The sequence below is a fragment of the Leucopleurus acutus genome, assembly GCF_964270905.1.
Source record: "Leucopleurus acutus genome assembly, chromosome: 12".
Classification (NCBI taxonomy): Eukaryota; Metazoa; Chordata; class Mammalia; order Artiodactyla; family Delphinidae; genus Leucopleurus; species Leucopleurus acutus.
The window spans coordinates 66,321,601-66,609,958 of NC_139154.1; the positions used below are offsets into that span (position 1 = coordinate 66,321,601).

Genomic DNA, 288,358 nt, shown 5'->3' on the forward strand with positions numbered 1-288,358 from the left:
TTCCGGTTCCCTGGGGTAAGCGTTCTAACAGCGGGATTGTTCATGCAGGCTCTGGAAGGCGTTTCTCCGCCAGGGCTTCTTTCTGTGGCCGTTCGGTTTACCCCTTGCACTGCGGCCACTCATGCTTACGCGGTGCACGCACTCGGCACACACCTGCTCCTGCGTGATCGCACCCCCGCGACCGCCAGATTCCCTTCCAAAGAGGAACGCCTTCCCGAGGGGGTCAGCCCCGCAGCAGCGCCCAGCTTCGCTCGGGCCGAGGTGTTCCAGTCCTAACCAGCCCCGGGCCATTCATGCCGCGGGGAGAGGAGGCTGGAGGCGCCAAGGGCAGCTACCCCGCGCGGCGTGCTGGCCCCTCCCCTCCCCACGTCTCCTGGCGCCCGAGGGGGCGGGGCCGGACGCGCGCCGCCCGGGACTCCGCCCGCGAACGGCCTGCCGATTGGCCGATGGGGCCAGTGTTCCTCCGGCAGAGCGCGCCTCCCCCCCGATTTCCCGCCAGCAGGCCCCTCGCGGTACTTGCCGTGCCTCTAGTGGCTCGGTCCGACACAGCGGCTGGGCCTCGGCGACCGTGGCCATGTCGCGACAAAGCACGCTGTACAGCTTCTTCCCCAAGTCTCCAGCCCTGAATAATGCCAGCAAAGACCCGGTCAGGGCCTCAAGTGAAAGCGCCGCCGCCGCTGCCACCGGGGCCTCTCCCCCTTCCCCAGGCGGGGATGCGGCCTGGAGCGAGGCCGGGCCTGGGCCGGGGCCCCTGGCGGGCTCCACTTCGCGGGCCGAGGCGAGGAACCTCAACGGAGGCCTGCGGAAGTCGGCAGCCCCTGCGGTCCCCGCCAGGTAGCGGGGTGTCGGGACGCAGGGAGGTCGCCTCAGGGGCCTGGGGGGTGCGCGGCCAGGCCCTGGGCTCGGAGGAGGTGGTGCAGTGGGGGGAGGCGCAGGGAGCCCAGGGAAGGGAGGCTCGCCTCGGGGGGGTGGCGCTGGAGTGCTCGGCCAGCGCCTGGGCTCGGAGGAGGTGGGGTTGCATATTTGGCTTGAAAGAGCGCAGGGAGCCTTGGGGGTGTAGCTTGTAAACAGGGTAGGAGGAAATCGGCTGTGTACGAAGGGTTGGAGGGGAAGGGAGGACGCGCTTAGTTCGGGGGTAGAGGCGGTCCGTCAGGTGGGGAAGGAGGAGTGGAAGGTGCTCGGGGCAGGGAGGAGAAATGAGAGACGGGAGCGCTAAGGGTGCGGCGGGAAGAGAAAAGAGCTTGCCTGCTCGGCGTGGGGTGCGCTCCCTGGGCGAGGGAGGGGCTGGTGCCTACCCGGGGCGGGGGAGGGGTGGCGGGAAGGAGGAATGCCCGCCGGGGGAATGCCCGCCGGCCACCTGCAGGTTGTGGGGCGCGGCGTACTGCGAGTGGGACTCCCGGAGGACGTTTCTCCTTCACAGCTGGGACGGTGAATTACCGGTCCAGTAGTCGTTGGAGGAATACGCTCGATGTTTGGCTGAGCGCCTCGGACTCGAAGCCTCTGGCGGGGTGGGTGGGCGGGCCCTCGGCCTGGGTATGGGGGTTGGGGGTGGACGACGAGTTTAGAGCACGAGGGGTGTGTCCACTCGTAGACGGAGGCGTCTGATTGGTGATAGTAAGGATTGCAGGGGCGGGGGAGCAGCAAGTGCAGGGATCCAGTTGGCTCATCCTGTAGGTAGACAGCATATGCCCCCAAACAGATCAAAGTTTAGGAACAGTGTTGATTTTGACACCTGGAAGTATTGTGCCAGTTGAAAATAATGTTAGTTTAAGGAACAGTGCATCTTTTTTTTGGCCGCCCCCCTCCCCCAGGCTTTTGGGATCTCAGTCCCCGACCAGGGATTGAACGCCGGCCCCAGCAGTGACAGCCAGGAATCCTAACCACTAGACCACCAGGGAACTCCCTGATATAGTGCATCTTTTGCTGGCGATTTCAGGGCAGGTTGGGGCTGTGTAATTTTTCCAGAATTGAGAGTGAGTCTCCAAAGGCCTTGCTCTGACTCTGGGCGGGGACGTAGGGACGCGATTATAGGGAAGCCTGCCCAGAGGTGTCTTCCTCGCCTTCTCGGCAGTGCAGCGCTGTTCCAGGGCTTGGCTGGCCTTTGTTGGAGCAGCGGGCGACATTTTGAAAAGCTCACATTTACTGTATCCCAGGTATTGTATTAGGCATAGTGTGTAATGGTAGCCATTTGAAAGGATGAAGAAATAGTGGTACAGAAAAATAAAGAACGCATTCAGGATAAGAAACTTGAGTAGTTGATTTACAGTGTCCTGCGTTTTAGGTGTTATACAGATTTTTCAAAGTCTACGTGGAATTACAGTGTTATTCTCCTTTAAGCGACCCTCTCAAGAAGTTTATGTAGTTGTGTGAAGAGTAGCAGGATATGCCACCCCATAATGTGCCTCTGGCATAGAGGTTATTTTGAACTGATAATTTTTGAGAAACTGGGGGACACTGGAGAAACTCTGAGAGCTATAGAAGTTACTCTTCTATAAGGGAAATTTACATTTAAAAAGGAAATCTCCATTTGTAAGGATGTCTCCCTCTCTGTACTAGGAAGAGAAGAGTGACTCTAAATCATCCGAAACTTATTAAATGGAGAAGGCACTGACTGAAATCTGCATAACAACCATACCCTTGTTTTTTGTTCTTTTCCTGGTAACCTCCCTTATCTGTCCCCGCCACCCCCACCTTTCTTTTGTCTTTATAAAGCTGCAGATGATGTTTTAAGATGGTGACTCGGGCCATCTCTAGGAGTTAGTTTTCCTTAGTATCTCCCACGTTTATGGGGAGGTATACATGTTAATAAACTTTTGTCTGTCTTTTTCTTGTTAATCTTTTTTTTTTTGCGGTATTTTGGGCCTCTCACCGCCGCGGCCTCTCGCGTTGCACGGGCCCAGCCGCTCAGCGGCATGTGGGATCCTCCCGGACCGGGGCACGAACCCGCGTCCCCTGCATCGGCAGGCGGACTCTTAACCAGTGCGCCACCAGGGAAGCCTCTTGTTAATCTTTTATTACAGGGGCTCTTAGCCAAGAACTCAGAAGGGTAAAGGGGAAAATATTTTTCCTTCCCTACATGTGCATCCTCTGTAACAGACTATTTTTCATGGTGAGAGATGCACAATGTGTTAATAATGTTTACTTAAACATGAATTTGATTCTTCCTGCATCCATTCTAAACGGATGGAAGTATTTATTGTATGGTTGTGCTTTATGTGTTGTATAGCATATGCTCTTTGTTTTTTTGAGGTCTGAATTTAGGAGACTTGTAAAAGCATAACATTGTTTACACTTGACCACCTACTATGGGGACTACTTCCAAAGTATTCAGGAAAGATGGGCATTTGATACTAGGCTTCTAAAGAAACTCTCCATTCAGTATATAGATTTGGCTTTCTTTTTTTTCTTAATTTTTGAATTTTACCTTATTTTTGTATACATAGATTTGGCTTTTATTCAACAAATGTTAACGTATCTGCTCTGGCAGGCACAGTATTGGGCATTGTAGATCCTGGATATAACAGTGAATGGGACAAGCAAAAAGGCAATTCTAGAGCAGGAGCAGAGTTGGTGAGCTCCGTGTGCTTTGGGGGGAGGATGGGGTATGTGTGGGTCCGGGTAGGCTTTCAGCTCTCTAGGCTGAGACTAGAGGACAAGAAGAAGTTAGCCAGGCTACTGTGGAGGTGAGGGAGTTTTAGAAGCTGGTGCAGGAAGAGGAAGGTCCTGCAAATTGAGAATGAAGAGGAGGCAGGAGCCTTAGGTATGCAGAGATCCAGTCACCAACAGGCTAATGGGCTACAAAGACATTTGGACTTTTTATGAGGGTCGTTGAACTCTTTAAAAGAAGTTGAGCGTCTTTTAATGGTTATTTGTCATTTAGTTTTCTCTTGTGCTCCAGTGTTAAAGTGTTTTGCCTGGTTTTTTTTTCCCCTTAGTTACTTTGTCAGTCAGGTGTGATGCAAAAGTATTTTTCCACTTCTGTTGATGAGAGAAATGAAGGAGTCGAGGTGACATCAGTTTCAATAAATGGCTACAGGATGTATGTTTATGCACTCTAGGCCTGCTTCTTAATACTTTATTTCTTCTGTAGTTTATTAAGACCATAATTGAAAGAGCTGTGAGCAAGGCTTCTGACAACTAAATCTGGGTTTTTTAAGCAAGTCTTAGCTAGTTTATTTTTCACAGTCTCATTTCAGTGATAATTATCTGTTGATTATGAGAAATGAGGGCAGTAAAAAATTTTAAGTGTATGCCTTGTACTCATTTATAGGAGCGGTGTGTCAGACATTGACAAGTTTTTTTTTTCCTAAGAGCCTTTAGTTAAAGGTAACTATCTGCCCTAGTTGTAGGTGCCTTTCCTGAGAATTTTCATACAATTAAATCTATAGTAATACATTTTCCAAATAATATCACACCTAATATAATATTATTGTAAGAAAAGTATTCAAGCTTTTAAAACAGTATCATTGTGGACTCAGTTTCACAGACCTAATTTGATTTAATCGATACTATTAAAACTGGTATTTAAAAAGATGCTGAACTTATACTTTGGTCAGTGGGAGCCTCTTTTAAGCTGGCTTTTATGATTTTTTAAATTATTATTATTTTTTTATTTTTATTTTTTTGCGGTATGCGGGCCTCTCACTGTTGTGGCCTCTCCTGTTGCGGAGCACAGGCTCCGGACGCGCAGGCTCAGCGGCCATGGCTCACGGGCCCAGCCGCTCTGCGGTATGTGGGATCTTCCCCGACCGGGGCACGAACCCGTGTCCCCTGCATTGGCAGGCAGACTCTCAACCACTGTGCCACCAGGGAAGCCCTTTTATGACTTTTTAACATTGCCCTCAGAACTTTTAAAAAATTTTTGGTTGTGTTGGGTCTTGTTGCTGCACGCGGGCTTTCTCTAGTTGCGGAGAGCAGGGGCTACTCTTTGTTGTGTTGCGCGGGCTTCTTATTGCGGTGGCTTCTCTTGTTGCAGAGCACGGGCTCTATCTAGGCGGGTGGGCTTCAGTAGTTGTGGCGCACGGGCTCAGTGGTTGTGTCTCATGGGCTCTAGAGTGCAGGCTCAGTAGTTGCGGCGCATGGGCTTAGGTGCTCCGTGGCATGTGGGATTCCTCCCGGACCAGGGCTCAAACCCGTGTCCCCAGCATCGGCAGGCGGATTCTTAACCACTGCGCCACCAGGGAAGTCCCTGCCCTCAGAACTTTTGAAAACATCTTTTCATTCTGATGAGGATGGTCAATGTCCCTGCTTCTTAAGCTGCTCTCCGAAGAACTCTGGTTTCTTTTAGTATTTTATGTAGACTTCCTTTCTAATAATATTTAGGAAACAGTTTCTGAGGCCAGTTTGGATGATAATTTATTTAGGAAATAGTTTTAGAGGCCAGTTTGGATGATAATTTATTTAGGAAATAGTTTTAGAGGCCAGTTTGGATGATAATTTATATGGTCACTGTAGACCTAATGCGTAAGTGATGGGTGCCATAGTTATGCAAGCTGAAAGAAAGCAAGCCAGGTATGTGGGCAGAGGTACAGGTGGGCAGGTATGATGGGAGCCTTTGTTATTAATTGCTCTGATTACTTCTCTTTTCTCATTAGCTGTTTGAGGGTAGGGGAATTCTGCTCTAATGGTCCACCTTAAGAGGTAGATACAGACACTGATCGTTTGATTTCTAAAGTTGGCTTGAGAGCATGTTTCACGTTTGTGAAACTTGTATTTACATACACAAGTTTTTGTTAGACATACCCAGTCTATCTTTTATTGTTTATAGGAGCAAATTCTAGCAGTACATTGCTATCTACTGATTCTTTTTTAAAAAGTAGATAGCCAAAAATTTTGCCTACAAATTTGGGGCACAACTAGTAATCAACACCAAGGTAATGGGCTGAAGAGGGAGCAAAAATAATGTGATTTTTAAAGCAAAAGCTTAAAGATCTGTTCACTGTATATTTAGCTTAAGTCATTTCTTATTTTTAATTGTATGAAGGCTTTTACACTTGTTTTTCTGAGCTGTCACCTTTTCCTCTTACTTTTTTTTGGTTTTTCTGCGGTATGCGGACCTCTTACTGCTGTGGCCTCTCCCGTTGCGGGGCACAGGCTCCGGACGCGCAGGCCCAGCGGCCATGGCTCACGGGCCCAGCCGCTCCGCGGCCTGTGGGGTCTTCCCAGACCGGGGCACGAACCCACATCCCCTGCATCGGCAGGCAGACGCTCAACCACTGCGCCACCAGGGAAGCCCTCCTCTTACCTTTTTAAAACTGTCTTTAAAATCCCAAGAATATCAAACATTTGAGATATATTGTCATTTTAATTTTTAAATTTATTTTTAATAACTTTATTTTTGGCTGCGTTGGGTCTTTGTTGCTGCATGCAGGCTTTCTCTAGTTCCAGAGAGCGGTGGCTTCTCTTGTTGTGGAGCACAGGCTCTAGGTGTGCGGCTCAGTAGTTGTGGTGCACGGGCTTAATTGCTCCGCCGCAGGTGGGATCTTCCTGGACCAGGGCTTGAACCCGTGTCCCGTTGCCGCCAGGGAAGTCCCAGCTTGTGGTTTTCTGATACCAGTGTGTGATAGACTTTGTGGTTAAGTGGCTACCTGCCTAAGTTAAGGGAAAGCCTGCTTGACAGTTCCACACGGAGATAAGGGTCTTTGTATCCTGTTAATTAATGGATATGTTGGGAAGGATGAAGCACTTAAGGTAAGAAGTCTGAATGGTGCAGACACAGCTCCCTGTTTGAAGATGAGCCTTGTGGTGTTTGACAGCAATAATTATAAAGTTGTGCTGGTTGCTATAGATTTCTAAGTTGAAAGAAGAATGTACCTTAAAGGCCCTTGATATAAGCACCAGCTGAAGCCACGCTCCTGTTCTGGTTTCTTTTCTAACTGTCCAGCATAGGGATTTCCATATTCACATTTTTTTGAAGAAAGAAATACTTTTAATTTTATGATTGGGCCTGATTTTATAAGGTGGCCTCAATTGATGATTCAAAAATGTCTAAAATATTCTTTTTGTAATGTGCTTATTTTACATTTGTAGTTATTCAGCGAAAACCTGTAAGCGGGCTTAGAAAATCTTGGTATATAGTACTTGAGCAGGGTTTATCAGTTGTTGTCCCTCTCCATCACTGACGGACTCTTGTAGTCTGTCACTGGACACTGCTACCCTTCTCCCTCTCCTTTCCCCTCCTCTCCCTTTCTCAGGAAACCTTTAGGGCTAAATCAGCTTTTGTGAAGATTGAATCTCCTGTTGATTCTGTAGGCATTATGTACTCAACTATTTTGGGTACATTAGGCACTTATCTCTTGACTTAAGTTTTTCCATAAAGCTAGATTTTTAGGGTGAGGGTGGGGGTAGTAGTGTGCTATAGGCAGCTTTTGGAGTATTTGGAATACATTGGAGCAAAGTCGATAATATTGAATATAAGCAGCAAATTTACACAGTCGGTATGTTTGGTATTAATACTTTGGGTCAGATCCTGTTCCTATGTAGACCATATTTGTAGTACAGGTGTTACTCATTATAATTTGGATCACAAGTACAATGAGTTTATGTCTTTTTCCTGCTATCAGTAGTCTATCAGAATTCTGCCACAGTTTTTAAACCTTGAATAATTCTGAGATAGTCTCTAACCTTGTTTCTCTTAATAAACATTGTGATATTTGCTTATGTTTTTAAAAATAACTTGAAAATGTTTTTTAAAAAATCATTAATTCTAGAATTTCTGTTCCTGTATATTAATGCCAGAAAATTTCAAAGGAGTCTTAAAGATACCTTCCTTAAAATTGCTTCTTTGTAGGTAATTGCCTTTAATGTAGCTTAACAAAATATTAACCAAATTATGTATTTTCTTTTGGCAACAGTTCTTGTGACTTCTCACCAGGTGATTTGGTTTGGGCCAAGATGGAGGGTTACCCTTGGTGGCCTTGCCTGGTTTACAACCACCCTTTTGATGGAACATTCATCCGTGAGAAAGGAAAGTCTGCCCGAGTTCATGTACAGTTTTTTGATGACAGCCCAACGAGGGGCTGGGTTAGCAGAAGGCTATTAAAGCCATATACAGGTAAAAGATTCACTCTGCAGATTGTGTATGTTTGTGAGAGAGAGAGCATGCACGCACACATGAGTCTGAGTGTTAGTGTCTCCCATACAGTGGAATTAAGCATATTTTACTCGAATAAATTGCAGGAGTGGTGTGGTGAAAGCTTCTAGCATGGGAAAAGGATAAGACGCAGCTGGTCTTAAGCTGCATTTCCGTCCTTCTGAGTGAGTTATAGCAATATCATATCATTAAAGGAAAAATGATTTCATGATTGGATCTCGTGATTTGGACCAAAATGCCATACTCAGACATGAAAAGAGTAAATTAAAGTGTTCCCATCTTAAAGGTTCCAAAAGAAAATAAATGCAGCCAAGATGCACAGAATATAGATCAGTGACATTCTTTAGGACAGATGGAGATGCATGCTACCTGGCCTTCAAAATCCTCACCTTATGAGCACATCTGCATTGAGGTTCACATCAGAAATCAGATTTCTGGAACCTTAACTTTCTCTTCCTAGGCCCGGCCTTATTTATCACAGACATCAGCAGTCCTGCATTTATAGCTTCACTTGGGCTGGGTGCACCCTATCAGTCTCTTGGATTGTACAGTGCATGTACAGTATGACTGCAGGATGCAGTGCCTGAACAGTCCAGCATGTACAGGTTTTTCTCCACTATCTTCAGACTCTCCTGGCTAGGACATTGTTGAACTCAGTGTTTTGGAATCAGAACAATGTTCATTTTCCCAGAAACCTCTGGGAATCATGCCTTTTGGTCATAGTACTCTTCATCCTGCAGGGCAGGGACGGCACACTGAAGAAAGTTAAGTCCACACAGAAATCTGACATGCAGGATGGAAAGAAAATAAGGGAATTTGGTTCAGTCTTCTCCACTAATTTGCTGTATAATCTTATTTTCTGATTCTGTTTGCATATATATAAAATGAGAGAGAGTTGGACCAGATGATAAGTGAGGTCTTTTTCCAGGACTAATTTTGAGATTCTAAACAAAGCTTTGGCAAAAAAGGACTTTAAAAAGAGATCAAAAAAGTTTACATTTATGTTGTAATTATTTTATAAAACAACCCATGTGCATACTGCCCTCTGCCCTTTAAATATCCAGATCATTGCAATACATGTATGTGAATAAATCAGCAAAGAGGCATGCATGAAAAAAAGTAGGCCTTCTTTGGGGGGCATGGTCTTAGAGCTGTAGTTTGCATCAGAGGTTTCGGGGAATGACGATGACACCAGGTAGGTGTGTGGGTGGGGTAAGTACAGCTGCAGCAGGTACTTTGGGAAAAGTTCAGAGCTGCTCTTAATGATTTTGATTGTTGCAGTTTGTAGTTTTGGTGCAGCTCTTTAGAGAATTGAGAAATTGCAGCTTTGTTTTAGTCAGCTTATGAACGTTGCTAATTCCATGGAAATTTAGGATGTCCCATCAGTTTTAGTATATAGAAAGAAGGGTGTAATATAACGTTTGGATCTGTTAGACAAATTCAGGTTCATTTTCCAACTATAGGTATATTCAGGTAGAAGAAGAGAAAAAGACATTCCTAGTTATGCCTCTTGGAAAAGAACTGAAACAATTCTGTATTATTGGTCTTGTGGATAGAAATTTTGCTCAGTGGATGGAAATGTCATTTAATACTATAGCTCTTTGAAATGAAATGAATAAAGGAAAAGTTTTACTTTAAAGTAGAGCAAGACATTTTGATGCTACTGTTTTGAAAAAATTTAACATTACAAGTCTGAACTGGGTTACTGTCCCAAAATGTAGGATTTTTTTTTTTTTTTTTAACATCTTATCTAACTGCCTTGGGAACAAACTTATTTTTAATATCATTGCTTCATTTAAGTGACAGTGTAGTTTTTGCCTTCCTTAAGTAATGTTTTTTTAAAAAGGGTCTCAAACCCCCTTTAGATCTCATGCCTCACCTGAAGAGGAGGTGTGCCTAGGTGTTTCGGGTCACAGTCCCAGGTCATTATAGAAGAGAGACTAAGTGGTCCTGGGTGACCAACAGTTAAGGCAGCTTAAATGAGGTAAAACAGGTAATTTCAGTTTCACTGGTAGTTTTTCCCTGAAAATTCCTTCCTTGTAGGCTTTATTGATCTATCTGTATCAATCAGAAATAATGGGAGATTAAAAATTATACTTGATTGTTGTCACTCTTGTTCCTTAGGGCCAGTGCTATACATTGAGCCAAATATCCAGCCAACAGTTCCTATTTGTAAATAAATATATATATGTTTTTTAGGTTCGAAGTCAAAGGAAGCCCAGAAAGGGGGTCATTTCTACAGTTCAAAGCCTGAAATTCTCAGAGCAATGCAACGTGCAGATGAAGCCTTGAATAAAGACAAGATTAAGAGGCTTGAATTGGCAGTGTGTGATGAGCCCTCAGAACCAGAGGAGGAAGAAGAGACGGAGGTGGGACAGTGCTAACAGGCGGTTGTTACTTCTGTTAGGAGAGTGATGAAAAAGGGTCAGGGGCATATTAGAGTGGTATTTTCCATGTATCTATTTAGTACTCAAACATGCATACTTCTATACATTCCTGGACTGTAGGTCATGTTATATTATTTAGAATCTCAGCAGCCTAGCACCTCTTTTTACTTAAGTTCTCAAGCCTGCTAGAAAGACACATGCTGTAAAAGGCAGGACCATTTTGGTAACCAGTATAGAGAGCTTAGGGACAGTAAGGACATGGTGATAAAATTGGTCCTGGTGTCTGGTAATAAGCTGCTGTATGAGGGTGTGGAAATTAATATCCAGTTTTATGCTCTAATACTTTTTGTTGTATTTTGGATTGGTAAGAATAGAGGTTGAGTAACCTTGAAATACAACCTTGGTTTCAAATATTAATGGTCACTATTTGAGTGAATTAAATCTTGTTAAGGAAATGAACAAATAATTGGTATATTTAAAACAAACACAGTCATCATTCTCTAATTTAGTAAATTAATGCTGTGTGCTTAAAAAGATTCATCTATAAGTTTGATTTTGTTTTATTCTATTCTAGATGAGATAGGCAATAAGTAAGTTAATATAATGAGTATTTTAAGAGAAATGAAAGAAGAGTTTCTAATCTTATTTTTGAGGTTGAAACCAGAGATCATAACGTTACTCAGATGTGTAGACCTGGATGGTGACTACAGAAATCATTTAGCCTCATACTGCTTTACGTATGAGGGAGGCCCATGATAATATGTGAATGTGCCTTGCCCAAGAAGGTACAGCTGGTTTGTGGAAAGCAAGGACTAGAACTAGGTTGATTTACTGCTTTTTTATACTAAAGAATTTATAAAATGGAAAACTTCATAACATGTCCAAATATAAGAGGAGAGGTGACCCTGGAAGAAAGATAACAGAAGAAGCCTGAAAGTTTTTTCCACAGCTATGACTGTTAATGAGGACATCGTCTATGGGTATTTGTGCTGTGTGGTCATCCTAAGGACTTCATCAGTATTGAATAGGATAGAACTCTCATGACAGAATCACTTAATCCTGTATTGTGATACTTGTTTTAATGTTAGGTGAAACTGAAATTGATATCCCTTGAGAAAGAAAATAGTTTATTTCTGGAGGTGGGTTCTTCTCTTGATAGATGAAGTTGCAGCATATTGAGAGATTCCACAGCAATATTGTCATTTTCCAAATTTTACTTTGTTTTAAAATACTCTTCTTTGCCTTCCAGGCAGGTGCCGCTTACGCATCAGATAAGAGTGAAGAAGAAAATGAAATTGAGAGTGAAGAGGAAGTGAGGCCAAAGGTGCAAGGATCTAGGCGAAGTAGCCGCCAGATAAAAAAGCGAAGGGTCATATCAGACTCTGAGAGTGACATTGGTGGCTCTGATGTGGAATTTAAGCCAGATGCTAAGGAGGAAGGAAGCAGTGATGAAATAAGCAGTGGAGTAGGGGATAGTGACAGTGAAGGCCTGGACAGCCCTGTTAAAGTTGCTCCAAAGAGGAAGAGAATGATAACTGGTAATGGCTCCCTCAAAAGGAAAAGTTCAAGGAAGGAAATGCCCTCGGCCACCAAGCGAGCAACTGGCATTTCATCAGAAACCAAGAATACTTTGAGTGCTTTCTCTGCCCCTCAAAATTCTGAATCCCAAGCCCACGTTAGTGGAGGATGTGATGACAGTAGTCGCCCTACCATCTGGTATCATGAAACTTTAGAGTGGCTTAAGGAGGAGAAGAGAAGAGATAAGCACAGGAGGCGACCTGATCACCCTGATTTTGATGCATCCACACTCTATGTGCCTGAGGATTTCCTTAATTCCTGTACTCCTGGGATGAGAAAGTGGTGGCAGATTAAGTCTCAGAACTTTGATCTTGTCATATTTTATAAGGTGGGGAAGTTTTATGAGCTATACCACATGGATGCTCTTACTGGAGTCAGTGAACTAGGGCTGGTATTCATGAAAGGCAACTGGGCCCATTCTGGTTTCCCTGAAATTGCATTTGGCCGATATTCAGATTCCCTGGTCCAGAAGGGCTATAAAGTAGCACGGGTGGAACAGACCGAGACCCCGGAAATGATGGAGGCACGATGCCGAAAGATGGCACATATATCTAAGTATGACAGAGTGGTGAGGAGGGAGATCTGTAGGGTCATTACCAAGGGTACACAGACCTACAGTGTGCTGGAAGGTGACCCCTCAGAGAACTACAGTAAATACCTTCTTAGCCTCAAAGAAAAAGAAGAAGATTCTTCTGGCCACGCTCGAGTGTATGGAGTATGTTTTGTTGATACCTCGCTAGGGAAGTTCTTCATAGGTCAGTTTTCAGATGATCGCCATTGTTCCAGGTTTAGGACGTTAGTGGCACACTATCCTCCAGTACAAGTCTTGTTTGAGAAAGGAAATCTCTCAGTGGAAACTAAGATGATTCTCAAGGGTTCATTGTCCTCTTCTCTTCAGGAAGGTCTGATACCAGGTTCCCAGTTTTGGGATGCAGCAAAAACTTTGAGAACTCTCCTTGAAGAAGGATATTTTACGGACAAGTTAAATGAGGACAGTGGGGTGATGTTACCCCAGGTGCTTAAAGGTATGACCTCAGAGTCTGATTCTGTTGGGTTGACACCGGGAGAGAAGAGTGAATTGGCCCTCTCTGCTCTTGGTGGTTGTGTCTTCTACCTCAAAAAATGCCTTATTGATCAGGAGCTTCTATCAATGGCTAATTTTGAAGAATATATTCCCTTGGATTCTGACACGGTCCGTGCTACAGGACCTGGTGCTGTCTTTGCTAAAGCCAGTCAACGAATGGTGCTAGATGCTGTGACATTAAACAACTTGGAGATTTTTCTGAATGGAACAAATGGTTCTACTGAAGGGACCCTGTTAGACAAGATTGATACTTGCTATACTCCCTTCGGTAAGCGGCTCCTAAAGCAATGGCTTTGTGCCCCACTCTGTAACCCTTATGTTATCAGTGATCGTCTAGATGCCATAGAAGACCTAATGGTTGTGCCTGACAAAATCTCTGAGGTTGTAGACCTTCTAAAGAAGCTTCCAGACCTTGAGAGGCTACTGAGTAAAATTCATAATGTTGGCTCTCCCCTGAAGAGCCAGAACCACCCAGACAGCAGGGCTATAATGTATGAAGAAACCACATACAGCAAAAAAAAGATTATTGATTTTCTTTCTGCTCTGGAAGGATTCAAAGTACTATGTAAAATTATAGGGGTTATGGAGGAAGTCATTGATGACTTTAAGTCTAAAATCCTTAAGCAGGTCCTTACTCTGCAGGCAAAAAATCCTGAAGGCCGCTTTCCTGATTTGACTTTAGAACTAAACCGATGGGATACAGCCTTTGACCATGAAAAGGCTCGAAAGACTGGACTGATTACTCCCAAGGCAGGATTTGACTCTGATTATGATCAAGCTCTTGCTGACATAAGAGAAAATGAACAGAGCCTCCTGGAATACTTGGAGAAACAGCGTAGTAGAATTGGCTGTAGGACCATAGTCTACTGGGGAATTGGTAGGAATCGTTACCAGTTGGAAATTCCCGAGAATTTCATCACCCGTAATTTGCCAGAAGAATATGAGTTGAAATCTACCAAGAAGGGCTGTAAACGATACTGGACCAAAACAATTGAGAAAAAGTTGGCTAATCTGATAAATGCTGAAGAACGGAGAGATGTATCATTAAAGGACTGCATGCGGCGACTGTTCTATAACTTTGATAAAAATTACAAGGACTGGCAGGCTGCTGTGGAGTGCATCGCAGTGTTGGGTAAGGTTTTCAAGAGGCTTGTTCCTAAAGCTTTGGTTAGTAACGTCCTGTGTTCCAACTGTGTATTAAGATTGGAAAGTCCATTGGAAAGTCCTCATTGACTCGTATCCTAAACTCAAGGGACACGTATATATTTTAATCAAATTTCAGTTGAATTTGTAGTATTCGATAAATGCTGTTTTTTAAGCTATTTTTTGTCACACTAATTTAAAGCTATCCCTTGACCTATCACTCAGTTGTTTTTATATATATATATATATATATATATACAGATATAGATATATATATATATATATATACACACATACACCCTTGCATTCTTTTTTTGTATTTCAGTGAATCTCTTTACATGAACGTTTCAAAAGATTTTAATCCTCCCTTTTTCTTTTAGCCCAAGTTGTCACACTTGCTTTTCTACAGTTGATTTCTAAGAGCCCCGATTTATGTATTTGTAATTTGGTAACCTTTTCAGCTTCATAAGTAATTTCCTTTTTCTTTAAATTTCATGGCCAAGTCATTTGGAGCCTTTGCTTGTTTTACAGTTTTGGGTTTTTTTCTGTTGTAAAAATGCAGCAACCATAGTTTACCCAAATTTGTACAAAACTATTTTAGTCTGAACACAACTGTCCAGAATAAAATGGCATCCTATTCTGTTTTTGAGTGTGTATATCTATCATGGTTTGTGAGTGTGCCACATTTATTACTTAAGCCAATACAGTTTTAAACAATTTGGTAGGTAATGTAAAATCATCCCTCAGCTCAGGTGTTCAAAATTGGTCAATATATTTTCCTCTTAAGATTTTGCTTATTGTCAGAATATTCTGCTTCTAAGAAGTGTTATAGCTCCATGGTTATATCAAGGAGAGACCACTACAGCATCTCTCTGTTGTATCTTAGTTTTCCTTTGGCATACCTCTGGTTTAGATATTAGAGGACTTACTTAAAATCTACTTTGAGGGGATATTTTCTTGGGCTTGAAATTGGAAGTTAATTCTCATTTCAGTACAAGTGCTATAAGACATGTAAAACATTTAGGCTGATGACTTATTTTTGTGCAGTTAAAACAATGTCACTAGAGTGCTTACTTTTAGAAAAAAAGCTGCCATGTCTAAAGGGCAAGTAGAGCATGCCACCTTCACTAAAAACACATTTCTGGAAGACTTATAGAAGTTGGGCCTTTGTGCTTATCAAGAAACCTCAAAAATGATGAAGCTTCACTTTTGACCTCTCTTTAACAGATGTCTTACTGTGCCTGGCTAACTACAGTCGAGGGGGTGATGGTCCTATGTGTCGTCCAGTAATTCTGTTGCCAGGAGAAGATACTCCTCCCTTTCTAGACCTTAAAGGATCACGCCACCCCTGCATTACGAAGACTTTTTTTGGTGATGACTTTATTCCAAATGACATTCTAATAGGCTGTGAGGAAGAGGAAGAAAATGGCAAAGCTTACTGTGTGCTTGTTACTGGACCGAATATGGGGGGCAAGTCTACGCTCATGAGACAGGTAAACTTGAAGTTTTGTTACACCAAATTATTTGTAACACTTAGAGTGAATATGGTACATATTTAGGCCACCGTTTCCCAAGGAGCATATGATAGAATTCAGTCATTGACTTATTAGGAAGCAAAGGGAAACTCCTTGAGTCATGAAACTGAGAACTGTATTCTTATTGGTCAAATATTTGCCTGATGTTAAGGGAAGTATATTAAGAAGGTGAAGGTGGTTTCAGGCCATGAGTTTTTTTATGAACTCTGACTTTGATTGAATCCATTTCCTGTGAAGGCAGAGGTATTCATAATGAATGAAAATTATACAAATGTTTTATGTTTGTTCTTAAATTAGGTTCATTTCTAGGAACCCTTATACAAGAACCATTGCACTTGTTCATACAGGAAAGTGATTCATGACCTCTAGTTAACTGTTGGGAACTGCTTTTAGGGAAGACAATAAATATATTTTTCTGACCTTCTGCCAGGGGTTAGCTAGCTACTGAGCTAAATATGATTTAGATTTTAAAGGGTTGTAGAAAAAGAACGATGTGTAACAGACATTGGGCCCTTGAAAGAAAATGTTTGCTGACCCCCTAACTCTACTGCACTGTATTATATTTCTGTACAAATTTGCTAACTAGAGAGGAGCAATAGTGTAGTAAGGTGGTTTTCAACCTCCTTTTCATTTTTAAATCAAAAATCATCTAGAGAGCACAACAAAAAAGTACCTGGGAGTTGGGGTGTGTTCATCCTCTGAAACTGATTGTTTGGTCTGGAATTGGTTCTGGGCATCAGTAGTTTTAGGTTGAGAAACCAGTGTAGTTGGTTAGCATATAGGTGCTGAGGTTTCAAGTAAAGCCAGTTAGACCCTAAGCCTCATGCCTTCCTAAGCCTCACTTTTCCTACTTAGGTTTGTGAAGAATTTTTTTAGAGTGCCTGACTACTCCTAGTTAATAAAGATTTATTAGGGCTTATTATCTCTGTCTTCTGGATATACATAGGGATATCTCTATCTGTTCTCTAACACCAGTCATAAAAGACCTTTTTCTCCCTCATTCACAGGCCGGCCTACTGGTTGTAATGGCCCAGATGGGTTGTTATGTACCAGCTGAAGTGTGTAGGCTCACACCAATCGATAGAGTGTTTACTAGACTTGGTGCCTCAGACAGAATAATGTCAGGTGAGTTTTTTTCCCTACCTAAGGCTCTGTTATTTGACAGTTCATTTCTATATTTTAGGTGTTAAACACATCTACCTTTAAATAGGATGCTTTATTTAGTTTTTTCTGGTGTTACGCAAGGCAGAATGCTTTCAGACATTTGAAAGCATTATGCAATTTTTAACATACTAGAAGTAATCTCTTGGTATCATGGTAGTTCATAATGGATTCAAAGGATATGAACCTAAAAGATGAATCTACTGTTACAACAGGATTCTTAAAATGATCACCTATTTGTGATTTTTTTTTTTTAGGTGAAAGTACATTTTTTGTTGAATTGAGTGAAACTGCCAGTATACTTAAACATGCAACAGCACATTCTCTGGTGCTTGTGGATGAATTAGGTAAGATACTAAAATTTCCAAAACATTAGTACAAAGAATTATTTTTCTGGAAAATGGTCTGAAGGACACATCTCTTAAAGACTATGAATACACTCACCTTCGTCCATAGACCCCACAGTTGGCCCTAAGGTGGCAATTTTACAGGGATAATGAGAATATTTATTGGATAATGAGGCTATTTAAAGAGAACTAAAAGGAAGTTTCTGAAGCGCAGTGGTACTCGAGTAGTATTCCTGAACTCCAAGCAGACCTACTTAGCTAGAGAGGGCCTGTTTACAGAATGCTTTTGGATATACTAAACTGATCTTCAGTACATTTTTTTCCATTCCTTTGTGAGGCATGTCCCTTCGAATATAATATGGCAGATTGTGTAACACATAGTTCATGTATATTTTATTTTCATAGGAAGAGGTACTGCAACATTTGATGGGACAGCAATAGCAAATGCAGTTGTTAAAGAACTTGCTGAGAATATAAAGTGTCGTACATTGTTTTCTACCCACTACCATTCATTGGTTGAAGACTATTCTCAAAATGTTGCAGTGCGCCTAGGACACATGGTATGTACAAGTTGTTTATTCAAAAGTTATGTTTTTGAATGGGTACTTCCATTGCCAGCACGTAATTTTTCTTTTTTAGGCATGCATGGTAGAAAATGAATGTGAAGATCCCAGCCAGGAGACTATTACCTTCCTGTATAAATTCATTAAAGGAGCCTGTCCTAAAAGCTATGGCTTTAATGCGGCAAGGCTTGCTAATCTTCCAGAGGAGGTTATTCAAAAGGGACATAGAAAAGCAAGAGAATTTGAGAAGATGACTCAGTCACTGCGATTATTTCGGTAATTATAACTGGGTATAATTTTACCATGTAGTTGATAAAAGGAATGGATGTAAAAGGAATGGATGATGCACTGTGAAAAAATGTAAACTAAAACTTTTTTTTAAATTTATTTTAAGGGAAGTTTGTCTGGCTAGTGAAAGCTCGCCTGTAGATGCTGAAGCTGTCCGTAAGTTGCTGACTTTGATTGAGGAATTATAGACTACATTGGAAGCTTTGAGTTCACTTTTGACAAAGGTGGTAAATTCAGACAACATTATGATCTAATAAACTTTATTTTTTAAAAATGACCATTTTTCCATTTTCTTTCTAGGAAATTAAACCCTTTTAATTCTTACCTACCTTCTACATAATGGTTATTGAATACTCCACAATATATTAAGTCTAGATGTTATGGTACATGCATACACTTTCAGGCTGTTTATACCCACTGTCACCAATACACATAAATGGGGTGGGGGGAGCTATGAAACTGTATAGGGCTGTATATATACTTGTCTCAGCTTAATGCGGGAAATTCTTTTAATTTCCAGCAATTTGTCTAAACTGTTCAAAAAAAAACTATGAACAGAGTTCAAATACAGGACTGTTTTGAAGAGACTTTCTAAAGTGTACTTTTAAAACATAGTAGTTTTTACCTTTCACAAAACTGAGTTACAAGAATACTTTTGTTTTACAGTGCATCCCTTCCTAGGAAGTCTCATTAAAACACTCACTTTGTCTAGGGGTGATTTTGAATGCTGCACAGGGAAGGGAAGGAAATATAGTCTTAACTTTTCTTAAAGGATACCAGAAACATTGCTGGATATAATTTAAGATTAGTGTTTTCTCTTTCATAGAAAGAACGTACATACTGGGACATGAGTACAGTTACAGCAAGTCTAGGTGTGCTAACAAAACAGGGCACATTCAAGTACAGTAAGATTTTGCTTGAAATTAAAAACAAACTACATGAGATTAAAGCATTAAAATCATATTTCTCAATCTGAATACATGTTAAAAAAAATCAAAAGAAATGCAGAAGTGCTAGCTCACATTTTTACCATATTACAAAAGCAATTGGTACCCACGTCCATAAAGGCAGCAACAAAGCTGCTTGTCTATTGAAGAGTACTACTGCAAATTGGACTGCATTCAATGCTAGTTGTAAAAACACCAGCTTTTTTCAGAAGTTGGTATCTGTACAAAATTGCAGCTTATTTTCTTCACTTCTGTCCCTTCAAAAGTCTTTACACAGTAATGCTAAAACACCCAGCTTTGAGATCCTGAGTCAATATATTGCCACTTTCTTTTTGGTAGCTTGAGCTTCATAGTGTCAACTGACCTTGTGTATCCATTTTTAATACAGTCTCTTCCTGTAGCATGGGCAAATATTTTAAATCTTCTTCCAAAAAAAAAATGTTTTAAGTTATGATGTTAGAATGGCAGGACTTTTTCTTTAGGGAAGGAATTCAGTTGTGCTGCAATGTATTAGATTCTATAGGTGGAGCAGAGTCATATAGTGTATCTGTATCATGTGTAGGCTCACCAGCTAATGTACAAGGATTAGACAGTGTTCCAGCACCACAGTCACAGAAAAACCTAAAGCAAAATGAAAACCCAAAGATTAGGAAAGTGAGGGGAGGAAAATAATCGGGTAATACAGCAAGCAAGTGTGCTACATACATACCTATCATGTCTAATAAATTCTACATCATGTCCCTGATGGCACTTCTTAATGCAGTTCACACATATGGCATTTCGATCTGTGGTGTTACAAGTGTGACATCTAAAAAGCAAAAGCTTACATTATTTTCCTTGATCATGTTATTCAAAATACTGCAATTTGTTTATCTATTACCCTATGGCTTTTGGCTTATAAAAGAGGCCCCCAATTTTTGTGGCTCTTATCTAGGGACTTTAATGGAATAACTGAATTTCCTATTTTGTGTCTTCTGAGGAAAACAATTAAGTTCCTATCAAGTCTTCACTGAATCAGTATGGGGGAGGGGAAGTCAAAACCCACTCATGGTGGCTGGGATATAAGGAACACTTAATGACAGCTTTACCTTGAAACTCCTAGGAAAGCAGTATGTTTCACATTTTCAGTGGTATCAGTAGTTACTGCAGTATTACATTTTCCCATATTTTACGGTCTCAAACAGGATCCTCAAAGTAGATTGATCACATAACTCAATGTGGACAATTAATAAAATTTTCAGTTATATTTTTCCATTAGCAAAAACCCAATTTACTTTCTTAGCTCATACATTTAAGGGAAAGCTAAATATGTGAGTTCTTGTCAGTTTAGAAAAGTACATCTTACTCTCCCATTTCAAGACTCACAAATAATTTAGAAATATACCTGTAGAAATCATGCATGGGGTAGCTGGTGTAACTTGATATTTTATATAAACATTGGCCTCTACTAACAGCCTTTTCTATGGCGTCTTGATTGTTCATTATTTTGTTATCTGTAATAAAAAAAATAAGAAATTCTAGAGTATAAAGGCTTAAGATAACAAATTACAGGATTATTTTAATAGTTTTTAAGAACTTTAAAAGAGGCTAACCAATGAAGTAAAAAAGTCGGCTAAGAATAGAAATGAATTTTCCTTGTACAAGATACTCCAACTATTTAGGACAAGGTGAAACAAAACTCTTTCAAAATAGTTCTCTTGAATTGCTGGTTAACTACTATACAGTGACAGAAGGTATTAAGTTACTGAATAACAATGGCTTCTATCATCTTTTCATGGCATATTTAGTGCATTATAGGCAGAACACAGACTCCAACATACCTTTCATTGTCACATTAACACCAGATGCTAAAAATAAGCCTCCAAACCGGTTGTTAAAAATCTGATTGCCTTCTAGTGTTGCAGTTGCATGATTTGTAATTTCAATACCTGAAGCAAAATTTACAAACAGCATATGCATCACTTTATATATAGTTTCTTAAAAGAAACCTGAAATATAGCAAATATAGTGAACTACTTCTTTTACATAAAAAGTATATTAACTGTTAACATCGAAAGAAATAAATGCAAATGTTTATTTGAATTGTTTATAGTAACATTCAATTCACTTTCCACTGTTGATAATCCTCTGTCCCTGCTAAAGGAATGATAGAGATGGTTTGTAATTTACTTTTATTAATAATGACATTTTAAAATTTCTTTGCAAACTAAGAAGAAGATAGGGCCCAGAAATATGTGTAGGTAGGAGCTAGATGGTTATTTGGAATTGTTAAGAGAAATCCTCTTCAGTGGCAGAAAGTTGAAATATATGCATGATACTTGGACTTCACTTACCAAGATCTTTAAAAAAACATTCTGTTTGGCCATTTGTGAGGCCAGAGGGCTTGCATTTATCTGAATTTATTTCTAATGGTAGTACTAGCCTGTTATTTACTCTATGCAATTGATGATTCATAACTACTATTGAACTACAAGAGCAATATTATAAAGTTGGCTTAGAGTGGAAGAATCCAAAACTTGGATTAGGTGCTCTTATAAGCAATTGTTAACAGGCATTCAGCCAACTTCTGCAGCATACTTTTGCACACCTTAGTTATTAAGCAAAAGAGATAATATACCAAGAATCAATTTTATGTACAGAAAACAAGCTACAGGTAACAAAGGAAAATACAAACCTGCAGCAAATCCATCAAATATTCTGTTTTTCCTCAAGACTGGATGACTATTAGTGCTGATGAGAACACCTGCTTGAGCATTCCTGAAAATATCATTTTCTTCAAGGAGACCTATAATAAAATATTTCCCCAGATTAAGGCTAATGCATATAGCAAATTTTACTAGCCTTTTTGGTGGTATTTAGGTTTTCTTTTAGTTTCTTATTAACTGGATTGTGAAATTCATAGGACTAATTTTTCAACTGAAAAGAAATTTTATTAGTAATTCATACATATTTAAAGTAGAATTTAACCAAAAATTGCTAAAATTGGCTGGTAACCATTCTAACCAAGAAACCGAAGTTCCATGGTTGCAAGGACCATTTCTAGCTTATGAATCAATCCCTAGTGCCCTGGTACAAAGCTGATTCTTACTGAACACTGCTGAATTAAAATTAATTCCTTTGAAAAATTTTAGAACCTTTGCACTCTCCATGTTTTAGTTCAAGCCCTGATTCTTTCTGGCCCCTGTCAGCATTCCTTGATCCATTTCTTTCACTCCAACCTCTCTTCTGCTGTTGTGTTTCCCACCACTCTATCATATCCCTTATCTGTATAAACTATCAGAATAAAGTTTAAAATTAATTTGCTATTTACAAAAAACTCGGGGACTTCCCTGGTGGCACAGTGGTTAAGAATCTGCCTGCCAACGCAGGGGACACAGGTTCCATCCCTGGTCCAGGAAGATCCCACATGCCACAGAGCAACTAAGCCAGTGCGCCACAACTACAGAGCCTGCGCGCCACAACTACTGAGCCCGTGTGCTGCAACTACTGAAGCCCGCATGCCTAAAGCCGGCGCTCCACAACGAGAGAAGCCACTGCACCGCAACAAAGAGTAGCCCCCGCTCGCTGCAACCAGAGAAAGCCCGCGCGCAGCAATGGAAGACCCAACACAGTCTGCATGCATGTATGCATGCATAAATAAATTTATAAAAAAAAAAAATATTCCCCCAACCTGCTCCTCTGTCTCACTATATTACCTACACTCTGAATATGCTATACATTTTTATCCCTAATGCCTTTGGTTTATATTATTTCCTCTTTCTGCAATGTCCTGTACTCTTTCTTCTTAATGACACTTCCTCTGGGAGGTTTTCAGTTTTCCTCCATCAAATTAATTATTAATTCTCTGCTGGCAGGATAACATAATGATTAAGAGGGCTGAGGAATGAGACTTCATGCCTTCAAATACTGACTTCACCACTTCCAAACTCTGAATGGGAAAATTACTTACCTTCTCTTTGTCTCAATTTCCTTATCTGTAAAATGGGCATAATAGCACCTACCACATAGGGATGTTGAGGGTTAAATTAGTTAACACATGTAAAAGTACACAGTACTAAGTAAGTATTAGTTAATATTACTCCTATAAAATCTACTTATGTATAGTGAATCATATTTAGTTGTGTTCCAGTGTTTCTCTGCTCCCTGAAGACATGAAATATGTTTTTATTTCTGTACATATTTGATCCATCTGTAGTAGTTCACAGTATTGACCTCTAAATTCCCTTTCCCCTAGAAAACACTATTCCAAGACCCTGCCTCTAATCTTTTTTTTTTTTTAATATTTATTTACTTATTTGGCTGCACCAGGTCTTGGTTGCGGCAGGCAGGGTCCTTAGTTATGGCATGTGAACTCTTAGTTGCGTCATGCATGTGGGATCTAGTTCCCTGACCAGGGAGCGAACCCAGGCCCCCTGCGTTGGGAGCACAGAGTCTTAACCACTGCGCCACCAGGGAAGTCCCCCTGCCTCTAATCTTGCGTATGTCCACTATAACCTCCTCAAATGCTATTGCCAAGATGTAGTCCAAACTGTACCGCATATATACAAAGCCTTTTCATTATACTGTATACATAAACAAAGCTTTTTACGATTTGGGCGTTGCCCCCTTTTCCGGCCTCGACTTTCAGTATCTCTTGCCTTACTAAACCACTTTGTTTCCTTTAGACTTTTGCTTACAATGTGCCACTCTATTAGACTATAAACTTTCTGGATGTAGTACTGTTTTATTCACCATTTTATTTTTAGCATCTGTATCACAGTGTTTGCTACAGTGATGTTCAATTAGTAAGTAGGTACATAACAAATGAAAGAATGAAGTAACTATACTTTCTACACTTGGAATGGTCTTCAACCCCCTACCCCCCAACTTACCAGTAAATACTCATTTTTCAAGACACAGCTCAAGATTTTACTCCAGAACCCTTCCCAACACCTTACAAATAAAACCAACCATTCTGTACTGTGTTTCCTCATTATATCTTACAAAGAATCCTATCAGAGATAATGTCACTTACTGAATTGCTAGATTATAAACTCCTTGAGAGTCTATGTCATTAATGGAATCATCATTGTTTGGTGGTAGTAGTAAATTCTGTTGATTAAATCTTGGTATATTAGAGTAATGACTAGCTAACCTTCTATACAAGATATGTATAATGCTAGGTTACTGATGTTTCAGGAATGGTGATAATTTGCATTTGACAGTCTCTCCCAGTCTCTCTTTATGAACAAATTATGCCTTTGCAAGGGGCAGGGACTGTGAACTTTTGCCTCAATGTAAAGTGATTTGACCTTTATGGATACCAAACTGAGCACATATTGGCTTAATTCCATTCTCCAACGAAGACAGTTGTGAACAGGTACAAAGCAATCCTTATTTACTACAGACATTTATATATATTCGCAGACCAATTAATTTTCCACACCTAGTTCTATAACTTGACTTTGAAGTTTATTATAATCATATCACTATTCTGAATAATAAAAGGTCCAGAGAGAGGGTGTAAACAAATTCTGCTACCTTAAAAAAGCCTCGCTAACAAGTGGCACACTCAAGGTGGCTTGAAGGAAAAGGAAAATTCTGTAAACATTTGTCTCCTTTAACTCTAGGCACTAACCCCCTAAACCATCTTGAGACTTGATAAGGAAAAAGACTGTGATTCCCTCATTTATAACACATTAAATGGCAATGTCATTGATCATTAAAGATATGGAAGAATAATGGAAAACTGGGTTTTTTACTAATGCAAAATTAACAACAATACCTCGACCCCCATTAAATATACAGATGCCACCATCTCTTCCATCATGGATTTTATTTCTTCTTAGTGTAGGATTACTATCTGTCTTAATCCAGACTCCAGCCATTGCATTGTCAAATATTTCATTGTCTTCTATACAACCTAGACCTATAAATGCAAAAATTTAGGTTTTGTTATTTAGAAAGTATATTTCTAAAGACTAATAGCACCAAGAAAAAAACATTAAAAGATTAAACATACCAGAATTATAAACTAGAATTCCACCATTTTGTCCTCCCCAGATTTTGTTGCGTCTAATTTTGGGGTTGCTTCCAGTCCTATGGATAGAATAGAAAATAATGCCATTTCAATTGCTTCTACTCCCACATACCATGTTAGATAACAGTAGGAAAACCCACATTAAACATAGTAAGAATTAGCTAAATAATTAAGCATCACCTTCAAGATGCTCTGAGAAGTCTGTCAGTAAAGAAACTGGTTTAATTTTGCTTAATTCTATTTACCACAGAACACACTTAGCTATAGATTATGTTATTACTACAGAGTCTCCTAATATGTAAACTAAACTGAGGAGGTTAGATTAAGTAACTTTTATTATTATATGCTCCCCTCATATATAAAATAAAGGACTGAATTATATGATCAGGAGTACGACAGTTCCAAACCAAAAACTGTTAATATACAAAAAGAGGGGTGTAAGAACTATTACTTTTGCAGAAATAGCATAAAAACAGAAGCTCCCATTTAATAAGCCAGGTACAGCATGTCAGGTGCCATTGGCTGCTGTCCTCAGCCAGTCTAAGAAAAGTTATATTCTGACAATTTAAGCCATGCTTAATTGCTTAGCTTTAACTCTTACTGTTTTTCCTAGACACCTGACTACTATACTGGGGTACGCCATGCCTACCTCACATACAACTCCCTCCCCAAAGAAAGCCAAATATGAAAACATTTACCTTATCTGAACCCCTGAATACATATGATTATAGATATCATTGTCCTCTAGTACTCCATGTCCATTGTCATAAAAATAAACACCAACCTAAAATTTAAAAAATAATTTTTCAAATTAAAAAAAGTGTTTACAAAACAATATATTTCCCGAGAGTCTAACATAATCTTACCTGCTTGCCACTGTGTATCCTGTTTCTTCTCAGTACTGGAGTGCTGCCAGTTGTCACCCAGACCCCAGCCAGAGTATTACTGTAGACTTCATTCTCTTCTATTACGCCTTGTCCTTTCTCATGCTAAATAAAAGTTACATTGATTTACAATATGTATCTTGTGTAAACCAAGTAGTTTATAGTGTATTCCCTCTTTTAAGACGGTTGTGACCAAAAAAATCTCAATTTTTGTTTTTTAATCTGAATAAGGAGATAAATGGATAACATTCTTTCACATAGCCTCTACCTAAGTTTAAGCTCTCAGAGTTTTTATACTGTTCTTTATGTGGTTTTGCACTTTTAAATCTTAGAGTAGTAGCATTCAATTTTGTTTAACAAAAGAACTTATTTTATTCTAAGATATATAACAAACTGAAGATCCCTCACTAGGAAGTTAATAGTTATTTTAACTTATCATTGGCGAAATCACTCCAAAACAAGGTTCAAGTTACTAAAAATTTTTTTAGAAGATTTAAGACATGAATATTTCTAGAACTGTGAATAAAAATTAGTCACACCTGGCATTACACAAGGACCTTTCTGAAACTCCTTTACGTTTTCTTACTTGAGTGACAGTTTCAGATACCATGATGACAGGAGACATAGGACTAATACATAGGTTTTTAAACTTTGCAAGATGCTTACATTATATTTCAATATAAATTCAAATGTTTGGCTTTTTCAGAAGATAAAAATATTCAAGTCTAGTATTATTAATACTCAGTGATATTATGATTTTACTTAATACTTCTGGAAAATTTCAGAGACTCTTATGGTAGTCACATTGGCAAAATCCCAGTGTAACAAATATAACTCAGACTGCCAAGCAGTTGTTGTTATGAGTTCAGCCCATATTGCCAATTATAATTAGAAGCTTTTAAGTCATTCACACACTGGCAGAGAGAAAAAGTTGAATATGGCCTACCTAAAGGTAGACGTAATTCTGCCCTCACCCCCTTTTCTACCCTGATTTTGATGAATGAGATTCTAGAACTGTATTCATTAACTTACCACATAAATTCCACCATGCTGGCCATCATGAATTTTGTTATGTCGAACAATTGGACAACTGTTTGTCCTAATCTGAATTCCTGCTAATGCATTGCCTATTTAAAAATAAAAGTTACAATATCAACATATGGAGCCTAATGGAACACAGTAAGAGCACAGTTCTGTGAAATGTCATATTCAGAAAGATACTTATGATCCATGAGCATTCCAAGACAAAACTAAAGGAACTAGGAGTGTAAAGAAGATGCAGAAGGACTGTAGGCAGTACAGGTATAGAGGTTAAGACCAAAGACTCTAGAGCCAGGCTGTTAAGTAACTTTGAATAAGCTGCTTAACCTCTTGTTGCCTTTGTTTTCCTGATCAGTAAGTGGGGATATTTAATAGTGTCTACTTCACAGGGTTGATGTAAATATTACATGACTTAATTCAGGAAAGGTGCTCAAAAAAGTGCCTGGCACTGAGTAAGCTTTATGTAAGTATTATCCAGTAAGTGTTAGCAAAAGAGGAAGCCCAGGAACATTTCAGTGTCTAGCACATAGATACCTAATAATTGTTTCCTGAATTAATACCTCAGAAGTTTTAATGAGGAATAAGGGTTTTCCCTTTCTCATTAGTACCGAAGTATATTAAACTGTCACAGAAATAATTTATTAACTGTTAAACAATGGAGTGAATGTAAGAGAATTATAGATACTCTGTGAGGCTAGGGTCTTAAGTTTTATTTTTATCCCTGTTATGCAGAATACTGCTTAGTACTTAGAAGGTACTCAGTAAATGTTTGTTAAGTGAATAAATGTCACAGAATAATCTTTATTGAGAATTTAAAGAAACCGGATCAGTTCTCCTACTCAGAACGTTTCCAAGTGGTCCTTTTGCTAATGTCAGGAACACAGGCCAAGCTCTAAAATTTTATAGAGAACGACATGCTTACCATAAATGTCATTTCCTTCAATAAGGCCTCGTCCATCACCAAAGATGTAAACTCCACCTTGATTTCCATTAAATATAGAATTGCCCCTATAATTATGTGGAAAAAAACCCAAAACACAAAAAAGCATCTATTCAGAAAACTTGCTTGTTTTATACAATAATCGTAAGGCCACTGATGTTTATGTGACCTTAGAAAATTATTTAACTTCTATGGGCCTCAGTTTCTTAATCTATGAAATGAGGGAGTGGTGATTTCCCTTCCAGTTCTTTCTAAGACTTAAATCTTTGGAAAAGCCACCTAGTATTTGAGACGAAATAGCATTCTTAAAAATTCACCTCGGGCTTCCCTGATGGTGCAGTGGTTGAGAATCTGCCTGCCAATGCAGGGGACACAGGTTCGAGCCCTGGTCTGGGAAGATCCCACATGCCGCGGAGCAACTAGGCCTGTGAGCCACAACTACTGAGCCTGCACGTCTGGAGCCTGTGCTCCGCAACAAGAGAGGCCGCGATAGTGAGAGGCCCGCGCACCGCGATGAAGAGTGGCCCCCGCTTGCTGCAACTAGAGAAAGCCCTCGCACAGAAACGAAGACCCAACACAGCCAAAAATAAAAATAAATTTAAAAAAAGATTCCACATCTTCCCCCAACGTTGGCAAAAAAAAAAAAAAAAAAAAATCAACTCAAAAGAGCTAATCCAGGGAGTTCCCTGGTGGTCCAGTGGTTAGGACTCCACGCTTCCACTGCAGGGGGTCTGGATCCGATCCCTGGTCAGGGAACTAGGATCCCACAAGCTGTGCGGTCAAAAAAACAAAACAAAAACAACAACAAAAAACCCAAAACCTATTAAGATTTAAAAAAAAAATTTAATCCATTTAAAAGAACTTTTCTTAGCTCATCTATAAACATTTGCTGAATAGTAATTAAGATGGCAATCACATAATCAACTTTTATAAAGCTAGTGGAAAAAAATGTGACAAAAATAATTCATGGTCTTTGATTAAATTATAATAGCTCTGTTCTACAGTCTTAGCCAATGCCTTCAAGACTGGATCTGTTTGTTTCCTTACTGTGGCCAGAGGAAGTGGTAGGAACTATTAAAGAAAGGTGACAGCTTGAAGTTTTGACTCTCTGTTATTCTTGGTCTAAGTATCTTTGAGATAATTAATTTCCTGGGTTATTCTATCTGCTGACTCTCAGGGGGAAAAAAAAAAAGGTCATTCAGATTTCAAGGGAAGATCACAGCCCTATTTACTCATCTATAATGCAGTCTGATGAATTTAAAATAAAAATCACAGCATTTTCAATTTTTCATAAGAAGTATCTTACATGGCTTACATCATGAATAAAAAACAAACAGAACACCTCAAAATAAATGCAATAGCTATGCTCATTCAGATGCACAGATTTTTACTAGGAAAATCTATTTTATAGTAGTCAGGTGTCTAGGAAAAACAGAGTTAAAGCTAAGTACCTTAACTTTTCTTACAGCATGAAACATAAAGTGAAAACCTAATTTCCATCCATAATTATATATAAATACCTTATTGTTGGGTCACTATTTGAGGTAATCCATACACCTGCAAAGTTGTTTGCATAGATTTTATTTTCAATGAACTGTCCTCTTCCTTTTTCATGAACATATATTCCTCCAGTCTGCCCATGATGAATTTCACATCGAACCACTGTGGGGTTAGCATAAGCTTTTACTTCAAAGCCTGCTATCCTGTTTCTGTGTATGTTGCAACTTTCAAAGTAACCCTGGAAAATAGAGAAATTAAACCTGTAGGTAAAGCTACTTTCCAAAAAGAAATGACATTAAAAAGTCTTTTTAATGTATACCTCAAAATTATCAGAAATGTTCAAGAGTTAAGAATGAAACAGATAGATATATACTAAATTTCAAATGATACATATTTTAAATGTTTTAGTAAAACAGAGAACTATAAATTCTCTAATTAATGTGAGTATATTCAAACCCAGGAAAGAAAAATAGGGGAAGATTTATTCGATAAATGGACGTAAATACCATTACCAGTAAGAATATATATCCTTCAACAAAAAGTTTATTTAAGTACTAAAGAAAATAAACTCTCATAGCCTTAAAAATGCCCCAAGAAATCAACTTCTAAAAAGTTGACCCAAGGACATAATCAGAGACTACAGAAAAAGACACACAAAATAATGTTCATCTTAGCCCAATAGGGAACTAGCTCAATAAAATGTTGTGAAGGCTTATGTTCATGTTACACATACTATCATGTTAAATGAAAAGAACAGTATATACTTCAAGATAGACTACATTCAGTATGATGTCAATTGTATTTGAAGAAAAACAACTTGAAGGATGAAACAAGAATATGAGCGTGATTAAATGAGTAGTGGTATTATGGATGCTTATGGTATCCTTTACACTTCTCTAAACTTCTTAAATTTTCTATAACAGATAAATTTACTTATTTTCTAGTGAGGATAAATGTTACTGTAATACTGATATCCTAAATTCTAAGACTCAATCAGACTGAAGGTTAGAGGAAAAAATGAGATAGTTATAAGATGGCACTTCTAAAAGCCATTTCATCCTCCTCGTCTATCTCCCTTCAAAAAGTGAATGTGTTCTCTCTTTAAATTCCCTTTAGCAGTAAGTATTTTCTTATGCTACTTCCAGGTACTGCCTTATACTGTATTTGCCATATCCATTTTTACCTGATCATAAGCTCCTGAAGAGAAAGGACTACACTAACTTCTGGAGCATCTATATAAAACTTTACACATTGTAAGCACTCAAAGTAGGGCTTTTTGCCAAATTCAGTATTAAAACAGGATGTAATTCTGAGTATTCTAATACACTACATAATTAACTCTTTAAGAAAATGGTCCTCTGAGAATAACATTTAGAAGTAGTTTTCAGGTTTCATTTTCCACAAATAAAGTACAAATCACTTATAACTTACCTGTTAACATATAGGTTATAATCTTATTCTTTTAAAAAAAATTGGGGGATTGCATCAAAAATGGCTTCTTAAAATATAAAAAGTTTTTTCTTCTTTGATTTTATACCACATAAAAATGGATGGACACCACGTGTATGTATATAGACTACTATGGCAAAACTGAGCATCAAAGAAAGAAAAACAAATTCTAAAAGAGGCTAGGTTGAAAGAGCTTAATGTCAGACTGGAACAATTCAACATTTCTGGTATTTTCATCATTGAGAAGAGAGTGCAACTTGTCTCTCTCTGCCAGGAGTTGCATGACATGTCTGAATGGTAAACTTGGGAAAGAATAAACTGAGTATGCTCAATTCAGCTTCACCCTTTTCCTCATGGAAATGAGCTGCCCTTAGGGAACATGCCTTCTGTTACTACCCCATGAATACTGCCTGTGAAATAAGCCTATTTCATTTTGGGATTCAGTTAAACAGGCTTATTTGGTTCTCATTCTATGTTGTATCTTCCGATTTAACCTCTAAGAGTAATGAAGTTGATATTTCAGCCTCTTCATGCTACTTCATGGCTTTGATTTTTTTTTTAAGAAATCCAGTTGGGATTTTTTTTTAAAATTAATTTATTTTATTTATTTATTTTTGGCTGTGTTCCATCTTCACTGCTACACGCGGGCTTTCTCTAGTTGTGGCGAGCAGGGGCTACTCTTCATTGCGGTGCGCGGGGTTCTCACTGTCATGGCTTCTCTTGTTGCAGAGCACAGGCTCTAGGCTCATGGGCTTCAGCAGTTGCGGTACACAGGCTCAGTAGTTGTGGCACACAGGCTTAGTTGCTCCACGGCGTGTGGGATCTTCCTGGCCCAGGGCTCGAACCCGTGTCCCCTGCATTGGCAGGCCGATTCTTAACCACTGCGCCACAGGGAAGTCCCTTTGATTTCTTAATTTGTTCAGAATGTGGCAGGAAAAGGTATGCTATTTACTGAGCTTCCAAGAAGACTGCAGTAACAGGTAGTGTCATGTCCTGGCTATACTAGTTCAACATATAGTACTGCAAGTATACTTTGCTACAGAATACCTACTAAAAAATTTTCAAATGCATGGATGCTCTTTCTCTGTTTTCTTTCTTTTTTTTCTTTTTTGGCCACACTGCACGGCTTGCAGGATCTTAGTTCCCTGACCAGGGACTGAACCCTCGCCCTCAGCAGTGAAAGCGCAGAGTCCTTACCACTGGACCACCAGGGAATGCCCTCTCTGTTTTCTTTAGGTTTCAATTTTGCACACCTAGGAGAGTCAAATAGATCCACAAGTTTACTAAGGCAAACAGCAGTCCCCCTCTCTTCATTTTCCCTTGTCCAGAGGCCCCCATTATAAAATCTGCTCTAATCTGAACTGGTTGCTATGGTCATAGTCACATGGTCATTTTACCATACTGTAATTTAGATTAGAGGTTAAAAATATCCCCTAGTTCCATCAGAGATGGGCGTTTTAATCTGTAGTTTTTGTTTTAAGGTAATTTTCAAGAAAAGAAAGTAGCCAAATTTTTTCGAAAAGAAAAAAAATTTTTTCCTTCATGCTCTTAAAACCAGAAGCCTCTTAAATTGCTACAATGGTGATTTTATTACATTCAGAAAGGGAACAACTGATTGACTTATAGTTTTATAATATCAGAAGAAAACCTATCTATTATGGATTAAAGGATTCAGTTAATGTAATTTTGCTTTAAAGCACATTTAATGAAGTGCACCTGGTTTTGTTAAGAAATGCCTTTAGTGCAAAATGGTCTAATAATACAGGACTGTTAAGTAGAAAACAGAACTCTACTTTGCCTCTTAAGATGCAAACCACAAAAGCTCCAACACAAATATAGAACTCCAAAGGCACAGACATTCTACCGGACTACCCCATATTATAAAATGATTTATTTCCCTACCAGAAGATACCAGATTGCTAAGAGCTTCTTCTATATTTTAAAATAAGAGCTTGTTAACTTTTCAGCCCAAGCATTTCTAAATCTCTGCCATATACATTACAATAAGTCCTTGAAAATTATCATTCTCTCAAGTTACAAACTTAACACTGATATAAAAATAAAAGGTGAGATTAAGTATTTTTTCATTAAAATTTTTTGAAGAGAAATAATCTTTATTAAATAAATATTAAAAATATTTATTAAATATAAATAGGGTGAAAGGCATTCAAGAGTTTCTCTTAAAACTCTCCAAATAAAACAAAAAAAAGAATGAAAAGTAAAGAGAAAAAAATATGCTACCTTCATTGAAATAAATGTCTACAACTCCAAACTATAATCAATCAAACACTTGCCAAATACTGTGATATCTGGATAAGGAAGAATAAGGTGCTGAGAGCAAATGTTACAGTACACCTTTAAGCAAGGTGTTTCCCCAAGTAACTGTTCTTTTTTCTTTTTAAAATAAATTTATTTTATTTATTTATTTTTGGCTGCATTGGATCTTCGTTGCTACGCATGGGCTTTTCTCTAGCTGTGGAGAACAGGGGCTACTCTTCGTTGCGGTGCACAAGCTCTAGGCGCACGCGCTTCAGTAGTTGTGGCTCGTGGGCTCTAGAGCGCAGGCTCAGTAGTTGTGGCACACGGGCTTAGTTGCTCTGCGGCATGTGGGATCTTCCTAGACCAGGACTCGAACCCGTGTCCCTTGCATTGGCAGGCAGATTCCTTTTTTTTTTAACATCTTTATTGGAGTATAATTGCTTTACAATGGTGTGTTAGTTTCTGCTTTATAACAAAGTGAATCAGTTATACATATACATATGTCCCCATATCTCTTCCCTCTTACGTCTCCCTCCCTCCTTGGCAGGCAGATTCTTAACGACTGCGCCACCAGGGAAGCCCGCAAGTAACTGTTCTAATAAGCAAGCCTAGCCAATGATCTTTTACTAAAGTAGTGAGATCTAGTGTTCCGAACAGAACACAGGAGAGGAAGGAAATACTCTCATAGTAATATTTTCATAAAAATAATTTAGGCACACGAAGTAAATCTGAAGAAGGAACACACTAATGTGCAATTTCTATCACCTAAAACTTGTATTTCCTATCTAAGGGGGACTATCCGAAGTGAAATGAAAGGAGAGGAAAACCATATTTCTACAGAGTCTGTCAACCTATCATGAGTTAAACTCATAAACTTAGAATAAATGTCTCAAAAATTTTATAGCAATTTGGCACTGCTATGATATTTTAATTTTACTTTATGAAAATAACATTCTGTAATAGATTGAACATTAAACAACAAAAAACAAAGAATTGGGGAACTGTAAACACTGATAGAAAAATTACTTTTAGCAGTGAGACTGGCATTGTTATGTAAAAGAAAAAGAAGGAATCCCATCTTTTAAAGAAAGACATATATGCTGAAATATTTACAGATGAAATGATGATGTCTGGGATTTGCTTCAAGATAATTCAGAGTAAAGAAGAAAATAAGCAATGTATGAGGAGGTACAGATGAAACAAAACTGACCATGAGCTGAAAGTTTTTGAACGTGGAGGACGGATATACATGGGAATTCATTATACTATTGTCTCTAATTTTATATATGCTAGAAGGATTCCATAAAACAAAAATACATTAAAGATATCAGAGATGAAAACCACATTGGAAACAAAACAGAAAAGAGACAAAACTATGTAGACATAGTAAGAGACACAGATTTGAGGAAATCACACAAAATTTAAAGGAAAAGAACAAAGCAATACAGAGCAATGTAAGTAATAGAGAAAATAGCCAAGTTTCTAAAGAAAGGAACATATGGACAGAAAAACAGTAAAAATTAAAACAACACATTAACAACAACATATGGATACTGAAGTAGAAAAGCAAATCCCACCAGAAAGAAAAAAAAAAACCCAGAATGATCTCAGACTTCTGTCACACTCAATTCTAGAAATATAAAAATGACTACACAATTCTGAGGGCAAGAAAGTATAATAAAAAACTGTATACTCAGCCAAGTTAAAAGGTAAATGGTAGGCATTCTCAAGGGGCAAGAATTCAAGCTACAATACCCATAAGGCTTTCTTTTAAAAATAAAATCAAAACAGCTAGATGACAAAATAGCCATACCAAGAATGAGCCAAAATTTTAAAATTCAGGAATGGAAAAACTGTGATAAAAGGACTGAAGGTAAATAAATATAACTATAGACCAATAACTGTAGGAATGTAAATGTTATAAAGCTTTACAAAAGAAAAATAAGAATAAAAATGATGGAGTAGAAATGGGTTGAAATATAAAGTATTTTCATCAGTTTTCAAAGGGGGAGTTCATACTGTATTCAAAGTTTAAACATGCAGTTAACAATGACAAACTCTAGTCATACCCTTTAAAATTCTAGGTTTGTCTTTTATACTGGGCATGTAATATTTTAACAAAAACATTAATTTCTTTAAAATAAAAAAGTAAAAATTCTTTCATGATTCATTCTTGCCAATACAGGAGTTTAAATTCTAAGTAGGTCATAGACAAGGAAAAGGAAAGACAATTTCAGAGAACAATAAATATAAATATATATAAAGATAGAGAACAGTACAGAAACTAGTTTAAATGTTTATTCTGATGTCCTCTGAAATTCGATAGAAAACAAAGTCAAACTTTAAAAGGTTAACCTTAGTGATGTCATCCTACCAATCATGGGCAGCTGACACAAAGAATACTTGGAATGAAAGAACATTCTACCAAAGGATTTTAAAGGATTGTATCACAATACTAAAACAGATGAGAGAGGCCCAAGATATACTTTTTTTCCATCCTTCCTTTATAAATCTATAATACCTTACAAATCTCTTCATCAATCCTTAATATCTATCTATCTATCTATCTACAGGACTGGCTAAGATTTGCTTTTTAAAAAAGTTATAAAATTTATAAACCTAAATCTATAAAAAGTAAACTGTATTGGGGGGGTGAAGAGTAAATTATTATAATGAATTTTAGTAACTGACCATCAGCATTAGGTCTTTTAAAAATGTGAAAATTTACTCAGGTTAAAGTTATTTTGGTACCTCAAATCATTTGTGAATGAGACCAGAGGCATGCATAAATATGATACTTGAATTGTAGGTAACTCTGGGACAAAGTCTAAAGGCAACACAGGCAAAGAAATATTAGCATAGTATAGTTCCATTACAAAAATACGAGCTCCATTTAGAATTCCACTTAATTATTATTTTTTAATAAATTTATTTATTTTATTTATTATTTTTGGCTGCATTGGGTCTTCATTGCTGTGCGCGGGCTTCCTCTAGTTGTGGTGAGCAGGGGCTACTCTTCTCTGCGGTGCGCGGGCTTCTCATTGCAGTGGCTTCTCTTGTTTCAGAGCACGGGCTCTAGGCACATGCGCTTCAGTAATTGTGGCACACAGGCTCTAGAGTGCAGGCTCAGTAGTTGTGGCGCACAGGCTTAGTTGCTTTGCAGCATGTGGGATCTTCCGACCAGGGCTCGAACCCGTGTCCCCTTCATTAGCAGGCGGATTCTTAACCATTGTGCCACCAGGGAAGCCCCCACTTAAGAATTATTGCCAGAACTTTTCTGGTGGTCCAGTGGTTAAGACTCTGTGCTCCCAACGCAGGGGGCACAGGTTCAATTCCTGGTTGGGGAACTAAGATCCTGCATGCCGCACAACGTGACCAAAAAATAAATAAATTAAAAAAAAAATTTTTTAAAAAGAATTACTGCCAATGTGGGCGGCACTCAAAGGGGCGGGGAGGCAAATTCTCAAGACTCCTATGTTTTGATAACCTCCATACCTTTGCCCAGACTCCCCAATTCCCAAACTCCCCTCTTCCCCACTCCTTGGAAAAAAGAGCTACAATTTGCAAAAAAAAAAGTCAATTTTTAAATTCTAACTGGAGAAGGGCAAGTGGTCATCTCCACTGTGTTTTCTTATCTACAGGCCCAAACTATAGCCTGAGTTTTAAGTGAACTGTTTTTCTCAGGTTACGGTTACCCCAGGAATATAATAAGCTGGACGGTCTGAAATTATTTACAACTAATCAGAACTTGATAAAAGGGTACTCCTCATGGTCTAGTTCAGTTTTAAAAAAAAGAGCTCTGCATTAGGGTTTTAGACACAAAAAATGGAAATACAAAATTTCCTTCGCTGACAATTTGTAGATGTCAATTCAACGTTCCAAAGTTGCGTGATTAATATCATATAATAGCAATAAAACTTCACCATACCCTTGTTTGTCATGTCAAACCTCCTCTCCTAGCTCTGACTTCGTAATAAAAAATGTTGCCAATGCTACACTAGGACTTGAAAATTACTTCAACAAAAATTAGACATTAGGGAATTCCCTGGCGGTCCAGTGGTTAGGACACTGTGCTCTCACTGCCGAGGGCCCGGGTTCAGTCCTTAGTAGGGTAACTGAGATCCCACAAGCTGTGGAGAGCGGCAAAAAAATAAAAATTATAATTAAATGAAAAGAATACCTGAATAGGCACCCAAGAACATTACTTTTGGCCTAAGAGAGCTCAAAAAAAGTCATGTCTCTATAAAATTGTGTAAAATGACACAGTAGTCACTAAAACATAATATCATCCATATAAAGATGCCTAACTGCATAAGAATTTTAGAACTGATGTATTATCATCACTGTATTTCTTATTAAAGTTCTACCAGTTAAAAAAAATTTAAGAGGAATGAAATGAAGTCAAACTAATGATGAAACTATTGTCTCTCCAAGTGTAGTCTACAACCTGCATTAAACTCACTTATGGTGCTTATTAAAAAACGCATATCCTGGGCCCCGTCCTTAAAAATTCTGATTTATTGTATCTGGGTGATTTTTATGCACAGTTACATTTGAGAACTACTGGATTAGACCTTATTCCCCTCAAAGATCACATCAATTCCCTAAGGACTCCATCTTCCGTACATATATATAATGTTAGATTCAAGAATTTACAGAATTCATACTGCATACTGACTTTAGAACATAATGCTGAAATCTTTTAAGCCTACACTTTTCAATTCAGCATTTTGGTGATGATAAAATGCTGACACCTATTTGAAATTTTAACTGATATGACGTCAATTTTTCTATTAAGAATAAATGTTCTTACCATGCCATGATCAAATGTGAACACACCAACGTCACGTCCATGATGAATATGATTCCGTCTAATAATTGGGTTTCCATGATTTTTAACCCAAATCCCAGCTAAAGCATTATTGGAAATTTCATTATCTTCGTATATTCCCTACAACAATTAACCAGAAATAAACATCAGTAGAGCTAAAAAAAGAAAAAAGAAAAAACCCCACAAAATTAAAAAATACCTGTGCATGGTCTGTTATATAAAGTCCAACATTTTCACAGTCACTGATGTTACAGTGCTTGATAGTGGGACATGCTCCTTGACCACTAACACATACTGCAGAGCCAACTGTAAGACAAATAATTTATTTAAAAACCTACTGGGCAACACAGTGACTCATTTTATAATAAGACGTAACGGGAACACTAACCTGTACATGTACTTCGGATGATACAGTGATCAATAATAGGGCTACAATTTACTGTAATCTCTAAGCAGTGGTGTGCATTGTGGTGTTGAGCAGATTTGTCATCAGGGTTAAACTGAAAAGTAGAAATTTTGTTTGAAATAAACAACCACTGCCTTAATGATTTCCACATACATACTTAAAAATTTAAAAATGCCTTACCCTTATTGTCATATATCCAACATAAGCATCCTCGGAACCTTCCATAAAAACGAAGGTTGAATCTCTAGTGTTTTCAATTATAACTTTGTCTGCTACTTTTCCAGGTGCTACGAAGAAAATATTTTAAAGTATATTACCTTTATCAGACAGATAGAATGGACATTTAAAAATTACTTTTTTAATCAGTAAAAATACTCTGCCATAAAACTAATAATTCAGTACTGCCCTTTTTACGGCTTTTAAATTGGGTACATTTTTTGGAGAGGGAACTTTTAAAGAACATTAATATTGAGTAGATAGGACTAATATTCATTTTATCAGATAGATAACTATGTTTCATTGGCCTTCATAAGGCAGTCATACTTAACACGGACATTATCTGAGTACCATTATACACAAATCCATGTATAGTAATACTTCTATTAAGATTCAACTACAAATAGTATTTAATATCAAATGCAATGGCATATTAAAAAGTGGGTTTCTTGTGGAAACCAAATCACAACCAGCAGCACCAGAAAACGAGGCTCAGGGAGAAGAAAGAAAGGGATGATGAGCAGGGAGAGAAAGAGAGAAACTTCTTTATTTAAACTTATTTCCAATACTGGCCTTGATTTGGAAAGTAATGGAAATCAGTAGGCAAAATTTTTCTAGACTTTCTCCTACTTTTCTTTGAGGTGGAAATGGGGGAGGGAAGAAAGAGCAGTAAATGCAAATTTCATTAACTAGTAACAATTAACTAGTTATCTTAAAATGGTCTCGTACTACAGTATCCTTAAAAAAATCAGATATACCATAAATCTTCAAATAACTGATCAGTGCTCAACAACTACTACATTTATTCTTAGAAACCTGACCAGAAAGACAGCTTTGAAACAGTACAGAAAGTATTTTAAAAGTACATTTGTTTCTTTAAAAATACAGCAATAAAAACATTATCCTCTGTATTTTCAAATAAAAGATAAAATTAACCAATATTTTTCTCTAATGATCAACTAAAGCAGCTGGACAAAGTACTGACATCAAGAAATATACACATCCCCCCAAAAAGAAATAGGTACATTTATAATTTCTGAACTCTAAAGTTTTCATTTCCATCATATAAAATATACATGATATTTCCTATTTTTTTCTACAATTAAGACATTATCATGGTTCATCTGGATTTTAAGTAACTAGCATTTTAAAAACCCATCATATAAATAAAACATTAAAATTCTAATGACAATGCATTTACACGTACCTGCACCAATCATAGTGATTGGAGATTCAATATATATCCATTCATCAGTATATATTCCAGAATGAACAAAGATAAGTCCATCAAAATGAGCTTCTTGTACTCCACCAAGAGCATCTTCAATTGTATCGTAATACTAAAAAAAAAAAAGAAAAAAGTCAGTATAGAACTGTAAGATCATCATTTTAAATATTAGAAAAAGACAAATCAAACATACCAACATATTTTCTCTTCCTTTGTATCTTGCAGGGTTACTGTAGAAATGTTCAGCAAATCCTGGCTTTACATGTGCACCTTTATACTAAAACATCAAAAAAAAAACAAAAAAACAAATACTGACTACTAACATAAACACTACAGTCTAAATTAATTTAGTACTATATGAATTTTTCATTAATTATCAAAAACAATTATCAGTCCAACAAATTTTCTGTTGCATACTGCAATGCAAAATCTAGAACAGTTTATGACTCAGTAATATCCAGTAAATAGGACATGGTTTTTCAACCTCAGCACTACTGATATTTTGGAACAGATAATTCTTTGTTGTGAGGGCTATCCTCTGTAGGATGTTTAGTAGCATCCCTGGACTCTAACCACCATGTATCAGTAGCAGTCTCTTCTCCAGCTGTGACAACCAAAAATGTCTCCAGACAATGCCAAACATCCCCTGTGGAGCAAAATCACCCTTACCTGGGAACCATTCGTAAAGGACCATGTGAAAATTAAGCTAAATGTGAAACTTTAAATAACTACTCAACGGTAATAATTTAAATGTAAGTTCAAACAGATCCAGAGAAAGTATAACTGCTCTCAGGCTACTGATACTTACTGATACTGTTTAAATGATTAATAAATATGTCAGTAGTGAAAAGAATTGTTGACTTTTTTGTTGGTTGATAAATGTCCACTGACTTGAAACCTATTCTGTTTTTTTTTTTTTTGCGGTGCCATGAGTCTTCTGGGATCTTAGTTCCCTGACCAGGGACTGAACCCAGGCCCTCAGTAGTGAAAGCGTGGAGTCCTAACCACTGGACTGCCAGGGAATTCCCTTGAAACCTATTCTTGAGTTTAAATTTTCAAAAAGGAACTTTTACTTAAAATATATAATATAAATCAGTGTTTTCCATTTATACTTCATACCAACTGCTGGAAACTCTCTTTCCAAGGATTTGGATGTTCATATTCTTCTGGATTAATCTGGTAGAATTTGCCAGGTTCAGGATGCATCATAGGGCGGGTATATTCAAATACTTCCATGTATAATCGTTTCCTGAAGGGGGAAAGGAATGAAGATTTCTTCATAAAATGTCCTTTAAACAACTATAAAAATTATTTGAGGCCTCAAAAACTTCTAGGAATATGAAAAAGCAGAATTTTAAATGTAAAAATAAAATTTTTGTCTAAAACAATGTAACTGCATATAAAACACAGTCCATCCAAAAGAATAAGTGTCAATTCTTTAAAATCTGACTGTTTAGTCAGGCGAAAATAAAAGCCACTCTTACTGTAAAAGCCACATACAGTTTCAATTTTCTTTTCTTTCTTTTTTTTTTTTTTTGTGGTACGCGGGCCTCTCACTGTTGTGGCCTCTCCCGTTGTGCAGCACAAGCTCCGGACGCGCAGGCTCAGCGGCCATGGCTCACGGGCCCAGCTGCTCCATGGCATGTGCGATCCTCCCGGACCGGGGCACAAACCCGTGTCCCCTGCATCAGCAGGCGGACTCTCAACCACTGCGCCACCAGGGAAGCCCCAGTTTCAATTTAAAAGGATTATTTTAAATAATGATGAAAAATAATGATGCTGCTTCATTTATGTCCTATCAAGAACCATCAAATCTTAGAAATGGAGTGATAATAACTATTATAACTTCTTGTACAAAGCAAAATGTTTCTTTTTCTGCTCTTCGTTCTTTTTCCTTTCTAACACAAACATAATTTTTTCTTAAATTTAAGGTGTACCTTATTTTTAGCATCATAGAAGTAATACATATAAGCTGTTATAAAATACAGAAAAGTATAATGATAACCTAAACAGTTTACTGTATTTCCTTACAGTCTTTTTCACTTATAACAGTTGTGACTGTAACACATAAAATTCTGTATTCTGCTTTTTACTTTTTATAACATAGCATATTCCTATGTTATTAAAAACTGTAAAAATCACTGTTAATGACTATATCACAACACTCTAAGTAGACATTACATTGTTTACTTTTAGTCCCATCCCTTATTGCTAGACTTTTCCATTATTTCTAATTTCCCCCCACTGTTAACTATGCTATTATGAAAAATTTGTAAATAGGGTAAACAAATTTTCAGAAGTGGAATTGCTGGGTCAAAGGGCATGCTTTTCTCTTTTTTTTTGGCTGCATTGGGTCTTTGTTGCTGTGTGCGAGCTTTCTCTAGTTGCAGTGAATGGGGGCTACTCTTTGTTGCGGTGCACGGGTTTCTCATTGCAGTGGCTTCTCTTGCTGCAGAGCACCGGCTCTAGGCGCGTGGGCTTCAGTAGTTGTGGCTCACGGCTCTAGAGCACAGGCTCAGTAATTGTGGCACACGGGCTTAGCTGCTCCGCGGCATGTGGGATCTTGCTGGACCAGGGATCGAACCTGTGTCTTCTGAATTGGCAGGCGGATTCTTAACCACTGCGCCACTAGGCAAGTACCAGGGTATGCCTATTTTATGGTTCAAAAATACAAATGTCCAAACTATTTTCCAAAAGTGATATACAAAATCTACAGTCTTACCTAACTATCAGATTTAATTAATTAGCTGTTTTAAATCAGACTTCATACTCTTTCTAAAAAGCAATGGAATGAAAAACTTTTCCCATAATCACTGTTGCTTTTAACTGACAAGTAGCAGAAAAAGTACTTGTTTTATTGTTTTAAAAACACTGCTGGGCTTCCCTGGTGGCGCAGTGGTTAAGAATCCGCCTGCCAATGCAGGGGACACGGGTTTGAGCCCTCGTCCGGGGAGATCCCACATGCTGCGGAGCAACTAAGCCCGTGTGCCACAACTACTGGGCCTGCACTCTAGAGCCCGTGAGCCACAACTACTGAAGCCGGTGCACCTAGAGCCCGTGTTCCGCAACAAGAGAAGCCACCACAATGAGAAGCCTGCACATCACAACAAAGAGCAGCCCCTGCTCGCTGCAACTAGAGAAAGCCTGCACGCAGCAACGAAGACCCAACACAGCCAAAATAAATAAATAAATTTATAAAAAATATATTACAAAAAACACTGCCTGGACTGACAGCCAACATTTGTGATAAATAGTTAACTTGGAATTTATAAGCATTCTAATTTTCTTCTGACTATTTAATTGTAACCATCAACTCACACTCCAAATTTCCTACCATCTACAGCATTTTGGGCAACAAGTAATATATCTCAAGATAATAAGAAATAAATTTTCACTTACCACAAAATTGGATCATTAGCAAGCTCACTGAAGCGTTTACACACACAAGCTGCTCTACAAAGATCCTGTTCCAGCAAGTAAGAGAAGATTTTTAGAACCACTTCATCTGGCAGTTTCTCCTGAAGATACTGTTCAGCAGGTGCTGCTATAAAGAGATTAACAAACAGAATATAAACAATCCATCATGCTAGCAAAGACTTTCTCATTATTTAAAGAGCACAATTTCCATTTTGTCTAATGAACAGCTTTTATTTTTTGACAATCATTTTATAAGCATTTGCTTTCATAGACGGCACACATTTATTTTCTTTTATCTTGACAGTATTCTTTCTTTTAGCTAGCTAGTATGCACCATTTCAAAAACTGGCTACACTAAATATACAAAAAGGATTTTTATACAATTACAATCAGAGATGGAGAAGGTGACGGTTCTCATGTTTATTCTGTAATAATCACTTTCTCAATCTCAAATGTACAAATAAACTACATTTAAGTTGATATTAATTTTTTGGTATCAAAAAATAAAAATTATTTGACCCTATTTCTTAGCTTTCCATAGGAAATACCTGATAGATCTTGAGATTTTCCAGAGACTCTGGCACGTTTTGCACGATGACCAAAGAAGTTTTCTGTGGTTGAAGTTGAAGCACCCTTTAAAAACAAAATGAAAACTAAGCAAATATTTTTACCATAATCATTACATCTAAAAAATGACTGACGGTCCCCTTTCTGTTTGTTTCCTAACAATTCCTTCATTACACACACAAAAAAAGCAGTTACACTGAATTTACCTCCATACTGCTCTTTGTAGGACACGCTGTTCTTTTTGGCAAAAGAGTTTTCCTACGAAGTTGGTATGGACTATTTTGTGCACCAGGACCCGATTCTTCTGCAACCATATCTGCAGGTACATCATCATCTGTTATAAACAAAAACAATATGAAAAATGATACCCATTTTTAAGAAAAAGCTCTATGAATTCAGTAACTTTTTAAAAACTTTATACATTTTTTTGGGGGGAGATACAGTTTTTATACAAAATTCCAGGCAACTGGATAACCATCTGAGAAGTGCTGGATTTCTACTTTATTTCTTACTTCAAAATAAATTCCACAATTGACCATATGCTTAAATACAATGTAAATAAATAAAAATCACTAGAAGAAAACAAAATTATTTTTTATAATGTTAAAGTGGAAAAGCTCTTTCAAGGTATGACACAAAATTGGAAGGCATTTAAAAAAAAGGTGAGGAGGATGTTCACTTGATGAGTGAGTGCATGGTTAGAGTCCAAGTGGGGTGAGAAAGGTATCAAAAGAGAGGGATAGTTCAGTATAGGGTATCAGATACCAAGTAGGATAAAAAGGGCATCCATGCAGAGAGTGGTCTGGCATACAGTGTTGGAGCTCAAGAGGGGTTAAGAAGGAAGTCCATGTGGGGGAAGGTGGCCTGGAATGGAGAGTCAGAGCCAGAGAAGGGAGAGAAGGGCATTGCACAGGAGAGGAGATGGTGGAATCGGAAGCTTGGTAACAAACAACAGAGGGACTGATCAAATGGAAGCCAGGCTTCTGAAAGAGAAGAGAGTTAAAATATTAAAAAAGAGAAAGCTAGAGTAAATCTTACAGTGTTAGACTGGAATTATCAATGTGAACTCATTGTTTTTAAAAGATAGATAGATATAGAAATAGGTATAGTTACAGATGTTTGAAAATGTGTGGATTATACACGCGTATATTCCCTAGCTCTGTTCACTGACAAAGCCTGGAAGCAATGCCACTCCAACAGCAATGAGCATGACTAGCATTTGGATCTTTGCTTCTGAATACTTCTCTATAAAAGGAGTAAGGGCTCCTTGGAGAAATGGCTGATTCTAGGCTGAGGGAAATACAGAATGAGCCTGGAGTATCTTGTGGCAGAAACAAGAAAGTGCTCAGTAATGAGGACATGTCAAAAAAACACTGAAGTCAGCCTGAATGGCCACCCACTAGCAAAATTATGCTGAAGTACCAAAACTCATGACAGTAAAGGGATTATAACCCACTGAATGGACAGCAACCTATAAATTCATCCTACTATAAATGAATAAATGGAAAGTTTGATAAGGAGATGTTTAAAGTACATCCCCCACAAAATACTGATTAAATAGAAAGGGAAAAGCCATTAACAGTAGAGATGCCAATCAGATGCTGTCTTAATTAAGGGATCAAAGTGAACATCATCATTCATAGGACAAACTGAAACCGTGTGTCACCTGATAGCATACAAGATCACAGAAACACTTCTATGATATTCCTGACAAAGATGCATAACCTAAATCTAATTATGAGGAAACATTAGAACAAATTCTTGTTCTAATTTGTTTTGAATAATCTTCAAACTGTCAGTTATGAAAGTCAAGGAAAGCCTGAGGAACTGTTCCAGATTGAAGGATACTGAAAAGAAATGTCAACTCAACGCAACATGTGGTTCTGAACTGGATCCTTTTGCTAAAAAGGTTATTAAGACAACAGTGAAATAATTCATTCAATTAGTGAAACTTGAATGGGGGTCTAAAGACAGTAACGTGTCAATGTTAACTCTTGATTTTAATAGGTGTAGTATGGTCATTTAAGGGAATATCTTTGTTTGTAGGAAATGCCCACTAAAGTATTAGGAGGACAAAGGCTGGGAACTTATTCTTGAAGGGTTCAGGGAGAAAAAAAAACACACACTTCTTTGTACTGTACTTCTCAACTCTTTCTTAAGTTTGGATTGTTAAAAATGAACTAATAAATTTGAGTAGTATTTTAACATTTAAAAATTCTGCTTGGAAAATGAAAACCATAGTCAAAAGAAGCAACACAATTAGGAAAAAATATTTGCAACACATGTCACGAAAGGGTAATTTCCTTATTATATATGAGTGCTACAAATCAATATGGAAAAGGCTAACAATTCAATAGAAAATTGGACCAAGGACACGAACAGACAATTCGTAATTTAGGAAATACAAATGAAATACTAATAAAAACTATAATGAGATTTTTTTTATCAAAGCAGATTATCAAAGATCAAGAAGTCTGATCACAGGATTTCCCTGGTGGTGCAGTGGTTAAGAATCTGCCTGCCAATGCAGGGGACATGGGTTCGGGCCCTGGTCCGGAAAGATCCCACATGCCTTGGAGCAACTAAGCCCATGCGCCACAACTACTGAGCCTGCGTGCCACAACTACTGAAGCCCGCGCACCTAGAGCCCATGCTCCCACAACAAGAGAAGCCACTGCAATGAGAAGCCCGCACACCATAACGAAGAGCAGCCCCGCTCGCTGCAACTAGAGAGAGCCCGCATGTAGCAACAAAGACCCAATGCAGCCAAAAATAAAGAAACAAATTTATATACATAAAAAAGTTTGATCACATACTAGTATTACATATCAAAGGATAGTATGAGGCAAAAAAACAGTTCTTAATTGCTTTAAGGAGAGCAATTTGACAATAGCTATTATTACTTAACAATTCCATTTCTGGGAATTGATTCTGCAGCTATATTCACACACATGGGCAAAGTAGTAAGTACCAGGATATTCACTGCAGTACTGTTTATAATACTGCTGGGTAACAATCAAAATGTTCATCAGTAAGTGTTTGTTAGAAAAACTATGGTATAGCTATACTATCAATGTGGCCATTACAAAATATAAAGCAGTTCTATACAGAACAGATAAGGAACTATTTCCAATATACAGGAAGTATAAAACCCAAAATATACAGAACAATGTGTTTAGTATATGTGTGTGTTTCAAGGCAATACATATACATATGCTTATACATGCATATATTTACTAAAATATAAACTCCATGATGGAAGAGAGCCAACTTGAAGAAGCTCCCACTAGCCAAAGATGGGACAATTTGAGCATCAGTAAGGATAACTGAAAAGAACCAAAAGCAATATATTTAAATCTGTGAGTTTATGATACTTAAAAAAAAGGGGGAAAAAGGTTACTTTGAAAGATGCTAGTGAAAAGCAACTCATCATTTTGAAAACTGCTATACAACAGGAAATAACAAAACATTTACTCTTCCTCTCTTATATAAACTAAACTACCAGGTAACTATTAGATGAGGGGAAGCTTCTTTACAGAAACATTCCAGCAATAAATGAAGAAGAAATAATAAAATTAGAAAAAATTAAAATCTGCAATCTCTAAAGAGTTAATGGATTTAACCACTGAGTATCAATAGTTCTAATATCACAAAAAGAAAAACCACCAGATATTATATATCTCCTGATGAAAGAACACACCACCACCTACAAAATTTTGCCAAAACCATCAAATCTCAAATTGATCAAACCTGTTAAAAATTCTAGAAGATTAAACTATACCAGTTTCTTCGACAAATTATGTGGGAAAAAATGGGGGAAAAATAAGCAAGACTAAAGCATACTGTTTAAAAATGTACACTACAGTATTAAAATTACAAAGAAAAAAGCCAGAAAATGATTATCATAAAAATGCTTTTTGTGGGGAAGGAATGGGGCACATAAAAGGCTTCTGCAGTGGCTGGTAAAGTTCTACTTCTTGATCTATTGGTATTACAATACCAACCTTAACAATAATTCAATAAACTATATATTTATGTGAGCTTCTCTATCTGGCTATATTTTCTGATAATAAAGGTGTTTTTAAAAGATGGGAGGTTTTAACAGTGTATTTAAAAACAGAGGTTTTGTCCCAACCGCAGACCTTGGACAGATAAACTTTTAAAAATCAATCAATAAATCAATTTTTTGGCCATACCCTGCATCATGCCGGATCTTAGTTCCCAACCAGGGATAGAACCCACGCTCCCTGCAGTGGAAGCTTGGAGTCTTAACCACTGGACTGCCAGGGAAGTCCTAGGCAGATAAACATTTTTACACCTAAATACTCTCACTAGTAAAGATGGTAATGCTATCTTACAATTCACTGGGATGCTGAAAGTGTTTAAATAGAATAACATGTGCAAAACACTCAGCAGTATGCCTGGCTCACACTGTGTTCAATAAATGTTTTAACTATTATTATTCCATTTAATTATTCAAATGAAACCTGGAAAACCTAGTAAGTTTTCTATGTACTATGCTGTAGTCAGAAAATATAGCCGGTGTTACATGCTTGGGTATTTGTGAGTCATCCCACTGTAGTTTAATATGTGGTTAATTTCTACGTTTCATGTGTGATTGAAAGGAACATCTACATTCTATTTTTTGAGAGTAAAGTTTAAACACATCTAAAATATCAAGTTTGTTAACTGTACTGATCAAATATTCTATGCCTTTACTTTTGTTGGAGGGTGGTGGTAGCAGTGGTCTGATTTATCTGTCAGCTTCTGAAGGAAATGTGCTAAAATTTCCCACTACCTGTAAGTAGTCCATTTTTAGTATGTAAAATTTTGCTTTATATACTTTGACATAATATTACTTGGACATAAAGGTTCAAGATTATTATATCTTCCTAGTGAATTATTCCTTTCCATCATTAGGCAATGGCTCTCTTTATCCTTAATAATACTTTTGCCTTTAAAATCTGTTTTTGCCTGATAATATTTTTCTAAGAGCTTTTTGTTTTGTTTTGTATCAGCCTAGCATTTTGCCAATCTTGTATTTTCAACTTTTTAATTTTGGGTCATTATATTTTAGATTTAGTTCTTCTTAACCATTTATTGCTATATTTCTTTCCTTTTCAGCCAAGCAAGAATATCTAATATGCTATTTAATCCATCTAAAGCCAAATTCCAAGATTATATTTTTAATTTCTGAATGTAATTTGATTTTCTTTTTCGAGTCTGTTTCTTTTTCATATTGGCCTGTTACTTCATCATGCTTCATTTCCTTTTTTTATCCTTTTAATCATTTCATACACACTTATTTTATATTCTCATTTAGATTGTTCTATCATTGGTCACTTTAAAAAAATCTATATACAATTAGGAAAGCTCTTTCAGGTTCTAGGCTGCATGACTGGGTCTCAGAGCTAGCTCTATTTTGAAAAGGCCCAATCTCCATTCTCCACTAAAATTCCACCCCAGACTTCTTAGGACATATATCCAGGACCAAAAGGGGCCTGTACTATTTTATACAGCAGCACCAGTTCCCACTTAAGGTTTTGATTTGATTTCTTTCATACCTGGCACCTGGGAATTTCCTTCTTTTATTCCTCAGAGTTTAGCTATGCATTTACAGTTTTGCGTTACATTTCTATATGTTTGCAGTGTGTATGCACGTGCGGGTGATACTTCTATCATCTTGGTTTATCATGCAGCTAGTAGTCAGTCAGTTTCTACAACACTCAAAAGAACATGCTCAAACTTTTCATCCTATACAGCCCTCTCTCTAATCCCACTCCGGTTTAAAACCTATACATCTTATTATTACAGATACCCACCCAGACACCACCATCTTTCCTTTTCACCATCAACACAGCAAATAGTAAGGACTGAAAAGTAAGGAATGCAGAGGTAATAACAGGAAAGAGAAGGTGCTTGTTAATTCAGGTGCAAGCTGAAGTTCACACCAAATAAATACATGAAGCTACATGATTTGAATCATGTAATGCCACAGTAACCTCAACTTCTTATTCAGAACACTGTCCTGTTCTAAAGCACTCAAAGCTCAGTTCTAAAGTAACTGTATTAAACTCTTGTGCTGAGATAAAGAATCTGTGCTAAATTCTATACAGCTCTCATAATAAATTACCACTGACTGTTCTGAAAATTACATACAGTGCCAGAAGGTATTTTTACAAAGGGGTCATTCTGAAAAGATCATCTGGCTACTATTTTAAATAAGAAGCAAAAGGAGAAAGCTTAGAAGAAACAAAAACCCAAAACACACACACAAAAAACAATCTCTAGGCACTAGTGTTCTCTTCATCTTTTTCTTTTTTTTTTTTTTGCGGTATGCGGGCCTCTCACTGTTGTGGCCTCTCCCGTTGCGGAGCACAGGATCCGGACGCGCAGGCTCAGCGGCCATGGCTCACGGGCCTAGCCGCTCCGCGGCATGTGGGATCTTCCCGGACCAGGGCACAAACCCGTGTCCCCTGCATTGGCAGGCGGACTCTCAACCACTGCGCCACCAGGGAAGCCCTCTCTTCATCTTTTGAACTCCTATAGTACTGTATATACACCATATATTCTTTACCTTATTACAGCTGCCTTATCTGTTTTTTACTTTTTTGGCATACACCGTTATTTTCCTAACAAAATTTAAGCTCTGAGGGCAAGGTCCCTATTTTATATTTTTCCTCCATGTTCAGCTTAGTGCCCAATAACGGCTGAATAGATGTTGATTCTTATCCATCAAAAACTCTTTAATTTTACTCAATTCAAGGAGTTTTCCCCAGAAACCACCACTAGTGGTAGACTAAGATGACCTTACATACTACTTTACAGAAAATAAAAAGCCAGACAGGAACTGCTCACTTCTTCCTACCTCCAACTCTGCAAACTCATTTACATGCATATCCATTATTTTTTGTTCCCTCCTGAAATTATGATAGATTTGGCACATATGAAGCAAACAAAAAAATGTTAAATAAATTATACAATAACTAAAGTAAAGATCTATGATAGCTGCCAAACTGTGTCCAATCGGGAACCAAGAAATCATGAAGGACTGGTTATGGTATTGTTCTAACAACAAAGTCTAAAAACAAGACCTCAAAATAATATTTTGTTAAAAATTTTTTAACTTTATAGCCTTTACTTTTACATCTAACATTAGAATACCAGTATTCAAATGTCAAATTGTAATCTAAGACTAATAAAAAATAACTCTCAATACCAAAAATGTTCAATTTCAACCATAACTAACAGAAAATGTAGTTTTCAATTAGAAAAACAATTAGAAAAAAAGTTCTTGACCAGAGATGCCCAATAGAAACAGCATGTGATCCAATTTTCTAGTAGCTATATTAAAAAAAAAAAATCAGTGAAATTAATTTTAATATAAATTTAACCCACTTATCTAAAATTTATTATCTCAACATGTAATCAATATCAAATTATGAGATATTTTACATTCTCTTTTTTCATACTAAAGCTCTGTATTTTTAATACTTACAGTATGCCTCAAATTCAGATAAGCCATACTTCAAGTGCTCAATAGCCCCATGTGGCTAGTGGGTACCCTAATTGGATAGTACACACACATACATACACAGTTTTATTAAATTCTTATCAGTTCTCTTAAAGGATAAATAGTATCATGCAGTTTAAAGGGATGTTATACCCACATATATACATAATGTCAAAATTTATTTTATAATTTTTAGATTTTACTACAAATCCTATATAAATATACTAGAGTCTTCACTATCAATAGGAACCACAGGGCTAAAGGCTTCTGGAGAATAAGCATGCTTATTTAACTAAAAAATAATCTTTGAAATCTATGATATTAAATAGTACTGAAAATTTATATTAAGATGCACTTCAACAAAAGATGAGACTTAAGTCTATACACCTTAAGCAGAATACCTTAATTTTTACATAGCCTTTTAACTATCTCAAAGATGTACAAAAAATTATACTATTGATTGGCTGGGGTTTAAAGTCTATACACTTTAGGTTTAAAGACTAACCTAAAGATAAAGGGTAGTTTATGGAATTTAATGTCTAGAAGTTTTTCCCCCCACAAATCTATATGAGTTCCACATTACTTACCCATAGCCACAGATCAGATTGGAAACTTAAGCAAATCTGTGCTAGTAACTGTGTGTTTAGAAACAGCTCCCAGTCTCACAGTGTAAAGAACCACACTTGACAACTGTTTCTAACACAGTTGGGAACTACCACAGCTTTTTTCCAACTACTAAAAAAATCCATGAATAAACTGAAATCAAGAAAAAAATTTATCTTAAATGCATTTTAATTTTTACTTAAAACTTAAATATTTTACTTTAAAAACTTAAATATTTTAAGGGAGGGAGCCCAGAAGTAAAGCTATTATAAAAAACTGCTTTTTAAAAGTCTGACTTGAGATAATCAGATATTTATAATTGTATTTTATATACTGTTAAAAACTCTAAAAAATTTAACTATTCAGGATACTGCGCTATACTTCCATTAACATATTCAGTTATTATTTATACACATACATACACACACACGCACATAATTCTACTGAATTTTCACCACAACATGAACTATAGGGATTATCTAAGACTGGTCAAAGAAAATATATTTGACCACTGAATAATAGTCTTTAGAAGCCATCTTTGATATTGTAAAGAACTACTGAAAACTCAAACAAGGCTTCATTTCAACAGAAAAAATTTAGACCACTCTTCATTCCAAGCTGACATAAAGGATGTTCAACAAATATTTGCTGGTGGCACAGTGGTTAAGAATCTGGCTGCCAATGCAGGGAACACGGGTTCAATCCCTGATCTGGGAAGATCCACATGCCACAGAGCAACTAAGCAACTGAGCCTACATGCCGCAACTACTGAAGCCCATGCTCTGCAACAGAGCAGCCCCTATTCGCCACAAGTAGAGAAAGCCTGCATGCAACGAAGACCCAACGCAGCCAAAAAAAAAAAAAGAATAAATGAATGAATGTGCTGTGAACTACGTGAGGTACTGGTAAAACAGAGCAACCAAACAGAATATTGTACTTACCCTCCAAGAGCTTAGACGAGACATAAATAACTAAGCAGGCAATAATAATACAGTATGTCACACGCTGTAAAAAGGATAAGCAGAAGGTACTATGGGAACACACAAGAATATCTAATCCAATCTTTGTTAGGGTATGGTGCTGGGATATTAGTGAAGGTTTCTTGAAGAAGGTCCAAGGTGAGATGATAACTACTGGGAGTTAGTTAAGCAGAAGGAATAGTGAAGACCTGAAGGTGCTCACCTCCAGAAGTCTCAAAGAACTGCACGTTGGTCCATACAGCTGTATCACATACCAGGGTCCAGATCACGAAGGGTGCTACTAACACTTTAAAGAATTTAGATTTTATCTTGAAGGCCAAGGATAGCCACTAAAGGGCTTTAAATATAGAACAGTGACATGTTCTGATTTGTGTTTTAGGGAGATTACCGGAACAATGTATAGATAGATAATTGGATGACACTGGTGGCAAGAGGCCAATTAGGAAACTGTGGAGTAATACAATGGAGAGATGAACATAGCTTGAACTATGGTAATAAAAATGAAAGAACTGAATAGATCTGTGATATATTCACAAGGTAAATTTGCAAAACTTGGTGAATGAATGGATATGGGTGGGGTGGAGGAGAGGATGGTGCCAAGAATAATATTGATTTGGGCAATCCAATGGATGGTGGTGCCATGTACTAATAAGGAAGGAACGTTTGTAGGTAAGACAGGGATGTGGAGGGAAAAAAAAAGGTTTGGATTTTTCTTTTTAATGAGAAAGTTTTCTCTTTTGTTTTGTTTTGCTGCGTTGGGTCTTTGTTGCTGCGCGCAAGCTTTCTCTAGTTGTGGCGAGCACGGGCTATTCTTCGTTCCTGTGTGTGGGTTTCTCTTTGCAGCGGCTTCTCTTGTTGCAGAGCAGGGGCTCTAGGTGTGTGGGCTTCAGTAGTTGCAGCACGTGGGCTCAGCAGTTGTGGCTCATGGGCTCTAGAGCGCAGGCTCAGTAGTTGTGGTGCATGGGCTTAGTTGCTCTGCAGCATGCGGGATCTTCCCGGACCAGGGCTTGAACCCGTGTCCCCTGCATTGGCAGGCAGATTCTTAACCACTGTGCCACCAGGGAAGTCCCCAGGTTTGGACTTTGAGTTTTGAGGAAGCTGTGGGACATTCACGTGGAGACTCTCAACAAAACTAAATATATTGATCTCAGGCTCCAGTGAGTGATTTGGGTTGGAGATAAAAAATTAGAGAATTTTGCCACTCTGAAAATATACTCTGGTAGGAGTGAGACTCAGAAAGTGTAGATTAGCTGTCGTTATTTATATATGGTACAATACTGGTGTTTCATGGCAGATGTGTCATCCAACTCTTGAGAATTAGCCATATGATGTAAGTGGATAGTTAGCAATGTCAAAATTATCATTACTGTATATATAAAAATGTATCTGTGGGTCCTGAATTGACAAGAATTCATACTCTAGCTTGATAAAAAATAAAAGAATATCAACTGACAACTACTAATTCAAGGATTAATATCCTTTGGGAGTAGCTTAGCTTTATTTTCATTCTTTCCTGTTACATATCACATTCTGTTCTCCTAAGACATTTTTCTCCCACTGCTTTCAGGGAAAGGAGTATTGAATAGCCTCCCTCGCAAATGGAACATTTTAAAACTCTTTCTTCTATTCTCGTATCTTACCTCCAGTTTTGCATTTTCAATATTTCCTAAAGTGACAAAATTCATAAAACACAATCATTCTTTTCTATTTTATCAAACAATAAAAACTATTTTAAAGTAACTTTCATAAATTTCAAGTATTTTTAAAGTTCAATGGAAAATTGAAAATCTGCCATTGAGGGACTTGATCTAGTAGGGAAGCTAGACATGTAAACAAATAACTGAAGCAACGTAATTCAAAAGTATCATTACATCCAAAGTAGAAGCTGATATGACAAGAATATCAAGTGCATCATTAATTCAAGATCAGAATGACCATGGTCCCAAATCAATAATTAAGACAAACCTAATTAAGGCTAACATAAGATTCATATAAGTCATTAATTAAAAGCTATTAATTTTCATCTATTTGCTAGTCACTATGAATATAAAAATCTGCCATTGAGGGACTTGATCTAGTAGGGAAGCTAGACATGTAAACAAATAACTGAAGCAATATAATAAGTGCCATACTAAAAGCACTCAAGGTGTTAGTAAAGTATAAAATAGGACACACAAATCACCACATGCATGCACACAGCTTAAAAGGAAACAATTTAGCCTGTCCCTAGTTTTATTTTCACATGAAATTTAGACAATTTTAGAAATGCCTTGTATTAGTTTAGTTTTATAGAAAAGTAGTAGTGAAAGCCAGGAGAGTAAAGTATGAAGGTCAAAATGAGAATAAGGCTATTATATTCTTACAAGCATTAAATGCTTAACCTTTGTTGTAAATTCACACAACTACTTAAATGAAAGAAGGAAAATGGACCGAGAGACTAAGCATCATCAGTTCTCTTTCTTTCACAGTTCCATAGTTAGACCACAATTCTGAGACTGCATGATTTCTAGCAATATTTTACAGATCAAAAGATCAGATGACAGGGAAGATATTATTAGTGGTCATCTGAGGTCCACAAGGTTCAGTGAAATGCTGAAGGTTAGAAAGCTAGTAAGTGGTAGCAAAATAATTTTTAGCTCAGTGGACTCCAAGTACAATGTTTTTACTTGTTTTCACAAAATGTAACTTGGATGTCTCAAAAAAGCTTATTATATAATCAATACGGATGATGATGATAATGATAGTAAATGGAATAATAACAGTACTATTACAAACTAGCGTACCCAACACTGAAAACTTCCATGTGCAGGCACTATTATTTCAAGTTTTCTATATGAATTAACTAACTGAATCCTTATATCAACTCTTTGAGGAACATATAATTCCTATTTTACAGATGAAAAAACTAGGCACAGAGAGGTTAAACATCTTGCCCAAGGCCACAAAATATTAAGAAGCAGAGGCAGAATGTGAACTCAGCCTAGCTCCAGAGCCCCATACTCTTTACCACTGTGCTATCTAAATACACATTAGTCATGAGAAATACTATTGGATACACTTATCACTAGGAGTGCATTAGCATATAAAAGAATACTATAAATGGAACATATACTTTTGGAAATGTTAAAAGAATTTTAAAAAATGAAATCATAATTTTTCATGTCTTATTTTATTTGAAGTGTTAATGAGTTGACTTTATATAAAAATACCACAACATATACATCAGACCCTTTATTTTCATAATGAGTATCTCCTTAGATCTTTTTGTATTGTAAATATCAATAACATTTTGATATTTTATTTTACATGTTAGACGGCATAGCACAATGTTTACGAATACAGGCTCTGGAAAGACTGTTTAGCTCTTTGTTAGAATACTGGCTTAGTGGTTGTGCAATCTTGGACAAGTTCCTTAACCTGTTTGATTTTCAGTGCATCTATAAAATGGAGATAATGGTGCATACCTCATAAAATTTTTGTGAAGATTAATACTTAACACAGTCCCTGGCAGAGATAACATTCCAATTTTAGCTATTAAAATAATTGAGATGGGATGCTGAAAGTTAGCAAGATGCACTCCAAATATATTTCAGGGCTCCCCTGGTGGCGCAGTGGTTGAGAATCCACCTGCCGATGCAGGGTACACGGGTTCGTGCCCCGGTCCGGGAAGATCCCACATGCCGCAGAGGGGCTGGGCCCATGAGACATGGCCGCTGAGGTTGTGCGTCCGGAGCCTGTGCTCCGCAACAGGAGAGGCTACAGCAGTGAGAGGCCCGTGTACCACAAAAAAAAAAAAAAAATAAATATATATATATATATATATATTTCAAATTCTAGCTAGAGGCCTTTATTATATTATCCAACTCAATCTTCAAAAAAACCTTTAAAATGTAGAAATAATGATTCTTATCACAAAATATTTCTCACGATGAGTGATTAGAATAGTTCTTGACTAGCTGAAAACACAAGGTGAAATCCACAAATGCCAAGGCTGACCACTGATAAAAATGAATACTGATCATTTCATTTTAGGAGGCTATAATATTATTCCAATGATTCTGCCACAAATTTAAAGTATGTGTCACAATTTTTTCCCTAATTATAAAAATGTTCACAATTGCCAAGATATGGAAGCAACCTAAGTGTCTGACAGATAAATGGATAAAGAAGATATTGTACACACACACACACACACACACACACACACACACACACACACACAAATGGAATACTACTCAGCCATAAAAAAGAATGAAATCTTGCCATTTGTAACAACATGGATGGACTTTGAGGGTATTATGCTAAGTGAAATGAGTCAGACAGAGGAAGAAAAATACTGTATGATATCACATATATGTGGAATCTAAAAAATAAAACAAACTAGTGAATATAATAAAAAAGAAACAGACTTAGAGATACAGAGAAGTAATGGTTACCAGTGGGGAGAGGGAAGGGGGGAGGGGCAAGATAAGGGTGAGGGTTTAAGAGGTATAAACTACTATGTATAAAATAAGCTACAAGGATATACAGTACAACACAGGGAATATAGCCAATATTTTATAATAACTATAAATGGAATATAACCTTTAAAAATTGTGAATCACTATGTTGTACACCTGAAGCTTATGTAACATTGTACATCAACTATATCCTAATTTTTAAAAAGTTCACTTAGAAAATGTGAATAAAGAAAAACACAAAAGGAAAAAGTTACTAAAATCTCATCACCCAGAGTTTATTACCATTAATATTTCAGAATATTCAAGTTTTCTCTATACAAATTACATAACTGAAACACTGTATGCACTGTATTTTGCTTTTTTATTTTCATTATATCATGAGCATATATCATGAACATATAGTTCATGATACAGGTCACAAAATTTCTTTCTGAAACATGTTTTCCAACGGCTACGGAATAAAAATGTTCCATAATTTATGTAATCAGCCCCTTGTTAAATTTATTTAACCAGTCCCCTCTTATTTAAAGTTTCCTTTTTTTTTCTTGGTCATATTTGTGAACTGCTTTAATCATGACAACAATTTACCCTTTCAGGACTGATGATTTTTGACAAAGCTTTATGTCATTCAGAGTCAAACAAGATGACTTACCAAGCTAGGAAGTAATAATAGCTATTAGTTAAATAATAAATAAATAGACTTTTACTAAAGTACCTATTATGAAGCAGGCACGTCATCAACAAACATTATTTCATCATTACTACTATCCTATAAGGTTGATACCACTATTCCCATTTTAGAAATGTGGAAACTGAGGTTTAGAGAGAGTAACTTTCTAGCAGTCAAAAAGTCAGTGTTAGGGCTGGGATTTGATTCAGGAACCCAGTCTTAACTTCTGTTCCATACTACCTTCCTAACAACAACAACAAAATCAATAATACAACCAACAATACCAGCCCAACAACAACAAAGTGCAGCTAACATTTTATCAACATGCCAGGCACTGTGATCACTGTTTTACATACATTATTCTCTATATTCCTATAAAAGAGACCTACTGATTATGAGTCCAACTTGTCTATTTTGTCCTCAGAATATGTTTGTATACCCAGTTGACCCTGGAACACATGGAGTTAGGGGCACTGATCCTCCTTGCAAGGTTGAAAATCTACCTGTAACTTACAGTCGGCCCTCCACATTGGCAGTTCCTGATCTGTGGATTCAACCAACCACAAATCATGTAGTACTGTAGTATTTACTATTAAAAAAAAACCACGTATAAATGTACACATGCAGTTCAAACCTGTTTAAGGGTCAACTGTATGTTTTTATCTTCATGCCTTTATTCACGTGGTCTTCTTGCTTACAATATCCATCTCTTTTGTTTCTACTTACATAAGGTTATAGTTCAGTGTTCTGTCAAGTCCCTCATTCTCTATAAAGTCTTTCCAACTTTCCCATCTCAGACTGCTTTCTGATCGCAACTAATAAAAAGTCAGTCAAGTATAGAGTATTAGAAAGAAAACTCTACTTAGTTGTATGAGTTTGGACAAGCCAATTAACCTCTCTCTATATACCTCAATTCTTTGCCTGCAAAATGAAAAGGGATGGACTAGACCAGCAGTCCTCAAACTTCAGCATCAGAATCATGTGGTGGTCTTGTTAAAACAAGCTCTTGTTGAGCTGTGCCCCCAGTGTTTCTGAATCAGACAGAGGGGAGGGGGATTTAGAATTTACACTGCTAACAAGTTCCCAGGGATACTACTGCTGGGAAAGGGATGACACTTTGAGAACTACTGGGACCAAACAAAGTCAAGTCCTTGAATGCCAAGGTAAAGGGTTCAGTCTTTATTCTGTTAAGAAAACATGGAAAATTTTAAATGTGTTGTAGCATTTATAAAAACTTTTGTTAAGAGGTGGCTAAAGCAGCAATAGGGCACAATAAAGACTCCTTCAACAATGGCAACAAATCAGAAAGCCCCGGATTAGGGTGGTGGTGGTAAGAATAGGAAAAAAAAAACCCAAAAAAACCTCAAAACATATGGCTCAGTCTCTCTTCCCTGCTAACGTTTTTGCCATTATCCACTGGAAAGCTACATGTATACATACTACTATTATCTATAAAACACAACATGAAATCAGGAATCACTTTCTGGCATAGCAAAGTCACTATAATGTAATTGTTAGGGATCTAATGTTCAAGTTACTTTCTAAGTATATTTCAATTCCAAACTTTAAAAAATAAAAACCTAGGGGAAAATGACAGTATAGGTAGACTCATTTTATCTCCAAGACTCCTTAACATTATGAGTAGGGAAATAAAAAGATATAAACCCTTACAACAAAGAGAACAGGATAAAGCCATCAATACACGAGATTTCAATGGATTTCTAGAAGACACAAAAATAAAGGAATGTTGACTAGTGAAGCAAAGTAGAGGAAGCTACTGCCTAGTAAAGCATGTTAGAGGCTACAAGGAGGGAACTGTCAAGTTCTCTCAAAACCTCAGAGAAGCTTTGAACTCTGAAAATTCAAGTACAAAACAAAGGACAACAGTGATATGTGGATCTGAAAAACAATGGCATTCACTGCAGATCAGTAAAAGTCAAAGTCTCATCAAACTACCAAATAAGAGTGAAGGTAGAATAAAGAAATTTCCAGACATGCAGAGACTTACAAAGTTTTTCTCCTGTACAGGAACTTACTTGAGGACATATTTCAACTGAAGCAGGGAGTAAACCCAGAAAGGGGAAGACTTGGGATGTAGTAATTAATGAGGTCATCACAGAAAAGCAGCAAAGGGAAGATAGTCTAAGGTAAAGGGTGTGAAGGAGGCCCAAAGAAACTAAGTATAGATTGGACCAGGGCTCAAAAGAGCTATAGGAATGAAATTTCCTGGAAAAGGGGGAAATTAATAGGTTAGATAGTAGGGAGCTTAGAAAAAATTGAGGACGTGATAAAGGCAATAGGTGAAATATAAAAAAGAATCCATCAGAACAGTTAGGCATGATTTCTTTTGGTGGCCCAAGAATATATCAGGTAGTAGAGAAAGAAACAGAATCAAGCATATGCTTGGCTCGACAGAGAAAATATCCCCATAAGTATAATAATATGAACACTTGTTATTTTTCAACTTCTAGAATCAACCTACATACAAATCAATAATATTCCATTCACAATATGATGTTATCAAGCTTGATAATGAAAATGTAGAGCCATTAATATTCTCATCTTACAAAGCAGAGAGTCTACAGATACTGTCCATAGTTAAGGAAAAATAAAATTAAACTTTAAGTATGTTGTTTAAAGTTATATTGGGATGAGGTGGGTGGAGGGAATGCTGTAAGTAAACCATCATAGCAGAAATCAACAAGCAATGTTTAAATTTGATAGAGACAAAGCAGGATAAGCTTTGAGCAGCCAAAATAAACCTCATGTTATTTATGCACAGAAATTCATCCAATTACTCAAAGTTCACTGCTCAGGATCCATCTATTTTTACTCTGCACACAATTCTCTTAATTAAGGCATCAGATTTCCAAGTCTTCATACCTAATTGTGCAGGCCGAACTGTTATTTAAAGACTACAAAATCAGTATATAAATTGTCCCAGTCAACAATGAACATGCCACTTGTTTGGAGAGAAAAGACATACATGGCAATTAATGAGCAAAACAGTGTGTGTGTGTGTGTGTGCGTGTCGCTGTACCAGAGCACCACCATATCACACGAGACAATTAGAGACTATGAATATAAAATAAGATGTTATCTCTGGGGAATTTCCTGGCAGTTCAGTGGTTAGGACTCCGTGCTTCCACTGCAGGGGTCCAGGGTACAAGCCCTGGTTGGGGAACGAAGATCCCGCAAGCCGCGCGGCGGGGGAAAAAAATGTTACCTCTGTAGAGCAAATAATTTACATAAAAGAAAAGCAAAAAAAATAAAAATAAATGTAGTTCAAAATCATAGGGGAAGATTTCACAGAATGAACAGAGGTTAGGCTTGAGGATAAGATACGGGCAGGCAATGAAACATAAAAAACAAGGTGTTCAGAAAGGAAAAAGGATACTAAAAACACAAGCAAAGATAGGAGTCCAGTGAACCTGTGTTACTCAGGAGCTTTCACGGCAAGACAGGGAGCTGAGAGAAGGAAATCTTGAGGAATGCAGAGGCATTGAATAAAAATGCAAGTGGCAGAGGTAAGAGGATGGAAATATTTTTAAGACAAGCCTATTTCTTACCACCAAAATTACGAGCTGGAAATATAGGAATCATAAGGCAGCTCTAGCAGATTAAAAAAAACCACTCCATTATTTTTGTGCTTTATATGGATAAATATAGAAAAAACATATTCGAATCCACCTACAAGTTTTACTGAAGTAGATGAAATATCACACTAATGAACAGCAGATGGCGCCAAAATATTATTTTTTCCACAACTGCCTTCCCTGGGTCACATAAACGATTAATTGAAATTAAAAACTCTTCATACCAGAACTGAAGAGTTACAAAAAAAAAAAAGACAAATTATCCAGGTTTTCATGTGGTATACTAACAGATTGATAATAACAATATCCTGGAGTGTGAATACATACAGAAAAACAAGGTTGCACCAAATGCAAAAAACTTCATCAGTTGTAAACACTTGCTTTTACTAAAAATTTAACTATACTTCTTACAAAGGAGTTACTAGTCCAGAAAAAGTACTGATATCTACAAAACCAAAGGGATTCAGAGCAACATTTTCATAATAAACCTTTAATTAATGGCACTAACGGAACTGCTCAGCAATATGGGTAATTTAAAGCTACCCTTCACAGAAATGTATTTCCTTTCTGATTCTAAGATGTGTAAGGGGGAACATTACCACAATAAAATATACCCACCGATCTCAAGATCACCCGGAGTTCAAAGTATTAAAATGTAGACAAAAAAATAAATGGGTAGGCGGGACTCCCCTGGTGGCATAGTGATGAAGAATCCACCTGCCAATGCAGGGAACATGGGTTTGATCCCTGGTCCAGGAAGATCCCACATGCCTCGGAGCAACTAAGCCTGTGTGCCACAACTACTGAGTCTGCGCTCTAGAACCCGCGAGCCACAACTACTGAGCCCATGTGCCACAACTACTGAAGCCCCTGCGCCTAGAGCCCGTGCTCTGCAACAAGAGAAGCCACCGCAATGAGAAGACCGCGCACTGCAATGAAGAGTAGCCCCCCCTCGCTGCAACTAGAGAAAGCCTACACGCAGCAACGAAGACCCGATGCAACCAAAAAATAAATATAAATAAATAAATGGGGGATTTGGGGAACAATTGTGTCAACATCAGTGGTTCACTTTTATGATGCATGGGTTATGTTAAGACAAAACTAGTTTGCCCTGATTGGGGTGGGGAGAGAGGGAGGAAAACTTGGCAAGACTTTAATAGGTGCTGGATGACTTACACAGAGAAAAACAGTACATTTTCACAAGCTATATGAATATATAGCTTTCAACCCTTATCCTTAACAATTATTTTACCCTGGAGCCTTAACCAAGGCTAACCAAAACTTTAGGCTCTTCAGCAGAAATCAAGAAGATAAGTTAAACCAAACTGTCCTTTTGTTCCATTGGAAAAAGGAAAAGTATCTTTTTTCTTCCCCCCCCCCCCTTTTTCTTTGCAGTACGCAGGCCACTCACTGTTGTGGCCTCTCCCATTGCGGAGCACAGGCTCTGGACGCGCAGGCTCAGCGGCCATGGCTCACAGGCCCAGCCGCTCCGGCGCGCGGCCTGTGGGATCCTGGACCGGGGCACGAACCCGTGTCCCCTGCATCGGCAGGCGGACTCTCAACCACTGCGCCACCAGGGAAGCCCTCCCTATTATTTTTTGAACTGGGAAGTACAGCAGTGCTCAAACTTAGTTGTGCACTGAGTCATCCGCAAACCTTGTAAAAACATATATGTTTTTACTTCTTATGAAGTGGACATTGTAACTGACTTTATAATATCCACTCCACCACATATGAACATGGCTATTTATGGTAATTCCATACTCCTCAAGGGTGAGCAGGCCTGAGCTAATATGGCCTAGTGAGACATAAGAAGCAGCTTGCTTTTTTTTTTAAATTAATTAATTAATTTTTGGCTGTGCTGGGTCTTGGTTGCTGCTCATGGGCTTTCTCTAGTAGTGGCGAGCAGGGGCTACTCTTTGTTGCGGTGCGTGGGTTTCTCACTGCGGTGGCTGCTCTTGTTGTGGAGCATGGGCTCTAGGTGCAGGGGCTTCAGTAGTTGTAGCACACGGGCTCAGTAGTTGTGGCTCGTGGGCTCTACAGTGCAGGCTCAGTAGTTGTGGCGCACGGACTTAGTTGCTCCGTGGCATGTGGGATCTTCCCGGACCAGGGATCGAACCCATGTCCCCTGCATCGGCAGGCGGATTCTTAACCACTGCGCCACCAGGGAAGTCCCGTAGCTTGCTGTTTTGACTTCTGGGTAAGAGAGGTCCTTCTCTCTTTTCTCCTAGTAGATACTAAGAAGGATAAATGTTGCATTATTATTGTAGGCAGCCATCCTACGTCCTTGAGGGGAACTAACTTGAAACAAAACATCTTGTCATGTAGGATAAGTTTCCTTGTAAGTTTTCATGTAAGCCAGTTTGAGTCAGATTTAAGTTACTCACATCTAAAAGCATCTTGAATTTTGAATAAGCTCCACTGTTCATGATAAACAACCAGGGTTGAAAGCCACCGGACTAGAAAAGTAATAATCTGAAATTCAAAAGGAATTTAACAAACCAGACTGATTTGAAGAACTGGGAAGAAAAGGGGAAAATGAGAATCAAAACCCAATATACGGGGCAACTTCTTCATAGTAAAAATGTATGTGCAAATCTCAAAATATGCACATATGTATGATTTTTTCTTTGGATCATCCTTTAACAGTGATTATCATAGCACCAAGCATACCAATGCTGTTCAATAACTGTAACAAATATAAAATAATTAGTTCAGCATTTACATTAGCTTTACAATGTTATCCCCTTTGCCTTCAAACATGTTTCAATATAGAAAATAAAACCAAAACACCACTGTTAAATTAGCTCAATATGAAACTTGAGCAATATGAAACATTTAAAATGTCTCAAGTTTAAAATGCTGTAGATCTGTTGACACCATAGGAAAGTCAATGAGCTAATTATTAAATGATAATTTTATTCACACATTTTTGTCAAGAACAATCACTACATAGTTGATTTTATAGACAGTGTTCTGCTCTAAGGCTAATAGAGAACAAAATTAAAGAAAATATACTTTAATTTCCACAAATGTTCTTAAATAGCTCATTTGCATGGCTCTGAAATAATCCAGTTACAGAAAACTTAAGTGAAGCCTATAATCAAATCTTATGGGTATTAGTTTAATAAAATTGTTCAAAACTAAGGGTCTATGAACAGCTCCTACTTTATGAAGTACCTAAGTAAAAGTTATAACTTTATTTCCAAAGTTTCACACAATTTTCTTTATATCTAGTATTTTGGGATTGTGGTACAAAAATGTTCAAAGGTATTGGCTGACTTTGAAGAAATATAGCATCTTCTACGAGAATATAAAGATAAACCTAAAGCTGGATTTATGATTTTGCTTGCTGTTTTGAACAAATGGTAACCAATTTATACACTAGCATATTTGTTGGAATTTTTCATTTATTTAAATTTAGAAGTTGGTAATTTGGTCATGTTTACAAAGGCATGTGACTGTGCTGATCTTCAGTTTATAAGACCACTACCACAACTAAGATGGCTAAACAAAATCCATCTTAAATAAATGTTCCTATTCACTAAATTCAAAAATATTTCTTACGTACTAGTACTACCTCATGAGAAACGACATAAAGATAGTTAGACGGAGATAGAAAGTACCTTTGAACTCCTCATAATCAAAGACAGTGACAGCATATATATTAAATAAGTACCTGGATTTTAATAAATCGTTTATGTAATATATAAGCAATAGGGTCTTCTGTCAAGATTAAAAAAAATCTTATAAAAGGTTAGGTGAATCACTCATATTCACTAGGGAAATGACATGCATATCAATTAGGTGTTTTGACCCACAAGTAGTGGAAGTGAAAAGTAAAAGAGGCAAAGCCTCAAAATTTAATTCTACTTTTTAGATCCCCAAATGAATCTACATATATTATTAATCATACTCTATTTGCTACATGAGACAAGAATGCTCTTTTCTCACTTATTTTGTCAACATTTTAAAGTAAAATATTAAGCTAACACTTTCAGACTTTTCTTCTATATGTACAAGCAAAACACTGCGTACTGTTTATTTTAACCTATTCAGAGTACAATTTTTCTAACCTGTAAATGAACACAAGAATTAATACAGTTTTCTATTGTATAAGTTAATAAACCACAGTGTATGGTACATAATAAATGTTCAGTAAATACCTATGAGTAAACAATGACACAAAACTGATTACAATTGTGACAGAAATTTCTGTTACTCCATATCTGTTCACCTCTTCTGTGACAGACCCTAGATTTTTAGCTGAGCAGATGACCATCTAGAATACAGCCCACATTTCTCAGCCACCCTTACTGTTGAGCTGACCATCTGACTAGGTTTTGGCCAATGGGATATAAGCATAAGTAGCTTGTATGACTTCTGGGATAGATTCTAAAGGAAAGAAAGAGGGCCCTTCTTTACCCTTTCTGCTTCCTGCTAGGCAGACTGTTGGAACATGAGCAGATATTTTGAACTATAAAGTAATATGTTTATGGATAATGGAATAATAAAATAGGAGCCTAATGTCATGGTGGAGCCTTCATACTGACCTTACATGCTTATCTAGACTTTTACCACATCAGAGAAGAATAAACTTCTATCTTTTTAAACAACTATTGCTTTGGGCTTCCTGTCATTCTGACAAATCTAATTTTAATTAATAATCACACAAAGTAAAAACATTCTCTACATTTGTACAAGAATTTTAAATACATTTAAGACATAGGTGGAAACAACATGGCCTATTAGCATCAAAAGAACTTGTTCAAATCCCAGCTCTGCAATTTAGTGATAGGATCTTGGGCAGATTACTTCGCTCCACTAAGCCTGTCTCCACAACTGTAAAATGACAGAAAAATATCTACTTCTTAGAATTATTGTGAGGATTAAATATAATGAAGAAGGGGGAAAATGAGGAAGCAAGAGGAAAACAAATGTCAGCAAAGAGAGCTAAGAAAAATATAAGCTGGGAAAGGGAACTCAAAAGGGTATTTTAAAACCTAAAAATAATGTACAAAGTGGGTTATTCAAACATGTTCTTTATTCCATCTTTTATAACATACATCTATAAAATAAGGGTGTTGTATTACATTATATCTAAGGGTTCTTCCAGCTCTAAAATTATATCACAAAATTATGTGTTATGTCACAAATATCTGTAATTATCTAGCAAGGTTGTTTAAAAACTTTCAGCTCCATGCTACTCTTTTTTTTTTTTTTTTTTTTTTTTTTGCGGTACACGGGCCTCTCACTGCTGTGGCCTCTCCCGCTGTGGAGCACAGGCTCCGGACGCGCAGGCTCAGCGGCCATGGCTCACAGGCCTAGCATGTGGGATCTTCCTGGACCGGAGCACAAACACGTGTCCCCTGCATTAGCAGGCGGACTCTCAACCACTGCGCCACCAGGGAAGCCCCTCCATGCTACTGTTGAGATAACACACACACACACACACACACACACACACAAACACACACCCACTGATGGCAAGCAGGATTCTCTATGATAAACCTTGATGATCATCTTCTGATTATTTTTATGTACATAACACTGTGCTGACTCTGCAAAATGTTCCATGATCTCTGACATATCTCTTGTGTGTACTCTGAGTTGCAATTTCTAAGAATTCAAGCCTTTGATGACACAACTTACAAATAAAAATCACCCTAGAAACTAAAAACAATCTTCTAATAGTTGCAGCTTACAGATTTTGTTTAACATAGCTGCCTTTAATTAACTGCTTTAACTGATTAATTACATCATTCTTTCTTCACTTTATTGGTACAGTGTTGTATCAGACAGGCTTGCTTAAAAGCTGCAGTAATGAACTCCAAAAATCTCTAGCTTAAAACAACAAAGATTTATTTCTCACTCACTTTACATGTCTATCACTGGTTGGTGAAGAACTCTGCTCTGTATAACTGTTCTCCTCTAGACTTATGGAGCACCCACTCCCTGAAACATTGCTAGTAGCAGGAGCAGCAGCAGAAGGAAAGAGCTCTGGAAGGTCTCATACTGGCAATTAAATGATTGGCCTGGAAGTGACACACTCATTTCCATTCACAACTCTTTGGCTAGAACTGTTCACACGGCCCAATGACAGAGGGGTCAGAAAGTGCCAGATGGCGCAGAGCCAAAAATATTCAGTAAGGAGTATAAATGACTACCCCAAATGCCCAGGCTAATGACACAGAAAGAGGTTAAACAAATGTTTTCTAGTGATACAGATTTGAAAAATTATTAATTTTAATAGTCATATAATCACTTAACAAAACTAAAACCTTAATGAACCCCAGAGAATTCACCAACATTCTTCCTATAGAAACTACCAGACTCCAGGGGAATCAACATCAAATGCTCTGAGTAAGTCAATAAAGAATGGAGGTACATTACATATCTACACATCTGTACCTATACAGGCAGTTATAGATATATACAAACACATATTCTCCTGAAGACAGTACAGTTCAGGGAAAGAGAGACATCAATGCTTGCCCAAATTCAAGGCTTTTAAAAAGGCCATTTAATTTATCCCAATTAGTGTGTTTCCCATGCCACTTAGAAAAAACAAAATTTTTAAAAAGACTGCCCATATGAGTCAATAAGTTACCAACGGTTATATATTTAATTTTTTATATACAGCAGGTTCTTATTAGTTACCCATTTTATACACATTAGTGTATATATGTCAATCCCAATCTCCCAATTCATCACACGACCACCCGCCCCCCGCCACTTTACCCCCTGGGTGTCCATACGTTTGTTCTCTATATCTGTGTCTCTATTTCTGCCCTGCAAACTGGTTCATCTGTACCATTTTTCTAGGCTCCATATATATACGTTAACACACAATATTTGTTTTTCTCTTTCTGACTTACTTCACACCGTATGACAGTCTCTAGATCCATCAACATCTCTACAAATGACCCAATTTCGTTCCTTTTTATGGCTGAGTAGTATTCCATTGTATATATGTACCACATCTTCTTTACCCATTTGTCTGTCGATGGGCATTTAGGTTGCTTCCATAACCTGGCTATTATAAATAGTGCTGCAATGAACATTGGCGTGCATGTGTCTTTTTGAATTATGGTTTTCTCTGGGAATATGCCCAGTAGTGGGACTGCTGGGTCGTATGGTAAATCTATTTTTAGTTTTTAAGGAACCTCATACTGTTCTCCATAGTGGCTGTATCAATTTACGTTCCCACCAACAGTGCAAGAGGGTTCCCTTTTCTCCACACCCTCTCCAGCATTCCTTGTTTGTAGATTTTCTGATGATGCCCATTCTAACTGGTGTGAGGTGATACTTCCTTGTACTTTTGATTTGCATTTCTCTAATAATTAGTGATGTTGAGCAGCTTTCCATGTACCTCGTGGCCATTTGTATGTTTTCTTTGGAGAAATGTCTATTTAGGTCTTCTGCTCGTTTGTTTTTTTAATATTGAGCTGCATGAGCTGTTTTGGAGATTAATCCTTTGTCCATTGATTCGTTTGCAAATATTTTCTCCCATTCTGAGGGATGTCTTTTCGTCTTATTGTTTCCTTTGCTGTGCAAAAAGCTTTTAAGTTTCATTAGGTCCCATTTGTTTATTTTTGTTTTTACTTCCATTACTCTAAGAGGTGAATCAAAAGAGATCTTGCTGTGATTTATGTCAATAAATCTTGCTGTGATTTATGTTCTTCCTATGTTTTCCTCTAAGAGTTTTATAGTGTCCAGTCTTACATTTAGGTCTCTAATCCATTTTGAGTTTATTTTTGTGTATGGTGTTAGGGAGTGTTCTAATTTCATTCTTTTACATGCTGGGTCCAGTTTTGCCAGCACCACTTATTGAAGAGAATGTTTTTTCTCCATTGTTTCCTTTACCTCCTTCTCCTTGCCTCCTTTGTCATAGATTAGTTGACCATAGGTGCGTGGGTTTATCTCTGGGCTTTCTAACCTGTCACATTGATCTATATTTCTGTTTTTGTGCCAGTACCATATTGTCTTGATTACTGTAGCTTTGTAGTATAGTCTGAAGTCAGGGAGTCTGATTCCTCCAGCTCCGTTTCTTTCCCTCAAGACTGCTTTGGCTATTCGGGGTCTTTTGTGTCTCCATACAAATTTTAAGATTTTTTGTTCTAGTTCTGTAAAAAAATGCCATTGGTAATTTGATAGGGATTGCACTGAATCTGTAGATTGCTTTGGGTAGTATAGTCATTTTCACAATATTGATTCTTCCGATCCAAGAACATGGTATATCTCTCCATCTGTTGGTATCATCTTTAATTTCTTTCATCAGTGTCTTATAGTTTTCTGCATACAGGTCTTTTGTCTCCTTAGGTAGGTTTATTCCTAGGTATCTTATTCTTTTTGTTGCAACGGTAAGTGGGAGTGTTTCCGTAATTTCTCTTTCAGATTTTTCATCATTAGTGTATAGGAATGCAAGAGATTTCTGGGCATTAATTTTGTATCCTGCAACTTTACCAAATTCATTGATTAGCTCTAGTAGTTTTCTGATGGCATCTTTAGGATTCTCGATGTATACTATCATGTCATCTGCAAACAGTGACAGTTTTACTTCTTCTTTTCCAATCTGGATTCCTTTTATTTCTTTTTCTTCTCTGATTGCCGTGGCTAGGAATTCCAAAACTATGCTGAATAACAGTGGTGAGAGAACATCCTTCTCTTGTTCCTGATCTTAGAGGAAATGTTTTCAGTTTTTCACCACTGAGAATGATGTTTGCTGTGGGTTTGTTGTATATGGCCTTTATTACGTTGAGGTAGTTTCCCTCTATGCCCACTTTCTGGAGAGTTTTTATCATAAATGGGTGTTGAATTTTGTCAAAAGCTTTTTCTGCATCTATTGAGATGATCATATGGTTTTTCTTCTTCAATTTGTTATTATGGTGTATCACATTGATTGATCTGTGTATACTGAAGAATCCTTGCATCCCTGGGATAAATCCCACCTGATGATGGTATATGACCCTTTTAATGTGTTGTTGGATTCTGATTGCTAGTATTTTGTTGAGGATTTTTGCATCTATATTCATCAGTGATACTGGTCTGTAATGTTCTTTTTTTGTAGTATCTTTGTCTGGTTTTGGTATCAGGGTGATGGTGGCCTCATAGAGTGAGTTTGGGAGTATTCCTTCCTCTGCAATTTATTGCAAGAGTTTGAGGAGGATAGGTGTTAGCTCTTCTCTAAATGTTTGATACAATTCACCTGTGAAGCCATCTGGTCCTGGAGTTCTGTTTGCTGGAAGATTTTTCATCAGAGTTTCAATTTCATTACTTTTGATTGGTCTGTTCATATTTTCTATTCTTCCTGGTTCAGTCTTGGAAGGTTATACCTTTCTAAGAATTTGTCCATTTCTTCCAGGTTGTCCATTTTATTGGCATAGAGTTGCTTGTAGTTGTCTCTTAGGATGCTCTGTATTTCTGCGGTGTCTGTTGTAACTTCTTTTTCATTTCTAATTTTATTGATTTGAGTACTCTCCCTCTTTTTCTTGATGAGTCTGGCTAATGGTTTATCAATTTTGTTTATCTTCTCAGAGAACTAGCTTTTAGTTTTACTGATCTTTGCTATTGTTTTCTTTGTTTCAATTTCATTTATTTCTGCTCTGATCTTTATGATTTCTTTCCTTCTACTAATTTTGGGTTTTGTTTGTTCTTCTTTACCTAGTTCCTTTAGGTTTAAGGTTAGATTGTTTATTTGAGATTTTTCTTTTTTCTTGAGGTAGGCTTGTATTGCTATAAACTTCCCTCTTAGAATGGTTTTTGCTGCATTTCATAGGTTTTGGATCATGTTGTTTTCATTGTAATTTGTGTCTAGGTATCTTCTGATGTTCTCTTTGATTTCTTCAGTGATCTCTTGGTTATTCAGTAATGTATTGTTTAGCCTCCATGTGTTTGCGTTTTTTACGTTTTTTTCCCTGTAACTGATTTCTAATCTCATAGCATTGTGACCAGAAAAGATGTGTGATATGATTTCAGTTTTCTTAAATTTACTGAGGCTTGATTTGTGACTCAAGATGTGATCTATCCTGGAGAATGTTCCATGTGCACTTGAGAAGAAAGTGTAATCTGCTGTTGTTGTATGGGATATCCTATAAATAACAATTAAGTCTATCTCGTCTACTGTGTCATTTAAAGCTTGTTTGTCCTTATTAATTTACTGTTTGGATGATCTGTCCATTGGTGTAAGTGAGGTGTTAAAGTCCCCCACTATTATTGTGTTACTGTCGATTTCCTCTTTTATAGCTGTTAGCAGTTGCCTTATGTATTGAGGTGCTATGTTGGGTGCATATGTATTTATAATTGTTATATCTTCTTCTTGGATTGATCCCTTGATCATTATGTAGAGTCCTTCCTTGTCTCTTGTAACATTCTTTATTTTAAAGTCTATTTTATCTGATATGAGTGTGGCTACTCCAGCTTTCTTTTGATTTCCATTTGCATGGAATATCTTTTTCCATCCCCTCACTTTCAGTCTGTTTGTGTCCGTAGGTCTGAAGTGGATCTCTTGTAGACAGCATATATATGGGTCTTGTTTTTGTATCCATTCAGTGAGCCTGTGTCTTTTGGTTGGAGCATTTAATCCATTCACGTTTAAGGTAATTATCGATATATATGTTCCTATTATCATTTTCTTAATTGTTATGGGTTTGTTTTTGTAGGTCCTTTTCTTCTCTTGTGTCTCCCACTTAGAGAAGTTCCTTTAGCATTTGGTGTAGAGCTGTTATGGTGGTGCTGAATTCTCTTCGCTTTTGCTTGTCTGTAAAGCTTTTGATTTCTCTGTGGAATCTGAATGAGACCCTTGCTGGGTAGAGTAGTCTTGGGGATAGGTTCTTCCCTTTCATCACTTTAGATATATCGTGTCACTCCCTTCTGGCTTGTAGAGTCTCTGCTGAGAAATCAGCTGTTAACCTTATGGGCGTTCCCTTGTATGTTATTTGATGTCTTTCCCTTGTTGCTTTCAGTAATTTTTCTTTGTCTTTAATTTTTGTCAATTTGATTACTATGTGTCTCGGTGTGTTTCCCCTTGGGTTTATCTTGTATGGGACTCTCTGCACTTCCTGGACTTGGGAGGCTATTTCCTTTCCCATGTTAGGGAAGTTTTCTACTATAATCTCTTCAAATATTTTCTCGGGTCCTTTTTCTCTCTCTTCTCTTTCTGGGACCCCTGTAATGTGAATATAGTTGCATTTAATGTTGTCCCATAGGTCTCTTAGGCTGTCTTCATTTCTTTTCATTCTTTTTTTCTTTATTGTTCTGAGGCAATGAATTCCACCATTCTGTCTTCCAGGTTCCTTATCCGTTCTTCTGTCTCAGTTATTCTGCTATTGATTTCTTCTAGTGTATTTTTCATTTCAGTTATTGTATTGTTCATCTCTGTTTGTTTCTTCTTTAATTCCTCTAGGTGTTCGTTCTTTAATTCTTCTAGGTCTTTGTGAAACATTTCTTGCATCTTCTCGATCTTTGCCTTCCAAGGTCCTGGATCATCTTCACTATCATCACTCTGAATTCTTTTCCTGGAAATTTGCCTATCTCCACTTCATTTAGCTGTTTTTCTGAGGTTTTATCTTGTTCCTTCATCTGGTACATAGCCCTCTGCCTTTTCATCTTATCTTTCTCTGTATGTGTTCCACAGACTGCAGGACTGTAGTTCTTCTTGCTTCTGCTGTCTGCCCTCTGCAAGGGTTATATATTTAAATGCCTATGAAGGTTGGAAGTAAAGAAGGGAGTGAAATGAAACACTAAGAAATGGTGGGGCATACAGAGAACTGTGGAGAGTTTATGGCTCATGCAATCCTTACCAAGTGTTAAAACCCTGGCCAACTGTTGCCATATTGGAATTCAAGCCAGTGATATCAGGTGATCTGAAACGTTGAAGGAACCAGAGAATCAAGATTATGTGGAATTTCACATTTAAAATGTTGGAAACCAACTGAATTTATTTTTTAGGAACACTGTTTAGAACAAATAAGACATTCCATTGACCAGATAAGTCTGCTGGCTGCAAATCTGAAACCTCTAGGGTAGGGTGAAGTGAAAATTTTTTTGTGCACACATCTTTCTGGAAGTTGCCCAATTCCTGAGTGTTGTCTTAGGCATCTTAAAAAAAAAAAAAAAAAAACCCTTATTTTATGGGGGTGAGGAAAGAATCTTCAGGTAAACTAGGAGTCTGACAGAACAGGCCTAAAACACATTTTACAATTCTGCTTTTTAAGTTATTTAAAATATATAAATATAAAAATTACCTTAGGAAGCACTTTTAGCAGAAGTTCCTAGTTAAAGCAGTATTTTAATGAAGTCAAGGCAGGAGAGTTTAGTCCTTTTTTAGGGCTTAAACAAAGGGATCCAAAAGGCATATCCAAGAAGATCTCCCAAAATCCAATTAAATAGTTCAGATTTTTCTGAAATAACTGTTGTTCTTCATATACACTGTTATCCATAAACAAGATGAAAAGACAACCCTCAGAATGGGAGAAAATATTTGCAAATGAAGCAACTGACAAAGGATTAATCTCCAAAATATACAAGCATCTCATGCAGCTCAATATCAAAAAAACAAAGAACCCAATCCCAAAATGGGCAGAAAACCTAAATAGACACTTCTCTGGAGAAGATATACAGATTGCCAACAAACACATGAAAGAATGCTCAACATCACTAATCAATAGAGAAATGCAAATCAAAACTACAATGAGGTATCACCTCACACTGGTCAGAATGGCCATCATCAAAAGATCTACAAACAATAAATGCTGGAGAGGGTGTGGAGAAAGGGAACCCTCTTGCACTGTTGGTGGGCATGTAAATTGATACAGCCACTATGGAGAACAATATGGAGGTTCCTAAAAAAACTAAAAAAAAAAAAAAACTAAAAATAGAACTACTATATAATCCAGCAATCCCACTATTGGGCATATACCCTGAGAAAACCATAATTCAAAAAGAGTCATGCACCACAATGTTCACTGCAGCTCTATTTACAATAGCCAGGACATAGAAGCAACCTAAGTGTCCACTGATAGATGAATGGATAAAGAAGATGTGACACATATATACAATGGAATATTACTCAGCCATAAAAAGAAACGAAATTGAGTTATTTGTAGTGAGGTGGATGGACCTAGAGACTGTCATACAGAGTGAAGTAAGTCAAAAAGAGAAAAACAAATACCGTATGCTAACACATATATATGGAATCTAAAAAAAAAAACATAAAATGTTTCTGAAGAATCTAGGGGAAGGACAGGAATAAAGACACAGACACAGAGAATGGACTTGGGGACACGGGGAGGAGGAAGGGTAAGCTGGGACAAACAGAGAGTGGCATGGACATATATACACTACCAAATGTAAAATAGATAGCTAGTGGGAAGCAGCCGCATAGCACAGGAAGATCAGCTCGGTGCTTTGTGTCCACCTAAAAGGGTGGGATAGGGAGGGTGGGAGGAAGACTCAAGAGGGAGGGGATATGGGGATATATGTATATGTATAGCTGATTCACTTTGTTATAAAGCAGAAACTAACACACCATTGTAAAGCAATTATACTCCAATAAAGATGTTAAAAAAAAAAAACCCCAAAAACAAAGTGCTATACTATGGAACCCTAATACGCCTTACGGTTGTTTTGGGAGTATATAAAAAATTTTAATAAAGCTACAGATATTCACCTAATGACTTATAGGGATGCATCTGTGAGATTATCTGGGACTAAAAATAGGTCTTTTTGTGAAATTAATTTATATGGCTTTTGCTTTATTTAGCACTGTGTTCAAATTAAACTTAACTCCCAGGTGTATGCTTATGACAACTTTAAAACTATGCTGAAAACACTGTGCTACAGTATTTAATTAATAAACTAGGGAAACAGCTTTTTTTTCCCTTTAATCCTTCCATGAGAAATAAGTAAAATTGTTCTATGCAAAAAAGAAATTACATATATGGGCAGTCTTTGAATGCCAAGTTTTAAACTAAGAAACACAACTCCCATGTCTTTATATCATTCCCTAGACAGGAATTTCAAACTCTGAAACTTCAACTGATAAAGACAGAGTTATCTGCTTTATCTGCTGGCCAATAAGTCATTTTCAGCAGTTGTCACAATATCTTCTGTACAGGAATATTTACTTATCTGATTATTTTACTTTTACTATTTTTTTTTGATTATTTTAGAGTAGAGGTCTTCAAATTGTGCTGAGGGAAATGTATTAAAGCAGAACAGAGATGAAAAGAAAGAGACTGAGGGTTTATATTTAATGTGTGGATGAATATTATTAAAAATGATCACTCTCTGCCCCCTTTACCTGATATCTTGTTTCTTCATAGCATTTACCATATCATCTAATATCATTTGTCTTACACTAGACTTTAAGTTCCACTGAAACAGGACTCTTGGTTTGTACATTGCTACAAACCATTGACAATGCGCCTAGTTTCTGGCAGATGCTCAATATCTGCTCAATGAATATATTAAATATTTTTTTCTCCTTTAATTTGTTAGAAGTGACAGGTTACACTAAGAGGTTTTCTGTAAATAAACAAAGTTTGCATTTCTGGGATTAACCCCACTTGACTGTGATATATTCTTTTGTTAATGTAAATTGAGTTTAACTTGCTAATGTCTTAAGATTTTTGCATCCCTGCTCATAAGATTAAGTTACATCTTTCCTTGTACTGTCATAAGTTGCTTTAGGTATCAAAATAGTATTTTATATTATTTAACTAATGTACATAGTACAGATAGATGCTCATGAAATGATCACCCTAATAAGTTTAGTGAACACCCATCATCTCATGTAGGTACAAAAATAAAATTAAAAAAATGTTTTCCTTGTGTTGAAAACTCTCAGGATTTACTCTCTTAACAACTTTCATATATAAGGTACAGCAATATTCATCAAATTAATCATGTTATACATTGCATCCCTAATACTTATTTGCCTTGTAACTGGAAGTTTGTACCTTTTGACCACATTCATACAATTCCCCATTCCCCCAATCCCTGCCTCTTATAACCATAAATCTCATCTCTTTTTCTTGAAGTTTGCTTGTTTTAAGTATCACTGACCTACAACACTATGTTAGCTTCTGCTACACAGCATAGTGATTTGATATTTCTGTACATAACAAAATGATCACGACGATTACTCTAGTTACCATCTGTCACCATAGAAAGATATTATTATTGACTAAGGATCCTTAAAATTCTTATCTTATCTGTGATTATATTCCTTTCTGTCTTAATATTGCTTATTTGTACCTTTTTCCCTTAATTCCTCTTGTTAGAAATTTGTTTATTGGTCCATATATTGATCTCATTATTTGCCTTTTCATTAATTTCTACTTTATATTCAGTCTTTAAAAAATCAGTATTTTTAAGCTAATGAACATCCATTCACCACACTAGCTGCAACCTACAAGTTCTGATGTGGTGTTTCTGTGTCAGAGTTTCAAATATTTTGTAATTTCATATGTGATATTCTCTTATCTCATAAGCTATGTATATTGTTTTCAAATGTAATTTTTAAAACTCACTGTTGCTGTTCAAAAGTTGTTTAAATATAATTTTTAAACTCATTATTCTTGTTAATTTCTCAATTAAACTGAGGTCCAAGAATATGCCCTATAACACTGACTTCATGAAATCTGATGAAATTTCCATTGTGACTTATACAAATTTTACTTTTGTAACTTGAAATTTGTGTACTGAAAAATAATTCATATGCTCTACTAGTGTGTCTATGTTCATATATGTATACAGGGTTCTGTAACTTTTAAATCAAGCTTGTCAGTTGTATTGTTTAATCTTCTATATCCTAAGTTTGTGAGGTATGGTTACAACTGTAGACTTGTCCATTTTTCTGTACTTTTAGGCTTTATATTTTTCTTCATACATTTCAAGGGTATTACTTTATTCTACTCCGTATCTGATTCACAGTGTGCCTAAGTAATGAATTCTAAGGTAGAAATCATTTTTCCTCATAAATGTGAAGACATGATGCTCAGATGTCTTTCAGGTTTGTTTTTGAGAAGTTCAGTGATATTCTGACTGAAGATCATTGGTATGTGAGTCTCCTCCCCTCTCCAGAAGCTTTTAGGTTTTTCTCTTTATCTTTGGATGTCCTGTAATTTCATCATGATATTCCACAATGTGGGCCTTTTATCACTCACTGTCATGAATGCTTGATGAACCCTTCCAATCTGCAAATTCATGTTCTTTATTTTCGAGAAAATTTCTTGAAATATGTTTGAATTACCTCCTCTCAATTTTATGTTTCTGAAACTTCTAGTATTTGAGAGTTGAGCCTCCCAGACTGATAATTCTCTTCTTTTCTTACCCATCTTCCATATTATTGATCTTCTGATTCTAGTTTCTGGGAGACTTCGACTTCAACAATTTTATTTGTATATCTTAAGTTCTATTTGTATTTATTTTACCCTCATTTTCCATTTTCACTCCCCTCCTTATACTAACGCAACTATTCTAAAACGTTTAATATGACTATTGCCAAACACGGATTACATGGTGTGATAAGAGACCATTTTTTCCTCTTTTTAATTTTTTAAATTATTTTTTTTTAATTTCTGAATTGTAGTTGACTTACAATGCTGTGTTAATTTCTGGTGTACAGAAAAGTGATTCAGTTATACATACATACATACGTACATGTTCTTTTCCATTATGGTTTATTACAGGATACTGAATATAGTTCCCTGTGCTATACAGTAGGACCTTGTTGTTTACCTACTTTATATATAGTAGTTTGTATCTGTTAATCCCAAACTCCTAATTTATCCACCCCCATCGCCTTTCCCCTTTGGGAAACCATAAATTTGTTTTTTATGTCTGTAAGTCTGTTTCAGTTTTGTCAATATTAAGTTCATTTGTGTCATAGATTTCACATATAAGTGATAACATATAGTATTTGTCCTTCTCTGACTTACTTCACTTAGTATGATAACCTCTAGGTGTATCCATGTTGCAAATGACATTATTTCATTCCTTTTTTATGGCTGAGTAGTATTCCACTGTGTATATATGCCACATCTTCTTTACCCATTCATCTGTTGATGCACATGCAGGTTGTTTCCAAGTCTTGGTTACTGTAAACAGTGCTTCTATGAACACTGGGGCACATATATCTTTTAGAATTGGAGTGTTCTCCAGATACAGGCCCAGGAGTAGGATTGCTGGATCATATGGTAGTTTCTATTTTTAGTTTTTTAGGGACCCTCCATACTGTTCTCCATAGTGGCTGCACCAATTTACATTCCCACCAATAGTGTAGGAGGGTTCCCTTTTCTCCACACCCTCTCCAGCTTTTGTTATTTGTAGACTTTTTAATGATGGCCATTTTGACTGTTGTGAGATAATACCTCATTGTAGTTTTGATTTGCATTTCTCTAATAATTAGCGATGTTGAGCATCTTTTCACGTGCCTGTTGGCCATCTGTACATCTTCTTTGGAGAAATGTCTGTTTAGGTCTTCTGCCCATTTTTTGATTGGGTTGTTTGTTTTTTTGTTATTGAATTGTATGAGCTGTTTGTATATTTTGGAAATTAAGCCCTTGCTGGCTGCAATGTTTGCAAGCATTTTCTCCCACTCTGTAGGATGTCTTTTCATTTCGTTTATGGTTTCCTCTGCTGTGCAAAAGCTTCTAAGTTTGATTAGGTCCCGTTTATTTTTGCTTTTATTTTTATTGCCTTGGGAGACTGACCTAAGAAAACATTGGTACAATTTATGTTGGAGAATGTTTTGCCTATGATCTCTTCTAGGAGTTTTATGGTGTCATGTCTTTTTTAAAAATAAATTAATTAATTTATGGCTGCATTGGGTCTTCACTGCTGCACACAGGCATTTCTCTAGTTGTGGCGAGCACGGGCTACTCTTCGTCGCGGTGCTCAGGCTTCTCTTGTTGTGGAGTACAGGCTCTAGGCGTGTGGGCTTCAGTAGCTGTGGCACGCGGGCTCAGTAGTTATGGCTTGTGGGCTCCAGAGTGCAGGCTCAGTAGTTGTGGCGCACGGGCTTAGTTGCTCTGCGGCGTGCAGGATCCTCCTGGACCAGGGATCAAACCCGTGTTCCCTGCACTGGCAGATGGATTCTTAACCACTGTGCCACCTGGGAAGTCCCTATGGTGTCATGTCTTATATTTAAGTCTTTAAGCCATTTTGAGTTTATTTTCATGTATGATGTGAGGGAGTGTTCTAACTTCACTGACTTACATGCAGCTGTCCAGCTTTCCCAACACCACTTGCTGAAGGTGACAAGGGATCCTGACCACTTTTCTCTTTCACAAGATATCACACTGGCCCATTACATTGGTGATATTACACTGATTGCACCTGGTGAGTAAGAAGTAGCAACTACTCTAGACTTACTGATAAGACATTTACGTACCAGGAAGTGGGAACTAATCCAACAAAAATTCAGGGAACTTTTTCAGTGAAATTTCTATAGGTCCAGTGATGTGGGGCATGTTGAGATATGCCCAAGGTGAAAGATAAGTTGTTGCATCTGGCCCATCCCACAATTAAAAAAAAAGAAAAACAAAAAAGCCCAATGCCTAGTAACACAACACCTTTGGATTCTGGCAGTAACATATTCCTCATTTGGGTGTGTTACTCTGGTCCATTTACCGAGTGACCCCCAAACCTGCTAATTTTGAGTGGGGTCCAGAAAATAGATGGCTCTGCAATAGATCCAAGATGCCGGGTAAGCTGCTCTGATGCAAACCATATGAACCAGCAGATGCAATGGTGCTTGAAATGCCAGTGGCAGGCAAGGATGCTGTTTGAAACTTTTGGCAGGCCCCTATGTAAGAACTGCAGCACAGGCCCTTAGGCATTTGGAGTGAAGCCCCACCATCCTCTGCACCTAAGTATTCTCCTTTAAGAAACAGCTCTTGGCCCACTACTGGGCCTCAGTAGAGACTAAATGCTTAACCATGGGCCATCAGGTTACCATGCGACCTGAGGAGCTGCTCATCATGAACTGGGCATTATCTGACCCACAAAGCCATAAAGTTGGGCATGCATGGCAGCACTCCATCATCAAATGGAAGCTGTACATAGGAGATGGTGCCAAGCAGGTCCTGAAGGCATAAGTAAGCATCCAATATATGGTGCAATTTCTTCTGTAACCAGGACTCAACAGATCTAGGAATCACGGGGTGGAAATGGAAGCAGCGTCACTATTACCCCCAGTGACCCACTAGGAAAATTTTTGCTTCCTGTCCCCATGACCTTATTATGCTCCTTACTGACCTAGAGGTCTTAGTTCCAAAGGAAGGAATGCTTCCCCAGGGAGACATAACAATGATTCCACTGAACTGGAAGTTAAAACTGCCACCTAGACATTTTGTACTCTTCACACTTCTGAACCAACAAGCCAAGAAGGGAGTTACTATGCTGCTGAAATGAGTAGACCAAGGAGAAACTGGACTGCTACTCTACAATGGAGGTAAAGAAGAGTATGTCTGGAATACTAGAGATCCCAGGAGCATCACTTAGTATTATTACTATGCCCTGTCATTAACATCAATAGAAAACAACAATAACCCAATTCAGGCAGGATTACAAATAGCCCAGACCCTTCAGGAATGCAGGTTTTGGGTTACCACACCAGGTAAAGAACGACGACCAGCTGAGTTTCTTGCTGAAGGCAAATGTAATACGAAATGGGTAGTGCACAAAAGTAGTGCACTTTTTTTTTTTTTGTGGTACGCGGGCCTCTCACTGTTATGGCCTCTCCCGTTGTGGAGCACAGGCTCTGGACGCCAGGCTCAGCGGCCATGGCTCACGGGCCCAGCCGCTCCGCGGCATGTGGGATCTTTCCCGACCGGGACACGAACCTGTGTCCCCTGCATTGGCAGGCAGACTCTCAACCACTGTGCCACCAGGGAAGCCCAAAAGTAGTGCACTTTTGACCATATGACCAGTTACAGAAATGAGGACTCTAACTGTCCTGAGTATTTCTTCCTTATTTTGTTATGAATATTTTGTGTGTGTATAAAGTAAACACCTTTGTTTTTCTTCCCTCTCTTATCCCTTCATCATTCAACAAAAAATATACTGACTTTATGTTACAGTATATAAAGTATATATACAAATAACATCACAGTATTTAAATTATGAGAAATCAGGGAGAAGAGTAAACGTCATCCAAAAAATTTGTATACTCCTCTGGGGAAAGGATTAGTGTGTTTTTCGTTGCACGCAGGATAGTTGTATCATGTCAGGTAGTAGTATGACCTCGTAATTGTCTTTATTTGGAGACTCAGTATGGTTTAAGGAGATGTCTACAGGTGTCAGTTTGACAAGAGGGGGACTTGCGATGGTTAATTCTAAGTATTAACTTGGAGGGTGTTTTGGACAAGATCAACATTAAATCAGCTAACTGTGTAAGCAGAATGCCCTCCATAATGTTGGTGGGACTCTTCCAATCAACTGAACGTTTGATTAGAACAAAAAGAACAGCCTCACCAAGCAAGAGGGAATTCTCCAGCATACTATCTTTGGACTTCATCTACACCATCTGGTCCCCTGAGTCTGGCTGCTGGCCTTCATACTGAAACTGTACCATCAGCTCTCCTTGATCTCCACCCTGCCAGACGACACTGCAGACTTTGACTTCCCAGACTCCATAATCATGTAGGCCAAGCCTCTAAAATCTCTGAATCTCTCTTCCTGTGTGTGTGTGTGTGTGTGTGTGTGTGTGTGTGTGTGTGTGTGTGTGTGTGTGTGTGTGTGTGTGTGTGTGTGTGTATCTCCACTGGTTTTCTCTGCAGAACCCTCATGAATACACACAGATTTTTCATTTACATAAATGTTTTTGTTACTACCTCCTCGTTCTGTTTCTTACATTTTCCACTACTTATTTTTTTTTAATTTAATTTATTTATTTTTGGCTGTGTTGGGTCTTCGTTGCTGCACATGGGCTTTTTCTAGTTGTGGCAAGTGGGGGATACTCTTCATTATGGTGCACGGGCTTCAGTAGTTGTGGCTCATGGGCTCTAGGGCGCAGGCTCAGTAGTTGTGGCACAAGGGCTTAGTTGCTCCATAGCATGCAGGATCTTCCCGGACAAGGGATAGAACCCATGTCTCCTGCATTGGCAGGCAGATTCTTTACCACTGCACCACCAGGGAAGTCCCTGTGCTTTTTTTTAAAGAAAAAACTATTTTTTTTCTCCTTTAAACTTATCTATCTATCTATCTATCTATCTATCTATCTATCTATCTATCTATTTTGCTGCGTCGGGTCTCAGTTGAGGCACATGAGATCTTTGTTGCGGCATGGGGGATCTTTAGTTGATCCATGCAGGATCTTTAGTTGTGGCATGCAGGATTTTTAGTTGCGGCATACAAACTCTTAGTTGCAGTATGTGGAATCTAGTTCCCTGACCAGGGATGGAACCAGGGCCCCCTCCACTGGGAGTGCAGTGTTTTAGCCACTGGAACAGCAGGGAAGTTCCTCCAACTATGTATTATGTGCATGTGTACAACTAATCAATTGCTTCTGATTGCTGTATAAAATGTGTGTATGGGTTGACCTGTGTCCCTTAAAGATATGCTAAAGTTCAAACCTCTGGTACCTGTAAATGTGACCTGATTTGGAAATAGAGTCTTTGTAGATGTAATCAAGTCAAGATGAGGTCAACAGGGTGGGCCCAACTCCAATATGACCGATGTCCTTATAAGAAGAGGAAAACACCATGTAAAAACATATAGGGAGATACTCAAAAACTCAAAATGGATCAAAGGCCTAAATGTAAGGCCAGACACTACAAAACTCTTAGGGGAAAACACAGGAAGAACACTCTTTGACATAAATCACATCTTTTTGGATCCATCTCCTATAGTAATGAAAATAAAAACACAAATAAACAAATGGGATCTATTAAACTTAAAAGCTTCTGCACAGCAAAGGAAACCATAAACAAAAGGAAAAACCCCACAGAATGGGAGAAAATATTTGCAAACGAAGCAACTGAGAAGGGATTAATTCTCCAAAATATACAAACAGCTCATGAAGCTCTATGTCAAAAAAATAAACAACCCCATCAAAAAGTGGGCAGAAGATATAAATAGACATGGTCTAAAAGCACATGAAAAGATGCTCAACATCACTAATTACCAGAGAAATGCAAAGCAAAACTACAATGAGGTATCACCTCACACTGGTCAGAACGGCTATCATCAAAAAGTCTACAAACAATAAATTCTGGAGATGGTGTGGAGAAAAGGGAACCCTCCTACACTGTTTGTGAGAACGTAAATTGGTATAACCACTATGGAGAACAGTATGGAAGTTCCTTAAAAAACTAAAAATAGAACTACCATATGGTCCAGCAATCCCACTCCTGGGCAAATATCCAGAGAAAACCATAATCCGAAAAGATACATGCACCCCCAATGTTCACTGCAGCACTATTTATGATAGCCAAGACATGGAAGCAACCTAAGTGTCCAACGACAGACAAATGGATAAAGATGTGGTACATACAATGGAATATTACTCAGACATAAAAAATAACGAAATAATGCCATTTGCAGCAACATGGATAGACCTAGAGATTATCATACTAAGTGAAGTAAGTCAGAAAAAAACAAATATCATATGATATTACTCTCATGTGGATTCTAACTTTAAAAAGATACAAATGAACTTATTTACAAAACAGAAACAGACTTACAGATATTGAAAACTAACTTAAGGTTACCAAAGGGAAACATGGGGGTGGAGTGAGAGATAAATCAGAAGCTTGCGACGAACACACACACACACAGACACACAGACACACACACACACACTACTATATGTAAGACAGATAACCAACAAGGACCTGCTGTATAGCACAAGGAATTCTACTCAATATTTTGTGATAACCTATATTAGAAAAGAATCTAAAAAGAAAGAATATGTGTATAACTGAATCACTTTGCTATACACCTGGAACTAACACAACATTGTAAATTAACTATACTCCAATACACACACACACAAAACCCGACATACAGGGAGAATGCCATGTGACAATGGAGGCAAAGATTGGAGTGACATACCTGTAAGACAAAGGGTGCCAAGGATAAACAGCCACTACCATAATCTAGCAATGGGTAAGGCGGATTCTACCCAGAGTCATGGAGAGAGCATAATCCTGCTCACATCTTGATTTGGGAATTCTAACCTCCAGAACTGTAAGAAAATAAATTTATTTTAAGCCACCTGATTTGTAGTACTTGGTACTTGGTTATGGCAGTCCAAGGAAACTAATACAATGTGCATTCACAAATTTCACCTATCTACATTCAGATGGTAAATGGGATACCTAGATTGCCTCTAACTTCCTGCTGCTACAAATAATACTGCAATGAACATCCGTGTATATATCCCCTAGGAAACTCTTACAAAAGTCTACACTCCTATTAACACACTTGGCATTATCCAGTGTAGTAATTTTAGAAAGTCCACAAATGTCTCCCTTCATAAGTGGAGCCTTATTGCTCTCCCCCTAAGTATTGGCTGGACTTAGTGACTTGCCTCTAATGAATAGAAAAGTGATAGTATGCAATTTGGGAGAAGAGATCATAAAAGGTATAGTGGCTTCCTGTCTGCTCCCTCTTAGATCACTTGCTCTGGGGGAAGCCAGATGCCATATATCTTAGCTCAGGCTTATATAACAAAATACTATAAACTGAGTGGCTTATCAACAAAAGAAATTTATTTCTTACAGTTCTGTAGGCTGGAAGTCCAAGATCATAATGTCAGCATAGTTGTGTTCCAGTGAGGACCTTCTTCTGGGTTGCAGATGGCTGACTTCTCTTTGTATTCTTACATGGTGGAAAAAAGAGTGAGCAAACTCTCTGGCCTCTTCTTCTAATCCCAATCATGAGGGCTCCACTCTTGTGAGCTAATCATCTCCCAAGGCCCCACCGCCAAATACCATCACATTGGGGATTAGATTTCAACATATAAGCTTCCAACATATAACCTGGGGGACGGGGGGGCGGGAACACAACACTCAGTCCATAACACCATGTCATTAGGAGCAAGCAGTCTTATGGATCCACTCAAGCAGCCCTGTGGCTAGGCCCATGCAGTAGAGAACTAAGACCTTCTGCCAACAACCAGCAAGAAACTGCGTCTTTCTGCCAACAGCTGTGTGAATGAACCATCCTGGAAGCAAATATTCCAGCCCCAGTCAAGCCTTCAAATGACTGTGCCCTGGGCTGACAGCTTGACTGCAACCTCATGAGAGATGCTGAGCTAGAACCATCCAGCTACAATGCTACCAGATTCCTGATCCTTGGCATCTGTGAGATAATGTTTATTGTTTTAAGATGCTAAATTTGGGGGATAAACTGTTATGAGGAAATAGATAACTAATGCATTCAGTTTTCTAGTTTTGTCCAAATTAATAGGTATAAAGTGACAACTCATTTGTTTTAATTTACACTTTCTGACAAGTAACTTTGAGCACCTCTTTATAGTCTTATTAGCTTTGGGGTTCCTCCTATAAATTGCCTCTTTAGAAACTGTATGTATTTTTATATTAGGGTGGTTGTCTTTTTCCTTCTGATTTTTAGGAGTTCCTTGCATTTTCTAGATGTTAGATCCCTTGTTAGTTTTACATTTTACAACTATCTTCTCTCATCCTATCATGATGTCCCTTCAATATACAGAACTCTTTAATCCTGATGTAAACAAATTCATTCCACTTTTTGATTTATAAACTGGGGGACGGGGGGCGGGAATGCGCTTTTAAGTTTTGTATACAAAGTCCTTCCCCATTCCTATGTTACAAACAAAACCTGTCATCATTTCCTTCTATTACTTTAGAGTTATATCTTTCACATTTCATATCTGCTCATATTTTAAATTTAGAGCTCATTTTTGCTCTATGATGCTCCTTATTTATAACCTCTAGTTCTGGTTTCACAAAAAGAATAGCTTCTTTTAGCCTTCTGAAGCTGTAACTGTCTTTCAAGTTTTCTTCCTCCCAGTACCACTGCTGCTTCTTCCAAGTCACTTGTTTCCATCTTTCTGCTTTGGCTTCCATCTTTCATGTTACAGGTTCTCCTCAACTGTCTGGGAAATCTCCAGCTGTCCATTCATATATTAGAGCTAAGGCATTAAATGCTGTTTAGAAATTCTGTGTGGGGTTATGACTGGTGAGTTTAGTGTAGAGCAGTTGTTCTCAGAGTGTGGTCTAGGAATTCTTGGGAGTCATCAAACAATGACTTTCAAGGAGTCTTAAGGTCAAAACTATCTTCATTATTAATACTGAGACATTATATGCCTTTTCCACTCTTATTTTCTCACAAGTACACAGTGTTTTGCAGAGGCTACATACATGACATGGAATATCACATCTGGTCAAATGCAGAAGCCAATATTAAAATCCAGCCGATTTTTTATTAAGCTGGACATCAGACTTGCAAAAAAGTGAAACAATGCTACACTATGATTTTTGTTTTGGAAAATAGTTATTTTTCATACACGTATATGATGTTAACATATAATGGGTTTATCATTTTTTAAAGGAATATCTAAAAATTTTGTTTAAATTTATAATATAGTAAATAGCTATAACCCACATTTTAAAAAGTTCTTAGGGAGCCCTCAAACCAAAATATTTGAGAACCACTGCTTCAGAGTAATAAAGTAGGAACATAAGTTTCAGTGTCAGTACTGGTCAAGTCTATAATTTTAGACAGGATAGTTTTCCAAGAGAGTACCCTTCTAATCTCTTCCCTGAAGGGCATAAATCTACAAATCAAGGAGTCAAAGAGCGTTACAGCACTGAGATTTTCAACTTTGCATACGCAGACTTACCACTTAATCACCATTTTAGGTTTGATGGCCTCACTTTCACCTATATCTGGTATATTTTCTCCCATTAACAGCTTTTTGCCTTCATGATAAAGAGGCAAATATCTAATTGTACAGGATGCATGAAGGGAGGTGAAGTCTAACTGTACTTTTTAAGGCCTTAAAACCAGCACTGAGTACTCTGGGTTTCAGCCTTGTCCTATACTCAGCCTTCACAGATACCATTGCTGCTAATTCCTGAGTCTTTGGGAAGGGGTGGGTGTTGGCATGATTTGGCTTGTCTCTTATAGCTTCCATTCCTGCAGACTTACTTTCAACTTCAGTGGGTATACTAGGTTGGTTACACACCCATTCATTTATTTTTCAGTTTCCAAAATGTTAATTTCTTTTGTCTCTTTTCCCCTTTTCTGTTTTTGAAGGTTTATGTCTTTTAAAAATTATTTTGCTGTAACATCACGGTGCTCTGAGAGGAAACAAAGATAATCCATGGGCCATGGGTTCAATTCACCACATTTCCACCCTACCTGTAATCTATGTTCCTTGGCTTTGAATCTATCTCTTGTATGTAGCAGTTTACTTGATTGGTTTTTAAACACATATTAACACTTAAACACATACATTCCATCCATTAACTGTAATTAACTATATTTCTACTTTTTCTGGTTATCATATTTATTCTTTTTCTTTACTTCGCACCTTCCCCTTTCCGCCTTTTCTCACACTTTAACCTTCAGTATACCATTTCAACCTGGGTACAATGGACTCCTTTAAAAAAATTTTTTTAAGGCCATTTCACAACTAATTCACAGGAGAATTAATGGATAATGAAAAGTAACTTTATTAGAAATTTTAATAAGAATTTAAACATCACAAGACTCTTTGCTCTAAGTAATTTTTTACACACAAACATAAGAGATGAAAGAACACTACCACAGGACCTTTTTTTTTAGCAAAAGGGAATGGTTCATGTTTGTGCTGCAAAATATTCCTATTGAATGACTAACTGGAAGAGAATACCCTATTTCGTTTTGTCCTTAGACATACACCGTGCATTCATCAGAAATATATATTGTGTGTCGGGTTCCCTGGTGGCCTCGTGCTTAGGATTATGGGCTTTCACTGCCGTGGCCCAGGTTCAATCCCTGGTGAGGGAACTGAGATCCTGCAAGCTGCATGCCGTGGCCAAAAAAAAAGAACTATATTGTGTTTTCATCAATTCTTGAGTTTGAAATAATTTGAAATATATTTTCATATAGGATATGATCATCTCAAGTCTCATAATCTGAGATTTCATGTACATGATCAATTTCACTAACACATATGATCAACTTCACTATCGTAGTAGAGTTCAGAGAAGTGATATCCAACAGAACTTTCTGCAATGATGAAAACGTTTTACACCTCTGCAGTCCAATATGGTAGCCATAGTGAAATGAGGCTAACAGTTACATTCTCTCTACATAACCACTTCATGATCAGTGTAACTGAGAAACTAAATTTTAAATTCTATTAATTTTAGTATAAATATGGTAGCCATGTGGCAAGTGGCTACCATATTGGACAACTCAGGTCTAGAGTGCTATTTCTCTTTCTGCACTGATCTTTTTTTGGGGGGAGGGGGGTGGGGGAAGCATGCTTGTGCGATCTTAGTTCCCCGACCAGGGATTGAACCTGGACCCTTAGCATTGAGAGCACGGAGTCCTAACCACTGGACTGCCAGGAAATTCCCTGCACTTATCTTTTGATCTGTATGTCTCCCATCTTCTTTTATACCTTTCTGAAGGAGGATGCAATTCTTGAGCAATGTAATTTAAAAAACCCTGAAAAGTGACTATTTCACTATTGCATCTTCTATTCAGGACATTCCACCATCCTTGCTTTATTATTGTTTTAGTCTATTTTAGCACAGTAGGAAATAATTAATGGTAATGATGAAATCCTAGAATTAAGTAGCAAAATATTTCAAGATACAGGAACAGTAAGATAACCTGACATCCCATAATGTACCTTAGATTTATACAAAGGGTCTGATGGACCCATATGGTAACTGCAAGACAGAATGATATTTTAAAAAACAAGTAAAACTTCTCTGTTCTTTGGAAGATCTTGAAGAAAGAATAAAAGTCATAAAATACCAACACTGATAAGTAGTTAGGACTGCTCAAAAAAGAAAATAAAAAACTAAAATTAGGCCACCTAATCCTGATGGTATACTGAAGGTTAAGCTTTCTTCATTCTCTTATTTTAGTTCCGCTGGCCTGGAAGCCATGGATTTTATTTCTTTTCTTTTCATGGGTACTCCTAAGTTAAAAAAGAAATAAAAGCAGCAGCAGCAGCAAACATGTATTAAGTGCTTATATGTACTAAGTAGTGTTCTAATGGCTTTATATGTATTGCACTTAACCCTCCCTGCAACATTATGAGGAAGTATAACTGTCATTTTCACTTACAGATGAGAAAATTTAGGCACAGGAACATGAAGTAACCTTAATATCATACAGCCAGTGAAGGATAAGCTAGAATTTCATCCAGGTAGTCTGGCTGCAGAGCCACAAAAATAGCTATTTATTTTTGTAAGATGCCCTAAAGTTTGTCGGTATCTCTGTACTCACTTCTTGTGAACAAGATAAGAATAGTAGCATTCTTGACTCAATGTAATCCCCTTTCTTCCAACTTTCTTGTTATTGTCTAGTATTTTGGTCCTACTTTTTAAAATATTATACATATTTACAATCAATACTCAACTTGATTAACATATTTTACCAATTCTTTGCTCACACATATTCTTTTATTCAATTCCTCCCTCTAGTGTACTATTCTTCCTGCTCAACTACATCCTTCAGTTCTTGCATCAAGTTTTCATAAGTGATGAACTCTTAGGGGTCTCATTCTCGCTGATACTTTAGATGGGTACAGAAGTCAAGATTAACAGTTATATTCCCTGTACATTTTGAGGAAGAAGTATCCCAAAAGTATCATTTTCTTCTGGAAATTATTGTTCTGATAAATATACCATTAGTATGACTGATATTTTGGTACAGGTACTCTGGCTTTTTTCATCATTTTAAAGAACTCCTTATTTTTTATGTTCTGCAATTTCACTATTGAGCATTTAGAAGTAAATTTTTTAGAGTATTTATCCTGCTAAGCCATTGTTAATTAATGTACACTTTCAATATGGAAACTTAGGTTTTACTTCAATTCTAAAAACTGTCTCATTAAATATTGTTTCTCTACTACTTTATCTAATCTCTCCTAAAATTTCTTTTGGACAGATGTTTAAATATTTCTATCAATCCTCTTAATTTTTTTTTTTTTTGCGGTACGCGGGGCTCTCACTGTTGTGGCCTCTCCCGTTGTGGAGCACAGGCTCCGGACACGCAGGCTCAGCGGCCATGGCTCATGGGCCCAGCTGCTCCGCGGCATGTGGATCCTCCCGGACCAGGGCACGAACCCGCGTCCCCTGCGTTGGCAGGCGGACTCTCAACCACTGCACCACCAGGGAAGCCCACTCCTCTTAATTTAAAAAAATTTTTCATTTTGCTACCTTCTGGGTGAATTCTTACGTTCCAAGATTATGTGATTATGTTCCAAAGCACTAATCACTTTATTGATTGTATTCAGTATAATACATCTTATCTACTGAGTTTAGTTAAATGATTTCTATAGCGTTCTCTTTTTATATCTGTTAATTGGTATGTATTTAATTTTGGTTTTCTTTTATGGGTATTACTCATTCCTTTATCTCCCTGATGACCTTAAATATATTTAGTTATTTTAAGACTGTTCTTCACAGACTAAGGATTTACTTGAAAGACAAAATCAACTATTCCCCTACTCCAGCACAAAAGGAAACATACTATAAACACTGTACTATGATTTTCTTTTTTCCCACTAAGCAAACAAATCTTGAAGATAATTCTCTATCAGTATACAAAGAGTACTTTCTTTTCTTTTCTTTTTAGTAAAGATGTTGACCTGTTTTTTTTTTTTAGGGTTAGCTTTTCTTGTGTGTTTTTGAATTTTTGTTTGCAGGTTTATCACAAGTCAAAGTTGCACGTGTGTGTAGTAGTGGTGGTGGGGTGTGGGATATATTTATGTGCTTACCTCACCTTAACAGCTTTTCATTTGCCGCCACCTCTCACTCAAGCTTCCCACCCCAGAATGAGGTTTGTAACTGCTACAGATGGCTCTTCCTGGAGATGCAGTCACTACATCATGGGCAGGCTAGCTCAGATCTTATCTAGGAGGTTTCATTGTTTCCTTCCACCACTGTGGATGTGCAATTTACATAAGCCCTATCCCTCAGCAGTGTTCACACAGCCCTTTTCAACTCTTTCTTGACTCAGCCCCCTAGTTTCTTGAGTAGTGAACAAACAAGTACTGTACCTCCCTTATCCAATCTGTCCACCAGTATAGTTTTGGTCTCTATCCTGAAAAAAATGAACTTTCAGAGCATCAGCCTGCTTCTAAATCAGATTCAGGTAGACCCACATATTTAGTCCCTACTTACCACATTTTTAAAATTCTTTTAAGTCCAAAGAGGTTAATTTTTATTTTGTTATTAAGCACCAATATATTTTCATTCTGAGAGGCAGTGCCTAACTGAATTCCACAGGGGTTATCTCAATTGTATCCTCAATAGCCATGTATGAGAAAGCACCATGAATATATTATCCAACTTTTAGGTTTTTGCCTAATAGGTGAACAATGTCATTTTCCTTTGATTTGGATTTCTCTTACTTTGAGGTTAACAACTTCTCATATGCTTACAAGCTATTTGCATTTAATTTTCTGTCAATTATCTATTCACATCTTTGCCCACTTTTTATGAGGTTGCAGGAGCTTTTAAAATTGAGTTTGCAGGCTTCCCTGGTGGTCCAGTGGTTAAGAATCCGCCTGCCAATGCAGGAGACATGGGTTCGAGCCCTTGTCCAGGAAGATCCCACATGCCACGGAGCAACTAAGCCCGTGCACCACAACTACCGAGCCTGTGCTCTAGAGCCCGCGAACCACAACTACTGAAGCCCGTGTGCCTACAGCCCGTTCTCAGCAACAAGGGAAGCCACCGCAATGAGAAGCCCGCACACCGCAATGAAGAGTAGCCCCTGCTCGACACAACTAGAGAAAGCCCACGCAGCAACTAAGACCCAACACAGCCAAAAATAAATAAATTTAAAAAAATTGAGTTTGCAGGGTTTATATGTAAGGAAGACCACCCTTTGTGATATGAATTGCAGATAAGTTTTGCTAGTTATTAATCTGTATTGATTGTCGTATTATGTTTTTTGGCATTCAGAGTGTTTTTAAAATTGTGGTAAAGAAGACACACAACTTAAAACTTAACATCTTAATCATTTTTTAAGTGTACAGTATAATTGTGTTAACCATATGGATCTTGTTGTGCAACGGATCTCTAGAACTTTTTCATCTTGCAATACTGAAACTCTATAACCACTGAACAACTCCTCCCTTCCCGCTCCCCTTAGCCTCCATTCTGGCAACCACCATTCTGAATTTGACTAGATTAAGATACCTCATATAAGTAGACTTGTGCAGTATTTGTGACTGGTTTATTTCATCTAGCATAATCTCCTCAAGGTTTATCCATGTTGTAGCATATGACAGGATTTCCTTTTTTTTTTTTAAGGCTGAACAGTATTTCATTGTATGTATATATCACATTTTTCTTTATCCATTCAGAGACTGCTTTTTTAATGCAGTAAAAATTATCCATTATTTTATGAATTCTGGATTCAATTTAAAGTCTTCCCCACACCAAAATTATAAAAAGACTTCTTTAATCTTTTCTTCTATTACTTTCATGGCTTTATTTTTCATTGATCCATTTGGTATATGTGTGAAATACAGATCCAAGTTCTTTCATATGACTATCCAGCTGTCCCCAGTTAACTGAACAGTTTATCTTTCCCACAGATTTGAGATGTCACCTTTATGATATTCTTACCTGGACTTCCTATTCTGTTCCACTGATCCATGTGTGTTTGTTGGCTGGTACTGTGCCTGTTTTGTGTATTTTACCTTTATATCTTAATTTCTGGAAAGGTGAGTTCTCCCTCAGTTCTCTTTTTCAGCTCTCCTGGCTATTCTTGCTTATTTTTCCTTGCTAACTTTGGAATCAGCACGTCTAGTTTAAAAAATTAATTTATAAATTACCTCAGTGGGAATTGTTACTATGTTATTCTTCCTATCCAGAAAACATGTCTTTTTATTTGTTCAAGGTTTGTTTTGTGTCTTTCAATTAAATATTTCCTACTACTGACATGTTTCCACTTTTCCTCATATTTTCTATAATTTCTGCTTAACCTAGGTTGCTATTTTAGTTGATATACAGATATTTACAACTATTAAACTTTCACTGCACTGTTTAAGAATTCATACTCTTTACCTATTGCTTTTTAGTATGAACTCCACCTTGTATATTAAGATCATGACGCCCCTAAATTCCTTTCACTTTGTCATCTTTTATTTTTTAAATTAATTTTTATCGGAGTATAGTTGCTTTACAATGTTGTGTTAGTTTCTACTGTACAGCAAAATGAATCAGCCATACATATATGTATATCCCCTCCCTTTTGGACTTCCTTCCCATTCAGGTCACGACAGTGCATTAAGTAGAATTTCCTGTGCTATACAGTGTGTTCTCATTAGTTATCCATTTTATACTCAATAGTGTATCTGTGTCAATCCCAATCTCCCAATTCCTCCCACACCCCATCCCCCTTGGTATTCATACATTTCTTCTCTACGTCTGTGTCTCTATTTCTGCTTTGCAAATAGGATCATCTATACCATTTTTCTAGATTTCACATACATGCGTTAATATACAATATTTGTTTTTCTCTTTCTGACTTACTTCACTCTGTATGACAGTCTCTAGGTCCAACCACACCCCTACAAATGACCCAATTTCATTCCTTTTTATGGCTGAGTAATATGCCATTGTATATATGTACCACATCTTCTTTACCCATTCCTCTGTTGATGGACATTTATGTTGCTTCCACATCCTGTCTATTGTAAATGGTGCTGCTATGAACACTGGGGTGCATGTAACTTTTTTTTTTTAAATAAAGGGAATTTTAAAAAATTAACTAACGAATTTTATTTTTGGCTGCACTGGGTCTTTGTTACTGCACAGGCTTCCTCTAGTTGCAGCGAGCGGGGGCTACTCTTTGTTGCAGTGCTTGGGCTTCTCACTGTGGTGGCTTCTCTTGTTGCGGAGCACGGGCTCTAGGTGTGTGGGCTTCAGTAGTTGTGGTACACGGGCTCAGTAGTTGAAGTTCGTGGGCTTTACAGCACAGGCTCAGTAGTTGTGGCACATGGGCTTAGTTGCCCTGCGGCATGTGAGATCTTCCTGGACCAGGGCTCAAACCCGTGTCCCCTGCACTGGCAGGCGGATTCTTAACCACTGTGCCACCAGGGAAGTCCCTGCATGTATCTTTTTTTCTTTTAATTTTGTTTATTTATTTATTTTTGGCTGTGTTGGGTCTTCGTTAAATGTGCGAGGGCTTTCTCTAGTTGCGGCAAGTGGGGGCCACTCTTCATGGCGGTGTGCAGGCCTCTCACTATCGTGGCCTCTCTTGTTGTGGAGCACAGGCTCCAGACGCGCAGGCTCAGTAGTTGTGGCTCACGGGCCTAGTTGCTCCGCAGCATGTGGGATCTTCCCAGACCAGGGCTCGAACCCGTGTCCCCTGCACTGGCAGGCAGAGTCTCAACCACTGTGCCACCAGGGAAGTCCCTGCATGTATCTTTTTGAATTATGGTTTTCTCTGGGTATATGCCCAGTAGTGGGATTGCTGGGTCATACAGCAGTTCTATTTTTAGTTTTTTAAGGAACCTCCATCTTTTAAAATGTTAACCTTCACAATCATTTTCTTGTAAGTATATACTTTGTATAAGCTACAGAATTCATTTTGCCTCAAATCCAATCGGAAAATCTTCTTTTTAAGGTGAGTTAAGCCTATTTATATTTTTTTTATATAAAAGATACGCTTGGTTTTAGTACTGCCATGTTTTGTTACATGTGTGGCTGTATATGAATATCCTTTCAACAGAAGATGTTTTCTTTTTGATAGGTTTGTAGTTCTTTCAATATTTAGTAAGGTTTTATTTTTGTTCTAAGGGTTAACTTTCATATTATGACTTAGAATTCCACTAGATTTTTATATTTTTAAGGTAATACCTATTAGTCCCTTAATAAGAACAATGTTAAACATGTTTCCTCTTCCTCCCCTTACCTAATTCAATCTATAGTATTATCTTTAGCATTTCCTTTGAAGTGTTAAACATGTTTATACTTCTACTTGATTTATGTTCTTTAAATACTGTTTTGACTACCACTAATTACAATGAGGTAATCTATAAACTTCCTTCTCTCAAATTTTATTAGTTTTTATCATTTCTACATCATCAAGGTATATAACATTATGATCTATCATCATAATCTCCACACTTGTTTTAGGCTTTAGGGTTATTTATTTTTATATATATATATATATATATATATATATATATATATATATATATATATATATATATTTTTTTTTTTTTTCCCAATGGTTACAACCAATCCTTTCCTCAGATGTCTCTCAGCTGGCTGAAGTTTATACTTTAACAGTTTCCTCAAGAAGGGCTCATGTATATACAGTATTCGCTGAGTTCTGTTTATACCTTTCACACTTGATGAATGGCATAACTGGATATGAAATCTTTGGCTCTCACTCTGCTTCCTTATCTTGTAAACGTTGCTCTACCATCTTCTGGTATTGAATGTTGTACAGAAATCTGAGGCCAGCCTAACATCAAACCCTTGTAAAGAACTTTGTAGGGGGGATGAGGAGGGTAGTTGGCTGTCCAAAGGAATCTTTGTTTATCTTTATGACCATTCTGGTCAGTTTTCCCTGGCACAGGTGCCCTTTCAATAGGTACATTTCAGTTCAGCTAGGCTTTAACTGTACGTATAAAAATTTGTTCTATTGCACTGTTTTGGTTTTCTTACATAGGAGTTTTAATTTTAAGTGTGTTGGATCTATTGTCTTTTCTGTCATTTTCTGAAAATTTATCTCACATTTAATCACCTCCTGTTGCCTTCCTTGTCTTTCTTCCCTGAGTTCCTGCATTTCTTATTTGTGTTCTTTTTTTTGTAGAAGAACTTTTAAACGTTTTTCCAACTCTAGAAAAGTATGGTTAAATGGTGGGCCACAATTTTCATGTGGCAATATTTTTGTAGCAATATTTTTCTAATCAGGGTCCTTCGTTCTTTGGAAGTTCTGCTGCCATGTCAGCCTCTTTTGTATTTGTCATCAAAAAATAAATTGGATTTTTCCTTAACCAGCTGTTTACATAGCTTCCAGGAATAAGGGTGGGGAGAGGGGGTGTGGAGTGAAGGACAGACGTCACAGTCCAAAGACTCTCTCCTCCTTTGATGCTAGAGAGAATAGGGAGAAAAGTTGGTTCCTGTACATACTGCTTTGTGTAAATGTAGCTCTACCTTTTCTTCTTTTCTGAATCAAACCAGGTATTTCTGTCACCAACCCTGTCATCACAAACAAGAGATTTAGCTTTTGAACTTCAAGGTGAACCCTTAACTTCAATAAATATATTTAAGCTCGCACCTTCTGCTCCTTCTCAAGATACTTTTGATAGCCTTTAAACATAATTTGGAGTCTACATTTTATATCTTTCAGTTCACTGAAAATGAAAGTCGAAGTATTTTTCTTATTTTCTCCTTCTTATTCTTTTTTTTTTGCAGTACGCCAGCCTCTCACTGTTGTGGCCTCTCCCGTTGTGGAGCACAGGCTCCAGACGCGCAGGCTCAGCGGCCATGGCTCACGGGCCCAGCCACTCCACGGCATGTGGAATCTTCCTGGACCGGGGCACGAACCCACGTCCCCTGAATCAGCAGGTGAACTCTCAACCACTGCGCCACCAGGGAAGCCCTCTCCTTCTTATTCTTAATTTTTATGACTTCTAGAGGGGAAAGATGTAGAATTATGCAGCTATAATCATGCCAGAAGTCTGACTATTAACTATGTGTGCATGTTTAATCTATCACTGTTGTCTTTGGAAAGGTGGGGAATCTCAATGCTGGAACTCATAGGGCCGATCCTGATGATTTCTCCTTACAGTGTAACTTATAATGGAAAAAAATTAGAAGGAACCTGCCTAACAGTAGAGGAATGATCAAATAAATTCAAGTATACATAAAATACAGCATGCAGCCATTAAAGAATATATACATACATGCATACATATTTATAGCGGGAAAATGATACGCTGAATAATAAGGGAAAATACAAAATTATATACAGTATTATTCCAATGAAAATATATAATGCTACATGTATTTCTATGTATTATATTTATAGCAAATGAAAAGAAATGTGTAAGTTTTTTCTCTAGTCTGTTTCATTGTTGCTAATTTTCAATTTCTCATTATGCTTGTCTGAATTTTCAAAGTTTTCTTGGGAAATGCATAATTGATTAGTCATTACTCCCTGCTTTCTAAAAGCAGGTAACTGCAGTGCAATTAGTGATCATTTTCATGTAACAAATATTTCCTAGAAATATGTGTTTTTAAAAAGTGATACATGGGAGGGGCTTCCCTGGTGGCACAGTAGTTAAGAATCTGCCTGCCGATTCAGGGGACACGGGTTCGAGCACGGTCTGGGAAGATCCCACATGCTGCGGAGCAACTAAGCCTGTGAGCTACAACTACTGAGCCTGCGCTCTAGAGCCTGCGAGCCACAACTACTGAAGCCTGCACACCTAGAGCCCGTGCTCTGCAACAAGAGAAGCCACCGCAGTGAGAAGCCTGCTCTCTGCAACTGGAGAAAGCCTGCTTGCAGCAAGGAAGACCCAACACAGCCAAAAATAAAATAAGTAAATTTATATATTAAAAAAAGTGATACATGGGAGATAATGATTACTGATAATAGCATAATATAGTAATTCAAACTTTATTCAGGCTGTTTAATCAGAAAGTCATGGATTCTACTTGGAATAAAGTGATCAATAACTGATGGCTATTAATATTATAACTACTAAATAGTAATTATAATGATTATTATTATAAAAATTCCTTATGTTGTTTTCCCATGGATATCAAGATAGCTAACTGCTACTTAAGTGCTTTCAAAAACATTTTCTTCTTGTTATGCTTAATATATAAGTTCTACATAATTTCCATTGTGTATTACAAGTCCTTTCACTGATATTAGATATCTATTAATAAGGAAAATACATTCTGGTGAGTTTTCAGAAACTTTGTTGCCAAACAGTATTATAAACAAAACATTCAGGGCATGGAACAAGATAAAATGAGCTTACTACATAAAATATTATCAAATCTTTACCAATAATCCTTCACACATTAAGCATAAATGGCCCTACCAACAATTGTAAATGACAGCAAGCACCTGACATTGGGATATAAGTAACTACCAAGAAGGCATGGGGGTAAAAAGGAAGTGATCAAATACATAAGTCCAACAACCACTGAGTTCAAAATTTTCTAACAGTGTGTGTGTATGTGTATGTATACATACAGGTTAGCAACGTGTATGGTTCATTCAAGAACAGTATGTAGATGAGTCTGTCAAGAGATCATAGAAAAACAGGCAGCCAAAGTGTTAAAGACTGAATTCTGGGCTATAGGATTTAGATTAACCCACAGGTGGTAGAGTAAAGCCTTGAAGACAGTAGAGTGACTAACTCCACTTTAATTTCCTCATTGGAAAAGAAACACCAACATAAAGTAAACTGAGAGATGAACAGAGTATGAGGACAGAGTAAAAAATCTCTGTCCCGGTAACTCTTCCAAGCCCTTTGTCCAGCCCATTTCCTCTTACTAAGAATGTTATTTTTTCCCTTTCCTCTGTGACATACTTGGTCTTCATGATCTAGTTAAAGTATCCACTTTCTCTGAGAAGTCTTTCCAAACCATTTTAACCGTCAGACTAGTTTCCTTTACGGTGGGATTACTTTTTTAAAACAAATTCGGTACCAGGAACTAGCAAAGTGTTGCAGGTCTATTATATTTCAACAAACAAACAAACTCATAGAAAAAGAGATCAGATTTGTGGTTATTAGAGGTGGGGGGGGTCGGGAAGGGGGAACTGGATGAAGGTGGTCAAAAGATACAAACTTATAGGTACCAGCGATGTAACATTGAACATGATAAATATAATTAACACTGCTGTATGTTATATATCAAAGTTAACAAAGTAAATCCTAAGGGTTCTCATCACAAGGAAAAACTTTTTTTCTATTTCTTTAATTTTGTAACTATATGAGATGACAGATGTTCACTGAACTTACCGTGGTAATCATTCCATGGTGTATATAAGTCAAATCATTATGCTATACACCTTAAATGTATATAGTGCTGCATGTCAATTATATCTCAATAAAACTGGAAGAAAAATGCAAATATTCTTTTGACTCAGTAACTCACTTTTATGAAACTACTGAAATTGTGACATAAACATATAAAGACATTTGTACAACACTGAAATCCTATAATAGCAAAAAAAGTACCTAAATGTTAATCAATAGAGGTACATTTAATATAAATTGTGGTACATTCACATAATGGACTATTCAACTAAAAAAGAATGAGGTAACTTTTTATATTGTTATTAAAAAAAATAAAAGCTCAAGATGTATTTAAGTAAAAAGAAAAATTTACAAATTAACACATACAGTGTGGTTTCTTTTTAATGAAAAAAGTATGTGGGGCTCCCCTGGTGGCACAGTGGTTGAGAATCTGCCTGCCAATGCAGGGGTTCCGGGTTCCAGCCCTGGTCCGGGAAGATCCCACACGCCGTGGAGCAAGTAAGCCTGTGTGCCACAACTACTGAGCCTGTGCTCTAGAGCCCGTGAAGCACAACTACTGAGCCCACGTGCCACAACTACTGAAGCCCGCGCCTAGAGCCCATGCTCCGCAACAAGAGAAACCACTGCAATGAGAAGCCCGCGTAACGCAACAAAGAGTAGCCCCCGCTTGCCGCAGAGAAAACCTGCACACAGTAACAAAGGCCCAATGCAGCCAAATAAATAAATAAATCTATTTTTTAAAAAAGGTATGTGTATTTATATACACATGCATTAAACAAACTCAAAAGTAAACACAAACACACACAAACACAATTAACAGTTACCTCTGGTGAGTAGGATAGAGGAAGAGAAAAGAACTGACTTCTTTAAGTTTCATATACTTCTGTATTCATTAATTCATTTAGCAACCGTTTAAAAATTTCTAGAGTGCCAGGCACTCATGATTTATACCACTCACTTGGCACACATTAAATGTCTTTTGAGAGAATATTTCATATTTCCGTTTATCCACTGAGCCATAAACATCTTGAAGGCAAGCTCTTACTTTCCCACAGCAACAACCATAACCATGAATGTTTAGAGATGCACACATACATGTAAAAATATTTTTAAAAAGAAATGAACAGGTTGTCAAATTCATGACAGTGGTTATTTCTGAGAAGGGTCAGAGTACGGAGGGGAATGGGATGGCAGATAGTTTTTAAAAGAGGATTCAGCTTAATAAGTTATATTTTATCTCTAAATTTTTTTTCATAAAGACTCATATATATTAATTGTTTGTATGTTGGATAGGTGTAAATTTTTTTCTTCCAGTCTTTCATTTGCCTTAACTTTGTTTTTTCACCTTTCTTGCATAGATCTTTCAATTTATTTTGCATAGTCAATTTCCTGATGTTTCTTTAATGACTTTTGGATTTTTTTTGGCCTTGCTTAGGAAAAAGAGTACTTTCTTCTCAGATTTTTAAAAAACACTGAGCTCTTACTAGGAGAACATTATCCTAAGTGAAATAAGCCTGTTACAGAAGGACAAATACTATATGATTCCACTTATATGAAGTACCTAAAATAGTCAAACTCACAGAAGCAGAGAGTAGAATTGTGGCTGCCAAGGGCTAGGGGGAAGGGGAAATGAAGAGTTGCTATTCAATGCGTATAGAGTTTCAGTTATGAAAGATAAATAAGTTCTCGAGATCTGATGTACAACATCTTGCCTATAGTTAACAATACTGTATTGTACGCTTAAAAATTTGTTAGAAGAGTAGATCTCACGCTACATGTTTTTACTACCAAAAAATTTTTTTAATCAAAAATTTTCAGCTCCTTAATCATTTGGAATGTATTTCTTGTTATTGTACAAAGTAGGAAATTAACTGAATGTTTTTCCAAATGAATAATCAATGGTCTCAATACTATTTAGTGAATAGTAAATCACTTCCTTATTGACTGAAATACCACCAGTATCATAAATGGACACTTGAATTCGTAGTGGAAAAAAAAAAAAAGCTTTACCTCTTCAAAAGCATTAACCAGTTTTTACACATCTGAAATCAGTTACACTGGGAATCAACATATTAATCTATTGTCAAATATGGTTTACCTTACACTGAATAATATCAATATTTATTCCAACCAGTCACAGCCAAAACAAAACAACAACAAAAAAATTAAGTCAACCAATAAAAAACAAGCTAAAATCTTACTTGCATATTCTTTTTAAGTTACTAAGAGAAGTATTCTAAAAAAAATTAATTTTGTTTAGTTCAACTAAGGAATTACAGAGAAGTTTATCAGATCAACAGGTTTAACAAATCACTAAACTGAAAAATGATAATGAAACTCCAGAAAAAGAAGAGATAACACCGGGACTTCCCTGGTGGTGCAGCGGTTAAGAATCCACCTGCCAATGCAGTGGACACAGGTTCGAGCCCTGGTATTGGAAGGTCCCACATGCCGCAGAGCAACTGAGCCCGTGTGCCACAACTACTGAGCCCGTGTGCCACAACTACTGAGCCCGTGCCACAACTACTGAGCCCATGTGCCATAACTGCTGAAGCCTGCACCCTAGAGTCTGTGCTCCACAAGAAGAAAAGCCACCACAATGAGAAGCCTGCCCACCACAAAAAAAGAGTAGCCCCTGCTCACCACAACTAGAGAAAGCCCACACGCAGCATCAAAGACCCAACGCAGCCAAAACATATATAAATAATAAATCTATATTAAAAAAACAGATAACACCATCATCATTGATTGGGAGTAAGGAAACCTGTGTTCTAATTCTAACCTGAGCAAGTGAATAAACCTCAAGAATTGGCACTATGGTTCTATTTCCAACATTCTATAATTTCTAATTTACTATCTCTAAGATAATTTAAATATCTAATAATAATAGCTACCACCAAAGAAAAGTACATAGTCTTTAGTGAGATGTTATTTCCACCAGTATAGATCATCAATCTAATTTAAATTCATTTTCTCTAGCCATCTTCTGAAAATATAGAAAAATAACTGAGCAACATTTTTCTTTTAAGACTTATTTTCAACCATGTGAAAGTAATTCTTTTTTTTTTTAACTGAAGTATAGTTGATTTACAATGTTGTGCTCGTTTCTGGTGTACAGCAAAGTGATTCAGTTATACATATATATATTCTTTTTCATATTCTTTTCTATTATGGTTTATAACAGGATATTGAATATAGTTCCCTGTGCTCTACAGTAGGACCTTGCTGTTTGTGTATTTTATATATAGTAGTTTGTATCTGCTAAACCTAAACTCCTTATTTATCCCTCCCCACCGTCTTTCCCCTTTGGTACCCATAAAATTGTTTTCTATGTCTGTGAGTCCGTTTCTGTTTTGTAAATAAGCTCATTTGTGTCATACTTCAGATTCCACATATAAGTGATAATATAGGATATTTATCTTTCTCTCTTACTTCACTTAGTATGATAATCTCTAGGTCCATCCATGTTGCTGCAAATGACATTATTTCATTCTTTTTTGTCTGAATAGTATTCCATTGTGTATACATGCCACATCTTCTTTATTTGTTCATCTGCTGAAGGGCATTTAGGTGGCTTCCAAGTCTTAGCTATTGAGAATAGTGCTGCTATGAACATTGGGGTGCATGTATCTTTTCCAATTAGAGTTTTCTCTGGATATATGCCCATAAGTGGGATTACTGAAACATATGGCAACTCTATTTTTAGTTTTTTAAGGAACTTCCGTACTGTTTTCCATAGTGGCTGCACCAATTTACATTCCCACCAACAGTGTAGGAAGGTTCCCTTTTCTCCACATCCTCTCCAGCTTTTGTTATTTGTAGACTTTTAAATGATGGCCATTCTGACCGGTGTGAGGTGGTACTTCATTGTAGTTCTGATTTGTATTTCTCTAATAATTAGTGATGTTGAGCACCTTTTCAAGTGCTTGTTGGCCATCTGTATGTCTTCTTTGGAGAAATGCCTATTTAGGTCTTCTCCCCATTTTCTGACTGGCTTGTTTTTTTTTTGTTATTGAGTTTTATGAGCTGTTTGTGTATTTCGGAAATTAAGCCCTGTGGGTCATTTGCAAATATTTTCTCCCAGTCTGTAGGCTGTCTTTTCGTTTTATGGTTTCTTTGGCTGTGCAAAGCTTCTAAGTTTGATTAGGTCCCATTTATTTATTTTTGCTTTTATTTCTATCACCTTGGGAGACTGACCTAAGAAAACACTGGTACAATTTATGTCAGAGAATGTTTGCCTATGTCCTCTTCTAGGCGTTTTATGGCATCATGCCTTATATTTAAGTCTTTAAGCCATTTTGAGTTTATTTTTGTGCATGATATGAGGGAGTGTTCTAACTTCACTGATTTACATGCAGCTGTCCAGTTTTCCCAACATCACTTTCTGAACAGACTGTCTTTTCTCCATTGTATATTCTTGCCCCCTTTGTTTAAGATTGACTGTAGGTATGTGGATTTATTTCTGGGCTCTCGTTTCTGTTCCACTGATCCATATGTCTGTTTTTGTGCCAATACCACTCTGTTTTGATTACTGTAGCTTTGTAGTATTGTCTGATGTCTGGGAGAGTTATGTCTCCAGCTTTGTTCTTTTTCCTCAGGATTGCTTTGGCAATTCTGGGTCCCTTTACAGTTCCCTATAAATTTTAGGATTATTTGTTCTAGTTCTGTGAAAAAGGTCATGGGTAATTTGATAAGGATCACATTAAATCTGTAGACTGCTTTGGGAAGTAGGGCCATTTTAACAAAATTGATTCTTCCAAATGGAGAGTATGAGATATCTTTCCATTTCTTTGAATCATTTTCAATTCCTTTATCAATGTTACATAGTTCTCAGCATAGTTTTTCACCTCCTTGATCAGGTTTATTCCTAATTTTTTTTTGATGCAATTTTAAAAGTGACTGTTTTTTTACTTTCCCTGAAAGTTCTTAATTTGCCCTTTAGCTTATTACTCTTTAGAATAACACTTAAGTTTTTCTAATAGACAAATCTTTTTTTCAACCATTCCAACATCACTACGACACAACTTCCTGTGTTTACATGCGCACACACACACTTTAGGATGATTCATTCAACTACAGACCAAATCACTTTCTGCTATAGCTACTTCTGGCTCAACATTTCTAAGCTACTGCTCATTTTTTGGTTATTTCTACAAAGATTAAAGCATGTTTGTTCATTTTTTCTTAACAGACTATTCAAAGTAATTTGATTTCTATTTTTGGTTTTTCAAGTACTCAACCTCATCACATTTAAAACAATTATCAATGAAGTTAATATGCTTGGTCATTTAAATCAGTGATTATGTGAACAAATTTGAGTCCAGGAAAGGAAGGTGAAGGGAAAAAGAAACAACCATTTAGTAAATATCTATTTGCAACTGTCTAGCACTATTTTTACAAGTTGTAGCTTCCATATAATACAACTTAAAGTTCCCCCAACTGTCACAGCATCAGTATGACTGCTTCATAAAAGAATAAAGTGTTTTATTTAAACCTGGCTCTGTTGTTCCTGTTCCCTCTTCAGCTACCAAGTCACTACTTCAGAAAAACACTTTAAATATATCTGTAATCAGCTCTTCATAAAACTATGTTGATCACTATCTAGAATCTACATTTAATGACTGATTTGCCCTAAACCATATTAATAGCCCCTACTTAAAAAAAAAAAAAGCCAAACAGTTCACCTCATTCAATGAAAGTTTTAGTGTATTTTGTAAGAGGAAAATGCTTGTTTTCTCCTGGTTTGGGTTTATAAAGATAATCAGAAGACTAGTCAGGTGAGTGTGAGATAAGTTAATTCCCAATCTAATTACTAAAGTTAACTTCAAAGGCCCCTATTTTTTGAAAGACATTGCCAGGTTCTTATTTATTCCCAAACACATTAGATCCCACAGTCCAAAACTTCTTAGAATATAGTATCTTAGAAGGGGAGGAATGTGGCTTTTTAAAAAACTGATAACAATGAAACAATTTCCCTTAGCAATCCCTGTTTGAACTTAATAAACTGATAGCCGTTAATTTCTTCAGAGCTAACACCAGTTTTATGAAAACAAAATAGTCCCCCTGTATAAAATTATCAAATAGACATGAATCCACACCACCAGGATACAGAGGAAGTAGCCATCTGTTGTGAACAATAATAAATCTTTTTTCCCCTAACTATGCAGTTCATTTGCACACTTAATTTCCATCTTCCATCATTCAGCCAGGCATGTAATTAAAATATTATTTGTATGTATTTGCTACCATAATCTACAGTCAGAAACTTATCCTGGGAAGACAGTATCACTGGCTCAAAGTTCCAAATATCAAATTTTGTTTTTAATTCTGAATTCCTGATCATCGGTTATCCTCATTTCCTATATATGATATTAGCCAATTACTATCCTAAAGTTATAATAAATACAAAACCCCAAAATGTCCATAAATTAATAAGTACTTAAAACACACTTACAGCATTGAAAAATGTAGTTTTAAGCTTTTATTCATATTTAAAATGACCCACGTGGGGACTATGTCATCAAACCAAGCAGAATGAGTTCACACCACAATCAGAACTATTAAATTCTTTAAAATAAATACAAACCTCCCTCCTTCCAGATTCCATATACAGTCTTCGAAAAACAAAGAATTATAGAAAGAATTAAAAAAGTCATCTCACCTCCACCATCCTAAGACACTACTGTTAACATTTTACCAAAAAATTTTAGACACTTCACAATATCAAGAGTGCCTATTCCCAGTTTCACTGTGTGTATGTGTGTGTTATCAAAGTATGTCTATGATTGGTATGTAAACTTTACAAACCCTGGACAAGCTCACTACATCCAGATCTCCCAGCTCAGTTTTTCAGCTTTAAAGATTTCAGCTAAGAGGTTCTCAAACCAAGTAATTCAGAAGTAGAGAACAGGTTCCCCATGAGATGTGGCAATAGAGATACTAAGACAGAATCAGAAAAATCTATGACGGCATCCTGAGAGTTACGACTACTAGGTATGTGGGATTACAGATGCTATGAAGAACCCGAAAGTGTTGTATTATTTCTGCAGTTGAGCTTAAATTCTAGCAACATAATGTAACTTTAACCTACTCTCAGTTTCTGCATATACGGGCGAAACAATGAATGTAATGAAGAAGGGCAAATACTATGAAAACAAGATGAATGACCCCAACTCTGTGGGTAATTTCCTTCACTAGGCACGTGCTTCTTTCTCAGTTACGTAGAAACGCTATAACTTGGCTTAATGTTTAAGCTGCAACAACTTTCTAAGTGTGGCACAAAGGTAATTCAATGAATGATTAAAGGGTAAAACATAAACCGAAGAGTAGGGAGTCATAACAAAACTTCATCTTAATAGCATTTAACTGAAAACTCTCTAAGAGAGTATGGTCTCAGCAAACAGTCTAAAGATAAGGTTACAAATGAAACTCCAGATACATACACCTACACACACACACACATATTCATTCTTAAAAAAATATGTACCAGAAGACAATGAAAATAATACCAACACGCTTATTTCAAGTCATCTTGATCTCAGATGTTATTTATATTCAGTCTCTAGCTCAACTTTAAGTTCCATCAAAGCAAGAAATATATCTGTATAGTAATACCCAAATTCAGACCTCACTTATTTATACTGGTAACTCAAATGATACAGAAAGAGTTTCAGACCATCTCAAAAGTCAGCTTATTTAAAATCTTCTAATTTAGAAATGAGATTAAGAAACAACTGCAGAAAAAAGAATAAGCCACTTTGAAAAAGCTCAGGCTCCTTATCCCTCCCAAACTTAACAAGCAACATTTACTGACTATGGCTATGGTTAAAAATAATAATTAAAAAAATGTAAAGGAAGGTGACAGTCTTCTCCACACTGCTTGTTGTAGACAAGAAAGAACAACTGTTAGTACTAACACTGGACTGTTAAGTGCTGAAAGAGCAGACATGAAATAATGAAATCTTACTCCTTTGGTATCTGAGGCTACTGTATCATCAGTTTCAAGCAAGTAGTTCTTTAAGAACAGAGCCCATCTGTCAATCTCAGGGAATACTTGTATCATAGGGTATACAAGCTTATAAATCACTAGCACTTCAGCACAATCTTTCACTTCAGGAAGAACTTATCGATGATGCTGGCAGAGGCACTTTTACACCTTCCTATATGAAAGGAACGAAGAGATGTAGACAAGGACTAAAAAAACAACTCTGAGAGCAAAATGTGCCCCAATTTTTCTGTGAAAGTTTTATAATTTATAAATAAGCTGAATGTAAGATAACAAAGGATAATCAATATATGCAGAAAAACAAGAAATAAAATGAAACTGACCAAACAATAGCAAAATATTTTCACAGGAGTTAAAAGGATAAGTTTAAAAAAGTAGTAAGAAACAGGGTTCCAAACAAAAAAGGACAAACAAAATTATGGCAGTAGCAAAAAGAAACAACAGTTTTTGGACTTAAGACTCAGAATTACATATTAAGGTCCACAGTAGTTTTAAAAATCCCTGAATATAAAAAAGATTTCCCCTCTCCTCAAAATAACCCAACCTATGATCTCTGGGGAAAATTAAAGCATATTAAGTTGATGGGTAAACTGCCTAATACCGAACTGTTAAAGGATACATAAGTGGAATTATCAAAAAATTTAAGAAAAACACTAATATTTGAAATAAAATAGTTTCAACAACATAATTATAAGAGGCCATATTCATATCTGTCTTAAAGCTGTTTTATCTTCCATTTCTTGCGAAGTAAATGGAAGTTCTGTCCTTGGAAAAGATAAATATGGCATATGTTGAGGTATAAAACTTAAAGGGAACGTGTATATGTGCTCATGAAGATAAATATAAAATGCTCATAGCAGCACTATTCCTGACAGCCAAATACAGAAACAACTCTATATCCATCAGTTGTAGAATGGATAAATTGCAATTTATTCATACAATGTAATCTTATTCAGCAACAAGAATGAACTATTGCTACAAGCAACAACATGGATGAAACTGACATACAAATATTAAGCAAAATAAGTCAAACAATCAGGAATACATACTAGATGATTATATTTATTTTTTTTGTATGTTTTTTTTTTATTATTATTATTTTGCGGTACACGGGCCTCTCACTGTTGTGGCCTCTCCTGTTGCGGAGCACAGGCTCCGGACACGCAGGCCCAGCGGCCATGGCTCACGGGCCCAGCCGCTCCGTGGCATGTGGGATCTTCCCAGACCAGAGCACGAACCCGTGTTCCCTGCATCAGCAGGCGGACTCTCAACCACTGCGCCACCAGGGAAGCCCTTATTATTATTTTTTTAAACATCTTTATTGGAGTATAACTGCTTTACAGTGGTGTGTTAGTTTCTGCTTTATAACAAAATGAATCAGCTATACATACACATATATTAGATGATTACATTTAAAGTTCAAAAACAGGTAAAACTAATTCAAGCAGTTAGAAAGATAAGGTTGGGGGTAGTGAGTGGGAAGGCACTGGTGGGGGTGGGGGATACTTCTGGGATGCTGGTAGTTTATTTCTTGATCTAGGTATTACTGATTACACAGATATGTTCACTTTGTGAAAAGTCATCAAGCTGTACATCAGTGATTTGTGTGCACTTGTATACATTCACCAAAACCTTAAGTTGGAAAAAACCAGTAGGGTCTTCCCTGGTGGTCCAGTGGTAAAGAATCCGCCATACAATGCAGGGGATGTGGGTTCGATCCCTGGTCAGGGAACTAAGAGCCCACGTGCCCTGGGGCAACTAAGCCTGCGCACCACAACTACTGAGCTTACACGCCTCAACTAGAGAGCCTGCATGCCGAAAACTACAGAGCCCGTGCACCCTGAAGCCCGGGCGCAACAACTAGAGAGAGAAAACCCACATGCCACAACTAGAGAGAGAAGCCCGCGTTCTGCAACTAAAGGTCTCATGTGCCTCAAAGAAGATCCCCCAGGCCGCGACTAAGACCCAATGTAGCCAAAAATAAATAAATAAATAAATCTTAAAATAAACTAATAAAAGTTATTTCTACAATTTAAATAACTATATGTAGTTATATATATAGTACATACACATGTAGATATATAAAGTTACATATAGACGGTTTCTAATCAAATGACCATTGTTAATGTAAATGACCCATACATACTGTCACTTGTACCTGCTCAAATTCTTTCTCTTTTCTCCAAACCATCAACTCAAAATTACTCTTTTGGGGGGAAGAAAAAGTGAAACTTTAGACAAATTTTAGGTTCAGAAGTAGTCGATTAGGAAAAATAAATATGTAAGGTAAGTGATTCTCACAAAAATCTTCCACTCTCCCCATCCTCTGATGAGCTCATTTTGCCTCTGATGGAGCACTCCTACCCAAAAAGTCTTTCTCCAAATTGCTTATTTCTCCTACTTTTACTGAGCTTAAAATATGAAAATTTGACCAAATAATCAGTTTCTTAAAATGCAAATATATTTCAAAGGATTACAAAGATATCAGTCATTCGCACACAACTGTGAATAGCTGTGTCTACGTTTTTAAATTGAGGCATAGTTGATGTACAGTATTATATAAGTTTCAGGTGTACAACAGTGATTCAAAGTTCTGTGTCTACTTTTAACAAATAACTGTAAATAAGAAATTTCTTCTATATAAAGAAGGAAAATGAGCAATTCCACAATTTCTTTTATAATACAATTGGTTTGCCAAAAATACTAGATTTCAAAATATAGTGTCTTCACCCATCTCCATTTATTTTAAACAAGTCTTGTTTGATCTTCTCTGCCATGATACAAACTTGAGTGACTCCTACTTACCATTGTTGAATTCTACTCACTTCTAATTTTCCTTAAAGCCTGTTATTTTTTTCTTTTTTCAAAAAAGTAGATCAATTACTAATGACATATATATACACACCAACCCTCAAAACTATACCAGGTGACTACGCCTTTCCTTTTCCCCACTCCCTTCCTCCTAAGCGTTAGGAGTCTCATAAAGCCATGTGTTCTTACGCATACATATGTATATATGTATACACATATATACACACATTATATATATATTTATATACTATGGATGCAAGATACAAAATCAATACTTGAGTGCAAAAAGAATTCTCATATCTAAATCCAAGTAGAGTCAGCAAACCAGTAAAGGCTAAACTCATGCAAGTCAGTTATCAACACATGGTACTAAAGAAACCAATGCCAAAGGGTGAATCCACATAGTAGCCAGTTAATTCCACACAAACTTGCAGCAATCAAAGATTCTGACACAACCCAACTCAACCATATGAGTGCTGAGTGTACACTACGGGAAAACTGTGAAACTAAGATTATCACTGTTACCAGAAAAATAATTTTAAAGCACAGTTTCTTACTCCATTTCTATCAGTAGAAATATTTCTAAGCTTTGAGAAAAGAGAAAAGTAGGCTCTCTTCACAAAAAAGATGAATGGCACCTCATCTCTAATGATATGTGAAAGTATACATTAATGTTTTTTGGATTTTTTTGGGTTTTTTTGGCCACACCACACAGTATGCGGAACTTCCCGGACCAAGGATCGAACCCGTGCCCCCTGCCCTGGAAGCACAGAGTCTTAACCACTGGACCACCAGGGAAGTCCCATTAATGCTTTTTAAGGTTTAGCCACCAGTTGAGGGAATGTTTTCTCCTTTTTTGAACACAGTCATACAATTTTCCATCTGTTAGAAGGGCAGAACACTTGACAACTAGATTTTTAAAAATTGGGAGAATAAACAACTAACTTAAATGATTTGCATTTGCTTTTAACTACGCTAGCTTATTTGGGGTGTTTTAAAATAAAAAAATACACAGCGCATTCATTTTCAAAGTAAAGTAAATATTTTCAATATTTGCCTTCAATTACAATAAATTATGTAAAGGAAGTCACTTAGTTTCATTTTTCTATTTTCTAAGGATTAAGTTTAAGCACATTTTTTGTGTTAACCAAACTTATATAAAAACCCAAAGCTATGCATGTAAAGACACCAAGCTATGGTAAGAAAAGGATATTTAGTCTACAAACCTGTCAAAATTCATACTGAAGTCTAATTTAACTCACATTTTTTTCCTTCCTGAAACAGTCCAGTCTATAACTATGAACTAAAAAATGACTTAACACCCTTTATTCATAACTTATGAGTAATTCAAGGGAAATCTACCCTTCTTTGCACAATGAGTGCTTAGTGATCTCATCAACAAACTGGAAAAACATGTGAGCCAATCAGTGCAATCTCATCTGGAGACAAATGTACATGAGGTAAAATTATGATCAGAAAGCTACTCAGAAAACATGAAACCAAATGATTTAACAATCATTGGCATCGGACTACTGTATCTGCCTCCGACAGAAAAGATGGGATAAGACAGGGGACTGATGTGCTGCAAGGGCTAGGTTATTCCTTTCTGTAAAAGTGATGGAGATATTCTGCCAAATGTATTTCAGTATCTTCCCCTGTTTATGGAAAGACCAGGTGATATAAATCAATTTCGAAATTCTTCTCTGCTACTTACCAAGCGTATTCACTGCTACGTTAACAGCCATCGTAGAGAATTGCTAAGAGGGACAGTATATAAGAAAAGTGTCTGGCACAGACTCTAGTATGTAAGAAGAAACAGAGTCACTGTTTATTATTATTCCAAATACCCATTTCTTCCATTTTCTTATTCTTTTTTCAAAGAATATTTCAATTCATTAGATATAAGATTAGTGATTTATAATTGCAAATCAGTTTCTCTGAGATTATACCACATCACCCAGACTGCATTTTGGGATATGACGGAAACTCTTTAGCGACTCATACGCATTTTATCTCTTAGGTTTAGTTTTATAAATGGCTGCTTCAATTCCTTACTATTATTTTTAATATTTAAAAGAGCTGCCATTTATTGAGCATCTACCATATGCTAGGTACTTTACTATCTCTTATCTTTACAATTACTGCTAAGACAAGTGTTACTGTCCCTATTTTAAAGATCATAAAGCAAGGCTCAGAGAGGTTACATTGTTTGCCCCATGTCAAATAGCTCACTACTGGTATAGCTAGGATTAGAACCCACATCTAGCTAGCTCTAACTCTGAGCTCTAGCCATCATACTACCCCCAACTGTCTCATCCCTTATATTTTGCTTCTTTATAATTTTATTTTCAGAGGGTAACAACTGCCACTTGGGGGTACCTTGCTTACAACCTCACATATTAAACAGAGTTCTCTGGAAGACAAGAATGTAATTTAAATGACTGATAAATTTGAGAAATGGAAGGTCTAAAACAGAGTACCCTTCAGAGACCAATGGGACAAGATAGATACAAAATAAGGGTAACTTGTTAGGAATAAAAGAGGGAACAATAAGAGACCTCAAGTTGAAATAACTCATTACTATAGACTGTTTATTTTCAAAATTAAAACAAATAGAAAAAGACTGATAAAATACTCACTAGCCTTGAATTCTGCCAAACTTAAGTTCAAGGGTCCTCACTAACTGGGTCTTTGTTGCCTTACCCGGTAGGTCTCCAAGCTGGTTGGCCTTTCCTCAGGTTTGCCAGACTTTCCAGTAATGAAAGAGACAAACAGTATAGGGACAACCCTTAGGCCTTATCAGCAGAACTCTAACAACAGTATTGTCACTATCCCATTTCTATTCCTCAAATAATTTCTAAGTGTTGAGAAACAGGCCACACACACACATGCACACACGCATACAGACACAGTTGAGTGGCATCTCTCTTCTAAGGCCATGTAAATATTTTGAAGGTTTAGCCACAAGATGGGAGAGCAGTGACCCACAGTACATAATTCCTAAAAGAGGAAAAATCAGGTTCGTTGTCCAGAACTCTTCTATCTATAAAGGTTGCAGAAGTTCCTCATTCTGTATGCAGCAGGAAGAACCCGAAGGTAAAATAATGGGCTAAAACCCCACAGAAAAGTATAATTAGCACGCATGAATAGAACACTAAGGAGTTTCCTGACTGTTGCATATAATAAATATGTAGCTACATCAGAAATATTTTATGTAATACTATACATACTGAACTACTTCAAAAGTTCACTTAAAAAAAAAAAAAGACTATAATTCCAGGATAACAGGTGAGATTTTAATCCCACAAATATGGGATTAAAGAGACTGATTACATTTTTACTCTATATAATTATTTCAGCCTAGAAGTTAATAGCAAAATCCATTAATATATTGTATTCATTGCATTTCTTGAACTATAAATGATCACAGTTAAAATTTCAGCACTTCAATCTTATGAATTTCCCAATAACTAGAAAATTACACTTATTTTCCAAAACTTCCATATCAAGATTTTCAGAAGTCAAATTCCATCTTTTATTAAAACATAATAAATGAGAAATTAATAGCAGACATAATAATCAATCAATAGACTGATGCCAGGTAGGAGAATTTGGTAGCTGAAGGCAGGTTTAGGAAAGGGACTTTTGAATTTTAAATCACGTGCATTTAATACCTATTCAAAGTAATCAATTTTAACAACTAGAAACTGAAAATGCTCAGAATACATAGCACTTCTGCAGACTTGTAAGCTTTCCTCATACATACTTCTAAAAAAAGACTACCAAATAGATTTCAAGATAAATTCAGCAGAACAAGTTACAAAAACTAAATCCTTTTAGGATTTTAGAAGAAAACGAATATATAAAATCCAACCCCACACTACTTTCAGTTTCACTGAATCTGCAATATATTATCAAAGGGTCCCTATGTGGAACAGAAATTATTTTCTACCAGCTTAAAGTGGTATGTGAAATCCTAAACTCAGGATTTTAAATTAACAGCCTAAAAATGCTCATGATTTGTATTCCTTCTTTAGACAGTGGACCATTTCGGGTAAAATGAATGAAGAAAGCATTCCATGAAACACGGAGGCTGATTATTTCTCAATGTGGGGTGTAAGAAAATCTCCCCCAAGCAAGGCTTTGAAAAGTCCTCATAAGATTTCGCTCCATCAGGCTGTTTCTTTCTTCTTTAAACATTGGCCATTTACAAACATTCAAATACAAAGGAGGTGTCAAGGAAGTTTTTAGACTAATTAACATGAAGGCAAAGAAGCAACTAAAAACCAGTTCTGACAGAATTTTTGCTTGAAAAAATACACTATCCTATAACTTTTATTACTATAAAAGCCTTAAGTCCACCCTTTACATGAAATAAGTGATTCTTTTATATAGATTGAAATAACTTACGTTGCCTTGAAACAGTCTCACTTCAATTCCCTACTTGGAAAGCTGTCTGATGCACTATTATGTAACTCTATCTAAGACTCTAATGCAAGAGTTACATATCCATTAAAAGTTAGTAAAAAGTAAAACATGCACACGCACAACATTAGCTGTAGTTCCTTCATTACCTTGTCAAAATTATGAAACCCAGCATATTTTCAAACAAACAAAAAACCTTTCCTATTTAAACCAGAAATAGTGACACTTTGCATACTCCATAAAACTGTTAAAATGAAAAGCATTCTTCTTGGCTACTAGCTTCTGATCATTATGAGAACTGTACATTTAAAATATAATCAAAATGCCAATTTTCAAAGAATGACATATGTTTTACATAAAACTAGCAAAATCTTTTTTATTTTAGTCTTTTAATTCATCTTAATGTTTCATTCATTTTGAGACCCACAGCATTTTCCCTGAAGGCTAATCAGCAAGTTCTTTCCCCCTCTGTGCCAACATAGAATCTCCAGAACAGTTCCTACCAGCAGCAGCAAAGTAACAACCCTACAGTGAATATGATTTACCATTTGGTTGGGCACATACTGAAATTCTGATTCATGAACATCTTAGTCAGTTTATGGATATCAAAGAAAAGAAAAATGACACTCCAGCATGTGACTGCCAACTACCAAGTCACTTTACTTCAAAAGGAAATAGACTTTAGAAGCTAATAATTTCAAACAAATGAAGAAAAGTGACCAAGATATAAGGACCTCAACTAAGTTTGAAAATACACACAAATCGTGAAAAGGAGATTCAGAATTAACATTTAAAACTACACAATGAGACTAAGTTTGGCTGAAAGGATCTGATCCACTGTTAACGTAAATTAACAAATCAGTACATCTTGGAAAAGCTTACTTCTAGCAATAGAATCCGTATTATGATTTCAATCCAGTGTTACTGTTTTCTCAAAAAATAGTCAACTCTATTACATATAGTACCAATTCTGGAAGGAGACTTGAATATTATTTGAATGGAACACAGGAGAACCCTGATATGCAAATGTAAAAGGAAATGTTGAAACTACAAATATTTTTAATTTACAAAAAAATTATAAATGTATCCAAGAATCATTAAAACACATTACCAATAATGTTGCACAAGACCTCTAACTGGCTTGAAACATCACATTCTTTCAAGCAACATATAGAAAACTGCTTTCACAAGGACTATCTGTAGCAGTGACTAGTGAAAACCCTTTAAACTATTTTTTCAGATTATCATCTCCCTCTTTCATTTGTTAAGTATTTTGATCAAGAACAATAAAACAATTTTTAAGGAAAGAATGTATAATTTTAAAAAAGCATTTAATCTTAATTCCCTTAATCAAAGGAGGTGTGACAACCAACGCACATAAAATTAACCTTAATCCGCCAACGAAAACACGCAAAATGTCTCCTAACAATTCTCCTCCTCCTTAAAACAACCGTATACATAAATACGGTACTGACCTCCACCCCCACTGAGAGCAGCTAATAAAGAGAATAGTTGCATTTGGAGACCAAGGTGCAACACCCCACCTCCTGAACCTCCCCAAATAACCACATCTTCAAAGTAGAACTGAACATTATTTTTGCTAAAGCAAGAATCCAACCCTCCGGAGCCTCAGCCCTTAGACAATGGTGGTTACCAGACAGAACTGCACAGTTGAGTCCAAATGACACATTTCACTAGGCCTTGGACACAACACACACACACACACACACATACACACACAGATATGCACACACACTCTCTCTCCCGAGGGGCCAGTTCTAAGGAAGGGGCGTTCAAATCCCACTGGGAGATGGAGGAGTAACACAGTGGCCTGGGGGTACGCCGGGGCGGGGGGACAGGCGAGAGGGGTGTAGATAGAGCGGAAGGGTAACTGCACTGCACACGAGGGAGGGGGCTGGAAATGGCCGATGGATTCTACATTTACTTAAAGGTCTTGCTTTAACGGGTCCTTCCCCGGGGTTCTGTAACTAAAGCCAAACTGCGCAGCAAACATCGTGGGGTTGGGAGAAGAGAAGCTGCTCCCCCTACCCCGTGACTTAGGGAGGGGGCGGGGGGAAACAAGTTCCCCGGCCAACACCACCGACCACTCCGAGTCCCCCTCTCCCCTCCTCCACAGGAAGGGGGAGGCTAACAGAGAAAAGGGGGAAAAACAAGTTCCCCAGCCAGCCCCAACCACCCGATCACTCCCAGCCGCTCCCCCCACCTCCTATTAGAAACGGGAGACCAAACCGTGGAAGACTGCCGAGAAGGGGGAAATCCCACCCTTCGCTCTTCCCCCACCCACCAACAGACTCCTGCGGGGTCCGTGAGAGAGCCGAGAAGCCAGAAGGATGGGTGGGGGGAGAGGGTGCCAAGCCCCCGAAACCAAACAAAGCGCGGCCTGAGCTAGAGCCCGGGCGAGTCGGGAAGCCGCGGCTTTTCCTGCCGGCCGGGGCCCAAGCCGGGCTGACACTGCGGCACCGGGGGACCCGCCTCCGCTCAACCTCCGTCTCCCACCCCCGGGCGCACAGGCCGCCCCCGCCCCGGCTTCCCTTCCCGCGGGTCCCGGTCAGCCGGGCGTCCGACCCGGCGGGCGGCGGGGAGGGAGCGCGGCCTTACCCCGCTCGCCGGCGTTGTTCCGCTCCTGGGGCAGCGGCGGAGGCGGCGGTGGCGGCGGCGGAGGCTGCTGCTGCTGCTGCTGTTGCTGCGGCGGCGGCGGAGGCTGCTGCTGCGGCGGCTGCTGCTGGGGCGGCTGCGGCGGCGGCTGCTGCGGGGGTTGCTGCTGCTGCTGCTGTTGCTGCACCGGGCGCGGCCGCGACACTCGCCTGGGTCTCCGGTTGGCGGCTCGGACGGAGTTCATTTGCCGGGCTGAGGTGGCGGCGTCGGCGGAGGGACACACACACGCACACGCACCGCGAGCTCCGGGGCAGGAGAAGGGGGTGGGGAGAGGGGGGAGGAAGGAAAAGGGGTGAGAGGAAGGGGAGATGGTAAGGGCGGAGGAGCGAGCGAGACCCCGAGTCAAGAGAAAGGCCCGCGGAGACAGACAGAGACCGAGCGAGGCCCGGCGGGCGGGCCTGACGCACGGGGAAGGCCGAGGCCGCCGGGCGGGGCGGCGGCGAGGGACGGAGACAGAAAGACGGGCAGAGCGAGAGAAAGAAAGAAAGGGCGTCCGCCCGCCTGGGGATCCCGAGGCGAAGCGCGGCGTCGGCGGCTGAGGAGACAGACCCCGGTCCCGCCGACTCCCGAGCGGCGTCTCCGGCGGCGGGGGGAGTGGGCGGGCGGGTGAGGAAGGGAGAAGGAGGAGAAGAGAGGGAGAGAAGGGAGGGAGGGAGCAGGGGGCGCCCGGCTCTTTTTTTTTTTTCCTCTTCCTCCCCCCCACACCCCCTGAAAGAGATTTCTGAGAGGAATTTTTTCTCTCTTTCTTCGGCCTCTTCTCTCTCCTCCCCCCCTTCTCTCCTCGGCGAAGGGGAAATGAGTGTGAAGGGAGGAGATAGGGGGAAAAAGAGGCGTCGTCGTAACTCCTCCTTAAAGGAGCCTTTCCTTCTCCTCCTCAGCCCCGTCGCCGCTGCTTCTGCTGCTGCTCCGTGGCAGGAGGAGCCATTGACACCGCCGGAGCCGCCACTCGCCCAGTCGGTCCCTCCCCGCCGCGGGGCTGGCTAGGGGCGCGGGGGAGGGCCGCGGGGCGTCGGGGGAGGGGCGAATGGGCGGGGAAGTCGAGGGGCGGGGATTCCGGCAAAGCAGCCAATGGAAGGCGCCTATACAACCTTCGGGCCAATGGGGCCTCTGCTCTTATCGCCAAGTCCCTTCCTTCAACGCCCTGTTTCCTCTCTCGGGTTTCCTCCCTCCCCAGCCAAGGAGGGGGGAAGGAGGAGAGGGGGAGTGTGGTGGGGCGGGTGATAATGGGGAGGTATCAGGGCATATAATAGAGCGGGGGTTGGGTGAAGAGAGCGCTAGTGCGTAGCGACGATTCTGGGAGAGGAGGTGCTCGGAGGAAAGGGCGGGGGCTGCTGATGTAATGGGGAGAAGTGATTAATCCTTCGGTTCGCCGTTTCAACCTCGGCCCCCCCCGCCCCCCGCCCCCCGCTCGATTTTTTAAAGCGGAAAAAAGTAGAGCGAGGTAGCCAATCTTTGTAACTTGGGTTTTTTGTGGTAGGTAGGTCCAAAGTCTGAGCTGTAGGGAGCGCTAGAGATTCTGTGCCCTTTAGTCAAGCTGAGGGTATTTGCAAACCTTGGAGATCCACTTTACCGAGCTTGGAGCTTGGTAACCGAAGTTTGGAGTCGGTTCCTAATCGTAGTCTAAGAGGAGTCACCTAAATCTTGAAAACGTTTTGGTCAATAGGCAATAGACCTTTGGTCAATTTACTTTGGAGACGTGGTCTGTATAATGTTTGGGGAAATAATATGTGAGAAAAGGAGAGAAGTAAATGTGTTGAGGTTGTGTTTAGTTTTCTTTTTTTTTTTACATCTCACAAACACAGAAAAAGAAGAAACCCCAAGGGGAATTACCTTTTGTATCTGTATCTGGTCCCCTCAGCATAATCTCTCCCCAAGGAAAACGTGTTTTTATTCCCTAGCTGCTGTTGAGATGACTGAAAAAGTATCCTTTCTTAATTCTCTCCGCTCTCTTTTGTTTATCACTTTATGGAAATGATAAAACCGGCAGTTTAATGATTCTCTGATTTTCGACCTTTGGGTGATTTCTTTCTCGTTTGAGTTTGATCAGTTGCTGTCTTAGGTTTGAGATGGATGGCTAAGTGGTTACAAAGTACAATAAGGGAAGTAAGGGTGAGGGGGGAAAGTGTGTATTTTGAAAGTGGGGAGAGGGGCAGGGAGAGCCAGTATTATTGTGTAGGGTATTTGAGTTCCGGGTTTGATATGTGCCTCTAGGCAAAATACTTTACCTTTCTAGGTATCAGGGTCCCCTCACCTTTTAATAAGAATTTACTTTGGATTACACAATCCTGTTTTCAATTTTTTTTAATTCTGTAATTTTGAGATGAGCTCTCTTTGGTCCTGAAAATGGAGAAACTTAGATCTAAGTTTCCTTCTCAAGAAAAAGTTTGAGGAGGGAGACTTAGAAAACAACTGAAGAACTGCAGATTTTTATGGTTGTTAGCAAGGTGCAAATGGGTAAAATTTTAGATTTGTTTCAAATAACTGTAGGGGAAGAAAGGAAAATTACATGCTATCATACATATTATAAGTGGGTCCATAATTCTGATTTTTTCTAAAAATTTACTTTTTTTTCAGAAAGAATTTAGTAGTTCCTTATGTGTATCCATTGCTATGTAAGGTGCTATGGGAGATAGCAAAAAGTAAAATAAAATGCAAAATTTGGGGCTTGTTTGTATTTTGGTATGGCAGAGTTGATTTAGTTAATTCAGATGTACAAAGAAAACATAGCTTATTTTCTGTAATTTTTATCCGTCTTGAGTCTCCACATTATCTGTTTTCTTTTATAGGTAGATGCTGAATCTTACAGATTTTATTTCCCCACCTCCCTCCCATTCCAAGATATATATGGGAGTCGAGGGATGCTGTATAAGGTATACATAGATGGAGTGTCTTTCACGTCTTCGGCATCCTAGATTTCTAAGTTTATTACGACAGTTCTCAGGCATGTGGCAGTAGGATGCCTTATTTTAACAAAACCAGTATATTATGATAATTTTCTGATAGGTGGAAGTAAAGTGTCAGGATAAAGGGAGTGCCTTTTTCTAATTCACACAGTAACTAGTGGGCTGGTAGAAGCCTGAGCGATGGGAAAGCTGACATGACCTCAGGGAAAGGCCCTGGGCCATGCGTGCCAGTCCTTGTGTTTTCCTTTGGTATAGAGCGTCTGGTATACTCTGAAAGCAGAACTGTTAGCCTCAGAGATAAAACTGCTCATTTTGTCCTTTTGAGAAGTTGTGCTGCTTTCTTTACTGAAGTCCACACTGCCTTATACACTGCAACCTCTGTACTGACCCCAGGCCTCTGCAGGTCCCTTGATCCTCATGATGGTATTCCATCTTCTCACTGAGACATATGGGAACTTCTGGATTCCCAGAATATCCCACGTAGGCCTTGATGAGCCAGGAGCTTTGCTTCAGGCTCATCTGTTGAGCCACCTCCCTCCACCAATGTTGCATTATTCTCCCTGTGTCATGTTGAACATCCCATAAGCTGAAAGCAGAGTTCCTGGAAGACTCAGCCTCTCACAGGCATGCCCAGAGAAGCAAACCACTATCCCCATTTTTCTTGAATTACCCTATGTCTATAATATGTGAATACTTCAACTATATACCTCCAATTCTAGTTTTCATGCTGAGAAGGGACAGGAAGTAAGCACACCAGATCTGATTACCTTTTTCTGTCCTTTTTTCCATCATTTTTTAGGGCTGCAAGAGATGGATTTTTCTAACCCAACATTGTAAATCAACTATATTTCAATAAAAATGTTTTAAAAAAGAGGTGGATTTTTATTCTTCTTGTATGACAAGAGCTTTCCTTATGTACCATATCCTCTTCATTCTTGTGATGGCATCTGCTCTGCTCCCTTTTTCAGAGCCGTGATAGCTGATGGAGTGCAACAGAGAATGTAGTTTAACAATAGTGGAGTATCTATTGGGAGATATTAAATATCCTATCCCCATATCACTGGTTCCTACATATTTTTAGTTTATCTTACAGGATTAAATATTAGAGACTTCTTTGTGAAGAAGTGTTCAAAACCATCTTAAAATTGTGGAACTTGTTAGAACGGGCCTTGGAGATCATTTAATTCTCATTTTTGTATTTGATAGATTGGGAAACAAATTCAAAGAAATGAGGTGACAGAACAAAATCCCATAACTACTTGGTGGCAAAGTTAATATCTGCACTAGACTTAGTGCCCTTTCCATTCACAGATATTATAGACTCTTAATTCTTCCAGTGAAAACCTAAAATATTCCGGATGGTTTTAGCCATCGCCAGGTCCACCTGTGTTAGCAGATAATCCTGTCAGTTAGCTGCCACAGAAGTTATGTGTGAGAGAGAAAAAGGGGATTTTTATTTGGGGTAGGAGGCTTCCAGAATGATTTCAATATACACTTAGCATAATTTCAGAGGACTAAACTCCCTCAGGGTTTGCTCTCTCTTCAAGAATATTTGTGTTTGTTTTTTCTCAACTAATTACTGGTGCTTAACAGGTTAGTGTACTTAAAATTATTTGTTTATAAAACCTATCACAATAGGAGTGTGGAAAAAATAAGCCCTTTCATCATTTTAATACCTGGCAGGTGATATTTACTGTGATTTTTAAATGATAATTTTTACCATTTCAAAGATTCAGCTTCCCCTTTCTCTATCATTCCGTCATCTAGTCCTAAGCCATCAGCACTCAGTTACATAAGACACCTGAAAACTGCTCACTCCTTTTATGTCATTTAGGAAATTAGTCTGATCTGAATACCGTTTTCCTGGAGGAATAACCAGCTGTTTAAAATATCCTTGTTAGAGTATGAATGACTTATCTCACTAAGCTGCAAAAATTCATTCTTTAGTACATGCTCAGATAATATTTTATCAGGAAGTGAAAATTAACTTGGAACTAAGGATTTAAATGTAATGTATATGTGGGAAAACCTGGTAAGCAGGCAATCAAATGATCCTCATTATAGAGGTTATCTTTAAAAAAAATTATAGAATCTAACTTTAATACCTTTCCCTGTGGAATAATAGAGACGTAGCCCTATTAAAAGAAATTATGTTCAAGATTTAGGATGGGCTGTGATAGACTGTTGTAAATCTTTATTTTTGCTTTTTAAAAGGAGAACCTAATTTCGAAGCATTGAGAGATGACTAGGCCAAACAATAAAAGGGTGTTGTATTATGAAAGGACTGGTAAGTGACTGAAGGGTGGGCAGATATGTGTGAAAGACCGTGACGGGCTCTGCCACTTACTGGCTATCTGATCTTGGGCAAATTGCTTAACCTCTCTGTGCTTCAGTTTCTACATCTGTAAAATGGGTGTGATAATAGTCCTCATTTCATGGAATTGTGAGGATTATAAGATGCTTAGAACAGTGCTTGGTGTGTAGTAGGAGCTCAGTAAACTATTAGCTGTTATTGTCATTGCTGTTGGTATTGATGTTATTTCAGGCCCTACTTGATGATTTTCAAGATTACACAGACATTATATGTAGGGAAGTAGGTATGGCTCTTGTTATAAGAAAGTATGTCTAGAAAATGAATGACATTAGAAAAATATTTTAAAGGTACAGGGAAGACAACACCAAAAAGAAAGAGTCAGGCAGAGCAACAATAGGTAGAGATCAGGCATGGGTGGAAACTGATGGGAGAAGACCTATGCAGGATTGTCTCCACTCAAGCAATATTTGAACTGAGGATCTTGTGGTAGATGCAGAAGATTCTGACATTTTTTCACTACAGGAGCCTCTCAAGAGAGAGTCTATGGAGTATGTCAGGAAACAAATGCATGGGCCTGGAAAGAGAAAGAAAGGAAGGAAGGGAGGGAGGGAGGGAGGAGGGAAGGAAGCGAAGATAAAAGAATGCAGCTGGAGGTTTATCTGTGTTATTGAAAGAACTGGGCCCATTTAAGTAGTATGTTAAAATTTAAAAACTCAGGCCTCAGGACTTCCCTGGTGGTGCAGTGGTTAAGAATCCATCTTCCAATGCAGGGGACACGGGTTCTATCCCTGGAGCCCACACGCGACAACTAGAGAGAAGCCTGCTCGAGGCAATGAAAGATCCCGCGTGCTGCAATGAAGATCCCGCATGCCACAACTAAGACCCAACGCAGCCAAATAAATAAATATTAAAAAAAAAAGAACAAACCCAGCAACTCAGGCCTCCATGAAAGGAGTAGGAATTATAGAAAGAAATGGAACAGAAGTGGAAAAAGAAATGGCAGAAAGTAATACATGAAGTGGCACAAGTCACTCAAGGACTAGAGAATTTGAAAGGTAAAGGAAGAGGGCTTTAGAGGAGCACATGTCAGAGGATATATTAGACCCTCTATGATCCTGAGATTATGGCCTATGCAGGCATCAATAGAAGCTTCGGATTCAGGAATTTGTTGAATGATAATCCAGCTAAGATACATTTCAGGAAAGAGGATCTTGGAAGCAAGGTTAATACACCTAAGGGGTTCTAGAACAGGATACAGTGGCAGCAGCTGTGTCATAAAGTTTAAAAAGACTTGGGGTCCTACTGGAGATGGACAAATACCCTGAGAAGATCAGATAAGCATGGACTGCAGGGATGCCTATTATCAAATGTGCCATGCTGCATTCACTATGGAAAAGGAAGTGGTGTCACTCAACAGAGACCAGGCTCAATTTAACACTGGGCTTCCAGGCCAGAAACACCAGATTCAAAAGGGAAATGGAAACAAAAGTGTTCAAAACATGGGAAGGATATCAAGAGAAAGAAAGAAGATGTGGGTGTGATCTAGTAGACACTGAAGATGCTACCACTGTAAACCTCCCCATGTCTCTGTACCCAGTTGGGCCCTTATGCCCATTCTTGAGTTAATCTCTGGCAAGCATGAGGGGATTACTCTTAGGCCAATAAGAATTGCCCCTGAAGCTTCAGATGTGGTCAGCTGGACAGAGGAGATGTGGGTCCCTTTTTGGGAGAAGGAGGAAGATGTTATGTAGAAGGTCAACCCTGTCCTTATTAAAAGCAGCTATGTCCTATGTCACGGTTAACCTCTTGATGGGAAATTTATCCCATCTGAATTTAAATTCACATATGGTAGTTGGAAAACTGACGTGTTCTAATAGGCATCTTGGCATGGCGAAAGCCAAAATGATGTTCTCCATTTTTTGTTCCCTGTGCGTTACTCCCCTTCTCCCAGGTAACACTAAGTCTGCTGCAATCTCTAACAAGAAACAGCAACGAGGGTCCATACACTGGGTTCTAGGAATATCATTTTGTTTGCAAAATGCTGTTACTGCAGGAGTCACATTTGCGTTTACATTTATGGGACACAAGATATTCGGGTGGATTACTTCAATTTTGATGGTACTGAAGGTGCTACACCCATGGTAATGGAAGAAGGCTCAGAGCGCAGTGGCTGCTGAGGGAGTCCAAACCCCAAGGCATTTGAGGGAGAATCTTCTGACAGAGACTGAAAAGATCAGGAAACTAGGGAGAAGAGTAATTGCACTTTACGGTCTTTGAAGTTTAATTTACACTAGGAAGAAGAATTCATTTTGGGCTTGACTTTCTGTGGTAATTTAATAATGGGGAGGGCTTCACATTATTCCATTTTCAACCATTCTTTGTTGTTTTATTTGGACGTTTAAAAGTATCTTCTCTGTTGAGCAGTTTTGGACAATATTATTAGGCATAATTTCAGATGGGAAATAAACTAGGGAGTGAATTTTTTTTTGATAGTTAAGAAGTGGATTTATTTAGAGAGAAACACACTCTACAGAGAGTGTGGGCCATCTCAGAAGGTGAGAAAGGCTGGGAGTGAATATTTAGCCTAGGGTACAGGACAGCCCTGAAGCTAAATTGATTAATGACCTGTTATGACCCATTACAGAAACTCTTTGGAGAACTAACTTAGCTGTGCATCTCATTGGTCCCAGGAAGTTACAGTGAGGAGCAGTGGTAGTAAATGAAGGAGCTGCTAATCTCTCCTAGTTGGACAATCCTGGCTGAACTGCGGTTTGATTATTAAGGCCCTTTGTTAAGGAGAGAATAAATAATGGGTTATGCGGGGTGTTGTGTAGCATCTCTCATTGCATTTCTGCCAGAGCTCATGAAGGAGGAAACTTGCATCTAAGCTTCTGCCTCTATCTACCCTCTTATTAGATGTTCCATATGGAAGAAGTGACTAGCTGGTCAGAGACTCTGGGGACACTTCCCTAGAGGGAGGGATCGTGACACTGAAAGACACTTTCCTTTCGTATGGATCCTAATGCCTGCTATTTCATTTCCTACTCCAGGAGCAGCAGGCTGTTTTGCATATATTTTCTCCATGTAGTAAGCAAATCAAGAGGCGGGGTGGGGGTAAAGGAGTGAGGGTGGACTACTCTGCTAAGGAGGCTTAAACTTCCTCCTTTTCCCTCTTGATTCCTAAGTTCATGGGTCTGGCAGTCCAATCTCATCCTGGCACCTGGTCGGGTAGGTGGACTTAAGCTCAGCTATTAATACCTAAGAACCTGAGTCTTATTCTTATCCTTACTCTTACTCTTCTGGCACACTTGAGAAGGTCACAGGACTTAGATTTGGGATTGGAAAAGCAAGAGGCCTCACTTAGATGTCTTGGCCTCCACCCAGCCTTGACTCAAGCTTCACTTTAAGTTGTATACTTCCTGCTTACTAATAAGATGGTTCTGGGGTTCTCATTGGGACATAGTACAGGTGAGCATACTCCCTCAGGTAAGCCAGCCAGAAGAAGAGGTGGGGGTAGGATTTGAGTTTGGTATTCTACTCCAAATTTCTAACACAATTTTTGGGGACAGATGGTTATTTTCTACATTTTAAAGCCATGGACGTGTCTTACAAGAGGTTGTCTAGCTCAGAAATTCCCAAAAGGAAAATGAAGAAAGAATAAGAACTTCAGAAAAGTTAGAACTGTTTTTGTGATATATAAACTAGAAAAAACAAAAACAAAAGAACTTGTAATATTCAGTATATGTTGAGTAAGACTTTGTGGCTGTAATTTACCTCTATGCTTGACGAGTAGTAATATTGCTATTCAAGTTCCAGGTGATGTAAAATGAAAGACAATTCCAAATAAGTGGAAATATTGTTATATTCAATGCATGTAATAAATTCTTTATTTTAACCATAACGAGCTATACATTTTATATTAATAGAAAATGAATTTTTTTCTGCCCTCAGCTATTTAAAGAATATTAGCTTGAGGGGGTGCCAGCTTGTTCCTTTTCCCAGGTCTCCCACATGACTTGAGCCAGTCCTTTCTCAGTCTTTCCCTCTATCATGTGTCTAGTGTTGCTTAGTTTGTGCCACCTACAGCCCAGCTCTCAAATTCCATGGGTCTTTCTGAAAAAGATAAGCTATTGTAAGGAAGGATGAGGGTGGAGAGGTGGACAAGGGTAAAAACTGCAAAGATAAGTAGACCCACTACATACCTATGAGAATGGCCAAAATGCAGAACACTGTCAGCACCAAATGCTGGTGAGGATGTGGAGCAAAAGGAATTTTTATTCATTGCTGGTGGGAACGCAAAATGGTACAGCTTCTTTGAAAGACAGTTTCGCAGTTTTTTACAAAACTAACTATACTCTTACCATATATATGATCCAGCAATCACACTCCTTGGTATTTACCCAAGGGAATTGAAAACTTATGTCCACACAAAAACCTGCACACAGATGTTTATAGCAGCTTTACCCATAATTGACAAAACTTGGAAGCAATCAAGATATCCTTCAGTAGGTGAATGCATAAATACGTGGTATATCCAGGTAATGGAATATTATTCAGCACTAAAAAGAAATGATCTATCAAGCTGTGAAAAGACATAGAAGAACTTTAAATGTACATTAGTCAGTGAAAGAAGCCAATATGGGGACTTCCCTGGTGGTCCAGTGGTTAAGACTCCGTGCTTCCAATGCAGGGGGCATGGGTTCAATCCCTCGTCAGGGAACTAAGATCCCACATGCTGCGCAGTGCAGCCAAAAAGAAAAAAAAAAGCCAATATGAAAAGACTACACACTGTGTGATTCCAACTTTATGACATTCTGAAAAAGTTAAAACTATGGAGATGGCAAGAAGATTAATGGTTGCCAGGAGTTAGGGTGGAGGGAGGGATGAATGGGCAGAGCACATATGATTTTTAGGGCAGTGAAACTACTCTGTATGATACTATGATTGTGGATTCACGTCATTATATATTTGTCCAAACACATAGAATGTGCAATACCAAGAGTGAACCCTAATGTAAACTATGGACTTTGGGTGATAATGATGTGTCAATGTAGGTTCATCACTTGTAACAAATGTATCACTCTGATGGGGAATGTTAATAATGGGGGAGGCTATGCACATGTGGTGACAGGGGGTAATGGGAACTATCTATACTTTTTGTTCAATTTTGCTGTGAATCCAAAACTGCTCTAAAGAAGTAAAGTACTAGAAAAAAACGCAAAAAGCAAACTTTTCTTCTAAAGGAGAAAAAAAATTCAGTTTTCTGTTTTATTTTCCAAAAAAGCTATATTGCCAAACAGATTATCCACACAGATGATGGACATTCACTCTCCAAATGCTGCTCTAGAGAGAAAAGGGTGATAAGCCTCATACATGTGTCAACAATGTCAAATGACATTGGCTCTATGGGGCTCCTGCCACTGTCATTTCTATTTAGTGAATAATTAAGGTCAGCACTTAGATTTATTTATAAAATAACTGTTGAGAAAATGTTAGTGTTTTTGTTTACTACACAGCTGGAGAAGGGGCGTTGGTGTGGAGGTCAAGGTTTGGGGATATGAAAACATTGGGGAGTCTTACCCAATCTATTCTCATAACTTCCCCTCTCCCATTTCAAGACAGCCTCTGACACTAGAAATTTACACTTACGGAAATTGAAAATTAGTGAACTGATCTTTTTGTATAAGTAAAACCCTCCAAGCTACTACTTACCTAGGATCACAAATGAAAGGAGTCAGACTTGAAAACAAACAGATCAACAGATTAAACACCCTCTAGAGTTCTAATAGCCCTAGTTAAAAACCCTTAGTTAAAAGGTAAACAATTAAGAGATACTCATCAAAGGTGGATAGCTTTTAGCATAGAAGCTTGTAATTTGGGGGTGTGGGGGGCTGGGGAACACTACTTGCAATCCATCTTGTCCTAACAAGAAGGTAATAGAGCTCTCCAGTCATTTCAGAACTCATTTAAAGGGCCAGGCTTGTGACACAGATCATCTTTATTACGTGACTTATTTTAACGAATGCTTAACATAAAATTGAGGGTATTTCTGTTTTAAAATATAGTTCGTTATATTCATTAAAGGTCAGAATCCTTTTGGGAAGTAGGCAGGAAAACGATTGCTCACCTACAAACCAGGTTAGGGTGAACAAATACAACCAGATATTCTTGAAGTCTCCACTGATAAGCCCCTTTTCAAACGCTACTTCTTGAACATAAATGTTTTCCCCTATTCCCTTTGACTCCAACCTCTAGTGTCGTACCTTTGATGACTTGGATTCTGATCTCTTTTTGTTCCTTACCTTGTTTCCTGTTTGCTGGATCTGCTTCTCCCAAGGTCCTAATCTCTATGTTGTGGACCCTGGGCCGGAAATTTGACCAAGATTTCCTGTTTCCTTGTTTGATAATTTATTTTGGCACTGTAATGAAGTAGAAAAAAACATGAACTTTGCAGTCCAGCAGACGTGGGTTTAAATCCTGACTATACCAGTAACTGGTGGTCTGCCTTGGGTAATGCACCTCTCTGAGGATCAGTTTCCTTTTTGGTAAAATGAGGATATCAATGCCCACCTTAAACTATGGTTGTGATTGGAAGTAGATAGTGGAGATGGTTGCACAACATTATGTCACTGAATTGCGCAGTTAACAATGGTTAAAATGTGATATTTCATGTTATGTATATTTTACCACAATTTTTAAAAAAGAAAAAAACATGGTTGTGAGTATTAGTCTCTGTGGAACCTCCATTACAATGCCTGGCACATAGTGGGCTCTCAACCAGTAACAGCCGTACAGCATAGGATATTTTATGTTGCAAATAACAAAAAAGCACAACTCAAACTGTTTTAAACAATAAAGGAATGTACTGATTCATGAAATTGAAAGTCCAGAGGTAAGGCAGGCTTTTGGGTTAGTTTGTCATTCAGGACCATTTCTCTAGGTCTTCAGTCACTACAGGCTCAGCTGTATCACTAAGGGCTCAGATTCTTTCCATCTTTCCATCTTTCTCTGTCTTCCATAGTGACAGCTTTATCCTAAAGCCAGCAACTCTCATGATCACAAGATGGCTGCAAACAGACCCCCAACGTACATGTTCCCTCATCCACACCTAGAGAGAATGATTTCCATCAGTCCAGCAAGTATCCTGATATTCACTTGTTTAAATCTGAAAGATGTGCGTGGAAAGATGGAATGTGGTGGTTGGCTTGAACTAACCAGGGAGTAGGTCAGCTTCTCTGGAAGCACCTGGGCTGCATGGGGAGGGGTGGATTCCTCAAATGAAGATCAAGGTACTGTGGAGGAAAAAAAGCAGGGGTAAGACACTGAGCAGGCAACCAACAAAAGTCCACTTTCGTAGCTATTATCATCATTGGCTTTCTTGGCTCATAGCCCTTGGCTCTTGGCTATTTCTTTAAAAATCATTACAAAAACAAAAACTAAGAGAGCTCTTATTTTGAGTAAGTGTATTCTTTCTAGCAAAGGAAAATCAATACATATAAAACTAAGTTTAATTTAACTGGGTGTTAGGCATCTGGAACACTAGCAAACAAGCAGCAAAATGCACTGAATGAAAGGGTTTAACAGGAATGAACGTCAGGGAAAGAAAGCAGGAGGGAGCTAAAAAGATGGTGACTTGCCAAAGTGTCAAACCCAGAAGGGCGAGGTTAATTATTGGAGCCAGGTTAGAAGCCATGGCCTGGGTCAGGACAAAGGGGACCAATTAACAAGGGGAGGGGGCATTACCCAAAGCAGAGTTGACAGAAGAAAAATCTGATGGAAACTTGATTTTGACTGTTCTGCCTACACCTTTGCGGCCTCTACCTGCCCATCTATGAGATTCTTCTTTCTCTTTTTGATCCAGTCCCCATCTAATGACTTGCCAATTTCTGCCAATTTTATTTCTGTGCCTTCTGCCAAGAAGGTTCTTCCGTATTCCTTTGCTGTACTTCATCTGGCTAATTCCTGCTCTTTGGTCGAGACTTTACATTCTAGTACACCACTGCTGTCCTACCTCCCACCCCCAAGACACACACCACAGGCTGATTTAAATAATCCTGTTTGGTATCCAACAATACCCATAATCAATACCAAGTAGCCTACTGATTTGTTTCCTTGTCTGGTCTCAATCCCTAATTGCTGTCCCCCCATCACATGAAAGCTTCTGAAGAGCAGGAACTTTACCTTAGTTACCTTTGGTTCCATGACACCCAGAACAGTGCCTGACACATAGTAGGAGCTCAATGAATGAAGGGGGCAATTCCTTTGTTTACCATCTGACATCCTCCTACCCGGGGCTTAAGAAATAGAACAACACATAAAAACCAAAATGTTCTCTACCTAGAAAGGAGGTGGGAATGAGGAAGACAGACGTTAAAGATGTTTTGTAGCAGTCTGTCCCTCTTAGATTTTGGAAGTGCTGAAGACAGATTCAAAACTGCCAAGAAGGTCCAGAATGCCTCTTTTCCTTTTCTAGTCTCCATTTCCAAACACTATTCCTATTCCCAAACTGGTAAAGAATATTTATTTTCCCTATTTAGTCACAGAGCATTCATGATTTTTATGTTGGTTTTTCCAGTTAGAGAATCAGGATGCGATTATTACATGAAAGTGACCATTATATTAGTTCAGACTTACAAACACTAGTTATTGGCATTTACAGAGTGAAGCAATCCACCTGGACTAAATACCAGGTGCTCAGTAAATGTACTGTAATACCTCATTCCTGGTTACAAAGAGCTCATATGACCTTTATGTAGGGAATTTGTTTTCTGTTTATTTTTTCATTCTGAAACAGAGATTCATCTATTATAGGAAAGGAGCCAATTACTGGGTAACTGCAATAACACCTAATGACTATACCCGCTGGTATTTAGTCTCAAAACATTTTGCATTTCTTAGCACATAGAATTAACAATATTTTAATATTCCACTAAAATGAGATTAAATATAATTTTAAATGTTCTAGGAGATAGAATACTCAGCACTGTTTCTCAAGAAGGCTAACTGAAAGGCCCTGCATTGCCTGGTGGTTAGGTTTTGATAATAAGCTAAGGGAAGGAAGTTACAGAAGTGAGGGCTCACCTTAATCACTTTCTATAGTTTTCTGTTTTTTTATGATTATTTGGAAGCAGAGCCAGCAGTAAATTTCCTGATGTAATGTGTCTTTAAGGCCAACCCCTGCCTGACCCTTGATGACTGCTCTCTAGCCCCTTTCTCCCCACTCTTGGTGTCCTTCCTGTTAGGTCCTCATCCTCTCACGCTATGCCTTTATGACCGCAGCTGGGGCCACCATGCTGTTTCTACATAATGACCTACATGTACACCTTTCTCTGGCTCCTGTCACCCCCCACAGCCTCCCATGAGAATTGTAATAACTTTCTTAATTCTAAAGTGCTCTTTCAGAAAATCCTAGTTAAGTGTTTTCTCAATTCCAAGACATACTCCTCACCAACCCCCCACACACACCCATTTCAATGTTTCTGAAATTTGAATTAATTTTACAGTCTTTTTTCTTTTTCTCCTAAAAAAGTGCTTACTACATTTTTGGTCAATCCTAAATCAAAAATGTCTTAGAATTGGAGAGATGTAGTATGAATGTACCTTACTGGAAAGAAGTTTTTTCAAGAGTCTGAAAATATTGCTACATGTGGAGATTTGAGCTATCACACAGTTAATTCAAACAGATGAAGGGCTTTGGGGTAGGAATATATGAATAGTTTAGACAAAACAAACTAATTGTTAGTTGGTTATATGGACTAACTCTCGACCAGATAGTTATCCCCTCACCTTTTTATATTTTCTAGTTTGGGGATTGGATGTAAAGGAAATAGGAAGCTAAATATCTCCATCATATAAAAGATAGAGGATCTTAAACTTTCTTTCTACACAAATTGTCCTAAAGCCTAATATTTGTATTGAACAAATAACTAGGATTATAAACAGAACTCTATACAGAATAAACTTGATATGGATGACCAATTATCTCCAACCACCCCTAAGGTTTTCCCTGAAAAGATTGTAACTTGATCTCGTCTATTCTTGCTAAAGAGATGATGGCTGTTTTGGTCACTGGTCTGTGGAGAGGGGAAGAGTGTCAATACAATCATGAATGCACGTGGTTCCTGATTTGGGTAAAATGTTCTGAGATATTTGAGCTCCATTTGTGATGTCCAGCATAATTATACAATGTTTTCCTAAAATATATGGGGAAAGACAATTACAAGTTGAATCAAAGCAGTATTTCAGTTATCCCCATCTAAACACTTAGTTGTTAAAATTAAGAATAAAATGGAAATTTTGAGAACATTCTTGTCCCTAACATTTCTAGTACCCAGGAGTACAAGTAGAGGGCTACATACAATAGGTCTAAATCATTAAAAATTATAAATCAAGCTAAAAATAAATAAATTAAATAATTTAATAAATGTGTTCTATCCACTTTCCTTGACAAAAATTTTTTTTAATGTATAAAGCAATGTGTTTTATATGACTGAAAGTTAAAAAGCAAAAATGACTGGACTTAATATTGTGTATTTGCATGTTCTATTGATGGACTGGTGATGTTTGGATGAGGTATAAGATAAAGAGGTACATAAGTATAAATTATCATACACTTATTCTATATATTTTATTTTTTTTCAGGAAAATCATTAATTATAATGTTATAATATATTTAATTTGTATTCTGTTGACACTAATAGCAAAATAGACAACTTCTCTTGAATCAATGTATTTAGTTTTTTGTTTAAATTTTTATCATGGAAAAACCCAAATGTTTACAAATGCAAATATAAAGAATTCCATGTACCTATCATCCAGCTTCAACAAGTATTAACTCTTGGTCACTGTTTATCTATACTCCCCAACTCTATCCAATTATATTGAAGCAAATCCTAGACATATCACTTTATTCATGAATGCATCAATATGTATCTTTAGAAAAGAGGACATCTTGGGCTTCCCTGGTGGCGCAGTGGTTGGGAGTCCGCCTGCCGATTCAGGGGACCCGACGGGTTCGTGCCCCGATCTGGGAGGATCCCACATGCCGCGGAGCGGCTGGGCCCGTGAGCCATGGCTGCTGGGCCTGCGCGTCCGGAGCTCCGCAACGGGAGAAGCCACAGCAGTGAGAGGCCCGCGTACCGCAAAAAAAAAAAAAAAAAGAAAAGAGGACATCTTAAAAATTAACCTTAATACTATTTTCATGTGAAAAATAGTTCCTTAATAGTAGATGTTTTTAAAATTTGGTTCAGTAGAATTGGAGAAATTTTATTCTGCTGAGGCAGTAGCAACTGAAGTTGTCAATAAAATTTCTAAATCAATATTTATATTTGGAAATGAACCATGAATTTTACATATTACGTTCAAACATTTCAATGCGGTTGCAATGATAATCATTATTACAGAAGATAATAGAAATTTTAAATTTTATCATATAAATCCTATCACATGATTTTTTTCACCAGCCTTTAAGCAATATCTATATCCATAAAGTGCTAAGTTCCTCTTCCAAATTTTTAAATGTTGGGATATAATTAAAAAAACAAAAAGAAAAATATGTGGTTCAATTTGTTCAAATCTCTCTTCATAGGAGACTATACCTCACTTAGAATGTTTAGGAAGTAGTATATATATGCGTGTATATACACACACATATAAATTTATATATATTTATACATGTGATTATTATATAGATATATATTTGAATTTGAATGTCTTCATAATCATGCAAACATTTTTATTTCCGTGTTGCAATTTTCTTTTATTTTACTGGATTATCACTTTTGTTGTATGTGTCACATTTAGTATCTTTCTATTTAGGAAAATCATTTTCCCTAAAAAGTTTTTAAGTATTTTAAATTATTCAAAAAGTGAAGTAGGCAAACTTAGATCTGTTTGTATCTTTCGTAAATGTTTGCTAACATCATTAATAGCAAGCAACAGTCAATACCAAATAACTGTGGTTAGCACAAAATAAAAAATATTTTCCGCCATAGACCATAATTCCTTATTTATCTGAGAGGATCTTCTGTTGTTTCACTTAGCTATCCTAGTACAGCTCACTCTCTTGTCTAAATTAAATCTAACTGCTCTAACAGTATTTAAATGGCATCTCCATTTTTAACTCAGAGTGGCTGTAAGGTCAAATTTGATGTGTTTAATCAGGATGATCCATTTTGGCTCAGATCCAGAAAATATTGTATATAATCTCTGAATCACTCCAAAGAATGTTGTTGCTATTGTCAGAGATGAGGCCATATCTTCTAGGAACATGTTGATAGATATTTAATAAACTTGTATGCGTTTGTGTTTATGATATGCAGGGCCCTCTGAAGCAAGGGCTCCTCTTGCTTGAGTCTAATATTGGCATTGCAGACTAATAATAAATGTATGTATTAATACGTTATAATATGAATGTGCTAGATTTTTTGAAGTGCTTTCACATTTATGATGTCTTTTGACCTGCACAATAACCTGTGGACTAGATAGAGCAATTAGAGATGAGAAACAGAAGTCTAGAGAGGTTAAGTGATTTACCTAAAATTACACATCTAATTAGTGGTAGAGCTAAGAGTAGCACCTAGGTCTCCATGCACAGGTCTTCCTGTTGCACTATGTTATACCATGTTGCCTCCTTAATGTTTCTAAAACAAAGAGACCTGGCAGTTGGACAAGTTACATTGCAACACTTTTCATTCCTTAAAACCCTTTGGATTTTAGAAGAGAAAACAAATATAGGACGATAAATGAAAAAAAGCCATGTGCTCTTTCATATCTGATAAGTCCATGTGGGATCAATATATATTTATTGACCAATGTTTCAGAAACTAGAGATTTCTCTCCTTCCAGGCAAAGGTTCACTTGAGTAATACAGACTAAATCTTTGGAAGGGTGAGGATCATATTCCTTAACCTACACATAAGGTACTAAGGACAGCTCTGAGAACATAAACTTTGGGAACATCTTCTAAGAGCCAGGGATTTTTGGAATGCTACTTCTTAATGCAATATACAGCACCTAGAAGTACAAAACATTAGTACAAAAGTGAATGTAATCCTCTTTTAATCATGCAAGCCAGATTTCCTGCTGATTTTCCTGTACAGTTTGCTCAGGACTGCCTTGGTGCCTCTGCCCTCTGCTCATATAGACCCAAGACTTCAAGTGCTTGATGCAATACTTTAAAAAAAAAAAAATTTATTTATTTATTTAATTTTGGCTGCTTTGGGTCTTCATTGCTGTGTGTGGGCTTTCTCTAGTTGTGGCAGGCGGGGGCTATTCTTTGTGGCGGTGCCTGGGCTTCTCATTGTAGTGGCTTCTCTTGTTGCGGAGCACGGGCTCTAGGCTCGCAGGCTTCAGTAGTTGCAGCACGTGGGCTCAGTAGTTGTGGCTCGCAGACACTAGAGCACAGACTCAGTAGTTGTGGTGCACTGGCTTAGTTGTTCCGTAGCATGTGGGATCTTCCCGGACCAGGGCTCAAACCTGTGTTCCCTGCATTGGCAGGCGAATTCTTAACCACTGTGCCACCAGGGAAGTCCTTGAAATCCTTTTTTTCTCTCCAATTCTTAGCACGTTTGAATTAAGGATGCATCTTATGGTCAATAGCATCTTTGATGAAATAGAACATAGCAAGCTGTTAATGATGGTTACCTCTGGTGAGTTCTGTATTGCTTGCACTCTCTACAATAAGAATGTATAATTTTTATAATGAAAACAAATTTAAAAAAATTTTAGACCCCAAATCCTATGTGGTTTATACACCCTATCTCTAATACTTGAAGAATACCAAGGATGTAATAACAGTAATTAACATTTCTAAGGTTTTATATTCATAATGGATTTTGTAAGCCCTTACATGTGAGCAGTAGGCTTGATACTTCTAAGGTATTCCTCACAGCGGTCAACTGTGAATTATCCACGATGGAAACACTCCTTAGAGCTCCCTGGTACTCACCATATTGTATTGTTTTTTTTTTTTTTTTTATGGTACGCAGGCCTCTCACTGTTGTGGCCTCTCCCGTTGCGGAGCAGTGCAGGCTTAGCGCCCATGGCTCACGGGCCCAGCCGCTCCGCGGCATGTAGGATCCTCCCAGACCGGGGCACGAACCCACGTCACCTACATCGGCAAGCAGACTCTCAACCACTGCGCCACCAGGGAAGCCCAACATATTGTATTGTAATTGTCTGTTTCTTGGTCATTTTTTCCACCCGGGTGAGAGCTCCTTGAGGGCAAGAACAGTGTCCATTCATTTTTGTGTCTCCAGCGCCTAACACAGAGCCGAGACTATCAAGTTAGTAAAACAAATGATTGAATGAAAGACCTGTACGTACTCAGTATTTTTTTTGAATGTTATTTCCACCTACACAATTTAACAGTTTACCTCTGGAGATGGTAATGATTCTCTGCTAGGATATGACTTGTTCTTTTTTCCTTTGTGGCTGGTGAATGCAAGGCACAAGCAGGAAGTGTTGTTTTTTAAAAGTGTCTCTGTATCCTCTCCTCAGGCATATACAGCTTTAGCTTTCTGTTATCAAATTTGTTAATCTACCTAATTCTTGTGTAAGCAGGTAAAGAAAATTACTTTCCAACTTGATACTAAATTAAATATCTTACTGAGACAGGTTGTGAGTAGGGGAAGTTTAAAATATTTTTTCTTATTACTTAAATCAGAAGAAAAAAATTTACCAATGAAAATTTCTCATCTGGTTTCTAAATTATGGTATCATGTTTACATGGAGGAAGTCTATTTGGGAGAATGTTCTCAGTTCCTAAAGCTCAGTAATGAAGGACTGAGCTTTTTTTTTTTTTTAATAAAATTTGGTACATGAATAAAAATAAAAATATTTGGCAACTCATGCAGTGGGAGAAAACATGCAAATCATATCTTTGACAAGGGATTTACTTCCAGAATATATAAAGAACACATACAGCTCAATACTATCAAAAACTCAGACAACCCAATTAAAAAATGGGCAAAGGACTTGAATAGACATTTTTCTAAAGAGGATAAAACAGATGGCCAATAGGTACATAAAAAATGCTCAATATCGCTAATAGCAGGAAAATACGAATCAAAACCACAATGAGATACCACTTTACAACCATTAGAATGGTTCTTATATACGTATAGTATATAAGAAAATAACAAGTGTTGGTGAGGATGTAAGAGAAATTAGAACGTTTTTGCACTGTTGGTAGGAATGTAAAATGGTGCAGCCTCTGTGGAAAAAATTATGGAAATCCCTCAAAAAATTAAACATGGAATTACCATATGATCCAAGAATTCCACTACTTGGTGTATACACAGAAGAATTGAAAGGGGGGGACTTGAACAGATTTTTGTACACCAATGTTCATAGCAGCATTATTTACAATAGCCAAAAGGGGGAAACAACCCAAATGTCCACTAACAGATGAATGGATAAACAAAATATGGTTTATATATACAATGAAATATTATTCAGTCTTAAAAAGGAAGGAGATTCCAATACATGCTACAACATGGATGAACCTTGAAAATGTCATGCTAAGTAAAATAAGCCAGACACAAAAGGACAAATATTGTGTGATTCACTTGTATCACTATTTAAAGTAGACAAATTCATAGAGACAGAAAATAGACTGGTGGTTGCCAGGGGTGGAGAAGAGGGAGGTATGGGGAGTTATTGTTTAATGGGTAGAGTTTAAATTTTGAGAAGATGAAAAAATTCTGGAGAAGGATTATGTTGATGGCTGCACAACATTGTGAATGTACTTAATGCCACTGAACTGTATACCTAAATTGGTTGAAATGGTAAATTATTACATATTTTTATGCATAATATATATTTATATATATAACAACACACAAAAGAACTTGACATTTACTTAGCATTTTTTGAAAAGCACTTTCACTTGCAGTAACCTCACAACAACCTTGAGAGATAGGCAGGGCAGTTATTATTCTCATTTTACAGATAAGGAAATAAACCTTATTTGGTTTAAGTAAATAGCTAAGGGACACAAAACTAATAGGTGTCAGAGTCAGAATTAGGACCCGGAACCCCAGTCCCTTGCTCTTTCTTCTATACCAAACTGCCTTTCACAGAAGTGTTCTTGAACCCTGATAATTGACACTGACATTGAATTCACTGGCAAAGGCCCAACTTTCACTTGGAATGCACATATAAAGCCTGATTCCAAAGAACAGTCTTGAAAGGGCTTTCTGGAGAATGTGGGCAAAACAACAGGCACAGAAATCATTAACAACATGTACCTTTCCCCCATCACAACAATAATATTGTGAAGGGAAAGACAGAAATATGAGAACTGAAGCAACAGTCAGGAAATGCTCAATTGTTAATTTATTATCACAGCTCTGGTTCCTTTCTAAACAATTCTTTTTTTTTTTTTTTTTTTTTGCGGTACGCGGGCCTCTCACTGTTGTGGCCTCTCCCGTTGCAGAGCACAGGCCCCGGACGCGCAGGCTCAGCAGCCATGGCTCACGGGCCCAGCCGCTCCGCGTCATGTGGGATCTTCCCGGCCGGGGCACGAACCCGTGTCCCCTGCATCGGCAGGCGGACTCTCAACCACTGTGCCACCAGGGAAGCCCCCTAAACAATTCTTAAAGGGCAATGCCTTTTTAGACTGGGATTTTTATTTTGTCAAATATTCTTTAAAGTTCATTTGTAGGCTGTAAGATAATGCTTGAGAATGTTTTTAGTGTGGTTAAAAGGAGTTTTATAGTTGCCACGTAATATAATTTGACCTGTATCTGATAGCCTCTTTGAAAAATAGTAATGATTAAAAAAAATACAGACGTGAAGAATAACAGACTTTTATTATACAACTGTGTGTTTGCATTGTTAATTCAGTCCCATTCAATCTTTCCAGTAAATTAATTACTGCTAAGAATCAGAAGGGACCGAAAAAGCAAAAACTGCAGAGGAGTCACAGCCAGCTGTTCTTTAAAAATGGAATGCTGACTTTTATTTTTAAGTATTCAACAAACAGTCCTGAAGCACATCCTCAAGAATCTTAATCATAGGGACTTTCCTGGTGGTGCAATGATTAAGAATCCACCTGCCAATGCAGGGGACAAGGGTTCAAGCCCTGGTCTGGGTAGATCCCACATGCCGCGGAGCAGCTAAGCCCATGCGCCACAACTACTAAGCCTGCACTTTAGAGTCTGCGAGCCACAACTACTGAGCCCGTGTGCCACAACTACTGAAGCCCAGACACCTAGAGCCTGTGCTCCGCAAGAAGAGAAGCCACCACAATGAGAAGCTCGTGCAACGCAATGAAGAGTAGCCCCCGCTCGCTGCAACTAGAGAAAGCCCGCGCACAGCAATGAAGACCCAACTGCAGCCAAAAATTAAATTAATTAAAATAAATAAAACAAAACAAAACAATGTGAATGTTCTTAATGCCACTGAACTGTACACTTAAAAATTATTTAAAGAAAAAAAGAATCTTAATCATATATTGTTGGTGGACTATGAAGTTTTGTTTTGTGTACTGGAGAAGAAAAATGTCTCAAAATATTAATATATTCTAGTGTTTTCAGGTTGTTTTTATGGCAGGATGAGAGCTGAAATTTTGTGGTGGCAAAAAGTTTGGAAATTTAAAATATAATAATAATTTTAGAAAGACACCCCCCCCAAAAATTCAAAATTTTAATAGTGATTTCCATGGAATATAGGGGTGATTCTCCACTCCCATGTGACCATACTACTCCTTTTCAGTATTTTCCATATTGTCTACTATGAACATGTCTTATATCTATAGTGGAGTAAAATAAAATTTATTTTAAAATAATGGTAATCTTGCAGGCCAGGTCACTGGGCAGTTGTCTTTTTGATTAAAATTAACTGAAAAGAATCAAAAGTTAAACAATGTGTTCCCTGGCTTTCAAAGGGAAAAATATAATATTAGAAGAGAAGAGTGAGGCCCAATAGAGTTAAGGGCTTGGGTTTAAGTTCACCCAACTGGCCAGGAACAGAACAATAAGTAAACCTGAACAGCCCTGCTAGTAGGGAGGTGGTTTAGTGGAGAGGATTGGTAGTTCTACACAGCCTACATTCTGCCTGGTGATTCTGATATACTGGTACACCATATTTATCTATGGTTTGATAAGCTTGCTTGTAATTAAAGAAACTCCTATATCACAGAAATACAGTTCATTGACTCTGAAGCATCTTTTGGATTAATGATTTAAGGTCTTAATTCATGGACTGCAAATGAATCATGGCTGCAACCACAATGAGTTTCCACACGCATTTTGTAAAATTAAAGTATCATTACATCTTATCACCCACGTGTGTGTTTTCACAGTACCTATCACCAAGGATGTCTTACTGGTACATTTGGGACCCCTCCACTCATCTCCAGTCACATTTCATTTATGGCCTCATTTAGCCTCTTCCTTCTCTTGGTTCAGTTATTGCTAAATCCTGTGATTGTAGGTCTTAGTTTTGATTGTAATTCTCACTTCCTTAAAGTTGGCTGCTAGTTCCCTTTACATGACACATCAGATCAATAACGATATCTACCATTTATTGAGTTCATACCATGTACCAGTCACTTTATACCTAATATTTCTCATCCATGACATAAATTCTGACTACTTCTGCAATTTCATTGTCAACTGTTCCCTGATTGCACCCTATATTGTAACTCAGAAGTCGATAAACTATAGTCCGAGGACTAAATCTGGCCTGCTACCTGTTTTTGTATGGCCTGTGAGCTAAGAATGTTTTTTTACGTATTTAAATGGGTGAAAAGAATCAAAAGATGAGTAATACTTTGTGACGCATGAAAATTATGTTAAATTCAACTTCTAGTGTCCATAAATAAATTTTCATTTGAACCCAGCCACTCTCATTCATTTAGGTGTTGTCTATGGCTGCTTTTGTGCTATGATGGCAGAGTTGAGTAGCTGTGACAGAGACCATATGACCCACAAAATATTTATCTAAATATATGTCTAAATGTTTAAAATATTTATCTGGCTCTTTACAGAAAAGTTTGTCAACTCCTGTCTAACTTAACCAAACTACTTCTGTCCTTACCTTCTTGTCCTTACCTTCTTGTCCTCATGTATGTTTTTCCCTCCATCTGGAATGTTTTCTTTTATTTCTTTATTCCTCTTTAGTCCCTTTTATATCCTCATTCTCTCTGGGTGATTTTAACTAAATCCATGGTGTTAAATTCGATCTATATGTTGACAGTGCCCAAATTTATGTCTCCATACCCAACCTCTGTCCTGAACTCCAGACCCAAATATACAACTGTTTGATATCTCTAGTTAGATAGCATAAACGTCTCAAACCAAACATGTTCAAAGTTGAATTCTAGATCTATTCTCCTAAACCAACTCCTTCTAGCCTGCCCCATTTCAGTTGATGGCAACTCCATCTTTGGAGTTGGTCAGGCCAAAAACTTTGGTGCTTTTCTGATTTCTTTGTTTGTCTCGCATTTCACATCCAATGTATCAACAAATCATGTTGGCTCTACCTTCAAAATATATCCAGAATTTGACTATTTCTCGCCTCCCCCCTTGTCACCATGCTGATCCAAACTACCATCTTTCATCTGGACTACTGCAATGACCTCCAGTTGATCTTGTCTGCTCTTGCCCCTGTGATCATTGTCATGCAGTGTCACCTTCTCAGTTCCTTGTTCAGAACTTTCCAATCACTTCCTGTTCAAAGTCGGCCCTCTTTCTCACCGGTTGTCTCTCAAATCTCATTTCCCACTGCTCTTCCTCTCACTCACTCTACTCTAGAGACACTGGCCTTGCTCTTCCTCAAATGATCCATAGACTTGGCTACTTCAGGGCCTTTGTGCTTACTGTTCCCTCTGCCTTATCATCCCATGGTATCCCTAGGGCTTGTTCTTACACTTTTTTTAGATAGGAAGAGTTGCCTTCTCAGTGAGACCTTCCATGGCGCTCTCATCTACAATTTCAGATTTGCATTTGTGGTTTAATTTTTCTTCCTTAGCACTTTTCACTAGTTAGATAAAGGAGTCATGTATTTACTTGACTTCATTATTGTCTACACAAGAATGTAAGTTCATGAGGGTAGGGATTTTCATCTGTTTTGTTCAGTACTGTATTCCCAGTACCTAGAACAATGCCTGACACATAGAGAGTGCAGTAAGTATCTGTGGCATGAGTGCATGAATGAAAACTTCCAGCTCAAGGGCCGCTTCCATGAAATCTTACCTGCAGCACCCATCTTGAGTGCTCTAGGTTCTCCTTCCCATTGGCCAGTGAGGATCTATGATTTACTTACTTACAGTGTAGAACAATTGTTTGACACATCTGTTTCCCCTACTAAACTGAGCTTGATTCATTTTTGTATCCCAGGACCTAGCACAGCTCCTGGCACATAACAAATACTCATTAATGTTTCCTAATGAAAGGATAATTCCTTCCTAATGAAAGGATAATTGTTCAACATTTAAAAATATTCCTTACTTTTCAAGAAGATACTTCTCAGAGATCTGTTTAAATAGTGAATGGTACTTAAATTGGAATTTGATTTAAAAAAACAACAACAAAGAATTATTCAGGATCATGTTTGCTTTAGATTCTAAAACCACTGGAGGCAGGTGAAGCTGGGGGTTTCTTGAGGATCCAGAACCATATACCACATAACACAGGGCATGACACCAGAGGCCTCCTGGTCAGGAATCAAGGTGCAGTGCCTTGCCTGGTGAAGTCCTGGCTACACAGCCTACTTAGGCTATTAGTTAAGACTATTGGTGGGCTTCCCTGATGGTGCAGTGGTTAAGAATCTGCCTGCCAATGCAGGGGACATGGGTTCGAGCCCTGGTCCAGGAAGATCCCACATGCCACGGAGCAACAAAGCCTGTGCGCTACAACTACTGAGCCTGCGCTCTAGAGCCCACAAGCCACAACTACTGAGCCTGCGTGCTGCAACTACTGAACCCCACATGCCTAGAGCCTGTGCTCTGCAACAAGAGAAGCCACCTCAATAAGAAGCCTGCATACCACAATGAAGAGTAGCCCCCGCTCGCCACAACTAAAGAAAGCCACAGCAACGAAGATCCAACGCAGCCAAAAATAAATAAAATAAAATAAATTTAGAAAAAGAAAATGCATGGTATTAAAAGAAAAAAAGACTATTGGTGTGTGGAGAAAATCCTTACTCTTATTTGTTTGTTTTCAATCAAGACCTGTAAGACCTGCTAATTGGTGAAGTGGAAAGGATTAATGATCTTTAATCACTGTTAGAATAAAAAATGCCCTTATCACTTTCCTGTCTCTAAATAACTTTTTCCATCTGTGTCCAGGAAACACTCACAAGTCAGCTAAGTAAAAATCTTTCAGTTGTTCTTTAAAAACAGGTATTTACCGGGAGATCATTGACTCCAGTCTGGCTCCTGCAGTCAAAGAACATCCATGGGGGGGGGGGGGGGCAGGGAGGGGGGAACGCCACCGCAGTAATGGATTTGGAGGCAGGTAGTGGGAGGAGAGAAGCCAGCAAAGAAAGCCTTATCTCAGGCACTTTGGTATTCTAGTCCGTGGTCACTAGTAAAATTAGATTTGGATTAAACATTGTATTTTATCCTTTTGCATTCTCTTCCTAGAGGTTAAGTGTACGTTTCTTTATTTGAGTCTCATACATGCATGTAAAGTAGTGAAGGCATTATCTCCCATTTAGGGTTTAAAGGTGGAGAAAATGAGGGCAAGAAGTAAAGTGACTTGCCTAGTCAGTGACTGATCAGGACAGGATCTCAGATAGTCCTTCAACACTCTTCCTACTGGCCCTTTCTTCTAAACTATCTCTTGCTTCAAGATTTTTTTTTTAAATTGCATGCCTGTAGGGACAGAACTAGAAGTGTTTTAGGTTGGCAGTGACATGGAGTGTCTGCTTTGTGCTCAGCACTGAGGTAGATACAAAGAAATAAAAAACAACATTCTGTCCTCAAGCTATTTATAGCTACCTGGAGGAAAGAAAATGTAATAAACAACAAAAAACCCTAATATTGTAAAGTGAAAAACATCAGGTTACAAAAGCATGCATGCTAAACATACTTATAGACTTTTATTCATTTTCAATCATTCCATTTTGCCTAACATATTTATAAGATCTAGAGTGGGAACACTGCTCTATTCAGAGGCATGTGGCTTCTTTACTTTTCTTAACAAATCTAATCTCACACACTCCCACCCTTCCAATTAAAGTTATCTCAGCCTCCTCCAGATTAAATAGTCTCTTGTGGTTTAACAGTCTATTTTGATGTAAAATGCTCTCTATCAGGTAAATATTCATTAATTCAAAGTTCAATTCCCTAACAAGGCTGGTTGTTTCTCTCCTACCCTCCCCCTGGCCAAGATGGCATCTATGCATGGGGATACTCACCCATCCTTATGGCATTGGATGGGGTTTGGTTTCCACTGCAGGACAGCTGGTCTGGTCGTTATACACTAGCTGCTCCTCAACTAATGTCCTGCTAATTTTTGGATTCGCCCTGGGGGAGGTCCCTTCCGCATCACAGTGGAGCCAAGATCGTTTGAGTTTGCCATTCTGCAGCTAGTCACTGTTGTTCTGCTATTGCTTACCCCCTGACCAATACTAGTGTGGGATATCCCTGAGCTGCAATCTCCTCCTAGGTTTTTTTGCTGGGGGCAGGGCAAAGTCTCCTTTGCCTTTCACTTACCACTCAATCTGTCCAACATGCTTTCCCCTCCAGGGATTCAGTCCAGAAAGTAGCAGTCAGAATACACCTGTCTCACTGCCTACTTCCCCTTCCCCTAGTTTCTTCTTTTTTCCTCTGTAATCCTCTGAGCTAAAGTTCCCCTCCCACTTCCCTCCCCCTGCCCCCATAGGTACACTTCCCTCATTCTGAGATTTCTCTATTCCTGGCTTTTAGTAAAACTCTATGATTTAGTTGATTGGCTCGTCTCTTCTTGTGTTAATGAGAAATACAATCATTTAAAAAATCTTTTTCTCTGTTGTCAAAGTTCAGCTTTCAAAACTCTTAATGTTGGGGCTTCCCTGTTGGTGCAGTGGTTAAGAATCTGCCTGCCGATGCAGGGGACACAGGTTCCAGCCCTGGTCCGGGAAGATCCCACATGCCGCAGAGCAGCTAAGCCCATGCGCCACAACTACTGAGCCTGCGCTCTAGAACCCGCGAGCCACAACTACTGAGCCCGCGAGCCACAGCTACTGAAGCCCACGCGCCACAAGTACTGAAGCCCGCGCACCTAGAGCCCGTGCTCGGCAACAAGAGAAGGCACCGCAGTGAGAAGCCTGCGCACCGCAACAAAGAGTAGCCTCCTCTTGCCGCAACTAGAGAAAGCCCGCGTGCAGCAACGAAGACCCAACGCAGCCAAAACTGAAAATAAATAAAATAAATTAATTTAAAAACCCCACAAAACTCTTCATGTCTGATCAGAAATCTTATTTTACAGATAAAAAAACTGAACATTGACTCTTTTTCCACTTTTTGCATTCCTGCTGTAAGAATCCTAATGATTTAGAGAAAAGGATGCTTTGCACAGAATGAGGGGTGGTGACATACAAGGAAGTGTAAAAGAGAAAAACACATTGATATACTTCTAAAATCCTGTTACATATGCATGGAAAAATATACACCAAAATGTTAATAGTGACATACTTTGGGTGGTGGTTTTTCTCTTTTTTTTTTTTTTTTTTGCGGTACGCAGGCCTCACTGTTGTGGCCTCTCGCGCAGGCTCAGCGGCCATGGCTCACGGGCCCAGCCGCTCCGCGGCATGTAGGATCTTCCCGGACCGGGGCACGAGCCCGTGTCCCCTGCACTGGCAGGCGGACTCTCAACCACTGTGTCACCAGGGAAGACCTGGGTGGTGGTTTTTCAAGTTATCTTATTCTTTATGTCCTCTCGTATTTTCAGAATTTTAAATAGTGCATATGTATTGTTTTTGTAAACAGAAAAGCCAATAAAAAGATTTCCATTGGGATGGGGGAGAGGTTAAACAGCACAGAACTATACATATAATAAATATCTCAAGACTATGCCCCCAAATTAATTGTCAAATAAGTGATTTAGTCATAATTGTGATGAATCTTTACTGAGTCACATCTTTTCTTTTTTCTTCTTTTTAAAATTGGAATATAATTTATATACCATAAAATCCACTCTTTTAACGTGTGCAACTTAGTGGTTTTAGTATATTCACAAAGTTGTGCAACCATCACAATTATCTAATTCCAAAAACATTTTTATCACCCCTGAAAGAACCTCCATACCCATTAGCAGTCATTCCCCATTCCCCCTTCCCTCAGCCCCTGGAAACCACTGATCTATTTTCTGTTTCTGTGGATTTGCCTATTCTCAACATTTCATGTAAATAGAACCGTACAAAATGTGGCCTTTTGTGTTTGGTTTCTTTCACTTAGCATAATGGTTTCAATGTTCACCCATGTTGAGTCACATTTTTCTTGGTCTCCTTTTCTGAAAAATTTTTCCCTCAGTGTTGCAATGATACTCATACTGGTCCCTCAACTCTTGCTGTACAGTCCATACAATGCAAAAAAGTCAGACTACCTTTTGTTCCAAAGTTGCATTACCTACTTCACGGATAGACTCAGTGGTGTAGAAAAATTGATCACAGTTAACCACCAAAAAATTATATTTGACTTTGGAATACATTTTAATATGGGAGTGGAATGGGGGTTGGGGAGGGGGAAGCAGGGATAGGGTTAGGCTCACTTTTCCTTGGAATCTAAGGTAATATTATTAAAAGCTTATAGAAAAAGTAGCCCAGGGCCTTCCCTGGTGGCTCAGTGGTTAAGAATCTGCCTGCCAATGCAGAGGACGGGGGTTCAAACCCTGGTCCAGGAAGATCCCACATGCCGTGGAGCAACTAAGCCTGTGAGCCACAACTACTGAGCCCGTGTGCCACAACTACTGAAGCCCGTGTGCCTAGAGCCTGTGCTCCGCAACAAGAGAAGCCACCGCAATGAGAAGCCTGCGCATGGCAACGAAGAGTAGCCCCCTCTTGCCACAACTAAAGAAAGCCCACGTGCAGCAAAGAAGACCCAACACAGCCATAAATACATAAATAAATTTATTAATAAAAAGAAAAAGTAGCCCAAGTATATGTTAATGATTGCAAACAGATTTGACTCTATGTTTTATTGGGAATAATAAACTTTCTCAGGTGGACATTAACAACATTGGATAAAGAAAGTGTGTGTGTGTGTGTGTGTGTGTGTGTGTGTGTGTGTGTGTGTGCATTCCCTTGAGCTTTCTCATTTTACCATACTTGTTAGTACTCCTGAGTACTGGTCATGCCTTCAAGTTGGAATGAAGGCCAAGACTGAGAACCCAATCCTGAAGTTTCCTATAATTGTACAGGATCAAAACAAGGGACACTCTAAGTCAGTAGACTTTAATCTTTTGGGGCTCACAGATTTAGTCCTTTGAATCTCTGGTAAAAGGTAGAACTTTTTCTTTTTTTTTTTTTCTTTTTGAATTTTCTTTTATTTATTTTTTATACAGCAGGTTATTAGTTATCTATTTTATACATATTAGTGTATATATGTCAATCCCAATCTCCCAATTCATCCCACCACGACCTCCACCCACCCCCCACCACTTTCCCCCCTTGGTGTCCATACGTTTGTTTCTCTACAACTGTGTCTCTATTTCTTCCCTGCAAACCGGTTCATCTGTACCATTTTTCTAGGTTCCACATATATGTGTTAATATATGATATTTGTTTTTCTCTTTCTGACTTAACTTCTGACTTACTTCACTCTGTATGACAGTCTCTAGATCCATCCAAGTCTCAACAAATGACCCAATTTCCTTCCTTTTATGGCTGAGTAATATTCCATTGTATATATATACCACATCTTCTTTATCCATTCGTCTGTCGATGGGCATTTAGGTTGCTTCCATGTCCCAGCTATTGTAAATAGTGCTGCAGTGAACATTGGGGTGACTGTGTCTTTTTTTTTTTGCGGTACACGGGCCTCTCACTGTTGTGGCCTCTCCCGTTGCGGAGGACAGGCTCCGGACACGCAGGCTCATTGGCCATGGCTCACGGGCCTCGCTGCTCCGTGGCATGTGGGATCTTCCCAGACCGGGGCATGAACCTGTGTCCCCTGCATCGGCAGGCGGACTCTCAACCACTGTGCCACCAGGGAAGCCCGCCTGTGTCTTTATGAATTATGTTTTTCTCTGGGTATATGCCCAGTAGTGGGATTGCTGGGTCGTATGGTAATTCTATTTTTAGTTTTTTAAGGAACCTCCATACTGTTCTCCATAGAGGCTGTATCAATTTACATTCACACCAACAGTGCAAGAGTGTTCCCTTTTCTCCACACCCTCTCCAGCATTTGTTGTTTGTAGATTTTCTGATGATGCCCATTCTAACTGGTGTGAGGTGATACCTCACTGTAGTTTTGATTTGCATTTCTCTAATAATTAGTGATGTTAAGCAGCTTTTCATGTGCTTCTTGGCCATCTGTATGTCTTCTTTGGAGAAATGGGGTAGACCCTTTTCTGCAAACTGTTACTTATAATTTCTAAAGGTGTGTGAGTCCCTTGAACCATCCAAGGTATTCAGTGTCTTGGTCAGCTCAGGATACTATCACAAAATACCTCAGACTGGGTGGCTTAAACAACAAATATTTATTTCTCATTGCTCTGGAGGCTGGAAAGTCCAAGGTCAAGGTGTGGCAGATTTGGTGTCTGATAAAGGCCTTCTTCCTATTTTGCAGGTGGCCACCATCTTTCTATGTCTGCATATTGGGAGGAGAAAGCTCTCTTGTGTCTCTTCTTATAAGGTCACTAATCCAATCATGAGGGCTCCACTACCATGACCTAATCTAATTCTAACTACTGTACCTCCCAAAGTCTCCATCTCCAAATACCATCCCACTAGGGATTAAAGCTGCAACATATGAATTTTGGAAGGACACAAACATTTAGTCCATACCACAGAGATAGTCCCCAGATTGAGAATATCTGCTCTAGGAAAATCCCCCTCTTTATTACCCACTAGAGTTTCAGCCCCAGGTCCAAATCTTTTTTATTTTTATTTATTGTATTTATTTATTTTTGGTTGCATTGGGTCTTCGTTGCTGTGTATGAACTTTCTCTAGTTGCGTCGAGCAGGGGCTACTTTTCGTTGTGGTGCGCGGGCTTCTTATTGCAGTTGCTTCTCTTGTTGCGGAGCATGGGCTCTAGGTGCGCGGGTTTCAGTATTTGTGGCACACGGGCTCAGTAGTTGTGGCTCGCAGACTCTAGAGTGCAGGCTCAGTAGTTGTAGTGCACGGGCTTAGTTACTCCATGGCATGTGGGATCTTCCTGGACCAGGGATCGAACCCATGTCCGCTGCATTGGCAGGCAGATTCTTAACCACTGCACCACCAGGGAAGTCCCCCAGGTCCCAATCTTATCTCCTGTTCTGATGAACTGGGTTGGACAGAATCACTGTTGAAGACTCTTGGCCCTATAGAGAAGTCTATAGGTCTCCTCCTGAATCCTATTCCAGAAGCAGGAAGCACCCTTAGGTGCCTGTTTGATATACAGCATGCAGATGAGGTAAAGAGGAAGAAGTGAGTGAATAACACAGAGGATAAGAATTTTGACATCACCTCCTTCTATGGTCCCCACATTATGTTCTACATGTATCCTTGATTTCATCCCTGTTCCTCATCAGAGCTTCTGTCCCTTGGGAATGGAAGTAAGGTGGGAAAAAGTATTAACTCCTTAGCATGGGTTGGAGAAAGGTTCTTGATAATTGGTGGATGCCTCCAACCAGATTCATGAATAAATTGAGGGCAGATTCAGGGTCAGCAAGAAGGAAGTGACTCTGGAGGACAGGAGGAAACATCTGGAAGACATGGACTTGAGCTTGAGCAGCAGATATTTCTCAATGGACAGCTCAAGTCTTTGAATTCTTTTTGTTTGAGAGTTTGGCATAGCTCAAATTAGTTAACTTTTAAAGCATTATGTAAGTTAAGCATTTGTTTGGTGTTGTTGAGAGAAGAGATGAGGGAATTTTCTCAAATAAAAAAAGAGGAAGCGCTCTGTTTTCTTAGTGGCTGTTTTGGTTTGTCCTATTTATATTTAGTCCCCTTTTGCCTTATTTTGGCTTGGCTCCTAGGAGTGGCTGGGTGAGTTTATTATCCCATCTCTTTGGTAATCAAGTTGAAGGATTCTCTTTTCATTCTAGCTCGGAGAAGAATATGCTGGTCCATATCATCTGCAGGAGACTCAGACTGGGACCAAATTACCAACTGACCTGTCCTGACTATTAAGTCATGGGTGAAGCATGAGCAAGACATATCAGGGTTGAAAACTTCTAATGGGCTTTGATGTCAAAAGGTGCTATTTTCAACTACCAGACATTATTTTTAATATAAATAAATATGATATGATGGTGCCTATCAATATAAAATCTCTCTTTAACTCACCCCAAGAGGAGTTGTCAAGGAAAATGGTTATCTACATTTTGCTAAGTTTAAAGATTTTTCTTCAGTCCTCATATTATTTGACCTATCAGTAGTGCCTGGCACAGTTTATCATTACCATCTTCTTTTTTAAAAAAATCAATTAATTAATTAATTTTTGGCTGCGTTGGATCTTCGTTGCTGTGCGCGGGCTTTCTCTAGTTGCGGTGAGAGGGGTCTACTCTTCGTTGCGGTGTGTGGGCTTCTCATTGCAGTGGCTTTTCTTGCTGCGGAGCATGAGCTCTATAGGCATGTAGGCTTCAGTAGTTGTGGCACGTGGGCTCAGTAGTTGTGGCTTGTGGGCTCTAGAGCGCAGCCTCAGTAGTTGTGGTGCACGGGCTTAGTTGCTCCGTGGCACGTGGGATCTTCCTAGACTAGGGCTCGAACCTGTGTCTCCTGCATTGGCAGGCGGATTCTTAACCACTGCGCGACCAGGGAAGTTCCTCATTACCATCTTCTTGAAATACTTTTTGTACTTGACTTTGAGGACATATCCACTTGCCTGGTTTCCTCCTATTTCATAGGTTGTTCCTTTTCTATTTCCTTTATGGTTTCTTCTTATTTTCCCAAGTCTAAACACTTGGTATACTTGTTAAAAATATGGTATCCAGCCCTTTCCCCAAGAAATTCTCATTCCATTGATCTGGGTTGGAGTCTAGGTATTTTTTTTTAAAGATGGTTAATATGATGAATTTTATGTTACATGCACTTTACCACAATTAAAACAATTTTTAAAAAAAGGCTCCTTGGGTGATTTTTTTTTAACATCTTTATTGGAGTATAATTGCTTTACAATGGTGTGTTAGTTTCTGCTGTATAACAAAGTGAATCAGCTATACATATACATATATCCCTATATCCCTTCCCTCTTGCATCTCCCTCCCACCCTCCCTATCCCACCCCTCTAGGTGGTCACAAAGTACCGAGCTGATCTCCCTGTGCTATGTGGCTGCTTCCCACTAGCTATCCTTGGGTGATTCTTATTAGCAGCCTGGACAGAAACTTCTGACTTATCTGTTGACAATACTCAAATTTATATCTCTAGCCTGTACCTCTCCCATGAATGCTAGAATTGTCTATCCCACTTACAGCTTGACATCTCTCCTTGGATGTCAAATAGGCTTCTCAAATTTAACTGGACCAAAAGCAAATTTGTGATTCCCGCATCCTATACCTGCTCCTCCCACAGTCCTCCTCCCAATCCTTGGAGTCATCATTGACTCTTCTCTTCCCCTCACATTCCCCACCCAAACATCAGCAAATCTTGTTGGCTATGTCTTCAAAACATATCCAGAATCTGACAATCTTTTACCACCTCCGTTACTACTAATCTGGTCTAAGCCACCATCATCTCCCACCTGGATTACTTCAGTAGCCTCCTAACTGGTCTCTCTGCCTCTGTCTTTGCCCTTAAGCAGTCTTTGTAAAACTTAAAACAGATGTTATTCCTTTATATCATACCCTCTGATTGACTTCTCATTCAGAACAAAACTCAGTCCTTAAAATATCTCACCAAGCCTACACAATCTGCCCGTCAACTTTTATCTGTCTCATTCCTTACCATGTTCTGCCTTCTCTCTGTGCTGCACTACCCTGGCCACCCTGCCTTGACTAGCATGCTCCAATCTCAGGACCTTTGCTCTTCCTGCAGCCCCTGAGTCTTCAAGTGGTTAGCTTGTCCAAGGTCACACAGCTAGTAAGTGGCTGAGCTGGGATTCCAACCCACCTCTGGCTCTAAATCTAATGCTCTTACTATTGTACCATGTGGCCTTTCTACTGCCAACAGTATTCATTCAGCCATTCAACAAGTGCTTTTCTAGGTGCTGAGGATAGAATAGCGAACACAACAAAGCACCTAACTTTGTGGCACTTACATTCTAACCGGGGGAGATAAAAAATAAATACATTCAACATACAGTATGTAAGATGGTGTTAAATGCAGTGGAGAAAAATAAAGCAAGGCAAGAGACATAGGAAATTCTGGGCAGGTATTGCTATTTCATTAATCTATTGGTGGTCAGGAAGGCTTCACAATAAAGCAACAATTGCGCAGAGACCTGAAGGGAGAAGGAAGTGTGGGAATAAGCCACAGGGATAGAAAAAGGGAAAGTTTCAAGTTACAGGGAAGCCAAAGGAATTCACATTTCCTTTTGATTTAAGTTATTTTCAATGTAACAATTAACGTACTGAAATATTTCTAAAGGACTATGCTCACCTGTGTTTTGAATATTTTTGGAAACGGTATGAATGGATTTCCCTTGCCAGACATGCTGTGACTAAGAAATTGGAACAAGATTGCAACTTTCAGTTTCACTGAAAGTCCCTCTGGCCTCTAGAAGCATATATCAAGTGTGGCTTCTGGAGTCAGATCACATGTAAGAAAACCCTAGCTCTACTATGTGTACTGTTTGTATAATCTAGGACAATTTACTACCCTATTCTAAGCCCCAGTTCCCAAATCTCTAACGTAAGGGTGATCATAGCAGGTGGGTTTTCATCTACTATACACCAATGCTCTGTCTGTTCTGATTGGTTGGCCATATCAGTTGTTAATTATTTTCAATATCATCCTTAGATAAAATTATTTACCTTATGGGAGTCATTGTTTTAAGGAAATTAGGTAAGCACTCATCCTTATTATATTTATTATTATTATATTTATCATTATTATTATAGCCTAAATCAAGGGTCAGCAAAATATGACCTGTAGGCCAAACCTAGGCCTTCCATCTTTATAATCTTTGTAAATAAAGTTTTACTGGGACATGGCCATACCCACTTATTTATGTATTGTCTATGGCTGTTTTCACATTACAAAGGCAGAGTTTATTAGTGGAGATGGACTGGTCCTTTCCAGAACAAGTTTGGTGACTCCTGGCCTAAATGGGGATGGAATCCTACTTTACCTTTATCAAAACTTGGTTTAAACAGCTCTGCTTTGTACCAAGATATTAACATTTACAACCAGTTCGTTATAGTCAAGAAAGGAGTTGTGCTTTGCCAAACTTATCAGGACAAGTTGCTAGGGATCTACTTGGAAGTGAAGCAACTTCCCTCCCAATCCCGAGATGAGGGTGTTGAGGATAGGGGTCCCCAGTGAGTTCTGAGATCAAATTCCCAGAAATAGAAAGTTACATATGGCCCCATGATGTTCAGGTATGCAATGTTATGTACTAGTCCATCCACTTTCTCTTTTCTTTTTTCCCTCTAGTCTCTTATCCTGGTGTCAGCCTTTTCCTTGCAATACTGGATCAAGGCAGGAGACAGAGCTGTGTTTCCAGGGAAGGCAGAGAAGACATTTTCTTTGTTAACTTGAGTGGGGCTCAGTGTCAGATTTACTCTTCAAAGCATCTTGATTCTTCAAAAAGTTATTTGAAACTTAGTTTTGTCTTTAGAACCAGTAAGTGCTTCAGGAATTTTAGTCTTTTTAGACAGAGTTAATTGATTTCATTTCATCCCCATTTCTTTAAAAAGTGGGCATAATTCCAAGACCTTGACTAAATCAGACTTGGTCACAAAGGAAGTCAGGCAGGGGTCAGAATAGAGATCAAAACCCAAAAATACTAGAGGTTTACATACTCTTTTCTGTTCTTCTTTAGTTTGAGTTGATTCTTGTGGGGACTGTGTCTCTGGGAAAGCTGAGGCTGTAACAGTTCTTGGTAATGGTCGCATTTGACTTCAGAAACACACAGCAGAATAAGAGGGAATGGAGCAATAGATGTGTTTAATTGATTAATGCTGAGTGAATACCTACTACGCACAAAGCATTGTGTTCATCTAGGTATTTTATATGGGCTCAAAGAGTTTCTGAACCTACATGCAAAACTGTATTGACTCTGTATCCATAATTCAACTTTTAAAAAATCATGACTTTAGTGTTTTGAAAAGAGAATCTTGAAACGTTTCTTAGTTCATTCATATTTATTTGGTTTCAGGAGAAGAATAAATGTATTTTCCTCTTATTAAGAATATAATTAACTAAACACCTTTAACCTAGTTTATAAATATTCTTGTAATCTGGGTTTTCTAGGAAAGATCCGATTAGAAATCAGTTGTTTCTCACAGAAGATCAATTGTTTCATAGAAGTTGAGAGTGAGTCAGATGTATGAAAACTTCTCTCATATCGGTAGAAGTGATATGACTTTTGCCTTTGCCTAGATCCAAAGACAAACTAGGTCCAAACACTTGAAGAGCTGACTGGCTGAGCATCTGGGTCAGGGTGAGGTCTTAACACAATCTCTGAAAGCCTTTGGCTCTCTCTGTAGAGCCAGAGCATGATGACTTCTCAGTCTTGAGGGACCCTGAGTGTGTGACTCCCCCCAGGAGATGCCTCCTTGTCTCCCATTTTCCTAGTCTTTCCCTTTCCAAAATATGGTTTTCAATCCTTACCCCAACTTTAGCCTTACCGAGAAAAAGTTCACTTATCTTGTTAAAAAAAGAAAGGAAGGGCTTCCCTGGTGGCGCAGTGGTTGAGAGTCTGCCTGCCGATGCAGGGGACACGGGTTCGTGCCCCGGTCCGGGAAGATCCCACATACCGCGGAGCGGCTGGGCCCGTGAGCCATGGCTGCTGAGCCTGCGCGTCCAGAGCCTGTGCTCCGCAACGGGAGAGGCCACAACAGTGAGAGGTCTGCGTACCACAAATAAATAAATAAATAAATAAGAAAAGAAGCATAAAACAAAGGTGTGTTTTTGAAGGGGTGTACGCTAGGCTGCATTGTGTTTTCTGGTTGCGTGAAAGTTCTTTCTGTACCTTCTCCCCGTTCCTTCCATCTCCCTCCTCAGTCCACCTCAGTTGAGACTGGCTCCCGCCAGAGCATGTAACTTCTTCCTGTCAAAGCTAGCTCTGGAGAGAAGGTAAAGTCATTCGTGCTGAGGTAATAATTAGTATCAACCTTTACGAGTAATCTCATTTTATCCCAGGAAAATCTCATTAAAAGGTGAAACTACAGTATGAACTTTGAGGCTTTAGACAGTAGATGGGGAACTCACCCAAGGGCAGTAGAGCTCCCTCTGTACAGTGAAAACAACAGTCTATAGAGGCTGCAGTTTATTGCAGTTAATCTCAAATATGAGATTGTAGGTGAATACAGGATTATAATTTAATATCATTTTAAGAAGAAGGAAAAAAGCTGTCACCATCTAAATTGGTTTATTCTAGCTTTTTCGAAAGCTAGAGATTTAAAGTCAAACAGGAGAGCCAAAGAAGATAATCATCTTTCAGTGTTTCAGAAGATTTTAATCCCTTTTGGCTTTCCTCCAAGGATATCTGAACAGAACATTAAGTAGCTGAAAAGCAAAAGTTTTCAATGTTTCATAACTGCAATCAGTCTTATGCATTAATTTTGAGGAAGGACAAATTATAAAAAATTAATTATAGTAAGGCAAGCAGCTCTATGGCTCTGCGGGTTTTTCATTTTCTTTTCTCCTTCTTCTTTCTTCTTCTTCTTCTTCTTCTTCTTCTATTTCTTCTTCTTCTTCTTCTATTTCTTCTTCTTCTTCTTCTTCCTCTTCCTCTTCCTCTTCCTCTTCTTCTTCTTCTTCTTCTTCTTCTTCTTCTATTTCTTCTTCTTCTTCTTCTTCTTCTTCTTCTTCTTCTTCTTCTTCTTCTTCTTCTTCTTCTTCTTCTTCTTCTCCTTCTCCTTCTCCTTCTCCTTCTCCTCCTCCTCCTCCTCCTCCTCCCCCTCCCCCTCCCCCTCCCCCTCCCCCTCCCCCTCCCCCTCCCCCTCCCCCTCCCCCTCCTCCTTCTCCTCCTCCTTCTTCTTCTTTTTGTGGGAGGAGATGAGAGATTTTGTTTTAGTTAATGTTTTTGTTTTTAAAATGATGAAACAGAAAATGCTTCCCTGGCCCACAGCAAACTTTCCCATAAAACTCTCTTTGGGGCTTCCCTGGTGGCGCAGTGGTTGAGAATCTGCCTGCCAATGCAGGGGACACGGGTTCGAGCCCTGGTCTGGGAAGATCCCACATGCCGCGGAGCGGCTGGGCCCGTGAGCCACAACGACTGAGCCTGCACGTCTGGAGCCTGTGCTCCGCAACAAGAGAGGCCGCAATAGTAAGAGGCCTGTGCACCGTGATGAAGAGTGGCCCCCACTTGCTACAACTAGAGAAAGCCCTTGCACAGAAACGAAGACCTAACACAGCCAAAAGTACATAAAAAACAACAACAACAAAATTCTCTCTTTGGCCACAGACTAAGTACAACACACATAGTGCCAAGAGGGGTTTTATGGCTTCCCCCTTTTTCCCCTGCAGACAAAAAAATGAGCACAGGATCAAAATAAATCTAGAATGAAAACCATATTTCCCCCTCATTGGTTGAGCTTCTACTCTCTTAATAATCACTACAATGGTTTGGTTTTGTCAAAAAGAAATCAAATAACCAAACTACCTTCTTTCTCCTTGTGCTTCCAGAAGAGACAGTAAACACAGGGAATTCTGTGAGCTGATCTGCCATTGCTGTTTTGGTCAGGCATATTTACAAACCTCACTGATTTGGCCAGTAGCTCCCAGGCAGCCTCCTGTGAGCCACAGCGTTGGGACTGTCTTCTGAAGGCAAGGATAGTGCCCTGTCCAGCAGGCTCTTGATCATGAGTGCTGATCACTTCTGGAGCAGGGTGATCCTGGCTAGCTGTCAGCTTCAGCTCCAGCCCTTGGAACCCAGACCCATCAGCTCCTCATAACACTAACATAGCAATCCTCTCTGCCGATTGGGTCAGTAACCTGCCCAGAGAAATCAGATGAAATAGGGGCAACAGTTTTTTTCTACCAAGGGTAACTGACCCATGCAGATGCAATTCAGGGAAGTAAGCCAATGCTTTCTTGGAATTCTCATTTTCTAATTTTAAGCAGTCCTGACTCCCCTCTTTCCCTCCTTGAACCTCATCTTCCTACTCTAGAAAGTAAAGAGGACAACTGATTATTTTAAGCAGAAGATATTTGTTTTTGTGTAGTCACACATGCTCCATATTTTGGATATAAATGTCACATTTAAATTTCATGGGGATTGGGGAAAAATTTTGTAAGTGTAAAAATAGTTGGGGGGTGAAAACCACAAAATATCAATAGACTTTAGTTTGTAAGAATTTAATACTACACTATGGCAAGAGAAACTATAAATAAAATCAAAAGTCAAATGACAAATGGGAAGATATTTATATTACATATAACAGGCAAGGATGAACATACTTTATAAGTAAGAAATTTTTACATAGCAATAAGAAAAAATTCCCTAGTATCCCATTATAAAAGTGGGCAAACAAGGCAATCTTGAAAACAAGCTGAAGAACTTAAATTGCCAGATATTCTAGTAATTAAGACATTATTATATTGGTTCAAGAATACACAAACCAATCAACCACTGGAACAGAATGGAGAAAGAGAACCACATATGCGTGGTCACCTGATGTATAACAAAGGCAATAAATAATGTAAGGCAGAGGGTAAAAGACGGTTTTTCAATTAAATGGTGCTGAGTGAATTGACAATTTGTATGGAATAAAATGTATCTGAACCCTTACCTCACACCATACACATTAAACAACTCCAGATGGATTCCAAATCTAAATATGAAGGAGAAAAAAAAAAACTTTCAGAACATCTTCATGGTCTTGGAATGGGTAAAGATTATTTAAATAGTCACGAAAAGCACTAACCATTAAAGAAAAAATTGATAAATTAACCATATTAAAATTAAAAACTTCTATTCATGCAAAGATACCATTGAGAAAGTAAAAAGAGAACCCATAGAGTGGGAAAAGATATTTGCATGCATGTATCCAACTTACTGGATAGAAAAAAAAAAAAAGCAAAAATTTGAACAGATACTTCACAAAAGAGTATATCTAAATGGCTAATAAACATATGAAAAGGCACTCAATATTAGTCATCAGGAAAACTCAAATTAAAACCACAATGAAATAGTGTTACATACCCACCAGAATGAGGTATCACTTCACACTGGTCAGAATGGCCGTCATCAAAAATTCTACAAAAAGTAAATGCTGGAGAGGGTGTGGAGAAAAGGGAACCCTCTTGCACTGTTGGTGGGAACGTAAATTGATACAGCCACTACGGAGAACAGTACAGACGTTCCTTAAAAAACTACAAATAGAACTACCATATGACCCAACAATCCCACTACTGGGCATATACCCTGAGAAAACCATAATTCAAAAAGAGTCATGTACCACAATGTTCACTGCAGCTCTATTTACAATAGCCAGGACATGGAAGCAACCTAAGTGTCCATTGACAGATGAATGGATAAAGAAAATGTGGCACATATATACAATGGAATATTAGCCATAAAAAGAAACGAAACTGAGTTATTTGTAGTAAGATGGATGGACCTAGAGTCTGTCATACAGAGTGAAGTAAGTCAGAAAGAGAAAAACAAATACTGTATGCTAACACATATATATGGAATCTAAACAAACAAAAAAAGGTTCTGATGAACCTAGGGGCAGGACAGGAATAAAGACACAGATGTAGAGAATGGACTTGAGGACACGGGGAGGGGGAAGCGTAAGCTGGGATGAAGTGAGAGAGTAGCATTGACATATATACACTACCAAATCTAAAAAAGATAGCTAGTGGGAAGCAGCACAGGGAGATCAGCTCGGTGCTTTGTGACCAGCTAGAGGTGTAGGATAGGGAGGGTGGGAGTGAGATGCAAGAGGGAGGGGATATATGTATACATATAGCTGATTTTCTTTGTTATACAGAAGAAGCTAACACAACATTGTAAAGCAATTATACTCCAATAAAGATGTTAAAAAAAAAACCCACTAACAATATTAAACATTGGTAAGGATGTGAAGCAACTGTAACTCTTGCACCTTGCTGATGGGATGTAAATTGGTTATGACCACTTCAGAAACAATTTTGACATTATCTATTAAAGTTAAATATGTATATACTCAGCAATTCTACTTCTAGGTAACTAACCACAGAAAAGTGGACATGTATTCTCCAAAAGACATGTCAGAGCAGCACTATTCATAATAATGCCGAATAGGAAAATGCCCAATTGCTCATCAATGGATAAATAAATTGTGGTATAGTCACACAATGAACTCTAACAGCAATAAGAAGAAACAATCTGCAACTGTATGCAACAATATGAATGAATCTCACAAACATGTATTGCGGAAAAGAAATCAGACTCAAAAGAGAGCACACCTTGTGATTTCATTTATATAAACTACAAAAACAGGTGAAAATAATCTTTCTGTTGTTGTGCTAGTGACAGTGTAAATCACGCACTTTGAAAGGTGTTTTGGCAAAATGGCAGAATAGATCAAGAGTCAAAAAGTTTCATGCCCTTTGACTGGCTAAACTCGACCCTCAGGAAAGAATTATAGATGCCCATGTAGATTTACATTAAAAGATATTCATGCTAGAGTTCTTGTAATAATAAAAAGTTGTAAACTGATAAATATCTATAATAGAGATGTAATGAAATAACTGGTATATCTGTATTCAGGAACTATTACACAGGCACTAAATATCATGTTTTTGAATAATATTTAATAATATTCAATAGTCATGATTTAATGTAAGGTAAAAACTGTAGAACATTAAACTATTTATATGATGCAGTCCCAATTTTATTGCATATGTATATTCATAAACTTATATATACATACATATGCAAAAGAAGGTAAGAAACATACCACAAGGTCAATAAAGGTCATTGTTGTAAAGTGGAATTAGAGCGTTTACATTTTCTTCTTTTAAGATTTTTCCGTGTTAGTCCCTATGGCTAATATGGTTCTCTCACAGCCTGCAACTGATTGCTAAATAGGACTCAATATCTCTTTTGTTCCCCAGGAGGATTCCATTAAGACCAAGTGTTGATTTGTATTCAAGATTTTATAAGAAGATAGAGGAGAGTTTTACACTGTACAGTTCACAACCCTTCATATATTTCCTTCAGGTGTGCCTTGTGATGGCTGATTTTATGTGTCAACTTGACTGGGCCATGGGATATCCAGATATCCAGTTAACATTATTTCTAGGTGTGTCTGTGAAGGTGTTTCCTGAAGAGATTAGCATTTGAATCCCTAGACTGAATAAAGCAGATTCCTTTTCCAATTATGTAATCTGTTGAGGGTCTGAATAGAACAAAAAGGTGAAGGAAGGGAGAATTTGCTTTCTCTGCCTGACTACTTGAGCTGGACATAGGTAGTCTCCTGCCCTAGCACTGGAAGTTACTCCATTGGCTCTCTGGTTCAGGCCTTTGAACTGTACTAGAAGGTATACCATCAGTTCTCCTGGTTCTCAGGCCTTTTGACTTGGACGGGAACTACATCACCAGCTTTCCTGGGTCTCCAGCTTACAGATGGCAAATAGGACTTCTCAGCCTCCATAATTGTGTGAGGCAATTCCTCCTAATAAGTCTATTTTTACATCTCCTATTGGTTCTGACTTTCTGGAGAACCCTGACTAATATATGCTTCATCTCTCCCTTCTCTCCAGCTACAAGCCAAACAAGGTTTCCTTTTTGTTGTCCTTTCCTGGGTAGCACTTAGACAAGCTGGTACCTAGATAGGCTGATTTCTGGCTTCCTCAATTCCAAATCTTCCCCATCTCAGGCCTCAGAATCTCTCTCCTTTTTTATACAGAAAAAATTGCTTCTCCAAATATGCATACATCCACCACCAACTCAGCAAAAGAAGCAAAAGTTCTTATCAATTTTCAAATTTTCTACAGTAAGTTCATATTACTTTCAGAATCAAAAAATTTTGAATTACTCATAGCAACTCATAGCAAATTTCCCAATAGAGGGAAATTTTTCTCTAGGCAGCAACAGTGTTAATGAAAATATGTAATGTGTAAGACCAAGTCTGACTGCTTAAAATTAACCTTAAGGCCAGAAATTCCTCAACTTAAAAACATATGCACATCAGGTACACATTTATCTGATCATTTGAATTATATGTGTAGCAGTTCCCCTTGGTGAGGGCAGAGATTGAAGAATTATTTGTATTAGCATTAGCTTTTTGTAACATTGATCAATAACTAGATGAAACAGTTAATTCTGGACTCAGAGAAAATAGTGGCATGAGCAAACAAAACAATTAGGTGGTTTGAAACTCATTTCTGCTTAGTTTTTTATTAGCAGCACAATTTTCTTCCTAAATTTAGTCACACTGAACAATGCAGGATGCAGTTGTACCCCATTCATTCACCCATCCACCCAGGAAACTTGTATGCCCTTCTTTTATTTATTTATTTTTTGCGGTACGCGGACCTGTCACTGTTGTGGTCTCTCCCGTAGCAGAGCACAGGCTCCAGACGCGCAGGCTCAGCGGCCATGGCTCACGGGGCCAGCCGCTCCGCGGTATGTGGGATCTTCCCGGACCGGGGCACGAACCCGCGTCGCCTACATCGGCAGGCGGACTCTCAACCACTGCGCCACCAGGGAAGCCTGTATGCCCTTCTTATATGCCATGCACTATTGTAGGAGGTCGGGTGCAGAAGTAAAAAAGGTGTACAAGGTCTTTCTTTTATGGAGCGTATGGGGAAGAGAGAGTATAACACAGGGGAAATATATATATATATATATATATATATAGAGAGAGAGAGAGAGAGAGAGAGAGATTGTCATATATATTTCTATATTCTCTAAATCTTGCTCTCATGGGACTTGCCATTCACTGTAGCAATAGGTTTCAGAGCTTCAGGAGATGGATACCTGCTTTAAAAAATCATTACTGAGCTCTTTTTCCAGTAAAAAGAAAAATTGTGGTGAAAACCTGGTGTCATGAAAAGATGAAAGACTTTCTAAATTACTTTACACATCAATGACTAACCTGAAGGACTCAGACCGTACTATTTCTTTCTTTCTTTTTTTATTATTATTTATTTTATCTATTTATTTTTGGCTGCATTGGGTCTTTGTTGCTGCGCTCGGGCTTTCTCTACTTCTGGCAAGTGGGGGCTACTCTTCGTTGTGGTTCCTGGGCTTCTCATTGCGGTGGCTTCTCCTGCTGTGGAACACGGGCTCTAGGCATGCAGGCTCCAGTAGTTGTGGCACGAGGGCTCAGTAGTTGTGGCTCACAGGTTCTGGAGTGCAGGCTCAGCAGATCTGGTGCACAGGCTTAGTTACTCCGCTGCATGTGGAATCTTCCCGGGCCAGGGATTGAATCCGTGTCCCCTGTATTGGCAGGCAGATTCTTAACCACTGCGCCACCAGGGAAGTCCAGACTATACTATTTCTTCCATAATGTGAAGTATACTTCTACCCAAAACTTGCTGCCCTAGGCAAAGAAGCCCAGGGACCATCAGTGCCACCATGCTGGGAGGTAAAGGAGAGGGCTAGGGCTAGGAGCTTCAGCGGACTGGGGAAGAATGGGGGATAGAATAAAGAGAAATTCAGAGGTGGGGAACATTAGCACCAAGAACACATCGTTGTGGTGATGGGGATCCAGTTATGGTCGCCAGCATATCAACCACAATAGTCAGACAGGACTAGCTTTTCTTCAGTTGTCTCCAGTTCAGAAAACTGTCTGATTGAATCACTTTACAACCAAGGCCAGTAAGGAGCCAGAAGACATCATACGGGTCCCAGTGCCTCCACTGCCATGTGGTCATGTAAGTGATACTCCTCCTCTGTAAGCCAGTTCACCATCTCAGAAGAGAACAGAGGGAGAAAAAAAATATGAAATATTGGACATTTTATCCCCTAAAGAGTGAACACTTACCAAAAGAACCCTGACTAGGAGAGATTTGGCCCTAACGATTTTTCCCCTTCTTGATCTGACCCTGGAAAAGTGGGCCTGGTTGTGTCCATTGTGCTCCTGATGTCCCCTCTATCACCCTTCCCATGATATGCGCTCTACTCCCAAATTTCCTCTCTTTTCCATCTGATCTCCATTCTTAAGCAAAATTCTCATTTTCTTTTTGCCCTGATGTCAATTAACAGTCAAAAGGAAAAATAGCCAACAAGTTAATCCAAAAGTTTATGAATTCTACTAACATAAAAATTATACATATATCTAAAGGCTGGATCATAGTCAAAACTTAATTGGAGTAAAACTAAAAAATCGTAAGTGGAAAGAAGTAACAGAAATTAAAAATTATTAAAAATCCCATGATAGGGCTTCCCTGGTGGTGCAGTGGTTAAGAATCCGCCTGCCAATGCAAGGGACATGGGTTCGAGCCCTGGTCCGGGAAGATCCCACATGCTGCGGAGCAACTAAGCCTGTGTGCCACAACTACTTAGCCTGCGCTCTAGAGCCCACGAGCCACAACTACTGAGCCTGCATGCCACAACTACAGAAGCCCACACGCCTACAGCCTGTGCTCTGCAACAAGAGAAGCCACCGCAATGAGAAGCCCGTGAACCACAACGAAGAGTAGCCCCTGCTCGCCACAACTAGAGAAAGCCCGCGTGCAGCAACGAAGACCCAACGCAGCCAAATAAATAAATTAATTAATTAAAAAAAAAAAAAAGAAGAATCCCATGATGGAAGGGTTCTAAATCTGGACTGTGGTGATGGTTGCACAACTGAATTAACTAAAACTCATCTAATTTTGTGCTCTCCAATATGGTTGCCACTAGGCATATGTGGCTATTTAAATTTAAATTTATTAAAATTGTGTTATTCAGAGGAATAGAATTGAGTGTCCAGAAATAAATCCATAAACCTATGGTCAATTAAATGGTGCCAAGACCTTTCAATAAGGAAAGAATAATCTCTTTAATAAATCATTCTGGGGCAACCGAATAGCCACATGCAAAAGAGTGAAGTTGGATCCCTACCTTACACCATATATGAATATTAACTCAAAGTAAACCAAAGACCTAAATGTAAGGGCTAAAACTATAAAACTCTTAGAAGAAAATATATGAGTAAATCTTTATAACCTTTGCTTTGGCAATAGAGTTTGAGATATGACATCAAAAGTACAAGTAACAAAAGAAAAAATAGATAAATTTGGCATAAAAATTAAAAATGTTTGTGAACAAAAGGACACCATCAAAAGTGAAAAAACAACAAACAGAATGGGAGAAAATATTTGCAAATCATATATTTGATAAGGAATATCTGGAACACATTAAGAATTCTTTCAACTGAATAACAAAAAGACAAACAACCCAATTCCAAAACGGGCAAAGAACCAAATAGACATTTCTCCAAAGATGACATACAACTGGCCAATAAGCACATGAAAGGTGCTCAGCATAATTAGTCACCAGAGAAATGCACATCAGAACCACAATGAGATGCTACTTCACACACACTAGGATAGCTATAATTTAAAAAAAGAAAAGAAAAGAAAAGAACAAGTGTTGATGAGGATGCAGAGAAACTGGAATCATTGTACATTGCTCCTGGGAATGTAAAGTAATAGAGCTGCTGAGGAAAACATGTTGGCAGTTTCTTAAAAAAGTTAACCAGAATTATCACATGTCCAAACAATTCCACTCCTAGATATATACCCAAAAGAACTGAAAACAGATATTCAAACAAAAGTTGGCATGAATTTTCATACCAGCACTATTTACAATAACCAAAAGGTGGAAACAACCCAAATGTCCATCAACTGACGAATGGATAAACGAACTGTGGTACATCTATAAAAAAGAATGGAATACTGGCACACGCTGCAACATGGATGAACCTTGAAAACATTATGCTAAGTGAAAGAATTCAGATACAAAGAGTCACATATTGTATGACTCCATTTATATGAAATATCCAGAATAGGCAAATCTAAACAGACAGAAAGCAGATTACAGGTTGCTAAAGGGTGGGGGAAGGGGATAGGAGGAGTTACTGATTGATGGGTGTGGAGTTTACTTTTGGGGTGATGAAATATTTTGGAACTAGATAGAGATGGTTATGTAACACTGTGAAAATAATAAATGCCCGTGAATTGTACACTTTAAAATGGTTAAAATGGCAAATTTTATATAGCATGAATTTTACCTCAATAAAAAATATTTTTTCTAGGTTACACTAGCCACATTTTGGGTGGCTAGTGCTGCTGATTAGACTTTGCTTATCACAGAACATTTCTACCATGTACAAATACTATTGGAAGTACTGATATAACTGTAAACTTACAATGGGTAGGTTTATGGTATATAAATTGTCCTTCAGTAAACAGACAGGACCATTTAAAAAGAAACATTCCCAAGGCAAATATATTTTTAAACCATTTAAAAAAATTGAAGTATAGTTAATTTACAATGTTGTATTAGTTTTAGGTGTACAGCAAAGTGATTCAGTTATATATATAATTGAATATATACATATTCTTTTTCAGATTCTTTTCCATTATAAGCTATTGCAAGGTATTGAATATAGTTCCCTGTGCTTTGCAGTAGGTCCTTGTTGTTTATCTATATTATATGTAGTAGTGTGTATACGTTAATCCCAAACTCCTAATTTATCTCTACCCTGCCCCCCGCCAACCCCCCACAACCATATGGTTATGGTTTTGTAACCGTAAGTTCGTTTCCTATGTCTGTGATTCTGTTTCTGTTTTGTAAATTAGTTCATTTATATCATTTTTTTAGATTCCACTTGTAAGTGATATTGTATGATTGTCTGACTTACTTCACTTAATATGATAATCTCTAGGTCGCTCCATGTTGCTGTAAATGGCAAGATTTCATTCTTTTTTATGGCTGAGTAATATTCCAGTGTGTGTGTGTGTTTATCTATCTATATATATTTTAAATTAATTAATTTATTTTTGGCTGTGTTGGATCTTCATTGCTACACGCGGGCTTTTCTCTATTTGTGGCGAGTGGGGGCTTCTCTTGTTGCCAGTGCACGGGCTTCTCATTGTGGTGGCTTCTCTTGTTGTGGAGCATGTGCTCTAGGCACACAGGTTTCAGTAGTTGTAGGATGAGGGCTCAGTAGTTGTGGCTTGTGGGCTCTGGAGCCCAGGTTCAGTAGTTGTGACACACAGACTTAGTTGGTCTGTGGCATGTGGGATCTTTCTGAACCAGGGCTCGAACCCGTGTCCCCTGCATTGGCAGGAGGATTCTTAACCACTGTGCCACAAGGGAAGTCCAATATTTTTTTATTTTATTTATTTGGTTACTCCAGGTCTTGGTTGTGGCAGGCGTGCTCTGTAGTAGTGGCATTTGTGCTCCTTAGTTGTGGCTCACAGGCTCCTTAGTTGCACTGGGCGACTCCTTACTTGTGACGTGCAAACTTTTAGTTGCGGGATGCATGTGGGATCTAGTTCCTTGAGCAGGGATTGAATCTGGGACCCCTGCATTGAAAGCGTGGAGTTTTAACCACTGCACCACCAGGGAAGTCCATATGTATGTGTGTGTGTGTGTGTGTGTGTGTGTGTGTATACCACATCTTCTTTATCCATTTATCTGTTGATGAACACTTAGGTTGTTTCCATGTCTTGGCCATTGTAAATAGTGCTGCTATGAATATTGGGGTACGTGTATCTTTTGAGTTAGCATGTTCTCCAGATATAGGCCTAGGAGTGCAGGATCATATAGTAACTCTATTTTTAGTTTTTTAAGGAACCTCCATACTGTTTTCCAGAGTGGTTGCACCAATTTACATTCCCACCAACAGTGTAGAAGGGCTCCCTTTCCTCCACACCCTCTCTAGCATTTATTATTTGTAGACTTTTCAATGATGGCAATTCTGACTGGTGTGAAGTAATACCTCATTGTAGTTTGTTTTGTTTTGTTTTGTTTTTTGTGGTACGTGGGTCTCTCACTGTTGTGGCCTCTCCCGTTGCAGAGCACAGGCTCCAGACGTGCAGGCTCAGTGGCCATGGCTCACGGGCCCAGCCGCTCTGCGGCATGTGGGATCCTCCCGGTCCGGGGCATGAACCCGTGTCCCCTGCATCGGTAGGCGGACTCTCAACCACTGTGCCACCAGGGAAGCCCCATCAGTCTCTGTCTTTTAATGGTGTATTTAGATCATTCATATTTAAAATGATTATTGATATAATTGGATTAATATCTACCATATTTGCAACTGTTTTCTAGTCATTGCACTTGTCCCTTGTTTCTTGTCTTCTCTTCTTTTTCTGCCTTCTCTGTTTTTTTTTTTTCTAGTTAAACAATGATTTTATTGCTTGAGTACATGGACAAATTTATGCAACCAGGGCAGAGGCTGTGGATAACCAGTATCTCCAAATTGGTGGGGGGGTGGCGTGAGGGGAGGACTGGTTTGGTCTTACAGTATTGAGCCAAGCTGTGAATGCAGCTGTTAATCAGAATCAGAAGGAATTTAGCATCTTTATCCTTTCTGTTTCTCTGAAGATGCTTCTGAACAGCAACAACTTTCTTAATTAAATGCTAGAGGTACTCAGGACGATCAGGAGGAAGTCCTTTGGACTTAAGAATTCTCAAGATTTTATTGCCTGTCATAAAACAACACCATGTGAGACTCTCAGGATCACCCTGAGGCAGGCCCTTCTTGGCCAGTTTGTAGATCTGCTCCTTCCTGTTGTCAGAAGTTAACTTCAGCCAGGTGGGATTGCTGCGGTGGTAGGCCAAAGCCGACTGGGACAGGCCCTTCCCAGGGGCCTGCATGCAACCACAAGGGCAGCCAAAAAGAGAGCAAGGGTGGGAGGCAGGAAGCCACCCTGCACACAGGAAGTGACCTCACACAGTCCTGCTTCCTCCCATCCTGCCTTCTCTGTTTTTAACTGAGCATTTTATATTATTCCATTTTCTCTTAGCACATTAATTATACTTCTTTAAAATTTTTAAAAATGCTTGCCCTAGGGTTTGCAATACACATTTACAACCAATTTAAGTCTACTTTATTTTTAAAAATTTTTAAAAAGGATTTTATTTATTTATTTGGCTGCTTTGGGTCTTGGTTGCTGTGTGCGGGCTTTCTCTAGTTGCGGCGAGAGGGGGCTACTCTTCGTTGCGGTGCATGGGCTTCTCATTGCAGTGGCTTCTCTTATTGTGGAGCACAGGTTCTAGGCATGCGGATTTCAGTAGTTGTGGCTTGTGGGCTCTAGAGAGCAGGCTCAGTAGTTCAGGTGCATGGGCTTAGTTGCTCCACGGCATGTGGGATCTTCCCAGACCGAGGATCAAACCCGTGTTCCCTGCACTGGCAGGTGGATTCTTAACCACTGCGCCACCGGGAAGTCCTTAAGTCTATTTTAAAATAACATTGTACTGCTTCATATGTAGGACAGGTACCTTATAACAGAGTATTCCCAATTTTTCCCTCTTGTCCCTTATAATATTGCTGTCATTCATTTCACTTATTCATAAGGTATAATCAACCAATACATTATTGCTATTGTTATTTTTGAACAATATCTATTACATCCATATCTATTAGATCTAATAGATCTATTAGATCTAATAGCAGTTACCTATTAGATCAATTAAGAATAACAAAAATATAAGATTTTATTTTACTTTCATTGGTTTCTTCTCTAACATTCTTCTTTCTTCAAATGTAGATCTGAGTTTCTGATCTATACATTCTGTAGTTCTGTATATATGATCTATATATTCTTCTCTCTGAAGAGCTTCTTTTAACACTCCTTGCAAGGGCAGGATGACTGGTGATAAATTCCCTTGCTTTTCTTTGTCTGAAAAAGTCTTTATTTCTCCTTCACTTTTTAAAAACATTAATTAATTAATTTTTTTTTTTTTTTTTTGCGGTACGCGGGCCTCTCACTGTTGTGGCCTCTCCAGTTGCGGAGCACAGGCTCCAGACATGCAGGCTTAGCGGCCATGGCTCACAGGCCCAGCCACTCTGCGGCATGTGGGATCTTCCCGGACCGGGGCACGAACCTGTGTCCCCTGCATCGGCAGGCGGACTCTCAACCACTGCGCCACCAGGGAAGCCCCCTATTAATTAATTTTTTTATTTTATTATTTTTTATTGGGGTATAGTTGTTTTACAATGTTGTGTTAGTTTCTACTTCTCCTTCACTTTTGAAAGATAATTTCACTGGATACAGTATTCTAGTTTGGTGGCTTTTGGTTTTGGTTCAACACTTTAAATATTTCACTCTATTCTCTTCTCGCTTACATGGTTTTTTAAGGAGAAGTCTGATGTAATTCTTATCTTTGTTTCCTATAATTAAGGTGATTTTTTCCTCTAGCTTCTTTCAGGATTTTTTCTTCTAAAGGCAAGTATCAGATTTGTCTAAACAAAAATAAAAAAATTTTATGATCAAGAAAGACAAAGCAAAGTGAATGCCACAATGATAAAGACAAAGGACAGGGGTCTGGCAGAATGGAAGGCCACAGGGTAGGGAAGGTGCCAGGAAGCTTCCAGGACACTGGGCATTGCTGTGTTGGGGCTGGGTGGGACCACAAAGCACTATGACCTAGCCTGCTTTGGTAATCATGACATTTGATGATGTGGCCTCATATTTTTTGGAGCAAGAGTGGAAGATCCTGGAGATGTAGCAGAAGGAAATATATCAGCAAGTAATGAAGATCCATTACGAGACTCTTGATTCTCTGGGTTATGTTTTTCCCAAGCCAGATTTGATCACTTGGTTGGAATACAGGAGAATGTTATTAATCAGAGACCAGGGGGGAAAAAGAAAGACAAAGGAAAAACTGGAAAAATACTTTCAATGGTGGACAAAGGGTTAATAGTCTTAATATATAAAGAGCTCTTACTAATAAATAAGATAAAGCTAAATGTTGTGAAAGAAAAATAAGCATAGAACAGGAAAAGGAAACTCATAAAAAGAAGAAATTAAAATGGCAAATAAACATAAGTAACAAAAAAATCTTTGGTAACTGAAAATGAAATTAATTCAAAAAGGAGACATATTTTTAACCTTTCAGGATTAGCAAAGATTTGAAAATATTTGTTGCATATGGAGAAAGGGTACTGTCATAATTGATTGATGGCATGTATATTGTTACATTTCTGGCTTGTAATTTAGCAAATTTTATTAAATTCCTCCAAAACATCAACTTCTTTTGATTCAGCAATTTTACTTCCAGGAATTTTTCCTCAGGAAATAATTGAACAAATATACAAAGATGTATGTGTAAAGCTGTTTATCATGGTAGTGTTTATAATAGTAAAAAACTGGCAACAGCCTGACTGTTCAAAAAGTGTTTTTTAAAGTTGATTTTAAAAATAAAAGAATGAGAAATCAGAGACAAGAGGGAAAAAAAATAGTTTGAAATAAGCAAACAATCCTTATAATAAAGACTTGTCTTCCTAACTAGCAGCTCCCTTCACAGATAAAGAATGGAAGGGGCAGAGTACAATGTGACATCCTGTACATATGACACCCTTACCTCTCTGAAGACCCAGAAGTTTGCACTCCTGACAAAATGGGGCCTAGCTCCTTGGTTCCACAAACACACATTACCCTCTCCCTTTCTTTACATAACATTACCTATTGTTCCCTTTGGTGACTGGAAATGCAGCTCCTCCATTCAATAACATCTAGTTGAGACAGTGGGAGAATGTCTCCAGGTGCATCAGTCTGACTCTGGGAAAACTGGTAACAGCAGAATGTTGCTTGTCTGGGGAAGGGAGTTGGGCAAGGGAAATCAGAGAGTAGAGTAGGTACTCAATAAATCCTTGGACGCAGCCAAGGCAGCCAGGATTAGACCTCAGCATGCCGAGTTCTGTCCTGGCCCCCTTTAGTGGAACTGACTACCTACAGAAACAGGGACTAGAAACTCAGGGCAAAGCCTATCTACCTGGAATTTTCTCATATCACTTCTCATTTTGTACTGACTCCACTACTCATGGCTGTCACATTCCCAAATCCTCTGACCTTCATTTATCTGCAGACTTTGGCTCCTAGGCCTCACATCAGGTGCCTGTGGCTATGAAGAACCTTTTCAGGGAAGCCACTCCAGCCTGGCTGGACCAGTTGGCCTCCTGGCATTCCCTCCCCAGCATTAACCAGGGAAACTACAATGTGCCACTCCCATGTTTCTCCCCAGTGTTTGTGGGCCCATATACTCCATCTCAACCTCTCCTCCACCTCAGGATAGAGAGATCAGAAACAAAGGGATACATTTACTAGGTCAAAGAGTGTTAGACTTAGAAGGGATAGTGTTCATCATTTAGCAAAATCAACCTTATTTAAAGTGAAATGACTTGCTTACAGTCACACAGCTAATTCCAATGTAATATGGTACCTGGGTGTCAGGGTGGTCCTTTTAATTTTAATTTATTAAAAAATTTAAAGCAATTCCTAAGATTCCATAGGAAAGATGACATTCTATTTGATGTATAAGTACACCCAGGTATGATTCACCCTAAATGGAAATGGACCACAGGACTAGTTCAGGTCTTTGTTCCTCTTATAGGGAGGATGGAAATGTCCCATTTCTTTTTCAAAGCTGTTACATGCTTTTTTGACCCTCCTTTTGGGGAGAATGAAGCAAGTGTAGTGGGGTCCCAGCCTGGAAGCTGATGTCCAGGGTGGCCAGGAGCAGAGAGAGGCAGAATGAAAGTACAAAAACATTTCTAAGAGGACGCTCAGGGTCCAGCCAGCAAAAGCTCCATCTCTTTGTGAAAGGGAAGCAGAACCCAAAGGGCAAGGGCCAAGTAGACATAGGAGCAGACTGTGGTTATTGGGGTTGGGAGTTGTGGAGAAGAGGGCTGTGACAGATGTAAAAGGGGATTTGAGGTGAGAAGAGCTAGGGTATAGCTGGATGAATGGGTGAATATGGCTGGAGTACAAACTCCTTCATGGATGCTGACGGAAGGTGTTGGGGGAGCTGACCTAATTAAAAGCTACAAATGGGGAGATGTAGAAAACCACCTAGTTGTGAACCTCCCACCTGCAGTCAGAGAACACAGCAAGACCTGATGACCCAACTGAATGTCTCACAGAGCCCAATATTGTAGACAGTTATATAAAGACTTCAAACAGTGAAAACATTCTCCAGACTTCTTCCCGGTACTGTCCTAGCCACAATGCCCTAGAGCGGTGTAGGCACAACTTCCCCCATAATCCCTAAAGCATTGAACATCCCACCATTCTTTCTGACTCAACCATGGAAAATCCGTCCCATTATTTTTCCTGAAACCAGATTCCCTAAATGTCTGTATGACCAGTGTTAATTTACCCTACTCAGACCCCTGGGGTCAGCTTTGCCTTTCTCTTTTTCATTCATTCTTTCAGTTAATATTATTTAGCCCTTACTACATCAGGTACACTGTGCAAGGTTCTGGGATACACAGTAGTCAGTAAAACAGGCTGATATTTGCCTCATGGGATGTACAGTACAGTCAAGCACTCACCAAATCGTATTGATTCCACCTTCATAATAATGGTCATGGTGATTCTTTTCTTTCTACCACCATTCCAGTTCAGTGCTGCAGCACCCTGTACCGGAACTTTTCCGGAAACCTTCTGTCTTTCTCCCTGTTTACATTATTTCCTGCACTCTAATCTATCCTATATTCCACCCATTCCTAAATATGATAGACCATCAGAAACACATGAGGTTTATAAATGTAGATTCCTGGACCTTAGCCCAAACCTACTGAATAAGAAAGGTGGTAGGTCCCAGAATCTCTCTATTTTTTAAAGCTAACTCTATGATTTTGATGCACAGCCAGGTTTGGGAACCATATCACTACCAAACACAATTCCACTTGGTCAGAATTCTTCAGGAAATCCTCATTGTCTGCAGAATAAACTAAAATATTAGCCTGGCGTTCAACATTCCAATCTATCTATTCCAGTTTTCTTTTACTAAAATTCTCATCTACCTTTAATTATGTGACCTTGAGAAAATCACTGAAATAGGCAAGTACAAAATCAAGGGCACAGTCTTTATTTGTTATCCTGTGCTACAAAAACTTTTCTGCACTAATTTTTTTAAAAATTGAAGTAATAATGTATTTACTTCCCTTTCCAAATGCCGTTTTGGTGGTGAGTTTTGTCCCCCCATCCTTTCTTCCTTTTCTCTCCTGTTTCCCCTTCATTCTGCGAAGTGGTTCTCTTCCTGATCTTTTTCTCATTTAAATAGTCATGCTCACATTTGCTAAAGCAAACTAGTTGATTCCTATGTTGTTAATCACAAAGTATTTACATGTATTTACAATGAACAAACACATGTTCCTTGTAAAAAAATTTTAATAACAAGGAAGAAAAATACAATAAAAAGTGAAAGTGCCCTCTCTCCTTCCACTCTGAGCTTCTCCACAGAGGTAACCTCTATTAACAGTTCAGTGATGCAAAGCTCTCAAACATTTCTTATATTCCCATTTTCTGTAGGGATTTTGTACCTCCTCTCTGCCTTGGTCCTATCCTCCCAAACTCATCTGTCTCTGTGTTGGCTCAGATCAGGTTTTCTCCCTGGCTTTGGCATTCATCCATGTCTTGCAACCCACCTGAGGACATCCAGGACAATTACTCCTCTCCCTTTACCTTCTTTCTGACTACAAGAAAGAGGCTGACTAGTCACGCACTATTATTTTCCCAACTTCCTCTCAAAAAGTATTTTAATTGCTGTTAAAACTGTTCCTTCTGCTATCACCTATTTTAGGGTCCCCTGTTGTTTTGGGGAACATGCCTTTCTGCAGTGCACTTTACCAACAGGCAGAGAAGGTAGCTGACTGCTGAGATGATTTTCTGAGTCCTAAAATGATTCTCCATCACTCTTGTTCCCAAATATTTCCTCTGCCAGAGGCCAAGCTTTGAAATCCTTCCAAAATTTTTTTTTTATAACAGCCTCACTGGGATACAATTCCCATAGCATATCTTTAAATTGTACAGTTCAATGGTTTTTAGTATATTCACAAACTTGTGCAACTATGACTACAATACATTTCAGAACACCTTTGTCATCCCAAAAAGAAACCCCATACCCATTAGCAGCCACACTTCATTTTCTCTCAAACCTCTCCGCCCTAGAAAACCACTGATCAACTTTCTCTCTTTATAGACTTGTGTATTCTGGATATGTGTTTTTTTGGAGACTGGCTTCTTTCAGTTACCATAATGTTTTCAAGGCTTATCCATGCTGTAGCATGTATTAGTACTTCGTTCATTTTTTATTGTTGAATAATATTCTCTTGTATGAACAAATCACTTTGTATTTATCCACTCATCAGTTGATGGACATTTGGGTTTTTTCCACTTTTTGGCTACTGTGAATAATGCTGCTATGACCATTCACGTACAAGTTTTTATATGGACATATGTTTTCATTACTCGTGGATATGTACTTAGGAGTGGAATTGCTGGGTCATATGGTAACACTATGTTTAACATTTTAAGGAACTGTACCACAGTCCCACCAGTAGTGTTTAAGGGTTCCAATTTCTCCACATTTTTACCAACACTTGTTATTTTCCTTTTTTTTTTTGTGGTACGCGGGCCTCTCACTGTTGTGGCCTCTCCCATTGAGGAGCACAGGCTCCGGACGCGCAGGCTCAGCGGCCATGGCTCACGGGCCCAGCCACTCCGCGGCATGTGGGATCTTCCCGGACTGGGGCACGAACCAGTGTCCCCTGCATTGGCAGGCGGACTCTCAACCACTGCGCCACCAGGGAAGCCCTATTTTCCATTTTTTAAGTAGTCATCCCAGTGGGTAGGAAGTGGTATCTCATTGTGATTTTGATTTGCATTTCTCTAATGACTAATGATGTTAAACATCTTTTTATGTGCTATTGGCCATTTTTACATATTGTTTGGAGAAATGTCTATTCAGATCCTTTACCCATTTTTAATTAGGTTATTTTTTTTTTATTATTGAGTTGCAGGATTTCTTTTTGTTTGTTTTGTTTTTGTTTGTTTTTCTTTAAGAGTATGTATCTAGATACAACTTACTTATCAGATATCTGATTTGCAAAATTTTCTTACATCCTGTCAGTTGTCTTTTTACTTCCTTGATGATGTCCTTTATTAAGGCAGACAGGTTTTAAATTTTGATGATGTCCCATTGATCTCTTTTTTTCTCTTGCTGTTTTTGCTTTTGGTGTCATATGAAAGAAATCAGACAAATCCAAGGTAATGAAGATTTACATCTATTTTAGAGGGCCAAGAAATAAACCCATACACCTATGGTCAATTAATCCTTAACGAAAGTGGCAAGAATATACAATGGAGAAAAGACAGTCTCCTCAGCAAATGGTGTTGAGAAAGCTGGACAGCCTCACGTAAACTAGTGAAGTTAGAACACTCCCTTACACCATATACAAAAGTAAACTCAAAATCGTTTAAAGACCTAAATATAAGATATGACACCATAAAACTCCTAGAAGAGAACATAGGCAAAACATTCTCTAACATAAATTGTAGCAATGTTTTCTTAGATCAGTCTCCCAAGGCAAAAGAAATAAAAGCAAAAATAAACAAATGGGACCTAATCAAACTTAAAAGTTTTTGCACAGCAAAGGAAACTATCAAGAAAACAAAAAGACAACCTACAGAATGGGAGAAAATATTAATGTGAAAGACAAGGGGTTAATTTCCAAAATATACAAACAGCTCATACAACTCAGTATCAAAAAACCAAACAACCCAATCAGAAAATGGGCAGAAGACCTAAACAGACACTTCTCCAAAGAAGACATACAGCTGGACAACAGGAACATGAAAAGATGCTCAACGTCACTAATTATTACAGAAATGCAAATCAAAACCACAAGGAGGTATCACCTCACACTGGTCAGAATGGTTATCATCAAAATGTCTACAAATAATAAATGCTGGAGAGGGTGTGGAGAAAAGGGAACCATTCTACACTGTTGGTGGGAACATAAATTGGTACAGCCACCATGGAAGTTTATGGAGGTTCATTTAAAAACAAAAAATAGAGCTACCACATGATTCAGCAATGCCACTTCTAGGCATATATCTGAAAAAGACAAAAACTCTAATTTGAAAAGATACATGTACCCCAATATTCATAGCAGCACTATTTACAATAGCCAAGAAATGGAAACAACCTAAGGGTCCATCAACAGAGGAATGGATAAAGAAGATGTGTCATATATATATAATAGAATATTACTCAGGCATAAAAAAGGGTAAAATGTTGCCATTTGCAGCAACATGGATGGACTTAGAGAATATCATACTAAGTGAAGTAAGTCAGACAGAGAAAGACAAATATTATATAATACCACTTATAAAGACAAATATTATATATGGAATCTAAAAAATGATACAAATGACGTTATCTACAAAACAGAAATACACTTGCAGACATAGAAAACAAACTTATGGTTACCAAAGGGGAAAGGGAGGCAGGGAGGGATAAATTAGGAGTATGGGATTAACAGGTACACACTACTATATATAAAATTGGTAAGCAGCAAAGATTTACTGTAATACAGGGAACAATATTCAGTATCTTGTAATAACCTATAATGGAAAATAATCTGAAAAAAATATATAACTGAATTACTTTGCTGTACATGTGAAACTAACATAATATTGTAAATCAACTATACTTCAATTAAAAAATGATTTACATCTATTTTTTCTTCTAAGAGTTTTAGACTCTTAGTTCTTACATTTAGGTCTTTTATCCACTTTGGGTTAATTTTTATATATGGTGTGAGGTAGGGTTCCACCTTCATTTTTTTTGCATGTGGCTATTCAGTTGTCTCAGCATCATTTGTTGAAGAGATTATTTTTCTCCATTGAATTGTCTTGGTACCCTTCCAACAAGTTATAAAGGCAGAACACCATAAAATTCTATATTTTCAGAATTGGAAAGGATATTAGGAATCTGTACTGGTCAGGCTTCTTAGTTGTAGACCATAGAATGCATTTTAGCTATTTTAATTGGGAAGGCATTTATTAAATCTTTGCTGGAAGGAAAAGAGGCAGGAGCTCAAGGTCAGAGGTTCTCAAATTTGGTTGCACATTTAATCACCTGGGAGCTAATGCCCATATTATACCCTGTACCATATATCAGACTGTCTGGAGTAGAACCCAGGCATCAATTAAAAAAAAAATCTCCTCATGTGATTCCAATGCATGGTCAAGATTGAGAATCAGTATTCTAGACTGAGCTCCTAGAAATAACATCTAGAACCACATTGCTGAATTTGCCTGGTGAGGGAGCTGCTGCCATTACAGACCTCAGAACAACACAGCTTCTTCCATAATCTGCAAGCTGCAGCACCACTGACAATCTCAGGTAGTCACCTGTACTAGTACTAGCAAAAATGGCCTCTCAGTGCCCAGGCTGTTTCTTTAGGTAGCTCTTTCTGAATCAAAGTCTCACACAAGTGCGTTTGAATGTTAGAACCTGTCACACGGTCACATCTAGCATCAAAGAAACCTAGGAAAATTGTTTATTTAGACTTTTCAGTGTGAAGATGGGACTCACAATGCGTAGAACTATTCAAATATGACGTGAATGTTAAAAAAAGTTTTGGAGTAACCAAGAAAGACAAATGTCTACTACAGGGTCAATTGATTGGTTACAAATCTGGACATGAGTCAGAGACACCTGGAGGAACTTTGCAATAATAAAGATTCTCAGGCCACAACCCTGGAGAAGCTGATTCAATAGGCTTGTGTGGTTTCTGGATTCTGCCAGGTTTGGGACTTTTGAGAGCCCAACCTCCCTCTTCGAATGTTTGCTCGCCAATCAGAAGCATTTCACTTCCAATTTGAGATAAGGCTTAATCTGCGTATGTCTCCAGAGAAGCAACAGAGTGACGCAGACTCACAATAAAGTGTCAAAGACCAAATAGAGCCTTTGGCTAGGATCTTAATCATAGGAATGGTGTGAGGAAAGGGTTCTAGACTGGTGAGTATGAGGGATATGGTATTTCTTGATTCTGCAGGATGACCATTATCCACCCTTGGGAGAACTGTATAGTTTGAAAAGTCATTTTCAATATTTGAAGGCAAATAAAAACAATCCCTTATTATTTTCATAATGAAAACAACTGCAAGTAAAGGTAGGTAAAATTTCCCAGGCTGGTGGCGTTATGTAGAAGGTAATAATTTCTCAGTGGGAGTATGTGTATGTGATTTTTATATTTATCTGAATAAGGCATGTGTTCAAATAAGTTGAGTAACACTACCCTAAACCATCTGGCCCTTCCTTTTTGGGGAAGAGGTGTGAGTGAATTCAAAGCAAAGTGGGAGGGGAGCCCTCTGATGGCCATGCACTCCAACAGCTGCCCCTTGCACCCAGCAAATGAAGTGCTTCTTCTAAAAGATTATAATTTTAAACTACTCTCTAGAGTCTTCAATGTACATCTTTTAAAAAATACTAGAGCCACCCAGCTCTAGTAGCCCAGGTGACCATCACATCTTATTTAATGTGCTGTATATTCACCATGCCCTGGGTCAGGACAACTACAAATCACACCTTCTTGGAAAGCACATTGCTTTTTATCAACAGCTTGATTTACAACCAGCAAAAATCCATAGCCTGCTGTGACCCTTCTAAAAAGCCTGCCTTTCACACCTTGTCTTCTTCAGAGGGAATAAAACACCCTCATTTCCTCTATCAGTGCATTGGCTAGAAACACTACCTGGACCGTTTATTTGAGAGAGGCTTGTGTGTAGGGAAAAAGGCCCTGAAGATAGAGAGCTGATCTCACGGTACAGCCGAGACCAATATGTAGCAGCCTATTCTCTGCAGTGAAAACGGGAATAGGGATTTGTACACATTCATAAAGGCAGCTTAGGCTGGCAGACAGCATATTCTGAACCTTACTCCTTCTTCTAACCTCTCTCCATATGTTTTCATGACCTCATGGCTGTTATGTCATGAGGGTGGGGGTACAGGGAGGGAAGATTGGCCAGAAGAATAAATCAGTTACATATTAAATTTTCTGGAAAAAAGAATCCCTAGCAATTTGATAGGTCCTTGACAATGCCTATTAAACGGAATCTTTTAAGAAAAACGGAGTTACCTATGGTGTGTTGTTTCCTCTGTGTTTGGCTAACTGTGAGTCTGGCAGCTAGCAGAAAATCATAGTTGAAAGGAATCCAAATCAAACTAGATCTCCTCTATCACTCATGGCTGCTTCAGTAAAGCTCACATTATACCCAAAAATCAAGTGTTCATTGCAGAATCAGGGTGCAGGACGGCTTTTCTTTATACAGTCTGAACAGGAGCTGTGATGAATTAACTTTTAGTTGCTTGTGATTAAATAGGGAGTCTGGATGAATACTTCCTGGAGCTGGAAGCATGGTGTTGAAGTGGAAAGCAGTTTACTATAGTAGTAGGACAAAGAAAAGGAGAAGCTATGGCAGCCTGCACACTCCTGACTGTTGCTCTGAGAGCTAGGAGGTTCAGGTGACTTGTGATAGATTCCCGTTCCCTCAGAAGCGGAGGAAAGAAGCTGACACCTCTGGATAAACTTACAACAGCATTATAGCACGTCTCAGGTATAGAAACGCAAACACAGCATTATAGGAGACCCTGTAAAATGTCAGGAAGTATTGATTGGCAAAGACTGAAATGAATGCTAACATTCACATTGGGTAGGATGTAGTGACACAGACATATTCATATAATGCTAGTGGGAATATAAATTGCTACAGTCTTTCTGGAGGGCATTTAAGCAGTTTTGTAAAAACTTTAAATGTGCATTTCCTTTGACCCAGAAATTTCATTCTAGGATTTTCTTGAACAACTAAACAAAGATGTATATACAAGGATGTTCCTCCCAGTGTTTTTATAATAGGAAACTACCTAAGTAGAGAATTGTTAAGTACACCATAATGCATCCACACAGAAGCACACTATGTAACCATTACAAATAATGCCTGAAAAGACATCCAGAAAAATGTTAAGAGGGTTCTCTGCTTGGTAAAATTTCAGATGTTTTTTTAAATGAAAGGAAAGGAAACAAATTCAAGAACTACCTGCCCTTCAATAATTGCAAAATAAAGCTGTTTCCTTCTTCAATATTAGGACCCCACCTGTGAGGTACCTATGATTATGGATAAAGAAAGATATTTGCTGCATTTTTCCTATTTAAAAGAGAAGCCTTGTGTAATTAGCTCTCAACCCATGAAGTTTAGAGGACAACAGAGAGGTTTTTTTTATATAAATTTATTTATTTTTGGCTGCGTTGGGTCTTCGTTGCTGTGCGCAGGCTTTCTCTAGTTGTGGCGAGCGGGGGCTACTCTTCATTGCGGTGCGTGGGCTTCTTATTGCGGTGGCTTCTCGTCGCAGCTCGGCCTCTAGGCACACGAGCTTCAGTAGTTGGGGCACGCGGGCTCAGTAGTTGTGGCTCGCGGGCTCTAGAGCGCAAGCTCAGCAGTTGTGGCGCATGGGCTTAGTTGCTCTGTGGCATGTGGGATCTTCCCGAACCTGGGCTCAAACCTGTGTCCCCTGCATAGGCAGGTGGATTTCTAACCACTGTGCCACCAGGGAACTCCCAATAGAGAGTTTTGTTAAGGGAAAACTTTCTAGAGATTTTGTGTTTATTCATAGAATAAATGTTCATGCAATGAATGAATGAATGAAGTGAATGCTTTGTAGAGATAAAAGAGACAAGAGAAACCATCCAAATTCTCATTCTGCAAATGGGATGCTTGAAGTCGGCAACTAGAGACTTACACAGCTAGAGGTAGATGTACACACCTGGCAATTGGTAGTGCACCAGTGCACCCAAAAATGCCAAGGTCCATTGTGACTTCACAAGATCAAGAGAGATCTGTGATTTCTCAGGTCCCTTCCACCTCCGGGTCGCCAAGTTCTGTAAGGGCTACTTGGATGTGATGACTCACTATTGGCAAGATGCTGTTTAAGGCTGTGGTTTAACACGGAGCTACTGATAACCATAGTACTTTATGCATGGGTGGTGTCAATAAATTCTTGGCCACTGGTAATCAGGATGAGGATGTTGTTTCTTCTGCCCTGGGAAGGGACACACTGAGCATCCTTTACCCCATGTCCAGGCCCCCTGTGACTGTAGTCACTGAAAGTACAGTCAGGGTGAGGTTGTAGTTTGTAGCTTAGAAAGCACAGTTTTCTCTCTCCTGCTAAAGGACCTAGCCCTGGCAAAGTTGTGGGATATGTGGTTTTAGACTCCGTTAGTGTTTTTTTCAGTGTTCCTCTTCTCCACCTGTTGCTTTTCCTACATCCTTCTCTTCCTGTGTTTGCCAAAAACCTCCCAGGCACCTATCCTATGTCCATCTCAAAGGACCATAAATGGCATTAAATAAATCTATGGTTTCTGTACCACATTAAAAAGTGTTTCATTATAGAGCATCTCAAATATACACAAAACTAGCAATAATGCCTATGTCCCCATTACTTGGTCTCATCAATTGTCAAAATTTTGCCAGCCTTATTTCAACTATTCCCTCTCTCAACATTTTTTCGGGGGAGTATTTTAAAGTACACCCCAGACATCATATTATTTCCCCTTTAGAATGAATCTCTAGCTGAGAAGGAATTTCTAAAAACACAATCACTATGCTATTAGTTCACAAACGAATTAATAATAATTCCTTAATGTCATCTAATACAAATTCGTGTTCAAGGTTCGCCAATTGTCTCAAAAATGTATTTTTATAGTCAATTTGATTGACTCAGGATCAAAACAAGGTCTGTACATTGCATTTGGTTGGTATATTTCCCAAGTGTTTTAAAAATCTATCTATCTACCTATCTATCTATCTATCTATCTATCTATCTATCTATCTATCTTTGAGGTGAAACTCACCTAACATAAAATTAATCATTTTTTTAAACAGGGTCTTGGGGTCATGAGACCAAGGACATGTAAGTTTATTTTATTTTTTTAATTTTTGGCTGCGAAGCATGTGGTATCTTAGTTCCCCCACCAGGGATCGAACCCGCGTCCTCTGCATTGGCAGTGTGGTGTCTTAACCACTGGACCACCAGGGAAGTCCCTAAAAATTAATCATTTTAAAGCAAACAAATCAGTGGTATTTAGTGCAGCCACAATTTTTTGTAACCACCATCTCTATCTAGTTCTAAAACCTTTTCATCATCCCAAAAGGAAACCCAGAACCCCCTTAAGCAGTTGCTTTCTTTTTCCACCTCCTATCAGCACCTGGCAACCATCAATCTGCATTCTATTGCTATGAATCTCCTTGTCCTGAGTATTTCATAAGATGGAATCATACAACATGTGACCCTTTGTGTCTGACTTTTTTCCCCCTGAGCATAATGTTTTCCAGGTTCATCCATGTTGTGGCATGTGTAAGTACTTCATTCCTTTTTACGGTCGAATAATATTTCATTGTGTGAATATACCACAATTTGTTTATCCATTCATTTGTTGATGGGCATTTGGGCTGTTTTCATCTTTGGCTATTTTGAACAATGCTGCTGTGAACATGCTTGTGCATGTATCTGTTTGAGTACCAGTTTTCAATTCTTTTGAATATATACCCAGAAGTGTAATTGCTGGGTCGTATAACAAATTTATGCTTAACTTTTTGAGGGACTGCCAAACTGGTTTCACAGGCACTGCACCATTTTACATTCTCACCAGCAATGTATGAGAGTACCAATTTCTCCACATCTTGCCAACACTTTCTATTTTTTACCTTTTTTATTATAGCCTTCTTAGTGGGTGTGAAGTGGTATCTCATCATTGGTTTGATTTGCTTTTCCCTAATGACTAATGACTTTGAACTTCACTTCATGTGCTTCTAGGCCATTTGTACATCTTACTTGGAAAAATGTCTATTCAAGTCTTTTGTCCATTTTTAAATTGGTTTGTCTTTTTGTTATTATTGTAAATTTAAAAAAATCTAGTATTTTCCCTGCCCCCGACCTCCTTTCCATGCTATGTATTTGTTGAACAAACCAGGTCATTTGTCCTGTAGAACTTCCCTCATTCTGTATTTGGCTATTTTCACATGGTGTAATTTAACTGTTTCTCTATCCCCTTATTTCCCGTAAACAGATACTTTGGAACTAGAGGCTTGATTAGATTCATTTTGTTGTGGTTGTTTTTGTTTTGTGGAGATACGTCATATGTGGTCTTATGTCCTTCCTACTGCATTACATGGAGGAGCACATAATGCCTCATTGTCCAGTTTTTAGTTATCCAAACTGTATATTGAGGAACTCTAAGGTTCTGCAGTGTTACTTATGGGGCCTTGCACATGTTTAATTCAAATTTCATTAAAAATATACAATTGACTATTTTTTTTCTGGATTTCTTTAGATTGAAGAGAAAGCCAAGTAGGTAAGCCCCAGTCCTCCACACAGCTTCAGCCAGAGTCACTTTAGTTTTATGTATTGGAGTTCTAGGTAAGATTTAATTAGAAAAACACATTAATTTTTAAAAATATGGAATAAAATGAACATGGTAATAAAATGAATCCCTTCTAAAATGTTAGCTGATTGTGTGACCCTTTCCAGAGGTATTTATGTCATAACTGGGGACTTTGGAAGCCAGAAAAGCCTTAAGACTCAATGGAAAAATAAAAAGTTCTTTAATGCAAGTAATGGGTGCATCTGGAGGGAGACAGAGCAGAGTCTTCCTGGTGATCCTTGAATTATACATCATTATAATTATACATTACTGTTGTAATGTCCCCAAATCTAAGGGTGCCTCCCATTCATCTATGTTTTTTGCCTCATTAAATGAAAATGGATTTGAATAGAAGCTCACATTTTAAAAAAATTATTTATTTATTTATTTATATTTATTTTTGGCAGTGTTGCGTCTTTGTTGCTGCACGCGGGCTTTCTCTAGTTGCGGCGAGCAGGGCTACTCTTTACTGTGGTGTGCTGGCTTCTCATTGTGGTGGCTTCTCTCATTGTGGGGCACGACCTCTAGGTGTGGGGCTTCAGTAGTTGTGGCTCGTGGGCCCTAGAGTGCCGGCTCAGTAGTTGTGGCACACGGGCTTAGCTGCTCCGCGGCATGTGGGATCTTCCCGGACCAGGGCTCGAACCCGTGTCCCCTGCATGGGCAGGCGGATTCTTAACCACTGTGCCACCAGGGAAGTCCCTAGAAACTCACATTTTAAAGTCGAGCCTAAAACTTTATGAGAGGACTATGGTTCAAAATGGAAGGTGTGTGAGGTGGGAATGGCTGAGAATCTGGCAATTGCCCCTGGTGTGGTATATAGATATCCTTTGGGTGTCTTTTGCCGAAAAGATCTCTAATTCTGGTCACAAGAAAAAATCCTCCATTTTTCTGACACAGAACATACACATTCTCTGCAATACCTTAAATCAATACCTGATCACCCACCAGATGCTTTTCCTAGCATTCCATTAAAATTGAGCTCCTCTCTATAACTGGATGTTGAACACATCAAGATGATGGATAGCCCATCAGTCCCTTATCCCCAGGATTTTGGAGGCACAGTCTTCAGTCTTCTTGTGGTTAAAAGGAGATTTATGAAACTTTGCCTCAATTCTAGTTTAATCCCCAAGTGTCTTGCTTTTTAATCATCAAAGAATTGTAAAGTCTGCCCTTCACAGAACTAGGAACAGCAGGACGGACACACAGCTGGATCCCATTGCAGGCAGATGGGGAGAGCACTGAGACCACATATTTCCTCTGAGATGAGAAGACTCCAGTTCCGATTATCCTGTTCCTCTGCTCTGTACTATTGTTTCTGGAATAGAAGATCTTGCCAGTAGAACAAATGCTTTAGCTAGAGTCTACTTATGTTATCATTACTATCATCATCATCATCATCATCATCATGCCTATATTCCAACATAATGTTGGAAAAGAGGGGCAATTACTTCCCCTCTTTACCTTCTGAAGCTGATTTTAAAAGGGCTACAGAAACAAGGGAAGAAAAGCAGCCAATCCAAGGCTTGGATCAGCTGCTGTCCCTGCAAACTCCAAATTTACTGTAGAAACTCAATGACCTTTCTGATTGCCCTGACAGAATTCTCATGAATTGTCCATGAAGATTTGGATTAAATTTTAGCAGCTTTTATCCAAACTGATAAAAAGAATATATATAATAACAGTGACATCTTAGACACAAATGTCAATGTTTATCAACTCCGAAGCCCTTTCCCCAACTAATAGGTTTCAGGGTGATGATTGCAAGCCAAGGACAGAGGTACTGTTGGAAGGAAGGTTGAACCCAATCACACACAGAAAATGAAGCTGCACAAGAGGCCTTCGAGAGGGTCTCCTCCCTGTTCATCATGCCACATCCCTTTTGGTATAGAAACCATACCTGTATGTATGGGTTTAGATATAAAATGTTCATTATGGTGAACAACTGGAGAGAACCTAAATGCTCAACAGTGGGAAGACAGGGAAGTATAACTGTATTTTGAAACATTATAAAAGATGCTGCATAAAATTGATTGATGTGGGAAGATGCTCATGATAAATTAGTTGAAAAATAAGACGGGAAATTTTACATATTTATAATTTTTCTTTTTAGTTTTGGATATTTTTAGTCTTGAAGGAATTATGTGTGCTTTATTTGGGAGGAGAAGGGAGGTTCTATTCTAAGTCTTTTTGTATATTTGCATGGATTGGCTTAGCGGATTAGCTCCCTGTGGAAGGCACAGACATCTTGGACCAATGGGAATAGACAGAGAGTGAAAATGTTTCAACTTGGGAAGAAGAGAGGAAGAACAAGCCTAGATGACCTTGGAGTGGCCTGAGTACTGCCTGAGAAAAGGGGTAGGTGGCAGATGGACCAGTGAATAGAATAAATGAAGGCTTGATTTGATGTACCAGACTCCAAGCTTTGAGCTATTCACAGTTTGGTTACATACCACCAACATGAGTGTGAGTGGAATAATGTCAGGGCCCAGCCCTGACATAAGGTGGGATAGGAGTGATGTTGTAATGTTTCTGGTTTTGTTGTTATTATTTTAGCCTTTTAATCTTCTTTCTTTACCTGCATGGTTCTGAGTGAGGAGACTTGACAGTCCTCTGCATATCCCAAGAGTGAGATTTTAAACATCAGTTTGACAGAAAAAAATGGGTTCATGTAGACAGAGAATGATGATGGGGACACCAAACATACGGATCTTCTTTTCAAGTGGCAGCTCACCGCCCTAAATGCACTGCCCCAGGTAGAAACATAGGTTAAGATTCAGAGGCTAACATCAAAGATAGGGTGCTTTTTTTCTACAGGTTAAAAAGCAACTTGCGGTGTTACTGCAAATATATCTGAAAGGTGTTGGCAACTTCAAAAGAATTCATTAGGAGATTTCCCCACTAAAGCTCCTGGAAGTTTACTAAATGCATAAAGGTGCTTTTATAAAAGTAGGACCAGGAGGCATTTTAGTACACACCTCCGATTAGGTAACTGGAGGAGAGTTGTGTTAAAGGTCAGGAATGGAGAGCAGTTTCTTGTGATGCGTCTACTGGGGCAAAGTTCCTAACCCTTTTCATCTGTTTCCTCTTCTTTAAAATGGTAGTAATAATACCCAAGCTTACAGAGGCATTGAGAGGATTAAATAATACTGTTTGTGTACAATATTATTGTTCAATATTATTGAACAATATTATTGTTCCAATATTATTGGAATTAAATAATGTTAATTCTTTTATAGGTAAAACAAAATGCTCAAAATTAACATCTGAATCAAAATCTGCAATATTTGCTTTGGAAGGATTCTAGGTTCTTCCCAAGTGAATCATACCTAACAGACAAGCCATGGGAGAGGAAGGTAAACTCAACCCACTCCTTGAGATTCAGAAAGAACATAATGGTGGGATGTTGAAGGAAGGAGGTTGTTGGAAGGTCAGAATTTGAATAAGAATTGAAAGAAATAGTCTCTTATCCCCCTAGTGTTCAAATGATCTCACTTGGTCTTAAGAAGTGAAACATATAGGGCCTGGTAAAATTTTGAAGCTTTCTGAAAGGTTGCTCAAAAAAGATAAGAAAAAAGGGAACAGTCATTTTTGGACAGATGAAGTGATGTACACACACTCACTATTGAATCCTGGACAGAAGATCCACCACGATTACAATCTAGCTTCCAGTCCAGAGGCCAGGTCAGCCAAATATTTTGTTCATGCTTTTTAAAACTCAGTGGCAAGTACATAAAAATGTCTACAACCCAGATGAGGTTGTTAAATTCTTTCTTAAGAACAGACAGAAAGGAGAAGTGATTTACTGGAGCATGTTGCTGGGTTTGTTTTTATTTTGGTTTTTGCTCTTCTAATCCCCAAGCCCATAGCAGCCCGTCTAGTTGAATCTTGATTTGTTTTGTCTCATATGAATGTGAACATCCATCCTCCCAGCAGAAATGGTAAATAGCTGTACACATCTATGTCATGAAGTGGTCATAAATAACGATCATTTATAGTGCTGGTGGGAGGGCAAACTTTGGGCTTAGAGAACTGCCTGCAGCTACACTGTTCTATGAAGTTTTCTGTAACTAAAGGAGCAAAAATATTGTTCTTTGTTACTGTTGTTTAAAATTATTATTTTAAAATAATACATACATACACATAGTAAAAAAAAAAAAAGAAATTGATATGTTAAAGAATGGTATTAAGTGAAAAAGCTCTAGTCTGCCACAGTGGTAACCACTTAAATGTGATCAGTTTTAGGCTACACAAATCATGCACAAACATGTTCTTGTAAAAATTTTAAACCACACAGATAAAGCTAGAGTCCTTCTTAACTATCACCCCAATTACATTCCCCTCCTCAGAAGTCACCACCATTGTTAACAGTGGTGGGTTTCCTCTCAGGTCTTTATAATCTTTATTGGTATGCTTATTTTGAACAAATGGTATACTGCATTTATTACCCAACCACTTGTTTTCTTTGACTTAATAATATATCTTGACATTCTTCCATGTCCGTGCATATATGTCTATTTCACTTCTTTAAACTGTAGTGTAATATCACTCTGCCATAATTTATTTATGCACAGTGGACACTTAGATATTTCACTATTGCAACACAGGGCTGCACTGAGCTTCACTGTCCCTACTACCTGGTACATGTATGGAAGTGTTTCACTAGAATACATGGGAAGTATCCATTTTTAGCCATTTCCATTTTAAGTTCTTCTGTTTTTCACCATGATCATTCAAAATTATATGCTAATCACTTATTTTCTGATTTACCAAGTTTAGATTTTATCAATTGACTCCTTACTATGAAAGAAAGAGAATTTAGCTCACTTTTACAATCTTTCACTTCCTTTCTACTCCCAAGTTTTGTTAGTTATATTTTTATCATCGGCTCTTCTATTGATTACTTTTACAACTTTATATAACACACCTCAATGTCTAGTTCTTTTTTAAATAACTTTAGACCATATCTTTCGATTCCCTATCGGGAACATATTAGCACTTCTTCTTCATCCTCCTCTCCTCTCCTCCCAACTTCTGTCAGCTACAGTATTACTTTTATCTTGTCCAGGTTTATAGTCTTTACATTCTATTCTGCAACTGTACAATCCTCCATGGTTTCTCTGTCAACTGATTCTAAAAACTGGAGACATTTTGACAATGTCTTAATATTATGACTCTTTAAATAATATTCTTGATATACCCAAATGTCGTTGAACCCTTGAAGAAGGAACAGAACTGTTCAAAGAAAACTGCTCGGGGGAGAGGGGGAAGATGGCGAAGAGTAAGACGCAGAGATCACCTTCCTCCCCGCAGATACATCAGAAATACATCTACATGTGGAACAACTCCTACAGAACACCTACTGAACACTGGCAGAAGACCTCAGACCTTCCAAAAGGCAAGAAACTCCCCACGTACCTGGGTAGGGCAAAAGCAAAAAGAATAAACAGAGACAAAAGAATAGGGATGGGACCTGCACCAGTGGGAGGGAGTCGTGAAGGAGGAAAGGCTTCCACACACTAGGAAGCCCCTTCGCTGGCGGAGACTGTGGGTGGCGGAGGGGGAAGCTTCAGAGCCGCGGAGGAAAGCGCAGCAACAGGGGTGCGGAGGGCAAAGCGGAGAGATTCCCGCACGGAGGATCGGTGCCGACCAGCACTCACCAGCCCAAGAGGCTTGTCTGCTCACCCGACGGCGCGGGCGGGGCTGGGAGCTGAGGCTCGGGCTTCGGTCAGAGTGCAGGGAGAGGACTGGGGTTGGCGCCGTGAACACAGCCTGCAGGGGGTTAGTGCGCCACGGCTAGCCGGAAGGGAGTCCGGGAAAAAGTGTGTACCTGCCGAAGAGGCAAGAGACTTTTTCTTCCCTCTTTGTTTCCTGGTGCGCGAGGAGAGGGGATTAAGAGCGCTGCTTAAAGGAGCTCCAGAGACGGACGCGGGACGCAGCTAAAGAGCGCGGACCCCTGAGACTGGCATGAGACGCTAAGGCTGCTGCTGCCGCCGCCACCAAGAAGTCTGTGTGCGAGCACAGATCATTCTCCACACCTCCCTTCCAGGGAGCCTGTGCAGCCCGCCACTGCCAGGGTCCCGGGATCCAGGGACAACTTTGCTGGGAGAACACACTGCGCCTCAGGCTGGTGCAACATCACGCTGGCCTCTGCTGCCGCAGGCTCGCCCCGCACTCTGTACCCCTCCCTCCTCCCGGCCTGAGTGAGCCAGAGCCCCCGAATCAGCTGCTCCTTTAACCCCTTCCTGTCTGAGAGAAGAACAGACGCCCTCTGGCGACCTACACGCAGAGGCGAGGCCAAATCCAAAGCTGAACCCCGGGAGCTGTGAGAACAAAGAAGAGAAAGGGAAAATCTCTCCCAGCAGCCTCAGGGGCAGCGGATTAAATCTCCACAATCAACTTGATGTACCCTGCACCCGTGGAATACCTGAATAGACAACGAATCATCCCAAATTGAGGAGGTGGACTTTGAGAGCAAGATTTATTCTTTTTTCCCCTTTTCCTCTTTTTGTGAGTGTGTACGTGTATGCTTCTGTGTGAGATTTTGTCTGTATAGCTTTGCTTTCACCATTTGTCCTAGGGTTCTATCTGTCCATTTTTTTTGTTGTTGTTTTTACACTAAAAAATTTTTTTTCTTAATAATTTTTTTATTTTAATAACTTTATTTTATTTTACCTTACTTTTATTTTCTTTTATCCCCTTCCTTCCTCCCTTCCTTCCTTTCTTTCTTTCCTTTTCTTTCTTTCTTTTTCTCCCTTTTATTCTGAGCCGTGTGGATGAAACGCTCTTAGTGCTGCAGCCAGGAGTCAGTGCTGTGCCTCTGAGGTGGGAGAGCCAACATCAGAACATTGGTCCACAAGAGACCTCCCAGCTCCACGTAATATCAAACGGTGAGAATCTCCCAGAGATCTCCATCTCAACACCAACACCCAGCTTCACTCAATGACCAGCAAGCTACAGTGCTGACCACCCAATGCCAAACAACTAGCAAGACAGGAACACAACCCCACCCATTAGCAGAGAGGCTGCCAAAAATCATAATAAGTCCACAGACACCCCAAAATACACCACCAGACGTGGACCTGCCCACCAGAAAGACAAGATCCAGCCTCATCCACCAGAACACAGGCACTAGTCCCCTCCACCAGGAAGCCTACACAACCCACTGAACCAACCTTAGCCACTGGGGACAGACACCAAAAACAACAGGAACTACGAACCTGCAGCCTGCAAAAAGGAGACCCCAAACACAGTAAGATAAGCAAAATGAGAAGACAGAAAAACACACAGCAGATGAAGGAGCAAGATAAAAACCCACCAGACCTAACAAATGAAGAGGAAATAGGCAGTCTACCTGAAAAAGAATTCAGAATAATGATAGTAAAGATGATCCAAAATCTTGGAAATAGAATAGACAAAATGCAAGAAACATTTAACAAGGACCTAGAAGAACTAAAGATGAAACAAGCAATGATGAACAACACAATAAATGAAATTAAAAATACTCTAGAAGGGATCAATAGCAGAATAACTGAGGCAAAAGAACGGATAAGTGACCTGGAAGATAAAATAGTGGAAATAACTACTGCAAAGCAGAATAAAGAAAAAAGAATGAAAAGAACTGAGGACCGTCTCAGAGACCTCTGGGACAACATTAAATGCACCAACATTCGAATTACAGGGGTTCCAGAAGAAGAAGAGAAAAAGAAAGGGACTGAGAAAATATTTGAAGAGATTATAGTTGAAAACTTCCCTAACATGGGAAAGGAAATACTTAATAAAGCCCAGGAAGCACAGAGTCCCATACAGGATAAATCCAAGGAGAAACATGCCAAAACACATATTAATCATACTGTCAAAAATTAAATACAAAGAAAACATATTAAAAGCAGCAAGGGAAAAACAACAAATAATACACAAGGGAATCCCCATAAGGTTACCAGCTGATCTTTCAGCAGAAACTCTGCAAGCCAGAAGGGAGTGGCAGGACATATTTAAAGTGATGAAGGAGAAAAACCTACAACCAAGATTACTCTACATCAAGGATCTCATTCAGATTTAATGGAGAAATTAAAACCTTTACAGACAAGCAAAAGCTGAGAGAGTTCAGCACCACCAAACCAGACCTACAACAAATGCTAAAGGATCTTCTCTAGGCAAGAAACACAAAAGAAGGAAAAGACCTACAATAACAAACCCAAAACAATTAAGAAAATGGGAATAGGAACATACATATCAATAATTACCTTAAAAGTAAATGGATTAAATGCTCCCACCAAAAGACACAGACTGGATGAATGGATACAAAAACAAGACCCATATATATGCTGTCTACAAGAGACCCACTTCAGACCTAGAAACACATACAGACTGAAAGTGAGGGGATGGAAAAAGATATTCCATGGAAATAGAAACCAAAAGAAAGCTGGAGTAGCAATTCTCATATCAGACAAAATAGACTTTAAAATAAAGACTATTAGAAGAGACAAAGAAGGACACTACATAATGATCAAGGGATTGATCCAAGAAGAAGATATAACAATTGTAAATATTTATGCACCCAACATAGGAGCACCTCAATACATAAGGCAAATGCTAACAGCCATAAAAGGGTAAATCGACAGTAACACAATCATAGTAAGGGACTTTAACATCCCACTTTCACCAATGGACAGATCATCCAAAATGACAATAAATAAGGAAACACAAGCTTTAAATGATACATTAAACAAGATGGACTTCATTGATATATATAGGACATTCCACCCAAAACCAACAGAATACACATTTTTCTCAAGTGCTCATGGAACATTCTCCAGGATAGATCATATCTTGGGTCACAAATCAAGCTTTGGTAAATTTAAGAAAATTGAAATTGTATCAAGTATCTTTTTCAACCACAACGCTATGAGACTAGATATCAAATACAGGAAAATATCTGTAAAAAATACAAACACATGGAGGCTAAACAATACACTACTTAATAACGAAGTGATCACTGAAGAAATAAAAAAATACGTAGAAACAAATGACAATGGAGACACGACGACCCAAAACCTATGGGATGCAGCAAAAGCAGTTCTAAGAGGGAAGTTTATAGCAATACAATCCTACCTTAAGAAACAGGAAACATGTTGAATAAACAACCTAACCTTGCACCTAAAACAATTAGAGAAAGAAGAACAAAAAACCCGCAAAGTTAGCAGAAGGAAAGAAATCATAAAGATAGGATCAGAAATAAATGAAAAAGAAATGAAGGAAACGATAGCAAAGATCAACAAAACTAAAAGCTGCTTCTTAGAGAAGATAAACAAAATTGATAAACCATTAGCCAGACTCATCAAGAAAAAAAGGGAGAAGACTCAAATCAATAGAATTAGAAATGAAAACGGAGAAGTAACAACTGACACTGCAGAAATACAAAAGATCGTGAGAGATTACTACAAGCAACTCTATGCCAATAAAATGGACAACCTGGAAGAAATGGACAACTTCTTAGAAATGCACAACCTACCAAGACTGAATCAGGAAGAAATAGAAAATATGAACAGACCAATCACAAGCACTGAAATTGAAACTGTGATTAAAAATCTTCCAGCAAACAAAAGCCCAGGACCAGATGGCTTCACAGGCGAATTCTATCAAACATTTAGAGAAGAGCTATCACCTATCCTTCTCAGACTCTTCCAAAATATAGCAGAGGGAGGAACACTCCCAAACTCATTCTATGAGGCCACCATCACCCTGATACCAAAACCAGACAAAGATGTCACAAAGAAAGAAAACTACAGGCCAATATCACTGATGAACATAGATGAAAAATCCTCAACAAAATACTAGCAAACAGAATCCAACAGCACATTAAAAGGATCATACACCATGATCAAGTGGGGTTTATTCCAGGAATGCAAGGATTCTTCAATATATGCAAGTCAATCAATGTGATACACCATAATAACAAATTGAAGGCAAAAAACCATATGGTCATCTCAATAGATGCAGATAAAGCTTATGACAAAATTCAACACCCATTTAGGATAAAAAACCCTCCAGAAAGTAGGCATAGAGGGAACTTTCCTCAGCATAATAAAGGCCATATATGACAAACCCACAGCCAACATCATCCTCAATGGTGAAAAATTGAAAGCATTTCCACTAAGATCAGGAACAAGACAAGGTTGCCCAGTCTCACCACTCTTATTCAACATAGTTTTGGAAGTTTTAGCCACAGCAATCAGAGAAGAAAAGGAAATACAAGGAATCCAAATCGGAAGAGAATAGGTAAAGCTGTCACTGTTGGCAGATGACATGATACTATACATAGAGAATCCTAAAGATGCTACCAGAAAACTACTAGAGCTAATGAATGAATTCAGTAAAGTAGCAGGATACAAAATTAATGCACAGAAATCTCTGGCATTCCTATACACTAATGATGAAAAATCTGAAAGTGAAATCAAGAAAACACTCCCATTTACCACTGCAACAAAAAGAATAAAATATCTAGGAATAAACCTACCTAAGGAGACAAAAGACCTATATGCAGAAAATTATAAGACACTGATGAAAGAAATTAAATATGATACAAATAGATGGAGAGATATACCATGTTTTTGGATTGAAAGAATCAACATTGTGAAAATGACTCTACTACCCAAAGCAATCGACAGATTCAATGCAATTCCTATCAAACTACCACTGGCATTTTTCACAGAACTAGAACAAAAAATTTCACAATTTGTACGGAAACACAAATGACCCCGAATCGCCAAAGCAATCTTGAGAATGAAAAACAGAGCTGGAGGAATCAGGCTCCCTGACTTCAGACTATACTACAAAGCTACAGTAATCAAGACAGTATGGTACTGGCACAAAAACAGAAAGATCAATGTGCCAGTATGGTACTGGCACAAAAACAGAAAGATCAACAGGATAGAAAGCCCAGAGATAAACCCACGCACATATGGTCACCTTATCTTTAATAAAGGAGGTAGGAATGTACAGTGGAGAAAGGACAGCCTCTTCAATAAGTGGTGCTGGGAAAACTGGACAGGTACACGTAAAAGTATGAGATTAGATCACTCCCTAACACCATACACAAAAATAAGCTCAAAATGGATTAAAGACCTAAATGTAAGGCCAGAAACTATCAAACTCTTATAGGAAAACATAGGCAGAACACTCTATGATATAAATCACAGCAAGATCCTTTTTGACCCACCTCCTAGAGAAATGGAAATAAAAACAAAAATAAACAAATGGGACCTAATGAAACTGCAAAGCTTTTGCACAGCAAAGGAAACCATAAACAAGACCAAAAGACAACCCTCAGAATGGGAGAAAATATTTGCAAATGAAGTAACTGACAAAGGATTAATCTCCAAAATTTACAAGCAGCTCATGCAGCTCAATAACAAAAAAACAAACAACCCAATCCAAAAATGGGCAGAAGACCTAAATAGACATTTCTCCAAAGAAGATATACAGACTGCCAACAAACACATGAAAGAATGCTCAACATCATTAATCATTAGAGAAATGCAAATCAAAACTACAATGAGATATCATCTCACACCAGTCAGAATGGCCATCATCAAAAAATCTAGAAACAATAAATGCTGGAGAGGGTGTGGAGAAAAGGGAACACTCTTGCACTGCTGGTGGGAATGTGAATTGGTACAGCCACTATGGAGAACAGTATGGAGGTTCCTTAAAAAACTACAAATAGAACTACCATATGACCCAGCAATCCCACTAGTGGGCATATACCCTGAGAAAACCATAATTCAAAAAGAGTCATGTACCAAAATGTTCATTGCAGCTCTATTTACAGTAGCCAGGAGATGGAAACAACGTAAGTGTCCATCATCAGATGAATGGATAAAGAAGATGTGGCACATATATACAATGGAATATTATTCAGCCATAAAAAGAAACGAAATTGAGCTATTTGTAATGAGGTGGATGGACCTAGAGTCTGTCATACAGAGTGAAGTAAGTCAGAAAGAGAGAGACAAATACCATATGCTAACACATATATATATGGAATTTAAGAAAAAATAATGTCATGAAGAACCTAAGGGTAAGACAGGAATAAAGACACAGACCTACTAGAGAATGGACTTGAGGATATGAGGAGGGGGAAGGGTAAGCTGTGACAAAGTAAGAGAGTGGCATGGACATATATACACTACCAAACGTAAAATAGATAGCTAGGGGGAAGCAGCCGCATAGCACACGGAGATCAGCTCGGTGCTTTGTGACCACCTAGAGGGGTGGGATAGGGAGGGTGGGAGGGAGGGAGACGCAAGAGGGAAGAGATATGGGAACATATGTATATGTATAACTGATTCACTTTGTTATAAAGCAGAAACTAACACACCCTTGTAAAGCAATTATAGTCCAATAAAGATGTAAAAAAGAAAAGAAAAGAAAACTGCTCATGCGTCAAGGTGAAGTTTTTTTTTTCTTTTACTTAATTAATTAATCTTATTTTTGGCTGTGTTGGGTCTTCGTTGCTGCACGTGGGCTTCCTCTAGTTGCGGCGAACGGGGGCTACTCTTCGTTGTGGTGCACGGGTTTCTCATTGCAGTAGCTTCTCTTGTTGTGGAGCACGGTCTGTAGGCGTGTGGGCTTCAGTAGTTGTAGCACGTGGGCTCAGCAGTTGTGGCTCATGGTCTCTAGAGCGCAGGCTCAGTAGTTGTGGCGCACGGGCTTAGTTGCTCGGTGGCATGTGGGATCGTCCCGAATTAGGGCTTGAACCCATGTCCCCTGACTTGGCAGGCGGATTCTTAACCACTGCCCCACCAGGGAAGTCCCTCAAGGTCAAGTTTATTACATTTTCTTACCCTCCATCATATGCTGGAAATCATGTTTAGTTTGCTTCATAGATGGAGCATAACTTTTTAAGAAAGTTCTTCTACTTCTGACATTTCTAATTTTCCTTTCTTCCTTCCTTTTTCTCCTCCATTATTTATTATCCATCTCTGCCTTCATCCTTTATGTGCATTTGGAGCTCTATTTTACCTGTAAATAAGGTCTTATCCACTTTTCATTTTCCAGAAAGTCATCAAATTCTCTGGTCCCTCTCTCTTATTCTCTTCTGTAGATCTTTACTCTTGTTTTAGTGAGAGTTTGGAGGAAGGGAGTTGAAATATATCAGTTCAGACATCTATCTCAAACCAGACAAAGCAGGAATTTTTAAAAAATTTCCTTCAAACTCCACTGTTCCTTTGAAGGCATTTTCAACATATGGATGCCAGTTTCAACAAACTAGGCAACTCTTAGTTTTCTAATTAGCCAGAGATAGGTGAGAGTAGTTAATTACCCAAATCATAAAACCAAACCCTAACATTTGTCAGAAATGGTGTTCATCACTGACTCTGTTAAAAGGCACCTAGTCTATAAGCTTGACCTCTACATCGTATCTGTCAGTCTTGGCTAAGAAGGGGAGGGACTGAAGACTCAGTGTCCTTGGCAGTGCTACAGGGCTAGGCTTTTTAATGGCTCATCCTTTTTCGGTGCTGTCCCAGAGAATTGGCACTGCCAGTAGCCCAGGGAAAAGCAGGATAACAAAGTGGGTAAAAATTTGGGATCCAGGGATTCTGACACTTTATAGCTGTGTGATTCTTTTAGTACTTCATTTCTTAAGCTTCAACTTCCTTATCTACAAGGCAGGGGTGATAATAGTGACCCCCTTATAGGATTGTTATTGGAGTTAAACGAGGTAATACATATAAAGCACTTGGTGCCAACACACAGTAAGCATCCAATAAATGTTAGCTATTTTTATAATGAACCTTGCATTCTGTATATGTACTGTCCTCTGTGGGAAATTTCAGAGGAAAGAGGGAATGTGGTTCCCACCTTTGTGGAGTTCCTGGACTAAGGAAAGGCCAATATTTTCACTCTGTAGTGCTTCACATATGGCAAGAGTTTAATGGATATCTGTTGGATAAATAACTGAATAACCTTTGGTCCTGATGGAAGACATGGCTCCTCCTCTCAGGGAATACTCAGATAAAGAGAAATAAGATACATATTATATAAACAAGTACTGAGTATCCACTCATACGGTAATTCATTCAACCAATATTTGATACTCATTGGCTATATGAAGAAATTATATTAGGACATTTAACAAGATACAGCTCCTTCTTCAAGAGGTTTAAAGCTTAGTAGATAAGATTTGTACACAGAGCTAAATACATTAGAGTGAGGGTATTACCGACCAACTGGGACAAGGCAATTTTCAAGTTGCCTCATTCCCATGTGCAAGTCCTCTCTCCCCTCCCTGGTTACCATCCATCTCTCATGTGTCTGTGGCAATGTTTATTTCCAAGGTAATAATAAAAAAAATCATGTGGACTGTGTCTAAAAAAAAAAAATGGAGATAGGTACATAGCTCCCTAACTGCCCGAATAAACCCATAGATTTAATCTCCCTGAAGTCAAATGAGCTTTCCAGAGCAACACATTGTTCCCACCGACTTTCTAACCCTAGCCATTCACGGACTTCTCTCTGTGATCGAAACCCTTCACCACATTAGTCATCTTATAAGTACATACCTACAGGGAAGTTGGAAAAATCTTTTACTTGCAAATTCCATATTACCTCACACTCAGTGTGTTATATTTCTGGAGGTAGAGAATGAAGTGGAGGAAAAAATATTGAAACTAGACAAACATGAGTTCAAATCTCATCTTCTTAGATGAGTGACTCTTGGACAAGTTAATTTAAGCTCTCTGAGTCTCAATATCCTCTTATAAAATGAAAATAATAGTGCTGTGTCAAAGACTGTTAGTTTTTTCCCCCAAATTCAGCCTATCCTTTACCATAGTGATAGAATTTTTAGCTGGTCATGAGGTTGCCTAGATAGAGCAAGTCTTCTGTGGCCATGTGAATAAATTCTGGTTAAAGGGATGCTGGTGGAAGCAATGTGTAGGTAAGTGTTTAACTAGCTCTACACCAAGCCCCCCCCCCCCACAGTCACTCACAAAGTGTTACATATAAGCACATACGTTTATTATTAATTTTAATAATATTAAAGACATAATTTGCAAATAATAATAGAGTATTCAGTACTGTATCATAAGCTCTTTATAGCCAATTGAATATTACAGGGTGCTTTGGTTGATTGTTGCTGAACTCTCATATCTGTATGCAACCTATGATTGCAGTTCAACCATGATTTGACAAATGGAGTTCCATTCCAATTCACTCTTTTCCCAATAAATTTATTGTCATTAAATCTGAAATGTGATCTACTATTAAACTATTTTTATCCTTATATAAACTATACTCATTAAATTGAAATATCTTTCAATTTTAGCACTACATATTTCAGAACCTCATCATCTGTCAATGAAGTAAGTGACTATTGTGCTGAATTGCATAATAGTTTTCAAATACTGGAAGAATATTTCCTTAATGTTCTGTGCTATTCATAATGTGATGGCCACAGACACACCACACTTTTAGTTTATTCTGCATTTTTTGTATTTTTCTTAATTACTTTCTTAAGTTTAGACAAGTAACAAAATAATAAATCAAACTCTGAATTGTAGCATTTCCATGATGTAAATATTCTCATCATGGCTGAGTTCAAACTCCAGCATGAGGTCACTGAACACAGATTTGGGAAGAAATATGCAGTGTTTTCACTATGTAAATGTGATAGATAAAATTTTATATGTTATGGTTATTTGGAATTCTTTGAATTGTCTCTTTATATTTTCTTACCACTCTTACCATCGGGTTTTCTATCTCTCTCTCTTTCTTACTTGTAAGATCTCTTTGTATGTTATCTGTCATATCTATCGTCTCTCACTAGAATGTAAGTTCCATGAATACAGGAATATCGTATACACAAATAACAAAATAATAAATCAAACCCTGGCTTGTAGCATTTGCTAAATGTTTTATTCAACATGGCATCCGGTAGTACCTATTGCATAAAAGGTGTTCAAATGAATGTTTATTAAGTGAATGAATGTGTTGCAAATATTTCCCCAGACTACAATTTTTCTTTTTATTTTATTTATGCTTATTATTTTCTGCCTTTTCATTTACTGAGTCTGAGTTTTCTGTCCTATTTAAGAATGCCTCTCTCATCCCAAGGTTGATTATTCTCCTAAGTTTTTCTAAAAGTTTTATTTTTTTGGTTACATTTAAATCTGGAATCCATCTGGAATTTATTTTTGTATATGACATGCATTTCTTCCAGATGGCCAGCCTACTGTGCCTCTTCTGTAAATAAATTATTTTTCTTTACTAAACTGAAATTCTACCTTTGTGGTACATTAAGTTCCTATGTATTCTGGACTCAATTTCCGATATTCTAATTTGTTTCATTATGCATATTTCTGGACATTTATCATACTCTTTGATACAATGACTTTATAGTAATTATAATAACAGAGCACAGTTGTAGTATTCACTATATACTGTTCTAAGCAATTTAGATTTAATCTTCACAAAACCCCTTTCAGGTAGGTACTGTTAACATCCTTATTTCAAACATGCTCTGTGTCTCATCACCAGTAAGTAGCAGAGCCTGGGTTTGAAACCAGGAAGTATAGCTCCAGAGCCCATGTTCTTAAACATTAGGTCAAACTGCCCATTACTGCAACTCTTCTTTTTAAAAATAAACTTTTTAGCTATTTTTGGTACTTATTCTTCTATAGTCTTCTTTAAAATAACTTTATTCAGTTCCCAAACAAAATCAAAACCCCTTTTTGGGATTCTAATTAGAATTGCATTAACTTTATATAATAATTCTGGAACGTATATGTTTTTATGACTTGTCTTCCCATTTAGGAACATGATAAATTTCTCTGTCTGTTCAGGTCTTATTTCATGTATCCTTCATTAAGATTTTATAGTTTCCCTTAAATAGGTCCTGTACCTTGTAAAATTTATCCCAAGTATTTTATAAGTTTTGTCATTGTTGTGAATGAAATGTTTTCTCCCACTGTTGAAAGTAAAGAGAAAAACCTTTTGATTTTTTTTGAATTTTATTTAATTTATTTTTTTTATATAGCAGGTTCTTATTAGTTATCTATTTTATATATATTAGTGTATGTATGTCAATCCCAATCTCCCAATTCATCCCACCCCCACCCCCACCACCCCACCGCTTTCCCCTCGTGGTGCCCATACGTTTGTTCTCTATATCTGTGTCTCTATTTCTGCCCTACAAACCAGTTCATCTGTACCATTTTTCTAGGTTCCACATATATGCGTTAATATACAATATTTGTTTTTCTCTTTCTGACTTACTTCATTTGTAGAGATCCATTCACGTCTCTACAAATGACCCAATTTCATTCCTTTTTATGGCTGAGTAATATTCCATTGTATATATGTACCACATCTTCTTTATCCATTCATCTGTTGATGGGCATTTAGGTTGCTTCCATAACCTGGCTATTGTAAATGCTGCAATGAACATTGGAGTGCATGTGTCTTTCTGAATTATGGTTTTCTCTGGGTATATGCCCAGTAGTGGGATTGCTGGGTCATATGGCAACTCTAATTTTAGTTTTTTAAGGAACCTCCATACTGTTCTCCATAGTGGCTGTATCAATTTACATTCCTGCCAACAGTGTAAGAGGGTTCCCTTTTCTCCACACCCTCTCCAGCATTTGTTGTTTGTAGATTTTCTGATGATGCCCATTCTAACTGGTGTGAGGTGATACCTCATTGTAGTATTGGTTTGTATTTCACTAATAATTAGTAATGTTGAGCAGTTTTTCATGTGCTTCTTGGCCATCTGTATGTCTTCTGTGGAGAAATGTCTATTTAGGTCTTCTGCCCATTTTTGGATTGGGTTGTTTTTTTTTTAATATTGAGCTGCATGAGCTGTTTATATATTTTGGAGATTAATCCTTTGTCCATCAATTCATTTGCAAAAATTTTCTCCCATTTTGAAGGTTGCCTTTTCATCTTGTTTGTAGTTTCTTTTGCTTTGCAAAAGCTTTTAAGTTTCATTAGGTCCCATTTGTTTATTTTTGCTTTTATTTCCATTACTCTAGGAGGTGGATCAAAAAAGAGCCTACTGTGATTTATGTCAAAGAGTGTTCTTCCTATGTTTTCATCTAAGAGTTTCATAGCGTCCAGTCTTACATTTAGGTCTCTAATCCATTTTGAGTTATTTTTGTGTATGGTGTTAGGGAGTGTTCTAATTTCATTCTTTTACATGTAGCTGTCCAGTTTTCCCAGCACCACTTACTAAAGAGACTGTCTTTTCTCCATTGTATATCCTTGACTCCTTTGTCATAGATTAGTTGGCTATAGGTGCATGGGTTTATCTCTGGGCTTTCTATCTTGTTCCATTGATCTATATTTCTGTTTTTGTGCCATACTGTCTTGATTACTGTAGCTTTGTAGTATAGTCTGAAGTCAGGGAGTCTGATTCCTCCAGCTCCGTTTTTTTCCCTCAAGATTGCTTTAGCTATTCAGAGTCTTTTGTGTTTCCATACAAATTTTAAGATTTTTTGTTCTAGTTCTGTAAAAACTGCCATGGGTGATTTGATAGGGATTGCGTTGAATCTGTAGATTGCTTTGGGTATTATAGTCATTTTCACAATATTGATTCTTCCGATCCAAGAACATGGTATATCTCTCCATCTGTGTGTGTCATGTTTGATTTCTTTCATCAGTGTCTTATAGTTTTCTGAGTACAGGTCTTTTGTCTCCTTAGGTAGGTTTATTCCTAGGTATTTTATTCTTTTTGCTGCAATGGCAAATGGGAGTGTTTCCTTAATTTCTCTTTCTGATCTTTCATTGTTAGTGTATAGGAATGCAAGAGATTTCTGTGCACTAATTTTGTATCCTGTAGCTTTACCAAATTCATTGATTAGCTCTAGTAGTTTTCTTGTAGCATCTTTAGGATTCTCGACATATAGTATCATGTCATCTGCTAACAGTGACAGTTTTACTTCTTCTTTTTCAATTTGTATTCCTTTTTTTCTTTTTCTTCTCTGATTGCCGTGGCTAGGACTTCCAAAACTATGTTGAATAGGGGTGAGAGTGGACATCCTTGTCTTGTTCCTGATCTTAGAGGAAATGCTTTCAGTTTTTCACCATTGAGAATGATGTTTGCTGTGGGTTTGTCATATATGGCCTTTATTAGGTTCAGGTAGTTTCCCTCTATGCCCACTTTCTGGAGAGTTTTTATCATAAATGCATGTTGAATTTTGTCAAAAGTTTTTCTGCATCTATTGAGATGATCATATGGTTTTTATTCTTCAATTTGTTAATATGGTGTATCACATTGATTGATTTGTGTATATTGAAGAATCCTTGCAACCCTGGGATAAATCCCACTTGATCATGGTATATGATCCTTTTAATGTGTTGTTGGATTCTGATTGCTAGTATTTTGTTGAGGATTTTTGCATCTATATTCATCAGTTATACTGGTCTGTAATGTTCTTTTTTTGTAGTATCTTTGTCTGGTTTTGGTATCAGGGTGATGGTGGCCTCATAGAGTGAGTTTGGGAGTGTTCACTCCTCTGCAATTTTTTTTTTTTTTTTGTGGCACGCAGGCCTCTCACTGTTGTGGCGTCTCCCATTGCGGAGCACAGGCTCCGGACGCGCAGGCCTAGTGGCCATGGCTCATGGGCCCAGCCGCTCCGCAGCATGTGGGATCTTCCCAGACCGGGGCACGAACCTCTGTCCCCTGCATCGGCAGGCAGACTCTCAACCACTGCGCCACCAGGGAAGCCCTCCTCTGCAATTTTTTGCAAGACTTTGAGGAGGATAGGTGTTAGCTCTTCTCTAAATGTTTGATAGAATTCACCTGTGAACACATCTGGTCCTGGAGTTCTGTTTGTTGGTGGATTTTTCATCACAGTTTCAATTTCATTACTTTTGATTGGTCTGTTCATATTTTCTATTTCTTCCTGGTTCAGTCTTGGAAGGTTATAACTTTCTAAGAATTTGTCCATTTCTTCCAGGTTGTGCATTTTACTGGCATAGAGTTGTTCATAGTAGTCTCTTAGGATGCTTTGTATTTCTGCAGTGTCTGTTGTAACTTCTCCTTTTTCATTTCTAACTTTATTGATTTGAGTCCTCTTGCTCTTTTTCTTGATGAGTCTGGGTAATGGTTTATCAATTTTGTTTATCTTCTCAGAGAGCCAGCTTTTAGTTTTATTGATCTTTGCTTTGTTTTCTTTGTTTCTATTTCATTTATTTCTGCTCTGATCTTTATGATTTCTCTCCTTCTATTAACTTTGTGTTTTGTTTGTTCTTTATCTAGTTCCTTTAGGTGTAAGGTTAGATTGTTCATTTGAGATATTTTTTCTTTCTTGAGGTAGGCTTGTATTGTTATAAACTTCCCTCTTAGAACTGATTTTCTGCATCCCATAGGTTTTGGATCATCGTGTTCTCATTGTAATTTGTCTGTAGGTATTTTTTGATTTCCTCTTCGATTTCTTCAGTGATCTCCTGGTTATTTAGTAGTGTATTGTTTAGCCTCCATGTGTTTGTGCTTTTTACTTTTTTTTCCCTTTTAATTGATTTCTAATCTCATACATTGTTGTCGGAAAAGGTGCTTGATATGATTTCAGCTTTCTTAAATTTACCAAGGCTTGATTTGTGACCCAAGATGTGATCTATCCCGGAGAATGTTCCATGTGCACTTGAGAAGAAAGTGTAATCTGCTGTTTTGGGATGGAATGTCCTATAAATATCAATTAAATCAATCTTGTCTGTTCTGTCATTTAAAGCTTGTGTTTCCTTATTAATTTTTTGTCTGGATGATTTGTCCATTGGTGTAAGTGAGGTGTTAAAGTCCCCCACTATTATTGTGTAGCAGTGGCCTTATGTATTGAGGTGTTCCTATGTTGGGTGCATATATATTTATAATTGTTATGTCTTCTTCTTGGATTGATCCCTTGATCATTATGTAGTGTCCTTCCTTGTCTCTTGTAACATTCTTTATTTTAAAGTCTATTATATCTGATATGAGTATTGCTACTCCAGCTTTCTTTTGGTTTCCATTTGCATGGAATATCTTTTTCCATCCCCTCACTTTCAGTCTGTATGTGTCCCTAGGTCTGAAGTGGATCTCTTATAGACAGCATATATATGGGTCTTGTTTTTGTATCCATTCAGCAAGCCTGTGTCTTTTGGTTGGAGCATTTAATCCATTCACATTTAAGGTAATTATCTATAAGGATGTTCCTATCACAATTTCCTTAATTGTTATGGGTTTGTTTTTGTAGGTCCTTTTCTTCTCTTGTGTTTCCCACTTAGAGAAGTTCCTTTAGCATTTGTTGTAGAGCTGGTTTGGTGGTGCTGAATTCTCTTCGCTTTTGCTTGTCTGTAAAGCTTTTGATTTCTCCCTCGAATCTGAATGAGATTCTCACGGGGTAGAGTAATCTTTGTTGTGGGTTCTTCCCTTTCATCACTTTAAATGTATCAGGCCATTCCCTTCTGGCTTGTAGAGTTTTTGCTGAGAAATCAGCTGTTAACCTTATGGGAGTTCCTTTGTATGTTATTTGGAATTTTTCCCTTGTTGCTTTCAATAATTTTTCTTTGTCTCTAATTTTTGTCAATTTGATTACTATGTGTCTCGGTGTGTTCCTCCTTGGTTTATCTCGCCTGGGACTCTCTGCACTTCCTGGACTTGGGTGGCTATTTCCTTTCCCATGTTAAGGAAGTTTTTGACTATAATCTCTTCAAATATTTTCTCGGGTCCTTTCTCTCTCTCTTTTCCTTGTGGGACCCCTGTAATGCGAATGTTGTTGCGTTTAATGTTGTCTCAGAGGTCTCTTAGGCTGTCTTCATTTCTTTTCATTCTTTTTTCTTTATTCTGTTCCACGTCAGTGAATTCCACCATTCTGTCTTCCAGGTCACTTATCCGTTATTCTGCCTCAGTTATTCTGCTATTGAATTCTTCTAGTGTATTTTTCATTTCAGTTATTGTTCAAGCAGAATATTGTTCAACTCTGCTTATTTGTTCTTTAATTCCTGTAGGTGTTTTTTCTTTAATTCTCCTAGGTCTTTGTGAAACATTTCTTGCATCTTCTCGATCTTTGCCTCCATTCTGTTTCTGAGGTCCTGAATCATCTTCACTATCATTATTCTGAATTGTTTTTCTAGAAGGTTGCCTATCTCCACTTCATTTAGTTGTTTTTCTGGGGTTTTATCTTGTTCCTTCATCTGGTACAAACTCCTCTGCCTTTTCATTTTGTCTATCTTTCTGTGAATGTGGTTTTCCTTCCACAGGCTGCAGAATTGTAGTTCTTCTTGCTTCTGCTGTCTGCCCTCTTATGGATGAGGCTATCTAAGAGGCTGTGCAAGCTTCCTGATGGGAGGGACTGGTTGTGGGTAGAGCTGGGTGTTGCTCTGGTGTGCAGAGCTCAGTAAAACTTTAATCTGCTTGTCTACTGATGGGTGGGGCTGGGTTCCCTCCCTGTTGCTTGTTTGGCCTGAGGCGACCTAGCACTGGAGGCTACCTGGCTCTTTGGTGGGGCTAATGGCAGACTCTGGGACGGCTCACGCCAAGAAGTACTTCTCAGAACTTCTGCTGCCAGTGTCCTTGTCCCCATGGTGAGCCACAGCCAACCCCTGTCTCTGCAGGAGACCCTCCAACACTAGCAGGTAAGTCTGGTTCAGTCTCCTATGGGGTCACTTCTCCTCCCCCAGGTCCCGATGCACACACTACTTTGTGTGTGCCTTCCAAGAGTGGAGTCTCTGTTTCCCCCAGTCCTGTCAAAGTCCTGCAATCAAATCCCGCTAGCTATCAGAGTCTGATTCTCTAGGAATTCCTCCTCCCATTGCCAGACCCACAGGTTGGGAAGCCTGATGTGGGGCTGAGAACCTTCACTCCAGTGGGTGGACTTCTGTGGTATAAGTGTTCTCCAGTTTGTGAGTCGCCCACCTAGCAGTTAATGGGATTTGATTTTATTGTGATTGCACCCCTCCTACTCTCTCATTTCGGCTTCTCCTTGGTCTTTGGATGTGGGGTATCTTTTTTGGTGAGTTCCAGTGTCTTCCTGTTGATGACTGTTCAGCAGTTAGTTGTGATTTTGGTGCTGTCACAAGAGGGAGTGAGCGCATGTCCTTCTACTCTGCCATCTTGAACCAATCTGCCTATTGAGTTTTTGATGAGTGTGTGTGTGTATGTATATATGTATATTTCAGTCACTGGATCAAATTCTTTCATTAATTCTGGGGGTTTTTTTGATCACGAGTTTTCTAGGAACACAATTATGTCATTTGCGATCTGAGATAATATTGCTCTTTCATATGATAGTCAGCCCTGTCTATCCACAGGTTCCACATTTGTGGATTCAACCAACTTCAGATCAAAAATATTCAGGAAAAGATATTCCAGAAAGTTCCAAAAAGCAAAACTTGAATTTGCCACACACTGGCAACTATTTAGATAGCATTTGCATTGTATTTACAACTATTTACATAGCATTTAGAATGTATTAGATATTACAAGTAATTGAGAGATGAGTTAAAGTATACGGGAAGAGGGAGGATGTGCGTTGGTTATATGCAAATACTACACCATTTTATATAAAGGGCTTGAGCATCCTTGGATTTTGGTATCCCAAGGGGGTCCTGGAGCCAATCTCCTGAGGATACCCAGGGATGATTGTATTCCTTCCTTAGTATTACAGGATAGTCTAGGCTTTTCTTGTACGTTTCTTACTGCAGACCTGGAATCATCCATTTCTCTAAGAAACACAGGTTTCTTTTAGTGAGAAATGGTATTTCAAGACCACATTTTTGAGTACTAGATTAGTACATTGCTGTTGGGTTGGTTATTGTTTCTAGGCCTTCTCAGTGGACAACACTGAGTAGTATATATGTCTAAATCTATATTTGTATTTTCTAAGGTAAAATACCTCATGAGTTTACAGTGATATTTTCAATTCAAATTCGGGCCTACAGGTTTTTATTTAGTTTCTTCTATATTACAATTGTATCTCCTTTCTTCCATACTATGAATCTTCATTCTCAAGGGAACTGGGGATGATAGAAGTAGAACCTCTCTTGACTCCTCATTTGTTTCATCATATGTATCACACACACCATAGTCTCAGTTAAACAATACTATGTACTGAGAATAACTACAATTTTTTTTGCATTATGCTCTCCCTATTCTCCCTCATCTTTTTTTTTATCATTGTGCTATATCTATATTGCCTAAGAGTGTAAGCATTATACACTAGACTCTCTTCCTTTTAACCTTCATTTAGCCTTAGTTCTATTAAAATTATATATTCTATATATTTTTTTGATTATTTATTTATTTATTTTGGCTGCAGCAGGTCTTAGTTGCAGCACACAGGATCTTTGTTGTGGCATTCGTAATGTTTAGTTGTGGCACGTGGACTTCTTATTTGAAGCACATATGCGAGATCTAGCTCCCTGACCAGGGATTTAATCTGGGCCCCTGCATTGGGAGTGCAGAGTCTTACCCACTGGACCACCAGGGAAGTCCCTTTAATGTTCACTAATAGTCCTTATGTCAATGTCTTTCTAGTTCTTTCAATTGTTTGAAGTTCATTCTCTAGTAGATTCCTTAGGAAGGGCTCACGGGTACAATATTCCCTGAATTCTTGCATATTGATAATCATATATCTGTTACACTTGAAAGTCAATTTTTCTGAATATAAAATCCTTGGCCTATATTTTGTCTTTTTCAGTATCTTAAATATCTTACTTCCATTTCTTCTGTTATATGATGGTGGTTTTGAAAAGTTTGATGCTAATTTAATTTTCTTAACCTTACACATCACTTACTGTTTTGGCTTAGATGACCAGAGCGTTTTTTCTTTCTTCCTGTTTATACAATTCTAGAAGAAGTTTTTGTTTTGTTTGTTTTGAGTTGATATTCTCAGAAACAGATATGTTCCATAGTTTCAAATCTTTTTTTTTTTTTCAATTCGGGAAAGTTTTCTTCAATTAGTTTTTAAATATTTCTTCTGTTCTCTTGCTATGGTTTTCTTCCCTAGAACCTATATTGTCTATATGTTGGATCTTCATTGTCTGTCTTTAATATATGTCACATTCTCTCAAATCCTTTTTATCTCTCCATTTATCTTTTATTTAAAAAAAATTTAAAAATATTTTCCTCTTCTTCACCTTCTGTTCCTCTCAAGGCATAATCTACTGTGTTTATTGGTTTGTTGGCTCTAGGTTAGTCTTCAATTTTGAAGTTATTTTTTCTTTCTCTTTTTTCTTCTTTTGTTTTTGCCACGTCACACAACATTTGGGATATTAGTTCCCAGACCAGGGATCGAACCCATGCCCCCTGCAGTGGAAGCGTGGAGTCCTTAACCACTGGACTGCCAGTGAATTTTCTTTTCTTTCTTTTCTGAGCTCTGTCACCTCATTTCTGATTTTTTCTAAGTTTGATTTATATTATTTTTTCAAATATTATATTATTTTCTTGATGTCCCTTAGCTCATTTTTCAAATAGTTTTGACAGTTTTGATATGCTCTGTGAGCATATCTGAGTGCTTTCATTGTCTATAAAATGGACTTCAATGTGTGGTTCAAGACCCTTTTAGACACACTGAAAGGTAAAAGCTATTTCTATTTTCATGATATTATGAAGATGTTATTTCTCTCTTTCACTATGTTGACATTAGCACTGATAGTTCAAAGCAAGGATAGGTAAAATTGCTAGCATTTTATCATGAGTCAAAGCAGCGGCACCAAAATGTACTAGTAGTCATTTTAAATACATTTAAAAAAAGCCAGTTTCACTTAAGAATGTTCTTGATTAAACAGGAAAAAATATTAATTTTATTAAATCTTGTCCCTTGAGTACACATTTTTTTTAATGTTCTGTGTGTGTCAAAATGGGAAGTACACAGAAAACACTAGCTGCATACTAAAGTGTGATGGTTGTTTCCAGGAAAAGTATTATGATTGTTTGAATTGCTAACTGAACTAATAAATTTCTTTTAAAAATTGGAACACCATCTTTACTTGAAAGAATGACTCACAGGTAAACTGTGATTATTCAGAATTGGGTGTCTTGTAGACATATTTTGAATATGAACTAAATAAGGCTGAAACTTCAAGGAAAATAACCAACAGTATTTGTTGCCAATGATAATATTTGAGTTTTCAAGTGAAAACTTTAATTTTGGAAAACTTATATTTGCCACTGGCTTTACAGTTTCCTAATGCTTAAATACTTTTCAGGTGAGATTGGTGGTGAGATTTACAAGTATGACTTTTTGCTATTGTTTAGTGAGTGTGTCAACCTTTGGAGGATCCATATAATTCAATGAACTGATGGTAATCAAATGATCAATGTATTGTTACAAAGTTACATGTGGGTAAAAGAGTCATTCAAAAATCAATCATGCCAAAGAAATCTTGAGAAAAAAGAACAAAGCTGGAGGTAACACAACAACTTCATCCTATACTACAAAGCTACAGTAATCAAAACAGCATGGTACTGGCACAAAAACAGACACATAAATCAATAGAGCAGAATACAGAGTCCAGAAAAAACCCCACCCATTTATAATCAATTAATCTACAACAAAGGAGGCAAGAATATACAGTAGAGAAAAAACAGCTTCTTCAATAACTGGTGTGGGAAAACTGGATAGCTATATGTAAAATAATAAAATAGAATTTTTTTCACACCATATACAAAAAGTACCCCTCAAAATTTAGGATTAAAGACCCAAATTTAAGATCTGAAAACATAGAACTCCTAGAAGAGAACATAGGCGGAACACTCTTTGACACAGCAATATTTTTTTGGCTCTGTGTCCTAAGGAAAAGGAAACAAAAGCAAAAATAAACAAATGGGACCTAATTAAACTTAAAAGCTTTTGCACAGCAAAGGAAACCACTGACAAAATGAAAAGACAACCTACTGAATGGGAGAAAATATTTGTAAATAATATGACCAATAAGGCGTTAATATCCAAAATATATAAACAGCTCATACAACTCAATATAGAAAAAACAAACAACTTGATTAAAAAAATAGGCAGAAGACCTGAATAGAGATTTCTCCCAAGAAGACATACAGATGCCCAACAGGCACATGAAAAAATGCTCAACATCACTAACAGAGAAATGCAAATCAAAACCACAATTAGATATCACCTCACATCTGTCAAAATGACTATCATCAAAAAGTCTGCAAATAACAAATGCTGGCAAGGATGTGGAGAAAAGGGAACCTTCCTACACTGTTGGTGGGAATGTAAATTGGTGCAGCCACTATGGAAAACAGTATGAAATTTCCTCAAAAAACTAAAAATAGAACTACCATATGATTCATCAATCCACTCCTGGGTATGTATCCAAAGAAAATGAAAACATTTAATTTGAAAAGATTCATAAACTCCAATGTTCATAGCAGCATTATTTATAATAGCAAAGATATGGAAGTGATCTAAGTGTCCATCAACAGATGAATGGATAAAGAAGATGTGGCATATACATATATATATATATATATACACACATACACACACACACACACACACACACACACACACACTGGAATACTACTCAACCATAAAAAAGAATGAAATAATGCCATTTGCAACAACATGGATGGACCTATAGGGTGTTACGCTTACTGAACTAAGTCAGACAGAGAAAGACAAATAGTCTATGTTATCACTTGTATGTGTAACCTAAAAAATAAAACAAATGAATGTATGTAATAAAGCAGAAACAAAACAGACTCACAGATATAGAGAACAAACTAGTGGTTACCAGTGGGGAGAGTGAAGTGGGGAGGGGCAAGATAGGGGTATGGGATTAAGAGATATAAAATATTATGTATAAAATAAGCAACAAGGATATATTGTACAGTGTAGGGAAATATCACCATTATTTTGTAATAACTTTTAATGGAGTATAATCTATAAAATATTGAATCACTATGTTGTACACCTGAAACCAATATAATATTGTAAATCAACCCTACTTTAATAAAAAATTAAAAAACAAAAACAAAAAACAAAGATAAACCAATAGATTTAATAGAACAGAATTTGAAAAGTTCACTGACAGGGTTTCATATTCTGTGTTGCAACTAACCTTCCAGCAATTATCACTTGTGAAGGTTTGGTGTAATATCAAAGAAGAATATGCACAATTATCTGAAAAAAGTTATTAATATACTTCTTTCTTTTCCAACTACATATCTGTTTAAGACCAGGTTTTTTTTTTTTTCCATATATTTCAACTAAAATAGCACATCACATCAGATGGAATGTGGAAGCAGATATGAGAATCTGGCTGTCTTCTGTGAAGCCCACCAGTAAAGAGATCTGTACATATGTAAAACAATGCTATTCTTCTCATTAAATTAATTTTTTTTTGTTTGGAAAAATGTGGTGATTTTTCATAAATATGTTATTAATGTTAACATATAATAGGTGCATTATTATTTTTAAATGAATTAATACATATTTAAAATATTGCTTAGTTTTAATTTTGAATAGGATAAATATCAAATGATATAACCCACATAAGCAAAAGCTTTTGGGGAGTCCTCACCATTTTTTAAGAGTATAGAGGGATGCTGAGAACAAATGTTTGAGAAGCAATGGGCCAAGGGGTTGTTATTCTGTATCTTATTCTTTTTTATCGTATAATAACTTGGTGTGGGATTTGACATCAACCTTTTGTATTGTTCATTTTTAAAAGTGAAACCAGTTTTCCTGAACTTCTGGAAGGAGGCATGGTTCTGGGTGACTTCACAGAGTTCTCTCTTGTGTTTCATGTGGCTTTAAAAAATGTGGTAGCTTGTTCTCTGAGATTTCCTGGCTCTGTAGCCTTACCTGCACTTGTTCTGGACCTTCGTTTTCCTTTCTCCTCTGTTGACCCCATCTTGCTCAATTTTGATTCTAGTTTCAGCAGTTTTTCCTCAGTGTGAGGATTGTCCTGGAAGGGAGCCCTAATATGTTCATAGGGGTCAGATTGTTCCAGCTTCTAAAGTTCCTTCCATGAGCCCATGGCACTCTCCTGCTTTTTGATTAGGCAAAACTCCTCTTAGTTTCACCTGCTCCTCTTTAACTGTCCTTCTATACTTTCCAGTAAATATCTGTTGACCATTTTGAGGTCATCTGTTTTCATATCTATCAGATGCTCCATTGCTTCCCTCTGCTTTCTCCTACGCAAGGTCTATAATATCGTGCAGGTTATATGCTTCTTAATGGTTTGTCCTCACCTGCTTGTATTTTGGGACTTGTGTGGGTACCCTGTCAACAAGTTTCATTGTATTGATACTACGTTTTATCCATGCCTGGGTTTCTAATTTTGCTATCTATTGCACTGTTTTTAAGTTGGGGTTCAGAGAGATTAAAGAATTACCCTGCAACCACTATCAACACGTAGGAGAAATATTTTCTCTCTTTTATTTACCTCCACACAATTATTAGTTGCTATTTCCAATCCCTTTGGAGCTGGAGTGTGCCCAAAGGATGGAGAGAAAAGATGAGTTGAAAGTTCAGTTTTGACAGATACTGTTATAAGCTGGCTTCACATTCCCTAGGCCTGTTTTATTTTGTTTTTCCTCTCATGGTCACTTGTGTAATTTTTTAAGTTTTCCAGCTGAGTCCTTCTGACAGCAAATCTAGTGATATGGACAATGAAGTCTATGCAGCCTCTGTATCCTTTGTCTCTAGTTTTCCGTTACACCCTCTCTGTTTGTTTCTGGTAACCCTCTCAAACTGTGCTCTTGGCAATAATCAAAAAAGCTGATTCTCTCTCCCTCAAGGCTTATGTCTGGTCCAAGAGAAGAGATTCTCACCCTCTGTTCCATCAAACACTGGAGGGCAGCTCAATTCAATAGAGCTGCCTATGTTATGCCACTGGAGCAGCTAATCACTTGCCCATGAGATTTCTTAGATGGGACTAAGACCCCAGACAGTTGTGCCCTTCTCCCTCATTCCCAACCCCTCCCAACAATAGAAGGGAACACAAGTCAAGCTCTTTGGGCCATCTGAGTGAAATCTCTAGGACTAGATTTGGGATTAGGAGGTAACATTCCTCTCTTCTTTGGTGGAGAAGGAGGGTAGGAATCACAGTTCAGCTATTTCCAAAAAGCCTCCTGACAAATTTCTCTCTTTAGTTTTCCAAATTTTGTGCCCTCAAAGTGGGTGAAAGCTTAAAAAGTTATTAATAATTTATTGCTTTTTGCCTTGTAAATTCTGCACATACTTTAGTCCTTCTTTTGAAATACAGAATGTAGAGTCTGATCATCTTGCAGCTTGAGGTGAAACGTCAATTTTAATGTAGTGTTACATTTTAATAGGAAAACATTCATTTCCTCTATATTCTCAAGTTATAGCTATAGAGTTCAATTTAATATGCGCTTACAATATTTTCCTATAATATCTCCTTTCTTATTCCCAATCTTGTGGTTCTCTTTTCTATATTTTTCCCTTCATTAGGTTTGACAGAGATTTACCCATTTTATTGGTTCTTTTCAAATATTAAACTTTGAGGGTTTATTTACATTTCTGTAACTTTTTTTCCATTTCAATAATCTCAGTCTTTTCTTTATTATGTTTCATTATTTTCTTTTGGTTTCCTTGTTGTTCTTTTACTACTTTCTTAAACGTAAATTCATTTATTTTTGGTACTCAGGCTATATATTTTCCTCAGAGTACAGTTTTAGCTGTGACTCATTGGTTTTCTTATAAAGTAATCTCTTTTTAAAATTTTCTATATAATTTGTAATTTCAGATTTAATTTTCTCTTTGATCAGTAAAATTTCGTATAAAAATTAATGGAATATGAAATAAAAGCAATGGAGATAAGCAAAGACAACAAGAAGTGAATTTGAGCCCCCAAATTTCAGATCATACACAAAGCAATAATTCACTAAATGGAAGAGGTAAATTTTGAAGACAAGTAATGAACAAACTTTTGGATTGTTTGACAATCCAATTAATGAAAATGATAAAATCATACAAACATACTGGAAAGGGATTTGTATTACTTTGTGATTTGGCAGAAAATACTGGACAAAAAGTAATTATATAAATTCATGTAAGCTTTACAATGAGAGCATTGATGACAAACTGGTTAATGATTATCATCAATTCAAAGAGGATTTAAGGTTAATCACTGAACAAGAAAAATTGAAATGACCTGAAATCTCTATAGAGATTCGACAACAATCCTACAAAGTTATGTGACACCACCACTAACACATTTAATGCTGAAGGAAATTTTCTAAACCATCATTAATAAAAACAAATTTTGATCAACCATGCTAGGGGAATAACTGAATTATCTTTCTATTTTCTTTATGGAAAATAATATTATAAAATTATTGTCATATGAAGAGGAAATCAAAGAATATACAGCCAAAATATTATAGAGGAGTGTCAGGCAGTTAATAAACATACTATAATGTTATTTTTCTATATTTTCTAACATTTGCAGAATGTATTCGCTTTTAAACTTTTCTCCTTTTATTCTATATAAATATTTGTTATATTTATTTTATAATTTTATATATATATATAGTTAATGCCCTTTCCCCTCCCCTCCCCAAATTTATATGCTTTAGGCCTCACAAAACTTGTTTGCCCAGAATTGGACTAATTTCAGTTGTCCTGCTTCTCATTCAGATACATTCTACTTATGCCAGATTACTTCTTAAGGGCAGTAGTGATTATGCTGTCCACATACTATGTGGGACGGGTTTTCCAAGGGATCTAAGACTGAAGGTAACACCAATTTCCAGGTTTCTTAGTGTGCTCCCAAGCATTATCTAGAAAAGATGAAATGCAAAATGGTTTCAGGGACACTTGGCAGCCATTTGGAATGCTGAAATCAAACTGAATCACTACCTTGCTCCTTGCATGCAGTATGTTCCAGATGGATCAAAGATTGAAACATGAAAAATGAAGTCATAAAATACATAGGAGAATTCCTATACAATATCAATGTGGGAAAAGGCTTTTTAAGTTTGATACAAATCCCAGAGGCTACAGAAGAAAGAATTGCTACGTTTTAATGAATAAAAATGAAAAAAAATTCTGCTTGCAAAGAAATAATAAAGTCAAAAGACAAGCGACAAATTGAGAAAAAAGCTGTTTATAACACATATCCCACAGAGTTTATTTCCTTAATATAAAAAGAGTTCCTACACATTAATAAGAAAAAGGATCAATAGCCTAATAGAAAAATAGGCAAAGGGTATTAACAGATAATTTATAGAAAAAGAAATACAGACGACTTGTGAACATATGAAAAGTTGTTCAATCACCTTTAAAATAAGAGAAACACAAATTAAAACTGACAATCAGATTGGCAAAGATCCAAAAGTTTTTTAACACCTTGTGTAGGTGAAGATATTAGGAAGCAGGAAATTGATGGTGCAAGTGTAAACTGGTACAACTTCTAGAAAGGGCAGATTAAATTAGACACAGCAACTTCATTTCTAGAAGTTAATCCTATAGATATGTCAAATTTGTAAATTGTTACAAGTAGAAAGACATTCACTGTAGTATTTTTTCTAATAGCAAAATGTTGGAAGCAACCTGTCTATCAAAATGGACTGGTTAAGTACTGTGCAGCCGTAAAAACAAGAAAGCAGCTCTATGCAGATATGAAACCATCTTAAAGACACATCATTAAAAATGTAATGTTCAGGGCTTCCCTGGTGGCGCAGTGGTTGGGAGTCCGCCTGCCGATGCAGGGGATGCGGGTTCGGGCCCTGGTCCGGGAAGATCCCACATGCTGCAGAGCAACTAAGCCCGTGCGCCACAACTACTGAGCCTGCGCTCTAGAGCCCGCGTGCCACAACTACTGAAGCCTGTGCACCTAGAGCTTGTGCTCCTCAGAAAGAGAAGCCACTGCAGTGAGAAATCTGTGCACCGCAACGAAGAGTAGCCTCCGCTCGCCACAACTAGAGAAAGCCTGCTCATAGCAACAAAGACTCAATGCAGCCAAAAATAAATAAATAAAATAAATAAATTTATTTTAAAAAATGTAATTTGCAGGGCGGGATACTGATATTTAAATGGATATATTCAATGCTTATGTTTTCATGGAATATCTCTTAAAGATACTGATTGGTTGGGTTGCCTCTAAGTAGAGAAGTAGGATGTGCGTGGGTAGGTGGGTGGAAGACTTACTTTCATTACAAATCCTTTTGCCCTTTTTGAATGTTCTTCCATGTACATATCTTATCTATTAAAATGCTGCAATTATTTATTAAAAATAAGAGATGTCCTATAACTAGGCTAGTGAATATCTGAGCATTGGTAGTTCTTTCCCGAAAAGGACATTATTGGGTACATGGTGGAAAAGCAAGGTAGTCCAAGGCTTAAATATAAGGTTATCCTCTGGGAATAAGATTATCACTCTAACAGTGATCTATGAATGGTTGCCGAAAAGTTTCTGAACTATCCAAATCCAAGTCAGGGTCTAACCTCAGGAGAACCCAAAAATCTAAAGTCGAAGCCTATTTAGCTGTATTGTAGTTATCTGTTCAAAGGAAGACTGATCTGATAGATGGGACCTGGTCAGCATGAGATCTAGAAAAGGGAGGCCAAAGAGTAGAATTTGACAATATTCATCTAAGGGAGATGTTCTCTGGAGTGTATGGTTGTATCTTTTAGTTTTCCTATAAAACTAGTAACTGTCCTTTAAATGATCTTTGAGTAGTGGCTAAGAACATGGCCTTTGAAGATAAACAGACCTGGGTTCAAATATGGTTCTTTTTTATCATCTGGGTGATTTTAGGAAAATCCAATTCTCTGAGCCTCAGTTCATGTACAGGTAAAATGGAGATAATAATTGTTACCTGAATACTGCTGTGGATTAAAGAAAATAACAGAAAAAGTCCAGTACAGTGGCCAGTATGTAGTTGGTGCTCACTGAATAGTAACTATTATTTTCATTTACCTGCCTTTATAATCTCTAAAACTTAAGGTCCTGAAGATCGATTAACAATTGAAACAAATAAAATGGAGTCAAATGTATAGGATATTGTCGTTAACAAGATAAACATAGCCTTCTAGACAGGGTCTCTCAGAAGCTTAGAGAGGCTCCAGGACATTTCTCTCTCCCTTTTGTTCATTTATTTATTTATTTTTTGAGGCTCTTGGTATATATAAAATAAATGAAAAATTCCAAAACTGGGTTTCAAAAGTTGTTTTAAATGCTGTTTATGTTAAATGTAGTGAAATGTATTATTCACATAATAATAATATTTGAAACATTAATGTACAGTGCACCACAGGCAGGACATGTGGTAGATGAAAGTTTTACGATGAACGTCTTCCTCTTCTGGTCACTGTGCATCTCTGGGACTGGATGGATGACCTCCTTTGATGAGAACATCAAACATCTGTAGTTGAAGCTCTTCATGAATGTGAGAACCAGCCAAATGGCTGTCCTGAATCCCCAGCCCCAGTGAAAGGCCCTGTTCTAAGGAGTAGGCAGAACAGGAAGGCAAACCCCTCTAATGGGCTGCAAAAGACAGACACATTTCTCTCTTCCAGTTGCTCAGCGTTTCTAACTTGCCAATGACAAAAGCCAGCGTTTGTGTCTTGTGTCTTCATCTCAGCTGGCGTGACAGTCTTTAACACTAATCTGGGCAGGCTGCCATATTTGGAGACCTGGATAATACCCTTGTAACGCAGGGAAAACTCACTTCACTCACATTTCCCTGTATCATGGGGAGCCGCTTCAGGCCAGTTTAAATCAAGAAATGATACAGTTAAAAGACTTTTTAAGAATCAGGAAATAGCTCCTAAGTGGGGTCTTCAGTTGGATACCAAAGAGAAATGGCCCATTTTCTCCCTGGTTGAGTGAGCTTTTGCTGCTGACCTATAAATTCTACACTATTTCAAAGTTACTGGCTGGGAAATTAATGGAAACTGAGCTGGGAATTTTTTCTTTCTTACTCTTATGTGTGATGCCTTATTTAAAATAATTCAGACTCAAAGTGAATTTCTAGCAAATGGTGCTCTGGCTGCTATTGAATTTACTGATGATGAATCCATGATCCCCGCTTTTTATGTATGATATTGCTGATGTGGTGATTTTTTTTTTAAAGCTCCACGGTGAGACTTTCTTAAAATTCACCTCTTCCATTTGCTCCATAGTGCTATCAGGGATTTCAGGCTAAGATACTATTTAGCAAGTTAATTTACCATGTTGAGATTTTACAACAAAGTTTTGCAAAACCATTAAGTAAACCATACTTATTTCTTATATATTGGGATTTTTTGATGTGCTAAGATTTTATATAAATTTTTATTTATCTTGATGAAAGTCAGATAAATAAATGTTCCTATTGTGCCTAATAACTCAACTCCTTGCTTTCACAAGGCCAGAGCAAGGCTGAAAGGAAATTCATCTCAAAGCTATTAAGAAAAGTCAGATAGAAAGGGAGCATAAAAATAAAATGAACTATGCTGAAAGGGCCAGACCCTCTTCCAGACTGCTCTACATCATCTCATACCCAGATGCAACAAAGATTTAGAGTTCTAAACAGAACTCAAAAATAGAAAGAAATGATGTGGGATGGTCTGAGAAAGGGATCAATCTATCCTGTGTTCACAGGAGACACAGGGAGAAAAAGAAATTATTTGGCAAAAAAGTCTCAACAGATTAAACCAGAAATAACATGTCCCACCCCCAAACTGCCACCATGGTCCCAATTTGAATACACCTCAAAAGCAGCCCTTGTTTCCACTGCTCAGTTTCCTGCCCAGGCTTGCAAGGGGACAAAACAAAGGAAGTGAAGAAACCACCTGGGTGCCTCCTCCCTGGTACTCAGGGGATTGGTTGGTTCTAACTTCTAAGTTGTCACTGAAGCCCCTGGTGGCCAGACTATGAAAAAATTCTGACCAGTGATTTGGACCTTGAGGGTTTCCTCTAATAACCCACCTTCAGTGACTTTTAAAGTTCCTACAACTGCACAGTTCAGAGCTTGATGTCAGTCTGCTTCCTGTATCATTTTTTAGATGCCTGCATGTCTTACCTTTCCATCCAGTAGGAAGACCTTGTGAACTCCTGAAAAACCTAGGTTTTTATTCCTACCTACCTAATGCAATTTCCTTCACTGCAATGTTTTTCTCATTTTAGTGGGTCCAAATCCTGTCCATCCCTCAAAGACCAGCTAAAGCTATTTCCAATTTGAGAAACTTTCTGTAGCAGCCTTAGTCATTCTTCGTGGCCACCTTCTTCCTATGTTTGGAGAATGACCCTTATAAGGCACTGTCCACTGTCCACTACAACCCTGACAATGCCAGGTGCACACTTTCCCAGCCTCCTTTGTAGATGAGGTGTGGCCATGTGACCTAGGCTCTCCCAGTAAAATGCCCCCACCCCAAACTAGCCATGAGAAGAGCAGGGACCATTCAGAATACATTCTGGTGGCCACTGGGGGCTGCAGCAGTGGCAGATACTGGCTTCCAGAGACAGTAATGTCTGTGCTCCTTGTAGCTGAATTCTGTGTTGGTCGTGTCCTCTGGGCAAGCAACATAGTCTGTCCCCAGTAGCAATGGTCGTGATGTATTTGCCATTACAGTTACCTGAATAATTTGGAGCATTTTTTTTCCTGCCTCCATAACCTCTAAACCTAGTTCTGCAGTCTCCCAGAGATTCTGTAAGCTACCCACTAATTTCTTTTTTTTTTTATCCACTTTACGTGGCTTGCAGGATCTCAGTTCCCCGACCAGGGATTGAACTTGGGCCACGGCAGTGAAAGCACAGAATCCTAACCACTAGGCCACTAGGAAACTCCCCCAACTAGTTTTTGTTTTTGTTTTACAGTTTTATTGAGATATAATTCACATACCATACAATTCACCCATTTAAAATGTACAATTAAATGTTTTAAAGTAAATTCACAGGACTGTGCAATGATCACCACAATCTAATCTTAGAACATTTTTCTCCTCTAAAAAAACCCTCATATCCATTATCAGTCACTTTCCATTCCTCCCCCTACTTTGAGATGTAGGCAACTACTAATCTATTTTATATGTTTATAGATTTCCCTATTCTGGGCATTTCATATAAATGGAATCATACAACATGTGATTTTGAGGACTGGCTTTTTTCACTTGATATTACATTTTCAAGATTTATCCATGTTGTAATGGATGAATCCACGTATAGGTAGTTCATTCCTTTTTATTGTTGAATAATACTCCATTGTATGTATATCCCACGTTTTATTTATTCACTCGTCTGTTGATGGATATTTGAATTGTTTCTACTTTTTGGCTATTATAAATAATGCTTTTATGAACATTCATGCGCAAGTTTTTGTGTAAATGTTATATCTTCATTTCTCTTGGGTATATTCCTAGGAGTGGAATTGCTGGTATGGTAACTATGGTAACTACGATTAACCTTTTGAGGAACTGCTAAACTGTTTTCTAGAGTGGCTGCACCATTTTGCAATGTGTGAAAGTTCCAATTTCTCCACATCTTTGCCAAATAATCTTTGTTATTATCTGTCATTTTGATCATAGCCATTCCGGTGAGTATAAAATGATATGTCACTGTGGTTTTGCCCACTAGCTGTTAACTAAATTCTTTTGCTTAAATCTAGTTTCTTGCAAGTAGAACCCTGACTGATCCATTCCTTATTCAGCCTACTCTGGCCTGTCCTATCTCTGAGCTGTACTACACAATTGAGCATTTGTCCATTTTCTGGATACAAGATCCTTTCCTCCTCTCCTAGGTTGTAATCTACTGGAGGTCAGAAAGCCCATCATCTACTTCTGTGTCTCTCCTGTAGTGACTAGCCTGAAGCTCAGCACTTACGAAGCTTTAAGCAAATACTTGTTATTTGGAAGATTGTTGATTGGTTCATTACAAGTTCCTTGCTTACCATACAATCCCAGAAACGTGTCTTTCATTCTCTCATTAAGGAGACTCAGTTAAGGAGACGTGTAGCAGGTGCTGGGGACATGGATTTTGGAGATTGGTCAGATTTGGGTTCTAATTCTATTTTTGCTGAATACTAGCTGTGGGACCCAAGGGCCAGTTAATTAACCTTTCTGAGCTTTGGCTTTCCTATTTACAAAGAGAGATAATAACAGATATCAGATAACTGTTATGAGGGTTAAGCTACATCCTGTATGTAAAACAATAGAACAGTGGTGCATGGAAATTGTTCAATAAATATTAGTTTCGTCTGTACCCACGCATTACCTTCCAAATCCCTCCCCCAGTAATCTGGCTTAGAGATGCATCTAGTTATGTTTGCTGTTTTATAATTTTACCAGGAAGATGGAGCAAGCCTGCTGCTTACATGTCTTAAGTCATGTTCTTACAAATGAGTATTATGTTGCTAGGCTAAGGCAATGGAAATCAGGAAAGAAGCGAAAGATGTTGCCCAAACTCCATTTTGAGAGTAGAGAGCTGTTGATTTTAGAGAGGTCAATTATGAAGTTGCCACTGAGAAGGCAGGAACAGGATGCAAGAGATGCCTGGGCTCTGCTGTTTACATGTCCTGTTTCCCCAAAGGACTCTTTTTTTGGGTTATGACCACATAGGCATAGAATCTTTTTGAAGTGAAGTTGTTGTTTATTTCAGATGACCTATTTCTAGGGGCATTCTCGGCTCTGACTGGAAGAAGCCATGTGTACACCACAGGCTGAAGGATTAATCATGGGGGAGGCTGGCATGAATGTTGGTGTGTTATGGGAAGATCGTTGTCTGTGGCAGCTGTCTTTATCCTTAGTACATTCAAAGAAAGCCTCCATCCTGGAGGGCTTAAAATAAAGCACCTAACTGAGTGAAACACTTTGTAACATGGTTGTGAGGGGTTGCGCTGACATCTGTATGATAAACGAACAGGAGGTGAATCTGTTTTTTGCATGAACCTTACCTGGAGAATATAACTTGCCATTTATTCAGCTAGTTATTCAGAATATAACTTGCCATTTATTAATTTTTAAAATCTTTTACTAGGTGATTTAAATTACTTTAGCAGAGGTCAAAGTCTTGCTACAGATTCCTTAGTGAGAGCTCAGATGCCAAATAAATCTGGAAGGGTTAAAAAGACTGATATTTTCTATAAATGTGTAAATTGTTGAGTGCATGGCCTTTGTGAGAGTGAGTTTTAGTAGTGATCAGAGGGAGGTGATCACAAGGGAACCAGATTCCTAAACAAGACACATTATAGAGGAGAAAATGACATGTATAAAGGGGAGGCTATAGACACAGAAATTAACTTCTTGGTTTTCCCAAAGTGAACCTTATCTGGCTTCATTCAGTCATTCAACAAACATTTAGTGAGCATTTACCATAGATTAGGTTCTGTGCTGGGAACTTGGATGATAAGGCAGGGTCTTTATTGGAAGATCCTTTATGCTGTATATAGTTCTGAGCCTAATATACCTCCTTCAGCTTGGATCTTGGAGCTAAGGAGCCTGAATTCTAACCTAGTTCAGCTTAGTTGCAGCCAAATGATAGACTCGTGAGCATGAGAATAGGGAATGTTATTGTAAGCATCTGATTTGGGGGATAGTTTGTTACATGGTATCATTGTGACAATAGCTAACTAATACATCATGATAAGTTTGGGCTGTCTTCTAAGAGCATTAGGGAGCCACTGAATAATTTTAATCAAGGGAGAGTTTGATAACCTTTGGATTTTAGAATGATCTCTCTGGCTACAGCAGATTCAAAGATGGCCATTACTCCTTTAGCTTGGGCAGCAGAATGAGACAATTGGAGCAGTAGTCAAGCCTTAAGCAGCTGCTGGTCTAAAGATAATGAGAGCCAACGAGAGCATATCTGAACCAACCTATAGCTTCAAGCCTAAAGAATGGATTAAAGGTAGCAAGACTAGACTCAGGGAGACCAACAAGAAGACTATTGCAATCATGTAGGCTTGAACTTGGGAAGTGACAGTAAAGGAGAGAGAGTGAGCTAAGTGGTAGAATTGATTGGTCTTGGTGACTGTTTGATAGCACATGAGAATTTCAGGAGACTAACGTTAAGGGTGATTTGGTTGGTCAACAGGGTAGATGAGACTATCCTTCACTCAGAAGAAAACACAGTTTTTCAGGGGAAGATGGCAGCAGAGGCAGACGGGCAGGTTCATTTAAAATATACTGAATTTGTGTGTTCAAGTTATGTCCAAGATACAAATAGAACTCCAAGAATGGGTGGTGTAAGAAGCCTTCAATTAATGAAAAACAAAAACAAACAAAACCCTTAAACCAGCCTTTCCACTGAAAATGGAAGTAAAGAAAAGTTTCAAAAAAGATGAGTACAATGAGATGTTGAAAATTTTATTTTCCAGAATCCCAAAGAGCTGGAGACTGGGCAGACTGGCCAGAGTCACCTCAAGAAAGCATTAGGAAGTGAGTTACATTTCACTGGCCCATGGTGTTAAAGGTCATAGGTCAAGAGCAGGGGCTTTGGATGGCTCTGAGATAGGAAATTGGGTATAAGATCACTGTACTGGTAAAAAGCAGTATGTGATACCTCCCCATAACTCCTTAGGCCTTCAGTGAAGTTATGAAATTCGCAAAATCACAACTATAATAGGATTTCCTGTGGAAAACATTGAAGGGGCCAAGGTGAGCATCCTGGCTGTCAAAGACTCCTTAGAGACAAAACACAGAGTGCAAAAGGAATAGATAAGGCAAAAGCAATTAAGTGTTGCATTTGCATAATCCTTAAGGATAGTCTCTAGGCTCATACAGGTAGAGAAATTGAGGGTTTAGCGTTTAGGTCAAGTTACTTAAGTCTCTGATGGCCAAAGGGACACCCAAAGTCACATCTTAATTACATAAGTTTCTTGGGGAGGGGATTTGGGTGGGGTTGAACAGAGCAATTTTGTTGAGGTTGTTATCATCTTATGACACACACACATATATTTGTATATATATATGCATGTGTGTGTATATATGTGTATGTATGTATATATATGTGTGTGTGTGTGTATATATATATATATGTATATATATATATATATATATATTTTTTTTTTTTTTTTCCCAGCTAAGTGGGAGGCAAAGTCATTTACTATGAGTTCTGGGGGTGGTGGCAAGGCTGGGGGTTTGAGTAGATTGGTGATGGTGAAATCTACAGGGCTGTTGATTAATTATCCTCAGAGGAGCTCCATATTTAAGGTGCAGGGGCCCTGGAGGCAGAAGGTTGGCTTACTGAATTTGGAGTTTCACCAGGTGGGTTTAACAGAGAATAAACAAGAATGGGGATTGTGCAAATCAGAAAAAGAGGGATTTGATCGATGGATCACTTATGGACCTTCTCCTTGTTGGGGGAGAGTGCAAGGGAAATTCTAGATTTATAAATATATAAATTAGGACAGGGTCTTTATTTCAAGTCAAGTTTATCTGACCAAGAGTTCTTTTTTTTTTTTCTTAAGTCCCTACTGGATATTTAATTTCACAACCTACAAACTCATATCAAACTTTAAATGTGAAGTAAACAATAAGTCGGTAAAATCTCATTTTTCTCTAATTTTTGTAACTATGTGATTTGTGCAAAGTGAGGCACACCTGTGCCCAGACTTTACAGGAGGCTTATAAAGACATTATGTCAGGGACTTTCCTGGTGGCGCAGTGGTTAAGAATCCGCCTGCCAGTGCAGGGGCACGGGTTCAATCCCTGGTCTGGGAAGACCCCACATGCCGCAGAGCAACTAAGTCTGTGTGCCACAACTACAGAGCCTGAGCTCTAGAGCCTGTGAGCCACAACTACTGAAGCCCACACGCCTAGAGCTTGTCCTCCATAAGAGAAGCCACCACAATGAGAAGCCCATGCACTGCAAGGAAGAGTAGCCCCCGCTCACCACAACTAGAGAAAGCCCGCGCACAACAACGAAGACCCAATGCAGCCAAAAAAATTAAATAAATAAATAAATTTAAAAAAAGATATTATGTCACATAATTTTAAAAAGTAATAATAACAACAACCTTCTCATCTACCAGCAAAGCAGAGAGCAGCAAGTATTGTCATCTCCATATTGCTGGTGGGAAACTGAAGCATGGTGAGACTGCACAACTTCTTCAAGGGTTCTTTGTATTCCAGAGCATCCCGGTTTCTGAATATGTGGTATATCATATAAACTTCCAAACAGGAGCAGTGAATAAATAAGCTATCATTTATTAATATATATGGAGCCTTTGTGTCATGCTTAGCCTACGGTGAATGCTATAAATTATTAAAATGAAGATGTGCAATCTACACTCCTGGACTTAAAACTCCTATAATCTGATTAGAGAGATCAAAACTCAACATACTAAAAGTTTGCAAAGAATATTAGAGATAAATAACAACTTGAGACAATGACAGGAAAAATACTGAGGCATGTGTGAGGTGACCAGTGAATGAAATAGACAGTAAATTGGAGGGAAGAGAAAAGGAGAAGTTAGAATGGGCTGGAGTTGACAGAGAATACTTCATGTAGGGGTGGGAATATAACTGGACCTTGAGGAATGGGTAGTGGTTGGAGAGTCATCATTATCATCTTGTTTATATAAGAGCAGTTGTATAAATATGAACCCTCACGAATCTCCTTTTGAAAGGGCACTTTCAGACAGAAACCTGAAAAGAATTCCTTTTTTTAAAAAATATAAATTTATTTATTTATTTTTGTCTGGGCTGGGTCTTTGTTGCTGGGTGCAGGCTTTCTCTAGTTGCGGCGAGTGGGGACTACTCTTCGTTGGCATGTGCGGGCTGCTTATTGCAGTGGCTTCTCTTGTTGTGGAGCACGGGCTCTAGGCTTCAAATTGTGGCGCACGGGCTTAGTTGCTCCGCGGCATGTGGGATCTTCCCAGACCAGGGATTGAACCCGTGTCCTCTGCACTGGCAGGCGGATTCTTAACCACTGCACCACCAGGGAAGTCCTGAAAAGGGTTCCTTTTGAGTAAGTGGCAAGAGGAGGAGGAGAGGGGAGAAAATAAACTGAAGACTAACTTTATTAAAATCCCATTTCCCCCACCTCCCTGCGAACTGGCTCTGCTAGATTAGATTGAGTTTCCTTAGGATTCTTATTACCTCATACCTCACCTGTGCCTAAAAGCTCTGAACTTGTGACATTCATGGGTGAACCCTCCATCTGCCTTTGTTTTTGATGCTCTATTATGCTTTGTTCCTCCATGAAGAAAAAGTAAGAGAATGCTTTTCCAAAGCTTAGTGGTTTTCCAGAATGTTCACTTCAGTTTTCTGAAGCATTCTCCTTGGGTTGGCAAACACTGTGGCCTGGATAGAATCACAGCAGCGCGAGGTGCTGCTACTCCTCACTTCTCAGTTAGAAAGCTGGTGGTCAAGGGTTCTGAGAATACAGAACCCTCCATCTGAAGACTGGATGGTCAATTGATGGGGATAAAAAGGTCATTGAATAGTGACTATCACTAGAATCCTGTGAACTCTTACTGGGTACTTTCCCGGCAGCAGACTCACGTTGGAACAACTCTTCAAGAATGTGTCCTTATAGCACGGGGAATTATATTCAGTATCATGTAATAACCTATAATGGAAAATAACCTGAAAAAGAATCTATCTATATCTATCTATCTATCTATCTATCTATCTATCTATATCTGAATCACTTTGTAGTATACCTGAAACTAATAACAATATTGTAAATCCACTATACTTCAATAAAATTTTAAAATAGATAGATAAATAAATAAATAGAATGGGCCCTTAACATCTGTGACCTGAATCTAGCAAGCTCTGAACTTGTCCATTCCCTTATAGGTTTCCCTCAAATTCACACCCACACATTTATTCCTTTGCACAAAAACCCCATTCTCTTATTTTCTCCTACAATGAAGTTAGGGGAACCATAAAGAAGAGCTTATTTGTTCATTAAATGCAAGCATTCAGTAATCTAAAGCTCTATACTTAGAAATACAGTTGACTTTTGGTCAAGAAGAGGACCAAGAAAACATGGGAAATCCTCTTTCCACTCCTAACACATAAAATTTCTAGATACGAAAAACATTTTTTTTGAGTCCATAGCTGAACTTGTAAGAAATAGAAATTTCCAGGTGTCAGAAATTAAGGGAGAATCCACAGAGGTCAGTGCTACTTATGTTTTATGAGCAATCCCAGCACCTTAGAGTATGGATTTTAACAGGTGGAAAGGGTGGCGGTCCAGTCTTTAGGTCTCCTGTGCATTGCGTAAGTTGCAGCTGGGCTCCTCACAGAGAATGGGCCAGGCTCCCTTTTTTATTTTTTATAAATTTATTTATTTTTATTTTTGGCTGCGTTGGGTCTTTGTTGTTGTGCGTGGGCTTTCTGTAGTTGCAGCGAGTGAGGGCTACTCTTCGATATGGTGTGCGGGCTTCTCATTGTGGTGGCTTCTCTTGTTGCAGAGCACGGGCTCTGGGCACATGGCTTCAGTAGTTGTGGCTCATGGGCTTAGTTGCTCCACGGCATGTGGGATCTTTTGGGACCAGGGATTGAACCTGTGTCCTCTGCATTGGCAGGCAGATTCTTAACCACTGAGCCACCAGGGAAGTCCCGAGGCTCCCATTTTTGACCATGAATGTCAAAAGAGTCAGCTAAGAGAAATAAAGACCCTTATCCTGTGCTGCCTATGCAGGCTCAAATTCTCACAATAACCTCATCATAGAGAAGCCCTGTGCCAAGAATTTAAATTAAATATTTATGTGAAATCAGTGAATCCCATAGAAACCCCAGCAGATGCAGCCATGGAAAAGCTTGATGGGGTCTTATCCACAATCCAGGACACAATGCAAAAGAGACTTTAAGTATGCTTTCAAATGTTCAAAAAAAGAGAGGAAGGAATAGAATTTGTAAGGTAAGAACAGGACATATTTTTTTTAAAAAGAAGGATTTGAAAGAAAATCATGTAGTATAGTAGCTTGTATTTTCCAAAATCATTGCCCATAGATGCCTCAACAATATTTCCCATCCCACATGATTTTCTCTTACAATGTGTCTTTTATACTCCTTCCATCGAGAGATGGGGTCTATGTCCCTTTCCTTGAGGGACATGATTGTGACTCACTTGTAACTAATAGAATGTGGTATAGGTGGTGCTGTGTGACTTCTTGAGGCTACATCAGAAATGTGAGGCAATTTTTGCTTTGTTGACGGGATCATTTGTGCTTAGTCCTGAGCTGCCATGTAAGGAGTTCAACTGCCCAGGAATTGTCAGGCCTATACAAAATGACTATATGCAGAGGTCTTGAGACAACATAAAGAAAGAGAGCTATCTGGCTATCCACAACTTCTCCAGCCCTCTGCTCTTCTAGCTCTAACCACTGTCTGAATGCAATTTCCTAAGAGACCCTAAGCCAGAACCTCTAACTGAGCCCTATCTGAATTCTTAATCCACAAAATCATGAGCAAAATAAAAGGTTGTTTTAAGATGCTAAGTTTTGAGATAATTTGTTATGTAGCAATAAATAATTGGAACATACAGATATTCTAGGAGTCGAAATATCGAGAAAACATTGAGAAAACCAGATTAAATAGCAGTTTAGATTAGCTGAAGAGAAAATTACAGAATTAGAAGATAAATGTAAAGAAATCATACAGAATGCACGACACAGAGAGGAAAAACAGAAAAATCAAAAGGGAAATTAGAAGACTTGGAGGTTGAAATAAGAGGTTGTACCATATATCTAGTAGGGATTGCAGAGACAGAAAATAGAAAAAAGAGAGGTGCAAATATGTGAAGTGATAATGGTTGAAAAATTTCCAGAATTGAAGATAGACATGAGTCCTCAGGTAGAGAGAGACAGAGAGAGAGAGAGAGAAGGATTATCTTTAAAAAGCTGGCTTACATGGTAAGTCTAAAATCTGCAGAATAGGCTGGCAGGCTGGAGACCCAGGGGAGTTGCAGTTTGATCCATCTACTGGCAGAATTCCTTCTTGCTCAGGGAAGGTCAGTCTTTGTTCCATTAAGACCTCCAACTTATTTGGGTAAGGCTCACCTACATTATGGAAATTAATCTGCTTAACTCAAAGTCCTTCAATTTAAATATCAATCTCATCCACAAACACCTTCACAGGAATATCCAGAATAATGTTCAGCCAAAAATCTGGACACTATGGTCCAGCCAAGTTGACACATAAAATTAACAATCACACTATCCTTTTATGTGCAATTCATTTGTGTCTTGGAATCTAAACTGTTTCTTTTATTGTTGCTTTTTCTCTGAGTCTGACACTCTCTGCTTTTGGACTGGAGCATTTAGTCTATTCACATTTAACATACTTTTTGACATGGTTGGATTTACATATCTGCCTTCAATATATCTCATGGCTTTTTTGTTCCTGTGTACCTTTATTGTATTTTTTGTGTCAAACAAACATTTTGGTATACCACTTTCATTTCTCTTTTGATTTTTTAACACTATTTTTAAAGCTTTTTGTTGTTGCTGTTGTTGTTGCTCTAGGGATTATAGTGTACATCTTAATCATCACAATCTACTTCAGGTTAATACTAACTTAATTCCAGGAAATTATATCAACTTTGCTCCAATATAACTCCATTTCCATCTCCTTCCTATATCATTGTCATGTATATTTTTTCTGCATCCTTTGCACTATTTATAGAACAAAATAAAGGACACATACTAATTATTTGTGTATTCCTCATTGTCATATATTTTAATGTATGTGTTATAAACCCAATAATATAGAGTTATAATTACTATTTTATACAATCATGTTTTAAAACAAATTAAGAGAAGAAAAGAGAAAATATATTCATAAGCTATATTTTATATATTTATAAATATATATTTCTTAAATATTATACTTATTTATCTGTTTTATTTACCCACATATTTATCATTTCTGTGCTCATTTCTCCCTATGGACTTGATTTACTATCTGGTTATTTCCTTTCAGCCTGAAGGACTTCCTTTAGTATTTCTTATATGACAGTTTGACTAGTAACACATTCTCTGAATTGTTGATCATTGGAAATGTCCTTATTTTTAGTTTTGATTGATATAGACGTAGAGAATGGACTTGAGGACATGGGGAGGGGGAAGGGTAAGCTGAGAGGAAGTGAGAGAGTGGCATTGACATATACACTACCAAATGTAAAATAGATAGCTAGTGGGAAGCAGCCGCATAGCACAGGGAGATCAGCTTGGTGCTTTGTGACCACCTAGAGGGGTGGGATAGGGAGGGTGGGAGGGAGATGCAAGGGGATACATGTATACGTATAGCTAATTCACTTTGTTATACAGCAGCAACTAACACACAATGTAAAGCAATTATACCTCAATAAAGATGTTAAAAAAATAGAATTCTTGATTAAAAGGTTTTTCTTGCAGCATTTTGAATATGTCACTCTGCTGCTTTCTGGCCTCTATTATTTCTGATGCAAAAATCAGCTATTAATCACATTTTTGTTCCCTTGTATGAGTCATTTTTCTCTTACTGATTTCAAGAATTTCCTTTTTTTTGGCTTTCAACTTTTTGACTATGATGTGTCTAGGAGTGGATTTCTTTAAGTTTATCACACTTGGGGTTTGTTGAATTTCTTGGATTTGAAGATTAATGTTTGTCATCAAATTTGGAGAATATTTAGCTATTATTTCTTCAAGTGTTTTTTCTAACTCTGTCTGCTCACCTTCTGGTGCTCCTATATTATGGCTAGTGGGTATGCTTGATGCTGTCCCACAGGTCTTTGAAGCTCTCTACATTTTTATTTTTCTTCATTCTTTTTTTCTCTATTATTCAGATTGGAACATTTCTAATAATCTATCATCCAGTTCACTGATTTGCTCTTTTGCCAACTCATATCTGATGCTGAGCCCATTAAGGCCGCACATTTCATTAGTTTTTGTACTTTTCAACTCTAGAATTTCCATTTGGGTCTTTTATATGGTTTCCATTTCTTTATTGAAATTCCTTGTTTATTAGCTATGTTAATATTTTCTTTTAATTCTTTGACCATAGTTTCTTTAATTATTTGAATATATTTATAATAGCTGCTTTGAAGTCTTGTCTGCTCAATCCAACATCTGGGCTCATTGAGTTAGTTTCTATTACTGACTTTTTCCTGAATGTAAATCACACTTTACTGTTTCTTGGCATTTCTCATAACTTTTGGTTGACAGTCAGGCATTTTCAGTAATACATGGTAGCAAGTCTGTAGTCCAGTTTTTTTCCCCTGATTTTTAAAAAATTTGTCTGAACTTAAATGGTGGAATCTTTCACCCCCAGGGGTTGCAGGCCACTGCTAATGTCTCTGCCCAGATTCTTATTCTTGTTTTTATTTTTTATCCTAGCTTAACTAGAGGTCATCCCTGTGTCAGCATAGCCTAGTCGTCAGCCAATAATTTGAGCAGAGATTTTGCTTTAACACCTTGGGCTTTAACCCTCCCCTCTGCTGGACTATCTATGTGTAGATTGAGGAGTGAGTTCATTCAAAGTTTAGCTAGTTCTCCTACACTGTTGGTGGGAATGTAAATTGGTACAGCCACTGTGGAGAATAGTATGGATGTTCCTTAAAAAACTAAAAATAGAGCTACCACATAACCCAGCAATCCCACTCCTAGGCATATATCCATGGAAAACCATAATTTGAAAGGATGCATGCACCCTGATGTTCGGTGCAGTGCTAGTTACAATAGCCAGGACATGGAAACAACCTAAATATCCATTGACAGAGGAATGGATAAAGAAGATGTGGTATATAGATACAATGGAATATTATTCAGCCATAAAAAGGAATGAAATAGTGCCATTTGCAGAGATGTGGATGGACCTAGGGACTGTCATACAGAGTGAAGTAAGTCAGAAAGAGAAAAACAAATATTGTATAATATTGCTTATATGTGGAATCTAGAAAAATGGTAGAGATGAACTTATTTGCAAAGCAGAAATGGAGTCACAGGTGTAGAGAACAACCTTATGGTTACCAAGGGGGGAAAGGCAGGTGGGATGAACTGGGAGATTGGGATTGACATAAATACACTACTGTGTATAAAATAGGTAACTAATGAGAACCCACTGTAGAGCACAGGGAACTCTACTCAAAGCTCTGTGGTGACCTAAATGGGAAGGAAATCTCAAAAAGAGTGGATATATGTATATGTATGACTGATTCAGTTTGCCGTACAGCAAGAAAATAATACAACATTGTAAATCAACTATACTCCAATAAAAATTAATTTAAAAAATACACACCAAAACAAAACAAAACAAAGTTTAGCTAGTTCTCAAGTATGCCTAGGATTTTACTTTCCACTGAGCTCTCTTGAGTTTCCCCTGGCACACATGTAGTTTTCCAGTCAGCCAGGGACAGATGAAGAGCTAATCTAGCTCTTCTATGGCTCTGTTATTTTCAAGATCTCCTTGTTAAATTTCTACCTGGTCTGGCTGCTTGCCCCAGCTGTGATCACAAACTCAGACTAGCAAAGTTGTGAGTTTTACCTGTTTATTTTCTACCAATTTTTCTTTTTTAACTGACAAGGTTGTCATGGCTTTTTGCTTCCTGCCCCAAGTCTAGTCTTGCCCCTTGGCAGCAAAGCTGCTTGTTTTTACAACTAGCTTAACCTTTTAAAAACTATCGATCTCAGTAACTAACCTGGGGGCAGGACAAGGCGAATGGACCCACGCAATAAGGCCACAGACTCTTGCTGTTCTTACCTGAAGTTTCAATTTAAAAAAAATTAATAATTGCTTCTCAATGTGGTGTGTGCTTTTGGTCATTCTCCAGGGCCCTGAAATGGTTATTCTTGACAATTTTATCCACTTTATAATTTTTTGAAGAGAGTATTCACATACCTCTTCATTCTGTCATAACTAGAGGTCCTATCTGCACACTTGGTAATTTTTTATTGGATGCCAGACACTGTAAATTTTATATTGTTTTGCTGGATTTTGTTCTATTTCTTTAACTAATAATGGATTTTGTTCTGAGGTACAGTTAAGTTACCTGGGATCATTTGGCTTATTTTGGGGCTTGCTTTTAAGCTTTATTAGAGCAGGTCGAGAGTAGCCTTTAATCTAGAGCTAATTCAGTGCTACTATTAAGACTTAAAAAAGGGAATCTACCTAATGCCCCATGAATTATGATATCAGGTCTTTCTACTCTGGCTAGTAGGAACACAAACTATCTGCAGATCTGTGAATTGTTTTGCCTAATCCATTCAGGTGGTTCCTTCCCTGGCCTAGGGTAGATTCCTCTTACACATGTACAGATCAGTACTCAGCCAGAGACTTGATGGGATCTCTCTAGACTTTTGAATCTCTCCCTCTCCCTCTCTCTCTTTCTCTCCCCCCCATCTCCATCTCCCTTGCCATGTCCATCTCTATCTCTATCTTTGTAATTTTCACTCTTCTCCAGTACTCTGCTCCACAGATTCTAGCCACCCTAACCTCCTCTATCTAGATCTCTGTCTCTGCAACTCATGAGATCGGTTTGGTTAACCCTTCCCAGTGATGTGGACTAGAAACTACCTCTAGGCAGTAAGTTCATGCAAGTAGCAAAGCTGCTGGTTTTTACAACTAGCCTTACCTTTTTAAAGCTACCATTCTCAGTAACTAACCTGGGGTTGGTAGGATGGGAATGGACCCAAGCAAGAAAGCCACAGACTCTAGCTGTTCTTACCTGTCTGAAAAATAGTTTTATGTATATATATATATATATATATATATATAGATAGATAGATAGATAGATAGATAGATAAATAAATTTGTCCATTTTTCTAATTGTTTAGGGAAGGAGGACAGATCTAGTCTCTGTTATTCCATCTTGGCTGAAAATGAAAGCTGAAGGATTTTAACCAGAAGACATGATTTTATTCATAATTTAAGATTATTGTACTTGCTTTGTATTAAATGAGAATAAGATTGGAAAAAGAGAGCTCAATTAAGAGGTTTTAGCAGTTGTGTAGGACAGAGATGATGGTTTTCTGGTCTGAAGAAGTAGTGGTTATTGAAATTTGAAAGAATAGATCTGAGATATATTTTAGACATAAAATGGATAAAATCTGCTGATTACTTGGATGTGGGAGATAGGGGAAAGTGAAGAGACAAGCAAGCCCAACCAGTTTTCATTTCCTTAGTCCTTTTCTAAGTCCATAATTTGGGTTTTCATTCCGCCCTTACCACACTGTCCTTTGAGACCAATCTCCTTCCCCATTTCTTACTTCCTTCCCTGAAAACAGAAAAATGTGTAATGGTCAATCCTGCGACTATGGAAAAGAGAATTTATTTGTTATATAACTGGTGGGTATTGAAGCCCCAATAGAGACACCTAATTTAGTGGCCCATGTCAAAGAGGTCCTAAGAGTAGAGGAGGACTTGGCAGAATCAAATCAGGCAGGCTGTGTAGGATCCACTGTTATTATCCAATCAGCAAGGTTTCAGGCAAAGAAATGAAGATTCACAACAGGTCTAATAAGACAGAATTCTCCTGTTGGTTGAGGCTCTGGTTGGGGGAAGCTCAGAGCCACATTGTTGGTCCCATCCTGGAGCTGACAGTCATAGCAAGCATAACTTTCCTAGATGTGAGGACTTGTCCTGTTTATCTTTGGAGCCTATGGCATTTGTGTTCAAAAGAAGAGTCTCTTCCTCCAGGAAGACTGACCTTTAGCTGGAGGCTTTCTCTTGTGATATCTTGAAGCATGGGACGGAAAAGGCCAATGAGAGGTAAACCTCTTTGTGTTAACGTTGTGAATGAATTAACCCGGTGGCCCCTGAGGACTCCTTTTGCAAATCTCCTTAGTGCCACACAGTTTAACACTGCATTATTCTATAACTGCTTTGTGATATCTGAGTTTTTGAAACTTTAATTGACTACTGTACTCATTTCCCAGGGCTGCTGTTACAAAGTATGACAAACTGGGTGATTTAACAATGGACATTTATTTTCTCATAGTTCTGGAGGCTAGGTTCAAAATCAAGGTGCTTGACAGGGTTATGCTCCATGTTGTTTCATCAAATGAGGAAAGGCTATTCAGGGACTGGCATATTTACCTTATAGAAGCAATTATGAGACATTCTCAAATATAAGGTCATATTTTCTTATGAAATCTGTAGAGGAGATCCCTTCTTGCCTCTTTAAGCTTCTGGTGTTTGCGGGCAATCCTGGCTGTTTCTTGGCTTATAGATGCATCACTCCAATATCTGTCTTTGTTGTCACGTGCTAATTTTCTTCCATGTGTCTCCCTCTCTGTATCTCTTCTCTTCTTATAAGGACACCAGTATGACCTATTCTTTTCTTATTTTTAATTATTTTTGTCTGCGTTGGGTCTTTGTTGCTGCATGTGGGCTTTCTTTAGCTACGGCGAGCAGGGGCTACTTTGTTGCAGTGCACGGACTTCTCATTGCAGTGGTTTCTCTTGCTGCGGAGCACAGGCTCTAGGTGCGCAGGCTTCAGTAGTTGTGGCACGCAGGCTCAGTAGTTGTGGCGCACTGGCTTAATTACCCTGTGGCATGTGGGATCTTCTGGGACCAGGGCTTGAATCCATGTCCCCTGCATTGGCAGGCGGATTCTTAACCACTGAGCCACCAGGGAAGTCCCAGTACAAACTATTCTTAACTAATTGCTTTTGCAACAATCCTATTTCCAAATAAAGTCACATTCTGAAGTGCTGGGAGTTAGGATTTCAACATATCTTCTTGGGGGACACAATTCAACCCATAACAACCACTCTTTTTTTTGTATGAGGGCCTCTTTTTTGTATGCGGGCCTCTCACTGTTGTGGCCTCTCTCGTTGCGGAGCATAGGCTCCAGACGCGCAGGCTCAGCGGCCATGGCTCACGGGCCTAGCAGCTCCGCGGCACGTGGGATCTTCCTGGACCGGGGCACGAACCTGTGTCCCCTGCATCTGCAGGCGGCCTCTCAACCACTGCGCCACCAGGGAAGCCCCCATAACAACCACTCTTAAGGAAAGGACTGTGTCTCATACTTTTTTTAAGTGTCCAAGGACACTTAGGACATTCAGCAGAGTTTCCTGCTTTGGGTGGATGTGAAAGAAAACAAAGGACTATGATTTTAAAAGAAATGACGCAGATTTTTTTGTAAGGCAGGAAAATGTGCTTATTTGTAATAATATTGAAATAATATTTTGGTATTAATTGATATGTATTCTCCTATAATTCTTATTTATCCTATGGCTTTTCCCCCATTCTTGAGTTACAGATTGTCTTCAGAAAAACCAGAGAACAAGAGTGAAATAGTTCTTTTTCAGTTTTAAAATCTTAGATCCAGGACTTCCCTGATGGCGCAGTGGTTAGGAATCTGCCTGCCAATGCAGGGGACACGGGTTCGAGTCCTGGTCCGGGAAGATCCCACATGCTGCGGAGCAACTAAGCCTGTGCACCACTACTGAGCCTGCGCTCTAGAGCCCACGAGCCACAACTACTGAGTCCGCGTGCCACAACTACTGAAGCCCCACACCTAGAGCCTGTGCTCTGCAATGAGAGAAGCCACTGCAACGAGAAGCCTGCGCGCCGCAAGGAAGAGTAGCCCCTGCTCGCTGCAACTAGAGAAAAGCCCGTATGCAGCAACAAAGACCCAAATGCAGCCAAAAAAAAAAAAAAAAAAAAAAGACTTCCCTGGTGGCGCAGTGGTTGAGAGTCCGCCTACCAATGCAGGGGACACAGATTCGTGACCCGGTCCGGGAAGATCCCACATGCCACGGAGCAGCTGGGCCCGTGAGCCATGGCCACTGAGCTTGCGTGTCGGGAGCCTGTGCTCCGCAACGGGAGAGGCCACAACAGCGAGAGGCCCGCGTACCGCAAAAAACAAACAAACAAACAAAAAACGACTTAGGTTGAGGAAGAAGACAAAAGGACTTAGAATAATATTTGGTTACTCAAAGCCAGTTTGTCCCCCTCACCTCCTTTCTACCTGGGATTAGTCTATAGAACTGGAGGAGGAAGAAGAGGTTGTGTCTGAGAGGAAGCGAGACATTATTTGTCCCTGAGCAGGGGTTCTGTGGCTTGCCTCCCAACCCCAGGGCCAATTTTGGGGGGCAGTGAAGGAAGTGGAACCTTCATCAGACAGGTATAGGGATTTAGAAGAAGAGGAAGGCTGTATCTTTCTTCCAAGGAGGTCACAAGACTTGTAGGATTCTCCTTACCAGATGGGATAGAAGTACAGCTGAATGTTTCTGTACCTCAGAGAGGAGCACAGAGGTACCTGAGATAGAGCCAGCCTGGAGGAGCCTGCAGTCAGACACAAGGGACTGGGAATGGCTTTAAGATTAGAGACCAACTGAATGATAGACATCTCAATAGATACAGGTATAGACAGATGACAACTAAAGGCCAGAGTCCCCCTCCCCTGTCTTCCCCACTCATCCTCCCCCCACCCACCCTGCACCTCAAGTCAACTCTAAAGATGGATTCCTGAATTGATGTACTAGGTTTCTACTTCTATGTGGAATGAGGCTCATAAAATAAATTGTTTGGCTATTAAACAATAAAGTTTATTTCTTTCAACCTTTAATTTGTGGTCTGAGATTTATTTCAGCTACATACAGAAAATGATCATTCTAAACATGCAAGTTGTTTCTTATTTGTAGGTAAGCAGTGGGAAATGAAACTGTCCTCTGGGCAGCCCAGTACTCCCTAGTGTGACCTTGGCATTTTCCCGAACTACAGAAATTATTGCTGAAATCTCACTGGTTGGGCCTCCAGGAAGGAGGGAAAGGGAAGTGGGAGGAGTGGGTGGGGATGGGAGTGTATGCTTACACCACTCAAGTTATATTTTAAACTCTGGATTCATTGTTCTGAGAGTGACTCTGGCCCTTTTAGAGGGGAAGTTCTGAGCAGCTCTGAAACTTGAGGTACCTGCAAAGACAACTCAGTTGTTGTTGCTAAGGAACAAGTGTGCTGAAATTGTGGTATCAAAATCACCAGCTCCTGCTCAGAAGTCAAAATGTACAGGAAAGATGTAAAATCATCAGAGGGGAAGAGACAGTTCAGTGTGATAGGCCATGGATTATTGTTTAAAGTGGTCACTTCTCTGTAAAAAATATGACCTCACATTTGAGGTTGTCTTAGTAGGTCCAATAAGGTAAATATGCCATTCCCTGAATAATCTTTTTCTTTGATGGAAGAGAAGTAGAGAAAAAAGTAGGGAGAAAGAGACGAGAAGGAACAGAAGAACAGAGCTATCTGGAATAAATGACCTCATTAAAGGACTTTAGGGAGGAGACGTTAGAGTCAGAATGAGCCTTTGGAATTAGACTGAGATTGGAGTGTCAGTTTTGTCACTAACTAAATTATGTTGGGCACATATTTTTAACCATTCTATGCCTTGAATTTCCAATCTGTAAAATGGGATGTGTTGTGTGAAGACCTGAGGAATTTTGCTATTTGATCTTTTAATGTTTATTTCTAAATCAATTGTTTGTCATTTTCATTTTTTTGTCTTTTTAAAATTATTTTTATTTATTTATTTAAAAAATTTTTATTTATTATTTTGGCTGCATTGGGTCTTCGTTGCTGTGAATGGGCTTTCTCTAGTGAGCAGGGGCTACTCTTTGTTGCGGTGCTAGGGCTTCTCATTGTGGTGGTTTCTCTTGTTGCGGAGCATGGACTCTAGGTGCACGGGCTTCAGTAGTTGCAGTGCGTGGGCTCAGTAGTTGTGGCTCAAGGGCTTAGTTGCTCTGTGGCATTTATTTTCATTTTTATTTCAATAATCTAATGTGGTTGGCAGCCTCTAATGTGGTCCCCAATGATCCCCATTTCCTGGTATTCACACCCTTGTGTAATCCCTTCTACTTGAGTATGGGTTGGACCTAGTGACTTGCTTCTAATGAATAGAATATGGAAGAAATAATGGGATAACATTTCCTATATTAGGGTATAAAATGACTACGGCTTTTGTCTTTGGTTCATTCTCTTTCTATCTTTCCCTCTCTTTCTCTCAGATTCCTTGCACTGCGGGAAGCATACTGCCATGTTGTAAGCAACTCTATGGACATGCCCATGTAGCATGGTGAGGAACTGAGGCCCTCAGTGCAACAACACAGAGAAACTGAAGCCTGCTAACAACCAGGCAAGTGATCTTGGGAACGGGTCCTTCATGCCCAATCAGGTCTTGAGATGACTGCAGACCCAGGCAACAGCTTGGCTGCAATCTCATGAGAGACCTTGCACTAGAGGCATCCAGCTAAGCTGCACCCAGATTCCTGACCAGTAGGAACTGTGAGATAATAAGTGTTTGTTGTTTTCAGCTTCTAAGTTTTGAAATGATTTGTTAGGCAGCAATGTATATCTAATACATGGCTCAGGCCCATCTTACAGTGGGCCCAGTGTGTACCCAAACCCACTTTGTGGTTATTTTTCCAGTTCTAGAATGTATAATTAGAATAGACACATCCAGAAACTGGCAGAGTCAGAGCAAAAAGTAGCAACTATTCTAGACATATTGAAAAGGCATTTGTGTGCCAGAGGGTGGGAGATAAATCCCACAGAAATTCAAGCACCTGCCACTTTAGTGAAAAATTCTAGGCGTCCAATTATCTGAGATATGAAGACATTTCTCTTCTAAGGTGAAGGGCAAGTTGCTGCATCTGTCTCCTCCTACCATTAAGAAAGAGGCACAATGCCTACTGGGCCTCTTTGGATTTCAGAGGCAACATATATCTCATTTGGACATGCTACTCTGACCCATTTACTGAGTGACCTGAAAAGCTGCCTGTTTTAAGTGAATCCCAGAATAAGAGTAGGCTCTGCAACAGGTTAAGCTGCTATGCAAACTGTTCTGCTAATTGGGCCATATGACTCAGAAGATATGATAGTACTTGAAGTATCAGTGGTACACAGGGAAGCTGTTTGGAGCCTTTGGTAGGCCCCATCCTATAGGTGAATCACAGTACAAACACTTACAATTTTTTAGCAAAGCCATACTTTCCCCTTTTGAGAAACAACTTTCGGCTTGTTACTGGGCCTTAGTAGAGACTAAATGCTTGACCATGAGCTACCAAATTACCATACGACCTGAGATGCTCATCATGGACTGGGCATGTCTGACCCACAAAACCATAAAGTTGGGCACGCACAGCAACACTCCCTCATCAAAAGGAAGAGATATCTATGATATTGGACTTAAGCAGGCCCTGAAGGCACAAATAAGTTGCACAATGAAGTAGGCCAGATGTCCATGACCCCTTTCTAGCTACAGTTCCTTCTTTCTTTCAACAACATCTATGGCTTCCCTATGATTAGTTGACTGAGGATAAAAATACTTGAAGTTTGTTTACAGGTAATTCTTCATGATGTGCAGAAACCACCTAAAAGTGGATAGGTAGAGCACTGCAACCCTACTTTGGGACTGCTCTGAAAGACAGTGGTGAAGGGAAATTCCTCCTGTGGGCAGGACTTTGAACAGAGCATATAGTTACCCATTTTGCCTAGAATGAGATGGCCATACAAGTGATTCTACAGCAATTCATGGGCTGGGGCTAATGATTCGGCTAGGTGGTCAGGGATTTGGAAGGAACACAACTGGAAAATCAGTGAGATGGAAGCCTGGGGAAGAGGTATGTGGATAAGCTTCTCCAGATGGGCACAAAATATAAAGATATTTGTGTCCCATGTGAACACTCACTAAGGAGGACTTTAATAATCAGGCGAACAGAATGACCTGTTCTGTGGATGTCAGTCAGCTTTCCCCTCTAGTCACTCCTGTTGCTGCCCAGAGGGTTCATGAACCAGTGGCCATGGAATCAGGATGGAGGTTATGCTGGGATCAGCAACAGGAACTTTCACTATTTAGGGCCTATTTGGATATAGCTGTCATTGAATGCCCAATCTGCCAATAGTAGAGACTAACACTGAACCCACAACATGGCACTATTACCTGGTGGAATCAGCCAGTTACCTCATGGCAGGTTGATTACATTGGTCAGCTTCCATCATGGAAAGGATAGCACTTTGTCTTTATTGGATATGGATGTGTCTTTTTTGCTTGTCTGCTTGCAATGCTTCTACCAAAACTTCTATTTGTGAACCGACCAAATACTTTATCCAAAAACATGGTATTCTATACAGCATCACTTTTGACCAAGGAACTCACTTCATAACAAACGAAGTGAGGTAATGGGCTCATCCTCATGGCATTCACTGGTCTTACCTGCAATTCTGATGCAACATATATGATAGAATGATGTAATCACCTTGTGAAGGCTCAGTTATGGGACCAGGTAGGTGGCAACACCTTGGGGGTCTGAAGCAAGGTCTTCCAGATTGTGGTAAATGCTCTAAATCGATATTCATTATATTGCTATTTTTCCCATAGCAGGATTTACAAGTCTAGAAATCAAGGGGGTTAAAATGGAAATAGTTGCTTTCATTATTATTCCTGGTGATCCACTAGTACAATTTTTGTTTCCCAGCCCCACAATTTCAGGCGCTGTTGCTCTAGAAGTCTTAGTTCCATGCTGTTGAATTGGATATAGAGTCTGCTACCTGGCCACTTTGGGCTCCTAAGGCTATTGAATCAACAGGCAAAGAAAGGATTTAATATACTGGCTGTGGTGATTGTGCTTGAATATTAAGCGGAAATTGAGTTGCTATTACACAATGAGTATTTCTGATACTCAGGAGGTCCTCTAGGACAACTTTTAGTACACCTGTGTTTTGTGATTACTAAGTCAGTGGAAAACTACAACTACCTCCAATTCAGGTAGAACTGCTAATGGCCTGAACGCTTTAGGAAGAAGATTTGTAACCAGACAAGAAACCTCAATCAGTTGCAGAGAAGAGTTCTGTAATAGTTAGATTATTTTTCCTTATTTTGATATGGATATGTTTCATATATAGTAACCAAACATTTTTGTTTTCTTCCTTCTCTCTTATCTCCTTATCTAATATAAGATGTGCTAAGTGTAATTAACATATCTCAATGTTTAAGCTATAGGGTATCAAAAGGTGACACGTGAATTAAATAGGAGGAAAATAAAGATCACTTAAATCCAAAAAAGGACTTTTTATTCTCCCTTGGTGAAAGGATTAACACAGGGGTCGGCAAACTATAGCCTAAGGGCTGGCCATCTGTTTTTGTAAATAATGTTTTATTGGAACACAGCCACATTCGTTTGGTTACATATTTGTGGCTGCTTTCATGCTATAATGCTAACATTGAATAGTTACAACAAAAGCCATGTGGCCTGCAAAACCTAAAATATTTACTATCTGGCTTTTAAAAAAAAGTTTTCTGACCCCTGGGTTAGCATGTTTCTCATTGTCTGGGGATAGTTGTATTATGTCAGGCAGAAGCATGACTTTGTTATTATCTTTATTTGGAAATTAAGTATGGAGATATGCATGGGTTCCAAGTTGGCAAGGGATAGATTGTGGTGGCTTTGTAAAGTATCAGCTTTGCTAGGCTGAACTACATTTCCCAGAATTCCCCTTCTTGTGTATTTCCAGTTAGATTGGACCACAAGAGAGATTCTCACGGGCAATTTGGAGAGTATAAGTGAGGTAATAGTCATTGTATAGTTCACATACATTGTCTGCTGGCTCATTGTCTGTTGGTGTGGGACAGTACTCAAGACTGGAACTGCTCCATCTTCTCCTGGATCCTCCTTCAGCTTCTCTGACTCCTCATTCGGAGGTGTAATTAGATTTCCTCATTCCTGTTGTGATGTTCACTATTGATTGCTAACATGTACTCAGTGTGTGTGTGTGTGTGTGTGTGTTTGTGCATGTGCATGTATGCATGTGTGTGTGTGTGTGTGTTTAGCTCCATGACAAAGGGCCCAGACTTCTGCGTGACTAAGGTCAGAGCCAGGAACTGTCCTCATGCGCTCCAGCTTGTGCTTGTGGGTTCCAGCCTGTTCTTGCTCCTCCCACTTTACACTCTGCCTGCTTGCCCTAAGGACTTCAAGCTCCAGTATTAGATACAATGACAGCAGCGTTACAGAGACTGTTTAACCAGCCCCCACAACTGCATAAAGTCAAACCAAGATATTTCTCAGGGGACCAGTCTTTCTGATTAAACCTTGACTGACACACCCAATAATCTATTATAAAGGTGTTTAAATTTTTCAAGTAGGTAGGTTTTTATTTTTGCTATCCTTTTGCTCTTAATTTCTAAGTCTACTGAATTTTGATCAATGAATATGCTTGGGTAAATACTGCTTCTTAGAGCTTGTGAAGATTTTTTTTTAGGATCTAATACATGTTCAATTATTGTAACTGCTTCCACATATGTTTCAGAACAATGTGCAATCTCTGTTGAGTGCAAAGTTCTATATAATTTGTTACTATGCTTTATACTATGCCATATAAATTCTTCACGTACTTAATTTTGCCTATTTGATCTATTTCAGAGGGAAGTGTATATTAACAACTTATATATAATGGTTCTGTCAATTCTTGTATTCTAGCATTTTTGCTTTATACATTTTTGGAACTATATTGTTAGGTGTGTAAAAGTTCATGGCTGTATAGCTTCTTGGTGGACTGTTTTTATTTCATTTTTATCAATATGAAATACTCATTTTATCCCTTTTAATGTTTTTATACTATAGTAATATTTGCCATCCCTACCTAATTAGTTATTGAGATAATATATAAAGTTCTTAGTCTCATACCTGAGCAATAGTAAGCTGGCAAAAACGGTAGTTCCTGCTATTATTATTATCATTATAATTATTATTATTCTGTGTTCTTCTATGTGCAGGTTGTCTGGACTCTTTGGGGGACAAAGAAGGAAAGAAAGGACTGAAAGAAAAGAAAGAGAGCAACTGCCTCTTAGGCACTGCATGGTGATGCTTAGAGCTTCTTCTCCCCTGAACAAGGTGATGGAAACTCCACGGAAGAGAGGTCCCAGGCTTGGACAAAGCACCAGAAAGCCTGCCAAGAGAGGTCTCCTAAGCAGCCAAGAGAATATAACAGAAACAGATTTTCTAGTTGGATCTTGGCCTTTCTGCTTTCGAGGCCTGGCTGAAACTAGGAAGGGAAAAAGGCAAAACAAGGTCAGACCTAGTAGTAGATGTGTTCCTATGTTTGGAAGGTCAGAATGATCCCTTCAGAGATCCCCTTGAATTTCGGCTCATCTAGGCCTATAAAAGCAATGTCCACAGCAGTGATGATTTTCCACCCTCAGTGGAATTCTTAGCTCTGCCAAATTGGATGTGTTTAAGGATGTGGTCTCATTGCCTCAACTCCCTACACCTGCATCCTTCAGGTGTGCTTTGTAGTTGAGTCCATCTCTGTTTTATTAGATGTCCTCATTCCTGTTGTAACGTTCACTATGGATTGCTAACAGGTACTCTGTGTGTGTGTGCATGCTTGTGCATGTCCGTGTGTGCACATGTGAGTGTTTGTGTCTGTCTGTCTTTGGAACTTCCAAATCAAAGTAGCCTTGCTAACTGGCTACTTGTTGCTTAAAATCTCTTGACCCCAAATCCCTTCCTCCACCTGCCTGAAATTCTTCACTTCTCTTTGCCTCACTGCCTGAAATTCATAGAATCATAAAAGTTAAATCTTGAAGGTGCCTTAGAGATTAATTAGTCCAAGCATCTCACTTCACTGAAGAAGGAAGTGGTCCAGAGAGGTGAAGTGTTTTGCTCCAAATCACAAAATTAGTGAAAGGCAAAGTGAGACTAGAGCCCAGTTCAAAGCAACTAGGAAATGAGATTTGATGGTGGAATGGTTGCAAGGCGGGAAGTTATATGGGAATCCAAGATGCTAGGTGTCAGGATGAGCCTGGGTGGAATACTCAGGAAGAGGTTACTTTGGGCAGCATAGGGTGGGAGAGAGTGAGTTCTAGGACATGGGAATGAATGAAATGGAGGTTGGCAGGCACCAAAGACACATGGTCTCTGTTCTTCTGACCCTGCTACTAACAGTACAACATAGTTTGAAGAGTAAATCTCAAACTACAACAGCAGCACAGCAACAATATCTACAACTTTTATTTGTATACTGTTAAAAATTCTTCCATATCCATCACCATGTAAGCTCACTCCATGAGAAGCAGCTATTAGCATTATCCCTAGTGTAGGGAAGATAAAATCAGGGCCCAGAAAAACAGGAAAATACTTGGAAATAGGTAATGTACCCTTGGATGTGTACTGGATATGTTGGTTGTCCATCACTATTCCCCTCCTTCCTTCTTCCTAGCAGGACCTCGATTTTGTTCAGGTTTCCCTATTCCCCTCACATCCATGTGCCTTGGGGAAGATGACCACATCCCCAAGTTCTAGGGATGGGCTTGACTGGCTTAAGGGTAATTCCACCTCCATTTCCAGTGACTGGTTTGGGAATGGGCGTGGGATGCCACGTGGGCCACTGAGATGTGAGGAGAATCTATGTGGGGGATGTAGTGTTCAGGAAAGCCTTTCTTCACGCTTATGGGTGAGCACTGGAAACTCTCCCTGCCCACTACATAGGAATGAGGAATCATGCAGTTCCGATTGCTACAGGACCACAAGGCAAGCAGGCTTCAGGATGGAGCCGACAGAAGACAACACGCCAGAAAAGTAGGAATAATCTGAGTCTTTTAGGATCTCATTGAGTTGCTGGAGCAACCAACCTGACAGCTTGCCTTACTTTTGGTCTGGTGGTTAAGTGAGCCATTATGCTCCTTTAGAGACCAGCTTGGGGGAATATCCTATTACCTGTAGCTGAAAACTTCCTCCAGCAGGGACAAGGAGGGGTTGAACCTCATGGCTGAGAATAAATTGAGCTTACTTCTGTAGAGAGTGACTCTTCTGGTCTTTTTGGTTCGTTTAAACACCTCATTCTTCAATAAATATAAAGTACAATATGAAGAATCTATGGATCCTTAAATACACTGTTAGAGCCAGCATTCCTATATGGCCTCTAAAGGGTGCCAGTTTTGAGCCCGACTGTATTCAAACCCTGGATCCATTACTTTCCAGTACGTGACCTTAGGCAAGTTAAAAGCCGCTTTGTGCCTCAGTGTCCTCAACTGCAATACTGGGTTAGTAATAGTACCTACCTTATGGAGTTGTTGAGAGGACTAAATAAATTAGAGAGTTTAGAAATGTGTCTATATAGTAAAGATTCAAAACATTTTAATATTTTTATTATGAAGAGTAGAAAAGTAATTCAAAGAGCCTTAATTATTATTAATAATATATACTAATGTGGTTCTGGTATATTTATTAATATATTACATGTCATGTGCCAAGCATATGAGTAAGTTCTTTGCATATATTTTCTTTAATTCTAATAATGACCCTCTGAAGTAGGATTCATTCACTTCATTTCCAGATGAGGAAACTGGTGTTCACAGAGGCTAAGTGATGTGGCCAAAGTTATACAGCCAGTAACTGCAGAGCTGGGATTTAAACCCAGGTGTAACCCCAGAACCCACCATCATTCCATTCTACCATGCAGTTTCCAAGAGCATCTCTTAGTGAATCGTCTTGGTGGGGGGCAGTGAATTTAGGGTCAGAAGCAACCTTAAATAAGAGCAGGGAGAAAGGGGTTTAAAACAGAAAGTATGTCACAAAAGCAATAGAAGTGTTTGGAAATGTTGGAGAAAGGCTCAGACCCATATCGAAGCTATCCCCTGAACTCCATGCTCTTTTCTGAATGGATAGAATTATAATAGGAGACTGAGCGGTGTTTCCTCTGAGTATTGTTTCACAGGTCTGAGAAGATGAATTGCACAAGGGATTCTTTCAGCCCTGCCATCTGAGAATGGAGAAGCAGGGAAGAAGAGAAGAGGTGGAATTAGAAATTCAAATGGCATCTGATGAAATCACTTTTGACTCCATAGTTATTAACCCCAACTTGTCTCATTCCTTTAAATCTTGAGCTCCCTCTCAAGTGTACTATACATTAAGTGCCAGAAATTACTGATTTCTTCTTTCATACAGCAAGTACCTCTCCCACCACTGAAATGGGAAGAAGCAGTAAATGCTGGTAAATGCTGAGTAAGATGTTTCTCAGGAAAGACCAATACTGAACACATTGTAAAGATGAGGCAGAGTGATGAATATCTTTCCAAAAAATGGACACCTGCTGTAGGATGGTCTGCACTGGAGGATCTGCTAGGGACTTTTTTTACTAGAGGAGTTTGCCCCGGCACATTGACTCAAATAATAAAATGAGAATGGTGTTTGCAGAAACTTAAAAAGGTCTCGAAACTCCTTTCTAGTCAAAATAGAGTGTTGCAAAATGTTCCAGACAGCTCTTTAGAGCTTCATTTGAAGATGCTGACATAAATCCAAAGCAAATCTCTGCCTTAAAAGTTGTATTGGTAGAATGATTAAGAGTTATGTGGTGTTCTTTGCAGAGAGGTGTTCATTTGATGAGGAACTGGGGAAAAGATTTTTCATAACAGTATTATGGCAGCTTTTTGCAAGGACTTTAGTAAATTTTGCCTTCTGTCCCGGGTCAGGTTAACCAGCTCTAGTTAAGATAATTAGTATTATATAAGATAAAGTTTGAGGCTTAAATCAACAAATTAAGTAGTGCTAGCAAGAAAAATTAAGTTAAACAACATATAAGTCATTTGGGATTTCCACAAGGGAGGTTACATGTCCCAGTCATTCTGTGATGGTGGTTCAGAGCCAAATATACATTGGCTCCCTTTGAAATGATTATCCCTGCCCTAGATTGCCTTAGTTCAGCAGACAAAGATTCCTCACTCCAACTCTACTACCACCATCTTAGTATACCTACTATTCTCTCTTGCCTAAACAACTACAATATCCTACCAATTGGTCCCCTACTTCCACTCTTAACCTCCCTATGACTCATTTTCATATTGCAACCATTCCAGTGTAATGAAATTGAAAATCTAACTGTGTCATTCTCCTAAATGAAAATCCTCCATTGTCTCTCCATTACCAATGTCTCAATGTTTTTTCAATGATCCCTTTCATTCTGTAAATTTCTCTTCAGATGACTGTGCTAAGTGAGTAGCATACTCTAAGTACTGAACATAGCTTTAGAGAGTGTATTGTTCCTAGTGAGAAACAACATTGACAAAATTGATCTGACACCCATTTAATGAAAATATATACTACTTACTGTGCAGTATGGCAATTAAATATAATCAGTGTATGAGTGTATCAGGGTATCAGGGCTCAATCAGGAAAGTAGACCATCTCGAGTATTATGGAATAAAGAATGTATTCTAGGAATAAGAACTTTCACAATTATGGGGAAATTTGGGGAGGTAGAATTCAAGATGGGGAGTTGGAGTATGAGAGGAAATCACTAATCAACTCTCCTGACACATTGGTATGACCGGACAAATTACAGCATGCTAGGGAACTTGGGAAGCCAGGCATATCCAGCTGCTGGAGTGGGACTGGAGAGAGCTGATGGAGAAATCTATGGTAAGTTATGGACTTGGCATCTAATTGTGAGCCTGGGATTGTTAGTCAGCGGGGCCAACAGCTAGTAGGAAGAGCTAGAGGTCGGAAGAGCCAGACTAATCTAGAACTCATCAGCACTTGTATATCTCTCATTGCATCCAACCACAACAACTTTCAGAGGGTACCGCTGCTTCATTTCTGCCTTGTAAATCTTGTTTAAAATTTTCTTTTGGGAAACTTTAATGTGGAACCATCAGGGAAAGAAACTGTGGAAAAAGTTGTTCTAGCTTTGCTTGGTCAATACAGTACAAACTAATCACACTTAATAAACATTTAGATTAATTACTAAGTTATATTTCTTTTAAATCATTTAATCAAATGACTAGGTTTTGTCTTCTCACTGTTGATTCATGGACACTTTAAGCAGGAATATTTTTATAGTTTTCCCTTATTTTATATATTCTTTCATCATCACCACAATCACACTCACACACTTAGCTCAAGCTGCTGTAATAAAATACCATAGACTAGGTGGCTTAAACGACAAATATTTACTTCACACAGTCTGGAGGCTGGGAAGTTCAAGATCAAGGTGCTGGCAGATTTGGTGTCTGGTGAGAGTTCTCTTCCTGGTTTGCAGATGTCCACCTTTTTGCTCTATCCTACACGGTGGAGAGAGAGGGGACCCTGGTCTTTCTCTTTTTATAAGGATACTATTCCTATCATGTGGGGCCCTACCCTCATGACCTCATTGAACCTAATTACCTGTCAAAGGCTCCAATTCCAAATACTTTCACATTGGAGATCAGGGTTTCAATATGAATTTTAGGGGTATACACACACACACACACACACACACACACACACACACACACACACACACACACACCAGAAACTACTAAATGCCTTTAAGGTGTGTTGTAGATTGGGTTTCCTAGAAGCAAATCCTGCTTCTTATTCAAGTGATTTATTGTAGGAGTATTCTCAGGAAAGAGGAGTGAGGGAAGCAGGATAGGGTAGGGAATAATGTGGTCTCAACTGGATGCTAGGTTACGCCTGAGCTCATGGAGGAGTCTGGAGCATAAATTGCAACAGAGTTAGTCTCATTTCAAAGCGAGGGCGCTGGCTTTTTGAACCCTATGACAGTTAGTCATTGGTTGAGGGCTGGGGTGGGGGGGATGGGTGGGTACAAAGCATTTGGCTGAGGGCAATTTTCCAGAGACCAGACAGCTGTGAGTGTTATCAGCCAACACTTAGTTGGCAAAGCGCGTGGGGTGGGGCCCAACAGCATCCACTTTAAGGTACTTTAGGAGCAGAAACAACGTCTATATATGGAGTGCGTGGGGACTCAGAAGCTGGAGCAGAAGGTAGATGGCAGATTTCTCTGTTTCCACACCCTGTCTGTCTCTGCTGTGACCTCAGGTGTGTCACTAATTCTGAGCAGTTTGGTGTCCTGGCTCCCACTTCTAGATATCCCTCTGTGGTTCAGTGCTTGGTTGTAGATGCTACATTTGCCACCATTTTGCCTCTCCTTTCCTGTGTTACTGGCCTCAGGTTGTCTGGGGCTCATGTTCGGATGCCCACTTCTATTTTGCTGCCCAGCACGGTTCTCAGACTCCCTTCTGCTCTAGTACCTCACCTCCCACCTCAGCATTGTAAGGTGCAACATAACATAATTATATCCACTCAAGACAAAGGGTTTCTACACAGTAGCTGTTCTTCTCTTTCATTCCCAAGAACTGCCTCTATGGTTTGCTTATTTGCTCTTATCCCACCATATTTCTCTTTTAAAATCTGTGTTAGTTATTTATTGCTGCATAACAAGTGATCCCCAAGTGAGACAGATGAAAATAACAAACACTATGTCACAGTTTCTGTGGGTTGGGAATTTGGGAGCAGCTTAGCTTGGTGGTTGTGGTTCAGAGGGTCTCATAAGGTTGTAGTCAAGATATTAGCCATGACTGAAGTCAGCTAAAGGCTTGACTGAGCTAGAAGATCTAATTCCAAGATGACTCAGTCACACAGTTCAGTTGGCAGAAGGATTCAGTTCCTTGCTGGCTGTTGGTGGGAGGACTTAATTTCTCACCATATGGACTTCTCCATAGGGCTACTTGAGTGACCTCATGACGTGGCAGCTGACTTCCCCAGGTAAGTGATCCAAAAGAATGCAAAGTGGAAGGTGCAGTGTCTTCTATGATCTAGTCTCAGAGGTTATAGATGATCACTTTTGCCAAAATTATTTGTTTGAAGTGAGTCACTAAATCTAGTCCATAGTCAAGGGGGAGGGAATTATGTTTCATTCCTTGAAAGGGAGAGTGTTAAAGAATTTGTGGACATATTTTAAAACCAACACATGTCTCACCACACTATTGGGTTCCCTGAGCAGCTGCTCCCTGGTCCTCACCTACCTGGGATACTTGCAGGACTGGGATAGCAAATTCTGAACCAAGGGACTGAAATTTACCTCCACTAAGGGATGGTCACATGACCACCATTCCCGGGCCTCTAATAACTGGTGGGAGGAGAGGGATACATAGTGAAGGAAGAAGGTAAAAGAAAATGGGCTCTGGGATCAGAAAGATTGGGGTTCATGCTTTCACTTTGACATTCTAACCTGGCTTAGGCAAGTCACTTAATTCAAGCCAATAAACGTTTTTTGAGTATTAATTGCGTGTTAAACACTGTGCTAGATATTGGGGACAGGGTGCTGAAAAAAATTCACTCTTGTGGTACTTAGACTCTAGCTAAGCAGACAGACATTGAATAAGTCATTTCAATTGTGATGAGGGTTATGTGCTATCAGAGCATATCCCAAGGGGATTTAGACTTTTCTAAACGGGAAGACCTCCTTGGGGAAGTAACATTTTAAGTTGAGATTTTAAAGATGATTAAAAGTTAACCAAGTGAGAGAACAGATGTCCAAAGGTCCTGAGGTACCAAGACCCCTGAAATTCCAAGGAGACAAAAGGAAGCTAGAGGGGCAGGAACGTTGATGGTGAGGGGACAGTGGGATGAGACAAGTCTGGAGACCTGGGTAGAGACCATACTGCCCTGAGTTTCAGAGGCCACGTTAAGGTTGGGGACCCATATCTTTAAGTTCCCAACAAAAGTCAAGCCAACTACTACTGTTTCCAGCGGAGGTATGCCTTGGTGAAATTTGTATTTTACAAAAACTTCTCAGCTTGCACTATGGAGAATGAGGTGAAGAGGGACAAAGTGGATGTGAGGGCCTATTTGCAGGAGCACTGTAGGAGTCTAAGTGGAGAGGTGATGATGGTAGTGGAGGTGAGAGACCATTAGGAGAGTAACAGGACTTGGCTAAGGACTGTGGGCTGGAGGCAGAGGAATCAGTGAACACTGTCCAAGGGGTGGATTTTTCAGTGGTGATGGTGGGTGCTGGGTGGGTGTTTGGTAGATTAGGCATTCTGTTTTAGACACATGGAGTTTTAGGGACTTGTGAGATATTTGAGCAGAAGTGTTGAAAGGCCTGGAGCTCAGAGAGCGGGCTGCGCTCTGACAGTAGCTGTGAGAATCTAGACATACATGCTGTAATTTAAGTTCCTGAATGACTGCGACGGCCAGGGTCAGAGGGGAGCAAAAGTCCAGGGAACCCCAACATTTAAGGGCCAGGGAGAAATGGAGCCAGCAAAGGTCCCTGAGGAGAAATAGTGGGGGAGGGAGAAGGAAGAAAACCTGGAGAGTGTAGCATCACTGAGCCAAGGAAACAGTGTTTCTAGAAGAAGCATTAAGTGGAATTACTGTTTTAATTAGGATAATTATAATCCATATCTCACAGGACTCTTGTGAGGATTGAATGAGATAACATATGCAAAAAATATTTTAGGAATTCATAGAGGCTTGAAAATGTTGGGTATTCTCTTTAGCAGAGGAATGGGAGTGTAACGGGGGAAGGACTGGGAGAAAAGGGCCAGGATGTTCCTTCTGAAGTAACTTCCCAGCACCTAATGCATCTAAAGCAAACTTAACAGTCAATTATTGACATTCAGGGCCAGCCAGCCTTTGATATAGTGCAGTGTAATTTTGGAAACCAAGAAAAACTCCCTTGCTCTTAAAAAAAAATCTCTCTACCTGCTTAATATTGCTTAAAAATCCCTTCCAGGGAAGACCTAGAAACCATTTCATTCTATAATAAAAGGTTTTAAAATGCAAATACCTGAGGCAGTTACCAGAGTAATGTAAAAGAGACAATTAAGTATAATTATGTTCAAATCCTTTTTTTTTTTTTTGGAGCTTCAGGAAGGCACCCAGAACCAGGAAGGAGCAGTGTGGGAGGGAGGGCTTGGACACTGATGGGAAGGTGGGAGACAGCCAAGGCAAATTTCACTGACTTCTCAGTCTCAACGATTTTGCTTCAGGAAGGATCTGTTTATCTTCATATCTGTCCAGAAATAATACAACTTCTGTGCAAAGGTCTATTTTGTTCATCTGGGTGGCTGGTACCAGCCCTTAACTTAGGCAGAAACTATGCATCTCTCCTGTATTCTTCTCTGGCAGGTGTAGGTAACCTAATAATGTCTAGAATCTAAAATAGAACACATGCCCAACCCCGCCTAATTTAGGGTGCTGGTGGTGTGGACTGGACCCAGGGGTTACTGTGTTGAAGCATTGCAGGAATCACTAGAGCTGGTCCTCTAGGAATTGTGGACCTGGGAACTGATTCTGGAAAACTGACTTCCTCTTCTCATTCCCAGTGAGCACTCAGGAATGTGCTGGGTTCTTAGGTTACTTGTACCTGGTGGGCAGGCAGGTCCTAAGCTAGAGTCTCCATAACAGAACAGAGAACTAAGAAAGTAATGAGCCCTGTTCCCCTCCTATGAGAATGGAAAGGGAGATACTGAAGACCCTGATGGGCTCTCAGACAATCTGGTGGTATCACTGCATGGGCAACAGACCACTGAAGGTCAGGGAAGCCCCACTGAAGTCTGGAAAGGTGCTGAGTTTGCATCTGTGTAATCTGTGTAATCAGCAGTGTCCTGTGTCGGGGCCGATGAGGACATATCTGTCAATCACCATCATCTGCACAATCAGGCTTTTATTATATGCAAATGTTCCTATTCTGGGACCATCTATGCCCTTGGAGTACATTAAATCCATGAAGCTATTGTTACAGTGGGGAGCTGAATAATTAACTGAAGCTGGCCCTTTAATTGAACTCAACTGTATTTGCAGCTATTAAGCACCCAGGATGTGCACTCTGATTGGAGGCCAGAGAAGCAGAATGGTCCTTGCCCTCAAGGGGGCTTGTCACAGTCCAGTTGGGGGATGTCAGGCTCAACTGATGACCCCTCCCCAATGGCACAGTTCTCCCTCCCCCATCATGCTTCTCTTTCCCACTGCCCACCCTACCCCAGCTCCTGGACTTGAGGCAGATCTGCTGAAGAAGCTCCAGGGGGCCTCAGGCTCACGCTGGCTGCTGGTCTGCTTCCTGCCTGAGCCCAGCTCTGGTAACCAGATGCTGCTGCCATTTCCTCCATGCCTCAGTACTGCCTTGGACTCTGTACAGTATCTGTAAGGCAAGCCTCTGATTTCTCCTTGTCAGGAGCAATGCCATCATCTCCCCATACTACTCTGGTATGAACTACCCCCAACACACGTTACATTCTATGGTGCCAATGTCAACCTGGCCCACCCTATTTGCCACACCCTTGCTTTGCCTGCAGACTGAAATTCCCACATCTGTAGCTGGGTCTAGACCCCCCACTATATGTACCTGCCCTCCTGTCCCCAATTTTAGTGAATAGACATAATTCCAGAATTTTCTCCCTTAATAATCAGTCCTACACCATTTCAGTTAATCACAGATGTGCAGCTGTATCTTGAGCTATGTCAGGAGGAAAGGGGTAAGAAAAAAGAAAACAAATGTTAAGACAATGTGCATGTGAATGTGCAATGGAGGAACACAGGAAACTGAATGATTCCAAATGAGAATACAGTGGGTATTCAGCTGGACCAGACCTGCATATTCCTATAGAATAGTTCATCATTCAATCACAAAGCCATATTATTTCTCAAGATGCAGCAGTAAGGTAAGAAAAAAGGGAGGAAGATCAGCAAAAAGCTGAGGGATTCAACTAAAGATCCCCAAACAAAGTGTTTGGCGAACTGTGCACCAAATTCCATAGAAGTGAAGGAGAAAACTTCACCCACTGGTTGGAAGAATTCTGGTCTCATAAACACTTGAAATGCAAGGTCAAAATCAGAATTCATGAGACTTTCTCCAAGTTTCTTCATGTGATTGGCTGTACCATCCAGTCATCCAGACTAGAAATCTGGTATTAAAACAATAATGAACAAAAAGACTTCAAAAATTGAGCGTAGAGTGGAAGGCATTATTGCCATTTCCTTCATGTCATTTATATATCTGAATAAATAGAGTGTGTCTTTAACTGAGATCTCCCTCAAATCAGTGATCTCGTGTTTGACTCAGCCCGTCATTGATCCTGGACAGTGATGGTGGAAACATTCTGTCATAGAGTGAATAAAGATTTTTTTTCCTCTTTAGCCCTATTTCAGTTTGTCCTCTTTATCAAATACTTGGGCATTCGATTCTTGTAACTCATGAGTTTATTATCTTCTGGGAAAATTCACAGATCATATTTACAAATGGAAACTAATTTGCCGGTATTTTTTTCCCCTTTTTGGCATGCAAATAAACTGAATGTTCTGACAAACTCAGTATCTCTTGCCTTGCTGACTGCCTTGCCCAATATTTGTCTTCAGCAATTTCACCGCAGTTATTTTTTTCTCACAAAGAAATACGTCTCTTCACATTTAAGAGGCACAAATTGTTGCTCCCACTTTTCAAAGGAGCTGTGGTGTTTCCAGATTTAGAAAGACACTTCCAGCTGCCAAGCTCTGTCAGGCCCTGCCTTGGCTCCATGAGGAATGTTTCTGTTTTCCTTAGGCAAAGAAAAAAAAGTAAAGCCCCCAAGTTATTTAAGCATTTTTTAGTTTCATTTAGAGGCCGAGAAAGGCATTTCTGTGAAAATCTGGAGGAATGAGCTTGGGTTGAGGATTTGGACTCAAATATCAAGTGTGGTACCTGGCTTTGCACAGTCTGGTTAAGCCTCTGAGCCTCTGTTTCCTTGTTGGTAATGGGGAGGTTGAACTATGACCATTTTTGGAGTCTGTTCTAATCCTATAGTTCTATGATTTGATGTATTATTCTCCTTTATTGTTACCTGTGTATACCCTCTCCCTTTTGTATGTGTATACCCTCTCCAAAGGAGGGAGAAATATTTTATTGTAATGAAGTGGCCAGGGACAATAGGAATGTATTATTAGATAATGCTTGTCTCTCTGTTGAGGCCATGGGGAATGACAAGTGGTTAATACTGGGACAGGAAAAGAAGCAGACTTGGACTGGAGAGGGAAGGACTTCCTCTCCTCTTTGGAAACCTGATCTGATTCTTCATGGAAGAGGTCTGATTCTGGATATATCTGTGGTTACTTTGGAACCTCTACTGACACAGTCACTCAGGTTCCACAGCATTCCTTAGCAGGGGAGGATTTTTGGTATGTGGTAGTTTCCCTACAGATCTGTAACACTGGTGCCTCATGCACCCGAAGCGGACGAGGTACTGGGAGAGAGGAATGTTCTCATCCACTCCGTACTCTGAGAAACTGCTGCCAAGTTGGTAGTAAACCTCGGATTCAATGGTGAGTCCTCAAGACACGGGGCTAGAATTGAACCACTGGCTTTGGTGGCAAGGTGGCCACACTAACTTCAACTTTTTCTGCCATGGACCTCAGCCTCTGTAGCACTTCTTTTGGTGAAAGAATTTGATGGACTCCCTGTTTTCAGCAGCTCTACAGTGAAGCCATGGCTAGAGCAACAGTGGTGGAGAACGGTTTCTTCTGGCAGTCGAATGGATTTTCTTTGATGTGATCTGGGCAAGCACCTGTGGGTTTCTTGAATGTATCAGAGACAGGAAACCCTAGGAGAGGAGAATGGATTTCCTGCCATTCTGGGAGTGCAGAATTGTATTGATTTGAAAAGAGATACCATCTTATTTTGAGCTGCAAATGGGTGAAGTAGGACATTTCAATTATACCATATGTTTTAGTTTCTCCTACAGATAGCAATTACTCAATAAATGTGGACTGACTGAATGAATAAATGAAACTGATGTCAAATAGAAACTGAAGATAAAGAAATTCTGCTTGGAACTTCCCTGGTGGTCCAGTGGTTAAGACTCTGTTCTTCCACTGCATGGGGCGCAGGTTCGATCCCTGGTCAGGGAACTAAGATCCCACATGCTGCACGGCACGACCAAAAAATAAAAATAAATAAATAAAGTAAAACGAATTATTTTTAAAAAGTTCTGCTTGGCCATTAGCTGTTTGTTTTGATTGATCCTCTAGGTATGGCTGGTGTTGAACAATGAATGGGTGGAGTGAGAATTGGCCCATTTCTTCCCTTAGAGGTTTTGAATTTACTCCTTCATTTCTGAGCAGATGTCAGTCAATCTGAGAATTCCTCTTCCTTTTCTTTCCATTTTCTCCCATTTCTATCTCCATTCTTTCACTTTCTCCTCTCTACCATCTTAGTCTTCCACTTTTAAAAACAATGGTCAAGAGGACAGAAGGTTAGGGTTGAAGGAAATGAATCAATTTCTAGACTGAGCCTGGGAGAATTCCTTTGCGTATCCCCCCTACATACACCTTCAGCCCCGAGATGGTGAGCAGACAACAAATTCGAAGGTGCTTGAAATCTCAGTCTGGTATGTTCAGGGCGCCGAGTCATTTCAACCCCTTGGGGTTGTGCCATACTAAGGGAGTTCCAAATGCAGACTGTTTCTTCAGGGTTATCTATTTTTGTATAACAAACTACTGAAAAATTTCGTGGCTTGAAACAACCACCATTTCATTAGATTTCACTATTTTGTTGGTTGGAAATTTGGCAGTTCTCAGTCAGGCGATTCTTCTGCTCCACCTGGGGTTGCCTGGGATTGCTCAGGGTATTTAGCTGCAGCTGGTCTGATCTGGAGGGTCCAATGTGGCTTTCCTCACATTCCTGGCCCCTTAGTGGGAATGGCTCTGGCTGGAAAGCTTGCTTGGCTGTCCCCTCCCTGCATAACCTCAGGGCCTTTCCACATGGTCTCTCTAGCAGGGCAGCCAGACTTCTTATGTGGCTACTCAGGGCTCCAAAAGAGCAAGAAGGAAGCTGCCTGTTTTCTTAAAATCCAGCCCCAGAACTAGCATAGCTTCCCTTTTGCTGTTCTCAGATGGTTAATTTTATGTATCTACTCGACTGGGTCATGGTATGGCCAAATATTTGGTTAAACAGTATTTTCGGGTGCGTCTGTGAAGGTGTCTCTGGATGAGATTAGCATTTGTATTAGTAGACTGTGTATAAAGCAGTTCACCATTCCCACTGTGGGCACCATCCAATCCGCTGAAGGCCTGAATAGGTCAAAAGGGCAGAAGAAGGGAGAAGTGACTCTGCCTAACTGCTTGTGCTGGGACATTGGTCTTCCCCTGCTCTTGGCTTGGGACTTATACCGTTAGTGCTCCTGGTCCTCAGGTCTTTGGATTCAGACTGGAACTTACACCACTGGCTTTCCTGGGTCACCAGCTTACAGATGTTGACACTTCTCAGGCTCCATAATCATGTAAGCCAGTTCCTAATAATAAATCTCTCTCTCTCTCTCTCCCCATATATATATATCTCCTATTGGTTCTGTTTGTCTGAGAACCCTGACTAATACAACTGTGCCAACCGAGCATCAAGGAGAAAGGAAATGGAGCCCACCTCTCTATGGAAGGAATGCCAAAGTATTTGCAACCATCTTTAACCCACCACGCACAGCTGGAATTGCCCTCTGCTGGGAATCAGAAGAATGAATCTACAATTCTATGTGCCAAGAGATACCTGGCATGGAAACATCTAGGTCCACTGAATCAACACTGTGGCTACCCTAATGGAATGAAGCAGTGACTTGTGTGCCATTAGATACTACACATGTATCTACAAAAGGTTCTGGCTCTAAAAGCCAAAATTAAGAACTTTAAAAGGGCAATCCCTAGTATTAGGCTGTTGGATGATTTTCATTTTGACCTCTGAGCTGTGTTTCCTCTTGTTGGCAGTGACAGAGAGAAACATCGATCCATAGCCTGGAACATTCTGCAGTGTGACCTCGACCCTTCATTCCATTCTATACTGCTAAACTCAACCCCACTTTTTGATAAAACCAGCAGACATAAGAACTCCCAATTATAGAGTGCCTGGCATGCTCGACTTTTTCTCCAGTCCTCCAAGTAACTGTGCATGTTCCATGTGCTAGCCCCATTTTGCAGATGAGGGAACAGCAGCTCAGAAAGGTTATGGAACCAGTTTGAGGTTATGTAGAAAGTGGTACATTTGCTGTTTAAACCAAGGCCTGCTTGTCTCCAAACCCTCTTTCCTCTACCCTGTGTGATCTTTGGAAAATCAGAGCACCTTATAAAACATCCATCATGTACTGCCCTAGAAAGCAGAGCCAACGAGGCCTGACTGAGCAGCCAGCAAAAATTCCGCAGCTCAGTATTGTGCTCACGTGCCATCCCACTGAGCCTATTGCTGGGCTACCAACATGTTTTCATTCCAGCTGTACCCCTCTTGAAGAAATATCGATATACACAAAAGCATGTGCAGAGTGATTTGTCCTTTTTCAGAAATGTTTTCTTTTTATAAAATATCTCTCTGCTAAATGCCTTTGAACAGAGAGACCTCCTAGGGTTATTTAAGGAATAATTCAGTATGCAAAGAACTGTGAAAAAGACTTCACCTGGATATTATTCCCCCTCACAATACCTATCTGGGTTAGTCTGATCTTGGAAAAGTTGGTATGAAAGGAAATGGGAAGGTTGCTGGTAAGGCTGGGAGAGTCACCAGGCTCCAATGTTACCAGACCCTAAGTGAAGGCACGTGAAGGGAGGGTGGGTGGAAGGGTCCTAGATGATCCTGTCATCTTAGGAAGGTTTGCCATATGGCTGCTGGGGAGTCCTCAAGCCAAAACTGGCCATCAGATGAGTATGTATCTGCTAGAAATGGGCTTCTATCAGAATCCCTGAGATTCAGTCCCTGGCTGGGAGTGGCCTGGGGAATGTGTGGCCTCCATGTCGAGGCAGTGATGGATTTCAGCGTGTGGCAGTTGGGCCCTTGGTCAGTTGAGCTCCCCATAACTGGACGCCTATCAGGTTCATTCTCATGGCTGCCACACTAACACTGTACTGAGCATACATAAGATAATTCATAAATGCATGTGGGAACACGGTCTCCAAAGCAGTCTTCTAATACTCTGTGCATTTCCTACTTCTGGGCTTTTGCTCAAATTTTCCTCTGCTTTGCTTGCTTTTCTCTTCATATCTATATTCAGGAGCCAGCTCAGATCTCACCTCCAAAAAGCCTTCTCCAATCCCCACTTCCAGAATCAGTCTTATGAATTCTTCTTCTAGGCACACATGGCACTATCTCTATATGTTTATCATTGGATCTAACATAGACTAATGTACACTAGAATTACTCATTTGCATATACGACGTTCTGAGGACATAGGGTAACGTCTTACTTTTTGTGCTTCCCCCCAGCATAAGGTTTTGCACATAGTAGGTACTTAATAATTAATTGTTGAATTTGTTGAGATTTTTGCAACAGGATGTACTTGAATATATCTTTAGGAAGAAGTGGTGGTACAGTTTTCCCCAGAATCTCTTACGAGAACCTCATATAGTATGTCACAAACTAACCCCTTATCTGCTCCCCAAATCTACCTCGTATCTGCTGTGTTGGTGCCCAGCACTCACGCTCTAATCCCTAAGCCAGACAACCTCAGCACGCTCCTGGGCTGCTGCCCTGGGTCACGCCCAGTCTTATGGGGGCTACTTTGGAAGGGTCTCTCTGATCTTCTCTCCATCCCTGAGGCCTCCATCCTCTCTCACCTAGACTGCTGTCCTGGCTTCCAACTGGTCTGTTCTGATATCTGTCCTCCCTCCCAGAAGCCTCTCCATTGTCCCTTGAGTCAGGGCTGGGATTAGGGTGCAGTGGGTGAGGTGCCAAAGGCATGAAATTTAAGGAGACACTACTCTCAGGATTCTGCAAGGGCTGAGAGTGAAGGCTTCCTTAAATTTTGCTTCATACGTGACTCATTCCCCTCACTCTAGTCTCAGGCCTGCCCAGAGTCCAACTATAGTAATGACTGCCTTTACTGAAAGTCCTTCTAGCAATCCTCACTGCAGTGTGTCCCAGACATGGCTGTGCATTACTTGCAGACCCTGGTGAAGATACAGAGTCTTTGACCCTAGCCCAGATTGAATCAGATTGGTAGTAGATAGGACTCAGGAGTCTGCACAGCCAGATTTGGGAATCACTGGCTTATAGTACCAAGTCCAGACTCTTGGACTAACATTTACAGTTCTTCCCAATCTGGCACCTGCCTGCTTCTGGCTTCATTTTCAGTCCGTTTCCTCTAGGCAGGCACCCCATGAGCAGATCACACCAAACCACTCACTGGACCCAAGTGTGCCCTGCATCTTTTGTCTTTGCACCTTTCCTGGGGCTCCCTCTGCCTAGCACGCTCCTCTCACCCTTGCCTGTTCCCCTAGGCAAAATTCTACTCATTCTTCAGGATCCACTTCAAATGCCATCTTATCTCTGAAAACTTTTTGGATCTTCACTTCTTTAATAGAATTCAGCCCTTTAATAGAATTATTTCTCCATCTCTGCTGTTGTGTAGATGTACATCAGCAGCACATCTCATGCTATGTCACATTGGTTCCGTGAGGGCCCCTGTCCCTGCCCTGGTTCTGGGCTCAGGATCTGCTTATTTATGTTGGATCTGCAGCACCTCATACCTTGCCTGGAGCACAGTGAGCATCTATTAGTTGTTTGTTGAATTGAATGGAGATAGGTACTAACTAGTTAAATTTAACTTTCCACGGCACCTAACATAATGCCTTGAACATAAGTATTTAAAAATATTTTTTGAGTGAATAAATGGACAAAGGAATGAACATGGGCCAGAGTTTACTATCACCATTTAGCCACTTCCAGGGAACTTCTGTGTGTTTCAGTAACATACAGTAGAGCTCAAATGTCAGTGTGCATAAATAAGAGTCATGTGGGATATTACTAAAAATACAAACTCCTGGCCACACTCCTAGAGATGCTCATTCAGTAGGTCTGGGTTGGGTCTAGGAATTTACATTTGTAACAAGCATCTTGGGTAATTCTGAGACAGGTGTTTGGTCCACAGGCCACATTTTGAGAAACACTGCAGGAGGCATTTGGTGTTCAGCAGGTGGTGTTCACTCTCTGGAGGGATTCTCAGATAATCTATCTTGAAGTTGAACCCCTAACATTAGAGATTGTGAAGTCTTGTCAGGAGGGCATGGTAAAAGCAGCAAGTCTGATCTGGCATCTGATGGGCATACAGACTCTGAGAAGGCCATTTTTGGGACACTCTTTGGATCCTGCAATAGCAAGAAGAATAGCAGGCCCTGTAAGGTTGGTTGCAGAGACCCTGGTTTTGGTCTCGTGGCTGCTCTCCTCTGCTCTGATGCACATCTCTGTTTGGAAGCTCTCATTCTCAACACTGGCTGGGTCTGGCTGATTCCCTGGCTTGCTCCTATTCTCTAGGCACAGCTTCTGTGGTGGTTCCCACAGGGCTATTGCCTTTTTCACCATAATACTTCCTCCAGTCTCACCTCCAAAGGGTGAATCAGGTAGGTCTGGTGGAAGGAGGTCAGGAAGCCGAGCCTATAGCTCTAAGTCCTGGTCTGAACTCTGCCACTAACGACCTACCAGACTTACCACAGGTCACTTACCCAAAGTCAGCAGGCACTTAATGAGCACCTGCTATTCACAAAGCAGCATCTGCAGAACCTCTAGGGCTCCAAATTTCAGGTGTGACATCCCTTGCAATTCTAGCTGCTCCAAATTGAGTGTAAAGCCAAGCAACCCAATGAAGTCTTTCTCAGTTTAAACTTTGCTTGAGGACCAGGGACAGAAATGTCCTCTCGGAACAAAATAGTAAACAGAATGTCGTTGTTGGGAATGGGAAGTCTATGTCCCCTCTGCAAGATCCCTTGAGAGAGTTAATGATTAGCCCTCATCCTCTCTTCTTAAGCTTAATCATATTATTAACAAATAGAATCCAATAGTCCATTAAAAAAATACACTGTGACAAAGTGGAGCTCATTTCAGGGTAATTCAATTTTAGAAAACCTATTAATGTAACTCACCCTATTAATAGTCAAAGGAGAAAAGTTACAATTACCTTCGAAAATACAGAAAAAGAATGTAATAAAATTGAACATACATTTAGAGTAAAACAATAACAATAATAAAAGCTAACATTTATTTTGCCCTTGTTACATCCTGGGCACTGTCTGACATGCTCTGTATGTTTTGTCATTGAGTCCTCACCATCACTCAGTGATGAAGGTATTATCTATCAGGCTCCTTTTATAGATCAGGGAAACTAAATCTTAGCAAGTTGAAGGATCTTGTCTCAGGTCACATAGCTAGGAAGTGGGCTGTATAGAGCTAGGAAGTGGCATCCTTAACCACTGTGTCAAAATAGGAAAATAGGTATACTTCCATAATACAATAGATATATGGTTCCAAATCATAATTCAACATCATGATTAACAGGAAAACAATGGAAACATTTCCACTAAAATCAGGAACACGACAAGTGTGTCCACTGCCATTGCTATTACCTAACATTTTCTAGAAGAGCTAGCTAATGCAATTACGTAAGAGAACCAATTAAAGGTATAAATACTGTAAGAAAGGAGGCAAAATTCTACTTACTGCAAATGATATGACAATATACCTGAAACCCTAAGAGAAACAACAAAAAGCAATAGATGTGAGACAATGTGAGAAACAATGTGAGAATTCAGGGAGGTAGCTACTCACATATTTAATATTTAAAAAAAAAATTAGTAACGTTCCTGCATGCAAAAGGTAACCAGGTAGAAAATTTAATGGAAGAAAAAAATCTTATTCACAAAAGCAGTGAAAAACTGACATACTTAAGAATAAGTTGACAGGGACTTGCCTGGTGGCGCAGTGGTTAGGAATCCGCCTGCCAGTGCAGGGGACACAGGTTCGACCCCTGGTCCAGGAAGATCCCACATGCTGCAGAGCAACTAAGCCCGTGTGCCACAACTACTGAGCCTGTGCTCTAGAGCCCGTGAGCCGCAACTACTGAAGCCCGCGCGCCTAGAGCCCGGGCTCCACAGCAAGAAAAGCCACCGCAATGAGAAGCCCGTGTACTACAACGAAGAGTAGCCCCCGCTCACCACAACTAGAGAAAGCCCATGTGCAGCAGTGAAGACCCAACACAGCCATAAATAAATAAATAAATACATAAATAAGAATAAGCTGACAAAATTGTATCTACTATATTATATGAAGAAAAAGCATAATACTGAGTGGCTTGAAAGAAACCTTGAATTCATCAAGAAACAGCTCCATTTTTGAGTGGCTAAACAAAAGAATACACAGTGCCAATTCCATCTTCATTATGAACTCAATGCCATTCCATCAAAGTACTAACCGAATTTGTAAAAGAACTTGATGAAATGTAAACTTTATCTAGAGGAATAAACTTGTAAGAATAATCAGGAAAATTATGAAAAGTAAAGGAGGGAAATAAGCCCTTTGAGATATTAGGATATATTATAAAGTATAGTAACTATAATAGAGTGGGTCCGATTTAACAAGAGACTAGCAAGACAATGAAACCAAATAGGATGGCCCAGAAATAGATCCCCAAACATGCAGCAATTTACACATAATGCAGTAAGTGATATAGGTATCATTTCCCATCTATGGGGAAAATAGAGCAACAGATAGTCTTGATAGCCATTTGGAAAAATAATATTAGATGCTCACCTCACTCCTTGTACTAAAGTGTATGTCAAAGGGATCAAAAATATAAATGTACAAATGAAGCCATAACTGTATTAGAAGAAAATATGGGTATGTATTTTTATAACCTTGGGATGGATAAGGCCTTTTCAAGCATGAACTTTCCTAGATTATAGAAAGGGAAAAGTAACTATATGAAATAATAAGCTTCTGTGGTTAAAAGCTACCAACTTCCAGTTATAAGATAAGTAAGTCCTGGGGATGTAATGTATAGCATGGTGACTATAGTTAGCCACTGTATTATATATTGAAAGTTGCTAGGAGAGTAGATCTTAAAAGTTTTCATCACAAGAAAAAAAGTTGTAACTATGCGTGGTGATGGATATTAACTAAACATATTGTGGTAATGGTTTCACAATATATACATATAACATACCATTAGGTTACACCTAAAGCAAATACAATGTATATGTCAATTATATCTCAATAAAAAAGCTACCATGCAAAGATGGAAGTAAAGGACAAGTTGGAGGGAAAATACAACATGTATAACAAGCAAAGAATTTATTGATTTCTCTAGTAAGCAAAAAACACTTAACAAGAAAAAGGTGAACAATGAAATAGAAAAACGGACAAAAGATAATAGAGGCAAATCACAGAAAAGATGCAAATAATCAGTAAAGCAAGGGGAAATTTGCTCATTTCACTAGTAATTAGAGAAATGCAAAATAAAATAATGAGTTGCAGATTTTTATTTATCACATTAGGAAATAATTAAAAATTGATAATATCCACTGTGGGTGAGGAGATGAGAAACTGACACTCTCATAAGTTATTGATGAGAATCTAAACTGTCATAATATTTCTGGAAGAAAATTTGGCAGCATCTACTAAAATTTTGAAAGCCTTTAGGATGTTATGGATTAAATTGTGTCATTCTCCACCCAACTCCCCAAAAAAGAGATATGTTAAAGTCCTAATCCCAGCACCTCAGAATGTGATCTTATTTGCAAATAAAGTGGTTGCCAATGTAATTAGCCAAGATTAGGTTATACTGGGGTGGGGTTGGCCCCTAATCCGATATAACTGGAGTCTTGTAAGATGGTAGCCATGTGAAGACAGACACAGAGGGAGAACGCTATGTGATGCTGAAGGCACAGATTGGAGTTATGTAGCTGCAAGGCAAGGAACACCAAAGATTGGCAGCAAACTACCAGAGGCTAGTATGAGGCAAGGAAGGGCTCCCCTACACGCTTTAGAGGGAGCGTGGCCCTGACATCTTGATTTTGGATTTCTATCCTTCAGAGCTATGAGACAATACATTTCTGTTGTTTTAAGTCACCCAATTTGTGGTACTTTGTTACAGCAGCCTTAACAAACTAATACAAAAGTCACATTCCACACCTAAGAATTTATTCTACCCCAATACTCAATTATACCTATGCAAGATGTACATTTCATTGTTGACTGTAATGTTGAAAAACTGGATACTATCCAAATATCCATCAGTAGAGAACTGTTTAAATAAATTATGATGCTTCCTTAATAGAATACTAAACTGTGGTTAAAAGCAATAAAGTAACTAAATATGTATGCATTCACAAGACATTTAAAATTAATTGGTAAGTTGAAAGATCAAGTTGTAAGGCACTTGAGTAGTGTATGACACTAAATTTATCTTTTAAAAAGTCTTAATAACAGGGTAGTATGTGGATAGAAAAAACATTTATGTGCTTTTCATAAATAGTTATTTCACGGCGAAGGTGGAGATAAAAGGAGGGGCTCTCATTTTCCACATTGCACGTATCTATAAGATTTAAATATTTAAAAATTGGCATGTATTGCTTTTGTCTTCAGAAAAATCATGTTATTATAAATACTGTGTGGGAAATTTGTATCTCACCTTAGCATTCTTCTGAATTTTCAAATCAACTTCCTTGGAGTAGTTACAATAATTTCTCACCTTTCCAAAATTCAGTTGACAATCTCCCAACATAGAAAGTAATACAGAAAGTTGGCCTGAATGAAGAAATTTGGTAGGACTCAATAAAGTCCTATTTGCTGTACCTTATGTCCTCCGTCAGAGCCTTTTTACCTTTACTTCACATCCTAGTTATTCTAATTTCCAGAATGTAGCAGTTTAAAAGAGAGAGAAGGGACTGCTAGTGTTAAGTACACTGACAATAGAGAGGGAGGTTTTCAGAAAAACTATAAAAAGCCATTACAAGGACTTACATGTATATAAATCTGGGTCATTTAATATAGGAATCAACCATCTTACTTGTCTCAGCAACCTCTGAGGTCATCTTTCTATTGAATTTCTATTACAAGTCAATGTAATAGATTATAATATTGTGACTCAGTCAAGAAAATGTTAACTTGTGTCCATTTTTTAAGAACCCAAGGAAGAGTACAAAATATTTGGTGTAGATTTCCATTTGAACTGGTTAAAATAAAAAGTTTGGGGCTTAAAGAAGTAAATTCTCAGTTATCTGGGAAGTGTCCACCACCAAGAAAGACGCATTATCCAAGCTTTCTGGATAATCAAAAATTTCCTCTTTTCTTCCTAGAGCATTTAATCAAGCCCACCCACAGCTTAGCGGCTTTAGAAGTCTCCAGCTGGGCCATTTTCTCACCAGCAGAATAAACAGGGAAGAGAACCACTGGGAGGATGGGGTGCTAGGTGCAGTTTCACTTGGGGCCCTCCCCTGAGATAATGGGCAGTGAGGGGGCTGCAGGGGTTGGGGCTTGCACTGGGAATTCTCCACCCCACTCTTAGACTCCCCTCCCCTAGCTAAGCCCAGAAATGATTGGTTAGGCTCTAAAATAAATAATGCTTATTAAGCCTAACTTGCAAGTAGTACAAAAACAATTATGCAAATCATTAAAACAGATCAACTTTGCTATAAGTGTTTCTTAATTTCAGAAATGACTCTTCATTCCTCTCAACTTTCACAATTCCTTGTTTTCTAGTCATCTAGGCTGCTTTAACCACCTCCCTCCACGGCAGCACGGTTGCAGTTGCTGTAATTAGGCCAAAATGTATGTGCTACATTCCCCATAACCTCCATGTTCTAGAATTGGAGCTAAGATTTGTCAGGCTGAAATTCAGTGGATAATTCACTTTTTGTTTCTTCTCTTTCTCTCATCTTTTTTTAAAAAGCTGGTAACCAGCATTAAAGACAATGTGGTCGGTATCCTTACAACTAAAATATAGTTTCATTTCTGCTCATGGAAATATGTAGTCAATTAGCCATAATGTGGTCCAGACTCCCTTTGATATTCTAAAATAAAAACATTCCAAGTTATTTACTTGAGAAGAGCTGTTTCTAAGCACGCCCAGTAGCTGCTGTTTTTAATAATGCTGCTTTTAATGGGTGTGGGCACTCTGGGTGGAGGGAGGATGTGTGGCTCAAAGTTCTGAACTATTATCACTGGATTTTTTGGAGCAATAAACATGAGCGCTTACACCTAGACAGAACTATTACCGAATAGTATTCATTCACACATATTTAACAATTTTTGTACTCCTTTCTCTTTTCAGGCCAGGGTAGAGAAGCAGGTGGAGGTGATCCATTGTAAAGATGCCTTGACCTGGAAATTCTCCCCACAGGAGCAGAGAAGAGAGCTGCCTTTTACATAGCATTGTCTGAGGAGCAGTTCCCAAATGCTTATTCTTGGACATGGCAGGGCCAGGTGTGCTGAATAATCTCCTGGAGAATATTAATTATAAAAACCAAGCAAAACAAAACCGCTGGTTCTACTCTAATTTGGAGGGAGTAAGGCTGAGATGTAAGAGAGATACAGGTGGTAACCACTGATTTGGAAAGCAAGGTCTCCCATTTGTATTTAGATGTTTGGGCTCTTTAGCATTTCCCCAATATGTGATTTCTAGAAAATCAATCAACTTTTCTGAGCCTCACATTGACCATTTATAAGGTGACAATGATATCAGTAAGTCCTACGTCAAAGGATTGTTCTTGAGAATCAAGTGAGACTAGGGAAGCAAAAGCACCTGCCAAGTATTAATCTGTCAAGTACTTTGCAATTTTGGCCAAACTCAGATATTTAAATTCTAGTAGAATTTGTGTTAAATGATTTGGGAGATAAAAAAGAACCACCATATGGTTTGGGAGGAATTTTAAATCTAACTGGAGAGACAAGGTACAAATAAAATGGCATAAAAACTACATCTAATAGCATATTAAGTCACTGAAAAGCATTTTTAGTATGTACTGTGGGCTCTGTGCTAGGCTAGATGGTATGGGTGACTGAGAAGTATAATATACAACACAGGTATTTTTCTGAAAGGGCTCCAAGTTTTGATGGAGAGAAGAATTTCCTCTATAACAGCAAATAATAGGAAGACAATAGAATCAAAGTAACTTCTAAATTTTAGAAATTAACTATTTTCTGCCTGTAAATAATTACCATAAAAAGTTCTGAAGAAAGAGCAGTAGGAACTACTGTAGTCCAGGAAGAGATGGAATGTAGCTGGGCTGGGAGTTAGAACAGAAAAGGGAAAAGAGAGAGGGTCATTGGCTAGAGGAACAGCAAATTTCGAGCATAGAGGCAGGAATGAACATGGAGTAACGAGCACCAACAAGGAGATCAGCCTGATTGCAATGGTGGGGCACATTACAGAGGGCCTTAAAAGCTCAGCTGAGAAGTTTGTACTTGATACATCCGTGCATATTTTGTATACATGACAGGGGCCTGTTTACAAACCTATACTTGAAACTCTAGGACTGTGCTGTCCAATATGACAGTGACTAGTCACCTATGACTATGGAGCACTTGAAATGTTGCTTGTCTGAATTGAGATGTGCTGTAAGTGTAAAGTGCATACTAGATTTCAAAGATTTAGTACCAAAACTCATCACATTTAAATGTTTTATATTGATCATTTGTTGAAATAATAGTATTTTTAATATAGAGTTAAGTATTATTAGAATTAATTTCATTTGTTTAGTTTCTTTTTTTAAAAAAATGTGGCTGCTAGTTTCTATTAGATGGCACTGTTCTAGAATGTCAGAATTCTTTAAAGAATCTTACTTGCATGAAGAGCCAACAGACACAGGAATCCTGGGAGAAACAGAGATGTTTTGAGGTGGATGGCTGGGGAGATGCCCAGGAAGCCAGAATTAACAGTATTGCATTCCCCATCACCCCGCACACATCAGAAAGAGGCATGGATGCACACTGAAGTAGGAGAGAGGCAAGGCTGTGGGACTTGGCTCTGCAATAGTGCATAAAGGTTGGTATTAAGGGATTTTTTTGTATGCAACACTAAGGGGTATCCTTCAAAGAGAAGAACCACTTAGAAATTGAGATCAAGTAACATAGAAGAGTTGTAACAGGAGGACTTATGTTTAAGGACCAGAGCAGTAAAAGTCATAAGGCTGAATGAGTAATGGAGACCTCCCCCACCTTAGGAAAACATCACTGGTGGCTACATGGGACACATGCTCTACCACTGGGCAGGGCCTGGGGAGTAGGATAGCCCCTGGTGAGAAGAAACAGGGGTAGCAGTGGCTCCAGTTACCAGGAGGCAGAGTGATGAGCAACAGCTCTGCCCCAAAACATCAATTTTCTCCAAAGAGAACGAGCAAGATCCCAAGAGGAAAGAGAGAGGTTTCTAACAGTTTGTTTAGGCCCAGAGTCAAAAGTGATTTCTATTGTTACATAGATAGGTAGATAGATAGATAGATAGATAGACTGATAGATATAAATGTATGGGTGTCTATCTATCTATCTATCTATCTACCTATCTACCTATAAATGTCTGGGTAACAATAGAAATCTATATCTATATCACATCTATACATCTGATATCAGGGAAAAGGTTTTTGCGGTACGCGGGCCTCTCACTGTTGTGGCCTCTCCCGTTGCGGAGCACAGGCTCCGGACACACAGGCTCAGCGGCCATGGCTCACGGGCCCAGCCGCTCCATGACATGTGTGATCTTCCCGGACCGGGGCACGAACCCGTGTCCCCTGCATCGATTGGCAGGCGGACTCTCAACCACTGCACCACCAGGGAAGCCCCAGGGAAAAGGTTTTGCTATCTGTAATATGACTGTGCCCCAAAGAAAGTGAATTATGTTAATGAAGAGACTTTTGTTTTCCTGAACATTTTGATGAATATGCTAATGCAAAGTTAGGGTAGAATCTAAGCCCTACTTCCTACTTCCCCAACAACTCTACCCTCATGTAGGGTCTGGATATCAGCGTTACAGTTTCAGAGAGAGGGAAACTACTATGTCCAATCAAGTGAGAAATTTAGAGGGGTGGGGGTGCTGGGCAGAGAGGAGGGAGAGCAGCGGGGAGGAGGACTGGAGAGAGGGGAAAAGATTCTTCATTTTGTGGTGAGATCCTCTTCTTGTAATTTCACCAAAGCTTAAGTAAATTTGACTAAAGTCACCAAAATTTGGCATGAGTGGATTTCCTGGAAAAACTAGCAAAGAGACTGAGTTTTGCCTCTAGGGAAATGTGGGGAGAAACATACAGTATATTCAAAGGCCCAGCCAGATCTCAAAGTATAAGTCCTTCTGTTCCATTTCATATTAGGGAGCAAGACAGAGAAAATATTTTTTTAAAAAGAACAAATTAAAAGTTTGGAGTTTAGAGACATAAAAATTGTGTCCAGGGTTAACATGTGGCCCTATTGACCTACGCTCTTTTACTGACCACCTGAACCAAACCAGAAGGGCTCAAAGGGAGGCCCTGGCTTTGTAGGTTGTGCCATTTTAAGGCACTGCTGTCCTCCTGGAAGGAGTACTGAACTTTTCCAAAGATCTTTTATCTCATCCTTAAAAAAAAGAGAAAAGCTTTCAGTTTTAGTATAGCCTTAGTTGGCTCAAGGACTGTAATATTGACTATAACGAGAAGTGAAAGATGTTGGGTCTTCAGACAAGTGTTAGAGTTGTTTCGGATGCAGGAATTGGGGGAAGAGTGGGAGGCTAGAATGGTCAGAAGAGGGAGCCAGGGAAAATGGGAGGGGTGGGATCATGACACTTGCTTTCCTATTCTCTTACTCATCTGTTAGTATTGGAATGAGTAGGCTTCTGGGATTCAGCTGAGCTTTGAGATTTTTTTTCCTGTTTCTTTTTGGGCTCCATGTGTTAACTGAGGATTCCCACATAGAGCTCTTCAGACCTTGAGCCAGCTATGTAGCTGGCAGTGTGCATTTCTGCCTGGTGTTGGTGAGGGAATGGGCAGGAAGAAAGACCTCAGGAAAGGGGAGGGTTCCTCAGTGGAGGACTTGAAATGTCCTAAACGAAGCTCTCTGTCTGAGTCAACCAGCAAAATTGTGTTTACTCCTGTAAGAGTGACCTTGGCAACCAGCAGAGCCAAAGGAGTCTTAAGTTTTTAGGAGTGTGTTATGAAAGGGCAACTTAGAGATAGGAGTATAAATATGAATTCTGTATGTGCACGTGTGTATACAGAGATAATGCTGTGTGTACATTTTGTTCATGTGCTTGGCTCTACTAATTTTCACACTAAAGAAGAAGCCATCAGTCTGACATAAAGAGATTTTCTCAGATTATTTCATGATTGGCTGTATTGTAACCATGCTGCCTATCCTTTGACGTTATATTGTATAACACTGAAAATATGGTGAATGCAGTTTCAGAATTTGGTACTGTAGTCAATGTGGTAGAGGGAGAAGGAGAAAGTTGTCTGCTGGATAGATGAATTTTCCTAAAGCAGCAGAACTTCACGGGGTCATCATGGACCTAGGATCTGGGCTTCAGTTCATTAGGTCAACCAGATACAGCTCTCTGAGAGTAATTATGTTCTAAGGTTCCCAATCACCAGACTTACTGGCTATTTTTCAAGGACAGTTGCCAACGATACAACCCAGGCTCTTCCCAGAAAGAAGGAAAGTGAGAACTAACAGTCATTCCAGGAAATTCTTTGATAAGCACAGGATAAAAGGATATGAGTTGCCCAAGAAATACTGATATTTTGCTATAACAACCATCTCGCTGTTAAAAGACACCAGCCAAATGGCCAGGAGCATTCCTATCGGGACATTTTTGCTCTTGGTCAGTACTGAGAAACAAAGGCAAGTGCTCACTTTGAGATTTCCCGCCCCCTTTGATTACAGTCTTTTTTTGAGTGATCAAGGAGGAGGGCCATATATAAAGCAGTATTTGTGGGTATGTATGCAGGAGATATTTAGAATATAACAATCAATTAGACTAGATGAGCAATTGGATGAGAATTTAGAGGAATTTAGAGTGACATACTGATTTATGGCAGGTGAAAAGATGGGAAATAATTGAGATGGAAATTATTTAAGGACTCAAAGACAAGGAGGAGAGGAGACATCAGCACACAACAGATTCCAACAATTTTTTGCAGGTTAGAAAGCTAGTGGGGGAGAGACAATTGACTACAGAGTGGAGAAAGTTATGAACCACAGAGTGCAATAGTGAGAGGTGGACAAAAACTTGGAAATCCACAAGGACCATGAAGGGCAGGGATGAGGTGTGACAATGAAAAAAAAGGACAGATTGAAAGAGTATCTGAATCCTCAGTTCCACTCCTTCTTTCCACTTTCAAAACTCTGAGAGTTGGCATAATGCCACCTCAGTGGGAGACTGGAGAATTCTTTTCTGGAGAAGCTGACTATAGACAATGCTCCACGTACAGATCTTCCTTGATTTACAATGGGGTTATGTCCTGCTAAACCATCACAAGTTGAAAATGTTGTTGGTCAAAAATGCATTTAATTAACCTAACATACCCAACATCATAGCTTAGCCTAACCTACCTTAAACATGCTCAAAACACTTACATTACCCTACAGTTGGGCAAAATCATCTAACAAAGCCTATTTTAAAATGTTGAATATCTCTGGTAATTTATTTAATACTGTACTGAAAGTGAAAAACAGAATGACTGTATGGGTACAGAATGGTCGTAAGTGTATTGGTTGTTACCCTTGTGATTGCATGGCTGACTGGGAGCTTCCACTCACTGCCCTGTCCAGCGGGATGTGAGAGTATGGTACTGCATATCACTAGCCCTGGAAAAGATCAAAATTCAAAATTCGAGGTATGGTTTCTATTGAGTGTGTATTGTTTTCACATCATCATAATGTTGAAAAATTGTAGGTTGAACCGTCATAAGCTGGGGATTTTCTGTATTGATATGTGGAAGATTCTCCATGAAACAGTTGGCTCCCCACATGATCCATGTACAGTGAAGCCTACGAATTCATTAAGTGTTGTATGTGCAAAATACACTTTATGTTTTAGAATAGTTTTAGACTCACAGCAAAACTGAACAGAAGGTACATAGATTTCCCATTTACTCCCTGCCCCCAAATATGCATAGCCTCCCCCGTTACCAACATCCCACAACAGAATGGCACATTTGTTGCAGTTGATTAACCTACATGGACACATCATAATCACCCAAAGTCCATAGTTTACATTACAGTTCACTCTTGGTGTCGTACATTCTATAGGCTTGGACAAATGTATAATGACACATATCTACCATTATAGTATCACACAGAGTAGTACCACTGCCCTAAGATTTTTCTATGCTCCACCTATTCATCCCTCCTTCTCCCCAAACTCCTGGAAATCACTGATCTTTTAGTATCTCCATAGATTTGCCTTTCCCTGGATGTATTATAGTTGGAATCATACAGCATATAGCCTTTTCAGGTTGGCTTCTTTCACTTAGTAATATACATTTAAGCTTCCTCCTTGTCTTTTCATGGCTTGGTAGTTCATTTCTTTCTAGCCTGAATAATATTGCATTGTCTGGATGTACCACAGTTAATTATCCATTCACCTACTAAGGGACATTTTGGTTGCTTCCAAGTTTTGGCAATAATGAATAAATCTGCTATGAACATCCATGTGCTGGTTTTTGTGTGGACATAAGTTTTTAACTCCTCTGGGTTACTACCAATAAGTATGATTGCTGGATTATATGGTAAGAGGATGTTTAATTTTGTAGGAAACCACGAAACTAAACTGTCTGCCAAAGTGGCTGTACAATTTTCCATTTCCATCAGTAATGAATGAGAATTCCTACTATTCCAAATCCTTGCCAGCATTTAGTTTCAGTGTTCTATTGGCCATTCTTTTTTTTCCACTCATTTCACCCATCATCCCGCTCTTTGCCTCTGGTAACCACCAAACTGTTCTCTGTATCTCTGAGTTCAGTTACTTTTTTTAAGAGTCCATTTTTTTTTTTTCTTTTTGCGGTATGCGGGCCTCTCACTGTTGTGGCCTCTCCCGTTGCAGAGCACAGGCTCCGGATGCGCAGTCTCAGTGGCCATGGCTCACAGGCCCAGCTGCTCTGCGGCATGTGGGATCTTCCCGGACCGGGGCACGAATCCGTGTGCCCTGCATCAGCAGGCGGTAAGAGTCCATATTTAAGTGAGATCGTATGGTATTCATCTTTCTCTGTCTGACTTATTTCACTTAGCATAATGCCCTCAAGGTCCATCCATGTTGTTGCAAATGACAAGATTTCATTCTTTCTTATGGCTGAGTATTAATATTCCATTATATATGTTTATATATCTATCACATTTTCTTTATTCATTTACCATAGGTGGACACTTAGTTTGCTTCAATATATGGCTACTGTAAATAATGCTGCAATGAACATAGAGGTGCATATATCATTTTGAGATAGTGATTTCATTTCCTTTGGATAAATACCCAGAAGTGGAATTGTTGGATCATATGATAGTTCTATTCTTAATTTTTTGAGGAAACTCCATACTGTTTTTCATAGTGGCTGCACCAATTTACATTCTCACCAACACTCGTTATTTGCTGTCTTCTTGATAACGTTCATTCTGACAGGTGTAAGGTGATATCTCATTGTGGCTTTGATTCACATTTCCCTGAAAATCAGTGATGTTAAGCAACTTGTCATGTATCTGTTGGCTATCTGTATGTCTTCTTTGGAAAAAATGTCTATTCAGGTCCTCAGCCCATTTTTAGTTGAGTTGTTTATTTTTTTGATGTTGAGATTATGAGTTTTTTCTATATTTTGGATATTAATCTCTTATCAAATGTATTGTTTGCCAATATCTTCTTCCACTCAGTAGGCTGCCTGGTCATTTTGTTGATAGTTTCCTTTGCCGTGCAAAAGCTTTTTAGTTTGATGTAGTCTCACTTGTTTATTTCTGCTTTTGTTTTCCTTGCCTGAGGAGACATATACAAAAAAATATTGCTAAGACCAATGTCAAAGAGCATACTGCTTATGCTTTCTTCTATGAGTTTTATGGTTTCAGGTCTTATATTTAAGTCTTTAATTCATTTGGAGTTGGTTTTCGTGGATGGTGTGAGAATGTAGTACAGTTTCTTTTGCACACATCTGTCTAGTTTTCCCAACACAATTTACTGAAGAGGCTGTCTTTTCCCCTTTCCATATTCTTGTTTCCTTTGTTGTTGAATAAATGACCATGTAAGTGTAGGTTTGTTTCTGAGATTTCTCTTCTACTCCATTGATCTATGTGTGTGTATTTATACCAGTAACATACTGTTTTGATCACTAAACTTTGTAGTGTAGTTTGAAATGAGGATTGTGATACCTCCAGCTTTGTTTTTCTTTCTCAAGATTGTTTTGATTATTCAAAACAATTTCCATACAAAGTTTATAAACTTCCATACAAATGTCCATACAAAGTTTAGAATTATTTGTTCTAGTTCTGTGAAAAATGCCACTGACATTTTGATAGGAATTGCATTGAATCTGTAGATTGCCTTGGGGAGTATTGTCATTTTAACTTATTAATTCTTCCAATACATGAGCATGGTATATCTTTCCATTTGTTTATGTCATCTTCAATTTCTTTCATCAATGTCTTATAGTTTTCTGAGTACAGGTATTTTACCTCTTAGTTAGATTTATTCCTAGGTATTTTGTTATTTTTGATGCAATTGTAAATGGGATTGCTTTTGTAATTTCTCTTTCTGATAGTCTGTTGTTAGTGTAGAGAAACACAACAGATTTCTGTATATTAATTTTGTATCCAGCTCTTAGTTTCTTTGATCTTTTCTGTTGTTTTTCACTTCTATTTCTTTTATTTCTGCCATGATCTTTGTTATTTCTTTTCTCCTACTAACTTGTGTTTCGTCCATTCTTCTTTTTCTAGTTCCTTTATGTATAAGGTTAGATTGTTTATTTGAGATTGTTCTTGTTTCCTTAGGTAGGCTTATATTGCTATAAATGTTCCTCTTAGAACTGCTTTTGCAAATTCTCATAGATTTTGGATCACTATCTTTCCATTTTTCTCCAGGTATTTTTTTTGATGTCCTCTTTGATTTCTTGGAAGGCAGCTATGCTCACCACTAAACCACCAATGCCTCTTTGATTTCTTTAGTGACTCATTGGTTGTTTAGTAACAAATTTTTTAGCTTCCACATGTTTGTGTATTTTGCAGTTTTTTTCTTGTAGTTGATTTCTAGTCTTGTACTGTTGTGATCAGAAAAGAAGCTTGATATGATTTTGATACTCTGAAATTAATTAGACTTGTTTTGTGGCCTACCATGTGATCCATCCTAGCAAATATTCCATGTGCACTTAAAAACAATGTGCTTTTTAAAATATATATATTTATTTATTTATTTTATTTTTGGCTGCAACAGGTCTTAGTTGCAGTGCATGGGCTTCTCTCCAGTTGTGGCACGCAGGCTCAGTAGTTGTGACACATGGGCTCCAGGGCACGTGGGCTCTGTAGTTGCAGCATGCGGGCTCAGTAGTTGTGGTTTGTGGGCTCAGTAGTTGCAGCATGCCAACTTAGTTGCCCTGTCGCATGTGGGATCCTAGCTCCCCGACCAGGGATCAAACCCATGTCCTCTACATTGGAAGGTGGATTCTTAACCACTGGACAACCAGGGAAGTCCCCAAAACAATGTGATTTTGGATAGAATGTTGTATATATATCAGTTAGTTCCACCTGGCCTAATGTGTCATTTAAAGTCAGTTTTTCTTCATGATTTTCTGTCTGGATGATTTGTCCATTGATATAAATGAGATGTTAAAGTTCCCTTATATCAATTTTGTTACATCAGTTTCTCCCTTTGTGTTTGTTAACATTTGCCTCATGTATTTAGGTGCTCTTATGTTGGGTGCATAGATATATACTTATAATTGTTATAACTTCTTGTTGGGTTAATCCCTTGGTCATTATGTAATGTCCTTCTTTCTCTTGTTACAGTCTTTGTTTTAAAGTCAGTTTTGTCTGATATAATTATTGCTATCCCAGCTTTCTTTTCATTTCCACTTGCATGGAATACCTTTTTCCATTCCCCTCACTTTCAGTCTGTGTGTCTTTAGATCTGATGTGAGTCTCTTGCAGACAGCATATATACAGGTCTTGTTTTCATATCCTTTCAGCCACTCTATGTCTTTTGACTAGAGCATTTAGTTCATTTACATTTAAAGTAATTATTGACAGATATGTACTTACTGCCATTTTGTCAGTTGTTTTCTGGTTGTTTTTATCATTCTTTTTTGTTCCTTTCTTCTTTTGCTCTCTTCCTTTGTGATTTGATGATGACATTTAGTGTTATGTTTGGAATTCTTTCTCTTTTTTGTGTGTCTTGACTTTTGGTTTGTAGTTACCATGAAATTCATATATATATATGGAATTATTTTAAGTTGATGACCTCTTAAGTTTGAACACATTCTAACAACCCCTTCATTTTTACACCCACTCCCCCACACACACGTTTTATGTTTTTGACATCACATTTTACATCTATTTGTTTTGTGTGTCCCTTAACTACTTGTTGTGGATATAGGTGATTTTACTACTTTTTTTTTTTTTTTTTTTGCGGTACGCGGGCCTCTCACTGTTGTGGCCTCTCCCGTTGCGGAGCACAGGCTCCGGACGCACAGGCTCAGTGGCCATGGCTCATGGGCCTAGCTGCTCCGTGGCATGTGGGATCTTCCCGGACCGGGGCACGAACCCGTGTCCCCTGCATCAGCAGGCTGACTCTCAACCACTGCGCCACCAGGGAAGCCTGATTTTACTACTTTTGTCCTTTAACCTTCCTACCAGCTTTATAAGTCATGGATCTACTACCTTTATGGTATGTTTGTCTTTACCAATGAGATTTTTTCCTCCTGTAATTTTCATATTTCTAATTGTGGTCTTCTCTTTTTTGCTTAGAGAAATCCCTTTAACATTTTTTGTAAAGTTGATTTAGTAGTGCTATATTCTTTCAGCTTTTGATTATCTGTAAAATTCTCTACCCTCCTTCAAATCTGAAGGATAGTTTTGCTGGGTAGAGGACTCTTGGTTGTAGGTTTTCCCCTCTCATAACTTTGAATATATCATGCCACTCCCTTTGGGTCTGTAGAGTTTCTTTTGAAAAGTCAGCTAATGGTCTTATGGGATTTCCCTTGTATGTAGCTAATTGCTTTTTCTTGCTGCTTTTAAGACTCTCTCTTTATTTTTAATTGTTGCTATTTTAATTATAATGTTTCTTCATGTGGACCTCTTTGAGTTCATCTTCTTTGTGATTCTCTGTGCTTCTTGGACCTGGACGTCTGTTTCCTTTCCCAAGTTAGGAAAATTTTCAGCTATTATTTCTTCAAATAAGTTCTCTGCCTCTTTCTCTTTCTTTTCTCTTTCAGGGACCCCTATAATGCAAATGTTAGTATGCTTATGTTGTCCCAGAAGACTCTTAAACTAGCCTCATTTTTAAAAAATTCTTCTTTTCTGTTTAGATTGGGTGATTTTCACTATTCTGTCTTCCAGTTTGCTGATCTGTTCCTCTGTATTTTCTAATATACATGAAATATACATTCATTTCTTCTAGTTTTTTTTTTCAGTTTTGTAGTCTTCAGCTCTGTTTGATTCTTATTTATATTTTCTAACTCTTTGTTAAACTTCTCACTGTGTTCACCCATTCTTCTCCTGAGTTCATTGAGCATCTTTATGATCATTACCTCAAACTCTATCAGGTAGATTACTTATCTCCACTTGGCTTAGTTCTTTTGGGGTTTTATTTTAATCCTTTGTTTGGAATTTATTCCTCTCTCTCCTCATTTTACCTAATTCTATGTGTTTATTTCTATGCATTAAGTAGGTCAGTTACACTTCCAAATCTTGTAGAAGTGGCCTTATCTAGCAGATGTCCTATGGGGTCCAGCAGCACATTCTCCTCTGGTCACCAGAGCTCTATGCTCTATGGGTGTGCCATATGAGCATATGCTCTATGTGGGCTGCATGGGCCCTTCTATTATGGCAGGATCAACTACTGTGGACAATCTGGTAAGTGGGGCTGGCCCCCAGCCCAGTTGGCTGCCAGGCCGTGCCTTGTGTGGTGGCTGCCAGCTGACTGGTGAGTTGCGGCTGGGTCCCAGGGCAGCTGACTCTGGGTCTGGTAGGCCCTGGGGCTGATGTCAGCCTCTTGGTGCGTAGTAAACCTCCAGTACTAATAGGCTAGAGGGAGGGCTCCAAAATGGCTCTTTCCAGTACAAGTAGAATAAGCTCCCCAAAATGGTTGCTGCCAGCATCTATGTCCCCAGGGAAGTCTCAGTTGTCTCCTGCCTCTCTGGGATGCTTTCCAAGATCAGCAAGTGGGTCTAACCCAGGGTCCTTTCAAATTACTGCCTCTGCACTAGGACTTGGAGTGTGTGAGATTTTGCACATGCCATTTAAGAGCAGAGTTTCTGTTTTCTGAAACCTTATAGCTCTCCATGGATGCCAGCCCCCACTGGCCTTCAAAGCCAGCCATTCTGGGGGCTCATCTTCCCAGTGCAGGAACCCTGGGCTGGGGTTTTGACCCCTTGCTTCTTGGGGAGAACCTCTGAAGTTTTGATTATTCTCTCATTTGTGAATCGCCTACCCAGAGGTGTGGGTCTTGACTACACCCTATCTCTACCCTTCCTACCCATCTTGGTGTGGTTCCTTCATTATATCTTTAGATGTGGAAAATCTTTTCTGCTAGTTTTCAGGCTGTTCTCATAGATAGTTGCTCTGTAAGTAGTTGTAATTTTGATGTGCTTGTGGGAGGAAGTGCGTTCAGGGTCTTCCTACTCCATCATGGCCACCAATTGATAACATCTATCAATTCTTTCTTTCATAGAGTACATTTTTGAAGTTGTATTCAAAAAGTCATTGCCAAACCCTAGGTCCTATGCTATTTTCCAGGAGTTTTATAGTTTTGTGTTTTATATTTAGGTCTGTGATTCATATTGAGTTAATTTTTATGAATGGTGTAAAGTCTGCATCTAGATTCATTTTTTGTGTGTGTGCGGATTTCCAGTTTTTCCTACACCATTTATTGAGGGGACTACCTTTGCTCCATTGTATTGTCTTTGTCAAAGATCAATTGACTACGTTTGTGTGGGTCTATTTCTGGGCTCTCTGTTTTGTTCCATTGAGAAACTTGTCTATTCTTTCACAAATACCATACTGTCTTGATTACTGTAGCTTTATATTTAGTCTTGAAGTTGGGCCATGGAAGTCTTCCAACTTTGTTTTTCTTTTTTTTTTGCAGTACATGGGCCTCTCACTGTTGTGGCCTCTCCCGTTGCAGAGCACAGGCTCCGGACACACAGGCTCAGTGGCCATGGCTCATGGGCCCAGCCGCTCCGTGGCATGTGGGATCTTCCCGGACTGGGGCACGAACCTGTGTCCCCTGCATCGGCAGGCTGACTCTCAACCACTGCACCACCAGGGAAGCCCCAACTTTGTTTTTCTACTTCAATGTTGTGTTGGCCACTCTGGGTCTTTTGTCTTTACATATAAACTTTAGAATGTGTTTGTCAATATACACAAAATAATTTGGGGGGTTTCGATTGGGCTTGCATTGAATCTATAGGTCAAGTCGGTAAGAAATGATGACTTGACAATATTGAATCTTCTAACCCACAGATATGTAATATCTCTCCATTTATTGAGTTCTTCTTTGATTTCTTTCACCAGAGTTCTATAGTTTTCCTTATATAGATCTTATACATATTTTGTTAGATTTTGCATAACGAAATATATTTCATTTTCACGTGTGTTAATATAAATGGCATCACATTTTTAATTTCAAATTTCACTTGTTCATTGCTGGTATATAGGAAAGCTATTGACTTTTGTAAGTTAATCTTATATCCTAAAATCTTGCTATAATTGCTTATTAGTTCCAGATGTTTTTGCAGATTCTTTCAGATTTTCTACATAGGTGATCATGTCATCTACAAACAAAGACAGTTTTATTTCTTCCTTCCTGATCTACAGACCTTTTCTTTTCTTGCCTTGCTGCATTAGTCAGGACTTGTAGTGTGATGCTGGAAATGAGTGGGTGAGAGGGGATGCCCTTGCTTTGTTCCTGATATTTGCAAGAAAGTTTCTTTTCAGTTTCTTGCCAGTAAGTATGATGTTATCTGTAGATTTTTTGTCTATATTTTTCAAGTTGAGGGAGTAGCTTGAGTCATTCTTCTGTTATAGTTTTTTGTATCTGGCATTTCTTTTTGGTTCTTTCTTAGGATTCCCATCTCTCTGCTAACACTGCCCATTTGTTCTTGCATGCTGTCTATTTTATGCATTAGTCTCTTAGCATATTAATCATAGTTGTTTTAAATTTCCAGTTCAATAATCCCAACATCCTGCCATGTCTGAGCCTTGCTCTGATGCTTGCTTTGTCTCTTCAAACTATGTGTTTTGCATTTTAGTATGTCTTGTAATTTTTTTTGATAGCTGGAAATAATGTACTGAGTAAAAGAAACTGTTGTAAATAAGCCTTTAATAATGAGGTGGTAAGATATGGGGGGAAGGAAAGTGTTCTTTAGTCTCTTACTTAGGTCTCAGTAATTTGTTGAGCCTGTATCTGGGCTGTGGAACTTCACCTGTGCTTTTCAGTGCCTCCCACCCCTTAGGTGGGATGAGGTTGCATATTTCCCTCTCCCCAGGTCAGTTAGGCTCTAATAAAACCCAATATGTTAGTCTCTGGTTAATTAGTTTCTCCTTAGAGTAGAACTTGCTAAGAAAAACAGAATGCTCTGGCATATTTCAAAATGGTTCATTTTTCCCCCTTCCTGCTGGAAGCATGAGGGAATTTTTCCTCCAATATTCACTTTGAGGACCTGGAGGTAAAACAGGTACGGGAGCTCCACTATGACTGGCTCCCCCTAGAGTTTTTATTTCTCAGACTTGTCCACACTGAGCCTCCAACAATTTGTCAATTACAGCTCAGGTTTCCCTACCTCAGAACTGACTCCTGTGGAGACTGCTGCTCATGGGTTTCTGCTCCAGTAAGTTGTAATTCTCAATATTCATCTGTTGATCTCTCCAATTTGGGGGGCAGCAGTTTGCCCTGTGACCTCCAGTAAGTTGTAATTCTCAATATTCATCTGTTGATCTCTCCAATTTGGGGGGCAGCAGTTTGCCCTGTGACCTCACTTCTTTTATGGATCTAAGTTGTTAATTTTTCAGTTTGTTCAGGTTTTTACTTGTTATTAGGATTGAGTGGTGTCTTCCAAGCTTCTTACATGCTGAACTGGAAAACCACAGTCATTAAGTTTTCTACATACAGTTGCTGTCATAATTTTATTACTTTTTAATCCTAAGTATGAACAAGTAATCAATGATAATCTGACATTTGAAGAAAACCTTTTGTTACTCTTTTTTTAAATTAAAGTATAGTTAATTTACAAAATCATGTTGGTTTCAGGTGTATAGCACAGTGATTCAGTTTTATATATATTATATATATGTGTATATATATTATATATATATATTCCATTTCAGATTCTTTTCCCTTATAGGTTATTACAAAATATTGAATGTGTTTGTGCTATACAGTTGGTCCTTGCTGGTTATCTATTTTATATATAGTAGTGTGTATATGTTAATCTCAACCTCTTAATTTATCACTCCCCCCACCCCCTTTCTCCTTTGGTAATCATAAGTTTGTTTTCTATACCTGTGACTCTCTTTCTGTTTTATAAATAAGTTCACTTGTATCACATTTTTAGATTCCACATATAAGTGATATCATATGATATTTGTCTTCATCTGGCTTACTACCCTTAGTATGATAATCTCTAGGTCCATCCCTTTTGCTGCACAAAAGGTCTTGAAATTAACTGAAAAAATTTAGGAAACAGAAATTTTTAAAAAGATAAACTTGAATTAATGTGCTTAGAGAGATAAGAAAATCTCATACTTTTAAAAAAGGTTGTGAAGGTGGGTCTTCCCTGGTGGCAGTGGTTAAGAATCCACTTGCCAATGCAGGGGACACGAGTTCAATCGCTGGTCCAGGAAGATCCCACATGCCACAGAGCAACTAAGCCAGTGTGCCATAACTACTAAGCCTGTGCTCTAGAGCCTGTGAGCTACAACTACTGAAGCCTGTGCACCTAGAGCCCATGTTCCACAACAAGAGAAGCCACCACAATGAGAAGCTTGCGCACTGTGACAAAGAATAGCCCCCACTCGCCACAGCTAGAGAAAGCCCACGCGTAGCAACAAAGACCAGAAGCAGCCAAAAATAAATAAATTAGTTAATTTTTTTTAAAGTAATGGTTTTAAAAAATTAAAATAAAATAGGTTGTGATGGCATGTTACAAAATAGAAATAAGCAGAGAACAGGTAAAGTTTTAGGAAGCTGAGATCATTGATATCTCCCCCCAAAATAGAGTAGGCTATAAAAAAAAAGTAGTAAATAATATGAAAGAAACTTGGAGGATCAATCTGGAATGTCCAAGTTGTGAATAAGAGTTCAAAACCAAGTACCCTTTAAATGGAAGAAGATATATCATTTTGAAATTTCAGCATCATAGATAAAGAGAAGACAGAAAAGCTCTGAGAGAAAATTAGGTGACATAAAAGAAACAAGATATAGAATTAAAATAGATTTCTTAATAGCTTCATTGGATAGCATCACAAAAATCAATGGTGACTCAAACTCATTATTGATGGCAGAAATTTACATTAAAACAAGATACCTCTTGTTGGTCAGAATGGCAAAAAATAGAAAGGTAGATAATAGCAAATGTTGAAGACAGTGTGGGGAGACAAGAACTCTCTTGCACTGATGGTATGATTGAAATGAGTAGAGTTATTCTGATAAGCAATCTGTCAGCACTTTCTGAAATTAGGAAACCACATATTCAACCCTTAACACAGACCATACACAAAAATGAACTTTAGTTGAATCACAGACCTACCACAAGGTGAAACAAAAGCATCAACCATGTAAGAAAAGACTGAAACATTTGACTACATTAAAATTAGAAACTTTCTGTTTACTGAAAGATACTATAAAGAAAGAGAAACCATAAGTCATAGAATAGGAAAAGATATTCCCAACATGTTCTACTGACAAGGGACCTGGATCCAGAATATATAAGGAACTTATTCAAAAGATCAATAAGCAATGGACTATAGGGAGTTCCCTGGTGGTCCAGTGGTTAGGACTTGGCGCTTTCACTGCCAGGCCCCAGGTTCAAACCCTGGTCGAGGAACTAAGATCCCATAAGCTGTGTGGTGAAGCAAAAAAAAAAAAAAGGATAATAAAAAGAGGAAAGGACTTTGGCATCTCTCAAAAGTGGAAGTACAAATAGTTAATAAATATATTAAAAAGCAGTCATTCCATCAATAAACAAGGAGATAAAAATTAAAATCACAACGGAAATCTACCACAGAAGCATCAGTTTGGAAAAAATTAAGAGGTCTGACAATATAAAGTATTTGCAAGGATGTGAAGTAATGGGAACTTTTGTATATTGCTTATGGGAGTGTAAATTGGTACGACTTTAAAAGCACTTTGGTAGAGTATAGTAAAGTTGAAGATATGCATATATTATGAACCAGCCATTTCACTTCTAAATGTATATGCTAGAGAAATGTTTAAACATGTATATCAGGAAGTGTATATAGGAATGGCTGTACTGGCAACATTATTCAAAATCAGCCTAAACTGGAATCAACCTAAAATATCCAACAGCAATTGAATAAATAAATAAATTGTGACATATTTGCAGATTGAAATACTATACGGCAATGAAAATGAATGAACTATAGCTACATGAAATAGCATGGTTTGATCACAAAACAATACTGAGTGAAAAAAACAAGACAGAAAAGAATACTGGTATTTATATAAAATTCAAAACAGTCAGAACTAAACTATATATATTTTTAAAAGATGCGTATTTGACAGAACTATAAAGACAAGGAAAAAATTACTATAAAAGTCAGGATAATAATGATCTCTGGAGGGAAAGAGGGAGGGAGTTGTGATCAGGAAGAGACACACGGCATAAGGGCTTTGGGGATGCCAGCGATGTTTCCTCTCTGGATCTGCGTAGTGATTACATAATTGTTCACTAATTATTCACTATATTGCATCTATGTGTTTTATGTGTTTTCTTTATTTCATGATCTCAAAAGTTAATGAAAAGCATATATACATATAGTTTTAAAAAATCCGGCATATATGTATTGAAAGATCATGAGTGGATTAATTTTTTTTCAGGGACTGCATGTGACCAAATCAGAGCCAATGAAACACAAGTGAGACTTTTGCCAAGACTTACAGAAAAGAGACTTTTGCTCTTTTTCAGGGCCCTTTCCCACTCCAGAATAATTCGGAGCTCCTATCGTGGCAATTCTTCCTCCACTGGCTGCTCTAGTCTAATCTATTCTAGTGTGGGCCAACCTAATGGGTTTAATATGAAAATAATCAGTTGAATATCCATCCATTTTGTCCCAACCTCTGGTCAGCTCTGTGGGAGGTATAAGACAAGGGAAAGATATGGTCCTTTTTGTCCAATGATCTGAAAATCTAATTTTGGAAACAGGATTAAAACACATGAAATGGGCTATGATGGTTTGTGCAGGACTGAAATGCAGCTACACACCTGTTAAAGGAGGTACATTTAGGAGCTAGCGAAATTCTCTCAGCCCCAGTCTTCTCAAATTCCTTCATAGCCAGACTACCAGGAAAGTATGTGCTTGTCACCAAAATCCAGATGCTTTAACCTGTGCAAATTCAAATTTACTTGAAAGTGGCACGGGGCTTCCCTGGTGGCGCAGTGGTTGAGAGTCCGCCTGCCGATGCAGGGGACACGGGGTCGTGCCCCGGTCCGGAAAGATCCCACATGCCGCGGAGAGGCTGGGCCCGTGAGCCATGGCCGCTGAGCCTGTGCGTCCGGAGCCTGTGCTCTGCAACGGGAGAGGCCACAGCAGTGAGAGGCCCGCGTACCGCAAAAAAAAAAAAAAAAAAAAGTAAGAAAGTGGCACAAAAAGGGAAATATTAGAAATTAGAGGGAATTCCCTGGTGGTCTAGTGGTTAGGGCTCCGTGCTTCCACTGCAGGGGGCATGGGTTCGATCCCTGGTCGGGGAACTAAGATCCCACATGCCACAAGGAACAGCCAAAAAGAAAAAAAAAAGAAGTTAGAGTCTTGTGTCAAACAGAAATGAGTATAAATGTTCACCAAAAGATATATAGTAGACCACTTATATGAGGTACTTAGAGTAATCAAAATCACAGAGACAGAAAATAGAATGGTGGTTGCCAGGGCCTGGGAGGAGGGGGAATGGGGAATTTGTATTTACTGAGTACAGAATTTCAGTTTTATAAGATGGAAAAAGTTATAGAGATGGATGGTGGTGATGGTTGCACAAAATTATGTGTTTAATA

General features: G+C 38.7%; 2 protein-coding genes and 1 pseudogene across 5 annotated transcripts; 1 reads left to right on the top strand and 2 right to left on the bottom strand.

Moving 5' to 3' along the window:
* Positions 1-533: 533 nt before the first annotated feature.
* On the top strand, positions 534-18,418 carry MSH6 (mutS homolog 6). 3 transcript variants are annotated; one of them, XM_082852347.1, is made up of 11 exons: positions 534-834; positions 7,854-8,053; positions 10,292-10,461; positions 11,729-11,803; positions 12,956-14,273; positions 15,512-15,777; positions 16,827-16,944; positions 17,238-17,327; positions 17,733-17,887; positions 17,967-18,166; positions 18,285-18,418. In XM_082852347.1, the coding sequence occupies exons 1-11, from the start codon at positions 575-577 to the stop codon at positions 18,364-18,366; spliced, it is 2,934 nt and encodes a 977-aa protein (XP_082708473.1). In that variant the 5' UTR covers positions 534-574; the 3' UTR covers positions 18,367-18,418. The 3 variants fall into 3 exon arrangements, with proteins under 3 accessions (XP_082708473.1, XP_082708471.1, XP_082708472.1); XM_082852345.1 differs by having other exon boundaries at positions 11,729-14,273; XM_082852346.1 differs by lacking the exon at positions 17,238-17,327 and having other exon boundaries at positions 11,729-14,273.
* Positions 18,419-19,616: 1,198 nt separating this feature from the next.
* FBXO11 (F-box protein 11) lies at positions 19,617-117,996 on the bottom strand (the record flags this gene model as incomplete). Its single annotated transcript, XM_082852350.1, has 23 exons — positions 19,617-19,746; positions 19,835-19,933; positions 20,510-20,618; positions 20,946-21,053; positions 21,800-21,910; positions 24,890-25,033; positions 25,127-25,203; positions 25,843-25,928; positions 26,011-26,133; positions 27,061-27,155; positions 27,992-28,077; positions 29,530-29,747; positions 38,031-38,168; positions 38,248-38,354; positions 38,437-38,548; positions 38,635-38,741; positions 39,878-40,010; positions 40,092-40,175; positions 41,018-41,147; positions 43,298-43,442; positions 43,864-43,948; positions 44,089-44,216; positions 117,756-117,996. 23 exons carry the CDS (start codon positions 117,994-117,996, stop codon positions 19,617-19,619), a joined length of 2,796 nt encoding a protein of 931 aa, XP_082708476.1.
* A 50,578-nt stretch (positions 117,997-168,574) lies between these two features.
* On the bottom strand, positions 168,575-169,016 carry LOC309969610 (small ribosomal subunit protein uS15-like; annotated as a pseudogene). The gene has a single exon. The product of its transcript is annotated as a small ribosomal subunit protein uS15-like (transcript).
* Between the last annotated feature and the right edge of the window lie 119,342 nt (positions 169,017-288,358).

Excerpts from the sequence above, each read along its gene's own strand:
- MSH6 (XM_082852345.1), top strand. The coding sequence starts at position 575 with ATGTCGCGACAAAGCACGCTGTACAGCTTCTTCCCCAAGTCTCCAGCC. Across the intron at positions 8,054-10,291 it reads GCTATTAAAGCCATATACAG|GTTCGAAGTCAAAGGAAGCC; the intron begins GTAAAAGATTCA and ends TATGTTTTTTAG. Across the intron at positions 14,274-15,511 it reads GGAGTGCATCGCAGTGTTGG|ATGTCTTACTGTGCCTGGCT; the intron begins GTAAGGTTTTCA and ends TCTCTTTAACAG.